At 32.4% G+C, this 281,271-nt stretch overlaps 39 protein-coding genes, 2 non-coding genes and 1 pseudogene across 57 annotated transcripts in view; 19 read left to right on the top strand and 23 right to left on the bottom strand.

The window, feature by feature from the left end:
- Window positions 1-950: 950 nt before the first annotated feature.
- LOC105770835 (palmitoyl-monogalactosyldiacylglycerol delta-7 desaturase, chloroplastic) lies at window positions 951-3,245 on the bottom strand. Its single transcript, XM_012592189.2, has 5 exons — window positions 2,577-3,245; window positions 2,358-2,498; window positions 2,111-2,251; window positions 1,499-1,605; window positions 951-1,393 (listed from the first exon to the last, which is right to left on the bottom strand). The coding sequence occupies exons 1-5, from the start codon at window positions 3,147-3,149 to the stop codon at window positions 1,195-1,197; spliced, it is 1,161 nt and encodes a 386-aa protein (XP_012447643.1). The 5' UTR covers window positions 3,150-3,245; the 3' UTR covers window positions 951-1,194.
- Window positions 3,246-3,729: 484 nt separating this feature from the next.
- LOC105765980 (phosphatidylcholine:diacylglycerol cholinephosphotransferase 1) lies at window positions 3,730-5,338 on the bottom strand. Its single transcript, XM_012585271.2, has 3 exons — window positions 4,663-5,338; window positions 4,358-4,495; window positions 3,730-4,174 (listed from the first exon to the last, which is right to left on the bottom strand). The coding sequence occupies exons 1-3, from the start codon at window positions 5,083-5,085 to the stop codon at window positions 3,860-3,862; spliced, it is 876 nt and encodes a 291-aa protein (XP_012440725.1). The 5' UTR covers window positions 5,086-5,338; the 3' UTR covers window positions 3,730-3,859.
- A 532-nt stretch (window positions 5,339-5,870) lies between these two features.
- Window positions 5,871-7,336, bottom strand: LOC105771138 (SNF1-related protein kinase regulatory subunit gamma-like PV42a). Its single transcript, XM_012592542.2, has 3 exons — window positions 6,862-7,336; window positions 6,407-6,758; window positions 5,871-6,325 (listed from the first exon to the last, which is right to left on the bottom strand). The coding sequence occupies exons 1-3, from the start codon at window positions 7,299-7,301 to the stop codon at window positions 6,002-6,004; spliced, it is 1,116 nt and encodes a 371-aa protein (XP_012447996.1). The 5' UTR covers window positions 7,302-7,336; the 3' UTR covers window positions 5,871-6,001.
- Window positions 7,337-9,080: 1,744 nt separating this feature from the next.
- On the top strand, window positions 9,081-11,143 carry LOC105767847 (uncharacterized). Of its 2 annotated transcripts, none has more exons than XM_012587421.2 (4): window positions 9,081-9,619; window positions 9,749-10,304; window positions 10,566-10,657; window positions 10,744-11,143. In XM_012587421.2, exons 1-4 carry the CDS (start codon window positions 9,126-9,128, stop codon window positions 10,886-10,888), a joined length of 1,287 nt encoding a protein of 428 aa, XP_012442875.1. In that variant the 5' UTR covers window positions 9,081-9,125; the 3' UTR covers window positions 10,889-11,143. The 2 variants fall into 2 exon arrangements, with proteins under 2 accessions (XP_012442875.1, XP_012442874.1); XM_012587420.2 differs by having other exon boundaries at window positions 9,728-10,304.
- Window positions 11,144-11,389: 246 nt separating this feature from the next.
- LOC105767848 (transcription factor IIIA) lies at window positions 11,390-14,585 on the bottom strand. 3 transcript variants are annotated; one of them, XM_012587422.2, is made up of 7 exons: window positions 14,417-14,585; window positions 13,717-13,908; window positions 13,468-13,593; window positions 12,493-12,781; window positions 12,134-12,369; window positions 11,827-11,970; window positions 11,390-11,713 (listed from the first exon to the last, which is right to left on the bottom strand). In XM_012587422.2, the coding sequence occupies exons 2-7, from the start codon at window positions 13,900-13,902 to the stop codon at window positions 11,558-11,560; spliced, it is 1,137 nt and encodes a 378-aa protein (XP_012442876.1). In that variant the 5' UTR covers window positions 13,903-13,908; window positions 14,417-14,585; the 3' UTR covers window positions 11,390-11,557. The 3 variants fall into 3 exon arrangements, with proteins under 3 accessions (XP_012442876.1, XP_012442877.1, XP_012442878.1); XM_012587423.2 differs by having other exon boundaries at window positions 13,717-13,888; window positions 14,417-14,583; XM_012587424.2 differs by lacking the exon at window positions 14,417-14,585 and adding an exon at window positions 12,871-13,051 and having other exon boundaries at window positions 13,717-13,739.
- A 271-nt stretch (window positions 14,586-14,856) lies between these two features.
- Window positions 14,857-16,399, top strand: LOC105767846 (protein TOO MANY MOUTHS). Its single transcript, XM_012587419.2, has one exon. It carries the CDS (start codon window positions 14,907-14,909, stop codon window positions 16,374-16,376), a length of 1,470 nt encoding a protein of 489 aa, XP_012442873.1. The 5' UTR covers window positions 14,857-14,906; the 3' UTR covers window positions 16,377-16,399.
- Window positions 16,400-17,934: 1,535 nt separating this feature from the next.
- Window positions 17,935-21,426, top strand: LOC105767850 (PTI1-like tyrosine-protein kinase At3g15890). 2 transcript variants are annotated; one of them, XM_012587425.2, is made up of 5 exons: window positions 17,935-18,084; window positions 18,334-18,452; window positions 18,897-19,044; window positions 20,165-20,427; window positions 20,516-21,426. In XM_012587425.2, exons 2-5 carry the CDS (start codon window positions 18,409-18,411, stop codon window positions 21,129-21,131), a joined length of 1,071 nt encoding a protein of 356 aa, XP_012442879.1. In that variant the 5' UTR covers window positions 17,935-18,084; window positions 18,334-18,408; the 3' UTR covers window positions 21,132-21,426. The 2 variants fall into 2 exon arrangements, with proteins under 2 accessions (XP_012442879.1, XP_052486300.1); XM_052630340.1 differs by lacking the exon at window positions 17,935-18,084 and having other exon boundaries at window positions 18,091-18,452.
- A 244-nt stretch (window positions 21,427-21,670) lies between these two features.
- LOC105767845 (pre-mRNA-processing-splicing factor 8A) lies at window positions 21,671-32,719 on the bottom strand. The gene is made up of 23 exons (XM_012587418.2): window positions 32,269-32,719; window positions 31,466-31,682; window positions 30,958-31,348; window positions 29,254-30,531; window positions 29,071-29,156; window positions 28,498-28,995; window positions 28,099-28,403; window positions 27,563-28,017; window positions 27,351-27,477; window positions 26,609-26,850; window positions 26,378-26,501; window positions 26,100-26,289; window positions 25,906-26,013; window positions 25,450-25,703; window positions 24,710-25,326; window positions 24,506-24,612; window positions 24,105-24,359; window positions 23,547-24,020; window positions 23,289-23,450; window positions 22,969-23,166; window positions 22,613-22,891; window positions 22,245-22,487; window positions 21,671-22,121 (listed from the first exon to the last, which is right to left on the bottom strand). Exons 1-23 carry the CDS (start codon window positions 32,529-32,531, stop codon window positions 21,930-21,932), a joined length of 7,065 nt encoding a protein of 2,354 aa, XP_012442872.1. The 5' UTR covers window positions 32,532-32,719; the 3' UTR covers window positions 21,671-21,929.
- Window positions 32,720-45,003: 12,284 nt separating this feature from the next.
- LOC105771249 (uncharacterized) lies at window positions 45,004-47,195 on the top strand. The gene is made up of 5 exons (XM_012592664.2): window positions 45,004-45,408; window positions 45,837-45,936; window positions 46,031-46,130; window positions 46,528-46,607; window positions 46,756-47,195. The coding sequence occupies exons 1-5, from the start codon at window positions 45,183-45,185 to the stop codon at window positions 46,988-46,990; spliced, it is 741 nt and encodes a 246-aa protein (XP_012448118.1). The 5' UTR covers window positions 45,004-45,182; the 3' UTR covers window positions 46,991-47,195.
- A 1,712-nt stretch (window positions 47,196-48,907) lies between these two features.
- On the top strand, window positions 48,908-51,750 carry LOC105767544 (uncharacterized). The gene is made up of 5 exons (XM_052631646.1): window positions 48,908-48,936; window positions 49,403-49,545; window positions 49,949-50,026; window positions 50,120-50,696; window positions 50,872-51,750. Exons 1-5 carry the CDS (start codon window positions 48,908-48,910, stop codon window positions 51,659-51,661), a joined length of 1,617 nt encoding a protein of 538 aa, XP_052487606.1. The 3' UTR covers window positions 51,662-51,750.
- A 9,563-nt stretch (window positions 51,751-61,313) lies between these two features.
- On the top strand, window positions 61,314-64,716 carry LOC105770344 (adenine phosphoribosyltransferase 5). Of its 3 annotated transcripts, XM_052630341.1 has the most exons (8): window positions 61,337-61,435; window positions 61,526-61,609; window positions 61,741-61,851; window positions 62,560-62,652; window positions 63,321-63,470; window positions 63,552-63,610; window positions 63,738-63,816; window positions 64,427-64,716. In XM_052630341.1, the coding sequence occupies exons 3-8, from the start codon at window positions 61,746-61,748 to the stop codon at window positions 64,513-64,515; spliced, it is 576 nt and encodes a 191-aa protein (XP_052486301.1). In that variant the 5' UTR covers window positions 61,337-61,435; window positions 61,526-61,609; window positions 61,741-61,745; the 3' UTR covers window positions 64,516-64,716. The 3 variants fall into 3 exon arrangements, with proteins under 3 accessions (XP_052486302.1, XP_012446962.1, XP_052486301.1); XM_012591508.2 differs by having other exon boundaries at window positions 61,320-61,609; XM_052630342.1 differs by lacking the exons at window positions 63,321-63,470; window positions 63,552-63,610; window positions 63,738-63,816 and having other exon boundaries at window positions 61,314-61,609.
- A 1,980-nt stretch (window positions 64,717-66,696) lies between these two features.
- Window positions 66,697-70,040, bottom strand: LOC105778348 (protein LAZ1 homolog 1-like). 3 transcript variants are annotated; one of them, XM_052630344.1, is made up of 6 exons: window positions 69,800-70,040; window positions 69,462-69,606; window positions 69,112-69,296; window positions 68,968-69,019; window positions 67,902-67,972; window positions 66,697-67,361 (listed from the first exon to the last, which is right to left on the bottom strand). In XM_052630344.1, exons 3-6 carry the CDS (start codon window positions 69,268-69,270, stop codon window positions 67,167-67,169), a joined length of 477 nt encoding a protein of 158 aa, XP_052486304.1. In that variant the 5' UTR covers window positions 69,271-69,296; window positions 69,462-69,606; window positions 69,800-70,040; the 3' UTR covers window positions 66,697-67,166. The 3 variants fall into 3 exon arrangements, 2 of the variants coding, with proteins under 2 accessions (XP_052486304.1, XP_052486305.1); XM_052630345.1 differs by having other exon boundaries at window positions 69,462-69,594; XR_008195793.1 differs by lacking the exon at window positions 68,968-69,019 and having other exon boundaries at window positions 69,800-70,022.
- Window positions 70,041-72,414: 2,374 nt separating this feature from the next.
- LOC105768019 (pentatricopeptide repeat-containing protein At3g29230) lies at window positions 72,415-75,092 on the top strand. The gene has a single exon (XM_012587708.2). It carries the CDS (start codon window positions 72,797-72,799, stop codon window positions 74,597-74,599), a length of 1,803 nt encoding a protein of 600 aa, XP_012443162.1. The 5' UTR covers window positions 72,415-72,796; the 3' UTR covers window positions 74,600-75,092.
- Window positions 75,093-75,427: 335 nt separating this feature from the next.
- LOC128041358 (signal recognition particle 54 kDa protein 3-like) lies at window positions 75,428-76,937 on the top strand (annotated as a pseudogene).
- Window positions 76,938-77,147: 210 nt separating this feature from the next.
- Window positions 77,148-77,218, top strand: TRNAG-GCC (transfer RNA glycine (anticodon GCC)). The gene has a single exon. It is a non-coding gene; the product is annotated as a tRNA-Gly (tRNA).
- A 7-nt stretch (window positions 77,219-77,225) lies between these two features.
- Window positions 77,226-77,312, top strand: LOC128041501 (small nucleolar RNA snoR114). Its single transcript, XR_008196520.1, has one exon. It is a non-coding gene; the product is annotated as a small nucleolar RNA snoR114 (small nucleolar RNA).
- Window positions 77,313-77,430: 118 nt separating this feature from the next.
- Window positions 77,431-80,408, bottom strand: LOC105768018 (protein FAR1-RELATED SEQUENCE 6). Of its 2 annotated transcripts, none has more exons than XM_012587703.2 (2): window positions 80,266-80,408; window positions 77,431-79,551 (listed from the first exon to the last, which is right to left on the bottom strand). In XM_012587703.2, exons 1-2 carry the CDS (start codon window positions 80,266-80,268, stop codon window positions 77,542-77,544), a joined length of 2,013 nt encoding a protein of 670 aa, XP_012443157.1. In that variant the 5' UTR covers window positions 80,269-80,408; the 3' UTR covers window positions 77,431-77,541. The 2 variants fall into 2 exon arrangements, with proteins under 2 accessions (XP_012443157.1, XP_052486299.1); XM_052630339.1 differs by lacking the exon at window positions 80,266-80,408 and adding an exon at window positions 79,893-80,137.
- Window positions 80,409-86,874: 6,466 nt separating this feature from the next.
- On the top strand, window positions 86,875-92,561 carry LOC105768017 (pyrophosphate-energized vacuolar membrane proton pump). The gene is made up of 8 exons (XM_012587702.2): window positions 86,875-87,198; window positions 88,887-89,461; window positions 89,587-89,966; window positions 90,345-90,431; window positions 90,518-90,848; window positions 91,228-91,638; window positions 91,892-91,951; window positions 92,077-92,561. The coding sequence occupies exons 1-8, from the start codon at window positions 86,949-86,951 to the stop codon at window positions 92,281-92,283; spliced, it is 2,301 nt and encodes a 766-aa protein (XP_012443156.1). The 5' UTR covers window positions 86,875-86,948; the 3' UTR covers window positions 92,284-92,561.
- A 2,347-nt stretch (window positions 92,562-94,908) lies between these two features.
- On the top strand, window positions 94,909-96,024 carry LOC105766784 (arogenate dehydrogenase 2, chloroplastic). Its single transcript, XM_012586354.2, has one exon. It carries the CDS (start codon window positions 94,909-94,911, stop codon window positions 96,022-96,024), a length of 1,116 nt encoding a protein of 371 aa, XP_012441808.2.
- Window positions 96,025-98,211: 2,187 nt separating this feature from the next.
- LOC105768850 (uncharacterized) lies at window positions 98,212-99,644 on the top strand. Its single transcript, XM_012589070.2, has 3 exons — window positions 98,212-98,536; window positions 98,670-99,238; window positions 99,376-99,644. Exons 1-3 carry the CDS (start codon window positions 98,503-98,505, stop codon window positions 99,496-99,498), a joined length of 726 nt encoding a protein of 241 aa, XP_012444524.1. The 5' UTR covers window positions 98,212-98,502; the 3' UTR covers window positions 99,499-99,644.
- A 146-nt stretch (window positions 99,645-99,790) lies between these two features.
- Window positions 99,791-102,806, bottom strand: LOC105768849 (DEAD-box ATP-dependent RNA helicase 35). Of its 2 annotated transcripts, none has more exons than XM_012589069.2 (3): window positions 102,614-102,806; window positions 101,524-102,466; window positions 99,791-100,916 (listed from the first exon to the last, which is right to left on the bottom strand). In XM_012589069.2, exons 2-3 carry the CDS (start codon window positions 102,420-102,422, stop codon window positions 100,052-100,054), a joined length of 1,764 nt encoding a protein of 587 aa, XP_012444523.1. In that variant the 5' UTR covers window positions 102,423-102,466; window positions 102,614-102,806; the 3' UTR covers window positions 99,791-100,051. The 2 variants fall into 2 exon arrangements, with proteins under 2 accessions (XP_012444523.1, XP_012444522.1); XM_012589068.2 differs by having other exon boundaries at window positions 101,524-102,433.
- Window positions 102,807-104,412: 1,606 nt separating this feature from the next.
- Window positions 104,413-112,477, bottom strand: LOC105769519 (protein TOPLESS). Its single transcript, XM_012590205.2, has 27 exons — window positions 112,310-112,477; window positions 111,831-111,973; window positions 111,499-111,678; window positions 111,270-111,383; window positions 111,033-111,191; window positions 110,631-110,808; window positions 110,422-110,545; window positions 110,174-110,283; window positions 109,880-110,045; window positions 109,648-109,757; window positions 109,502-109,571; window positions 109,319-109,392; window positions 109,127-109,222; window positions 108,949-109,044; window positions 108,706-108,833; window positions 108,352-108,586; window positions 108,113-108,271; window positions 107,916-108,014; window positions 107,591-107,737; window positions 107,051-107,161; window positions 106,778-106,957; window positions 106,506-106,634; window positions 106,325-106,420; window positions 105,990-106,178; window positions 105,744-105,910; window positions 105,068-105,342; window positions 104,413-104,631 (listed from the first exon to the last, which is right to left on the bottom strand). The coding sequence occupies exons 2-26, from the start codon at window positions 111,908-111,910 to the stop codon at window positions 105,132-105,134; spliced, it is 3,408 nt and encodes a 1,135-aa protein (XP_012445659.1). The 5' UTR covers window positions 111,911-111,973; window positions 112,310-112,477; the 3' UTR covers window positions 104,413-104,631; window positions 105,068-105,131.
- Window positions 112,478-136,802: 24,325 nt separating this feature from the next.
- On the top strand, window positions 136,803-137,763 carry LOC105767564 (uncharacterized). Its single transcript, XM_012587132.2, has one exon. It carries the CDS (start codon window positions 136,877-136,879, stop codon window positions 137,417-137,419), a length of 543 nt encoding a protein of 180 aa, XP_012442586.1. The 5' UTR covers window positions 136,803-136,876; the 3' UTR covers window positions 137,420-137,763.
- A 1,419-nt stretch (window positions 137,764-139,182) lies between these two features.
- LOC105768689 (mediator of RNA polymerase II transcription subunit 15a) lies at window positions 139,183-150,782 on the bottom strand. Its single transcript, XM_012588776.2, has 12 exons — window positions 150,599-150,782; window positions 149,456-149,574; window positions 148,635-148,746; window positions 148,257-148,359; window positions 146,562-147,893; window positions 144,553-144,623; window positions 143,956-144,030; window positions 142,340-143,692; window positions 141,850-142,194; window positions 140,138-140,338; window positions 139,960-140,048; window positions 139,183-139,815 (listed from the first exon to the last, which is right to left on the bottom strand). The coding sequence occupies exons 2-12, from the start codon at window positions 149,566-149,568 to the stop codon at window positions 139,608-139,610; spliced, it is 4,002 nt and encodes a 1,333-aa protein (XP_012444230.1). The 5' UTR covers window positions 149,569-149,574; window positions 150,599-150,782; the 3' UTR covers window positions 139,183-139,607.
- Window positions 150,783-154,877: 4,095 nt separating this feature from the next.
- Window positions 154,878-156,562, bottom strand: LOC105768691 (mediator of RNA polymerase II transcription subunit 15a). The gene is made up of 3 exons (XM_012588781.2): window positions 156,011-156,562; window positions 155,777-155,850; window positions 154,878-155,347 (listed from the first exon to the last, which is right to left on the bottom strand). The coding sequence occupies exons 1-3, from the start codon at window positions 156,021-156,023 to the stop codon at window positions 155,180-155,182; spliced, it is 255 nt and encodes an 84-aa protein (XP_012444235.2). The 5' UTR covers window positions 156,024-156,562; the 3' UTR covers window positions 154,878-155,179.
- A 1,196-nt stretch (window positions 156,563-157,758) lies between these two features.
- On the bottom strand, window positions 157,759-164,715 carry LOC105768690 (mediator of RNA polymerase II transcription subunit 15a). 2 transcript variants are annotated; one of them, XM_012588780.2, is made up of 11 exons: window positions 164,508-164,715; window positions 164,277-164,323; window positions 163,598-163,719; window positions 163,405-163,516; window positions 163,215-163,320; window positions 162,732-162,923; window positions 162,019-162,564; window positions 160,209-160,279; window positions 159,414-159,494; window positions 158,434-159,138; window positions 157,759-158,266 (listed from the first exon to the last, which is right to left on the bottom strand). In XM_012588780.2, exons 1-11 carry the CDS (start codon window positions 164,518-164,520, stop codon window positions 158,042-158,044), a joined length of 2,220 nt encoding a protein of 739 aa, XP_012444234.1. In that variant the 5' UTR covers window positions 164,521-164,715; the 3' UTR covers window positions 157,759-158,041. The 2 variants fall into 2 exon arrangements, with proteins under 2 accessions (XP_012444234.1, XP_012444232.1); XM_012588778.2 differs by having other exon boundaries at window positions 158,425-159,138; window positions 164,508-164,712.
- A 1,983-nt stretch (window positions 164,716-166,698) lies between these two features.
- On the bottom strand, window positions 166,699-167,487 carry LOC105771428 (uncharacterized). Its single transcript, XM_012592896.2, has one exon. It carries the CDS (start codon window positions 167,379-167,381, stop codon window positions 167,022-167,024), a length of 360 nt encoding a protein of 119 aa, XP_012448350.1. The 5' UTR covers window positions 167,382-167,487; the 3' UTR covers window positions 166,699-167,021.
- Window positions 167,488-170,521: 3,034 nt separating this feature from the next.
- Window positions 170,522-172,480, bottom strand: LOC105767770 (putative UPF0481 protein At3g02645). The gene has a single exon (XM_012587337.2). The coding sequence runs from the start codon at window positions 172,399-172,401 to the stop codon at window positions 170,722-170,724; it is 1,680 nt and encodes a 559-aa protein (XP_012442791.1). The 5' UTR covers window positions 172,402-172,480; the 3' UTR covers window positions 170,522-170,721.
- Window positions 172,481-178,289: 5,809 nt separating this feature from the next.
- LOC105767773 (BRAP2 RING ZnF UBP domain-containing protein 2) lies at window positions 178,290-182,776 on the top strand. 3 transcript variants are annotated; one of them, XM_012587339.2, is made up of 12 exons: window positions 178,290-178,575; window positions 178,755-178,870; window positions 179,069-179,177; window positions 179,298-179,421; window positions 180,143-180,240; window positions 180,394-180,500; window positions 180,578-180,821; window positions 180,913-180,966; window positions 181,051-181,194; window positions 181,306-181,370; window positions 182,080-182,134; window positions 182,339-182,776. In XM_012587339.2, the coding sequence occupies exons 1-12, from the start codon at window positions 178,474-178,476 to the stop codon at window positions 182,417-182,419; spliced, it is 1,299 nt and encodes a 432-aa protein (XP_012442793.1). In that variant the 5' UTR covers window positions 178,290-178,473; the 3' UTR covers window positions 182,420-182,776. The 3 variants fall into 3 exon arrangements, with proteins under 3 accessions (XP_012442793.1, XP_012442794.1, XP_052486252.1); XM_012587340.2 differs by having other exon boundaries at window positions 182,080-182,139; XM_052630292.1 differs by having other exon boundaries at window positions 178,291-178,575; window positions 178,645-178,870.
- A 5,173-nt stretch (window positions 182,777-187,949) lies between these two features.
- Window positions 187,950-189,147, top strand: LOC105767775 (ethylene-responsive transcription factor ERF084). The gene has a single exon (XM_012587344.2). It carries the CDS (start codon window positions 187,971-187,973, stop codon window positions 188,808-188,810), a length of 840 nt encoding a protein of 279 aa, XP_012442798.2. The 5' UTR covers window positions 187,950-187,970; the 3' UTR covers window positions 188,811-189,147.
- Window positions 189,148-190,183: 1,036 nt separating this feature from the next.
- On the bottom strand, window positions 190,184-192,243 carry LOC105767769 (uncharacterized). The gene has a single exon (XM_012587336.2). It carries the CDS (start codon window positions 192,111-192,113, stop codon window positions 190,395-190,397), a length of 1,719 nt encoding a protein of 572 aa, XP_012442790.1. The 5' UTR covers window positions 192,114-192,243; the 3' UTR covers window positions 190,184-190,394.
- Window positions 192,244-196,136: 3,893 nt separating this feature from the next.
- LOC128041015 (leucine-rich repeat extensin-like protein 3) lies at window positions 196,137-197,699 on the bottom strand. The gene has a single exon (XM_052630293.1). The coding sequence runs from the start codon at window positions 197,643-197,645 to the stop codon at window positions 196,386-196,388; it is 1,260 nt and encodes a 419-aa protein (XP_052486253.1). The 5' UTR covers window positions 197,646-197,699; the 3' UTR covers window positions 196,137-196,385.
- Window positions 197,700-199,681: 1,982 nt separating this feature from the next.
- On the bottom strand, window positions 199,682-200,866 carry LOC105766781 (leucine-rich repeat extensin-like protein 3). Its single transcript, XM_012586353.2, has one exon. It carries the CDS (start codon window positions 200,864-200,866, stop codon window positions 199,682-199,684), a length of 1,185 nt encoding a protein of 394 aa, XP_012441807.2.
- A 21,801-nt stretch (window positions 200,867-222,667) lies between these two features.
- LOC105767772 (probable receptor-like protein kinase At1g80640) lies at window positions 222,668-226,004 on the top strand. Of its 2 annotated transcripts, none has more exons than XM_052630291.1 (10): window positions 222,668-223,083; window positions 223,506-223,682; window positions 223,828-224,078; window positions 224,169-224,301; window positions 224,411-224,474; window positions 224,562-224,658; window positions 224,760-224,859; window positions 225,139-225,257; window positions 225,333-225,422; window positions 225,504-226,004. In XM_052630291.1, the coding sequence occupies exons 1-10, from the start codon at window positions 222,912-222,914 to the stop codon at window positions 225,627-225,629; spliced, it is 1,329 nt and encodes a 442-aa protein (XP_052486251.1). In that variant the 5' UTR covers window positions 222,668-222,911; the 3' UTR covers window positions 225,630-226,004. The 2 variants fall into 2 exon arrangements, with proteins under 2 accessions (XP_052486251.1, XP_012442792.1); XM_012587338.2 differs by having other exon boundaries at window positions 222,670-223,083; window positions 223,509-223,682.
- A 2,808-nt stretch (window positions 226,005-228,812) lies between these two features.
- On the bottom strand, window positions 228,813-233,663 carry LOC105767768 (ATPase 9, plasma membrane-type). Of its 2 annotated transcripts, XM_012587335.2 has the most exons (15): window positions 233,399-233,661; window positions 232,922-233,041; window positions 232,725-232,823; window positions 232,495-232,632; window positions 232,071-232,385; window positions 231,654-231,980; window positions 231,422-231,541; window positions 231,200-231,322; window positions 231,008-231,112; window positions 230,601-230,910; window positions 230,006-230,520; window positions 229,742-229,915; window positions 229,464-229,646; window positions 229,196-229,377; window positions 228,813-229,101 (listed from the first exon to the last, which is right to left on the bottom strand). In XM_012587335.2, exons 1-15 carry the CDS (start codon window positions 233,450-233,452, stop codon window positions 229,005-229,007), a joined length of 2,862 nt encoding a protein of 953 aa, XP_012442789.1. In that variant the 5' UTR covers window positions 233,453-233,661; the 3' UTR covers window positions 228,813-229,004. The 2 variants fall into 2 exon arrangements, with proteins under 2 accessions (XP_012442789.1, XP_052486250.1); XM_052630290.1 differs by having other exon boundaries at window positions 231,654-232,385; window positions 233,399-233,663.
- Window positions 233,664-241,614: 7,951 nt separating this feature from the next.
- Window positions 241,615-242,551, bottom strand: LOC105767780 (ethylene-responsive transcription factor ERF003). Its single transcript, XM_012587350.2, has 2 exons — window positions 242,363-242,551; window positions 241,615-242,266 (listed from the first exon to the last, which is right to left on the bottom strand). The coding sequence occupies exons 1-2, from the start codon at window positions 242,443-242,445 to the stop codon at window positions 241,807-241,809; spliced, it is 543 nt and encodes a 180-aa protein (XP_012442804.1). The 5' UTR covers window positions 242,446-242,551; the 3' UTR covers window positions 241,615-241,806.
- Window positions 242,552-244,195: 1,644 nt separating this feature from the next.
- Window positions 244,196-249,090, bottom strand: LOC105767774 (protein RAE1). Its single transcript, XM_012587342.2, has 12 exons — window positions 248,865-249,090; window positions 248,689-248,749; window positions 248,133-248,219; window positions 247,875-247,952; window positions 247,581-247,774; window positions 246,824-246,965; window positions 246,311-246,391; window positions 245,649-245,777; window positions 245,420-245,497; window positions 244,956-245,027; window positions 244,789-244,869; window positions 244,196-244,669 (listed from the first exon to the last, which is right to left on the bottom strand). The coding sequence occupies exons 2-12, from the start codon at window positions 248,740-248,742 to the stop codon at window positions 244,619-244,621; spliced, it is 1,047 nt and encodes a 348-aa protein (XP_012442796.1). The 5' UTR covers window positions 248,743-248,749; window positions 248,865-249,090; the 3' UTR covers window positions 244,196-244,618.
- A 1,327-nt stretch (window positions 249,091-250,417) lies between these two features.
- Window positions 250,418-257,053, top strand: LOC105767777 (uncharacterized). The gene is made up of 10 exons (XM_012587346.2): window positions 250,418-250,671; window positions 252,651-252,735; window positions 253,965-254,039; window positions 254,124-254,160; window positions 254,708-254,791; window positions 254,908-254,968; window positions 255,067-255,173; window positions 255,627-255,692; window positions 256,499-256,651; window positions 256,813-257,053. Exons 1-9 carry the CDS (start codon window positions 250,578-250,580, stop codon window positions 256,592-256,594), a joined length of 705 nt encoding a protein of 234 aa, XP_012442800.1. The 5' UTR covers window positions 250,418-250,577; the 3' UTR covers window positions 256,595-256,651; window positions 256,813-257,053.
- Window positions 257,054-259,527: 2,474 nt separating this feature from the next.
- Window positions 259,528-261,548, bottom strand: LOC105767778 (deSI-like protein At4g17486). Of its 2 annotated transcripts, none has more exons than XM_012587349.2 (3): window positions 261,281-261,548; window positions 260,714-261,041; window positions 259,528-260,216 (listed from the first exon to the last, which is right to left on the bottom strand). In XM_012587349.2, the coding sequence occupies exons 1-3, from the start codon at window positions 261,329-261,331 to the stop codon at window positions 259,972-259,974; spliced, it is 624 nt and encodes a 207-aa protein (XP_012442803.1). In that variant the 5' UTR covers window positions 261,332-261,548; the 3' UTR covers window positions 259,528-259,971. The 2 variants fall into 2 exon arrangements, with proteins under 2 accessions (XP_012442803.1, XP_012442802.1); XM_012587348.2 differs by having other exon boundaries at window positions 260,714-261,001; window positions 261,281-261,543.
- A 3,634-nt stretch (window positions 261,549-265,182) lies between these two features.
- On the top strand, window positions 265,183-266,891 carry LOC105771262 (uncharacterized protein At2g39795, mitochondrial). Its single transcript, XM_012592679.2, has 3 exons — window positions 265,183-265,463; window positions 265,790-266,112; window positions 266,364-266,891. Exons 1-3 carry the CDS (start codon window positions 265,257-265,259, stop codon window positions 266,524-266,526), a joined length of 693 nt encoding a protein of 230 aa, XP_012448133.1. The 5' UTR covers window positions 265,183-265,256; the 3' UTR covers window positions 266,527-266,891.
- A 2,314-nt stretch (window positions 266,892-269,205) lies between these two features.
- LOC105765939 (zinc finger protein 1) lies at window positions 269,206-270,340 on the bottom strand. The gene has a single exon (XM_012585220.2). The coding sequence runs from the start codon at window positions 270,139-270,141 to the stop codon at window positions 269,326-269,328; it is 816 nt and encodes a 271-aa protein (XP_012440674.1). The 5' UTR covers window positions 270,142-270,340; the 3' UTR covers window positions 269,206-269,325.
- A 10,656-nt stretch (window positions 270,341-280,996) lies between these two features.
- Window positions 280,997-281,271, bottom strand: part of LOC105770804 (aquaporin NIP6-1) — a 2,459-nt gene continuing 2,184 nt past the window's right edge. The window contains exon 5 of the mRNA XM_052630677.1: window positions 280,997-281,271. This exon is cut by the window's right edge and continues 143 nt beyond it. Coding sequence (XP_052486637.1) covers window positions 281,219-281,271 — 53 coding nt within the window. The 3' untranslated portion in view covers window positions 280,997-281,218.

Below are 281,271 nucleotides of genomic sequence, written 5' to 3'. Positions count from 1 at the left end.
CCTAAAGAATTACTACTTGTTCTTAAAATTGATACAATAGTAAATTTTTGTCTATATTAATTTCATTTAGATAGTTTGTTCATTCACAAAATAAAATAAAATAAAACCTTTCAAAAAAAAAATCGAATATTATATCCAATTAATAACACTTACCCCTTTGGAGTCTTTAGAGTTAAAATGGTCTTTCTCTTCACAATTGCTTTAATTCTTTTAGAGTAATTAAGGTTATTAGTCATTTTAATCTCTCTAATTTTCCAATTAATCTATCAATTTAAAAGTTGAATTATCTCTATAAAAAATTGAATTATTGGTATTTACCTTTTTTTTCATAATGCATTTTACTTTTTAGTATTAATTACTAAATTACATTTATTGAAACTTTTACCCTTATATTTTAATTGTGAGAGTTTTTTTTTTGTAATTTGCTTTTTATTTTCATAATACTTTTGAAAAGAATTTTACTTAAAACATGTTGGTAAATTGTATACTTAAATATTTCATTTCTTAATAAAATTAAAAATACTTTCAAAAAAGTATTAAATATTATTATCAAAAATTATTAAACATTATTTTGCGTTTAGTAAAATAAAAATTCTACCCATAAATCTAAATTCCTAAATTATAAAAAAACCATATAATTAAAAAGTTAAAATCTTAAAAATAAAAATAATAAAATTTGATATATTGAACATTTATTTTATAATTTTAATTATTAAATAAATAATACTGAAAAGACAAGTCATGCATAGCGAGGCTGTATTCCTAATATAATAAATATTCACAATTCATCCATACCTAATTTTAATGTTAAATTCAGATTAGTCTTTTGATTTTTAATCTCCTAATAATTTTAATATTTACGATCGCCTGGAATTAATTATGATAATTGCAGGCATAAAAACTTTATAATAATAAATAATAAATACTTATTAACAATGAAAAGAATCAAATTTATAAATTAACTATGGTTCAACCTTTATATTTATTGCAACAGGTCTCAACAAACACAGCGAAATGTTGCAGTTTCAAGCCTTAAGAACTTTGGGGGTAGGCTGTTGATAATGGAACTTGAATTCAGGTAAAGAGTGAAAAAATCTAGTTCACAGCTAAGGGTCATCATTGTTAAGCAAGCTCCTTTAAATGAAGGCCTGAGGCCCTGAAGATTAGAATAGAAGGGTTTCCAATAGAGACACCTCAGTTGTTGAAAGCCATCTTTTGCTTGTGAAGTTGAGAAGGTAGCTTAATCTCAGTTGCTACTCCAACAACTTGAAGAAACTTGATTACATACCATGTCAAATCCAGCTGCCACCACTCCAGACCATGTCGGGCTGAGTATTCAAATGCATGGTGATTATTGTGCCAACCTTCTCCGAATGCAAGCAATGCCACCCACCTGAAAGAAAACATTCTTTACCACTACCTTGATAAAAAGATATCAACAGACAAGAACCATATATATGTATAAATATATATGAGCGAGGGAAGTCAGTAAAAGTACCAATTGTTCTTGGACAGATCACCAGTATTCCATGCTTGCCTCCCCCACACATGGGAAGCTGAATTTACAAGCCAAGTGATGTGGTATACCCATATTGTCCTCACACCCTGCCAATTGTTTCATGTCAACGCATGCAGATGAGCTTATGTCTCTTCACTAATGCACGTTTCACATGTGGAAAATTAAATTTTATAGAAACTGCTCCAACCCAAATTTGTTTCATCTTCATTCTTACTAATCAAAATGTAACACAACAGGCATGACAACCTCAACCTCAACCTCAAGATTCTTACAGCGTTAGCCTTGTACTGTTCTTAAATGTACTCTTATTTATTCTTTTGTTATGTTTTGGTTAAACTGTCGAAACTTCATCAATATAAGCATGGCAGAGCTTAAAGAATCAAGTGGATAAGACTTTTCCAGCTTCTGATCCAGTCCACAAGCTAGAATTTAGCATGCTTTGCTTTCTCAACTTTCTGTCATTTTGGGCTATGTTCTGTTCACGTGAAAGTAGGTCCACTAGCTCTGTGGCAAGTGGAAGGCCCACTAATCAAACAAAATAGGCTAATCCTCAAAATATAGAATGATAGAGAAATTGAGGAACATGCTTACCATTCCCCAGACTAGGAATGGGAACCCACCAAGAGCATATAGCAAAGCTCCAAGTGCGATTGGATGAAGGATATAGGTACTTTGAAGGAACCTGTAGAAGGGTTGCTTCTCTAAATCCCCAACATTGGTTGAATCTCCACGCTGTAAATGTTCCATTGATACAAAACAATGAATATATATATATATATATATATATATATATATGAGACCTTACATGTTTGAGGAAGAGATAGAGAAATAGACGTACCTTTTCAATTACAGTGCTGGTATCGAAGAGCCAGTTCATGTGGCTAAACCAAAACCCTTCAATGGGGCTATGGGGGTCTCTCTCAGAATCACAAAATTGGTGGTGGTACCTGTGTGTGCTAACCCAATCAATTGGATTCCCCTGAAATCCCCAAACCAACAATCAAATGAGATTGCCATTCGCATGGAAGTATTTCTCAAGGAATTGAAAAGAACAGACCTGAAGTGCTTGTACTCCACAATAAGCAAACAAGTACTCCAGCCATTTCGGAAGCTTGAAGCTTCTATGAGAAAGATTTCTATGGAAAGACAATGTAATCCCCAGTCCAGATACCAAATAGAGTCCAGCAGCAAGCCAAAAAGCAGGCCAATTGAAGTAAAAAGGTGCGCAAAGGCTGAGTAAATGCATGGCCAAGACAATACCTGCAGAGGCTATATCCAAAGCGTTCCAATTTCCCCTCCAAAACACTTCCCTCCTCTTTTGCACCACCACATCAGAGAACAAAATTCTACCCTGGGTTTTCAAATCATGGTCTGGTTCTTTTGCTACAACTGACACCCTATTAGCCAAAGCCGACACTTCCCCATTGCTGTAACTCCTACGTAATTGAGTTACCAAACTTGAGCCCAAAGGACTCTGCTTTCTCTGTATTTGATTTAATTCCGAGTCTGGATGGCCAGAGTTTAGGACTTTGCAAGAGAAACGTCTAGTTTTGGCTGTTGGTGTTACTCTTTGAAGAAGTGAAAAAGGTAAGGAGTTGGGCTTTAACAATGCAGATATGATTAAAGCCATTATGGTGTCGACTCAATTAGTGGGTTCAAAAGAAAAACTGGGTTTTATAGAAGCCATGGTCGGTTTGTAGCTAAAGCCGAAATTTGAAGATTTTGGGGTTATTGTCAAATTATATAGTCTTTTAAAATGCGGGAAGAAATTGTGGATAATAGAAAAAGGAAGGTGGTATTTGTTGCTTGTTTAGATTAGAAGAGATGTGGTGAAACGACATCCATATACTTTTGTAGTCAGGTTTTGTTTGTTTTAGCCCTTTACTTGTTTTAACTAATCTAGTTGCCATGGTTTACATATTTTTGTAGGTCTCCTCTCTCTCCCTATCCAAGCAAAGTTATCCTCCTATCTTGCCAAGTTGAGTTCTTTGTCTAGCGAAGTTAAAAACAGCCGCAAAAGCGTGCGAGGAATGGCAACAACTTGGTCATTCTTTCCGTCTCAACTCGACCCTTTTCGGCCACACGGTCGGTGATAGGTACCACTCAAAATCCCATCGTTTTCGGACCCTTTAATAATTATGTTACCATACTCGAAATATCAAAATAGATATATGTTTGGTATTGGTATATTTAATTTTTGGAATTTTTAATTTGCGAGAGTTTTGTGTTTGCCATTTACCAATGCCAGATGATAATGTTTACAGTATGATAGAAAATATATACATATATGAAGCTTGCTGAGTAGCATCTAAATCCGGAAATCATTAAAAGAGTGAAGGGTTAACAAATCTCTTTCATGGAACGAGAGAAAGTGGACGTTTTCGTTGTCTTGCTTTGTTCATATTTACCAGCAAGAAAATCAAATAAAATTCCAGCACCAAGGCCAACAGCCAAATCAATAGTATAGTGACCCCTGGTAGCTAACAGCCTGAGTGATTGAAGCACATTGAGAATGTCAAATAACCAAGCCATTCCCCGTCTCTGCATTCGTCTCATGTCTAACGATGCAATCACTGCTCCGGCTACGTGCCCTGAGAAGAAAAGGAAAAACGACACATTCCCTACTGGAAAATCTACCCCAGACCCTAAAAATTCCTGCCATTCATCAGCCAATTTACAATCAAATTAATATCTATAAAATAAAGTCTCGATTTCATGTCTACACACACACACACACACAAAAAAAAAAAAAAGAAGATAAAAGACAGTGCTATCTTAGCCCAAAAAAAGATAAAACAAAAACTGGAAAAGGGAAAAACATAAAAATGGAGTATTAACCTGAGGTAATGGGAGCTGCGTTGAGCAACCAAGAATCCCACGACATGTAAACATGAACAAAGCAGAGATTGTAGCCCTTGGCCGACCCTCGATTACCCATGCCCATACTATATAAACTGTCTGCATCAGAACGAACACCTAAACACAACATAAATGGAACCAAAGTTGGAGTGGGTTCAAACCTTTTTTTTTTTTTTTTGGCTTAATATTGCAAACAAATTCAAAGTACATCAAGCGATTAAATTCAAGAAAAAGGGGAAAAAAGAAAAAGGATCTTTAAAGAAAAATTAAAAGCTTTAAACTACCGTATTAAGAGCTGCTAAAACCGTGTTAAGTAGCGGCCGCGAAGCCAACGCGCGATGGAAAGAGTGGGTGAGGAGGAACCCCCAGTCCAAGGGCGGCGAGGAATGAGGCACCATCCGGATCGTGTACTCCACGTACATGAAAAACGCCATCCCCACCGCGAAAACACAGGGTATCCGATGAGATCTCACCACGTTAACAACGTCATTGAGTGTCCACTTCATAAAAGAGGGTTTCCCAGAATGAACGCCGCCATTAAAAACGTGATAATCAGCAACATTGCCATGAACGCCTGTTTTCTTATTACCCATAACTTTAACGTTGTTGCTTTTGCAGTTACCCTTATCGGGAGGTCTATAAGGAGAGGTAAGAAGGGTCGTTGTGGCGATGGTACTGAAAACATTAGCGGAAGATACCCGTTTCATGGTTGTTAACAGTGCTAATAGAACGAAACATGAGAAGAAGATACTGCGGGATGGATATATATAAAAGGAAAGGGAAGAAAAAATACAACGGCAAAGTTTCCAAAGAAATGTAGGTGAGAGAATTATCCCAGAAAAGGGAGAAAACTTAGTTTTTTTAACGTTTTTGTTAAAATTTAGAAAAGTTTGATTTCATTGGTGATTTATCGTGGGTTTGATTTTTCCTCTGCTCAGTTTGTTTAAACGATTGTAATTTGGGATTTGGCCAAAAAACCTTTTATACGGATCTATCAAAACGCCAGCGCGATTGAAATGCTGGAACCCACCGAATCGCACCTGAAAACCCGAATTAAATATTGTTTTCTCTCGGAGTTAGTTTACTTACTTTTATTTAACCTCAGCCTTTCTTTTATAGGGAGAAAGAGACCATCTTTTGAACTAGGAGCAATTGCAAAGAGAATAATGGAATTGGGATTTATGTCTTTACATTTTTATTTGGGAATAATTCATTAAACAGAAAATCTGCCCTTTAGTTTATTTGGGTCGGAGTTTAAAATATAAATTTAAATATAATAATAGTAGTAGTAGGATTTGAGGCTAATGAGAGTTTATTCATGCGTCTAATTCCATTTATTATTATTAATTTGAATATGTTAAATTGAATTATTATTTTGAATAAACCGTAATTTAAGATTTAAAATATTATTTAATTGCTCAGTCAGATTAAAAAAAGTCTGAAAACACATGAATATTTTGGTGAGGTAAGTAAAATAATATACACGACAGGAAAAAGCTAACCAACAATAAAATTAGGTTTGTAGGAAGTTTTTATAATATACAGAAAGCACAGGCAGACAACAAAGATTCTAAGATCTTACGTCTCTCAACAAGACTAGGAAGATCACATGACGTCAATCTTTCACAACAACGAAACCCTGAGGGCTCCAACTATATCGGTGAGAGAAACAAGCCCCGCAAGTAATCCTTGTTCATCAACCACCCACACTCGGTGCACATGCTTCGATACGATCTTCTCAATTACTTCTGCGAGGGCCGCCTGCGGCTGGCAACTCACCATTTCCTTTGGCGCCGACACCCCCTCCTTGGATGCAAATAAAGGGCTCCTTGAGACTAGCTCGGTGAATTCCAGTGCCCTTAGAGGCAACCATGTCTGCAGTGCCGAAAGATGGCAACCCCTCAAATCTGTTGCTGAAAATGTTCCAATTGGCTTCCTTCCTTCGCCCTGGTATTAACACGAATTACGAAAATGGGATTGACCTAATCAAATGATTTAAATAAACTCCTTGAGAAGAGAGAGACTTACATCTACGAGCTGTCGGTGATCTTCTTCAAAATCATTAGAGGACTCAACTATAGGGACAGCATTGAGCAAAGCAGTCCTCAAGCATTTGATGGCATCTATCACTTTGGTACGATCGGTTATGGCGTAAACATTCTGGTTTAAGCAACCTATTTCCTTTATGCTGCTTGATAATATCTCCCCCAATTCAGAGGCATGGTCCTTGAGGAATTTCAGCAAGTCCATTTGTGTAAGCATCTTATAGCTGGATGCAGACTCCACAAGTTCAACTCCTTGAATGTTCTCCATTTGACTGTCCATTGGGACCAAGGCCCTGTGGATTCCCTTGCTAAACAATTCCATACAGTCCAAAATGCTGCACCAATCGGGTCAACAAACTACCATAAGTTCACTGGCCATGAAATGTATGGAAAAAGTATCCTCTATTAAGTTTCTTAAGTTATAAAAGAGATACGTACTTTGTGTTTGGGTTTAAAGTCCATAAGCTAAGTCCCTCAAAACTGCGCCCTATAATCGACGATACCGGCACCATCATCTTCTTCTCAAGATTAGCAACGTCCGTTGTCTGATCATTACTACCATCGTCATCAGCAATATATGCCACAATATCAAGCATGGTAACCATCCCTATGTAGTGCTTCCGCACAGCCCCCGTCTGTTTATCAGACTCCAAAATCATTGAGCCACCAGCCCCTATCCATTGCCCTGGAGGCGCAGCAACCGGTAGCGCCACCACCTTGTTGGCCACCAATGCGTTCATGGTGTCACCTAGCGTGGCCGTGTAAGGTACTTCCACTAGTCTCCCCTGGTCCACCAGCATATCTTTCACCGTCTTCTCCAGTAACCGCAGAGTAGTTTTAGCGGCAGTGGCTTCTTGCTCGTCCTTTCGTTGCTGCATTTTTTGGTTTGTACTTTGTATAACTGTTTTGCTAATTCCGATGCCTAAACTACGCCACTTATAATAGAAGGAAAGGTTATCCGTCCGAAGAAAATCATTTTACGCGATTATTCGTTGCAGCCATAATTACATACACGTGTCAAAGTTAGTTTTGCATGGCTAAAGCTTGAGAAGCCACGCGGGATGTGCTAGAAGAGGCAAAGGCCTTAAGTAACACGTGGCAAGCCCTTCAGATTATGTGGCCATTTGGCATTTCTTGGGTCCCAATTATTCACTTAGCAGAAGATGAGTGGCAGATGGGCTATTGATACACGTGGTGGAACCCAGGCCCAGTTTGAGAACGAGCCTACCTACCTAGCTTAGTTATTAATCCATCTTCCAGCAATGAAACAGATCAATTAAAAACCCAGAAATTATAGTTAATTGCTTTTGTTAAGATAATATTAGAGAGGCAAACTTCAAGTTCCGTGCTAATTAATGATTAATTCCCTCCTCCTGATTAAAGTATTGAAAGCAATATCAATACGTGTGTATCCTAAAAGCTGCCTGTAACCCAGTGCTCCTCCCCTAAAACAAAACTGGGGGTAATACACACTTCCATCTTTCAAGCTTTGCATAGATTGCCAGCAGACAACATTTATGATTGACCAAACTTCATCACCCCAGAATCAAAATACGAACAAATATATAATAAGTTTTCATTTAAAAAAAGTCAAAGCCAACTACTTTAATGCCATCACATGCTATACATACATGCAATTGTTGCGTTTGGAACCTGTTTGAGAATGTAATCTGAAGTTCCTAGATTCATGTTACTTTACTTTGTTGATATAATTTATTCATATGCTCTCTTGTTAGGTTAAATTTGATGTGACTTGTCATGAGATTTCTTAGGATTACTTGATGATGATAAGGATTTGGTTGAAACATGACTTTTATAAGCTCCTGTAAATATGTGATGGAACTTGAAATAGATGCAAGTGAAGAAAATATCTAAGCCTAACCCATTAGAGCACAATGTATGTAGCTGCTTAATAAATGACCATGGGCGGCAGCAAGTACATGTGTCCGGTCTTGTCTTTGTGAAACTGAACTCGGGTCAGTCCAAGAGGGCTTGGCACATGACCACTAGGAATATGCAACCAAGATACTTTTGAGTGATGACATTCTGACTGAGATGTTTCTTGTTGACTTTTTTCTCCCAACAAATTAATTAAGCTGAAGGGGTTAGAATAGTCGTTTAGCAATTCTATTATGATGTTTTAACCTATAAAGATTCAATTTTTAAAATTCCCAATTTTTTATACAATATCATAATACGATTCAATAAACTGGTATTTAATAAAAAATTTAATTATCTTTTATTTAAGTCAAGACTTAATTAAATGATAATTTTAAAGGTGAAAATAAATATATTTACTAGTTTAGTGATACTATTGTGATGAAAGATAAATTTTTTTTATAATTTTATACCAACAATAGTGAAAAACGCAAGTTTGATTGCAATGTCTTACGTTTTTTTTATTATAAAAAGGTGCTGATTTTTTAAAAAATTATAAAAATTTGTTGTTTTTCTCACTCTAATTTTTAAATAACTAAATAAAATATAAAATAGAAGGATGAACTGTTGTAAATGTTTTTTATTTGTTGAAAATTTCATATATAATTTATTAATTGCAAAAAATTATAATTTATTTAAGTGGAATATAAAAATACGACCATATATTTATACTATATATATATATATATATATATATTTCTTTTTAAGGGGTAGAAAAAATAGAAGCAAAGTAGTCCGTGAAAAGTCGAAATACAGAAAAAGAAATGGCGAAGGAGCAGGAGAATAATGGGAATGGCAGTAGCAGCTTGTTGGTAGAGTTGCCACTACGCGAAGCAGCGGAAGGATTCGAGCTAGAGAAGGCAATATGCAGCCATGGGTTATTCATGTTGGCCCCTAACCACTGGGATCCAATCTCCCGCTCCTTCTCTCGCCCTTTACGTCTCACTTCTCCTCCTCTTACAGTCACCGTCCGCATCTCTCAGCCGCCCACTTCTTCTTCTTCCACTCTCTACCTCCGCGTTTACGGTGCATCCTCCCTCTCTCCACCGCACCGCCACTCTCTTTTAAACCAGGTGTCTAGAATGCTGCGGTTGTCGGAGTCCGAGGAAAACAAGGTGAGAGAGTTTCGTAGCATTGTGGAAGCATTACATGGAGAAGAAGAAGCAACTGAGTATTTGAGGAGTTTCAGTGGGAGAGTCTTCAGATCCCCTACTCTATTTGAAGACATGGTCAAGTGCATTCTTCTCTGTAACTGCCAGTATGTATTTTCATATATTATCCTTTCATCATCATTGAATTTTTTGCACCGTCCTTAACCTATTTGATATAATGCCGCTATATACACCTGGGGCCAAATTTAAATAAGAGCACCCCCTACATTCTATAGGTTTTCAAGAACTTTGAGCATGGCTAAGGCACTTTGTGAGCTTCAGTTTGAAATTCAACACCAAATTTCTAGTTCAAAGGCTGCTGAAGATGATTTCATTCCTAAAACGCCCGCAGGGAAGGAGTCAAAGAGAAAGTTGAGGGTGTCTAAAGTTTCCATGCGTTTAGAAAGCAAATTCACAGAGTCCAAAGTAGATAATTCAGTGTCAGATCTTCAGCTTTCCCAAGAACCCCTTGACTTTGTAGGCATGGGAAGCTTCCCCAGTCCCGAAGAACTAGCAAACCTTGATGAAAGTTTTCTTGCAAAACGCTGCAATCTTGGCTACCGAGCAAGTCGAATATTGAAACTTGCGCAAGGGGTTGTCCAAGGCAATATTCAACTAACGCAACTGGAAGAAGATTGCAAGGAAACAAGCTTCTCCAGTTATGATAAGCTATCTCAGCGGCTGCGTCAAATTGATGGATTCGGTCCTTTCACATGTGCCAATGTGCTCATGTGTATGGGATTTTACCATGTGATTCCAGCTGATTCTGAAACTATCAGGCATTTAAAGCAGGTAAATCACCCATTCATTCCCCTAGCCAATGTACCTTGTTGAAGAATTTCTTTTTCAGCTTTCTATAGCGGTTTAATCTTATGTTACCTGAACTTCTTTTCTTTTAAAGTATCCATGTCCAAGAACCATATATAACATATGTTCGACTATGGGTACGAAAGCATGATCTTCCCAATAAGCAAAAACATATAAAATAAATTGAGTATACTCATATGAGACGCATTCATATTCGACACTGACCTAGAGTCCGAGCAAGTGCAGGTTCATTCAAAAAGTTGTACTGTACAGACTGTTGGAAGGGATGTTGAGCTTATCTATGCAAAATATGCACCATTTCAGTTCTTGGCGTATTGGTAAGTCATCTAACAACATCGCTCTGGCATACTTTTAGTAAATCTCTACTGATGTTTTATTTCCTCATTTGACAACATGGGATCAGGGCAGAGATGTGGCACTTTTATGGGCAAAGGTTTGGAAAATTAAGTGAACTGCCTGTCTCTGATTATAAACTTATGACTGCTAGCAATATGAAGAATAAGAAGATAGCAACTCGTAAAAGGAGTAAGACATCTGCCGAAGAGTAACCCTAACTCTGTTTTGTTAACGAAAATGATGGTAAATTATTTTAAGCTTGCTGCTCGAACTCACTGATTGAAGTGTATGATAATCATGCATAGACTTTCATGATTAATTTCACCCATGCCATTTTGGATTTTGGCATCCGACCTAACTGATGCCTTCTTGTACGAGTACCTTTTAAACGATTTGCTTTTAGACGCCAATCTCAGTCCTTTCGTTCACTATAATTTTAAATAGTAACATCAGTAACTATTGAATCAGTTACTCGTGTTGTGTTATTTCTTTTTATCATAGTTGTGTAAAGTGCTATATATTTACAGAATTTTTAAAAGCGTTCATTTTACAAAATAATAATAATGGCATTTGAGACCGATCACAGTAGGGGAAAAGGCTCTTTTGTGGGTGAAGATGACGTTTTACAATTAACTAAGCTTATTGTATTACAACTATTAATTTTATGGATGAAATAGCCACAAATGGCAACAATACATATATAACACACTATATTAATATACATCTGCCCATCAATTACTAACTTTAGTTTATTACAGAAGAAAAGAGAAGCAGAACCTATGATATTTTATGCTATAAATTATATTAACCTAAAAAATACAAGTTAGCTGAACTGTATTTACCCATTTAGTCTCAGTGTTGGGCCTGTTGGCCGTCATCTGTTAAGAGCAACCCTGAATAGGCCCTGGATCCATCATCGTATCCATTTGTGGTGGAGCAACTCTTTTTCGAATAAGCATTTCCACAGTGGGACATGTTCTTTTCCGCCCACCCCTTGGCCTTGACTGAAACTGCTCATCCGACTCTATGAAGTCGCCCTGAATAGGAAACAGTCGTTACAATCATTACTCTTTGTCTATCACGAAAAATACCTACGACGAAATAAACAAGCTCATAATAGCATTTAATCATTGACAACTAAATAACTTACTGGAACATAAACGTGGAGCGCTGATTTCTCATGGTTATCTCTGACATGCTTGTATGAAAATCTCATCCCACAACCAGAGAAGCTACATGCAAAAGGCTTGAGTTCTTCATGCACAGCCTTGACATGCTGACGCAGATTTGATTTCTGTAATAGAATATTTCAGTATTTTGGTGATAAAGGAAAAAAAAAAAGGTTCATAATCAGAAAAGAATTTCAGTATTCCACACTTCAGACCAAAACAACCACATTCAACTTCTTATGATTAACTGTAAATAAATTGCATATTTAAGGTTCACAAGTATCTTACAGTTGAAAATGTATGGAGACAACCCCCAAAATCACACTTAATTCTTTCTGATGCAACTCCTGATTCATGTGATCGAAGGTGCCGCTTGATGTTCTTCTTCAGCTGCTTTGCCCCACATATTTGACAATTAATATATTGGTGGCATGATTGCACATGAGCCTTAAGGCATTGCTCATTACTAAAATATTTCAAGCAACTTGGTTCAGAACAGAAGGCTTCAACTGAATCCAGCTTAACTGTAATAATTTTAACAGCACTCATTAGGCATGAAAACATCACCTCCCAATCAGCTTACTTCTCTTCGTCATCACCAAATCACATGCTTTAATTTTGAGAAATGAAGAAGGAAAGCAACTTACCATGAGAATCTTCATGCTTTCTCAGCTTTGATGAAAACTTGAACACTTTTCCACATCCTACTTCCTGGCAGATATATTGCTTCTGGCTTGCAGCATCAGTGGAAGATGAATCTTCATCATGAAATTCTTTCACGTGCCTTTTCATGTTGCCTTGAAACGCAAATTTGCTATTGCAGGTCTCAATTGGACAACTGAAAAGTTTTCCTTGGTGCTGAAGAAGGTGACGATTCAAATGGTCTTTTCTCCTATAGCTAGCATGACAATCATCAACTAAACAAACAAATGGCCTCTGAAAAAACAGAAAAATAAGTATTAGAACCTACTTGTATAAGTAGCAACCAAAATGAACCATACATGCATATGAACAACTCTTCAAACCTTCAAGTACCACACAGTGTGACCGAGGCTCACTTGATGAAGCTTCTCAGGAGGTCTCCCAACCTGATACTGATTCATTCAAGTCAAACAAGGCAGCCTCTCGCATTTTGGAGTTCTCTTTGTGGGATCCAATGCTTCACACTATAACATCCATTGGTATTTTCATAAAAAGAAACAATTCCTGCAAAAGTATTGATCCTTAATATACATGAACTTCTGAAGAAAAACAAACTAGCCATAAATCATAAGCCGTACTAAAGTACAAGACAAAACAATAGGTGTTATTAAGGGGAATGACAGATTGTCTGCAAGCGCAGCTTCCTTTGATTGTTGCCTTAGGGACTTCTTTTGGGTTATCTAAGATTTGCTTCATGAAAACTGAGATATATATATTTATCATAAACGCAATTAACAAAAACCAAAATCATGTTCTACACTATGGCTTTTGTCACCTATAACTGTTAAATATTCAAAAACTATTATATACATATAGATATATATAACTAAAAAGGGCAGAGAGGTTTGATAAATTAGCTTATTGAACATTATTAAAACCTTGAATGCAAAGGGAACTAAATACTTATAAAAGAAAGGTACCTCGAGAGAGTGGCTTTGCAAGTGTTGCTTCAAATGAGCAGGCTTCCTGAAAGTAGCACCACATTCTTGGCATTCATTTGACGTGGAAACTTCCTCTTCTTCCTTCCCTCCATTGTCTATTTTCTCCTGAACCAAACCCGAAGTTGAAAAGAATGTTTAGTATAAACCCGTTTAAAGAAAAGTAAGAAGAATCCATTGGCCTATGTCATTAGAAAAATTGAATAAACCATGCAGAATCAAAGCAGGTACCGGGTGGTGGGTGAGGATGTGGGTGGTGATGAGAGACTTCTTAGATCTGCAAATTCCACAATGATCACAGAAATAACGCCTTATGTCTTTGAAGATTGGTCCTGATACTCTTTCTCCTTTTTCTTCATCCATCTGATTACACTTATTTTTCTCGGAAGAAAGTGGGTTTTCACTGCAAGTGATCATTGAGAACTACAGAGGGATCAGCATGTAGACCTTTCAACGGACCTCAAATATAGACCAAAGCAAATTAGAGACACTTGGATGAAAGATAAGAAAACCTAGTGCTCTTGCTAGGTTTAGGGGCTTCCCAACCAAGCAAAGGATACCAAGCTCTAGGCTCAACTCCAAACTTTATGCTTGAAGAGCTTGAACTCAATCAAGTTTCATTTTCAGGCTGAGATTGACTCGAGAAAGATACCAAGGTACTTTAACTTGTTCAAGTAGACTTCTGATCAACTAAACAGCTAGTTCAATAATTAAAATTATATTCCAATTCAAAATAAATAAATAAATCCAATTGTTTTTAGCTCATACAACAACACGATCGAATGCGGGCCATGAGAATCTTCATCTAATTAAGTCCGTGATTCAAAATTCAGCAACATGTATAGGAATAAAATCACAGTAGCTTTTAACCTAATCCTACGGATGCATGATCATATAATTTTGCTGTAGAAATTCTGCAAATATTTGGTACCTTTAAGAATCCCAACCAAGTAATCCACAAGGCACCTCTTAAAGAGCTACAGCGGCGCAATTCTGAACTCAGATGTCGAAATCTAGGGCAATATCACTCCCCAGCCTTCAGAGTTGAGGTTGAGCTGCGCGTTCATGAGGGGGGCAAGTGGAAAATAAGTTGCAAAAGGGTTCGTTTCAAAGTTGAAACCCTAATTTAAGGCCCTACGCCGTCGTTTTAGTCTTAGTAATGGACCCCACATGACGTAACTTGATGTTCTCAATCTCGAATGGGAAGGACGAAATTCTCGTGAAAAACATTAATGCGCAAAAAAATAATAATAATACTACATGAAAATTTATTTCAACCCCTTCATTTCCCGTGAACGCATAATTAGCTTTCCTTCATTCAAGAACCCGACCCCTCTCATTTACTCCACTTGCTGCTTCCCCTTGATCCTTATATCAAATCAACTTTAACTCCACCATTTTTCACTCACTCTTTCCCAAAAATGGCTACATATTTCACTCTTTTCCTCGTCATCTTTTGTGCTTTTTTCCAACTCTCTAGGCCTTTTACAGTCATCATGTCGGATTCCGGCGTCCCCTCTACTCTCATCGACGGTCCTCAAACCGGGTTTTCGATTAACAAAAATGGGGCTCGGACCAACCCTCAAGAGCAAGATGCGGTTTACGATATAATGCGAGCCACGGGGAATGATTGGGCCACGGATATCCCCGACGTTTGCCGTGGGCGGTGGCACGGCATCGAGTGCATGCCGGACAAAGATAACGTTTACCACGTTGTTTCCTTGTCTTTTGGGGCATTGTCCGATGACACTGCTTTCCCTACTTGTGACCAGACAAAGTCTTATCTTTCAGAGTCCATTACCAAGCTTCCTCATCTTAGGACACTGTTTTTTTACCGTTGTTTCACTTGTAATCCTCAGCCAATCCCAAAGTTTTTGGGTCAATTGGGTTCCACGTTACAGACTTTGGTCCTTAGGGAAAATGGGCATATTGGTTCCATTCCTGCTGAACTGGGAAATCTTACTCGTTTACGGGTTCTTGATCTTCACAAGAACAACCTTAACGGTTCGGTCCCTGTTTCATTAGGCATGATCACTGGCCTAAGGTCGTTGGATTTGAGTGGGAACAAATTAAACGGTTCAATTCCTGCTTTTAGCTTCCCGGTTTTGAATGTTTTGGATATGAGCCAAAATCTTTTAATGGGTTCAATCCCATTTACCCTTGGGTCATGCCAGTCTTTAGTCAAAATCGATTTTAGTCATAATCGTTTGACCGGTTCCATACCCGATTCTTTTAGTGGGCTAAAAGAGCTCATCCTAATGGATTTGAGTTATAATCGCTTGTCCGGCCCATTTCCAACATCACTCAGTAGCTTAACTTCCCTACAAGCTTTGATCCTCAAAGGCAATCAAATGGGATCAACTGCCATTCCTAGTGATTGCTTTGATGGAATGAAGGATTTAATGATCCTAGTTTTATCGAACATGAACTTGCATGGACCGATCCCCGAGTCATTAGGCCGGTTGAACAGCCTTCGGGTGGCTTATCTTGACGGAAATCACTTCAATGGGTCAATTCCAAGCAACTTCAGGGACTTGAAGAATGTTAGTGAACTAAGGCTGAATGATAATCACTTAACCGGCCCGGTTCCATTTGGAAGAGAAATGGTGTGGAAGATGGGGCGCAAGCTTAGGCTTAACAACAATTCAGGACTATGTTTTAATGCAAATAACGGGTTTGAAGATGCCTTTGATAGGGGCATCGGTTTATGTGATGCACCTAAACCCGGTTCAGCAAGGACAGTGCAGCATTTGTCCAACAACACAAATGGGGATATGACAACAACAATAAATGTATCAGCTGGAGCAGTTCGTAAGACTTCAGTTTCTGTTAGGTTATCTCAGTTGGCATCACTATTTTTGTTCATTTTGCTGTCTTTACAAGGGAAATAAATAAAAAAAAGGCTTGTAAATTACAGTTTTGTGCATCTTAAATTCTTAATTTATCTCATAAATGAATCAATTGATGTTTGATTAAAGCATAAAACTACACCCCCCCCCCCCAACTCTCATATTTCAGAGCCTTTTTAACAAACCAAAGACAGGGCCTTTCATGGTCTGGATATCAAAATTTGCAACTCCTTAAACTTATTCTCCAACAACGTAGTCATAATGATAGAAGACATAAATCTCAACAACCATAAATAATTAGCACCAGATTGCCAAGATAAAAAGGTATTAAAAGTTTAATAGAATAAGAATCCATAAAGAAGTAGGTTCTGTGGGGGCACTCCAGCATCTCCAAGGCCATCCATTTGATTGTTGCATTCAAGTCCAGCAAGAATGAACTGCCACCTGTCATTATTTTGTATTATTCAAACTCTATTATGGCTTAAGGTAAAGCGTTAATTTCTTGTTAATTGCATCAGCTAACAAATTTAAGACACTTTTTGGCTTCAAAGCTGGCTGGACCAAATATTTTAATTTACGAGCAAAACTTAGGTATCATATAATATCAACATTTAATGATAATACCAGCGCACAATAAATACGTATCTAAAGTATGTTGTATGTATATGGATGGGGTAAAATTGATTTACTTAAATTTATTAAAATTATTAAATTTTAAGTTCAAACAATTAGTTTTTTTAATAATTTAAATTTACGTAATTAAATATTATTTAAAGAGGACACACCACCTTCACATCTCTCTATTTTATTTTCTAAAAACTTGACTTCAATCCTATCCGGAAATAAAAGGTTATTAATGTTGAAATGCAAGCTGATAACTTCATTGGTTTGCGTATTATCAATTGATTTATATCTCCACTGACAAAATTCAGCCTTTGTCTTGTAGAGCTGATAAAGCTATTTTAATTTCTTGTATCAATCATTGGTAGGCCTACCAACTAAAGCAGATTAGCCCGTAATTCAGGAGGAGTATATCTTTAGTTCAAACTCCAAAGCTTCACACCTATAAATAAACAAAAGTGTAGCTTCATATAATAAAATCAGTTGAGTTAAATCTCATACAGGCCAGCCTCATCTAAATGTGAATAATAAATAATATATTTAAAAGACTTTTATCTTCTGGTGTTCCACCAATAATCGTTTTTATTTTATGCATAGTGTTAATTTAGTATTACAACATTGGTATTTGCTTTTCCTTGGACCTCACAAACTTTATACCAATATCAGGTCAAATTTTGAAGCTTCGTTTAGCAGAAAAAGGCTTTAATAATATCAAATTTTGGTGCATCATCACGATGAATGAGTGCTTCTTCTATCCCATTAAATATAATTTATCATATTACCGTATTACTTTATTCAACTTCAATCCAATAATCTAAATGAAAATGAAAGCGGCCATTTTCGATAAAAAAAGAGACAGAGTGATATAGACTATAGAAGGAGGGAGGCAGAGGGGTCCATTCCATTGCATAAACTGTTTTTTGGGTTCATTTTTTGCATAAACTGTTAAAAGATTATGAAAAGAACTGTAAAAATGAAAAAAAAATTGTTTAATAAAATGGAACCATGGGTGGGGATCTGGACGTGGGTGCAATTTTTGAATTGAAAACAGCTAGATTCAATGAGAAAGCAGCCAAATCAGCAAGCAACCAATGGCATAAAGTAAACAAAAGAAAGAAAAAAAGAACAGGTAACTCCAGCAAACCTTGCCATATACTCTTCCTTTTCTCCATTTCTTCCCAAAAAATAGATACTAACAATTAAAGAAAAACCCAGAGAGAAAGTAAGTTTTTTTGGAACAATTTACTGCCCACTAGCGTTACCTTTGGCATCCCATATGAATCTGCTGCTTAGAAAAGGAAACTGAAGTTGAGCAATTAAAGTACAAAGTATAAATACAAATTTTATAATAAAAAAAAAAAGGTCTTTGAAACTGCAGGGAAGTGGTTTCCTTTGAGACAGAAGGCAAAAGAAAAAAAGGAAGACAGAGTGGGATTTTTAGTTTGGTTTTGAGATGGCGTTCTGCTCTATGATTTGTTGTGGGAAAGGCGTCGATCGGTAAGATTATAATTGTTAATACTGCTTTTCTTTGTTTTACAAAACTCCTTTTGGAAAGTTTTGCAGCGTTTTTTTTATTGAATTTTAGTTTTGATTTGAGGAATGGTAATGGTTTTATTTAGTTTTTGAAACTATCATCTGGGTGTTGATTAAATTTTATCTTTTTCATTTTTATCTACTATCATCTCAAGATTTGAACTTTGTTTCCTTCTGGAACCGTTGAAAAAGGAAATACTTAATCGAGCTTGATATAGCTAGTTGACTTTCATTTAAGCTTGAAATCTCGCACTCTGGAATCAAATTCACAAGGATATGCTGATTTCCGTCTTAGACGCAAAGGCTCTTTTGGCTGTCAAATTAAGTCTTCTTTTAATGCACTTAATTTAAGTTGTTTCGTGTTTTTGTGATTGGATTTTAATGTCTTAACATTGTATGATACAACAGGAAAGAGAAGGGAAAGCAGCAGCCGACATGGAGGATATTTTCATTGAAAGAATTACATTCAGCTACCAATAATTTTAATTATGACAACAAGCTTGGAGAAGGAGGATTTGGCAGTGTATATTGGGGTCAGCTATGGGATGGATCACAGGTATGAATCATTTTACTTTTTTTTTTTCCATTTTTTTTTTGTGGGGGGGCGCCCTTTTAACCAAGTGAAAATTGCTATTTTGTGGCGTCCTATGTTTCCCTAACTTCTAAGCTTTGAAAGATTTGTCGGTTAATACGTAGTTATATCCATCTGCGGCTCACTTTTCGCTTGTTTATCCATCAAAAACTTCGGTAATATTGAATGTTCTAGCATGCATCTTACTATAGTTTGAATCCAGTTTACTATTTGTGAAAATTGTTCTACTTTGCAAGCATATTCCTGGACTGGCTTCTGTTATTTTCATGGTTCATATCTATATGAATCTCATGTAACAAGGTAGAAAAGGTGCTACTCTGTTGAAGTAATGGTGCAGAAGTTTCTTATAATGGAATCAGTAGTAAGGGCAGAAGTGTTAAAACTTCCGACCTAAAACTGTTCAGCGATAGGTTAAAGGGTTAACATGATAAAGTCATAACAAATCCCAAATCAAAATGATGTGAATCAACATCGCTTGGCATTCACTCATAATAGGTGCAATGGAACAACTGAGAAAATTAACCGTATTAATAGATCATAAAGATTGGGAAACACATACCAGAACATGGGTATGATCCTCCAAGGACTCTTCAAATACATAGAATCCTGGGATAAAATTGAATATACCCTGTCCACATATACCAGTGTCCAAGCCTGACTAATATAGACTATAATGACTGTTTTAGGACCGGCTAGGATCGGACTTCATTAGATTCTTGTTCTTCTTCCTATGGAAAGTTGATAGCCAACTTTGATGTTGTACCATCTTTTCTCTGGACCCAGCTAGTACCGATTTCTCTAATTGCTAGGGAAGTTTTATGGCAAATAAAAATTGTAGTTTCATCAATTGTTGAAGGGTCACCATTAGTACTTACTGCGTAATTTTAGGACTTTGGTGATCTTCAAAATAGCACCTCTCGTTCTCTAAACAGCACATTAGTACCATCAATAGTTTCCATTTGGATAACACTTTTGGAATTCCATGATTATATCTGTTACAATCAAAATGAACCTTCTTGATGTTTTTCTATTGCTTTGTTTTTCTTTCAACCGTGTTCTTGTTTTGAAAGTTATAGACTTGCAGATCGCAGTTAAGAGGCTGAAGGTGTGGAGCAATAAAGCAGAAGTGCAGTTTTCGGTTGAGGTTGAGATATTGGCAAGAGTTAGACACAAGAATCTACTGAGTTTACGAGGATACTGTGCTGAAGGGCAAGAACGTCTGATTGTATACGACTACATGCCCAACCTAAGTTTGCTTTCACATCTTCACGGGCATCATTCATCAGAATGCCATCTTGATTGGAGTAGAAGGATGAATATCGCAATTGGCTCTGCTGAAGGAATTGCGTAAGTGTTGAACCCAATTTTCTTCTCTATTCTATAACTTTTTCTAACAAAAAATGCCAACCCCAACTCTTTCGCTTGATTCCTTCAGTTACCTTCACCACCATTCAACCCCACACATAATTCACAGAGACATCAAAGCTAGTAATGTGTTGCTAGATTCAGATTTCCAGCCTCAGGTTGCGGATTTTGGGTTTGCAAAATTTATCCCTGATGGTGCAACACATGTGACTACTCGAGTTAAGGGTACCCTTGGCTACCTTGCCCCTGAGTATGCTATGTTAGGAAAAGCTTCGGAGAGTTGTGATGTGTACAGTTTTGGCATTCTTCTGCTAGAGCTTGCCAGTGGCAAGAAACCCCTTGAGAAACTGAGTCCAACGGTGAAACGCCCGATTGCAGAATGGGCCCTCCCTGTAGCTTCTGAGGGGACGTTCAGTGAATTGGCGGATCCAAGGTTAAATGGGAAGTATGTGGAAGAAGAGCTGAAAAGGGTTGTCCTAGTCGCACTTGTATGTGCTGACGCTCAGCCCGAGAAAAGACCTACCATCCTTGAAGTTGTCAAGCTGCTCAAGGGAGAGTCCAAAGAGAAATTAAGTGAACTAGAAAATAGTGATCTGTTCAAGAACCCGCAGTCTGCTGTTTGTAATGATGAGATATTGGCTTCCGAGGAGAGCTCAGACACAATTAAGGAAGAGAAGGATTCCTAATCCGGTGAAGGAGACTGGGCACGGAAGTCCTTAAGCTGGCTGATGCCAAGGACGAATTTAAGTATTAGATGTCAAAATTTGTATAATTGATATACATATAGATATTATTGTTTTCTTTTGCTTACTTATCTTCTTCTCGTAAGAGGTGGCAGTGGTTACCGATGCCAGCAACACCACGTTGTAACATGGAACTATGTTTCAGGAGTGCTATGTTATATGTCTGGGGGTCAACGAAATGTTTCTTGAATTCTTTTTTACTTTAGACATTTGGTTTTATAGTGGGCGTTTTACATCATCTCTGGTTTCAGATATCTGGCACTATCTGCTGCTTGTGATATGAGACGTGAAAATCAATCTCAATGCCGACGGCAATGGCAATGCTTTTTTATATCCACCTCTGAAAGATGATTCCAAATGATCAAAGATGGGGGATTCAAACTTCAAAACTAACACCTTTGCAAAGCAAAAAGGCTAGAGTTAAATTGGACTGAAAACATGGTAACATTTAAATCTATACGTATCTCAATTGACGATTAATAAGTCAAAAATGCAAACTCTGAATCCCTTTCTTTATGAACACCAAAATAAGTAAAACACCAAAAGAATATTTGTTAGAGGGCAAAATCAGAAGGGTTTTGCTCGTATATTTACAACTCCCAGCATTGTTACAAATGGTATAAACAGTACATGCAACTATTCAAACAAAAAGGTCAGGCCTCTACTAATATTTCGGGCACAAAGTGTTAACAGGCGTAAGCTACAGAAACAACAACGAACAAGGTTGACATGAACCCAGACTTAGGTGAATGTATCCTCCCGATCTCCTTCTGCAGTCTCACCTTCCTCCAAGTTGCTGAACTCAAGGAAATGAGTCGGCCTGTGGTCCTCGTTGTAGTATTCTCTAGGTGTCCCTAGCTTCACCCCATATTTCATGCTAACTGTATGCTTCACTCCCATGAAATTGTAATTCCATGGACCATTGTCAGGAATCTATAAGTACAACACAAGTAAAGAGTCAGTCCCACAACACCCCATCCAATATTATATACATTTGATTGAAATATAATGGATAGGAAATTCAAAGAACACAAATCAATGAAAATATTCTCTTACCATATAAAACCCAAGGAACCTATCACTTAAGAGCATCTGCACCTTCTCGTAATGAGTTGGAAGGTAGCCATGAGGATTGCTTCCTGTATCTTTGTTTATCCGTCCCCACTCATATCCACTTGGTGTAAGCTTGTACGCTGTTAATGAGCAAGAACCAGGAGTGAAACTGCAAGTCAAGATAATGCACTTCTCTCCATCCCACTGTTTGTTGTTCTCCAAAATCCGAGCATGGGATGTGACATCCTGTGATCAGAAATGCATGATAATACGCAGCAATTAGTTTATAATATTAGATCAGTCATGGACAAAACTACAACATTGAAATATTCCACTAAAATTTTGCTTCAAGAAGCAAACTCTAAAAGTACCTGTGGTGATAATTGGGGAAGCTCATTTGGTTGTGTGTGCAACCATCCCAAAGGCTCCAGATCATTCAAGAAATCATGTTCAGGAAGAGCTGATGGAAGATGAACTTGCTGATGAGTACCCCACTGTGGTGGCATTGCAATACAGCGAATTTCCTTAACCTGAGGATTATCAGGAGGGCTTATTCCATACAAGTACCCAGCAATTTGAGTCCGCAAATCTGCTATGCAGATGAACTTCTTTAAAATGTTCTTTGGCATGATGTAAGTGTACCCCGTTTCCTGCATCATTGATTTTAATAAAGATCAGCATAAGCATCTAGATAAATGATTAGATCTCCAGTAAGTCAGTTATGTACCTTTATGTCTTCTGAGTTCACATATATATGATTGACACGGAGATAAAGATTAGTAGCTGATATTGCTCTAACACGCCAGTCAGTCTTGGACCCAAATGCTGCTTGCTCGTAAGGACTTGTGGTCGTGACAATGAGCTCATCACCATGCACATTTGTAGTCCTAGTTGTCACAGCTGTCAGCTGACTTGCTTCCTTAGCCTGAAAGTATAAGTTGATAAATTTAGATAAAATAGAAGTTCAGCAAACATAAAGCCAAGTTAAATTAGCAAGCAATCATAAATAAATAGTAATGAGGGGGAAAAAACCAGAAAGAGCTTAACCTGTTTCTCAATCTCTGCTATTTGTTGCCTCTGTTGAGAGGGTGGAGTAATCTCAGCTCCAAGAATAATGTCACGAATCTCGGACTGTGTTAGGGCTGATGTGTTCACATTGTTCTTTTTGGCATAGTCAGAGAGTATGAGATCTCTTAAAGCAACTTCAACCTGTGCCACGAAATTCAGCTTTAATGCACTTGCAAAGAAGGATGCATGCTTCTAAAACTAATTGGTGAATGCACTATGAGTAACAATAATGCCTACCTTCATCCACTGATCATCAGTTAGAGAAGGCCAGATATGATGTGGCTCAGTAACAATTGTCTTGTCAGGTTTCAGTAACATCTTAGCCTTCTCATTGTTCACATGAAGTGCACGAAGGATCAGAATAAGTCGGGAGAATGCAGTGTATGATGAGATACTCTTCAACCAGTCATCATAGATGTTAAACAAAACCATTTGTGGTTCTGTAGCCTTAAGAATCAGATCACCAAATTTTTCTATTTTCAAGCAAGCTTGGAATGGTAGTTGCAGCTCACTTCCCTTGATAACTATGTTAGGGAAATCCAGTAAGTGAACCTCCAAAGGATCAAGCATTCCCTTCCGAGTAACAATGATCTGCTTTGGTTGTTCTTCAACAGGCAGAGACCGCACAAGAGCAGCAACTTCTTCAGCAGTTTTCCACTTAGCAAGCTGACCAAGACGCTTTTGACCTGCCCACACGCTTGTGTGAATGACCTGCAAGAAGCGAAAGTGATCATGTTGAGATCTTCACAATAGACAAACTAGCTTAGAAAAGAAATGCTATATGAGGAAACAAACCTTTAGGAACAACTGTCCAGTCCTGGGATTAAATATGAAGATGGCACCATTAATGGGCTTTGTTGTGAGATTCCCTTCAAATGTCTTATGGATTGTCACACGATAAACATTGGTGTCGTCAACAAACCAGATAATCTGGTTGCTGAAGATCTCCCCATAATTTTGGGATGAAAGATATGGCTCAGTAGGCTCAGAAGAATACAACTGCAAACCTTTTCTTATCCGCTCCCTTAGGACATATAAAGCTGGATTTGACTGTATAAATAGACAGAAACAATTAGATCAACCCTTGATATCCATACATATATTATCATTTAAAAACAAACGTAGCTTCAAAAATCTGAATTATAGATTATTATATTTTCTGTCCACCGATGTTGTAAAACAGTAAACCATGTTACCTTCATGATCTTATTCATTGCCTGAGCAAGCAGTGGCTTTGATCCAGGGAACCAGTTACCGAACGCAGAATGCAAGTTGTAAGCCAGATCAAGTCCAATCATCACCCCTACATAAAGACAATAGATGATCAGATCTTTGACCAAAAGAAAACAAAGGGCATACAGGAGAGAAGGAAAAACAGGAACAAGTAGGTAAAATTTTACCAGTAGGAGATGGATAAATAGACATGTTGTCTGTTGTATAATCCATAAATTTGGCTCGAGTGTAACGCTCAATATCATGCGAATCATAATCTCCCCACCGAAGTTGTACATCTATCCAATATTTATTGCTTGCTTTTTGATCAAACATGTCCTTGGACTCAGCCACAAGACTAGGCTTCGACATAGGCCATCTATGAGCTGCAAAGAGAAGAATATCTGCGCAAGAGCTGTTCATCTTATAACTCTTCCTTGGATGAATTGTCTCCTTCTGAACAGTTTCAATTTCCAAAGCATCCAATTCCTGATCTAGCACTTGGCAAAGATCCATAACTACACTCTCATGAATTTTTTGCCACAAATGGGCACGGAAGATCTGAATCAAAGATATTTTCAAGGTTGGGATCTTCCCATGCATGAATATTCCAGTGAGATCTAGTTGCACTTGAAAACCCACGTAAACATTAGCCCGATTGATTGTAGGTGACCACCAGAGAGTAAATCTACGGTTAGGAATCTGGTTAAGACCAGATCTCTGAGCATTAGTAAGCTTCTTATACTTCATTGACTCCTCGAATCCAGAAGCCTTTTCCCAAAAAAGACCCTCCCAAGTAGGGAAGCTGTAATATAAGGAATAGAAGAACATAAAATAAGATATGACCATACAAATCATTAATAAGTATAGTAACTGGTCAATTTATCTATGAAATTTATAACTAAACTAAAACTAAGCAAGTACTTACTATGTTCCTTTAAACAAGGTATGCTCTAGAATTCCCTCAACACCTCCCAGAGCTTGGATGACATCAGTTCGATAGTTGTTCAAGTTCCACAATTTGCCATCATGCCTTTGGTGGGTCCACCAGAATGGATTCTGCTTCAGCACCTGGTACTGCTTGAAGTCGGTGCGTACTCGCCATCCTTTGTCATATGCTAATGTGTGCCTATCCTTCTGAAACAAAGTATTTATACGTGGTATTCCCCTATCCCATGAATCCTGTTAATAAATCAGGGACAATATCATCAGAACACAACTTTCATGTGACAGATAAATCATATAATGCAAAAAATGTACAGAATGCTAAATGGTTAGAATAACAATCATACGAAAAGATACAACGAGAGGAAACTGCCAAAGAGAAATGGAATTAGAAAACAACAATCGCAATCACTTGACAATAGAAAACAAGACAACTCACTTCCAAATCCTCAAGAGTTAGGCGCCTATTTTGTGCTTGAGCTTCCTGCCTCTTCAGAGCATACTCGGCCCAAACACGCTGTGAGTCTATGAACTCGCTCTCCCATGGCTGTTGAAGTCAGAAAATTATCAAACAATAAAGCAATATAGAAAGTAGAAACCGAAAAACATGTAAGAAAGTGCAATCGACTTTACCTGTATGTACCGGTAAAGATTAGGGATCAGCTGGTCCTCTTCATGGCTCATTCCACTCCTAAAGTGAGTCACACCAACATCAGTCTGTTGACTGTATCGAAGGTCACTCTGCGGAATCAATATGTGTCCCATTGATAACATGCCAAGTCCTCCAATTTCTTTAGGAGTGTAAAAAATGACAGGAGGGAACCTGAAAGCATGGTAGTGTTTTAATAACTTATTATGACAAAAAAGAAGAGAGGCATAAAGAATAGAGAGATCAGTTAGAAAAACCATACCGACTAGGCATTTTTGAATTCAATCCAATCTTGATACGTGTTTGAATTTTATTTTCACATTTAACAAGCAGATCTAGAAGCTCTTGTGTATGTACAGTTGCTTCACGGAAGTAAGTCATAAGACCTGATCAACAAAGAAAAAAAATTAAGAGGAAGAAGACCCAATAAGTTCAACAAAGCAAAAGATCAAACAAAATTCACAAGACCAATATAAAAGGCGATATGAAATACCTATTAAAGCAGTATTCCATTTATTGACTATCTTTGTAAATGTTGTTGACCCAGAAGACATGAGAATCTGCCTGACACGATTCTCAAAGACCTTCATGTGCTCATCATCAACCCGTAAGAAAGCAACTGCAGTTCGCTCTTTTGTTTGTTCATTCTGCAAATTCCAAACCCCATCTCTTGTATTGCTAAATGCTTCTTGGGTCATTCTTATTTTAGGAAGTATTCGAACTTCAAAACCACACCTAGACATCAGAGATAAAGATACTGCATCAGTCAAACAGTTTCCTCAAGTACATAGCAGGACAGAAACAATACCACTAACAAGGAAACCTTAAAACTATCAAAAAAAGTTCGTTGCACAAAGCTATTTTACCCATACAACAAAGTCACATGCAAACTCATAATGAAATTTAACAAAACACATTCTGCCACATAGGCAAGACACCAAGCACAGAGCATCACTTTATGTCAATGCACAAAACCAGTAAACCGATAGACTTATAACATCTAACATTATAGCTCCAGATAACCAATTCACATATCATGAATTCTTTGTAATGATAGTTTGACATGGCTGTCAAATTAATACATCTCTGAGGTAAAATAAAATGGAATTTTCAACATTTTCATTAGAAGAAACCAAGAGCAAAACCTTTGGTCAACCACTAAAAATAATTCAAGCACTAAATGCTGCATATATATAACAAAAACATTAAATAAAGAGGTAATATGAGACACATACATGCTAAAAAGCAGGTTGGGATTATCCTTGCTATAGACAGAAACAAAGCTGTTTTCCCATTCCAACGTTGTGATGCTTCTAGGTAGACGATTCTTCATGTCCCAGAAGACACTTCTCCCAAGATTAACTGCAAAGAAAGAAATAAAACTAGAGACTGAATCTCCAAAGCAGTTTCGTCCAAAAAAATTCAAATCATTTAAGATTCCACAAACCATCATGTTTCATAAGCCTCATTCTTGCATCTCTTGGCCAGCATTTCTTGTTGTTATATCCAACCATGTTTTCATTGTTTGGATCAGGATGCTCAGTAAGATAACGCTGGATTAGGTCTCGTGCCTCTTCATGTGTGAATCTGAATAATATGTGCACCCTATCAATATACCTAGAGTACAGACGAATTGGATGCCTGGTTTCAACTTTTGTGTCCCAGTATGTGATGAATTCATTTGGCATCTGGGGTGGACCAGCAATCTCACTAGCACGAGTCAATCCAAGAAGCAAGAGATCCAGAACAAGTCCATAATACTGGACAACAAAAGAAGCAAACTGAAGACCACGTATAAGACCATATGAATTCGTGTGACTCATATCTTTGTAAGACAACACCACATTGTTCTTTGCAGTTACATAATCTGCAATGTTGTGATCAAGAACCAAACGCAGAAGCCTGCAAAATATAAAGAAATATTATTTATAAATTCCAACAAGGCCAATGATGAGATGATCAAAATATTTACACTGAACCAACCTGTTTAACATAGTCAAATCAATTTTCTCAAAGAACTTCTCAAATTTTGTCTGAAGCATCACCACACACTGCCCCTCACTTGTGTCCCATATTCCTTGCAAATTGTTTATACCTTGACACCATTTGTAAACCAAAAGCGGGGGTGGCTCAGAATCTGCAGGCTTAATCCAATTAGGAAATAGGTGGCGCTTGTCTCCCTCATACCATAGGTATTGGTCAAGGTAAGCGTCAGTAATCTTCTCAAGGGGCTCAATTTCATACACTGGAATCAAATAGCTGTACAAATCCATGAACTCTATTCCAACCTGCAAAGAACAGACCACTTTTAAGTTCGAAACCATGTATAGAATACAAAGAAGTTCAAAAGCAAAATAAATTCATACTGGGCCACCAACTTACTTCTTTGAAGGCACGTTGGGTAAGGAGATGCCGCTTGATCCTTGATAAGGCCTCATGAGGATTATCATAAGCCTGTTCAATTAACCCCAGTTCTTCTCTTTGGAGTTGGTTTAACCTCACAGCTACACTGTAAGATTCCTTCAACCTTTCCAGTGCAAGGATGAGTAGCTTTGTATCATGCTTGTAAGACAAAGGGGGAAATGGAATGGGAGAAAATTTTCTTGATTCCAACCAATGCACAGTTGTGGTATAAATGGCAACGGCTTCTTCTGGAGTGACATATGGCCCATCTTTCAAATAATTGTGCTGTCGTTCCTGCTCAGCTTTTAGCCAGAGGCGTGTCAATCTGCCTAAGTTTTTCCTACAAACGGTTTTATCAACAGTTGCACCTCTTCTGATACGCTCACGATTGTAATGCGCAACATTTGTCCACCAGTCAGCTTTAGACTTGACATATCTGAGGATCATATTCTCAATGGGAACTGGCAAACCCGGAACCTAAAGAGTAAATCAGTATGACAACTAGCACAGGTGACAAAAATAGCAAGCAAGTCATTCAAAAAAAGGTTTTACCTTCCACGGAATGTTTGCCTTCCAACAGCGCCATGCCTCGCTGAGATGCTGCAATATTGTTCTAGCTTTATTTTGTTTAATTCCCTCTGCAATTTAATTATAAACATACTGTTAGAAGGAATTGCCAACAGGGAAAAAAAGGAAAATCGTGAAAGGTAACAACTAATGACAATTGATATTAACCTGGCATGGCATCAAGAACATCATGCATGACAGCAGCTCGAAGTTCCAGATCGAAGTGGCTCTCAACACGTTGCTTGGTAACAGTCTTAGCCACTCCCTTCGAATGTCGACCTTCAAATTGACGTGCAAGCAGATTTCCTAACCACCTTTCTAGAAGAGGCACAATGCCACGAAGGAAAAAGAGCCATACCCTCCACATTGGTGCCCAAAATCCACATCCAGGTCCTTTCCCCACTGGCCCAGTGTTGAAGCGATAATAAATTAAGTGTTTCAAGTCTTTGCACATCCTAATCTGTCTCATGAGCCGGTACTTGTAACGGTACATCCCAGTCAACTGACCAACATGGGAAAAAGTATACTGCAGACCATCTGCCAATTGGAAGGCATCAACATTTCCAAGTCGAAACTGAACATTGGCATCAACCACAAGCTTTGTTAAACGCAGAATCTCCCGACAAAGATGAAAAGCATTGCCAAATCGTGACTTCTTGCGCTCTTTTGTGGTGAGAGTCTTCACAGGTTTCAAGTTGAAGTTGTAATCCAGGTGAAGGTAGTTCAAATTTTTCCTATGTATCAAAAGGTTCAGCATGTTGTACCCTTGCTTGCAAACTTGTAGACCTGCTTCAACCCAATCAAGCTCTGTCGTTTGAAAGAACTTGGTAGCCTGGAGAGACCGAAACAAGTGCTTCTTCTTCTGAGCCTTTGGTGGTCTGTGATGCAGCTCATTCAGCACAAAGCATTTCAACAGTTTCTGATAGCTTACTCGCACTTTAACAGGATAAGATGGAGGACAGTGCTCCTTGTACCAGTCTGACACAAGTGGTATATCTTCAGCACGTCGCACCCGACCAGATCTCATATTAAAAGGGCGTGGAGCAAATAAAAGAGAAATCCCAGCAGCAGTAGTATCGGTGTAAAGCTGTGTGTCACTCAGCAAAGGTTCCACCCCTTCAGGCAAGACAAAATCATCTTCGTCCTCGTCATCATAAACTTTCTTTTCTCGTCGCTCCTTGTTTGTGGCAGTTATAGGGTGTATCAAAGGATCATAATAGAATGCCGGTAAATCAGGGTCTTCTGTTTTAATGTACATGACCATGGGAGTATGATACACACAAAGCTTTACTTTCCTGGGCCTATTGTTATAAAGATGAGGGAAAGCAATTCGATACTCTGTCCTAAGAGGTGACCGGATAATGAGTTTGTTTATGTCATTAAATTCATTCCAGTCCTCATCCCCTTTCTCCATATCACGGTATAATGGTTCAAACTTAGGACCACCTAAAAATATGCACAGCTAGATGAGAAAGCGTTCAAGCAGCATAAAGAAAAAATAGCAAAAGAAACCAACTCAACACCATAAACTTATCAAATCAAAGAAATCTGATTTCAGACCTACAACCAGGCATAACGGAAGCAATGGCATGCCATCATCACAACAAATTTCCATTCCAGTATTTTCCACCCATTTAAAAAACAAAGAAAAAAGAAGACTGAAATTAGAGATGTCAATACATATTATAGTACTAGTAAATGCAAGCAGGATACGAGTGAAAGGTTCTAGAAAACTACTTCAATCACTAAATTTATAATAACTGAATCACAATCAACTGTGTGTCTCCACACCCCAACAGCCAAACTTTGCAAATTTCAGATCATTCATGGACATAGGAAAAAGAAGTTTAGTATAGATGGCAGGAAACTTACCAGGTATGCACATGTTTAATGCTTTAGCTGTGAAGAATGACTCCATGTCAAACAAGTAGAAATAATTACGGTCAATCAAATCAGAAAGAAGTTGTCCAGCAAGCCGGTGCAAAGTGGCCATAATTGGAAGAGAAAGATGCCATTTCCTGTAACTCGGGCCATTGATAAGCTTTGTTTTTACAAGAGGCTTATGGTCATAAAACCAAGCGTATACAGCAGAATCTTCTTCTTCATCCAGCTCTAACTGAATCGGCTCTAGAGGATCAACATCTAACAGATTATCAGCATAGTCTAATGGAGGCTCCTCATCATCAAATGGTGGAAACCGCATTCTCTTGAAATGACGACGATCTCTTTTCTCCCTTCGCATCATGATCCACATTGAACCCCACTGTCGAAATAAAAGATAAGTCGATCAATAACAAGAACTACTTCCAGGAATAATTCAAATCAGATAGAACTTAATTTGGTGTTGAATTGTTGTAAGAGGAGAAGGTAATGAGCATACCTGTGCTAAATAGATTGGTTCAACAACCCATGGTATTTCATTCACAAACGTGATTGCTCCTGTAATATGGTACAAAACCTTCACATCTCGAACCTGTTCCCAAGGCATTGGCATATTCTCAAGGAGCTTGTAAACTGCATGAGGAATGAATTTAAGGGCTCCAAGATACACACGTTTATCATGGCGATATTTTTTTGAAGACATGTCCCCATGGTCTCTGTCAGAAATAAAACAAAACTAACCATGAATATCTTGCCAATGAAGTGTATACTATCAAAACATCGAACTACAAAGTAATCATAGAAAAGGACTCTATGTATTTTGGAAACGCAACCAAGAGTAGCATGCCTTCAACAAAGTTAAAAAAGAAATATGTAAATATGGTTAAAGGTCATACTAGTGAGGATAAAATTATTCAAAATCAAGAAAAAAAAATCCTAGATAAAATGTCTCTATATTTTGCAATTTATTTCCATGCAAATTTCTCTCGTACAAAAATTGCAAAAATAAAAGCCCTTAAGTGAATATTTCTAACTTAGAACATAAATACATAGATAATCCTACAGAATACTTTAAATATTAAAATATATAAGAAAAAATTTATCGATGAGAGAACTAATAACTAACTTTACAAGATCCCATGACCGACCTCTAACCAGTTTAGCAATTCTCGAAATCGGTAAGACCTAGTGTTAACAATCTTTAATACCTTAAAAAAACAATAATGATGAGGAAAATGAACAAAACATGATAGATCAAATCTCGCTAAACTATCTTTAAAACCATGTAACAATATATATTACCTGATAATCTTCCTGACGTGCTCAGGAGGCATATCCTCCTTCTGCGTCTCGACAAAACCAAATTTCCTCTTATCCCCATACCGTTTAGAGTTAAGTTGCATCCATTTCCGAGCCTTCTCCTCCAGCTTCGCCTCTGCTTCCTGCGGAGTCATATGCGGAGCTAGAACCGTGTACGAAGGCTGGGCAGCTGGAGGCGGTGGGATGGTGGATCCCCCGGTTCCCGGCGGCGCTATCTGAGCGTTGTTATTATTGTTGTTCCACATGACAACTTTGGCCGATAAATATATACTCTAACGACCCCAATGCAAGCTTGAAGGAAGAAACCGAAGAGGATTTCGAACTTCGTTCGATGAAAATGATTTTGAAATTAGGGTTTTGGAGGGCTGGCGTTTGGGTTTATCTTACTTTTTCTCCTCCCTCTGCGAAGAGAGTGAGATTTTTTGGAGCAAAAATGGAGGGATCGTTCGGCTTTTATAATTTTAGTGATAAAACAAGTGGCGGTGACAGTGAGGCACGTGATGGATTATGAGCCACTATGGCCCTCTATATGGGAAACCGACTAAAAACTTCGATGTGGGCCAATTAGGCTCTTCTTTTATTGGGCTAAAAGCCCTTCTCAAGGTAACATGATAGGTGACTTGTGCCTTTAAAAGGCCCGATCTCTTAAGTTTTTATAATTCAATTTAAATCTATAAATTGAAGTTTGAACTGATGTCACCTATAATCAAGTCTCAAATTTACTAAATACTTTTAATAAATTCATAAAAATGCTTGCTTGTAATGAGATTTGAAGTCTTAACGGAATACACTATAATATACATTTTCTTATTTTACCATTTCATCCAACATAATATTTAATTTTTATTCCAATATATTACAATTTTATTTTAACTCAGAACATGAAATTATGATAATTTAATTTAAATTTATTTATTTAATAAATCACACTATTTTATATTTATTAATAATTTTAAAATATATGAAGTATCTGAACTTGGTAATTTGTACTTACTTGGCACTTAAACTTTTTTATTCGATTTAATCGACACCTAAACTTAAAAACCGTAAGTCAATTTTATACATTTTATAAGTATCTGATTAACTCTATTAAATACTCTAACGTGGTACTGAGCACCAATAGTATGGTAACATTTGGCAACCTCATATTGACACATGATAAAATAATAAAAGTAAAATTTATTTAAAATTTATAAATGATAAAACTTTTTCTTTTTTGTTAAGTGAAACATAATAGTTAAAATATAAAATAATTTAATGATTATAATAATTCATTTAATAAATTTTATTTATATTGTTTAATTAAATTTGTTTAACCAAATATTTTAATAAAATTAAAATTCTCAATTATAAATGTGATAAATGTTTTAAATAATAAAAATATTTTAATGACAAATCATGCCATATCATATCATATATATATATATATATATATAATATAACAAGGTATGTACCTTATATTTGTGCCAAGTGGCACCCTCTCAATTTTCTACATTTAATTTCCTATTTTTAAAACATAAAACATATTTTTTCTAAAAATAATATAAATAAATTTTATTACAAAATAGTTTTAAAAACAAATTTTGGTGATTAATTTTAAAATTATTACCATTTTTAAATAATATTTATTACAAAATAGTCTTAAAATTTTGAATCTAATAAGTTATAACTCATTTATAAAATTTAAATTATTTATGCACACAGTAAATTTTAATATAAAAATATTTAAATTTTAAAAATATAAAATGTAAAAAACCATAAAAAATATTTACTACAATATTAAAATATAACTAAATTTATTAAATTTGTAAACAAATAGTTAAAAATATTATTACAAAATTTTAAAAATGAATAATATTTTTAACTTAAATATTTATGTCTCTTATTTCTTAACTTAAATATTTATTATTTATATTTTTTAAAATTTAGTTAGATATTTAATTAAATAAAATATAATTTAAATAATTTATTTTACCTATAAAATTATCTCCTTTACATTTTTTAGATAAAACTATTTTAACATTAATATATTTTATTTTTAATAATCACAAATATATTAAAATTATAATTTAAAATTTAAAGTATAATTGTCTTTAAATGTTAATCACCTATCACTTTTTTCCTTATAGCTTTCATTGAAAGAAAAATAAAAACTTGCTATAGGTTTTAAATAGGTTTTAAATGTTAAACCTAGAGGATTTAAGAATTAAAATAGAAAGCAGAGGTTATTGCTAGATTCGACAGATTTTCTTAATACAAGAGAGATAAATTATGATCATCATGCAAGTTTTGTTTGGACATAGACACTCTTTAAAGTCTTAGTAAATTATCGACAAATTATGGCAATGTTTATTGTGATTAGAATTAAAAATAATTTAAATTTTTAAGTATTAATATGAACAAGCATACATGGTTATTGTACAAAATTAAAAAGAATAAAAATATATATTCTACATTTTTCTTGTAACACCCTTAACCCATATCCATTGCCGGAATAGAGCTACGGAGCATTACTGGAGTTTACAGCTCAAATACAGTTAGCTCATATCATTTACTAATGATATCCGAAATCAAATATATTCAATCATGTTGTCCCTTAAATGGCCCTCGAGATGCAAAATATGCGTTAGAAACAAGTCAGGACTAAATCGGGAACTTAGAGAATTTTTCGCGAAATTTCAAAATTTTTTCTAGGTGCAGGGGACACACGCCCGTGTGGCCAGACCGTGTGGCTCACACGTCCAAGTGACACACCCGTGTCCCAGGTTGTGTCCAGTTAAAGGGGTATTGTGACTTGGTCACACGGCTGAGCCACACGCCCGTGTGCTAGGCCGTCTGAGCATATTGACTTGCATAATTAAGGTGTAGGGCTCACACGGCCAAGTCACACGCCCGTGTGATACACATGGCTGAGACACACACTCGTGTCTCTGTCCGTGTGAGCAATTCGAAGCATTTTGTTTCTCAATTTGTAAGATGTAAGGGACACACGAACAAATCACACGCCCGTGTGCATGGCTGTGTGTCACACACAACTGAGACACACGCCCGTGTCTCCACCCGTGTGGACGAAATTAAGCCATTTCCAATGCCACATTTCTCACCCAACTTGCCATCAACCTAACCAACCAATTTTGCACAATTACAAGTTACAATAAAACCTTCAATTCAAGCCAATTTCAAGCTCAATTCATGTCATAACATCCTATATTTCCAAGCATTCAATCTTACCTATTTGGCCATATAAACATAATAGTATTGTAACAGCCCGATTTTTAGTGATGTCGGAAACAGTGGTTCGAGACCACCAAATCCGGCAAATAAGCTCGTAAGTTTTTATTATTTAATATTTATGAGCCAAATTTGGTTTTTAAAAGATTTTTGAATTAGTAATTTGTATTATATAAGGCTTTATTACATCAAGTGATTTAGAAAATAGGTATTGAGATATCGGTCCTATAAACCGATCCATAAATATTTTTATAAATATTTATGGAGTGTCATTAAGGTAGTACTAAAGTTTTGTTAGAAAATTTTAACGTTTTGGTAGTTAATTAATTAAAAATGACTAAATTGAAAAAAAAATGTAAAACTTGCTAATTAAAGAAATAGTGATTAAATAGCCTAAATAGTGAATAAAGGAGGACTAAAAGGGCAATTGGACCCACATGGGATGGCTGAGGTGGCATAAGCATAGAAAAATCAAGAAATTTATGTGAAATAAGGTCAAAATTGAAAATTTTGCCAAATTTAAGTGAAATAAAAAGGAAATTGAAATTCTAAACATTTTCATCATCATTTTTTAGTTCTAAAACAACCATTGAAGAGGGTTTAAGCTGGTTTTTCAATATTTTCTTCATGTAAGTTTAATTCTTGCTCTTTCCTTGAAATTTTATGTTTTGGGACTTTTACAATTAGGTCCAACTAACCATTTCATTAGTTTTTGATTTTGTTGAAAGTCTTGGAAGATTCTGTTGATAAATTTATATGATTTTAGTTATTATATGATGAAATTGATATGTTGATGGATATTTAAAGGTATTTTATTAAAAGATTTTGGATGAAATCATGATTTAGGGATTAAATTGAAAAGTTGTTGAATTCATGGAAAAGTTTTGAAATTTCATGGGCTGATATTGATATATATAAAAATATCTAGGCTTGGGATAATGATTAAATTGCATGAATTTTATTTTCCGAGCCTAGGGATGGTATCATCATTAATTAAAAGTATAGGGGTAAAACGGTAATTTTGCCTAAGATGTGACTTGGATTGAATTGAATGTAACTTGTATTAAATTGATGTTAAATTTACTCGTATAGATCTGGATAGATCAAAAAACGGAGTTAGATCGTGGAAAAGAAAAAGTATCATATTAGTAATTTACAAGTCACGAACAATTGTCGAGTTAAGTTCGTGTAACTTAATTGTGTATATTTATATGCTTCTATTAAGTGTTGAATATGTAAATTGTGTAAATATCATATATGTGTATGTAATTGATCTTGTAACTGAAAAAACCCTAATAAATAAATATGTCTCATTTGGATAATGAGATTTGATGGATACAGGGTTTTGTTTCTCGAAATGGTAGTGTTCTTACATATGTTGCAGACGTACCGTAACTCGAAATAGCGTCCCGTTACAAGCCCTCTCAAGCTTCCCATTATAGTGTTCTTGCGAGCTTCCCGTTAAATGCTCTTCGAAGCATCCCGATCGGTTGTGACCGTACATATGTTGTGGGCACACCGCAGCTCTTATGAGCGTCTCGTTATATGGATCTTCATGAGCTTCCCGATTAAAGGCTCTTTGTAAGCTTTCCGGTAGTGCTCGCTTGAACTTCCCGTTATATGGCTATCCGGTGCTTCCTGTTAGTTGCTCTTCGGAACTACTCGTTAATTGCTCTTTGGAGCTACTTGTTATAGGCTCCGGATAAGCTTCCCGTTATATTGTCCGGATGAGCTTCCCGTTACAAGGCTCAATGAGCTTCCCGTTATAGTGCTTGAGAGAGAGCTTTCTGTTTAAGTGCTCATAAAAACACTCTCGGATGTGAATTGACAGATTTATAGTATTGTACGCTTCAGGTGTACTACCCAAGTATCCATCTAGATTTCAAATGATTCAACGGGTGAAATGCTGACATGAGAACATGTGAAATCAAAATGAAACTATTATTTGTATATCTATTAAATACTTGGAAACTCGATACCTGATGAGCTCATCCTTGTTTTTGTTATTCACATGAAATACATGATTAACATGTTTGTTGAGGTTATATGTGTTAGGCTAATTGTCAAATTGCTTTGGATGAATTATGCTTGTTTATTATATAAGTAAATGAATGGTAAGTTAATTTCCCGTTATACGAACTTACTAAGCATTAAGTGCTTACTCTGTCTTATTTCCTCTGTTTTATAGTACTCGGAGGCTCGTAAAGTTTGGAAGTTGGTCGGAGCTACATCACACTATCCCCTGGACTTTTCGGTATATATATAAATAGTAAACTAATTTTGGTAATAATGACATGTATAGGTTAAATGTTACCATTGATAGCAATTTAATGTTGGTTGAAATTAGCCATTGGAATGGCTATTAAATGATATGTTTTGATATGCAAATAGTCTTAATATGCTTGATGAGTATGTTTAAAGGGTTGGATGAGGAAAAACATATAAATATATTGGATATTAGTCTATGATAGTGTATTTGGTACAACATGTTTATAAGTACCAGGCTATCTTGGTAAGTTGGACATTTGATCATAGGTATTAATATGTCATGCATAAGACTTGAATTTGGCTAGGTTTAAATGTCTTGAATTGGCTCTTAAATGTGTTTAAATGTTTATATAGGTGGAAGGTGAAATTGGGTGAAGAATAAGGCTTGGAAATGACATTATTTTGTCCACACGGACAGAGACACGGGCGTGTGTCTCAGCCATGCCTAGCACATGGGCGTGCATTCTGGTTGTGTGTCCCCTGCATCTTAAAATTTTAAAACAAAATGCTCAAAATTGATTACACGGCTTGGCACACGGATGTGTGGCTTGGCCACGTGACCCCTGCATTTAAATGTATTGCAAGTTAGAGAGTTACACGGGATAAGGACACGGCCATGTGCCCTACTTCAAATACCACACGGCCTAGAACACGGGTGTGTCACTTGGCCGTGTGAGCCATACGGCCTGACCACGAGCGTGTGTCCCCTGCACCTTGAAAAATTTTGAAATTTTGCAAAAAATTCTTTGAGTTTCCGATTTAGTCCCGACTTGTTTCTAATGTATGTTTTGGGCCTCGAGGGCTCATATAAGAGATAATATGATAAATTTATGACTAATTTCTGCTATGAATGTGAAGTAATATGAAATATTTGAGTTTGGTCAGTAAACTCTGGTAATGCTTCTAAACCCTGTTTCGGCGACGAATACGGGTTAGGGGTGTTACAAGTATATTTTACCAATTGATGCAACCTTTAACATACTTATGCGACTTCCAGCATTCAACCATTTCAACACATGTATCAAGCATAATAAGGCCTTATATAATTACAACAAAATATGTCTAACACTAGTCATTCCAATGACTAGTTACAACCAAAACATTATCATGTCATCATTGGCTAAATAATCTATACATGTCATTATAATTCAATTTAGTTTTGTAATTGTACCAAAATCAGAAGAGGAAATAGTGTGATGATGCTCCGACGAACTTCCAACCTTTACGAGCTTCCGAGTACTATAAAACAAATGAAATAAACAAAGTAAGCATATAATGCTTAGTAAGTTCGTATAACTGGAAATTTAACTTACCATTCATTTTCATTAAAATAAACATATAAATGGCATTCAAACAATTTGGCTAAAAACCTAAAACACACAACTTCCTAATCATGTTAGTCAAGTAATTCACATAAATACCAAGAACATGAATGAGCTCATCGTATAATAATTGTCACATACATATGCTTTCCAATTCATATTTCCATATAACATGTACATTTCCATAACAAACCATTTCAAGTTCAGTTTGGCCTATGTTAGAACTTTGCCCGTTGAATTTATTTAAAATATCGATGGATACACATGTAGTACACTTGAAGTGTACAAAACTGTAATTTGTCAATTCATATTCGGGGGTACTCATTAGAGCACATAATCGGAAAGTATTCTCTCGAGCCACATAATAGGAAGCTTATGTGAGCTATGTAACAGGAAGCTTATTTGGGCTATAACAGGAAACTTGTAAGAGTTTAAAACAGAAAGCTCATGTGAGCTTAACAGGTAACTTCGAAGAGCTAATGTCAAGAAGCTCCGGATAGCCATATATCAGTATAACACCCCAAACCCGGTCTAAACGTTATGACCGAATCTGGCGATGTCACATTGTAACACCCCTTACCTGTATTCGACGTCGGAATAGGGTACGAGGCATTACTAGACGACATACATTTGCATACGTATTAAACCGAGTTACAAAATTTCATCCGAATTAAAACTTTCAAATTTTTAACATGCTTTTATAATTCTTTACAACATATCCTCGAAATATTATATTCATAACAAATAGGGCCTACGAGACCCGATATTTACTCATGTAATTCAAAGATTCATTTTCATTTCATTCAATTCACAATTTCTCATGTTCACAATTCAAATCAATTTCTCAATCCAATATATATATTTCAATCATCTAAGAATATAATTCAAGTTACACTAACTTACCAAGCTAAATTGCGAAATACCAAAATTTAGGGACATTTTGGTAATTTTCTATTTTCCTCAATTTCCACCCAATCTTGATATAAATTAATATTTCATTCAATTTATTAATTTAAATAATAAAACAATTCATTTCATGCAATTTGGTCACTTTTTGATATTTTTACAAAATTACCCTTAAAATTTTACTTTTATTCAATTTAGTCCCTGAACCTAAAACATGTAAATTAGCTATTTTAAAATAAAATTATATTAGATGAATATTCACATATATTTTCCTCCTCCTCCACTCCATTCCATTTCCTTGATATATACATAATACCACTATTAACTTGTTTACTCATAACAATTTGTTCACTTGAGTCATAGTCACTAAATTAATTATATCTTAAGCTACAGAACTCCGAATTGAGATTGGAAAATTTTATATAAAACTAGACTCACATATATTCTTACCATAAAATTTTCAGAATTTTTGGTTTAGCCAATAAGTACACTTTATTCTTTAAAGTTTCCCCTATTTCACTATTTGACAGTTCCGACCCCTCTTCACTAAAAATTAATTATCTCTTTGTACAGAATTTGGATGATGTTCCCGTTTGTTTATTTTGAAAATATACTCATTAAGGATTTTAAAATATAAATTATAACCCATAATTATTTTTTATAATTTTTAGTGATTTTTCCAATTCGGAATAGGGGAACCCAAATTCATTCTGACCTTGTCTCACAAATTTTATTATATCTCATGATTGACAATTCCATTACTTACATCGTTTCTTCTATGAGAAACTACACTAAATAATATTTATTTTCATATTTTATTCATACTCTAATTCTATTTCCACAATTTATGGTGATTTTTCAAGGTTAACCTCTGCTGCTTTGTCTAAAAGCTGTTTTAGTGCAAAATGTTGATTACTAGGTGTATAACTCCTTATTCCCTTTCTCTATAATATTTCCCATCACTTTCACTTATTTCTCTTCACTAATATATCAAGAACATAAGACCTTATATAAGAAAACTCTACTATAACATTATTTCCATACTTTTCAATAATATCAAACTTAAAAATATATTGAAATCTTGATGTTCTTACCTTGTGCTATTGATTTCAATCTTTAACTTGATTTTCTCTCTCCTCCAACTTCTATTTCTTGAATCTAACTTGATATTCTAGCTCCCCATTGTCTCCTTGTTATTCTTCTCTCTTGAAAGTTATGGAAATTCTTTTGATTTCTAGGTCAAAATGGTAAATTTTTGGTGGAAGGACCAAATTGTAAAGAAAGCAAAACTTTCTTTCTTCTCCTCCCTTCTCACGTTAGTTGCATGGAAATATGGTGGAATCGATGATTCTTCATCTTCCTTTTCTTATATATACTAAATAAAATACTAATAAAATAATAAAATATTATTTAAAAATAAAAATAAAATATTAATAAACTAATATTTAATTAATTAATTAATATAAAATATCTCCAACATCATCATTATCTTCTAGATTTATCTTTCTTCTAATTGACCATTTTTCCCTTTATAATATTTAAAATTCCATCATTGAGTCATCACATTTGGTAAAATTATGATTTAGTCCCTCAAAATTCTTCACCTTTTTAATTTGGTCCTAATTCATCCATTTTCCTTAGTTTCTAGATTATTCCACCCTTAAAATATTTACACATTGGTCCTTCAACTTTTTCATATTTACACTTTAACCCCTCAAATTTTGAGTATTTACTCTTGGGCAACAAAACTTTTCTCACTTTTGCGATTTAATCCTTTCTTGAATTAATATGTCATAATATAATTCCCAATGTTGCCATAACTCAAAATTTCCCTTTTTGTCACTTTATTTTCTTATTTTACTATCAAGGATACCTACTTTCTTACTGTAGTAATTTTCGGGGTATTATAATCAGGAAGTTCCAACGAGTCATATCGGGAAGCTCATGAAGAGCCATATATCGGGACGCTCATAAAGAGCTGCGGTATGTTCGCAATACATGCAGGATCAATACCGATCATATATCAATACACTCACAAAGAGCTGCGGTATGTCCGCAACATATGCAGGATCAATACCAATCGGGATGCTTGCAGTAACCATTTAACGGGAAGCTCGAGAGGGCTTATAACAGGAGGCTCCTTCGAGCTGTGGTGTGTCCGCAACATATGTAGGACCACAACCAATACGGGAAATCCTGTATCCATTAAATTTCATTATTCAAACGGGATTTAACATTTATCAAGCTTTGATGAAAATGTAGTAAATTTCATACATATAGCAATTACACAATTCATATGTACAACATTCAACTCAATCATATAAATATACACACAAATTGGTTACACGAACTTATCTCGTTATACGAAAATCTACTAATCTGACACTTTTTCTTTCTTCGATCTAACTCCTTATTTGATCTTTCCGGATCTACATAAATGAATTTAACATCAATTTAATAGATTTCATATTCAATTCAATCCAATTTACATCTTAGGCAAAAGTACCATTTTGCCCCCATACTTTTGATAAATTCCAATTTCGTCCCTAGAATCAGAAAATGAAATTCATACAATTTAATCCTTATTCCAAGCCCAACCGAATTTTTCATATAACATTTACAGCCCATGTATTTCACAAAATTCAACAATTTTCCATGAATTTTACATCTTTTTAATTTAGTCCCTAAATCACAATTTCATGAAAATTTCCTTTACAAAAGTTGTTTATCTATTAACAACCTTTCATTTTCTACCATGAATTTCAAAATTTCAGCATACTCATCCATGGAAAAAATTAATACTTTGATAACTTTACAAATTAATCCCCAAAATAGCTAAATTAGGTTATTACGATCTCGAAAATATAAAATTACTAAAAGCGAGACAATATTACTTAGCCAATTAAGCTTGCTTGAATTTCTTTCTCTTGGCTAGGGTTTCCATAGAAAATTTGGGGAAGATGATGATAAAATGATATTTTATTTTATTTTATTATTTATCATCCTATCATCTTTTCTTTTAAATTTCATCCTTTTCTTTATTTAATTTTCCATTGGTGACTAAGCATGCTTATCTACTAACTACATTTAATTGTCTAATGGCCATATAAGGACCTCAAGTTTTGAATTCCATAGCTATTTGATTCTTCTAGCTACTAGAATTCAACTTTTGCATTTCATGCAATTTGGTCCTTAATAACAATTTATCATGAAATTGGTAAAATTTTCTTAACGAAATTTTCTTACGTTATTCCTATCATAATGCAGACCATGCAATAATATTTAAATAATTTTTCTTTTTGACTCGAATTTGTGGTCCCGAAACCACTATTTCGATTTCACTGAAAATGGGCTGTTACATTTCTTTTTAATGAAGATAGCTGTATTAGCTGTGTATAATTGTGTTAAATACGGTAAAATTTATGTTTTTAATAGATTTTGAGATTGATTTTAATTTTTGAATTTATTTCGCAATTTTTATATAAAAATATATTTTAACTAATAAATAAAATTTGATTTTATTATAATTTATGCAAAATGAATTTTGTATTCTAATATGATTCATGGATTTTTTTATTGTAATTGTGATTTATTATATCGATTTCATGGATTTTATATTAACATTTATGCTAGTAATATATTTAGAATATTCAAATAATTTTATTCTAATTATAATTCATGGAATTTATATTAATATTTACAGGATTGAGTTTTAAATTTTTTAAAACATTTAGTATAAATAGGTTTCATAAATAAAATTTAATAGATTTCATAAACACATTTTCATCCATGTTTAATTTAGGAAATTGTATAATAATAATTTAAGACAATATTTTTATCAAATAAAATATTGAATTACAAAATATATAATAAATCATAAAATGATTTAAATTTATTTATAATATTAATCATAAAATAAATTTATGCAAATTTATAAAATAAATTTAATATATTTTAATTGATACATACAACCAAACTTATACATCATCATATAAGAAACTAGTTAAATAAAATAATAATATGAACAATAAAAGATACATTAATTGGTTCACATGTCACGAATGTTGCACGTGATTTTTCCTTTTATTTTCAAAATTTATTAAATAATGTGTTTTAGTAAAATTAAAATTCTCAATTATAATTGTGATCGATCTCTTAAATGATAAAAATATTTAAAATGAAAAATTCAGTAAAATGTAAATGTGATAAATCTTAAATGACAAATTCAATAAAATACAATATGAGCAATATAATCAAATAATTAATACCAAAATTGAGATGATAAAATATAAATATAGATAAAACTCACAAAATGATAAAACTTAAATATTAAAATCAAAATACGAAATATTTTATTTGGAGGAAATCAAATATTCACCTTTCCTCTATATTTTTATAGATGAATTTTGAACACTTTACACAGTTTTACATAGCATTTTACGTTTTTATGTTAGTATTTTCATCTATAAATAACCCAAAACTTTCAACATTTTAGAGGTTTTTTATTCAGAAAACACCTTGATAATAAAATGTTAAAACAAAACTCGATATCTATATGAGGGTTGAGGTTTAGAGTTAGGCTTGTAAATAGTCTTCTCCTGTAGTTAGAAATTTATACTAAATTTTGCACCTTAAAACATGAATTCTTGAAAATGATTTTGGAAGATAATTTAAAATAATAAAGCATTTAAAAAGGTTAAAATCTAAAACAAACGTTTTTTACTTGTTAAATCAATTTCAAAAATATATTATAAAAGTAGATCTTATTGTTTTATCCTACTCAAATTTTATTTTTCGGTACAATCAATAACCGAAGAGTAGGTGTATTGTACTTCAAACTCAAATTTGTTGAACACGCGCTCATCTTAGTTACAGTAAATATAGTGCAAACACTCGTAGAAACGCGAGTAAACGTCAGGCTCCCAACCAGAGAGTTGAGTGAAAATTCCAAATTTACAAATAAAACAAAATGAAAAACATCCCGTTTAACGGTCAATTCTCAAAAAACGAATTTGCAGCGAACCAAAAATATATATCAGAAACGAACTCTCCGCTTCTGCTTCCGCTTCTTTCTCACTTCTGCATCGCTCGTCGAGGTTCATATAAAAAGAAAATTAAGGAATAAAGAAGAGAAAATCCTAAGGGTAAAACTGGAGAGCTGGATTACGTATGGAAATCTATGAGGAGAATGCTCTCAGTACTCGTAGCTATAACTTACGGGTTTTGAATTTGCGGGAGAGGGGGAGTTCAGGTTCGCTCAAATTTAACAGAGTCAGAAGCGGTGGCGGCGACGACGAGGACGATGCTCTCGTTGAACGGCAGTTGTTGTATAGGAAGCTTCCTGATCAGCATCTTCTCAACCTCTCTGTTCTAAAGCTCGACGGTTCTCTTTTTGGTAAAACTCCACCGGTTCTCTCTTTTTGTGGTGCTTTTGCTTTTTGTTTTTATTAGCAATTATTATATTTTCTTAATTACTGAAACAAAAGTGAAAAGAAAAGTTGAGGTGAGATGAAAAGATATAATGAATCCCTGTTGTTGGTGAAATTTCTTTCTAGCCTTTTGCATCTTAAAACCGAAAGAAAATACAACTTTTCTCTATTTTTAAAGTAAAAAGGATTAATCAATCCTGTGATTTTGTTCTATAATCTCGTTGTAAAATAATATATACATTTTTTTTGGAGAATTGATTTACTGAATTTAAGTTTTAACGAACCAAAAGAATCACTAGATTAGGATTAGTTCAAGAAAAATAAAAAATATCTGAAATAGATAATTACAGTTCTTTTGTTTATTATTCTTGAAAGAGTTTTTTCGATTATGCAGATGTTAACATAGGAAGGAATGCTACAGTTGCAGAGCTGAAGGTAGCAATAGAGGAGCTTTTTACAGAAATGGCAGGGGAAACTCAAGGCTGTATTTCATGGTATTTACTTGTTTAAACTGGTTGATGGACTTTTACATTATAAGTGATTGCTATGCTTTTGATTTTATTTAATATAATTTTGGGATCAAACTAGGGCACATGTTTGGGGGCACTTTTGCTTGGCTTATGAAGGTCAGAAGCTGGTTAACAACAAGGCTTGCATTAAAAATTTTGGGATCAAAGATGGTGATCAGGTTTTGTTTTCCGTACTTGATAGTTTTTGTGAAACTTCTCAATTATATTATTTTACCATTATATTTTTATAAATTAATGTAAATTTTGAAAAAATATGCATGAATAATCTTCTAGATATGGGCATTTATCTTTCTCCTTTTTTTTTCTTTCGTTGCCATTTTATTTTCATGCATTAACATAAAAATTTTACTATTTTTTTTCTCTCTCTCTCTCTCTCTCGTTTTCTTTAAATTTCTTTTCCTTTCAAAATTCTTTTTCTTGTCTATAAGCCCTTACATTTTTTGTTCATTGAATTTGATTTTGACTTCATCAGACCATAATATGTAGTTTGTTTGTTTTCTTTCTTTCCCTCAATTTCTTTTTTACCACCTGATGTTGGTAATCTGGTGCAAACAGCTTGAATTTATCAAGCACATGTCGATGAACCAATCACCAATAAAAAGACGTGTAAAACACCACGGTGTTCCCTGCAAATGGTACGCAATCTAATGAACTTTTCTCTATCCTTTAATCCTCAATAGTAATGAGCAATGCAATTTATACTTTGGGTGACCCATGTTCATTTAATCAAACGTTTCATGGTGGTGCTTACTAACAAGTAAAAACCAATTGCTCTGCCTTTAGCTTTTCACCAAGATCGAGTCACGATCAAGAGAGACAAGAGAATCCTGTGAATCATCATAAAGAGGAGGATGAAGATCAAGATTATTACCACGATGAAGAGCATGCAATGTCCCTGCCGGAGTTCAAGTTTGCTCACTTCTTGAGACGTTGGCTCTCGCACACCAGATCGCAGAGTGCTTCTCGAAGGAGGTTGGAAGGCCGGAACCATTATTCGAGGTTTAATCTGCACCTTTGAGGAGCCTCTGATCATCCACCACTTGTAAAAACAAAAAGGCAAAGGCATTTGCACTGCATTGTGCCATTGGTCTGAAATATTGTTTGTTGACGTTCTATATCAGTGAACCCGGATTTTAGTGTAGAGTCAATTGCTCACTTACCAGGACTAGTTTAAATGCAATTGTTTACATACCATGATATGGGCAGCCAATTTCCGATGCTAATCTCTCGTGTGTGTGTGTGTGCTTTTTCATTGCTGGGCTCGCAGTTGAACTTGTTAGTCAAAATCATTAACATGGATCAATGATTAAGAACTCTCAAATAGATTTTACAATTAAAGAAGAAGAAGAAATGGGCAAGGTATGCTATATCTCAAGAGATTTCTGAGAATTCCTATAACGTGTAATGCATAAATTGTAAAGCTTGAAATGCAAAACTTGAAGTGAAGGAAGTTCAAGAGCCAACACCTTCTTACAATTAAGTGAAGGAAGCTCGTTAAGGTGGAGATTTTGAATCGTTAATATCAAAGTCGGAGTTTTACTAATTGGAATTGCGATACTTGAATATTCAATTTCTTCATTCTACAATGAAGTCAAATTATATATGTTTTTAAAATTTTTTTCTTTTGGCCAACACACATCTACTGATATTAAACAAGGAAAATAATTTGGTTATAAATTTTATATCTAGATTTTTAATTTGTATTAAAGATTAAATCCACTCTTCAAATTTTAGATAGGGTTTTTCTATATAATGTATAATTTTAATCTCTTTTAAATCTTTAAATTAAACAAAAATATACTTAATTTTTTGAATCTGGTCGTTAAAATAAATATTAAATCCGAAACTTAAAAAAGAACAAAGAACACGTAACCTAACATCTATATTATTAATAGAACATTTGATTGAGTTAGTGTCACCTTCAATCGGGTAACTAACTCGAATAGAAAGTTAAGAGAATATCATTCCATAATTAAAATAAGTCATATTATTTGACAGTATTTTAGTCTCTTCCTTAAAAACTAATAAAAATATGCATATAATTGAATTTGAACCTATATCAATTTCATTAGTAAAACCTTTAATTTACCAATAAACTAAAACTTTATTTTAATATGCTTATACATTTTAATTGTGTTATGCACATTTTATTACCTCCATTAATAATATATCTATACTATTAATAAAACTCCTAACGAGTCTATACTATTAATAAAACCTTTGACTAAATTAATGTCACCTCAACAAACTCACCAATTCGATTAGGAAGTTACGAGAATATCTTTTGTAATTAAAATATTACATCAAAGTTCTTTTAATCTTTTACTTAAAAACCAATAAAAATATATTCATATAGTGAAATTTAAATCCATGCCATTTGCATTAGTAAAATCTTTAATTTACCACTCAACTAAAGTTTTATTTTGATATATTATACATTTTAGTTTTAGTATGCACGCTTTATTACCTCCATCAGTCATGTATATATATATTAATAATGCATTTGATTGAGTTGGTGTCACAAATTAACACGACATTGACTCAAGATTGATGATAACACCATAATAAATAATTTAATATAATATTTTCATTTTAATAATATACACATTTCATATATTATTATTGAAATCATACGTTTCACTTTTACTAAAATTTCAAATGTTATTTCATATAAATATTCAGAAATTGCCTGATTTATATAACTATTTAAATAACATTAAGTTATTTTTTTAATTCTTTTTTTATATTTTACTAATCTACTAATAGTTAAATTGCTTGATTTCTCAGATTGGATGGATAAAGCCTACTTCTAGTCTTCCTTGGACCAAATATCTAACAACAAAACTGATAAAAAAAGTTTACTTCTTTTTCTTTCAAGGATTTTTCAGTTTTCGTTCGTTCACCATTGAAGAAACCGTAAAGAGAGAAGAAGGAAATGCAGGGAACAGTGTTTAAAGCTCTGCTGTAAGCTTCTTTTTACGTTTAACATTATTCTTCTTTGTCTCGTTTCTTTTAACTGTATATCCCATTAGCCCGTGCAAAGCTCGGGAGGTAATAAATCAACCAAGCACCTCTCTCAAGAAGTTGAAAAAGAACCCAAAAGTTTATTTTTCTGTTATTCACTTGGAAGGAAAATCAATATGAAAGAAATCTCTTGTTTTATTGTCAAAAAAAAGAGAAAAAAAGAAAAATGGAAATGAAATGAACCGTTGAATCTGTTTTATTAAATCCTTATGGTTTTAGTATATTATTTCTTGATTGAAATATGTTTGATGCATTGAACATGGGTTAATTAGTTTGGAAAAGAAGCAAAGTGTTAAATACAACTATTTTGGGTGGCGTCTACCAACATTTTCTCTTGTCATTTTAACATCCAAATTCAAGATATCCAAAAGGAAAGTTGGTTGTTGTTCTTTTCCTTTTTTCCCAGGAGATCCTGTGAAGAGAATGATGAGGAAGGGCAAAAGGAAATTGGAAAGAAACACAAGAAAAAAGAATCTGGAAGAGTGATTGATGAGATAATTGATAAATTCCATTGCATGAACATTGTCAAGCGTGAAGCAAATCAGAGAGGTAAATGAGGATGAAATTTCTCACTTTCTGTTTGTTTGTTTGTTCCTAAATCTTAAGAAAATATAACTTTTATGTCAAGTAACCAAGGGTTAGCTTAGTTCAATACCAAGTCCGTTCACCTCCATGGCCGGTAAGTCGCCTTGGTGGCTGCTTTCCAGTGCTAATCTCGAATGCACGTCCCTACGGGGTATGGCATATCTTATCTTGGCCTTTGGGGACTTAGCAACCTATCAGCCTCAGATTTCCTTGTACCATAAAGAAGGTTGTCCGTCTTGTAGAAAACCAGGATAGCTTATGTTGATATTATTTGTTAGACTCTGATTTCAATATACCATATTATTTCTGATGCGAAAGACCAAATTGTTGTTTTCATTGATGCATTCTTTATTTTGCAATTTGGTAGATTGTAGCAATGAGCAGCATGAACTCCTTACACCCCAGAAGAGAAGTAAAGCCAGGTTCAGAAATCATGACGTTCCAGGTTATCATTAGTAAGCTACAAAAGCTATAGCAAGTAAAATAGGCAACGTGCTTTACATGGAATGGGTTAGGGCAATGCATTTTAAAGCTTTTTGATACACTTGGTATGCAAAAGCTCTCAAAGTGAAATGGTTATTCCATGAAGGGCTCCACAGGGAAAAGCATGGTCTTTGGAGGCAAGAGCAGAAGAGCAGAGCAGCCAAGATAGAGAAACAGCTCAAAGCACGAAGGGAACTCGAGGCACTGATTGAGGAACAGTTGAACAGGTTCCATGCACATTACAACCAGGCTATGGTCCCAAGTCATCTGGAGGATGTGTCAAAGCTCCTTAGGCCGCAATGGGCGGCTCCACAAGAGTTGGCCTCACTTTTCTGGCTTGGTGACTGGAGACCTTCTGCTATTCTGGAACTCTTGCATGGCCTGGCTCCTTTGTCTTTCTTATCAGACTCGACTGCAAGTGCTATGCAGCCAGCCATATCTCAGTTTATCCACGAGATGCGCATCGAGGAGGCAGTAATTGATGAGGAAATGGCAGAGATTCAAGCTACCTGTGTTCTCTACCTTCCCTTTGCTCCAGTGAACAGCAGCAAATCAGGGGGTTCTGCCTCCCATGGTATTCAATCCGAGTTCCTGAAGATTGCTCGGGTCATCACCAAGGCTCAAAAGCTCAGGTTCATTCCTTCATACTTAATTACAAATATAAAAGATCTAACCTATCCACCACACCACATAAATTTTTTATTTTTATAGTTAAATATACCATTATAGAGAAATAACCACAAGGTTTTTTCATATAGTTTCAGAAATTATGTATAATTGACTGCTATTTGGAAACTTGTACAACAGGTTCAAGGCATTAGAGCTGGTGGTCAAGAAGCTATTGAACCAAACTGAAGCAGCAGAATTCCTGGTGGCCTTCTCAGGAATTCAAGATGCGATCCACCAGTTTGCTGAGGAAAAGAGGTTGCGGAAAGGACCGGTCACCGTGTCTGTTAAGTCTCATGATGTAACCGAGACATCAAAGCAGCCAAAGATCCACATAGATGACAGAATCAGTCATTTATTAAAGACTAGTGATAGCTCAGAATATGGCCAAGGAATTCAATATGCCCTCAGCGAGTTTGAAGAGCTGCAAGGGTTGCAAAAGGGGTCTGTTACTCAGTCTGCCAGGTTTCAAGATGTAGTTGAGACTTCAAATCAACCAAAGATCCCCTTAGAAGACAGAACCAGTTCATGGGACAATTTATCAAAGACTAGTGATAGTTTGGAACATGGCCAAGGAATTCAATATGCCCTCTGTGAGTTCGAAGAGCAGGAAGCGTTGCGAAAGGGGCCTGTTACTCAGTCTGTCAGGTCTCAGGATGTAGTTGAGACTTCAAATCAGCCAAAGATCCCCTTAGAAGACAGAATGGGTTTATGGGACAGTTTGTGCCATTTGTTAGAACAAGATAGCAGTGGAGAAAGAATTATAGATGATATCAACGAACCGGCTGGTCTGCCTATCGAGTCTTGGGATGTAGTTGAAACTTCAAAGCAGCCAATGATCCACTCAGAAGACAGGATCGGTTTGTGGGAGATGTTCAGCAAGATGGTAGGAGATATGAAAAGTGGCCAAGGAATTCCACGACAACTTTAATGCATGTAAAACTTTGGCTGAATAAGAAGTTGAATTTGTCCTCGGATTCAGGAATTAGTGATCAGACCATATAAAACTGTTTTTGTGTTTCCCACGCACTTGAAAAAAAATATTATATTAAAGCAAATATTCATTTTGCTTCAAGTATTTATGTCCAGCATGTATTCAGATTTGGTGTATACTTATGGTTCAAAATTCTTGAAAAAACTATAAAATTTAAATATGTTTATGTCAGAGTCGCACTTACATTCAACACATTGGAGTTGGAATTACATATTTCTTACCTGCGGAAAGTGTTGGGATGTATTGCTAACAAGTTTCAGAAAGGGTTTTAAGATTTTAAGCAATATATCTGAGATAAAACCAAGTTAGCAGTCTGTATTAATCCATCAGCATTGAAATTTTGAAGTAATTGAGGATATAACTAATGCTATCCTAATCAATCATCAATGAGGATGAAAAGAAAAAAAAAGTATGGAATGGTAAGGAATCAAATCAAACAAAGAAGCAGCCATGAAAGCAAGCCGACTTGAAAATGGAAATGAGAAAGTATCTGTAAAGTCAACGTGTTCCTTTATGAACCGTGTTAATAAGGTGATGTGAGAATCAGCAGTCAAGTAATGTAAGGTTAAATCATGGGCCAAACACATTGCATCCCTCAACTTTTGACATTTTTAAACATTGAAATCCCCCCCCCCCTTTATTTTTATCAATGTGAAACATCACAAATCAAAGATCTTGTTAACCAAAGGAGTCCCCAATCATAAAATCACAAAAAAGGTCCTAAAGAAAATCTTAAAGATACACCATGATTTCCATCCCTTTGCTTCTGGAAAACCATCTACATATATGAAAAATAGAAAGGTTTTTCTCTAAAGCAAACAAATCTTTTATTTCAACACTCTTTTAACATTTCAGGGACATAATCATAATGGACTAAAATCCACCAAGTCAAAAAGAAAATACTAATGTAATATGTATTTCTCTCCACGTTTCTATTTTTTCTTAAAATATTTACGTCCAACGTATATTTAAACAAACTGAAATATATATTAATATTAAATCAATAATAACTCGTTGAATATGAAATAACCAATTATTTAAGCAGGGAACATACAAAAGTGCTCTCCTCTTTAACAAGAGGCAATATAAACCACATGTTGATTTGTGGATATGAAGTTACTGAAAGTGGGATGTCGAACTAAATCATGCTCTACTCTGCCCATCTATTAACAGCCCCACCCACTCCATTACTTCTCTATTTTAAATCACTATATAAAACGTAAGATAATAAAAATTTATTAATATTCTTAGTACATTCATTTTAGCAAACAGAGCTGAGGCAAGACAAATTTTATTTGGTAAAATTTTAGAGCAAAAATGAAGCAGGAAAAGATAAACAAAACCACACTGATATATGCTCTTCTATTTCAACTTTAACACAAAAGAACAGAATCTATAACAACCAAACTAGAGAGATCCTCTCCCCTTTAAATATCAGATATGAATATATATACGTATAAGCATATTTACCTTTTTAAGAATTATTTTCGTATATTTAAAACATCATATTATATGCTTGTAGTTAAGTAATGCAAATTTTTTTGTTTTGTTTTGTAAAATGGTATGGCACCGTCCTCACCATTGTAAGTGGTTTGAATAAATGTACCAGCCGACCTGAACATCCCAATAATGGAATCGTTTGATAAAAAAGTATGAGAATCCAGGAACAGTTTTGGTTGATATTGCAACATGCAAGCAATATTGCATTGCATGTAATGTAAACAAGATCTACCCAGTGCTGTACTGCTTAGATTTGGTGTCGCTCTCCCCCATTTTGTCTTGTGAACACAATCTCCAATTGCAACTTTACTTATATTCAACAACATCAAATTTGCATGAGGATATCGTGAAAGACACTCTTAATTTTATCAACATTCTTAAAAGAATATCTGCCAAAAAAAAATTGTTTTTAAGGTTGAAAAACCAGGTATAAACTTTGAATTTTTTGACTGTCACTTAGGGTGATTGCATATATTATTTTAATTAAACTAAGGTTTAAAATATCAATTGAATCAAAATTAACTTCATGCTCTCTAGAACATTGAATTGAAATTAGTGGAGAAACAAAATGTCCTTCTTTTGAATACCATGACTTGACAATAATATTTATCTAGAAGAATACCATTTAACATTACATTTGCTGTGAAAATAGTTTTTTCCAACACCAACCTATTTATATATTTGTAAGACGGATTAATGAATCATATGGTGATCATTACATTCTTACCAACCGCATGCACCCCACAAAGTTCTCAACCAAAAAATATGAACAAAGTCTCTTCTATAAGTCTTTCGGACAAATTGATAAAAGCATCGACATTTCAACTAATACAACTCTTTTATTCTATCAATTTTTGGGGTTTTTTTTTTCTTTTAAAGGAACTTTGGGTAAACTACATTCATACTTTCTTTATATATATATATATATATATATATATATATATTTCACTTTAGTCTCAAACTTTTGAATAATTTTGTTAGAGTTCATAGCCTTTTGAAATAATTCTGTTTTGGCCCTTAATCGTTGTGTTGTAGGTTATGTGGAATATCATTTAGATGTATCTACATATATGACATGATGAAGTTTTTCAACTGTTAATGAAAAAATATATCAAAAATGAAATCACTTTAAAAGATTGAAAACTTCAAATGAAATAATTAAAATGTTAGAAACTAAAGTCATTAAATAAATCTAAATAAAACTCTTAAGTATAATAGAACTCTAATTAATCTAAGCAATAAGTAGTTTTAAACTAAAAATTTTGTTGACATAAAACTCTTAAATAATTTAAAATACTTAGTAGTTATAAAAATTGAAATAAAAAAATAATAATAGCTGATAAATACAATATTTGACTCATGTATAATAAAAATTAATCCTAAAACCCGAGCCCAATTTATTTAAACTCGAATTAAAAGCCCAAACTCAAAAACTAGTGATTCAAAGTGCGTTTCAAAACTAAGAGATAGATTTTCGAATACTATAAGACATCTTAATCCAGAAATGCCTGGATCCCATTCAAAAATTTGTCGCAAGTTGATTAATCTTTTCAGTTTGAAAATTGACAGCTTGGTTGGATTTACTTTAATACATTTCACACATTCTGTGCATATATTATTCCTCGTTTCCTCGAAAAGATTTATCCTCGTATATTGACTCTGATCTGACCTTGTTGTTGAGCCTTGAGGTAGTGTAAGTCCATTACATCTATGGACCTGAAATTAGGCCTTGAAACTCATATTAGAAGTAAAACCAAAATAAAAGAATAGAAATAATAGATTGAATCTAATACCGGATCTATTTTTCAACAAATAAAAGTAAATTAACCAATTTATTATAATTCTACGTAACAATGAATACAAAATAACAACTCGAGTCTTTTTATTTTTGTTCTTTTGAATAAAAGAATATTCGAATACTACTTACAAAATAAATGACAATACGAAGACTTGATAATATTAAATACATATAGTTTTTAGGTAGAAAATACATAGAATAAAATCATATAAAAATAATTCAAATGAAAATAAATACAATTTTATATAAATACAAAAACATGTCAACATTTATATAATATAATTCATCAATTTTCTTGAATAAAGGTATCTTTTATATCTATTTTATAGTCCATAGTTCTTTAGAATGAAGGTGCCTTTCATATTTATTTTATAGTTCATAGAGAATATTTTTTTGGGTTCATGGTTGCCCTTCTTAGGAATGTTGACTCCAAGGTTAAAACTTGAGTTTTTCATTAGAAATGTAATTTATTTTATCATTTGTACTCAGCATTTATTGGTATGATCAAAAATATTATTAACATTAAAAAGACTAAATTATGACATACTCACAGTATAGGAGAAAAAATATATGTAAAAAATTATAAAAATTGTATGAAAACTTATGACTTTTGTTGAAAATGTAAAAGTGAGATATTAAAAATTAGGATGACTTAGAATCAAATCCTATTTTATATATAATATATATTTCTAGATTTTACATAAATATAATAAATATAAAAAACTTAAATAATTTAATAAATAAGTGATATTAACTCGTTTAAACTTTTAAATTATAATATAAACAAGCAAATAAAAAAAATTAAGGGCGGAACCTTTTACTGTTCAAATTGCTCTCTTATCCTTTTTTTTTTTTTTATAACAATTGAAATTGTAGGCGTAAGATTAGAGTTATTAGATTCCATCCAATCATTGTTCCCCCCCTCCATAAAAAAAGCTCTTTTGAAAGATCAGATTAGATCTAAAAAGTAACCTCCTTTAGAAGATGGGTTGTTGGTTATATTTATTTACCTTTTCTGATTGAGGTACCCCAAATAAATGCCTCTTATTAATATAATTTTTCAATGGATTCATCAAAAAAATAATTTTAATTATTATTTCCTAAAATTATATTTAATTCACGCTCGCTCTGTGAACGAAAATAAATTATTATAAAAATTAATAAATGATGAAAAATAAGATATTTATAATAAAAATAAATAAGTGAAGAATATGTAATTTATTCCATCGTTTTGATTTTTTATTTTTTGATAAAACCTGGAGTAGAGAGATGTTAAGATGTTTAGAGGGGGGGAAGGGGGGGGGGGCTAGCGCACACCGAAAACCAAAATAAAATCAGATGACGTTGGTGATGATCATGGTTGACAGTACACACGCGTGCACATGAACAGTGCTCTTGTTAGTTTATGTGTCCCTCCCCATCTTCCCAATTATTCGGCTTTTTGAGATATCATGTCTTCCTCTTTGCTGAAAAAAAAAGTGCTGATATATAATATATAGTTTACCAATATAAAGATAGTATGTTAGTGCACAAGCTAAGGTGCATCATATTATATGAAAATTGATGTTGACATATTTCATGCCACGACTTTTAAGCCGACTATACTGCATATGGTGTAAGTGTGTTACTTGCTATGTGAAAAATGATCCCACTTAGATGATAAAGATTGTGATACTTGCTATGGCTTTCCATAGAAAGCTTAAGTGTGTGCACAATTTAGTTTATTTTAAGGATTTTTTATCTGCTTTATTTTATATTTTTAGTGATTACTTTTGTACTTTTTAGTAGTAAAGGGTTAATGTCTTTTTAGTTCATTAAGTGATACAATAGAGAAAGAGATGATTAGGTGAGAGAGGTTGTAACATCTATATTATTGTTTAAGTTTTTATTAAGTTGGTATTATCTATCAATCGGATTTCAATTCAGTTGAGAAAATTATAAAGATGCTCTTACGTAATTAAAATGAGTTATATTATCGAAATCTTGTCTTTTTATTTTAATAAAATCAACAAAAATACACATATAATGGAATTTGAACCCATGCCGATTAGAATAATAAAATCTTAAATTACTATTTAATCAAATTTTAATTTTAATATTTTTATCTTTTCTATTTTAATATGTACAATTTACTACCTTTATCATCGGTATATCTTAATAATGTTATTTATTATATGTTATTTTAAACACACATCTATGTTCTAAATATATGATATTCACACACACTTATGATAGAATTCCTAGTATACGTGAGGGTTGGACTTAAATTTTCTATTATAATTATATGAAATGATGCAATTTCTTGTTAGGCAAAACCCCATTTAAGTTAAGTTTGAATAACATTAATTACTTATTGTATTCATGTTTTTATTCTTTGTGTGTATTATTTATAAGTTCTCCACTTGTATCAATCCATATATCCACATCTTTTGGGGCATATTGCTATCAATGATTTTTTTCATAATGTAGTCGCAAAAACATGTCTAAACATTTAGAAATTAGAAAAAATTAATACAAAACACAAGCACAATGAATTAAAACTTCGAACAATTCAAATTAAAATCGACTCATCGAATTAAAGTTTACACATGATGGAATTAAAGATTTACACGTGATACTTATTCGTGATAGGACTCAAACTTAAGTACTTAAGCACATAAAACTTCAACTTTTACCAACATTACCAATACCTCATTTACTTATAATTTAAAATCATATTTAAATTTATCCATTTTATTATTTAAAAGCAATTTAGGCTATTACCAATGGAAATGAAAAGCCTTTTGATCGTTTATCCTTTACATGATATTATAGACTTATGAAAATATGTAAAATAAAACTTCATGGCTACCATTTTCTCATTCTATAGACTTTATATTAGAAAAACATTATTGAAAGATGAAATAATCAAATTTTGTAAAAGGAAAAATTGGATATCCTAACCCAAAAAATCATAATCAAGCATGCGATTGTGTTGATTTGTCATTGGAGAGATATTGAGAAAAATGAAAAAGAGTTGCATCAAAATATCTTTTAGACTAAATTATACTATTAGTCACTAAATTATGGATAAATTTTCATTTTGATCACTTAATTAAAAAAGTTATAATTTGATCATTAAATTATTTGAAAGTTTTCATTTAAGTCACTAAATTATTCGAAAATTTTTATTTAAATCACTGGGCTATTAAGTTTTTTTTTAAAAGTTTCGTCAGCAAGCTTCAAGCAACGATTTGACGATCGGTACGATGATCAGTATCCATTAATGAGTAGAAGAACATACCTTAGATCCAAGTCGATCTGACTATTAGTATTGAAGATAAAAAAAAAAGCTATTTGAATTTTAGTTCGCAAATTCGTGATGTCTAAAATTGTTTCATGAAAAAAAAATATAGAAAAGAATGAGAAAAAGAACTTTTCATTGGTGCAAGCAATGCGAACCGAAAAAGCCATATGGCATTTATTTTATCAGTTCAATGACTTAAACTAAAACTTTTAAATAATTTAGTGGCCAAATTGTAACTTTTTTTAGTTAAGTGACTAAAACGAAAACCTGCCCATTATTTAGTGACTAACGATGTAGTTTACCCTATTTTTCTTATAGTTAACTCTCTCTTCTTCTTTTTTTTTCAATTTGTGAAAGAAATAATGTGAAAACTATATATTTCAAAGTTGATTATTATTATTCATAAATGGCATATTCACGATACGAACTGAAAAAATTATAAAAAGTAATATAAAAATTAAATTAAACTTTAGTTGAAGTAATATTTTAAAACACTAAAAATTACGATGTCTTATATTCAAATATATTATATATTTTAAATTTTTATAATTTCACAATTAAATTAAAATTTAATTGAAGAATATGTGTAAATCGAGGAGCTAATTGTTTTAGAAATTTGTAAGAGAAGGCACAATAACATTAGATCATCTCACACCTAAGAGATAATATTAAACCTACTTCGACTTCAATTATTTACACATCTATAGATGTGAGAAAATCATTATAAAACATTAAAAATATAGAGAGAGACAGCATAAAACATTCAATAAAATAAAATTAATTAGATTAAATTATTATTTATAAGTCAAAAATTCTATTTGAAAAACTATACTTATAACAATTAAAAATTTTCCAATTGAGTTGAAACATAAATAAAATAACTTTCAATTAGATTTTTCTTAATATTTAACAATTTTCTCATCCACCCAAATTTCATAAATAAATTGATGATAAAAATTTTGTAAATCGAATTTGTTCAATAAAAAATCGATTAAATCAAATAACGATGATCCAACCAATATTATAAAATTAAGAAATAGTTGAACCAAAAAATCAATAAAACCAAATAAAAATTAATTAAAACCCATTTGTAATGAATTTAAACTAATTTAAATATTTAATAATATTATTATTTATAAAATGAATGATTATAAATTAATAATCGTTGTTACATCTAATTATTCTTGAACTATAGCTTTTAAAAATACGACTTATTATCAACTAATGAATAATATTTGTATTACTTTAGTCTTTATATGTACCGTTCGATTTTATTTTTTGTTCATTTATATGTGCCATTGAATTTAAGAGTAGTAGTTTTAGTGCATTTATTTATAATTAATGGAACCATGGTTTCAAAATATCAATTCAACGGTCGAATTGCCTTAATTGGATCTATACTGTTCAATTTAAAAGGGAACCAGTAATGAATAAATCTATAATGCCACGTCATTAAATTCAGATATTTATTGCGGGACCTCCTACAACAAAAAATATTTAAAATTTTAAGGTACTACTATATGCTGTGTTGTTCTCTTCGTCTTAAGTGTTAGATTGTTTTGTATCCGTATTTATTTATTGAAATATAATTTTTAGAATTGGATCTGTGATTAAACTGTTGATATAATTTATTTTAATTAGATCATCAATTTGTTTTAATTAAAGAAAATATTGAAAATTTAAAATTTTAATAATTTAGTTTAATCAATTTAATTGCTAGTTTAACGGTTTTATCACGATCCAACCGATTCGAATGATTTATAATTTAATCGGTTCAATTCTTTTGTCGGAGCAATATGCTAATTAATCTTATTCAGAGCAGTTTAATTTATTTGTAGTTTAATGCGGTTACATTTATTTCTATTCTAATAAATAACACTCTTTTACATAAATAAATAAATAAATTAAAGGGTAAACTCGAGTTTTTTGAATCGATTAAAATTGAAGTTTACAGATATAAACAAATAAAAATATTGCCAAAAATTCCAATACTTAATAATATTTCTATGCTTAATTTTATTATTTTAGTGGTAAATAACCGCAAGTGACATGTTGATTCCGAGTTTTATTATTTTAGTAAGTATTCTTTTTGCAATATATTGCTGAAAATTAAGAAAAGATATTAATTTAATTTGGATGATTAAAAATAAAAATATTGAATTAAGTCATTTGGGTTATAATATGAATTATTAAGATAGGATGAATTTAGTTACATTATTTGAAAAAGAAAAAAGATTAAAATCAGATTTTCATGATTAGACCAATCGACAATTGATGGAATGCTCGTCCTAGTTGTCATCATCATATGAGAAATTTGATTTTTTATTTTCTCTGATTGGACTAAAAACATGGTTGGTTGTCCTCATGAATTAACGAATATATGTAGCTTGGTTGGATTTTATTTCGCCTTTTTTAATAATTATTTTGCATTCCCGTTAATTTATCTAACCAGCCCTTTTACTCCACGCAATGTATTTGTTATGTATAGTCTAAATATATTTATTTTAATTTTACTCACCCATCTTATATAAAATTCAACACCTACTATTTTGCCTATGTACTGCGATAGAAAAAGATTTGATAATTTTAAATATAATATGAAAACATATAAAAAATATACGTAAACATGACAAAAAATAATATGAATATACAACACTAAAATAGAGAAATATAAAATTGTTTTATTTTAAAAATTCCATAAATAGTAACAGCAAATATCGTTAAGTCTAATATGAAGGGTTAAATGATCTCTTTATGATAATGAAGTTACCCAAACTCAAGTCCATCAAATTGAAGAGAAATCATATTGTTATTTTGCATCTTAAAAATGCTATTTTTTTAAATATTAAATGTAAAGCAACAAATATTTCACAATCAAACGGACTGGAAATATAACAAATTTGAGAGTGACAGCAGCACTACCCTCTAAAAAGAAAATGAAAAAAAAAAAAGTAAAATAAAATTGGAAAAAAGGAGGCTATAAATAATGAGCACTGAGCAGTTGGATCTTCTTCAGTGGTGCTTTTGCCAACAAAGATATACGCATTATTATTTACCCTTTTCTTTCTATTTTTCTCTTTTGCTTTCTTTTAAGTTTTAAGCCCAGCAGAAGTCAACAACAACACTGGTTTTTTTTTTTTTTTCTTTCTCAAAGTAATTAGCCCATTTAACACAGTAAAAGCAAGCTTTTATTACAGGAACAAAAACATGTTTGCAGGAGATCAGAATGGTTTACAAGGTGACCCAAGGTTGAAGGCCATTTCTGAAGCCATTAGAGTTGTGCCTCACTTCCCAAAACCAGGTTGTTGTTTTTTTCTCTTCCTCAGCTTTTTCAATCTTTTGTTTCTTTTAAGCAAAATTTTTGTAAAGCTGGTGCCTTTTTGGGGGTAGTAAAATGTTGCACTTTTTCTTGGTTATATATTTTATGTTCAGGAATTATGTTCCAAGACATAACAACACTGTTACTTGATCACAAGGCTTTCAAAGATACTGTCGACATCTTTGTTGATCGTTACAGAGATATGGGTATATCTGTTGTTGCTGGTATCCTCTCTCTCTCTCTCTCTCTGTTTGTTTTTAAATTTCCCTTCTCATGAGATCTATCAGTGATTTTGTGTCATGCATAATTTGTAGTAAGTAAAATTTCGAAACATTCTTACATTCCTATTAATTTTCTATAAATTAACTATTTTATTCCATATTTTAATTATTTTCTTAATTATGCAAACAGACTTTCTTTTTCTTTGTTTATATATAGTATAATTTTGAGTGCTTTTGTCCTCTCTCTTCATAGGGGTGGATTAATTGCAGAGAAAATTTTAAGTCAAGTTGGGTTCTTTTTATTCATTATTATCATGCAAAAGTTGAAATGCACTGCTAGTTTTGAATAGGTTATTATTATGACATTTTTTCCTTTACTTTTCCTATTTAATTTAATAGTATATATAAGTGGGTAGGGTTGATTTCCTTATCCTGAAATCTTATTGTTTTTATTTTCTTGGTTTATAATAATTATTTTTTATATTAGAATTGTGTGACTAATGTGGTTTCATCCAAATCCTATGACTGAGATTTGTGGATGCTTATGTCATGGTTGAATGTCAAATTGGTTTTAACACGTCTAACCCGATAATACTCAACTTTTTCTTTTTTCATCTAAAAATATATTATAAGATGTTGAGGTATATAAAGTATTGAAGGTAGTACTATGATTGCTTATAACTTTGTTCACATGGTGAATTGACTTTGTAGGTGTTGAAGCAAGAGGATTTATGTTTGGCCCCTCCATTGCACTGGCTATTGGTGCCAAGTTTGTTCCCTTACGTAAACCTAGAAAGTTGCCAGGTATAGGACTATTGCCCCGATGTACCGATGGTGCTTTATTTTTTATACTATCAGTAAATCAAATAATACATCATGTAAAATGAAGTTTATTTTTAAAAATTTTATAAGATATGTCATCAACACTTTCTATACACTGTTAATTCATTAAATATAAATCCTAATATATACACACTAGCAATGAATATGGTTTCTAGCTTTTCACTTTGATTGATTACTAGTTCTTTGGATTTTGACTTCAAATAGAAAAGCTTTGAATTTTGGATGAAATGAAGGAGAATTATGATATGCTTGTCCGGTAGAAAAGAGCGAATAGTTATGTTGATCCAATTTTTCAATTTTCTTGAAATAATTTTGTTTGATATTCGTGTTTGATGCATATTCGACACGTGTATGGGATGGAAAACATCTTGAGATTCTAAAATTACCAAAGAGAACTTTAAAACCTTGGGAAGGGGAAATGGGAAATGCTTAGTAAATTTGGTCTTAGGAACATACGTACTGCCTGCATAAATTTCCAAACTGCAACTCTTGTCTCTGGTCAATGGGTGCAATGGCACTATGTAACCATTTGATTAAAGAATGTCATCCCATATTGTCAGCCAAGCCATAGATAGTTAACCGAGTACATACCAATCAATTTAAGCTCTTCTAAAAGTATTTGACACTAGGAGAGGTGATCTCCGAATCATACGTACTTGAATACGGCAAGGATTGTCTAGAGATGCACGTCGGAGCTGTTCAACCCGGGGAACGTGCCTTAGTTATCGACGATTTGGTGGCTACAGGGGGTACCCTTTCTGCTGCAATACGCCTACTAGGTAATATCTGTAGTTCATCCCAACCATCTACTTGAAACTTCCATGGCTGAAATCTCTGCTTTCTGACTGATGTTTTACTAGAACGAGCCGGGGCTCATGTGGTTGAATGTGCATGCGTTGTTGGCCTGCGTGAGGTTAAGGTAATGTATATGATACCTGTCACATGTTGCCTGAACTCTTCATTCTTCCTAAACTACTCATATCCAGCACGTGTTCGATATACATTTTGATATGTTGGTTAAAACTTAGTATGTGTATGTTTTGCAGGGACAACATGGACTAAATGGAAAGCCATTGTATATACTTGTGGAGCCACGGCAGCAGATTAATTGTTCTGCACCTTCTGGTATCAAGTTAATTGTCACCTGCAATAAGTTCCACTAGTTTGAGTCCAACACGTATTAAAATTTAAAAAAAATTAAATATATTCGTATTCGAGACTCGGGTGCATAAACATTGTTTGAATGATTGATTCACAATCCCAATAATTGAGCTTTTATATATTAATGCTCTACTGTCTTTTCTACAAGAAATAATGCATTGTACAATCTCAAGATATTGCGGTCTCATCATGAAGTCAACTCCTAGCAAGCCCAAGCAACTTGACCATGCTTTTTTCTTCTTTTTTTCCTTTGTCTATGTCAAACACTCGTATGCTTATGGCTTTTTTTTAAGTACCATTCTGTTACACTTTGTTGGTTTTCTTTTCACTTAAAAAGACTTGATTCGTTTGTTAAAATGTCTCAACGAGATGTTTCTAGTTCGGGATGTAGAATGTTGCTCTTAACTTTTTTACTTCAATTTAAACTGTCTCATAATCGGATATCAGTATAATTTTATACTCGTATCCAACACTCAATTCATAACTGATCATATGTTGTGGTTTTAGAACGATGTACAGAGTGTGTCTCTCCCCAGCGAGAGCTCATCAATATATATATATTTTCGTTTTGCAGTTAATGGAGTTGAAACATGCAGACACGACGATCTGATTCTGGGAGCAAGCTTTGGTTCCCCACTCAATCCCACTTCAAAAAGTGATTAGTGTTTTTTTTTGGGGCGGGGTTAACCTTTGGTTGTAATTTGTAATCCTCTTTGCCGTGAAAGATGTTCATCTGTACTTCTTTTTGAGGATCTTTTACTTTTGCTTTTCATGTAAGTTTTTAATCCATCTATTTATATTTTTGTGGCATTTCAGTACCTGGTCCGTTGTTTACCCAATTTTATCATAAATATTTTCTATTAACGCTTTTGTGCTTCGTATTGTTTTTTTTTTCAATTATATAAATAGAAGGAAATTTTAAATTAGTAAATGTGTTGCATTAGTTCTCTTTAGACTACACTTTTTCGCATACTTTTACCATAATTTCTTTTCACTCTTAAATTAAAAAAAATGTGTATATGTGTATTCGAGTCCATGCCTTTCTAGTTTTTTAAATAATAACGGTGGAAATTAAATAATTTTAATTTTATAATATTAAAATTAAAGAGTTAAATAAAAGTTATAGTTTTCAAAGTAAACTCAAATGTTTTATATTTTAATAAAAGGAAAATTTGTAAATAGATTTAGGTGTAATATCTATCCAATAAAGTATACTAAAAAAATTAACAAATTTATTTTTAAAAATCAATTATACTTACAAAGCAATTAATAGTATCATTAAAATAAAATAAAAATGGCAGCATCTAGAGTTGGACGGAATTAAAATTGAGTATAGTTTTGATTATTTTAAAAACAAGTTTAAAGTAGATGAATTGATATTTAATTTCAAATTAAATCGAAATAAAATTATACTAAAATATAGTCGAGATTGCGCGGGGAAAATACCACCTCATCCCAACTCACTGCCTTCTCCGGTGGACACATTAATTATCAGCTAAACAATAGGCCGATTAATTATCAGCTCGCAAGACATGCTTATTAGAAATAATAAAATCTAAGTCTGAAAGAAAACGCTGAATATTAGCAAATCATATGATCAAAGTTATGAAGATACCCGATTACTTCCCTTCTATCACTCTTATTCAAAGCAATGCTCGAGAATATATTTTCCAAATACTTAGATTAGCTAAAACGTAAATTAGAAGCATTCTATTTTAAGGAAGTCCTTCAAATTCATTTTTCAAACAATACAATAACATTTTTCTGAAGTGCAAACCAGGAGAATCGATCACCATTGTTCAAAGTTTGGGTCTAAGAGGCTGACATCTCCAATGCGTGGATTCCCTCTCAAATAAGCCCGACAATTAATCAACCCATGGCACTCCCATAGTAAAAATGCCATAAACATCTTATACTCAAAACGCTTAATGGTGTAAAAAATATTCAAATTATAATATATTTAATAATAATTATGTTTAAATATGATTAAATTATTTATTATTGATATTAATAATCTTATTAAAATTTAAATAACAATAACAATAATAATTTACCAAAACAAATTTCTGCTAATTATTAAGAATTTTATTAAATTATATATTTTAATTATAATATATTTAATAATAATTATGTTTAAATATGATTAAAATATTTATTATTGATCTTATTAAAATTTAAATAACAATAACAATAATCATTTACTAAAACAAATTTATGCTAAGGGTATTCTAATCATTTTAGTTTTTTCCATTATGCTATTACACCTCTATTCCATTCAACCAAACACAAGATTACTATTACGCCTCTATTCCATTACATTCAACCAAACAGTTGATTTGCTATTACACCTCTAATCCAATACACCTCCAATCCAATACACCTCTAATCCAATACAGCGAACCAAACGCACCCTAAATATTCTTATATGAATTTTCTAAAATCATAATATATAATACTATAAAATATAATTTAACATAATTATTATTAAATATAATTTAATAAAAATATATAATTTAATAAAATTCTTAATATTAAATATTCTTATATGAATTTAATAAAATCATAATATATAATACTATATAATATAATTTAAAATAATTATTATTAAATATAATTTAATAAAATATATAATTTAATAAAATTCTTAATATTAAATATTCTTATATGAATTTAATAAAATCATAATATATAATACTATATAATATAGATTAATAATGTAGATACTTGCTAAGAAAACATGGATTAAACAAATGTCATGCATAGGCTTCTTCCAAAAAATTTTCTATGAACAATCATATAGGCATAAAGCAACCATGGTAAACTATGAAAAAAAAAAGATCTATATGTTATCAAGCAGCAAATCTGTGTTTGTAATTACTAATATGTATTCAAAATAATAATGTATTTTCCATTTGTCAAAATTTGTGGTAAAGATCTAAGTTCTGCTCTAACACCTCCACCTCCACCTCAAACTCAAATCTTTCTTCTTTTCCAACCCTCTAAACCCCACCCCACTATAAAGATTATTTCTGCAACGTAAAGAATCAAAGACAAATCAGTTTCCGATGTGAAGAAGAAACTGTAAACTTCAAGTTAGGTGAGAAATCCTTCTTAGCTCAGTATCAGCAAATTTTATGACATTCTGCCTTACCACAAGCCAATAGCCTTCCACCAGATGCCTCCTACTCCAAGCCAGATTATAATATTCACCACCGATATCAGGAAACCATATCCCCACCATTTTGCTAGTGGTACATAGCCCGCCCCATAGAATACAGGTGCGGATCCAATTCCATAATGAGTAATGCCTCCCATTAGGTTGGAGAGGAATGATAGAACAAGGGCTCCCTAATACGATGGAGTGCCCAAAGCAGTAGCCACAGACAAGAAGGCTGTAAACATGGCACCAATATGAGCAGCTCCACTGGCAAAGAAGTAATGCAGTAGAAATAGAGAAGAACCAGAATGCCAAATGACATTTGCCATGAAAGACCTAATCCACCTACGACCTGTAAAAATGAGCAGATCATTGACATGAAAGGCAATTCCAAACATCTGAATTTTTAATTTCCATCAGACCCGTGCTACAAGCTTCGTAAAAAAGGTTCCTAGTGTGATTGCCAAAGCAGAAGCATTGAATACAACAGTGTCAGAACAACTTAGCCTAAAAGAAAAGGAACATCCTAGGGCATTGTTTAATAAGACTCAAATGGACACGCCAAAGTAGTATGAAAATATTAATAGAACATGAAAACAGAACTAGAGAGAGCCAAATAATCATACTGACTAGATCTATATATTACAATGTAGAGCACAAGTATTTCAATAGTTTGCATTATTTAAGACAAGATATAAATAGGCAATGGTATTCTGGTTTTCCTTTCTATTTTCCTTTTGAGAAAACATGTGATTCCAACTATTTCCAGAAAAAGCAAAGCACCGCATGTAGATTATGGTGATGGCTCTTTGGTGATTCCATAAAAAGTTTTAGTAAAATTGGACATGGCAGATAGAAAATAAGACGAAAGTACAAGGAAAACAGGACAAACCTTAACAACGGTTTGACTAAACCATGAGATGAGACCATATTTGTTCAAATACCCAGCCATAGCGATGAGTTCTGCATGCATATTCAAGAGAAGTTGAATGAGTTAGTAGCTCATAAGAAATAAAAGTAGAGTCGCTCAAAAGAAATGTCTCATCCATACATAGAGCAAAAGAAAGGGAGGCAGAGAAAATAAGGCACTTCGCCATAGTTTTTAAGTTTAGAAATGTATTACAAATAAATGGAAACAAGCAAACATAAAATCAAATCTAGTCACTTAAATTACAATAAAACAGATGGGAATTATGAGTATAATCATATGACTAGATATTGCAAAATGACAAAAATAAAAGTATGGTACAATAAGCAAAAGTTGAAACCTAATTTTAAACATCAAATATTTTGTCTCATATCCAACACATTAGCACAACGGATTAACAAAAGGCATTAGCTTTCCATTTTGCACTATCACACATTTTCCATAGAGGGAAAAAGAATAGGGGAAATTTCAGAACTTGATTGTAACTAAAAAGCATTCCAACATTTGTTATCCCCGTTACATATGAAGAATATAGAACAAGTGCAAGTGACCATAAATAGCTATGCATTTCAATGCATTTCAATGCCCAATTAGATAACCAACAATAAAAAGCCCATGTTTGACTAAAATTGAGAACCACTGCCATATAAGGATATCTGCACAATCAAGAAACAAATTGCCAAGATAATGAGAAATTTCTTAAGAGGGGCCATTCAAATATTTCTGTTTCAGTAATGAATGTTCACCATTTTAAATGCAACAGTGGAATACTAGAATATTTTAAACACAAACTTGGGCTCACAAGTGAAACATCATAAGTTTAGGTTTTAGGTGGCTTGTTGCTTAGCAAGTGAAGCACCAAAAGAGGCATCAATGTGGATCACAATCTTTTAGAATTACTTTCTTCTAACCAGAAAAAAAAGGTCTTTCTACTGATAAATCACACAAAATCCTCAATATCACCAGCAACATTCTACATTAAGATCATCTTAACCACATTCCCAGTTGAATTCTCCTTCACAATACATACCAAAAGCTTCAAGAATTACTGCTAAAAGAGCAGCCAATATCTTGATTATCATCTGTTAAGGAAGCATACAAATCTATTAAAAAAGGAAACCAACAACAAAAAAAAATTAAGTATTTCATTTTCTTCAAGCTAAAGAGAACTTACATATTGAACAATGCTGAACTTGACAACTTGGTAAAACCATCGACCAAGTTTCCATGGTTTTAGGACATATTTCATAGGAAATGAGTGCTTAATAGTTCCTTTTTCACAACTGTGTCCCAATAGTGGAGTTTTAGAATTTGCACGTCCCAGTCTTCTCATGAAAGCAATTGTCCTCTCTTCCCCACCTTAAAGCAGAAATTGAAGGAAATATTCCAAAAAGAAAATAAATTTTCTCAACATCAGCCACAACTATAAACAATATTAACGCCGAAAAATGAAGAGCATTAGAAAATAAAAGGGAGAAGAACAACGCAAAATGAAAATAAACATAATTTAGGTTGAAGATTCACCTTCTCCCTCTGGTTGATCGAGAAGCACGATCCAGGAAAAAGGAAGAAACAACAAGAAATAAGAAACTCTTCCACCAGAATCCAAACCTCTCAAAATCCCAAACTCTCTGTTTCAATTTCTAAGAGAGAAAAACTACAAGAAATACTAAAATTAAAGCTACGTCAACAATGGAATCATAATATAGAAAATTAAATATCTGAATTAAGTAAAAAGAGAGAGAAAAATCTAAATGAGAGACAAATAAGGGGACAATGTTGAAGACAATGTTGAAAAATCTAAAGGAGAGAAAAATTAAAACAGAGAAAGCCGAAGACAATGTTGAAGCAAAGATTCATACCTGAAATCGGCCTCCGATGAAGACAATGTTGAGGATTTGTTATGGAAGCAGAAGAAATGAGGACAGAGCAATACCGATGGAAGAAGAAGCAGAAATCTATGAGGGCAAAAAAAGAAACGAAAATAAGAAATGGGTAAGGATTCTCAAATCGGTGCTGGAGGGGGGTATTAGCTATTACGGGACCGGGTGTATTAGGGAAGGAACAGATTTGGGACGTAATGGGAATACAACCAACCAAACAACAGATTAAGGGAGGATTAAGTGGGGCCCCAACCAAACATGGTGTTAATATTAAGTTTTTTTCTAATGATATGTGAAGTTTTTTTTTTTTGAAACAAAAGAGAATTCCTATGGTACATTCTTATACATGATCCATATTCTTAAGTAAAAGCCTTTGTGAATTACATTAATGATTATGCTTTTATTCATAATATACCTGGAAATATATTTAATATTAATTATTTCAAATTATATTTTATAGTATCATATATTATGATTTTAATAAATTCATATAAGAATATTGATTATTAAGAATTTTATTAAATTATATATTTTAATTATAATATATTTAATAATAATTATGTTTAAATATGATTAAATTATTTATTATTGATATTAATAATCTTATTAAAATTTAAATAACAATAACAATAATAATTTACCAAAACAAATTTCTGCTAATTATTAAGAATTTTATTAAATTATATATTTTAATTATAATATATTTAATAATAATTATGTTTAAATATGATTAAATTATTTATTATTGATATTAATAATCTTATTAAAATTTAAATAACAATAACAATAATAATTTACCAAAACAAATTTTTGCTAATTATTAAGAATTTTATTAAATTATATATTTTAATTAAAATATATTTAATAATAATTATGTTTAAATATGATTAAAATATTTATTATTGATCTTATTAAAATTTAAATAACAATAACAATAATCATTTACTAAAACAAATTTATGCTAAGGGTATTCTAGTCATTTTAGTTTTTTCCATTATGCTATTACACCTCTATTCCATTCAACCAAACACAAGATTACTATTACGCCTCTATTCCATTACATTCAACCAAACAGTTGATTTGCTATTACACCTCTAATCCAATACACCTCTAATCCAATACACCTCCAATTCAATACACCTCTAATCCAATTAAGCGAACCAAACGTACCCTTAATGTTTTTAAGTTAAAGCCACCACATGTCTCAACCATGGCGTGACATGTGGCACAAAATGATAAAAAAATAAAATTATAAAAGTTATTAAATTTTAATAAAAGAATATAAAAATATTAAAAATTATAAAAAATAGAAAATATATAGAAATGTAGAAAAAATTTATAAAATTTTATAAATTCGTAATAAAATTATAAAAATATAAAGAAATATAAAAATTATCGTATCAATGAAGTATTTTATAATTTTTTTATATTTTTATATTTTATCATTTTTCACCACATGTTACCTTGTTGCAACACGTTATGATTTTAACTGAAAAAATTTTAGGGTCGTTAACTTTAACGATCAACGGTTAAAGTAAATGGTTAAAAGTCCTTTTTGATGCATTTTATAATTTTTTATATGATTTTTATAAAATTTTACAATATTTTTTCAAAATTTAAATTTTTTTATTAAAATTTAATAAATTTTTTTTATATTTTTTGCCACATGTCATGCTGTGAGTGTGATATGTGTTGACTTTAATTGAAAAAAATTAGGGACAATTAACTTTAATGATCAACTGTTAAAGTTAACAGTTAAAGGGTCTTTTTGATACATTTTGACAATTGAGTGCAAAAAAAAAAGGGCTTAATTGCTTTTTTTGAAAAACTTTGAGGGCATTTTTAATGCATTTTAGAGTTCAAGTACTCAATTGAGTGCCAAAAAAAAAAAACCATGACTTAATTATTTTTTTGAAAAAGTTTGAAGGTATTTTTAATACATTTTGAAAGTTCAATTACGTGCAAAAAAAATAGATGCTTAATTATTATTATTTTTTTAAAAGTTTGAGGGTTTTTTAAACCCTTAAGCCTACTAAAAAATACCATATAATCAACCTGACAGTCGAGAAATTATTTTATAGACCATTTTCATCACATCATTCGTGATCCCGACCAATTAAAAGAAGACACATCATATTGAGTTTATAAGTTTAGTCCAAATGTACATATGATGTGAAAAAAATATTATTTACTATGTTTTAATTGAAGCGAGACCATGAATAATATGTAGAAAAAGGCCTATAAAATAATTTTTTCTAACAAAAATTGATTTTTATGCATTAAATTAAAAAGTAAACTAATATTTTTATTAAAATTTTTATTAATTTTATTGTTAAAAATTATTTTTGTAGATAAACATAAAATCCAGGAGACATATAAGTTGTAACTACCTGATTAATCTTTCAATCAAATCAATAAAATGTAATAATGCTACCTGTACTCCCACATTCACGTCCCCTATCCCAGAATTAAGGAATTCAAATTTTGCGGTACTCTCATTTTTTCTTTCGTTGAATTTGGCTATGAATAATTTCATTAGTGTCACCATCACTAAATGAGAGCCATTGATAATATGTGTTCGTCCTTGAAGATTTGACTCACACCACCCCGCAGTTCCATTATCCTCCCAAGCAGCCGCCGGCTCCCATGTTTCAATAATCGTAATAAAAGAATAATATAACAAAGAACATAACGGTCGCTATATAAGACGGAAAGAGATCCCACAAATGAGAAAACCCAAAGCTCAAAGGCAAATCCTTTGAAAAAGAATCCACAACCAAACAGTATAGTCACTTCCAAACCCAAAGTTTTCCCCCTAAATGAGAGAGAGAGGGGCTGTGCGGCAGTGTGCGGGAGTAGGAGATCGTTCTTGGAGGATATCCCGTCGATGCTATCGGCTTCTGTCTCCTAGAAGCTCCGGCATTGCTCGCCTTCATCTCCTTAGTCTGCTGAAATTAGCCACACCTTTCTTTCATAATGGCTAAAATTGCCCAAAAGCCTCCTCATTGGATTCTTGAAGAGACGTTTATTTCTCTCATACAATCATGTAAGACCTTAAAACATCTCCTCCAAATCCAAACGCAAATATTCACTCGTGGCTTTGACCAAAACCGTTATATTACTCCAAGATTTACGACGGCATGTGTCCAACTGAAGCAAATGGGCATTGCACAGAAATTGTTTGATAGAAATCCTGACCCAAACACAGCTCTATGGAATTCAATGATTAAAGGGTATGCAGAAAATGGGTTTTATAAGAAAGTTATACTCTCGTTTAGTCAAATGAAAAACATATCTTTTTCTGCACCCAATTGCTATACTTTTCCTATTGTTCTTAAATCCTGTTTGAAGTGTAATGCTTTAAGAGAAGGCGAGGAGGTGCACTGTGTTGTGATAAAGAGTGGTTTTAAAGGAAACCCTTTCGTGGAAACTTCGTTAATGGAGATGTATTCAGGTTGTAGACTGATAGGAGCAGCTTATAGAATATTTAATGAAATGGTTGACAGGAATATTGTTGCTTGGACTTCAATGATTAATGGGTTTATCTTTTGTCATGATTTAGTTAAGGCAAGGTGTCTTTTTGATTTGGCGCCTCAGCGTGATATTGTGTTGTGGAATACTATGGTTTCGGGTTATATTGGGGTGGGGGAAATGGTGGAAGCAAGGAAGCTTTTTGATCAGATGCCTAAAAAGGATGTAATGTCGTGGAATACAATTTTGCAGGGCTATGCAATTAATGGGGATGTTGAGGCTTGTGAGAGGTTGTTTGAAGAGATTCCTGAGAAGAATGCTTTCTCGTGGAATGGACTGATAGGAGGGTATGTAAGGAATGGGTTTTTCTTGGAGGTTTTGGATGCTTTCAAGATGATGCTAATAGATGGTAATGTTCTTCCTAATGATGTTACACTTGTAACTGTGTTAACTGCATGTGCTAGATTAGGAGCTTTGGATTTGGGTAAGTGGGTTCATGTTTATGCAGAGAACAATGGATATAAAGGAAATGTTTATGTTGGGAATGCGTTAATTGATTTGTATGCAAAATGTGGGATGATAAAGGATGCGGTTGATGTGTTCAAAAGCATGAGCAAGAAGGATTTGATAAGTTGGAACACAATAATTGGGGGCTTAGCAATGCATGGGCGTGGAGCTGATGCTTTAGATCTCTTTTGTCAAATGAAGAATAGTGGAATCATTCCAGATGGAATTACCTTCATAGGTGTTCTGTGTGCATGTACGCATATGGGTTTAGTTGAAGATGGCCTTTCATATTTCCAGTCTATGGTAGAGGATTACTCAATTGAACCTCAAATTGAGCAATATGGTTGTATGGTTGACCTTCTAGCCCGAGCTGGTCTTTTATTACAGGCTCTGGATTTTGTGAAGAAGATGCCTATGGAGGCTGATGCTGTTATTTGGGCTGCCTTACTTGGAGCATCTCGTGTTTACAGAAATGTTGAAGTTGCTGAATTAGCTCTTGAACAGCTTGATAAACTTGAGCCAAAAAATCCTGCTAATTTTGTCACACTTGCAAACATATATGGGGATCTTGGTAGGTGGAAAGACGTGGCAAGATTAAAAGTTGCAATGCGAGATACTGGTTATAAAAAAGTACCTGGATGTAGCTCAATTGAGGTTAATGACTGTGTAGTTGAGTTTTACTCCTTAGATGAGAGCCACCCTGAAACAAAGGAAATATATGGAGCCTTGAGGGGATTGACTAAACTATGTAGATCATGTGGATATATACCACATGTTCAAGAGTTTGGATATGGGGACTGAGGTGAAAAGAGATATTGCTGAATCTAGGAGATTCATGACATATTTCAACGGTCGAGTTATAATCCAATCGCTTTCAACCAATGTGTCTCAAGCGGTCTTTTTCAAAATTGATTGTTAAAAGATTCATTAGCATCTATATAAGAAGTTCTGGAATCTAGAATAAACTGGGTTCATGGAAAGGTTAATGCACTATGCCTGCAACTGTGTTGTCAGGGGTGCAACGCAGTCGTGGTGCTAGAATCCTTATATTGCCTCAGGCGCGAGTTACAGAAAAAGCACTAGCTTGAGTGAAGTAAACTGCAGTATAAAGCATAAGACATATATAAACTCCAAAGTGTGGTTTAGTTTATCTACAAAACATGCAATGTTTTTATTAGTCAATGTATGGTTCCTTATGGTCCATCTATATATATGTATAAAGCATAAGACATACACTAAGCTCTAAAGTGTGGTCTAATTTATCTACAAAACGTGCAATGTTTTTATTAGTCAATATGTACGGTTCCTTATGGTCCATCTATAATTGTATACTCAAATATTGAAAAGTAGAGAGCACTTCTTCAATCCAACATTCAATTCAGGCTCGTTCGTGATATGCAAATTAATATGAAGAAGTTCATCTATCTCAATGACCTAGCTGCCGGTCATAGCAAGCACAAAATCACCCAAGAGGTTGTTCGGCTTCAAATAGGAAATCATGCATTTTTGTGAGCCGTCATTTGGGCGTATTTCTTCTTTTCCTTGTGTATCCTTCTGACCACTGAATTGTGAGTTACAAGATGGTGATTGTTGGAAACTTCATCTTATTGCTTATCTTTCTGAATAGGCATGCGTGATTTGTCTGGATTCATGGACAAAATTCATGAAGTTGTTCCTATGGATCAACAGCCTGAGTTTCTCCATATGCTTTCAGAACAGAACTTTATCTTAAGGTTTATGTATGAGCAACTTTAGACCATACTAAAAATGGGTCGATTTGGGCAGGTTTCTTTGAATCTTTGTCGGTTTCTGCTGCATTTTCCTTCGAGTAAAGTTGAAGACTCTTGTTTTAATGGTTGTGCCTTGTACTGATTTTGCCATATTGCGTGCAACTTATGGCATGTTCATTTATTTGAAAGCTAATGATGTAATGTTCAATTTTGGTTGGTTTATACCCCCTTAGACTTTAGGAGAAACATTGATAAAAAAATATTATATTGTGCTAGCTATTATATTATATTGGCAAGTTTGATAACAGGCTTATTGCTCCATAGATGACATCTTAGTTTAAACTATAAATATTATTTGCAAGAGAAATAGAATTATCAGTACTTTGGTATTATGATAAGAAGCTTGTCTAATAATTGATGACTAAGCTTGGATGCAAGATCAGCACACATTGCTGCCTTGTATTTGATCAGGATGCACTTGTACATTCCAATAAGCTGAAGGTGACATGTCTCCCTCAAAAAATAGGTTTAAATTCTTTCTGCATTTACATTGACTTGCTTGGTCACTAGTTTTTTTTAAGTATATTTACATCAGGGCTCATAGTTTAAGGGTTTGGATGGTAATTTAATTTGGTTGCTTTTCGGCAGGTTTTCTCAATGCTTCCAGGATTTAGCGCTAGACTAATGCCAAAAGGTAATGAAGAAAGAAAGCCAGGTGAAGATCAAGCACTACATAACCATGATGGACTCGAAGACGAGTGAAGGCAATTACATTCCTGCTTTATTCAATTCTTGAGGAATGTTATTTTAAAAGGATCACTACTTTTTCCTATGGCTTTGACTGTTTAACATGCCGCAGAGTTGGATAGTTCAAATCCAAAGCTCATCAATGTGTCAAGGATGATGCAGATAGCATGGGGATGTGGTCGTATTCAAGAGGTAATGGAGATGGGAGTACAAGTGGCTAGCCAAGCTATGGAGCAAGATGAAGGGGCTTGAAATTCCTAAGGGGAAAATTGAGTTCCTTGTCGTGCAACAAGGATGCTCAGCACAGGAGCAAGGCCCTCCCTCCCAAGATCAGGGGAATGGGAGGCTTGCAGAACTTGATGAAGCAAATGGGTCCAGCCAAAGACATGATGGGGATGTTTGGAGGTGGGGACGAGTAATTTTACACTCAATCAGATAGCCTACTTATAAAATTCATTCGGCTGCCACGGCTGGACAACCTGGTGAAGACTGAAAGCGTGTGCAGGCTAATGCATTTTGGTTAACTTCCCCCCCCCCCCCCCTCTATTTTTGTATATATTTAGATAAATGAAATGGTGGATTCAAAACTAAAATGAGTTTTGAAGTGGGGAAAGCTAGGTCTATATCATGTACCCAAGTAATGAATTTGACTCGGTTGCAAAGATCCTGGGTAAATGTTAATATAATCAAACAATTTATTAGTGAAAAAACGAGATTAGCAGTGGAAAAAAACAATTTAAGTACTTTGTTTTGGTATGAGATTGGAAGTTCTATGGCCAAGACAAGTTAATCAAATGCTTAATTAAAAATTAAAAAAGCAGCGAATGAAAACTAAGAATAAATACATCTTAAATAGCCCAAATAACCAACAAGCACCAGTGGTCTAGTGGTAGAATAGTACCCTGCCACGGTACAGACCCGGGTTCGATTCCCGGCTGGTGCAGCCATAGAAGCTGTGATGACGGTTGCGCTAATCGGGATGGTAGGGTCTATCCCATCTGTCTGATTTTCCGACGAGACAAAGCGCTTCTGAGCTTCAATTTTCTGATTTTTATTGAACAACTCGATTGTTAGAACATTCAATCTCCTCCTAATTTTCCAATCCTTGGGGAGTATAAAAACTGGTGACAACTTACACTTATAAGAGCTCACATGTTAAATGAAAAGCTCATTTCACCATTAATTTTTTTAAAATAAAAAACAGGTGGCAATTACATGAAAGCACTCTAACACGCATCTTCTAAGATCTAGGGTCTCAAAAATATTTTATAAACGACCCTCCACAAGATTAAGCTTCCTCAATATCTGGTCTAATGCTTGAACTGTATCTTTGTAACGAACTTCCGATTTTCGGCCTTCCTCAACCACCTGCATAATGCATTTGTACAGATGATCATACCTATGAACTGGGTTATTAATATCAATACCACCATTGCTGTGATTCAGAACATAACTCCGCTTAATATCTTTTCTCCATCGTGATACAACGTACTGAGGCGGGATCTCCTCAATGCCATTTTGGTGAAGAACGCTAAGTGCATGCCGACACAAATATCCTTTGAAATTAAACAAACCGCAAACACAAAGCACCTCCATTTCGGTTGCGTTGTACAAAACCTCGAAATCCCTACACTCCCTTCTGTTTCCATCTACTTCGATTTGTTCCCTTACCATGTATGTAATTACTTCTCCCTCGCCATTTATTTGTCTCGTGCAAAAGCATGAGTACATTCCCTCCACCTCTCTTTCAAACTTCCTTAAGATATTGTTTGTGTACAGTTTTGCAAGCTGCAACTCGAAGTAACATCTTGATTGTAGCATAAAACCTGAATTTCTTGATTCCATATCTGCCAAAACTTCAAGCTGATGATTTGCCTGTAGAGCTTGATCATACTTGTCTAAAAATTCCTTCAAAGAAGTATGTTTATCGAGATAGCCATCGAAAAATGACTCCACAACCTCATTTGGCCGAGTTAGAAGCATTCCTGCAAGAAATATCTCCTTCAAATAAACGGGAACCCATTGTCTGCGATCTTCATATAACATTTGAAGCCAAACGTGATTCCTGAGTCTGTAATGGTGGATCATATCTTCCCAAGTCGCTTCGAACTCCTCAGGCCTTAGAGAGTAATAAACTGCATTATTTAATGCCATTCTAATTGATTCATATTCATACAGTCCACCAAGTTTCTCTGGAACCTTTTGCATTATACGTGGCAAACACAGACAATGAAAAGCCCTTGGAAAAACATCAGCGACAGCGGCTTGCAGGGTTCTGCATTGATCAGTGATGATGACCTGTGGAGGGCGCCCTAACATGCATGTAAGCCATGCCCTAAACAGCCATGTACATGCTTCGATAGTATCACCAGCAAGTAAACCACAACCCAACAACACAGATTGTCCGTGATGATTCACTCCAATAAATGAAACCAGTGGAACTTGATATTTGTCTGTTAAGCATATAGTGTCAACCGCAACTACATCACCAAAGTAACCATAAGCAACTCTTGACCTTGTATTGCTCCAGAATAAGTTCCTCAAACATCCTTTCTCGTTGAGATCCACCACATAAAAGAAATTTGGATCAATCAATTGCAAGTGGCTAAAATAATTATGAATAGCTTGTGCATCTCCATCTTTAAGCCTTAATTGACTGGTTTGGTTATGACTACTCCGGAATTCTCCACTACTGACTTCCACACTTCCATTTCCTTCAACATCAATAACCACTGTTCGAAAAAGTCTAACTTTTTGAACTTCTTCTGCGCTGTCCAAATGCAGTGCTCTTTTGGTTCCAATACCTAATTGCTTATGAGACTTGTAGAATTTTCCACTTACGGCGCTGATCAAATGGTTATGGTCAAGCTCAACTTCTATGATTCTCCACCGTTTGTTTTCCATCAACCTGAATTTTATCATCGCAGGGCATCCGGTTCTCGTTTCGGGTCTGGGCCGGTTTGCTTCACTCTTCTTCTTGAATCCTGCACTACTGCAGCTTAGTTTGCCTCTGTATCTTTCTTTGGTCTTCCGGTACCACGTATTGCTTACTCTAACACCAAATCCTTGTTCCTTGGCATAACAATTGTAAAAGTAATATACATCCTCGTATGAATCAAATTCCATTCCGACAACAGGAGGCAGCGGATTCTCTCCTTGAATTACACCACTTTGACTAATACATTTGGCCATTCCACAGTCTCCTTCAATCTCAAATTCATCAGCATCAGCATCATCATCAACAACCGGATCGGTATTAAGAGAAACTCCATCCATCTGTAACAAAAGTACATCAAATATCCACAAATCAATAAAATGATAAGCAACATGAAGCAAGCTAGATTCTAAATACAAACAGAATCATGGATACCAACTACCAAGACAAAATCGGGGTTCAGCTAGAGAGCAATGTATACAACATGAGGGGTATTCACCACATCAATTACATGAATTATGTATTACACCGTGCAGTGTTTCAACAGATAACAAAAGGACATTTCCATCATCAAACCCCCAAACAGCGGATTTGAACTCTTCTTTTTGCAAATCAACAAGGATCTTATTGAATAATCAGGGGTTCGTATATATTACTCAATAAAGAAGAAAAGAGTAATTACCTAGGCATAAAAACACGGAATAATGAGATTAAGCCCAGTAGCAATTTTTCCTTTTCTTTCAAATACTTCGCCATCTATTTTAACGATTACTTTATGCTTTTGAAATCCTCCATTAACAATGAAACTAAGAGATGCGATGTAAAGAGCAATAACTCAGTGTAGGTACCCTTTGCAAAGAGAAGTTCAAATTAATTAAAAAACAGGGTGATATTTAAACTTGAATTCTTAATTAAGATCAAAGCCAGAATAACCCAAAATTAGAGAGAAAGAAGTAAATGAGTTGATCTTATTCAAAGCATAGATGACAGTCTAGTTCAGCTCAAAAACCTTTAAAAAACTTAGAAAAATTCATAAAAAAAAAAGAGAGGATTACCATAAGAATTGATTCAAGAACTGATCTTTCAAAGTCTTGAGAACAGAGTGAAGAAAAATTAGTTCAACCCTTTTTCCTAACGAGATCAATGGAGAACATAAGGATTTTGTTTTTATGTCGATAAAGACTTCATTAGGTATAATTGCTTTTTCAAAGACCCTAATGCTTTATTAATTTTATAAGGGCCTGCCTTTATCGTTCTTCTTTCAGAGAGGTCCTTCAAATCTTTGGATATTTATGAAAAATGTTGGTAATTGATTAAAGTAGACAATTAGGTAGCATTTGGTACTTTCCCATGTTATGATTCTAATGGAATGTAATTCTTTGAAATGTGATTCACTTGAATGTGATTGTCAAGAAAATTATTTTGCAATGTTTAATATATATTGGAAGGTATTGAATAAAATCCTAAGTTCTAGGAAAGTAACTATATCATATCAAACGCTTTAGGATTGGGAGTGACGAATTTGAAGTATTTACTTCATCTGCTTAATTGTGTAATGGTTGAGTAAAAATACAAAATAATTATAAATAGTTTAATTTGCTTTGATATTTTATTTAGATTTATTTAAAAATCGAAGTATTTATTTAATTTGATGAGTTTGATTATAAATACAATCACTATATTCATATAATTACGATTAGAATCAAATTATTATGATACACAAATAAATTGAGAATCCTCACTTGCATTAATGAACATAATGAAACTTGAACTTAAACATTTAATATCTTAAGCCTTGGATCTCGGGGATCTGATAGAAGATATTGACAAGTTTTTACTTGGTGGGTTGCTTTTTTACTACAAACGTGACCAATTTGTGGCATCCACAGAGGTGTTTATTATTGATTTTGGGGAAAAGTGGTACCCCTTTCTATTCTAGTATGAGATGGATTTGGATAGGATTATTGACGAAGCTCTTTAAACTTTTAATAATCATTTATTGATTTTTTATCGTTCACAAAATAAATAGATTTTAAATTTCTCTATACTTCACATATTTTTGGATTTAAATTCATGATTTGTCGCATGATTTCTGAAATATGCGCAATTGGTGCTCGTAATTTTGTTGATTATGATGCGAAGTCAATTTCAAGTGGTGCTCGTAATTTTGTGTATGTCCGGGTTTGAGTAGACATTCGCGCTCCATTGAGGAGAAGGAAAAATATTGTGTTGTCTGCGGAAACCAGTCTATGCGCGATATCAATATAAGCAGTTTACTTTGTTCTGCTACATATGTGGTAGGCTCGACCATGGATGAAGTTTCTGTCCTAATCCAATCATCCTAGAGGAGGAGATGAAGATGGATAAATTTACTTTGAAATAGGAGTCTAGTATTTTATACAAATTTATTTTTTATTTGTGAATAAATAATTTAAGCCCATTTAGATGTTTATTTTATATGCTTACAAATTAAAATGTTTTTTCTTCCGGTGGTGGATAATGTTATTTGAATTAGATCAGATCGAGAGAATTTATTTAAAGAGGGATTTTTTATTAATTTTTAATCAGACTAATTGAATCGGTCAAATTGGTGAATCAATGACCTCACTGATTTGATCACCGATCCCATTTAAAAAACATCGGCAATGGACGATTATTTTTCTAAGACCAAGTTTGAGAAGTTTGTGCGGTTGGTAACTCTGGGCCATTTTCAGAGCTTTCCAATTGAAATGGGTGTGTTTAATGAATGACTGATTTTTAGATTGGAAATTAGCTCTCCTATATTTGCAGGCTACTCAGTATTGCATTGATGAGCACGCCACTTTTCTATTGGAATTGGTATGTACCGATATTGATTTATTTCAACTTATAATTATGAATTTATCGATTTTTCAAAATTAATATATGCATATTTTAATAATTTAAAATATTAAATGAATGATATTAAATACAAATTAAATATAAATATGTTTATTAATTATATAAAATACTAATCAATAAAATCCAAAATAAAAATCTATCAGCCAATAAATCCAAATTTAAGAAGAAGAAAAATATCATGTATTAAACAACAATATAATCCACAACATTTGCCCATTCAATATTAACATACATATCAAAGGTTGAAAGAGATGTTTAAAATTAAGCCAGAGGGTGAAATATTAAGGATTTAGGCATTCAAATTCTTTTCCTCTTGTGATACAAGAAGGTAAAAGGGTGAGTGAGTTTATTTTATTATATTTTAGTTTTATAGTTTGAATTTTAAAGTTTATCCAATTAAGTATAGGTTTTTTATTGGTTGAGCAAGTGTTAACATTTCAAATTTTCAAATAAAGCAAACTATAAAAATAATATCTTTTAATATTACATATTCCATCAAGTATGATCGAATTGATCGGTGCGAAATAAAATTTTTACCAATGCAAAAAATTCATTTGATATCTTATTTTAATATTAAAACAATATGACTAAAACAATCAAAATCGGTGCGGAATTGATCACCGTAAATAAAATGTCTTTTGATTTAGGACTGTACAATCTTGTTGAGTATTTGTTATTGAATCGAATTTCTTTCATTTGTTGCCATATATTTCCATAAACACCACATCAAATCCACTTTTTTTCTCCTAATAAGTTGGTTTCAAACCTCTTTAAATATTAACGTATTAGTATATGTTTATAGAGTTTGTGTTGTATTAATAACTCAAATGTCTTGATTTGAGAATAAAAAATAGTAAATTTTGAGAATCAAAATAATTACAATAAAATTTGAGAGAAAATAAATATTAGAATGGATAAAAATAAACATTGGGAATAAAAAAAATAAAGTGAAAAAATCAAAACTATCCAAATAGGTAATAAAATTTTATGTAATTAGTGAAAAAAATTATAAAGTTAAAACATATATTTAAAATAATACATTTTAATATAGAGATGCTGAGATTTTCATTATTTTCAAGACTATTTAAAAAAATACTTTTTAAGTATATGTATTTTCTATTAATTTTATTTATATTTATGATATCTTAAAAATTCAATAATTATGGATGAGATAACTTTTATCGTATAAAAACATGTTATTGTTATTGTCAAAAATGTAAAACGGCCTTTTATAAGAATAAATGCTATATGATTAATCAATTCCACTTGTCGAAAATATTTACAGTTTATTACTCGAATAATAATTAGAAATACAAAAAAAAAAAAGAAAAATCATTAGTAATTTTTAATATAGCATGAAAAATATTAAAGGGTAATATAATGTAAAATGATTGATTAATCATCTCATCAATTTACATAAATCCCGTTCATTTACGAGGAAATAAATCAACCTGCCTATAAAAAGGTTTTAACCACCCAAGATAATGATAACTTAATTCTAACATGAGCAATAATAGAAATTAATCATTTGTACCTAATAATGCATGTTTTTTATTTTATGTCTAAAAAGTACAGGCTTTTGTATAAAATACAAGTTCTTTTTCAAAATCATATTTAAATAATTTAATAAAAATGTTTCTTCGTCACAATATTATAATATCAAATTAAAGTCAATTTAAGACCAGGGACGAAATTAGAAATTCTTTTAGGGATTGAAATTAAATTATATTTTTACGATAGAAAATATAATTTCACTATTTTAATACGATATCTTTATAATTTTAAAGGGTTAAATCAATTTTTTATATTCTAAGAGGCCAAAGTGTAATTTTACTTTTATTAAAAATTTTAAATTAACTATATGAAAATTTTTAATTTTAAGGAGCCAAGCTGTTAGCCCCTAATTTTCCCACTGTTTAAGATATTTTTAATATAAAATTTTAACTTTTATACAATTGTATTTATTGAAACTATAAATTAATATTACACAAAAAAGTTAAAGTTCACAATCCAAAATAACATTTATAAAATAATATATAAAATGTATTTAACCGAATTAAATATATAATAAAATTTTAAAGTACGTGATTGAATTAGCTGAATAATATATAAAAAATGGTATTTTAATTGTTGTTTTCCAACTTGACCCAATAAAGATAAAAATGACAGCTGCAACATTGGGTTGCGAGATGGATAGGATAGCGTTATGACAAGCAAGCACTGCATCGAGAGAAACAATATACCATATTTTACATCCGCACGGTTTTTGGTATTTGGCAAAGCCCTAGTCTTAAAAAGTTAAATCCTGCGGTCATGTATTCCTATTTGAAGATAAACCCTACTATACAAATCAATTTAGATGAATTAATGGGAATGCCAAATAATTATAAAAACGCGAAAATACAACCAAGCTACATTTGTTCATAATTCATGAGGGCAACCAACCATGTTTTTCGTCCTTTAAAAAGAAACAAACAAATATGTCAGTAAGTATTATATTAAAGTCTTTTTTTTTTGTATATTAAATGTGTCCACTGTATTTCCAAATAATAAAAAGGATATTTATTCTTTATTAAAATAAAATGAAAGAAACAAGAAATATTATTATCCGATAGCGATGGCTTGCACGCCATCCAACTCGCGTTCCCCTCTGCAGCCGTTCCATTCCAATTAAAGGGAAAAAAAAGAAGAGAAAAGCCAAGCCATTTTGCTGAGTTGTTGCTATGCATCCAATCTACAACCCCCACCACTTCAGTGAAATGGTAACCAATAAAATAACCATAAACCTGGATAAAATGATACTGATTTTAAAAAATGCAATTAATTATTAAAAAAAGAGAGAAAATAATGTATTTTAGATGTAACAATGAATTGTTTTATAACTTGTAATTTAACTCTTTTTTTTCCATCAATGACGGAAAATGGGGATATAATTGCATAAAACTCACTTATTAAAGTTACACAAAATGAGACTGGAAACTCATACTTAATAATTAAGTACAGCGAGATTCGATCATGAATATTTAATAATTTATAATTTCGGAATTTTGAGGCCTTATTAGCATATTCATTGAGTTTTGAGACTAGATTTATTCGTTGGGAAGATTATATCGGATTAAATTTAAAAATTTTCGACACTCTTTTCAATTTATTTTAAGTTCAAATATTTTATATTTGAATAATTCAATTTAGATTATATTCGTTTTAATGAATAAATTTTAGAATAACAAATTTCTAAATAGTTGACAATTTGTTAAATTTTTTAGTGTTTGGATGCTTTTACATCAAATATTTTCATTGTTTAATAAAATTTTTGAGATTAATTTTGAAACTTGTTTTCCATAAAATAAACACAGTATACATTATATTTATTATAAAAGCGTTATAAAAACATATCCTTTCACAAAAAAGGTACTTATAATATTTTATATTTATTTAGCAATAACTAATATTGTTAATGATGTATTGATTTGTTGGGAAGATTGAAGCCTTACGACCAATGTGGTCTAGGTTTGAGTCTCATGTATACGAATGTTATGTGTGTGGTTCTCTTTCAAATTATTTTGGATTTAAATTCTATCACATGTCGACATCATCAAGATTTACTTGAATAATGGCACATGAAAATTGAGCTAAGTAGAATTTAAGTAAATACTTGTATTTATATTATAAAATATTTATGTTTATTATTAAAATATTAATATAAAATATTTTTCAAAAAATATTTAAAATTTAAATGATTAATATTAAAATGTATTATTAAAATAAAACTATAATATTAGATGGTTTTATTAAAATAATAAATTATATTAATTATAATGATAATTTATTATAAGAATTAAATATAAATGTGCATATTTAATAATATTTGAAGTCAATATTTCAGTATTTTCAAAATTTAAAATTAAAACTAAAATAATAAAATTGATTTATTCTAAGTTAATGTCCTTATAAAAATCAAGTTAGGAGCTTGCCAGTTTTAAAAAGGAAAAGTTAATTTTCCCAAAAAAAATAAAATTGTATTGCTTTCAATGGATCTTTTTATGAAACAAACGTAAAAATTGAAAAGAATATTGTTCGTAGAATAGTTCCCATGAGCAATTCTTCTAGTGGTGTCGTATTCTGCTACTTTTCATTAAAGCCAATGAAGCTTGAAGGAGTTATTGATACACAAAATGGTTACCACCATTTTAAACTGGAACGAATGGATAAGATTTTGAGTCACCTATGATTCCAAATAAACACACTGTTTCATTAATTTTATCTGGAGTTCGTCTCCGGGCTTTTCGACAACTTTGTAGCCTTCACCTAATATAGATCAATTAAAAATATTATTCACCATGAACAAATACACTCTCACATCACATCATCTCAATTTTGACTATTTAAATTCTCAAATGGAATAATTTTAAGTTTACCTCCTCCAGTTTGTTTCTTAAACCCAAATCTCTCAAATTATTTTGGAGAGTACTTATATTTATCTTATTTTATTTTTTACCTAACATCGAATATTTTATCCTAAAATAAATAAAATAAAGTTGATTCGGACAAGGATGCATCGAAAGTACGCGCTAAAGTGATTGATTCCTGATAGATCCGCCCCCAGACTCCCTATCATCCTCCCTCCATCATATTCAGTAAATCATCTGCTGATAAATATAATCAATTAATTTAGAGGTTAAAAACAAAATATCATAATAGACTCGTTTGCAGGGGATTCCTCTCTCGGAGTTAGCCAATATCCTATATTTTTCTCGTATAATTTTACCGGAACCCTATATAAAAGAGGCTCCACTCCATTTCTCTGTTTATCTCCCACTCTTATCTGTCTCAAGGCGGGAGGACTGTAGCGTTGTCAATGATGGGAGCGGTTTTGTTGTCGGAGTTTGCGACGGAAATCGTGGTGCCAGTGTGCGCCGTGATTGGAATTGCTTTCTCGTTGGTGCAGTGGCTGTTGGTGTCGCGCGTGAAGCTTAACCCGGAGCGGCATGCATCGGGGAATAGCAACAAGAACGGTTACAGTGATTACTTGATTGAGGAAGAGGAAGGACTTAATGACCCCAGCGTCGTCACCAAGTGCGCTGAAATTCAAAGCGCTATCTCCGAAGGTGAAATCTTTGGATTTTGATGTTAGATCTGGCCTTTTTTTTCTTATTTATTTTCGTAATATTATTTTTGAGTAATGATTTCATTTCGTGGACTTAAGTTGAGCCGCAAGAATTACCAGGTAACCTTGGTGTATTTAAAGTGGAAATGAAATTAGTAATCTTAACGCTCAACTTCATTGTTTCTGTTCAAAAATTTTAATCTGTAATTTGGTTAAAAATTATTTCACTATTGCAACCTTGCAAGGCGGCATTCGAAAGCGGTTTTGAACTTAAAAAAAAAGTTACCTTGTAAGTTCTCGTTTTTTTTTTAAATATTATTAAACTTATCTCTAATTAATCATCTCAGATTGTGAATTCTCTTTAATGATAGGGTTTATAACTATAAAATTTAGTTGAATAGTTCTTAACCAAAATTATGTTTTATAAAAAATCTCCCAATGTTACTTTGTACTTATTCATATTTTTCTAATCTGATCCTCAGATTAGATTTTGATTAGATTTAATTTGGTAAATTGGTATGGTGTCATAACTGGGACAGGCTCTATCTTTGTTGGTGTTATCATTATTAGTAGTCGTGATATATTGTCTTATCTAAAATAAATTATTTGGCTTTATTAATGCGCTCGGCACGTGTTCCCCACGTTGCTCATTTTCATATATGCACATATATCTTGAAACAATAATTGAGAATAAAATATCAGCATAGAATATTGATGGTTGTTTTATAGTTATGTAACTAAAAAGATAGTGATACTAATCTGATTAAGATTAAACTTTTTATTGGTTTGGGTTTTGTTTTATTTTTGGAAACTGTTGCCGTGTCTTATGAACGTATCATATGCATCTCTTATTTATTATCACTTTTGGGAAGGGTTAAATTTTGTTTGCGAAATAATTGTTTTCTGAATAGTTCGGGTTCAATGGTTCAATAATATAATAATAGAAACAAAAACTGTTATTATCTTATGTGTTCTGCCAGACCTAATATAAGCGTTCGTTTTTGTAGTTAGTAACCAAATATATAGTTATATTTTCATCCAATGGCTTGAAAATAATAAATGAAGTTTTAGTTTATTCCTCTAGTATTAATTTATTATTATAAATAGTATATGGCTCTCGCTAGCAAAAATAACAAATAGTTATGTTTTAATCGTATTAACAATAATAAAAAAATACTGTATTTTGTAATTAATATATGTAAAATAACAATAAAACTATATCATATTGTCTTGTCGAATTACATTAATATATTTCAAGATAATAATAACAAAAAATACCATATCTTAAAATTTGTCTCTATAATTTATTGAGTTAATCATAACCTATTTATTTATTTTTTGTTTTTTTAATAATCTTATCATAAGTTCTGATTATATATGCTCTTTTTGATACAATGCGTAGAATTAAGCATAGCTTTTTCCCAACTCATAAATAGGAGGATAATGTGCTTCAGCGCACTCAAACTCATGTCTTCCTGCATTGGCAACAATGTCCATGCCAATCGAGTTAAGATTCAATGGACAATTATAACCTGCCTATTAATTGAAGGGAAGAATGAAAATGTCATCTTGTCCTCTTTTCTTTTATATGTAATCAATAACACTTTAATTGATATCATGAACTATTGACAGTCCCTTGTTTGTGACTGATGATTATCTATATTAATCTATTGATGCATGGTGTAACAGGTGCAACATCCTTTCTTTTCACTGAATATCAGTATGTCGGCATCTTCATGGTTGCTTTTGCTATCTTGATATTCCTTTTCCTGGGTTCTGTTGAGGGCTTCAGCTCAAAGAGCCAGCCTTGCACCTATGATAAGGAGAAGACGTGCAAACCAGCTCTTGCCACTGCTATCTTCAGTACCATATCCTTCTTGCTTGGTGCTATCACCTCTGTTCTTTCTGGGTTCCTTGGGATGAAAATTGCTACATATGCCAATGCAAGAACAACCTTAGAAGCAAGAAAGGGTGTTGGAAAGGCTTTTATTGTTGCATTTAGATCTGGCGCGGTAATGGGTTTTCTCCTCGCTGCCAATGGCTTGTTGGTGCTTTTCGTTGCCATCAATCTATTCAAGCTGTACTACGGTGATGACTGGGAAGGCCTTTTTGAGGCTATTACTGGTTATGGTCTTGGGGGATCCTCTATGGCACTGTTTGGAAGAGTTGGTGGTGGTATCTATACAAAGGCTGCTGATGTCGGTGCTGATCTTGTAGGAAAGGTTGAAAGGAACATTCCAGAGGATGACCCAAGAAACCCAGCTGTAAGCCAAATTATTCTTGTGTGATATGGTTATTCCATCTTTATTATATGCTTGTCAACCTCTGTTTAGAGGCAATTAATTCGCTTCTAGAACCTTATATGATTTAAATTTGTTTTATAACTCAGGTCATTGCCGACAATGTTGGCGATAATGTTGGGGATATTGCTGGTATGGGTTCTGATCTATTTGGCTCATATGCTGAATCTTCCTGTGCTGCTCTTGTTGTTGCTTCTATATCCTCTTTTGGAATAAACCACGAGTTCACTGCCATGTTGTATCCTCTGCTCATTAGTTCTGTTGGTATTCTTGTCTGTTTGATCACAACCCTATTTGCTACGGATTTCTTCGAAATCAAGGCTGTCAAAGAAATTGAACCAGCTTTGAAGAAGCAGCTTATTATATCTACTGTTCTTATGACTGTGGGGATTGCAATTGTTACTTGGGTTGGTGTGCCATCGTCCTTCACCATTTACAATTTTGGGGATCAGAAAGTTGTTAAGAACTGGTAAGATTACATGATTGTTGCATAGTAAGCATGTTATAAAACAGTGGTTTCTGGATTTTCCACCTGGGTGCATGCTATAACTCAGTGATGCTCCTAATTTTGTGAGATTAGGAAAGGTTAGGACCTTTAACTCCTCAAAACTCTGATAGGTGAGTTACCACTTAGTTTATCCTGGTTTAATTAGTGTCTTAAGATCAACATATCTTGAGAAAATTGCCCCGATTTGTTGTGTTTTAGTAACATGAATATTACTATGAACTTCATAAAGACCTGAAGCAGGTGGCAAGAAGCATGTCTTGCCTAGTATCTTGTTTCACACTTGAGCTTTCCTTGCTCATGATACTTGCAACCACTAAAATGAAAATTTTTTATTTGCAGGCAACTATTTTTGTGCGTTGGTGTTGGTCTCTGGGCTGGACTTATTATTGGTTTTGTTACTGAGTACTACACCAGTAATGCTTACAGGTACTGGAAACAGTCTTTTGACTTATCATCTATTGCAATGTTGCTTCAGATTTTATATCCTGATCAATCATTTCCTGTGTTTCTAGTCCCGTGCAGGATGTTGCCGATTCCTGCAGGACAGGAGCAGCTACCAATGTTATATTTGGCCTTGCTTTAGGATACAAATCTGTGATCATCCCAATTTTTGCCATTGCGATCAGCATTTTTGTTAGTTTTAGCTTTGCTGCCATGTATGGGATTGCAGTTGCTGCCCTTGGAATGTTAAGCACCATTGCAACTGGGTTGGCCATTGATGCTTATGGTCCCATCAGTGACAATGCTGGAGGCATTGCTGAGATGGCTGGCATGAGCCATCACATTCGTGAGAGAACTGATGCACTAGATGCTGCTGGAAACACTACAGCTGCCATTGGAAAGGTGCGGTATTTAATTCTTTTCCTAGAGACCGTTGTTAGGATATTGTAGTTGCTTTAATCATGGTATAGCATAAATGATGCATGGGAAAGCTGTAACTCTGCTATTATTTTGTTTCTGCTTCCTGAAACATGTGTGAATTTGATCTCTTTATGAAACCCCCAAAATTGATTTGAGTCTTTGATTTCCATTCGGTAACCTATCTAAAACACTTTGAGCTACTGTCTATCATACTGCGCTGTGGTCGTTTATGTATGGCATTCTTATTTTCTGAGTTAATTATCTTTTTTACAATGCCAAAGTTCTCTTTAAACTTCTTTTCAGGCTGAAATTCCTAATTATTGATTGCATATGTGATATACAATTCTCTATATGTTTCCAGGGATTTGCCATTGGGTCAGCAGCATTGGTGTCATTGGCTCTATTTGGTGCCTTTGTGAGCCGTGCAGCTATCTCTACTGTTGATGTCTTGACCCCGAAGGTTTTCATTGGTTTAATAGTTGGTGCCATGCTTCCCTACTGGTTCTCTGCTATGACCATGAAAAGCGTGGGGAGTGCAGCTTTAAAGATGGTTGAGGAGGTTCGCAGGCAGTTCAACACCATCCCTGGTCTCATGGAGGGTCGTGCCAAGCCTGATTATGCTACCTGTGTCAAAATCTCAACTGATGCCTCTATCAAGGAGATGATTCCTCCTGGTGCCCTTGTTATGCTTACTCCCCTAATCGTTGGAACTTTCTTTGGTGTTGAGACTCTTGCCGGTGTCCTTGCTGGTGCCCTTGTTTCTGGTGTTCAGGTAAAGTTGGGAAACAAGATTAGTTTTTCTGACAACATTCAGTGTTTTTTTATTTTTGGTTTATTTGTGAACTATACTTATGCTAGCTGTAAGTGTTATGGGCCGCGGATGGTCTAGCCCCATGACATAAGCTAATCTGTATCTTTTTGCCCCAATTTAAACTACTCGTGAAAGCATGATGGAGTTTGTTTGGAAAAGTGGGTGAACTTAAAAAATGCATTGATTACTGTTACTTGGCTTTGTTCTTTGACAGATTGCAATATCTGCTTCCAACACTGGTGGTGCATGGGATAATGCCAAGAAGTACATTGAGGTAAATAGTTAATGAGAAAATTCAAGACGAATTTTTTTCTGACTTGTTTACTGGCTTATTTGTTATGCCACTTTCATCGTGCCCTCAGAATATCTTATGAGTGATCCTTATATTTTGATTGTTAGGCTGGTGCCTCAGAGCACGCGAGGACCCTGGGTCCAAAAGGATCGGATCCTCACAAGGCAGCTGTCATTGGTGACACGGTTGGTGATCCACTCAAGGATACCTCTGGCCCTTCACTCAACATCCTGATCAAGCTTATGGCAGTCGAGTCACTCGTATTTGCTCCCTTCTTTGCCACTCACGGTGGCTTGCTTTTCAAGATCTTTTAGAGGGGATGGGCGGAAGCAGCAGTAGGTAGGGTGACTTGTTAGTTACAGGCCCTATGTAAGAGTGTTGTTCCTGTTCACCCATTAAGTTTCTGTATCCGTCCAAACTCTCATAGTTAGCGAAGCTTAGCTTTAGTCATTGCTATTTTTGATAGGTTGATATCGATGATAACTGAGATATAGGTTAGGTCGATCACCGAAAACGATCATTGTTATCGTGGACGAGTCAAGGTGGGATATCTTACTTTTCCAGTTCTAGAACAGCTTGCTTAATTTTGAAATTTTGTACTCGCAAAAAATCTTTTCCAGCATTTAACCTTAATGATATTTTGATATTAAAAAAAAAAAACTTAAAATGGTATGTTGCAAGAATTATGTATCAAAATGGTACATTCAAATGGGTGAAAGGTGGTATGTACGCGGCACCACTTTGATTTTGACACAATTTTGTTAAAAAAAATTTACGGGTGTGTGGTGTCTATTTGATGGGTATTATTTGCCTAAAAAGAGCTATTAATGTATGTTTGTATTTATTTTATATTTTATTTATTAATAATTTATTTTAATGTTTATTGAAGTAAAAAGTCTATTTATGTTATGTGCAAATAATATTTTATTTTTATGTAATTTATTTGTTATGTTTGTTTTAGGTTGATTAGATTTATTTTTATGAAATTCATTTAACATGTTATTTTGATTATTTTAATATTTTTTTATTTTATGTAGATAAAATATGAGTATTGATATGGAATTTGAAATTTATGAGATAAATTAGGAATTAGTTTATATGTTCTAATTTTTAAGATTTTATAATTGAGAATAAGAGTTTATGTTTTTAAATTTTATTTTATGTTTTTATAAATATTAAAATAAATTTTCTTTTGAGGTTTTATACAAAAAAATATATTTTTGATAATAATTAAGTGGCATGTTATTATATATATATATATATTATATTTTAAACCAAAACATTTTACTTATTATCATTTTAAAATAATAATAATATTCATGTTTATTATGTATCGTTTGTGTTATGTTTTTGTTATATTTTTAATTGGCATGTTATTTTTATTATTTTAATATAAATTTTTGTTTTTATGTAGGTAAAAGATTAAACCATTGAGATGAAATTTGTGAATGGGACTATTGAGTTGGAGTATGAGTTGAAATTTATAAGATATATTTATTTTGTTAATGTAGTATAGCAAAAAATATGATGTGGATAAAACTGTTTGATTTTTTTTGTAATTAAAAGCAATATGTAAAATTTAGGTATTTTGATAAATATTTAAAATGAGCCGGATGGGAGAGTGTGGGGGGGGGGGAAATACTAGGTATGTCACCTATCAAATAGGCACCACTAATGCCACCTATCAAATAGGGGTCACTGGTGCCGCCTATCAGATAGGCATCATGTCCTTATACCTTTTTTTTTTAACGAGATTGTGTCTGAATCAAGTGGTGCACCTAGTAATTTAAAAATTATCACCCTCCACCCATTTGAATCAACATGCCATTTAGGTATTTTTTTTAATATTATTTGGGTAAAAAACCCTATTTTGATGAGTTCTCTTTTCTTCTTTTTCTTTTCTTTTTGATTTTTTTTATATTAAAATTTTTTTGACGAGTTCTTTCTTCACAAATATGTTAATAACAATTAATTAAATCATTTCATTCTAATATTTTTTATTTGTGCTTCAAATTATGATTTTAATAACAATAATTAAAATTTTATCTATTTAATATTTAAATTTCTTTGACTTCAAAAATATTTGCCAAAAAAATTGGTGAGAGCCTAAAAGAAACTGCAGGGTGTTTGGTTACCCTCCCCTCCATTAAGGTAACTGTTTACCTTACTATAGGGGAAAAAAAGTGAAACTATTAGCTTATTAGACGGGAAAAAAAGAGTAATTACATCATTTACAAATGCATTATACAAAGAATACAGTGAAATTTATATAAAAATTGTAAATGTACGTATTGCTTTTGTCTTATTCTTATCATTAAAACTTGGTGTACGTTATGCTCACCTTATCTTCTTCCTGTGTTATTGTAAATCGCAAGGTACGCGTAGCACAGTTAAGACTGCTTTCTTTGGATCATGTTTTATCATCAGCAAGAGGGAATTTTAAAATATAATGCTTTTTCGCTGAAATCTTTGTGGTGTTTGGACCAGTAATGGTGGAGCGGAGTGGAGTGGCGAATTAAATTATAAATTTTAGAGAAGTTAAAGTTATATATTTTTATTATTTAGTTTATGATTTCATTATTTTAAAAAAATTTAAATATATATTTTTTACTTTAAAATAAATTTATAATAATTTAATAATTTACAAAGGGTAAATTTATAATTGTCATTTTTGGGGGTTAGGCCTCCCTCCCCTTTACATTTGCCTTTGGTGATGTACAACTGTACAAGTGATCTTTGAACAAATGAAAAAAAAAAAAAACCAAAAAAATGTAAAAGTTTATTTTCTTACATTTTAAAAATTGATATTTTTGAATAATATAAAAATAAACATTTGCCGACGCTTGAGCCATTCTTTGAATTATTCTAATTATTATGGAATAAGAAAAGGAAATCTCATAATTCATTCAATTTTGAAACTGAAATTCCAGAATTCAACCATGTTGATTTTCTCTCCCACAACCATAAGATCTGTGAATCCCCAACCCCTCCCTTACCTCTCCTTTTCCCACTCCATTTCTCTCCCTCTCCCACTAACGTCTCTCCCCACTCCCTCCAAATCCCCCCATTTCCCTTCCTTCCATATCAACTGCATAGACGCAGCTCAACCATTCGACTACGAGTCCCATCTCAAAAACCGCTACATTCAATCAACTTCCCTCAAGATCGCCATTATCGGCTTCGGTAACTTCGGCCAATTCCTATCCAAAACTTTCCTCCGCCATCACACTCTCCTCGCCCACTCCAGAACTAACTACGCCGACCTCGCTAACCACCTCGGCGTTTCCTTCTACGCCGACCCACACGACCTTTTCGAGCAACACCCTGACGTCGTCCTTCTCTCTACTTCCATCCTTTCCACTGAAACTCTTCTTCAGAAACTGCCCTTTCAACGACTGCGTCGCAACACCCTTTTCGTCGACGTGCTTTCTGTTAAAGAGTTCCCCAGGAACCTTTTCTTGAAGTATTTACCCCCAGATTTCGATATCTTGTGTACCCATCCCATGTTTGGACCCGAAAGTGGCAAAACCTCGTGGGCGGGGCTTCCTTTTGTCTACGACAAAGTGAGGATCGGGGATGAGGAGAGTCGGATAAAGAGATGCGACAAGTTTTTGGATATTTTCGAGAAAGAAGGGTGTAGAATGGTGGAGATGAGTTGCATGGAGCATGATAAGTACGCGGCGGGGTCTCAGTTCGTGACCCATACCATGGGGAGAGTGCTGGAGAAGTTCGGGTTGGAGTCTTCGCCTATTAACACCAAAGGGTACGAGACATTGTTGAATTTGGTGGAGAATACTAAAGGGGATAGCTTTGATTTGTATTATGGGTTGTTTATGTATAACCAGAACGCTTTGGAGCAGTTGGAAAGGTTGGATATGGCATTCGAGTCGATTAAGAAGGACTTGTTTGGGAGGCTCCATCAGGTTTATAGGAAGCAATTGTTTGGGGATAATAATGGAGAGGTGGAGAAGAAGAGGAGTTTGGCTCAGCAGTTGCTTGGCAATGGAAGTTTAACCGAATCTCCATTGGATAATGTTAGACAAGATGGATCTTGAACAAGAAAAATGTGAAAACAACAAAAAAAAAAAACAGAGCTTCTCTGTCTCCCTATGGTATGAGAATTTATTGCTATTTTGTCAAGACGTTAGCTTTGTGGTCTTCTAGATAATTGTAAATGGAATTAGCTTAGTTATTGCTGCTTAAACCTGGTAAAATTCACTTGTTTAATGTTTTTCCAATCCATCCAAGTGAATGTTTCAGGATTTGGTAAGTTGCATTCGAGGTGGTTCTAATGAGATATGTGTTAGGTCTTTGTAGGACATTTGAGATTTTGTTGCCCAATTTATGGAAGTTGTGCTTCAAATCTTTGGGGGGTAAGATTGAACCTCCTTTGGACAATATAATGTAAGGCTAGATCATAAATAGACTTATTCTGTTTTCTATCCTATGAGAATTTATTATTTTTGCTAATTGTCAATACTGTAGCCTTTTTAATTGTAAATGACATTAACTAGTGTTGTTATTGAGATTTTTGTGGCCTGATAATGGAATTATTGGCTTGGAATGATAGGACAACATTAGTAGGGTAAGGGTTGCAATTGTTTATCATAGTTTTACTCAAATGAGTGTTGGATATGGGACAATATCAGTAAACGGTTGTGAATTGTTCATAACAGTTATGAACTTTTAGCCTGTATTTACCCTGACTTGGATGAGTCTTGGATGCAGATGTGTCCTACTCCTACATGAGCATGATCAATTTTAAAGGACTTTCATACAGGAAGATCATATTTTAATATGTATTATACAGTGTCCAATTGAAATACTTTATGAAAAATAAAGAGTCCGGGTATTATATTAGCTGCGCTGAAAATTTTCTATGATAGCCTATATTCACTTTCAATGACTTTGCCATGGATTTTGGAAACAAGCTCCTGTCAGTCTCTCCATTCCCATCTCAGAAGTTTAAGATTCTAAAATTTGCCTGAAACTTTGTGAGTTACTATGCCTTGAGAGTTATGAAGCGTGTATGTTGTTGATGCCAATGTCAAATCAGAAATGATACTTTAAATGAAGGGTATAAATCTAAAATGAGGGGGCAATCATGTTGTGTTCAGATAGTTGTGTAGCATATATGTTGTTTATCTTCAGAGGTAGGTTCATTAACCTTTTCGACTCCATTTCTGTACTTGTTCTCTTCAGTGGCAATTCGAAACACAGCTCACATTATGGTCTGGTGAAAAGATTCAATTAACACCAAATTTGAGCTCGGATAAACTCCACCTTTTTCAGTTTTTTCTTATCAAGAAAAGGAAAAAATAAAATACGGCCACATTGCAGCAGTGATATCTAGGTCCATTGGGTAGGCATTGTATGAGATATATGGGCTATGGGCTAGCCATGTACCCCAACATGGTACGGGCCATATAGCAGTGGATTAAGAAGTAATGGCTTTCTGATAAAAAGCAAATGCTGAACTCTACGGTTTAAGAAACATTTAGAAACCTGCATTAAGGTCTATTAATATGCTTGTTATAATGTTACTAAAGCTATCCTTAATGACTAGCTTGAAATCACTGTAGAAGAAGAGGGAATGTTTGTATGACCACCATAACTTTCGCACATATGTTAGGTTTCATTTGTTGCTTAGTCTGCTCAAATAAATCTTATTTGACGTCGAACTGTTGATTAGGCCAATAATTGGAAAAGGAGATGACTGCATAGCACAAAGCCTTTTTCCTTATGGATGTATGTATGTGTCGAAATAAAGCTAGTGTTTTCTGTAAAATGGTGCCATACATCCATCCGGGAATGTTTGAAGCTTCACAGAAACGTAATTTAGCTGTTGAAGGTTACTGAGGTTCCTTGCATTGCACTTGGTGCGACTATTTGAGTGATGGCATCTTTTTCTTGGACCATAAGGTGTAAACTGTATGATTAAACAGTATGCGAAGAAGATTTATGGTTTTAGCCTGAACTTCATGTGATAATTATCATAAAACCACAAGTTAGTTTGACCGACGATTCATATACCATCTCATCCTCGTATGTTTGAACGTATGGTTAGCAGTCGAAGTACTGAGGGGGAAGTGGGGGTAAATTTACCCATATATTTAAATTCCTTTCTCTCTTTAACAGATTTGAATATTGGAAACAAATTCAAATAGGAAGCATACAATAGACGAATCCATATATCATATGAATTAAGTGAATTCGGATGTAGATAGTTCCTCTTTAAATTTCCGACTAGAGAAGATCTTGTTAAGTGAAACGACTTTGGTCACCTATGGAATGGTTGCAAAGAGGGGCAAGTGTTTGAGAGAGTGACATTCTCCGTGAAAGTGCTTAGCAATTTCTCGATAACTTAACTCCCACTCTTTCTCAAAATTCAACAGCAAAACCATCAGTCTTTCATATGCAAACTTAAAAAGGAGTTTGTTTCAACTGCAGTTGCCACTCGCGCTGCTTTTCACTGCACTGTCCAAACTCTCTTAGAAGACAAGCAAACAAGGGGGATAACATTCTTTTAAAAAATGTTGTCCATGTCACTGGGTGTATCTTTCTCAGGTAAGCAAAGCAACCGTCATTCACTATAATTTCAACTACATTTTCAGTGATTCTTTGCATAAAACCGTCTATTGATGAAGTTTTTAATGTTTTCTTTTTTTAAAAACAACTAGCGTTTATGTTTGGCTTTCAGGATTGCTCCATTGTATCGCAGAGAGTGTTGATTTGGTCCTATCAGAACTGATAGACCAAAATTCCGTGAAACTTCTTCGAAAATTTCTACCTAGGAAGAAGATAGAACTTGCTTCACCTGAGATGGGATTAGATTCAGAGTTCAAGAATTTCAAGGCAGCATACAGTAGCAGTTGTAAGCATGCAACAAGCAGCTCAGCAGATTCTATAATGAAACAAGAACACTTGTTTCCCGATCTTCGGAATGAAGGGTCTTGGAGTTCAAAAGAGGAACTGAATCAATCTGGAGTTATAATAAGTCATCCAAGGAAAAGGGTATGCAGCAATTTTTGTAAAGGTAAGGCAGTTTTGCAGGCTAGTGAAGCTGAAGACCTAAACACGAGGTTGGAGATCCTTGAGGAAGAAAGTCAAATTATGAAGCAAGCACTCTTAGAGACAATGGCGGAAAGGAAAAAACTAGTTAATGAAATATACAAGTTATTAGAGACACGGCGGTACACCCTCCTACCTAAGGCTCAAGAAGATGGACACACATTCAGCTCTGGATCTTTGATCATCAAACCTTGGAAGGTATTCCAGTTTGAGCCTTGGTTTAATTTTTGCTTCTGCTATTTCTTACGTATTTTGGGACAAGAAGATAATTTTAAGGAGTAGAAATTCGTAGCAAGATAATTAACAGTGATGCTGATGAACATGGTGTTAAACAGGGACCGGGTCAAGGAACAGCCGAGAGCAGTCTGTTACATGCTCTATTGGAAAATCCACGTTCTGGAGATCCTAATGCCAATGCATTAGCAATACTTGGTCAGAGTTGCACATCCACACAATAAGACATAAAATTTCGGTGTAATTGAATAAGTTTATCAAGTATCATTTTAAAGGACTTTCCAAGTTTCAATGCTCAAGTAATTTACAATCTTGAGAAACCCTATGTCAAGAGTGACAATGAGTTGAATTTAAGATTTTTCCCGTCTCACCTTCTCTTTATCCCTTACACTACCGGCCAATGGAAATTATATCCTTTTTGCCTGACTACAGGCTTCATTTAAATTTCAATTCATAGATCACCATACGAGAACATAAAGATAATCCTTAAAAAATAAAAACAAACAGGAGGCGAAGTATCCCAAAACAAAAATCTCAATGATGAGATGTCCAAAATTTACTAAACAAACAAGAGGGCACATGATTCTATTCTCGCCAAACAAACAAGAAGGCACATGATTCTATTCTCGCCATAATTGAACGTAGATTAATTCACGTCAAAGAAAGAAACACAATTTGCATTAAGGCCCCACAACTCAAGATGCAAAGGGGCTTCACTCCTACATTCTTTATGTTTGATTTAAACCAAAACGAATTCAGAGCACTTACAAACATAAATCAAATTTCTCCTCTGTAACCACCAGACCCAAAATAATCCCTTCTGGAATTTGCAATAGCCATGCTTTTCTGATGCTCTAACTTGGGGCAATCTCGGATACGATGGCCCAATCCACCACAATAAGCACACCCCTTTACGCCACTTGCATTGGTGATTGCATCCACATCTTCCATTGGATCACTGAGCTCAGCTAAGACGGGCGGGATCCTCTGTTTTGCTTCTTGCAATAGGTGTTTCAAATCAAGCAGGGTTGTCTCACTTTGATTCTTGTTTATAAATGTGGTTGCAATTCCCGTTTTACCACATCTTCCTGTTCGTCCTATTCTGTGGACATAGTTTTCAATTTCTGCAGGCATATCATAATTGATCACGTGTTGAATATCAGGAAAATCCAAACCTTTAGAAGCAACATCAGTTGCAACTAACACATCCTTCTTGCCAGCTTTAAAGGATGAAATGGCGTGCTCTCTCTCTTCTTGGTCCTTCCCTCCATGAATTGCCACAGCTTCAACTCCTTTCAGCAGGAGATATTCATGGATATCATCCACGTCGGCCTTATTCTCACAAAATATTAAAACAGGTGGAGGAGTCTTTTGCAGGCATTCAAGGAGGTAGACTATCTTTGCTTCTTGCTTCACATACTCGACCTCCTGAATCACATCAAGATTTGCAGCTCCAGCTCTCCCAACATTAACAGTCACTGGCTTTACTAAAGCACTTCTGGCGAAGTTCTGAATTTTGGTAGGCATGGTAGCAGAGAACAAAAGGGTTTGCCTTTGAGCTTTAAAATGGTCAAACACTTCTCTAATGTCATCTTCAAAGCCTAAATCCACTAGTCTATCTGCTTCATCCAATGTCAAATACCTACAGAAGAGAAACAATTTGTTCGATTACCAATACCTATCTAAAAAGACTAAATGGAATACATAAATCTATGTTTTGGGGGTAAGAAAGCTTGCTATAACAGATCCAACACATTTGTTATCTTTGAAATCAAGTACAAGCATATAAAACCGATGCAGAAACACCTAAAATTACAAAATACCCGAATTACATAGAGAATTCTAAACAAAATCAACAACAATGAAGACAAACAAAAAAAGTCTTTTCCCAATAAATGCAACTTGAAGAAATTAACAATTAACCCAGACTAAATTGGATGTAAGAGATTTGACACCATCCAACATCATAGAAAAGAAATGAAAAAAAAAAGGGAAAGGAAACCAATGTAAAAAACGATACACATTTTCATCGGGAATAATTACACAGATAGCACTACAAATTGGCAAAAATACAGAGATATTTAAACAAGTGTGAACAAATTAATAGGCAAAACAAAGGTAGCTTGTTCCCAGCATGCGTCTGCGACATTTTAGCACCTAACTCCTAAGATCAGTCAATGCATACTAAATTGGCGATGGTGTACTAATTGAAGATGGTGTTACCAAAAGCGCTGGATTAAGTGTCATACCTGCAATTGTCTAAACTCATCTTCTTCTTGGCAAGCATATCCTTCAACCTCCCGGGAGTAGCAACAACAATGTGAACCCCTTTCTTCACAACATCCAACTGAGACCTCATATCTACACCACCAATACAAAGCAATGGCCTGAGTTCGGGATATCCATTCTCCCTCATAGGTATCAAAAATTGCTCCACCACTTCATATGTCTGCCTAGCAAGCTCCCTTGAAGGACAGACGATCAACCCAAAAGGGCCTTCTCCTGGAAGAATTGGCATCATCATCTCCTCCTGCAACGCAATCATAATCAACGGAAGCACAAATACAAGTGTTTTCCCTGACCCTGTAAAAGCAATCCCAATCATATCTCTCCCAGACAAGATAACAGGCAGACCTTGGACTTGAATTGGAGTCGGCTGCACAATTCCCTTTGCCTTTAATTTCTTCAATATTGGGTCTGGAAACTTCATATCTTTAAAATTCTTAATAGGAGGAGGAATTTCGTCCCCGTCAACGATAATATGCCATTGCTTTCGAATCAAATCCCTATCTTTTCGAGACATCCTTCGAATATGCAAAGGTGGTTTCCACCCAGTCAACAAGGGTTCCGTATAAGTAATCCCTTTTGCCAATTCCCGAACAGACATGAGGGTTTTCCTATCAGATAAATGTTCAATCATCTCTTTTTCTTGTTGTACAATTTGTTCCATTTGACTGATCTCGGGTTGATCCTTTTTAAGCTGAGTTGCTTTTATAAGTAAACTAGGTTTTACTTCGGCCACATTCGCTTTTTCAGTTTCATCTTCAAGCGCAGAAGCCTTGCCTTTTCTCTGTAGGATTTTTTGAGCTTCCATAGCGCGGCGTTTCGCTACCGGAATATACTCAACGTAATCATCATCTTCCTCCATTTTCTAATTTTCTGTATCGCCCAAAAAACCCCCTAAATTATAATCTAAAAATACGAAGGAAAAATCGTAAAAAAAATAATTGCCGAACAAATAACGCATAAAACCCTAAAATTCTCCGCGACTTGAATACAGAAGCTACGAAGAAGGGATGGAAGGAAGAAAGAAATCGAGATCAGAATTCCAATAATTACCTTGTTGGGTAAAGCAACGAGGCGGCGGCAGGCGGAGACGGTGCAGTGGCGGAAAGCGGTTGGGTGACGCCGTGTCCAATTGATTAAGAGAGAGAGAGAGAGAGATGAGATGAGTCGGGCAAGGTTGTAAGAAGGATCTAGGATTAGTCGAAGACCCAACTCCAAACTGTAGAGAGCGGTCCAATGGGCTCGCTGCTTTGAACAACTTGTCATTTGTCAATATCTACATCCTATATATATATTATATTCATTTCAGCTTTATATAAATAAATAATTTTTTAATACTTTTTCAAATAGAGTATTAAATTTTAGAATTGAAAATAATCCAAAATTAGTGCATATGATTTACGTATCATTATCATGTTGGTATTATATCTTATATTACAATCGTATTGAGTTTTTTTTAATTATATGTACTTTCTAATGAGAGATAGATAAGTTATTTTATATATAATAGTTTATATTATATAAACTTTAGCATATTCATAAGCATTAACTTGAGTTGAATAGAACTATAATTAAAACTTTTATCAAACACCTACTTGACACGAATTTAAATCGTGTTATCTCATCTTCTACCTCTAATCATAAGATTTGATTTTTCATGAACTCACTTTTTGCACGGCATACTGCCGAACAACAATGAGCATTAATTTGAGGGGATTTACTCATTATAGGTTGCTCCAACCGTAAATCTGGTTATATTTTCTTGGTAGCGAGTAATCTTTATGTTAGTTAATGCAACTCGTTCATTTTTTTTAATACAAAAGAGGTAATTAGGATACTGAAATTCCAATCCAAAGCATGTTACATATCATCGTCTTTTAAGGACAATCACACAAGTCAACTACCTTAATCTTCTTTTTGAGGGGCAGAATGTTACGCTCTGAATTTAGTAACTGCAGTTCCGAGTAGGGACTCTGAAAACATCATTGGTCAACGTCAGGTCAGCTGCATATTGGGACCATTTTCACTTTTTGAGGGGTTGGGTTAGGTCGATGGAAATTTTGGCGGGTTTACTTATGAAGAAATAGGGAGAGGGTAGGTATAGCATTGGAATGCCCTTCAAAGGGTATTATTCTAAGGTTCATTGCCAAAAACTCAAGTAGAGGCTACACTCACAAAAGCTTCCTAATCCCCATACTGTAAAAACTTGTTTAAATTCTCTTTTTTTTCTAAAAACAGGTATTTTGATAAATATGCTACTAAAGCAATATACACAATTTTCAATGATTACACATTCATGGAGCATAATAAAAATGGAATTAAAATCTATTTCTCCATATCAAGTTCAAGAAACTGCCTTCCAAAACCAACAGTTCAGACCTTTTGAAACAGCTTTGCATCATCAGCGTATACTATATATATAACCTATAGTATGATAGTTATCTCATACCCCATACTTTGCTCAGCCTCCACGTTCATTTCCATCTTCCTCGGATGTACCCATATAAACCCTAAACTACTTTATATTTCATCAAACTTTCTGATATTTTGGCTCCTAATGGTCCCCAAAATGTTATTAGATTCTAACTTCTACCATACTGCAAGTGAGTCTGAAACACTGCATGTTGAAAACAAACTAAATCTCCAACAACTAACTGGAGGAGAACATGGACCAGAGTTTAGATTAGTTAATTTATGCGGCCACCTATAAGAGGTGGCATCCAGCAAGTTTGGGGTTCGAATCCTAGCATTTGCAACCCTTTCCCCTATCCCCGGGGTGCAGTCTCCTTTGTACCACCAAAAGAAATTGAAGAAAGGACGAGACAGTGATTAGGTCAATCAGATAATCATGATGGCAACAAACAAAGAAAACTGGTTTCTAAAACATGTAAATTTGATACAAAAAGAACGTTGTGATGGGAAAGAAAAAAAGTACCCTTCAAATAAGGGATGAGAGAACACTTTAAAGCTATTAAATACTACTATGCAATTTACCTTAAGATTGTATCTAACAAATATGTTAAATCTACAACTTTGCATGTTGTACTCAGATCACAACTCTTGATGCCTACCTGCAAATTTAAAAGGAAAAAGAAAAGGGTAAATTAGAAGAAGCAGCAAGAAAGAAAATCGAAACTTATATCAAGTCCAAGAATACAGTAATGTTTTCTTGACAATAAAGCAGAGGAACTTATAGGAGGTGGTGGTTTTTCTATTTGCAATTCTGAACTTGATTGTTTGTCATAATGTAACCACAATACAAGTTCAACAGGATTTCTAACTGGCATTATCAGTCGGGCACTGCTGCCTTTTGGTTCAGAAACAGTCAAAACAAATGGGTTTATCCTGATGCTCTCTCTAACGAGCAACATGAAATGTTACAATGACTTGAATTCAGGCTCTAATTAAAAATTGGTGAATGAACCTGCATACTGGATCAACTAGTTCGGTACGTCTCTCCTTTTCATCAAGAATGTTCTTAACATATTAGACAGTGAGAAAGCATACCTAGATTAGGAATGGACATGCAAGCCAAGCATTTAAAAGAACTTGTGCTCTGTCAGCCATTTCATCATCGTTGTGCTTGTTCTGATCCTGGAGCTCCGACCGAAGGTGTTGCTGCCATATTGCTGGATGACCCGTTTTCAACTGGTGGAGGCACACCCCATTTGTTTTCAGATTCAAGGGGCTCAAAGACATGAACCCCACCATCTGAGAGTCCCAATGCAAATTCATTTGGCTCAGATGGATGTGCAGCAATTACAAGTGGATGAACATTGGAACTGCAACATGGAGGAAAACACTGTGTTTGAATAGGAATGTTTATCACATAAGGGGATATAGTGCTCATTATAAAATTAGATGAGCAGTAAAACTTTGATGCAAATAAAAGTTTCACATGAATTACACGGACTTGACTTCAGATTTTAGATTTATTGTACATGATACCAGAAAGTGGGAGAACAAAAGACATTAAGATAATATGGAGGAGATTGCAATTAGTAATGTATGCATGCTCCTCTAACAGTATAACGTTCATTTTTTTTGTAATTTAAAACTATAATGTGTAAATCCAGTGCATTAAAGTGTGCACGTCCTTGTCTATTGTACCCAAAATTTGTTCTTGAACAAAAGTATCCAAATGAAATCCAAAATACCTGAGTCAAGAAGATAATGAACATACCTGACACTAGCAGGAAGATAAGCAGAAGGATTTATACGGCAACGTAGTCTGAGGTTTGCAGCAGTAAAGACACAAACAGTTGCATCCAAAAAGCTGGAATACACCAGTTGGCTATCACATGAGAATGTCGCATGAGTAATTGGAGCAGAAGATTCGAGCGGAACCCACTAAATCAGAGAAAAACAGTATTAGAAGATCATGAGATAAAGTTATTTCACAATGGATCAAACAATCACAAAGAGATACCTGCTTCACACGTTCTAGCTTTGTTGTTTCATATATGGCAAGCTGAGTCTCATGTACAACAAGAAAATGCATCTGGTCCTGATGGAATTGTACACGTGTGTCTGACAGTGCCGTTGGTGTTCTCCCAGATGGAACCTGCAAGAATCTAGACCTCTGCTTTTCCCATCCATCAGTGTTCCATACACAAAGCTGGAGAGAGAATGGTAAAATGATCAATGAACCGAAAGCAAAATTTCCATTGATGATAATAACTTCAAGTTCTAAGAAGGTTTGATTAATTAGCTAAGCTATGTATTGGAGAAAGCAGGCGAGACTTTGTAATTCTTTTGGAATACCTGAGAATCTGCTCCTGATGAGACAAGCACACTCAGTACATGAGAGAAGGCAAGGCCAGTTATTCTTTTGGAGTGGCCTTTAAGCTTACTCTTCACCTAGATGATGCAAATGATAAATAAATAACCAATGATTCGTCTTGAAACAAGTTACATAAATTATTCTCCACAAGATGGATCATACCTCATCCACACGAACATTATATATCTGAATCGTTGAATCGTCCATGCCTATAGCAATAATATTGTTATCTTGAGGGTGGAATGCAAGAAAAGTCGCTGGTGGTGGTGGCGGCATGAAAGTCGCCATTGTCTGCAAGTGTCCATTAAAAACATCATATGCTTATTCAGATCATCAACAAATGGAGGATGACGGGGAAGGAGAGGAAGATTTATCTTGCTCCAATTCTAGATGGAGCAGGAAAAAGAAAAGGTATTCCAGCATTCATGGGTTACCTTGAATGTCATCATATTAAACAAGGAAATCTTTCCTCCAGATGCAGACATTACATAAGAATCATTCTTGGATAAAGCAAAACAGGGTACAGCCTCTTCAGGATTTGTATCAGCAACATCATTTGTCATAAGAATGCCACTTGATGGTTGCCACAACTGAGGTGGTACACTCGCAGTTGCCTAGAGAATGAAGCGACAAAATGCAATTACAGTACAAGTCACTTCAATGTATTCTTTAACTAATGAGTAGAAACCATTTCGATATCCATGTACCTTGCCATTTGAATTACGTTCACTTCGCTGCCACTTCCAGAGCAAGTGAATAGCATTTGATGCCAATGCCAAAATAGCATTACCTGAATTAGTGAAGATTAACCTTGATATCTGTTACCATCACAGAGAAAGCTGATAAGATAGGGCCCAAAGGAAGGAGATGAATCAAGATGGATTTCAGTTTCAGGTTATCTACTTTCTCTTTATTAAAGAGAATGGGGCCAAATCATATCCCAAAACAATATAAAAATTACAAGGTAATTCCACAAGTGTAATTTTGACAGGGATAAGTATAGAAAATATAAACTGGTGAACAACAGTATATAAGTTCCAAAGATGGTACATTTACCCACCAAATTGGCCAATGGAGACATGAAAGAGAAAGCAGATGTAGCAGAATCATGGAATACCACCAAATGGGCCAAAAAAAGTGAAAAATCAAAAGCATTATTACACAGGACAACAAATATGATCGAGTAGTCAGCCTACCAGCATGTTAGAAAATCAATGGAGCGCAAAGGTATTTGAAAATCTCTATACCTTGGTCACCCTCAAGTTTTCAGGAAGCCTCAAGGATCGACACTGAGATGGTTCACTGATTTCAGTTAGCTTCCAAATCTTTGATTTATCACTCGATTCTTCTGTTATTCTGGGTTTCACATCCCCCAAGCTCCTGGCATCCCCATTCTGAAAATACAACACATGAACTACAAAATTATTCATCCGAGCTTGACTACTCAAAGGAGAAACAATGATGACATAACAATAACACATATTGGTGTTGAACTACTGCTGATATAAAAATTTTGATGCTATTGATTAGGGAAAGAAATGGAAAAAAGAAAGAAAAATCTGTCCCACAGACCATTCCAGCAATAGCAACTACAGAGGCACTTCTGTCTGCAAGTCCAGCACTAGTAGCAACCGCTGCGGCAGCAGCAGCTGAGATTGGATTTATTGTAGGCTGAAAAAATCAACACGTTAAAGGAGAAGATTTATTTCACAAATGGACCCAGTATTGTTTTATTTCACTAATGAAAATCAACGAGGTAATGGTACTACCTTTGGGGCTTCCGATGTTCTTGAGGCATCATAAGAAAGATTCTCCAACGTGCGCAATAATCGCATACCATCTAAATTCGCCAAAATCTTAATCCCATTATCATTGGCGGAAACAGCCAAGAGAGAGCCATCCTTGTTAAAGCGAATGCGTGGACTTGCCTAGGATTTTGGAAAGATAAATATAAGCAGCCACAACCTTCAAGATGATATAAAACTTAACTGAACATAAATGAACTTACTGGAAGGCCTCCATCAGCATCAACACTTGTCAAGGGTTGAACATTGTCCATATCCCAGAATTTGATAGAGAAATCATCACCGGCAGCTAAATACCTATTCTTAGTGGTGTCAAATTGCACAACACCTAAAGAACGTTTGCGGAATCCTTGATAGGTCCTCTTCACGGCCCCTTCACTTTCATTCCATTCTACGATAAATGACTCCCCATCTTTACTGGTGCCACAGGAAAAAAGCCTACAAATCCAACCACCAAACCAAAAAGGTCAGTGAGAAAATGAAACAAAACCACCTTTATCCCGAATTATTGACAACTAGCAGAAGGTCAATATGAGTTATGGTGCAAGCAAACTAACCTTGTACCATCAGCACTGTAGGCCATGGTTGTGCACCAACGGCCAGGAGCTTCATAATCAACACGTGATCCCATATTATCATATAACCATGCTTTTATCTTTCCATCTATAGCTGTTGAAAAGATAAACTGAGGCAGAAGTCAAAAGGAGGCAACATCAGTAAGATGAATAGACATAGGCACATGCCCATAGTACAAGTACGAAGAGTGTAAGACAGCTAAAGCAAGAAAGCAATATCTTTACCTGAATGTTTTCTTTATAGTGAGGGCAGACAGAATAAACAGAAGCCTCATGACCTTCAAAGGTATATTGTTTTGTACCATTGGTAGCCTCCCACACCTAAAATTACAACATGAAATTAGCAAGGACAAGCAACTTGTCTCCAAGAAAGATAACTGACCACATAAAATGATAAACAAACCTTGATCGTCTTGTCATCACCGCAAGTTACTACACAAAGTTGCTTATTTGGATGAGAAAATGCAAGATCATTTACTCCACCAACATGAGCATCAATCTAGAATATAAAATTCAAATATCAATTTCAGTTTCACAATGGAAACTCAGCAAGAGAACTGAAAAAAGATCCAAGATAACAAGCTCAAATATATACCTCCAGATGCTGCCGAACCTCATCGCCACCATGATAAGAATATATTTGCACAATGTGCCTCGAGTAAGCAACTCCTGTTTTCCGAACAGGTATAACATAATCAATGATCCCACACTACTTATAAATACGCACATAGGTGCTTGCAGATTAAACATTGACTAATTGTAATGGATTCAATCTCACCAAATAAAGAACCATCAGGGCTCCAAATCACACGATTTACAGAGACAGCAGGATCTTTGACTAGAGCAGCCTAAATTCAAGTAAATAAATTGTACTTAGCATGTGCAATTAGCAAGTGCATTAAACAAACACTTTGAGGCACAAACCTGAAGAGGCATTGAACAAGCACTAAGATCCCAAACTTTAAAATTCTTCAAAACCAGCCGCTCCCGAGAGCCAATTTCCCACAATGCTATGTCTCCAACATTGGTACCAACTGGATCATAGCATGTAGAAAACTCAGAATTCCATTACCCAAGATAGAACCAGCAGCCAGCCAAAAACAGAAAGTGAAATGCAACTATAAAAAATTAAAGGCGGAAGTTTAGCAGAGCAGACCTAGAAGTAGAGTCTGTTGAACGGGATGGAAATCCATGCTCATAGGAGATGAACCCTGATTCAAAGTTCTTGCAACTGCCTTTGGCAGATCATCGGGTGCATTGAAAGTCTGACTGTGACCATGGCCAGGAAATGTTACAGGCAGCACATTGACAGGAAGATTTACCTGCAAAAAAGAAAGCAAAGATCGGTAAAATATTTTAGGCAAAAGGAAACACAACCATAACTATCAGACACCCGATCGAACAGCCAGACTACATATCATATAAATTAATTAAAGCAAAACTTGAATACCTCATCAGAAATCCCCATGGGCCTTGTCCTTTTGGAAACATGATCAGAGTCCCCAGATGGGTAGTCTACAGAAGGATTAGTTGGAGGAGTCCTAGGATGCTTCAATGCAGCTATAAGTCAACAATGAAACATAATTAAGGTTAAAAAAGGTCCTAGAAGAAGGAATGATCACAATATGATAGAAAGAAAGGGAGGAAGTGACAATAGAAGAATGACATTTGAAAGAACAAAGAGAAAGACATAACTACCTGGTATTGAGGCAGGACCAAGACCAATAGCTCCACCAGACACAGCTGGATGAGCTACAGTAGAAGGGTTTGACATCCAACCAGCAAGGGGTGCTGGAACTGGCGCTGGTGTAGGTTGAAAAGGCTGAAGATGTAAACTGAGTACTTTAAGAGGAGATTATCGACAATGAAAGAGATTTTTTACACTATCATCTAAAATGGATACCTACCCCATGAGCACCAAGGGGAGGAAAGCCCCCGGCCTTTGGTAACCCTCCAAGAAGAGGATTGTTAGCAGGTGATGGTGCTCGCGCACCATTTGGCTGTCCACAAGAGTGATCCACGAAGAGAGTTTTTATATCTGGATTCGGCCTTGGGTTTTTACAAAGTTGATGCTGCCAATTCAAGCTGTAATTGCACAACAAATCAGTTGTCCTATAAAGCCACAACTAGAATGACTTGAGCTTATTCAGAACATCAATGCCAGTGCAGCCAAGGCAATAAAAAACCAAACTTGAATGTCATGTAATATCCGTGAGTTCATTGCATAAATAAGTCAGCATTGAAAAATTACCAACCCCCAATCTCTTCAAAGCAGCTAACAGAACGATGATATAACTGAAGAAAATTACCTCTGATTAATGAGGGTGCGTAACCTTGAATTTCTAAGGTTTGGGAACTGTAATTTGTCACGGAATAAAGGATTTGCTTCAATAAGCTTCTTGAGTTCAACTAACATGATTGCTCTAGCAGACTTTGTATCTCCATATTTTGACAACTGTTCATTCTCCCTGTTATGAAAAAAATTAATTCCTCACCACATTCACCCGCATCAAGACTTGAACCATTTATACACAAAGGTAACATACCTGAAATTCTCCAACGTCAAAAGCTGAGTGATTTCCTTAAAAAGTTCCTCATTAAATGTGGCAAAAACTTTCAAATCCTTTACTAATATCTCCACGGCCTTGGACAGATCATGCCTAATTAATGTATAAACATTCCAATTGTCACTAAATTCTATCAAGGAAGTTTTTGGGTTGAAACATCACAAACTTAAGTGAAACAAATCAAAAATTGCAGCACATAAAAGCTTACTTATCCAATGCCTCGAGATACTTCTGCTTTCTTATCTCGAAAAAGATTTTCATGGAATATCGATTGTCGTCTACCTTGGTGAAACCAGACAAGTATTTCTCAACCTCATCCCAGTTTCCGTTATGTACCTCATCCTCAAAATACTTCATATTAAAGAAAAACCCAGATTCCTGTTCAAGCCTATAAAAAAAATCAAAATAATTTAACAAAACCATTAATAAGGTGAAATCATTACATTTTAAATTACCAGTTAACAAAAAAATACTGAATATCATGAATCCTTAAAAGTAATAAAACTAATAAGCTTTTTTTAACCAAAAAAAAAACCTTACCTGTGAACAGTCTCTTTAAACTTTTCCTCATCTAGAAACTGTAAGATCAAGAACACAAGCTCTCTACTGAGAGACGACATCGTGGCCGCCCTGTCTTAATTTCGCAAGGACGAGACTAAAATCACCAAATATAAAGTCTAGATCTGCAAAAGTATTTCCCCAAAAAAAAAAAAAGAGTCAGCTCAAACACCTTAAAAATCCTTTAAAATAAAAGATAAAAGAAAGCCCAAAGTTAATTTTACATGAAACTTAAACCATTTAACCTTCTTCAAACCCCTCTCTCCAAAAGAAAAAAACTCTAGGGATTTTTAGCATCAAAGAGACAAAAAGAAAAAGCAACTTTATACCATTTAGAAACCCGAGACGGAATTTTCCCAAAAAAACCAAAAAAGATATAAAGAAAACTGAAGGTTTTAAAGTAACAGATTCTATAAACATAAAAACAGGAACAAAAGTAAATAGATTTGTTAAAAACTTACCTTGTTCTTTGAATAGATCGGTTTTCAGACAAAAAATTAGAGATAAAAAAAAAAACCTTGCTCTCCCTGTGGTAAATAAAATGAACCTTCTTCTCTTAAACACAAAGCAAATATTGCCTCTTTCCCTCTAGAAAAAAAAATTGTATTCCCTTATAAATAATACCCAACCTAAAAGCTTTCAGAGATGGTGAATTATAAAGGAAGGAGGCGACAGGTTAAAGATGATGATATGCCGTTGTACTTATCATTGATAGCTTATGTTAAAATGGACAAGTTATTTTGATAAACTGATTGACTTATTAATACGTACAGTTAAAGAGTAGGCCCCACTTAGCCGGCTACACTTTGTCGAGTTTATCGGCGCGGAATTTCTAGCTGACAGCTATTCTGCTACAACAAATAATGAGATCTAGTAAGGTATGTTTCGGTTTTCTTTCTAAACCGTCGATTATAAGTTTTTAAAATGAATCGAACGGTCATAAATAGAGATTACTGTAATAGTGCGAAGTAGGGAAAAAAGAGCCAGGAAAGCGATATTTATATTTGCTATTCTCAGATCCCCCCAAAAGAAACGACAGGCTTTTTCTCGTAGCCAGGGGAATCCAGTAAGTTTAACCCTAGATATTGCTGAATATTACGGAACCTGCCATTTCGGGGGAATTTTTTGGGGGAAATAATACTGACTTGTAGAAATATAACGTGAAACTTGAAAACACTGCATTTTTTAATCATGAATTTATCGTGATATGTTGCTCCGAGAAGTCGCTTTTGGTTTTGAAAGCGAGCAATAATTAATTTTTTAGGGTCTTTCTGAAAACATTGTTTGTTTTAGGTTGGAGTCATAATCACAGCTTTGATTGTTTCTAACAAGGAAAGGAGAGAAGATATAAATAACATTAGTTTATGTAAAAAGAAAATGAACTATTCCACGAAATTTAAAAAAAACATCCAATCCAATGTATTCCCCTTTTTTTTATATTTTACTTCAATTTTCTAACAATACTTAGCTTAATTTTTTTAATGGATATCTTTAATAATTATTAAAATATATCAATATAATGAATATAATTCAATACGATTAATTTATTCCAAAAATTATAAGGTATATTACCATATTTATATAATCATTACAATTAATATATTTAACTAAATTGAACGTAGTTGGAGTGATTATTTATTTTGTAATTCCTGCTATCTCTTCCCTTTATTGTTTTTCTTCTCCCTATTTTGTTGGAGATTTCTCTAAAATTAGATTCATCCTCAGTTCAAACAGCAATTCAATTATATATCACCTCGTATTCTATATCTTATTACTTGTTTTAATCATTTTCTCCTTTTCAATTAAATTTTGGTTTAATGATAAATTCAACCATTAATATTTGTATGTTTTGTCAAAATGGCCTTATTTGAGCATTTTTGGCCTTCAACCTTTATTCTTTAATGATTTAATGAATAAATTTAAAGTTTTAATTTTCTTTTCTTTCAAGAGGTTTCAATCTTTCATAGGTTTGTTTATTGAGAAGTTTTTCTACTGAGTTAATTCTTTTAGATAATTATGTTTATTTTCTTTAAATTAAGAGTTCTTTTTAAATTTAATGTATTATTTATTTTATTATTCTCCACATGTAATTATCTTATTGGGTTATCTATGTAATAAATTATATCTCATTAAAAATATTCCATGTATGAAATTCTACGTCATCCCCGTTAACTTTTTTAACGATTTTTTCATTAAATCTGTTAGAAAAAGCATATTGAAAAAAAAGAACAAAGGTTGATGGCCGAAAAAGGCTCAAAAATACAAGTAGGACTATTTTGACAAAACATGCAGACATTAATGGTCAAATTTGTCATTAAACCTTAAAATTTTGTATGTATATATGTAATATAAATATTTATATATCAATATATATAACATTTATCTTTACCATGAATGATATTTATTTTTAAACGACACCCATAATTAGGGCTGAGCAATAAAAATTCATAAATTGAAAATTGACCTGAATTGAAGTGTTTGAACGGTTTATAGAATACAAGTTTAAAAATTGTGCTTACTCAAATCAAATCGAAATTTATTTTTATTTAATATAGAATTAATTTTATTTTATCATATAAAATAAAAATTTTATATTTAAGATAGTGAAAAATTTTAAAAATTTTTAAATTTTATATAACTTTTAAAATATTTATAAAAAGACTTTAAAATCTTATCAAATAATATTTAAAAGTTATATGAGGAAGTTAATTTTACCAAAATAAATTTTAAAATGTAAAACAAAAATTAATATAAAATGGATAATTAAAGTAAAGTAAAACAAATTATAATAGATGATTAAAAAATGTAAAAGGAAATCCGACGAACCAAATTTGATATTACTCTGTGCGTAAAAGTAGGCACCATTATTAAAAGTAATTCAGTAAAGCATAATACTTTTGGTTTGAATGCGTAAAAGTCATGTCAGAGTCTCCTACCAAAAATAAATAAATGAATGAATGAAAAAAAAGGCATGCATGAGTTGAAAAAGTCAAAGCTACTCAACTCAAGGAATATTAGGATTTCTCAATGTATTTTTACCTTAATAGCCTATGATAACGATTCCTTTGATTGCTAAACTCACCTAATATTTTACCAAAAAAGATGTCACCTAATACAATAAATTCCACGTATCCAAAGTCTACTCGTGTCAATTCAACTCTAATCTTTATTCACGTGATTATTATCAGATAATTGATAGTAAATTAAAATTTTAAAAAAATAATTATAAAAATTTGACACTTTTTAATATAGATTTTAAAACCGAATAATTATCACTAGCTTAAATGTCTCATTGTTTGTTTAATTTGGTAACCTTAATCTAAATTATGTCAAGTTTAGAATAAGTTTGCATCCGTCAAAATTAGTCTGATTTTCGATTAATTAAAGAATGTATAATATTAATAATTTTTTAAAAATCTGATTTATTAATTTTAAAAATAATAAATTTGAGTTTTGTGAATAGAATGTAATGGAATTTTAGGCAAGATTGTTGAAAGCCAAATTAACGACAAGGCTACACATGGTCAAGGATCGTGATTTTCCGCTTTTTCTCATGTTACTTTATCAATGGTCGTTGAAATCCGCATAAAATCAAATTATTGTTTTAATATTAACTAAAGGAATCTTCCTATCCACAACAATACATATAATAAAATTTATATTTCTTAATTTAATTTCATCACATTGCAAGAACATATATATTATATGTAAAAAAAATAATCATATGTTCACAGTCCAAATTAAATTCTCACCCTCCAGAGAAAGTCGAAATTGAATTCTATCTAGGGTTGTGTTATTCGCTTATTCTTAACTTCAATAAATCTAAAGATAAAGTCAAGTATTGTTTAATTAAATAATAATAATAGGTTAAAATATGTTCAAATCTCCTATTCTTTTGTATGTTAGAATAATTTTCTTTTACTTCCATTTTAAGGAATTCAGTCTTATTTTATTGAATTTAAAACTACAAATTCAGTTATAAATCTTATAAAAATTATTTAAATTTAATTTTATTATAACATTTTATTTTTATTAAATAGGTATTAAGTAAGTATTTTTAAAATGTTATATTATTGAATATTAATTAAATTCTATATATTATTAACCAAAATAATACCAATAATTATTATTATGATAGAAAATAGTCAATAAAAAGAAAGCCAGATAAATGAAAAATCTGGGAAAAGGTAAAGATTCTAATGCAGACGCGCCACGAAGGAGCATGAAGATCACTAGCCACTGATGCTTCATCGAGCTGATGTTGGTATTCGAGCAAGTGGGTTCCACTATTCATCAGTCAGGAGGGGACAGATCTAAACTGATGTGTACGACGCGACTGTCTCCCTCGTGTTTTGGACTTGGCCTCTCTGACTCAGCGCGTGCGATTTCACCCCTCTCGTTTTTATTATAACTTTTTTCACCCATCGGTTTTTTTATTTAATTATTTAAAATTAAATATAGTTTAATATGGGTTTTGTTAATTAGCGTAATAATAAATTTATCTCACTAAATGTTTTTATATTCTATAGTCTTCCATATTTACAAAATTTATCATTTTAATTCTAATTCTAAAAATAATAAAATATATTTAAAAACTCTTTTTACAATTTTATAGTTACTTTTTTAAAGTTTTATAATATATTTTTCTTTTTACAATTTATATTTACTTTTTATCATCGACCAAACATATAAAACCCAAAAATTAAAACTATTTTTCTATTCAATCTATTTTGATTTAGTTCCTTTTTTTATTGTTACATTGTTCATCTCAAATGCCTGATTAAAACTTAGAAAGAAGCTCAAATTTAACTATTTTAATTATAAAGCTGACAAAATGGTTGGGTTGACACTTGATGGCACAAGCTCTAACTCTTTGCTGCAAAGGTAGTGTTGGTTTCAAGTTCTATTGTTCTCGTGTCTTTATCATTTCTAGCTCTACATTGGCGAGAGATTGTAAAACAATACCATAACCTTTGATATTTTAAACTTTGGGCTCCTTTGGATGTCCATTTTCCTCTGGTGTGGTGCAATTGAGTGTTATTTCAATGTAATCATGCTGGTAGAAGCTGTTTGGATTGCACAGCATCAGTGCATTGAACGCTACAAAACACTAGTAGAAATGAAATTTTTCACTGATGAAAAAATTGACAGTGAGTTCAACGTAGGTATGCTTTTACCATTTTGTCTTTGTCATGTGCTTTCATGATAATAAATAATATTTTTAAGTGGATTTTTATAAAAAAATAATTATATAATTAATTAAAATATTTATAATAAAATATCAAAAGATACATTTTAATATTTTATTAAATGAATTTATAAATTCATATATTTTTAATAATTTCATAAAAGTAAATTAATTTTAAAAACTTCATTATATATCAATTTTAATCTGATGTCCTTAATAGTTATTTTTTATTCTCACCACACCGTTACAACTGCGTTTGAATCTAAACACACACTCTACCGTTGTTTCTAATCTCACTGCTACAGTAACTAATCTCACCGCCACCGCAGTTTTTAACTTCACCGGAGGTAAACACACCGCCCATTCAACCTAAGCCTTCATCAATTGAGTGAATGAAAGAATAAAGTGGAAGATATTGTTGAAAGTCACTTTTGGTACAAAACTTTTTGAAATGTTTTTCTATTTGTTTTTTTTTTAAATTTTGGTTATACCTCCACAATGAGTCTTTATACATGTTCATGCGATTCATTTTGTGACGAACCTACCACCTCTCACGATAAGTGAATTATTGAGCCAAATAAATCTATCGAGACTTGCACCGCAGTATAACAAAAAGCTTACTTAAGTTGACCTTCACTAAACATACATGGGATTCACGTGAGGAATCAAACTTATTGAATCATATCTTAGAATGTCACATCATCGTCACTTCAAGGGAACAAACTGAGCTTATTGACAATAATCCCTAAACATCTTGTCTTCAAATATAAAAACCCATGACAGTATCTCAAGGAGGTTAAGTCTCTTTCCATATCAAAAACTTATTTCCCTTAGACTATTTCACCATAAGATCGTCCTAACTTTTACTGACTTTTTGCCTTACTCAAGGATGAACCATCACGTCCTCCCATTGTTAATCTCACTAGTAAACAAAAGCTCATTTTTATTATGATTTTTATTTATTTCAACAAATTTTAAGATGTTTTAAATATTTTTAATTAGGACTAAATGATAAATCTTTTAAACATTAAGGGCTAAATTTGTTTATTTTAGATTTAAGATCAAATTGATAGTTTGTATAAATATTTGAGGCTAAATTTGTTATTAGACCAATAAAACAAAGCTTACGTTAGACTTCGTTAAACAACTAACGGAAGAGTGATTAAAATATTTAATTTTGAAAAGTTAAATAACTAAAACAAAAAATTTAATAGTTGAATGACTAAAATAGAACAAACTAAATAATTACGTGACTAATCTTATTCTTTGGCCAATTAAAATAATTATGAATGGTTATACATACAACTAATCATTTATGAAGCAGGGATTAAAAAATAACATGGATAAAAGAATTGTACAATACTCACACATAATTTCGTAACTTATTTTTTATATAATTCTTAATTCTAAATCTTTTACATTAACTCATATCTTTTAATTATTATTAAGTTTTAAAATTATTCTCATATTTATGAAAGTTAAGACTTTTATAATTATGTTTTGAACTAGAATGGCCGTTGATCTCACAACCTTAACTTATTTGTAAATAATAAATCATCTAGTGGTAGTGGAATGTCAACTCATAAGTGTCACGTCAATAAAACAGTTTTTATTTAAAATGTCTCTTTAAAATAAAGATAAAAGGAAAGGTTGAAAAGATCCTTTCACTTTTCGAACTGATAAGAATTTTGAGAGAAGAAAATCAATATGATTTTTTTAACAAGTGAGAGGAAAAAAAGAATAGAAGGCCATTTTGTCTTTTCTTTTTCTTTTTCGTTTGAAAATAAAAAGATTTGTCCTTAAAAAAGGAAAACAAAGATGATGTGAAACTTGTGTACATGACAAAATTGTGGCGTTTTATACGATATGTATTTGATGGAGCAGAAATAATTCAGGTACGTTTTTTGAAAAATTATACATATAAGTTTAAAGAAAGCTTATGTCATGAAATATATATATTTTTTGTACAAATATCAATTATTTGATAAATACTTTGGAAGTAACTACGGTTTTATTCGATAATTATGATTATTGAAAAGAATATTAATATTGCGGTAAAAGTTTGTGATTCATCATACCTAATTTCAAGTTGAAATCTTAAATACTTAATTATTAATATTTTAACGATATTATCATATTTTGTATTTTATTTATATAAATTATGTATGTTAAATTTGACATAAATTAAATTTTTTAATTATTTATTTTATATAAAATTTAATTGTTTAAATATTTTTTAGATCGATATAATAAAAATATCAAATCGATTTAATAAGAAATATTTTTATAATTAGCACAAACGATGAGAAATCACGAGGTACAATGAATTAACTATCCACTAGTTTTATTTAGTTTAGAGGAAACAAGGAACCGACAAACAATGGAAGGATTGTGACAGACGCAAGCTCCAATATTCCACATTCCTGAATATAATAAAACTAATTAATGAGCAATTATGTAAATTAATAATAATGAACAATAATTAGTTGTTGTTTTTTTGTTTGTAAATCAAGCACTAAAGATGTGCTCTTTTTAATTAATTAGACGTGGTTTCCACGCGCCACACTTGTCGTGATTATTTCTGTATACCCATTAATCCACCTTTGATATGCCGCTTCCTTGAATATTATTAATCAATTTATCCCGAAGGTTTGCTTCCAGTTCGGTCACCAGATCTCGAGAAAATTGAAGAAGCTCGTTTATCCAACCAAGATATCGTGATAGGATACGGAAGCTTAGTTAGTTCGTCCTTTTTCTCGTAGCATAAATTTGTCGGTTGTCTGTTTCTTTTTACTTTTGGTTTTAGTGGATGGACGGTATTATTGTTTTTCTATAGTACTAGATTGAGGAAAGATACAAGAATTTTATATAAATTAGTTATGATTCACGGTGTTACTAATATTTTATATGAAATTATAAATATACATGATAAACTCTTATTTTAAGTAATATTTATAAATTTGAAAATTCTAAATACTATAGAAAATAAGAATATGTTTAATAGATGCTAAAATCATTATGTTATAGGCATGGGAGTTTGAGTTTGAACCTAAGCAATTTTATTATCTTCTTGCAATTATCAAAAAAAGTTTAATAAATGTATTAAGTTGTAACATATGACATATATATGCAAATTTCAATATAATAATGTAAGAATATATAAAATTAAAATTAACACAAAAAATTTAATCATTACTATATACGATGAACATCCGATTTTAATTAAAAATTAAAATGATAGAGCAAACAACCTTACTCTAAATAATATGCACAGATATATATAACTAGATTGTCTTAAGCAAAATGGTTCCGTGACATTTTTAGAAATACAAAATAAATTTTAAAAATGAGTTAAGTAATGTTAATTTTCTAAAGAACAATAATTATTAATTAAGTAATAAAAGTAAATTGTTATGATATTTATTTTTATTAAATTGTTTATTTGACTTTATGATTAGTTTCGTTTATTGTTAATGGATAAAGTTGATATTAATTAAATTATGACTCGTGAGTAATATAAAAAAACTTTAAAAGATAATTAAAATTTTATATTAATAACAAAATTTCTAATTATATTAGAGTTATTAAAAATATAAACAAATAAAAAATTTAACAACAACAAATATTATTAAAAAAAACTGTTTGTCTTTCAATACTTCTATATAAAATATTTGAAAATTTGTAACCATTATATGTATAAAGAAAAAAAAGAAGAAGCTATTGATGCATGCGTGTGGGGTGCAGTTATGGTCCCATGGCAATGCTATGAGTTTCAACAAGACAGCTAAAGGTTCACCTACTTTTTGCCTTTTTGGAATATTTTCTTTGGAATCCAAAAACCATAATATAGGAATACAATCCTCTCTTTCTACATTTTTCTTCAATACAATACGTTCAGTTTTTTTTTTTATTTAACATTATAATATAGTTATAATATCTAATTTTATTATCATCGTTATTTTTACACTAATAGTAAATAAATGAATAGCTCACCCAAAAACACCTTAAACCATATTAAGAGTTGAGTTAAAATTATTCTCGGATATTTATGCTGTTGAAGTTATTTGACTACCAACAATCTCCAAAAAAAAAGAAAAAAAGAATCTCCTTTTCTTTTGCTAGAAATGTTTTGTAACGACACTTCTTGTTCATCAAGTAATATCTGTGTCATTCTCAAAAAATATCTCAAAAAATCTCACCTGTTAATATATATACTAACCATCAAGTCAAGAAACCCCCCTCACACCCTCAACTGGTGTTCTAAAAAATATAAAAATTACACAAATAATACATATGCCAATTTCTTGATGGAGTTGAGAAAAGAAAGTTATCATCAATAATTATGCCGCCTTATACAAACATTTAAACATTTGAGTGAGTATTTCTAACCACTTCAATAAAATCTAATTAAATAAACAATCTTCATTTTCAACATATTTCATCAATGAAAAGAAATTTGATGCTTTGGAGAAATTACATCTACTTGGTTTTCTTTACTCCTTTAAAACTTTTGAAAATAAAATCCAACCTTCTTTTCCCTTACATTTGAAACAAAGAAACAATGGAGGAAGGTCATCATTTAGGTCTAATAGAACAAAGAATATGAGTGGTGATCGGGTAATGTAGGACATTGATATGATTATATCACTTGAAAATAACATAAATAAATTAAAATACAAAATAACTACACACAATTTATTCGAGAGTATTTAATCTTTTACTTAAAAATCAATAAGAATATGCATATGGTGATATTTGAACCCACACAATTTACTTTTGTAAAATCTTTAATTGATCATTCAACTAAAGTTTTATTTTAATATTTTATATATTTAATTTTATTATGCACGCTTTATTTCCCCCTCGGTTGTATATATTGATAATATACTTCATTGATTTGGTGTCATAAGTTAAGTCGACACCGACTCAAGATTTATGACAACACCATGATAAAATAATTTAATGAATTTTTCATTTTAATAACATATATATTTCATATTGTTATTGTTAATTAATTAGTTTCAAATCATACAATTCATTATTTATTATTATATTATTTTTGAACAAATCTTTGTGTTTTAAATTTATAGTTTCCACACGCTTACACGTGTCATAAAATTTCTAGTAATATATTAATTTTTAACATTTATATAAATGTAATATATTTTAAATATTATCCGAATATGCAAATTATCAAAGGTAACATTATAGTTGAAAGTCAATGTGACAATAAAGAACTAGCAATTAATAGTTTTAAAACAAAAAGGTTGTTGACAATGCATTCACTAAATCCATATAAATCTATATTATTGTTTAAACTCTTGATCATAAATGTAGCACCCCCTAACCAAGTACTTAAATTTTTTTTCCAAAAACATCAAAAATTTTCAAAAGAATAGGGGATGCACGCCCATGTGGCCAGGCCATGTGGCTCACACGGTCAAGAGACACACCTATGTCTTAGGCCATGTCCAAAACTGGGTGCTCACTGACTTATGTCACACGGCCAAGTCACACGCCTGTGGGCTAGGCCGTGTGAGCATACTGACTTACAATATTAAGGTGTAAGGTTCATACGGCCAAGTCACACGCCTGTGTGCTAGGCCGTGTGCCACACACAGTTGAGACACACGTCCGTGTCTCTGCCCGTGTAAAAATACACGAGAATTCTGTTTTGAAATTTTTAAGTTGCATGGGACACACGGCCAAACCACATGCCCATGTGTTAGCCGTGTAGACTTAAAATGAACCTTCTTAGACATCAAGTTTACCAATTCACTGCAATCTTGAACACCAAGCAACTTTAAGATCATTTATTCAACCAATTCAAAATACGATCAAATACCTTCAAAACATGTCAAAATAATCAACCTAGATGTCTAACCAATGTACCCTCATATGTACCACAATTATATTATCAAAACATATTAATTTAAACATCATTCAAATCAAATTTGTAAAGATACCAAATTCATTCTAATTTGCCTATATCATATTCATTTATGCACTAATTTAAAACATGCCATATTATAGCCTTAATTAACATAACACATCTCATATGTGTATAACCAACTAATATTAACTTATAATCTTATTTACAATCAATCCACAAAATATTTAACATTTAGACGTCCTAGGTACATGCCGACACAAAAAGAGATATACATCACCACGTTTTAAGTTCGGGACCGTTGATGGATGCTGAGGTAATCAAACTTAAGTACCTAACCTACGCACGGAAAACAAAACCGTACGACTCAGTGGTATTTCTATAATCTAAATAATTTAAATGCAATATATTACAATATATACATTTAATCACACCATAACATTAATCATTCAATTAATCAATTTCATAAACACATCATTCATAACATATTCAATTCTCATATTTGCTATTCAAATAACTTTTCACAATATAATACACAATTCATGTGCCTCATTTTCATTTCACATTCAATGTTTTCCAATACCAATCATAGTATCATCTCATTTGATTACCCCTATTAACATGACCCGGACTCTGACGGATACACGGATCCAACCAAAACACACCAGTTTGGTACCTAGTACCTTATTGGATAATTTGAAGAAATAAATTGACACCCAGTGTCTCATCGGCTAAACCGAAGTAAATTGGCACCCAGTGCCTCATCGAATTAATCCGAAGTAGTGAATTAACACCCAGTGTCTCATCGACTCGAAGTCGAAGAAATCCCTAAACTCTTCCAATCCTATAGCATGCCATCTATATCCGACTTAGCCTGATACAGTTAATAGAGTTTAATTTCGCATTTCAGATATAATCAATATCCAATACCAATTTTTCATATAATCACAAAATTACGCATATAATCATTCCAATTCAAAAATAACCCATTCAATAATATATATATATATATATATATATATATCTACCAATTCAATTCATTCAATCAATTATCAAAATATCAATTACTTACGTCAACACTTAACATATACATTAAATAAAAATTACAACAATTAATAACCAGTTTCGGATTATAGAAATACAAATCAGAATTTTCGAGCTATTCCTCGTTGACTTTATCTTTTCCCTTATTAGTAGAGGTTTCTGCCACAACGTTAGCTACGGAATTAAAACAATTAAAATTCATTAATACAATACAATTCAATTTCACATTGAATATTTTCAATTTTTATTCAACATTTTCCTAAATTCCAATTTAGTCCCTAAACCGAGACTAACTTTATTTCTTCACAATTAATTCTATATTTTCATTCAATTTCCACTTTAAACTAGATTTAACTCTCTAATTTCACATAAATCCCTAAATTTTGAAATGTTCACAATTTAATCCGTAATACTCAAAATTTATAATTTATTCTACAATTCAATCCTATTTCATTTCTAACTTAAAATCTATCAATTTAATCCTAATACTCAAATTATTCAATATAGACAACATTTAAAAACTCAATAATTTCTAAAATTTTGACATAAGTTGGGTAGTATTTAATACCGAAATTCCAAAAACATAAAATTACAAGAAAAATGGACTAAATTAACTAACCAATTGAGCTTTGAACAATTGAAAACCCTAACTTGTCTTTCTCCTTATTTCTTTCTTTTTCCTTCTGTTTCGTTTTCTATTTCTATTTCTTTTATTTCTTTGTTTTATAATATAATATAGTATAATATATATACTTAAACATTAAGTTTTAATATTATATAATATCATAATATATATTTTACTTTAAATTTTATAATAATTCCATTTTATGCCGCCTCACCATTGGCATAATTTCTTCTTTAGTCCTTTTAATTTTTCTTTAATATATAATTCAACTTTCATCCTTTATACAATTTAGTCCTTATACCTAATTACTCTTAATTCATACAAATTCACCTAACCAAAACCTAATAAATCACACAACTAAATATTTACGAGTCTAATTTACGAAAACAAAATCTCGAAAATGCATTTTCTGACACCCGTGACTATAGAGTTGTTACAAAATAGGTATTACGAGTTAACCTGGGAATAATCGGTTAGAAAATTTATTAAAATGTATTTTATATTTTAAAAAGTTATCGATTAGAGAGTATTTTAGTCTTTATGTTTTAAAACAAATAATAAAAATATACATATGATGAGATTTGAATCCAATTAAAGTGTATTAGAAAAACCTTAAAGTTACTACACACCCAAAATTTTATTTTAATATTTTTACATATTTTAATTTTATTATGCACACCTTATTACCTCTATCAATTGTATATATTAGAAATATTATTAATTGAATTGGTGTCATAAGTTAACTCAACATCAACTCAAGATTGATGATAACACCATAATAAACAATTGTAATGCATTTAATATTCTTAATCTAATGTATTTACACGCTTAAATTTCGTTTACTCGCAATTTAATCTAATTTTAATGTCATACACATTGCATATGTAATTATTAATTAATTTCAAGCCATATGTTTTATTGTTTATTGTATGTTATTTTAAACACACTCATATGTTCTACATCGTAGTTTCCACACACATGTACGTGTGATAGAATTTCTAATAATGTTTCAATTGCTTGACTTATTCCAAAATACAATTCTAATTTTTTATTGTTTTTATTATTTTTTAAACATTTAAATATTTTTACTACTTTATTTTTTTACCTTGAAAGCCCGATTTTGAGTCTCACTATCTTCAGTTTTGATGTATTGGTCTCCCTTCACCGTATGCATCGACTTGTGTGAACTTTGTCAGGTTTCCTTTTGAATCGGTCTAGTTTTTGTTCGGTTCTTAATGTGTTGTGCATTGTATTAATTGATTCTAAATTATAGTTGGTCGAATATGAATTTGTATTTGTAATTGTATTGTCTTGTCTTATATTAGTGATTTTAAAAAAAAATAATTATGATTAAATTTAAATAAAAATAATGTTAAATTTAACTAAAATCGAATTAAGATATCAAATTGAAGGGGATAAGATCTCTGACATGAAGCCATGTTTGATTGGGAAATGGGTTTTGTCGTTATTTCTTATCCTCCTCTTAGATTAGTTGCGGAGACAAACATCAACATCATCGTTGAAATCCAAATCCAACGGCGACAAAACAATCTGTCGGTAGACCAACTATATTAATATTAATAATATATATGCTCCAATTTCTATTTCAGACAAAAACCACACACACGGTTTTGAATTCGACCCCCACTGTTGCTTTCAAATAGGCCCATCTCACTCAGCCACGCGTCGTTATTCTATAATTAAATACAAACGGTATAAAAAAAATAACATATACAAAAATTTATATAATATGATTTTTTTTAGACTTAATGATAAATTTGGCAATTTTGACAAAAACATATAAACGTTAGCAGCCTTAATTATATTATTGAACTTTTTTTTTGGCAATCAACCTTTGTTATTTTCTTCAATCCGTTTATTCTAACAAAATTAATGAAAAAATTCAATATTTCAATATTTATTTTCTTTCAAAAGGTTTCAATATTTCATATGTTTGTTTTTAAGAATTTTTCTATTGAATTAATTTTTTAGATAATTATATTTATTTTCTTTAAATTAAGAGTTATTTTTTAATTTAATATTTTTAATTTTCACATGTAATTATCTTATTGGGTAATCTAAGTAATAAATTATATCTCATTAAAATACTCCACATATGAAATTCCACATCATCCCCATTAACTTTTTAACCATATTTTCATTAAATCTATTAAAAAGCAGATTAAAAAAGAACAAATGTTGATGGCAAAAAGACTCAAGAATATAATTAGGGCAATTTTGACAAAACATACAAACGTTAGTGGACAAATTTATCATTAAATTTTTATAGTTAAAATTATATAAAATGAAATATTTTAAACATATTTATGATATTATAAAGCTATAAAAATTGTTAACAACTTCTTATCCGGTGACAATAGTAATATGTTGTTGAAATGAGAGTTTTGTTCGATTCCATGTAATTCCATTATCCTTCTTCAATTGTATAAAAAGAAAAATATTACGAAAATTGTAATTTGCTCTTTATGTGATAATTTGTTATAGTTTTCTCAAGTTTATTGTATTTTAGTGCATGATTGATTTACGTGTAGGTAGTATTTGGTGTTTTTTATATTGTGATTTTAATAGAATTTCATTATTTGGAATGTGATACTTAAAATGTGATTGCGGAAAATTTATTTTATAATATTTGGTATAGATATGAATATTAATGTATTTTTTAATGAAAAACATATTCATTAAAAATCGAAAATTCTGAAAAGACAAAACGAAGTGAAAACAAATAGGGCATAACTATACCCAAGCTGACAGGTTTAATTTTTATAATAAACTTTATTATTAACAAATATTTGAATTAAATATTTAATAAAAATTAATTGATATATTTTTAAAAATATTTATAATGCTAAATGAAAGGAAAATCATTTCAAATTTGTCTTACATATATTTTGTAAAAAAATAATGTACATGTAAAATCATGTATATATAAAACTTGATTTTGAATAAAATTAAAAATTACATATATAATATTTACGAAAATCCGTTAAAATAATACAAGAAATCAAGTAGGAGGACAAAGGAATACTGCAGTAACTTCTTCTTTCTTTTATGTTTAGAGTTAATTTTGTTGTAACATTTTTTTAACTTTCATACTTTTTACCATAAGAATCATATTGTCATATTCATGAAAAAGTAACTTCTAAGAAAGAGTTAGATTCCAAAAAAGAAAATAAATTTTCACATACCAAAGGTTAAAATTATTTTTCGATTAATTAAATTTTAAAAAGTGATTACTTTCCATCATATATCTCAATAACAGCTATAAGTATCCAATATCATTCTAACCAAACCCGTAAACCCCACTTTGTTGTATAAGTTGAGAGTTTGACATCTGGCATTAAACCAATAGGACATGTGTCTTAAATTATGCTAACAATTTATATCGCATAAAACTATGTTTAATTTTTTAAAATTCCTTAATATTAGACTCTTTTGAAAATCTGTATATGCATAAATTCCATAAATGATTATTTCAAGTTTCCATTAATCATTCCCTTACATTACCATTAATCTTGAGTTCATTATTGGAACATTCCAATTTATACGGGCTTAAAGAATAAAATAATTTAAATTTCCCAATTTTCAATTAAACTTTATATTTATGGCAATGCACATTAATCTTTTACACCAATTTTGAATGTAATTATTCTAAAAAAAATGGAAAAGGAAAAATCTGTATTGATTGTTGCATACTTGATAACTAGTTTAGATCTTAAGATAGAAAAACTTCAACCACTAATTTAAGGAAATGTTTTTAGTTTGAAGATAATATATCTATTGTTAAAAAATTTCTTCCACAGGTATGACATAATCTAGTATTAATAAAAACAATATTCTATATATATTTCATCGGTTAAAATATTATATTATTGACAAATATAATTATATTAAAAATATTAAATATTTGAATTGTTAAAATATTAATTATAAAAATATCTGAAAATTCAATACCAGTATAATCCTCTCCTTATATTAACATATTTTTATATTATAACTATATTTAAAATGTTATATGTTTATAATTGTGTATTTATATCCTAAAAACAATTTGTGTGTATTGTATAAAATAAAATTTACATTTATTCCTAAAAATATTTATATTATTTTTGCACATTGTACAATATATTAAAAATAATTAATTCTTGATCATATTTAATACTATTTTCCTTCACTCCTCCTCTCATTTCTTCTCTTCTTCTCTCCTAATTCTCATCTCTTCTTAAATCTCCTTCAAACAACCATTTTATTTTATTTTGTTTTCTTGTGATGTGAGTCATCACTATAAATCTTATTTGATTAAATAAATTTAAATACAACATGGAAATTAGGGGTAGTAACATAGGTTGATGTTATCAAATTTATTATTGTTTCACAATTGGCACGTTTTACTTCACTACTCATCTTGTTTTGTTATGAACTTTATCTACACTCTGGCGCACTTTATTTTAATTTAACTTTTATTAGTTATTTTTAATATTTTATTTTTTAAAAAGTCAAAAGAATATTTAAACATGAAAAATATGGATTTTTTTTATATTACATTATTATGATTTTAACTTTTAATACAGGTATAAAAATATATAAGGGCAAAATGATAACTTCATATAGTGGAGTAGGGTAGAGCGGGACAAACAATTATCATAACCACTTCATACTTATTATCCAAAAGAAAAAAAAATCCACCCTGCCCCATCTCATATCCACTTTTCAAGAGAAAAAAAATATTTTCAATTCGAAGTGGATAAGTCAGAAATCCATCAAGTCATTCGAGTTTTACCATCTCTAGTAAAAATAACAAAAACAACACAACATATTCATTAAACACAATTAATAGAAATATAGTGGAGTTTTTAAACATATTTTTAACTTTTATATGTACAATCCACTCGTAAATCTAAAAATTCCACTACTTACATATAATTTATTTAGTATGATATAATGAAGATTGGAAAAGTGGTGGAGGGATATGAAAAGATGATGATATATAGAATAAAGTAATGTGGGTGATTATGATTTAATGATGTGAAGAATCTTTAATTTCCTTTGTGTAAATGTTTTGTCCACTTTCTATCTATCTTATTGCTGCTACTATTTCATTTATAGGGAAAGCACACTGATGTTTAAAAAGAAATCCATTCAATTTTGGTTGGCTGGACTTCCATATATAATTTTTCTTTTTGCATTTTGGATTCAATCAAACATGCCTTTTTTTGCAAATGTAATGTATGAAATGGCGATAAGATGTACATAACTTGTGAAGTTTTCCTTTACCAACATCACTTTCCTTTATTTTTAATTTTTGCTAAATTTGATTCCGCGGTCCAAGCCTAAAATAGAAATTTCTCTATTTAGGTTTTTTAAATTAGTAAAATAAAACTACACGTTGACTCTCATTAAAAATGATATTTTTTAAATTCTTTCAAAATTATAAATATATAAAATTTTCAAATGATAATTTTACATTTTCACTATCTATCATAAAATTAAAATTTAATGCTAATATTCTTAAATAAATTTTCTATCTTCACCCTAATATGTTATTTAATCTATCGTCAAAATTTAAAGCTTGCTTACGTTCATTCATATAATTCTATAAGATTTAATAGATTCAGAGTATAAATTTTACGAGTACACGCATCAATCAAAGAAAGTAAGAAAGAGAAAACATAAATTGGATTTGATTAGAGTTTCTAGAAAAATATAAGGGGATTTTCTTAGTATTTGTGTTTTTAGGGGTTGCGCACTTGTCACAACGGTTTGAATAGAATGCCGACAAATCAATATTATTGTGGAACTTGTCCAGTGCCACACATTTAAGGATGTTGTTAACCTTGAGATATGAACAAGTTAAACGCATCGAAGTCATGAATTCCGTATTCTGTAAAATTTGAATATGTAAAGCATAAAGATCGCGTCGGTCCAATTAATAAAGACAACAACTTCACTGTTTAATTATGTTTTGATTTTTTTACTTATTTCAAAAATAAACTTTTAAATGCCATACGAAAAATTATTACCATGTTCATTAATAGGCAAAACATTTTATTAGTATATTAAAATAAACATTTTGTCCGCTGCTAATAAAAATATCTATAAGTTTAATAATAAAAATCTACAAATGTTATAAGGATATTACTAAGTGTTTTTCTTTTACTATTTTATTATATCTTAAAGTCACGTAATGTTATTTCATACTTGCTCGTGAAGACGAATTTTAACTGTACTAATGATAGAAGGAGGGATAAAGATTTTTTAATAATATAAGACATCACACATATAATAAAAATAATTACTTGATTTATTAAAATTAAGGTTAATATATAAAAGTTATAAATTGAGTTATGGTCTTTAAATTATACATTCGTAACTTTTATGATATTTCATTGTCATAAAATAGAAAGCTACCTTGTACGTGTTAATTTAGAAGATTAAAACTACAATGTTTGAATATTTCAATATATCAATGGATTTAAGTACACTTTCACATTTAGTTTTTGTTCTTAATGATTCGACATAACAAATATTGATTTATCATATTTTAATATCAAAATTTGTTTTACGGCTCTAACATTATCCCGATTTATTTTCTCTATGACTTGAAAATTAAAATTGTAAAATTGTACATTTAGATGTGGATTGCTTTTCCTCAATTAAATGCAAAATTTGAAAATTATTTGGTGACCAATTAGTTAACCTAAAATGAAAATTTTAAAATTTTAAAATAGTCATTGATCAAAAAGATAAAATTGAATAATCGAGAGATTATTTTGTAATTTTTATAATAGAGTGATAAAAATACAAATAATTGGTTGACGGTTAAATTAAAAAATTATAATTGGGTTACTGTTAATATAGTTTATCATAACCTTTTCTAGGTAAAAAGCTATTTATTTTAAAATTTTAATTTGTGAGTTGGTTAAGGCTGAAATCTTGGACTCATCTATAACAAAATGTTAATTTTGTAATACAACTATTTGACTGAAGTTAAGTATCATAAATGAAGCAATATTAGTTAAATTAAAATTATCGTAAATTAAGAAAACATATTTTTATCTAAAATTACAAATTACTCGTATTTCCACTAGAAAAAGGATTTATATTTTCAAAGTTTCTTTAAATCTCGAATTTGTTTAATTTTTCAGTTTTCGTATAAAACAAACATTTAATAAAATAAATTTAGGTTTATTTCAACTGGTTTACCTAATTATTTTAGATAGAAAATTGAAGCAGTTAGAAGTCAAATTTCAATGCTTACGCTTTTATAGTATTTTTATGATGTTGTAAAATTTAAATTAATTTAATATTTTTATCATATCCATCTAAACACTGTAATATTAATAGTTAAAATAATTTATTTTAAATTTAATATAACATGAACTATAATGGTTGAATTAATCATAAAAATTATAAAAATATTTAAAATCTGATGTAAATAAATATTTCTTTAAATTAAAATATGTTTATTGGTTTCATAGTATAGAAGATAACCAAATATAGCATTATTCTGAGCTCTAAAAAAGAAACACTTAAAAATGAAAATTTCATAGAAGATTCCAAAAACTTGTGTCCCCAAAACCACGAGAAATGGCATTAAATTGGCCAAGTACAATATTCTTTATAATAAAAAAAAAAGTTTAAGACGAGAAATTGCGTCGTAAATAAATCATTACCTAATTTATCGTTAACATATCTTGAGATTTAGACAGGTGCGTAGAATGCGCGAGATGGGGCCCCAAAATTTAAAAGTATGAACAGTTGAGAGACCGCTTAATTATATTTTATATTTATTTTTATGGTTGCTTGACTCGTTCCATGAAAATGAAATATTCAGTTTCAAATGTGAACATGTTTTAATTATTTTTATAAATGTGATATCTTATTTATTTTCCAATCTGTTTTCTTCTCATTTTATTTATTCACTTCTTTATTCTCTCACAACAGTAGTTTTACATTATAGAAATTAGATCTACCTTTAATCTATTTAAAATTTAATTTTAGTATAAAATTATTTTAAAATAATAGAATTAATTGTACTTCACATTCTTAAACTATTGATAATATTTTAGATTGGTCTCGAATTTTAAAACATTCTAATTGGATCCTTAAAATATTTATCGTATCAATCAAGTCTTGTTTTCAATTTAGTCATTAGCTTCGTGTTGAATATTCTATAAAAATAAAAATAAGTGAGAGAAAATGAGGAAATATTATTTTAAACCCTCCAATTTTTCTATCTCCATAGAAATATTCAATACCCATTCTTTAAAAAATATAGAAAAATTAAACATAATTATTGGTTCTCTATTTTTACCTCTTTTATTTCTTGACCTAGCTTTTTGTTATAGGAAAAGAGAAAATTCAGAATGTAATTTATTTTTATAATTTGTGTTTTGAAAAAATAATTTTAATGAATTAAAATTTTAGATTGAGTTTGAAAAAGAAAATTTTGTGGTAAAATTTATATTTTGGCTAAAAATGACATCGAGCCTATTTTACAAGCCTTTGTAATATCAATTTTCAATATTATTTGGGGCATGTAGCTTGACTTGAAGATATTATTAATTTAGTTTTTAGAAACATTGAGAAAGCATGTAATGATCTAACTTTCTTTTGTTTTGTTTTTAATTTTCTCTTGGATTCCATTGAATGATGATTTTTTTTATTTCCCATACATATTAGTTCTTCAACAAAAATATTTTCAAGATTTTATATTTCTAGAATTTTTATATAGAACTTTTTATTTTTAATAATTTTGAGTTTTTAAATTATTTTTATATAGAATAGGAGTAAATTTGATAGAATATAAAAAAAAATTTGAGGACTTAAATTATTATTATACCAACTAAAAAGTGTCATTTAATAGTTGGGTGATAAAAAAAAACAATTTCAAAAATTTTAGTGACTAAATTGTAATTTTTTTAGTTAAGTGATCAAAATGAAAATTTACCTCTAATTTAGTGATTAATGGTGTAGTTTACTCTTATTTTAAATAGTAGGGTTGTTGGCAGTATAAAGAAGAGGCGGCTCATGATAGGTAGCATGCTAGGCCAGGCCCATTGCTCTGCCTTTGAGATTAATACTATTAAGTTATGAGCTCTTATGAATGGGTTTCGGACATTTGAAATTTAAACATACTCGTATTATATATATATATATGACTCCGATATTAGTAGTTTAAATTGCTGCTTTTATATGGAATATTATTAAGTATTCTGAAAGTAAAAGTTTTATTAGTAATAATAACTTCCTTTTTATAACAACATTTCATTGTAAAATCCGTTGTTTATGTTTTATTTTATTGTTTATATATCAATAACAATCATTTAGTATATATAAAATAATAACAACTTATTATCTCAAAATTTAGTAAATTTAATTATATCAGTGAAATAAAAATAAATTTTAGCTAATATATCATTTCAATAAAATATAAAATATAAATAAAAATAAATTATACTACTACGAAACAAGCCTTAAGGCCTTACTTACATGACATATGTCCAATATCAAAATTTTTTTTACATGAGAAATTAATGGCTAAATTCAGTTTCTAATCCCTCTTTTATTGTTGAGATTATATATGAAAGGTTAAATATTAGCTTTAATTTTTATATTTCGATTAAATTTAAAATTTAATCTTTATATTTTATTTTTTGACTTAGTACCTCAATTTTTGTAATGTTTTTAGTTAGTCTAAATACTTTATTCTAATTAAAATGCTGATGTGAAATTTTAAAATTGTTGACACTAATAAAATTTTCTATTAAATTCAGGTTCATTACAATGTTGGATACCAAGTGAGTGTTTTTTTTGAATGCCACGCCAACCAATTTAATAGAAGAATTTTAACACTATTAATAAATGAACTTAAATTTTCATATTCGAAAAGTAGAGATTAAATTTCAAATAGTGTAACCTTTAAATTTTACTTTATAACTTAATAAGAATGTTGTTATATAGGTGTATAACTACCACATTTTATAGTAAAAAAGAGGTGGTCATAAAGAGGATTAATTGTAATTAAAATGATGATAAATAAATAAATAAATGAAATATTTGTGATGATTAATTCGCGTAAACTTTTAGCTTGCATGTATCTAATAATAATATAGTTTAAAATTTCAATTCGAAAATTGTAGTGTTGCTTTAAACCTTTATAAAATCTAAAATATTAATTAAAAATATCAAATGTCCTTTCATAAAATAAAGCGTAAAACTGATTTACCCTAACTTTATTCAAAGGTCTTTTAGAGCGATTATATTGCTTGCAACAACTATATCACTGTCATACCAAATATTATAGCTTGAATCGGAAAAAGTAAAGGTCCAAATATTATTTTTAACAATGATTTTATGTAACTAAATTTTATATTTTATTACATAAAATAAAATTTAACTTTCAATACAAAAACAAAGGCTTAAATATAAGAAAAGTGAAGAACTTTTGTTTTTTGGTTTTGAATATATTTCATAAATTTGTAAATTTGCTAAACACCATGATGTGTACTACTGACAAAATAATTCGACTTTGACGGGTTTCAATCCAATTTGATTTTGTTGGGGTTTGAAAATCAGGTTTTAAAATTTAAAGTAAATGGAGGTCAAATTCACTCCTCGACTTAAACTTGTACAATACTTTGTAATATTTTAATTATCTATTTTTTTTAAATTTTATATGATTTTATAACAAGTATTTTATTTAATATCGCAAATATAAAAACATTAAACATGTAATGTTTCAAGGCAGGATTGGGTCTGGTGATTTTTTTCGGAATTGGATTTGAGTGTTACAAAAAACTGCGTCGCTCATATTACTCTGATGCCATCCTTAATTATGGCTATCCAACTTTTTAGAATTGAGTAAGTTTAATTATTTGTTTTTAATTTGGTTTAATCCGTTTAAGCAACTTTGTAGAAAATTGCACCGTAAGTTCTAAGCTCACACCACAATTTTTAGCGTTTTTATGAAAAATGTGAGTATTGATATAAATTAAAAATTCTAATAAACTTGACAAAATTTTTTTGCAATTTTTCTCCACCTTTACATGATCCTCCACGAGGGCTCTTTTATTTGTTGGAGAAAAGAAATCATGGGATCAAGGGGAAAAATATCAATACTTTTAGTTCACATGGATATAGTATGAAACTAGGGGCTCCGTGAACCTCTTCATTCTTCATTTTCAAAAGTCTAATCAATAGGGGCATGTGAATATGTTCGACAATGTGCGCACAAAATGAAGCAATCAATCTTTTTTAATTACAAAGGGTTAAATTTAAGATTTAAAAATTATATTAAATAAATAATTGAGTTTTAATTCCACCCATAATAATTTGAAAATATAATCTTAAAGAGAATATATTTTTTTGAAAAATGCATAAAAAATAAAATAATTATATAATGCAGGTTTGAGCAGAAGATAAATAATGTAGAAATCATTGGATGAAGATATGCCTACTATGATGATAGCCTGGGTGTCCTAATTTATTTTACAAAGTTAGGATTCTCATCATAATGCCAGTAATTATGTTATTCACCATAATTTGGTAAAGTAGAAGGGTGTTTTTGGTAGCTTGCTCCAATGCAACGGTTGCAAGAGTCAAATCAGCACAACTGCAAAGGGTCTGGTTAACAAACTCCAACCTAAATCATTATTTCATCTAATCTTTTCTATTTTAAGATTTAATATTAAGAAGCAGTCAGATGTTTTAAATTATTATTTTAAAATAAGATAAATGACTGGTTTTTACATTTGCTTTTAAAATTTTAAAATTTTTTACTTCCACTATTAAGGGTCCGACTTTTTAAAATCTTTGAAATTTTATATTAGTTTTAATTTTAAAATTTTATTTTGACAAAATGAATTTTGTTTTATGACTTTTGAATATTGTTTGACAAACAACATTTCTATAAAATAGTAATTTTTCAAGTAAATAAAAATATCTAATAACTTTTATATGATAACTTTTGATTTTTAAATAGAAAATTTAAATTATTTTTATATCATAAGATATTAACATTAATTATAGATTAAATTTAAAAAAAGGATTTAATTGGATTTCAAATAACGATAATTTTTGGACTTGGATATATTTTCAATTTTATTTGCTCAGGCCTAATCATCATCATCATCATCATCATCATCATTATTTATATACACTCCTGTCTATGCAGTCGTCCACTAGATTTTATATGCCTTGAATCTGGACTCTGGAGGCACTGACATTGAGATATCTGAGTCGTATAGTGGTATTGGAAGGGCATGGACTGGTTTTCTTGGCTTTCAAAAACGGGCCTTGAGCCGTCCCTGGTTTACGAGTACGGCCTTTCATTTTCCCACAACGAGCTTGAAGAAGAAGACATAGTATACTTGGACCATGAGTTTCTCCAAAGCATGGGCATATCGATAGCTAAACACAGGCTGGAAATTCTCAAGCTTGCAGGGAAAACCAAAGGAAATCAGACGAGTGGTTGGAGACCAGTAGTGCGGAGGCTCATGTCGGCAATCAAGAGAACAAAAAGGAGCTTATCAAAGTACATGAGGGCAATGGTGGAGAGAGAAGCGTCGGCTCTTGTTGTTGTTAATCAAAGGAATAAATGGAAAGGTGGCGCAATGTGGAAGAGAAAGAAGAGGGTGGGGATGGGTGCAGAAGGGCGGCTGCTGCTCACCAATGGGACTCATCTTCCACCAATCACAACGGTGCTGAAGTACCAGAAGAAAGAGAAAAGGGAAAAGGGAAGTTGGTTAGATGGTGCTGAAGAGATGAAGTGGGATGCAATGTTCCAGGATTTGAAACCAACTTGATCAAATTACTTGGTTTATTCATCAATTACGATGACAAATATTAGTGGTAAATATGGTTGTTCCTTAATTTCATAAACACTGCTCATGATCCCATGTACGATGAGTTTTTTTAGTTTCGTTCCACCACTTTTTACGTTTTTTTCTTTTTCTTTTGCGTTTAGAACATAGGAGGATTGGCATTTTTAATATTTAGGCTTTGGCTGCACATCCAAAGGAGCCGAGCCTCTTTCAGTATAAAACTGTCTCCTCTGCCTTTTTATTTATTATTATAAATGTCTTAGAGGAAATGAAGAAAAAGAAGAGAGCAGGAAAGGCTATAAAAGAACCATTTTTCAGTTGTGCAATTGGGAATTTGCATTGCAAAGTAGAAAGCTGTGTATTATTATTATAAAATTAAAATGATTGTTTATGGGGTGAAAACTTAAAAAACTAATAACCCAATCTTGTACTAGAGTATATAAATCCGAGAAATCTACAAGGAAATGTGTTCCTTTCTTTTCCCATAAATTAGTGGGGAAACCATTAGAATGACTGTATAATCTAATGCATTACCGCGGACATCAAGAAAAATTCAATAGAACAATGACGACCAGGCTCATAGTGCATCAACGATGAATTTGGGTGAATTCTGATCTCCAAAACACTTTTCTACATTGCTAACGCACAAAACCAATCTCCAAATCACCCAACCTCATTTATATATTGACAAAAACAACCTTTTGAAATTACAACTACTCATACCACTATGATCAGAGAGAGTAAAACAACTTGCTCATCAGCAACTCACTCCAAAAACTGTGAATAAAAAAAAAAATTTCAAAGTTAAGGACATATTTTATTTGTTTTTTCTTCTTATCCTTTTAATTTGGCAATAAAATTATCGCCATTATTGTTTTACCTCACTGGATATGTACTATCCACTAAATTGTACCAAAAAGAAACTAATTTTATTATATAGTATAGAAATAATATAAATATTGATATACAAATTTATCAAAATTTGTATAATTTTAAATTATTTATATAGTTATAATTTTATAACCTCATTATTAATAAATGTTGAGTGCAGTGATAAGACAATTGTATTCTTAAAAAGAGTGTAGGTTTCAACCATGGAGACTATATTGTTAGGATGAACAATCCCAACCAAGAACATAAACGTAAAATAGACATAAAAAAATACTAAAATAAGATTAGGTTTAGTTCAGATTATTCAACTTTTCTTTTCCTTGATTTTTGAATTGTTATTGTTATGATAATTGAGTTAATTTTAACTCTCACTTCTTCCCTACAAAATTTAAACATTGAGACTTTATTTTGACAAAATTTTTGAATATTATTTGATAAAGTTTCAAAAAAATTATAAATATTTTAAAATAATAAAAAATATTTTTATAGCACATTTAAAAGATTTTCATTATTATAAATACAATAAATATAAAATTATAATTCGATTTAAGTACAAAACAAAAACCATCCAAGCACCCTAGTGTTAGCTCCCTTACAATGTCGAGGGTCAAGATACAATTGGCAAAAATTCATTTGCTTTGCTGTACCTTTTTCATCTGGCAATCAATTTAAAAATTTTCATGAAACATAAAAATAAATCTATGACTAAACTATCATTTTGAGAAGGATTTCAAGGCAATTATACTAAACATATTCTAAACTCACGAGATCATTTTTTTTTAAGAAAAAAAACAGAAAGGGCTATTTCCAGTACAATTTTAAAGTCCATTCATGCATTGACATCCTTCTGTATATTATGTATTATGTAAAGTCGCCAGTTACTTTATTAGCCAAAAAGTACAATAAATCACGTACTGATAAATAATCACAATTAGAGTTCCGCGTTTATGAAAACTTGCATGACAGTTCGTAGACAGAACTTACATAACAGTTATAGGAAAGCAGGGAAGCCATAATAGCTACTCCAATACGCATAAACACAATTCGTTGTGGTTTTAACAGTTGACCGTAATGTTGCCTAGTGACATAAGTCCATGAACCAACAGTGGGAGTTTTCTCGAGTTGACAAAAAACAACACCAGAGGCTGCTTCCTTGATTGTCAAGATTTGCATCCTAAAACTGCTTATTTGGTCCTCATGACAGCAGCTGTCGCAAATTCTTGTCCTCAATAATTGACACAACTCCAGTTTACAATTCTGATTGAGTCGGCAAAGATGGCTATGCAGCCATCGAGCAATTCTCCCAAGTCCCATATTTTGAGCTAAAGCTGCCCCCACCACTCTGTTGTGCATGCTCAGAAATAATGGCTCGGGCACAAACATCCCATGTCCTTGCTATCTCACCAAGTGACATAGGCTGTGAAAGGGTTCGCAATGATATACTAAACTTCGACTTTGCTTTTACTGAAAGGTCTTCGTACTCCTTGCTGTGAAACAGACATAAGTGACCAAAATTTTTTGTAAGGAACATAACCCCTTAGACAAATGCTAATAATTTACCAAAACAGAATACCAATCTACGAGGGAGAAGAGGAAGTGATGGATGGGATTCAAGTGCAATGTTTACTTACCTGACTTCAACTGGGAACTTGTCTAATAGGACGGGGGAACAATTTGGATAATTTGTGGGGACTAGCAGACGCAAGGGCTGAATTGGTGACTGCATAGTAACAAAGCATAGATCATTCAGAGAAATCATAATACTTTGAGTTAATACATCAGTTTCTTTCCATGATTTGAAAAACTTACCATCTGGGCTGACATGTACTGTGATTTCAAGTTTGAAGTAAGAGCCACAGCATTGAAGGAGCACTTGACAACGGTTCCTTCACCCCCTTCAGCAGCTGTTGCCACCGTACCTGGATCAACATCTTCATCACTGATATCAACAACTGTGTCTATAAGTTGTTGATTTATTTCCCTTATTTCTTCCAAAAGGGCATGATTAGCCTGCAATAGGTCCCATAAAATGTTATATATCTAATTACATAAAGCAAATTGCACATTTCTATCTTACGAAACACCAGACTATACATCAATTACTAAATGTGAAAACTAACATGCCAAGGTTCTATGTGGCAAAGTGACAGAACATCAGAAAGTAGAATGGCAGTCAGAGAAAAATATATTGCCTACACTCAGTGCACCACTGTACAATATAACTGCAGAAATTTTGTAGTCCTGATAGAAATCATAGCTTGATTCCCAATCATTGCAGATGTTATAAAAAGAAAGGTCAAACTGCACCCTAGAATTTAGCTGATAAGTTTCAAGGATTACAGATGAAAATGATAGAATCCATAACTAATATTTTCATTACAGGTTTAATAGACTGAACTCTGATGCTTCATCACTATGCTTGTTAATTCATGCTTATAAGGATTATATGCATTCTAAGAAAAGGAGCATGGTGTTAATGTAACAAAGTAATTACAACTACGAATCATGCCAAATAACGATCGTAGTTATTAATAGGTATATGTATGCAAACTCATTTGCAACCAACTTTTGTTAAAGCATTTATGATTAATAGGTACATCCTTTTCATAGTTCAGTGAACAATCTCCTCAAATTTCAACTATGTTCACCTTAAAGAAACTCATTCCTTGGGAACAGAATCAATGTTTTTTTCTGCTCAAGATTGGCGTCAACACTATTGATCAGTTCTCATGTACGAGTCAATGATGGTTTCCTCGAGATTTTCTTTCTCAAGGTTGGATATAGCTGTTTGTATCAAGTGAAATTTAGGATTGAAACATAGCAGGAAGACATTACAAAAACTGACCATGTAATGGAACACGTAATAGTCAACCAGCATGCAACTCAAAAGTTCTATAAGAGTTTCAGGAAACATGATATTCTCAAAATAATTGTGAACAGTGAAATGAGCCAATAAAGTAAAGAGATGATTGATCTGACACAAATACTTTGCGGAGAACTGCATGTCACCAACAATAGAGTTTAACAACCACTTTCATTTCAAATAGAGTGCTTGCTTTTTGACTGAACAAACGTTAACAACCTCGATTTTAAAGTTATTGAAATTAAATTTTCAAGATTTTTATCAAATTGATATTTAATAGATTCTAATTCTTTCAATAGTAGTTATCTCTCCCCTTCATCTGGAAGGAAGAGGAAATCGACCCCCAGCAATTGGTCATCATTCCTGGCCGGCTGGCCGAGGTCGAGTTCCTCCCTTATTGAGAATCTATATGGTTAGTAATGAAATGATAATAATGTTGAGAAAATATAGGCAACGAGTTACGTTCTAAAAAGACATTAGAACATAACTTTTGAAACATTCCAAAGTGAAAAGATGGATATTCAATACAGCATAGATGTAGAACATAGTAATTAAGTATCAGTGAGTGCTGGCAGAGGCTTCCCAAAAAGAAAATAAGCAGCAGACATATTCAAGAGCTGACATTTAAAAAAAATGTACCATGAGCAAAGCATAATACCTCAATTCTTGGCTTCTTGACAGTAGATGTTGCCGTTGACTCCAAGTCAGATGTCTCCGAACCGGTTAACTGTTTGAAACTATCATTTATGCTACCCACAGATGATACAACATTTAGGGGCATGGCACTAGTGTGGCGCCTCATTTTCTTTGTCCCGTTCATTCCATCTTGAGTGATGAAATTTCTTGCTTGTAGACGACACTTTGTCATAGCAACCAGATCCTCACCGACTGCAGCTCTAGACCCATTACCTGGCGCTGACCCAGCTATCCTGTCAGTCATGCTGACAACTGAGCCAATATCACTTACAGAAGCACACAATGCAGTAGGCGACATGGATTTCACCTGAAATTGTAGTGCATTAAAAATCAAATAAATGCAATCTCTCTTTAAAAGAAGAAAAGGGATGGGAACTTCCAAGCTTCGCCAAATAAGGGAAAAACACTAAGCACAAAAGAGAGGAATGAAGTGTCAACTGAGCTTTACTAACCGCCTTCATTAAACGTTCAAGAGGCTGCTCAGTAATGTTTGACTTGCTAGAAACAGTTGTCAAAACATTAGCATGAGTTCCATCAGTGAACTCTGCGAGCAGAGGTGAGGCTGATATCCCAGGAGTGCCAATTGCAAGTGATTGAGAACCTGCTTGAACACCAGTTCCTTGTTGGTGTCCAATATTTGCAGCATTTGAGAGAGAGGAAGTGCCTGGAGCAGGTTTTTCAGATTCCCCAGGCATAGGTGATGGAGCCAAGGGAGTTGAAGGTGAAGGAACAACAAAAGGTGAGTTTGCAGACTGCAAAGGGGTTCCAGTTTTTGAGATAGATGGTAGCAGACTCTGCTGATCAATCTGTGGGGAAGAATGCTGAGGCATCTGAGGAGATGCAGCTGGATGGAGTTGAGGTGAAGAAATAGGAAACTGAGCACCTGGTTTCAACTGTTGATGGGTATAAGTTTGACGCTGGCCAGCTGGGAGGTGCTGTTGGAAAACACCTGGCTTAACACTAATCCCCTGCTTCATATCATTTACATCATTCATCTGATGCAGCTGTGGCATCTGGTGTGCCTGCAATTGAGTGGGCAGCTGTTGCTTTGCTTGCTGCTGCTGCTGTTGCATTAGTTGATGCTTCTGCTGCATAATCTGATGCTGCATCTGCCGCTGTTGTTTGTACTTTTGTGACTGCAGAATTTGCTGTTCCTGCTGTTGTTTCATATGCTGGTGCTGAAGCATGTTGGAATTTGACTGGAGAGGATTCATATTTTGCTGCAGGACACTTAACCCACTTTGTGATGACAAACTATTAAGATTTGCCTGTTGGGAGGTACTCGCAGGATTCTGTTGCAAAGATCCTGGTGCAACCTGCTGCATTGAGCCTAGAGCATTACCTTGTCCTGGATCCAAATTTGAACCTGGTTGCAGCGAATTTAACATGGTCTGCTGTGCTGTTGAAACCCCAGGTAAAGAAGACAAGGTATTATGCTGCAAGCTTGTCATGTTGTTAGGCTGCATTGTTGGCATAGAACCTTGTAAATTTATTGACTGCAACTGAGGATTCATTTGATTATCATGAGATTGTGTTTGATTACTTTGAGGTTGAGGCTGCTGCATGGAATGCATATGAGGTGGAGGAAGCTGTCCTTGCTGCAGAGCTGAGACAGGCTTCCTTGGCCTATTGGTATTTATAAAGTTTAGTATCTGCTTCTCATACGAACTCAACTTGTCCTTGAAAGCCGGTACTATATTAGCTTTGGAAACTGTTAAGAAATGTAGAATACGCTCCAACATGGTCTTGAATATTTTCAACTTCTCAAGCTGCTCTGACTTTGGCTGCTGTGGAAAAGAATCATGCTGGAAAATAGAAGAATTGTTTTAACTGAAACAAGTAGAATAACAAACCACTATTACATCAGATAAGCATAAAGTGCAACCAGTAAACCGTGCCTAAAGGAAAGGGATTCAAATAGCAATTAAAAAGCGGTATGGGATCAAAAGCTTCCTGAAGTGTAATGAAGTCCTCCCCATATTCAATTTAGAGATACAGGGTGGCAGAGGTTCATGCAGATGGGTTCTATTACTCTTTGAAGGTGTATTATGAGAAAGGATAAACCTACCTGCAGCAACTTGGCAGAAATTTTCTGGTGCATCTCATTTAATTCAGAGAAGTATGTCTCTTTCATGGCCTTGATCTGCAACATTAAATCAGGAACAGGATGGTTAGCCAACAACTAAACCATTCAATTCATCTGGAATCATGGTTTATTAGAAAAGTAAAAAGATATTTCCATTTTCTGATAATTCGGTACTGATTTTAGTTAAACACAGAAGAAACAAAGGTATAACAAATGATGATTACTTTGAAATCAAGCATGCAAAATCTTTGTAGTAGTCCTTGGGCCTTAGGTTTCTTGCTAACAAATCTTAATGGATCTTTCAAATGAAACTAATAAGTATATATAAGCTTGATTTTCTTTCTTCTAAGAACATTCAAGTCCATATAACCAAACTAATAAGTCAATCAGAAAATATCTGAATTCCTTTTCCCAAATTACTTTTAAAGTTCTAATTCTTCCGTTTCATAGTTCCTGTAAAGAGACACATCACAACATAAAAAAATCACAACATACTCAGGGTTCAGGGGTTTTACCTTCTTAAACCAAGTTGTAAGCATAATTATTATCTATAGGAGAATGCGCCAAGATAGTTTTTACCTTTTGATAGACGTCTTCTTGCCAATCACCCCCATTAGAATGTCCTGTTTGAGCTGTGGAATCTAAAGATGCTAAAAGAAGATACAAAAAGAATAATGAAAATTTTTGGAGCAAGAAGAATTACAAATTCATAATTTAAATGGAAGAAAATTGGTTATACAAAAAAATACATGATTTTGTTGCATGTCTAAAAGAACATTGAAATAAATACCTTATGGAAGAGGGGTAAATTTGAGCAGAATATGACCAATTCTCAAAGAAAATTAAGGTGCGCATAGCATAGAAGGGGAGATGCAGGGATCATAATGCAGTCAATAATGAACTCTTAAATCATAAGATTCCATCAGACACACCACGGGTACAACAGAAAAGCATTTGAAGAAACCATTAAACATTTTGGACTTGAATATAAGAAAAGGTTTTATTGCTAGTTTCTGCAACTAACCATGCATATCCAAGTTCTTTAGGTTATGCATTAAAAAGCATGCTCCCTGCAATCCCATTCAAATGCCTTTTCCTTTTGGGATATTCCAAGATCTATGTCTACTCACTAAAGCAGCAATTCTGTAAAGTTTCCATTGTGATACATAAAAGATCAAGTCAGAGTTCAAACATCATTCTTAACTATCAAGGCTAGTCATAGATTTTCTCAAGTTTAAAGCTAACTATTTGCCACCTACATCTAAGTTCAGTTGGTATATGAATAAATGATTGGTAAGTTTAAGTGAAAAGGAAGACCTAAAATAAGTTAAAAATTTTCTGCTATTGACCTATTAAACCACTGAAAGCTAAATCTGGTAAGCTAATAAGGGTGAAACAGACTAAAGCATTAAAATGATTTGTGGAACAAATTAGACACAAGGGATGTACAGTTCAGATATAAAACTTAATTAAATCTACAGAAAAAATCTCATGTCTCAGCGGAAGCAGTGAAACTGAGCCAAGCCACCACTAAAAAAATCGAGTTTTGACACCCTTTAGACCATTTCATGCAGGAAAGAAATGCCTCGCTGTAAGCACTTGCTTATCTGGGCATTCTTTGTGCATCCTTCTCCAAACAAAACTCCTAACATTTGCAAGCATGTTTACCCTCTAGTTTGATGCAAAAACAGTAACAAGCCGATTTCAAGGACTGCAATCTCCTAATCATATATTTCATGTTGAGCTCCATGTTGGGAATATCTTGAAAGTTAGATTACTAGGAAGAAAAAAGATACAAACATTGGACAAAGGAATTGAGTGGAACCAACCTGACATAATCAAACTGCTAGAAATTTCAGACTATTCTAAATTTGAAATGAATTTGAAGGCATGGACATGTTTAGTTGAGCTCAATAACTCACTGCAAAATTTTCTCCTTTTTAAAATTAACCAGCAAAACATGACCACTTCTTTCCTTTAAACAGTAAACAGTTTAACTCTTTCCTGAAAAAAGTTCTATATTCAATAGGACAACTCATTGAATGAAGGAGAAAGAACTGTTTGTCAAAGTGAATAGATTAATCCAGTAGTTCCTTCATGGTTTAACAAAACCGTTGCACAATTACTGCAGCAAAGCATTAACGGTGACATGATAGCAAGGTCACAGCAGTTAAGACCTCACAATGATAAGGGCGACAACAATGTTTCTCATGGCATCAAAAGCCAGGCAGTGTCTATGATCAGCTAATGAATGCAAGGGTGCCGGTAATTTTCCAAGCATCTGTTTTCCGAGCTACAGATTAATTATCTAGGCACAATGTGCTTCTGATGTGATAGCAGAGCCAAGTTTAAGAAGATATTCTCTTAATATCCTCAAGTAGGAAAGGAAATTACTTTCTATAGTAGAAATGCAATGCAAAACAAAAGCATCAACTATGAAAATTGTGTAGTTGGTGTATAAGAGGAAAGAGAATTCAGGGCTATCTGAGGAAATATTTAGAGATCAGTTAAATAACACAATATCAGAAAGCAACAAAGAAATAAGGCAAAGAGCAACAGTATGTAACGGCAAAAATTCAAAAACATACTTGACGATGTCTCCGGAACAGCTCTCTGTGATTGATACAACTGCTTTTGCTGATCTATCAAATTTTGTGATTGAAGCAAGGAACTTGATGTTTGACCTGATGCTTGAAGTCTCTGCTGCATATTTTGTTGTACTTGATTGGGCTGCTGTTGCAAACCCAACTGTTGCTGCAACTGAGTAGGCTGTGATTGCATCTGAGACATCAGTTGCTGCTGCTGTTGTGGCTGCTGTGATGTCTGTCCTTGAGTTGGCAGTAAATTAGGTGCAGTCTGCTGCGTTTGTTGGAGTGCAACCTTGGGCTGGGATAGCATGTGTAAAGATTGTTGATTAGTTTGCATGCTTGAGTTACCCGACTGGGTTCCAACCAATTGCTGCTGCTGTTGCTGTAGTCCTGAAATATTACTCTGAGGACCCAACTGTTGCTGATGCATATTTGAAAGGTTGTTTTGTTGAGCCATTAACTGCTGCTGCTGCTGTTGTTGCTGCAGATTACTAGACTGGCCTAGCAGTCTCTGCTGCTGCATGTCTGCAATACTGTTTTGTTGTCCAATTAACTGATTCTGTGGTATATTTGCAGCATTTGCCTGCTGCCCCATCATGTGCTGCTGCTGCTGCTGCTGAGGCATCATTGACTGCTGTGTCATTGGTGTTTGTTGTTGATGAATACCAGCACTGGTGGTCTGTTGTGGCTGTTGCTGCTGTCTAAGAACTGACTGTTGATGCTGCTGAAGCATGGACTGTGTCGACTGTTGGAGAGAAGATTGCTGATTCTGTTGAAGACCAGGAAGAGTTGACTGCAAGGCTGATGGCTGCATAATGGATGATGTTTGCATACCAGATTGCTGGGAAGATTGCAACTGAGTAGGAGGTAATAGGTTTTGCTGCTGCTGTTGCTGCATGTGAGACTGCAGGAGTGAAGACTGAAGATTCCCCTGTTGAATCTTTTGCTTCATAAGTGTTTGTTGCAGCTGCTGATGATATAGCTGTTGCTGCTGCTGTTGAGGAACCACCTGCTGCCTTCCTTGCATTTGCCTCTGCTGATTAGCAAAAATATTGGAAGGCATTCCTTGCCCCATTGAGTTCTGCAAAATTCCAGACATGTTCTGGATGTTGGAATTCTGTCCAACAACATTAGATATAGGATTCTGAGATAGACCAGATACAGGAGGCATTCCAGATTGTAAACCAGCAGAACTCTGAACTCCAGCAGATGCCATGTTATTCGGAACACTCTGGGGTAACAGTTGTTGATGTGCTTGAGACTGATTACATTGTAATGGTATAGGAACTGATTGTCCTTGACTGTGAACTTGGTTCTGCATGCCCTGAGAACCTACCACCGATATTTTTGGTTCAAAAAGAGTAGGGGAAGAGCCAGAAGAAAAGAATTGAAGAGCATTTAAAACAAGATAACAGAAACCAAATTAATAATTAAAACATTCAAAAAGATAACTAGACCTAAAACAGGTGAGGGCACTTGAACAATACCCAACTAGTTTAAGTATTAATACGCTACCATTATGGGGACAAAAGGGGTACAAAAATAGAAAATGTTCACTAAAATACTAACTAGAGCAAATGTCGATACATGTTAAACATTAAACGACTCTGCATGTAGAAGAATAGAAAGGACATGCGAAGGGAAAGTACCCTACTACTATAGTACATCAAAGCAAATTCTCTTTCTTGCTGTTACCTGGATCAGGTGGTTTGCTGTTATTCCCAGTGTTGGGCATGGTATTCTGAGACTTGGTCTCCATTGTAAGCATCTTCAACGATATTCTTCTCAGATAATCAGTCTGAATATGGAAATCCATAGCGGTGTTAAACAAGTTTCTTTACTATTCTAATACAAGATTCTCAAATATTTAAATTAATCATGCTAGATATTGAGTAGCATTTAGCATCTTTAGTTTTTCCCTATTCTCTCTCTTTCCTTCCCAGATTTCTTCCATGCATATGAATAAGAAAAAACAGATAACACAAATACGAAGACACAATGCAAACACACCTAAATATTGGTAAAGAAAAATGCAGCCAAGCACATTATGGAATGCTAACATTCGATGATTACCTGACTGCTTGCAGCTGTAAAAATCTTTTCCTCGAACCTCACAGCAATTTTCCTAAGTTCACTTAAACCGTCTTGCCCAGAAAATGGAAGATGCCTCTTCAATGTATCCATTCTATGTGCACAAAACATTGTTTAAGTTATTGACAAAGAAATATGATATACGTAGGAATCTTCAATTGGTATATAATAAATGCTAAGAATGCGAGCTATCGGGGTCAACATAAGATTTTCCTCTTTAACTTGTTCAGGACATCCTTCATTTAATTCCAAAGCCGTAGCACTTGAACTTAACAAAACCTTTCCAATATAAACAAAGTAGTCATCATGGCCTTCATATACCAAATACATTCAAATAGACCACATACCATCATAATTACCATAGTTCAGAGAATGTTGTAGAAAGACAAGATCATTAGTGTACCTTATAGCAATAAGTTATTTAATAAGAGAAGCAACTTCATCACTGAGAACAGAAAAGAACCACCAAATCTTGCAAGGATAGAAAGATATAAAAGAAGAATGCATCTTTATTCAATCACATGGTTAATTAAATAATGATACCAAGTGTAGCAGATACAGTTGGACCTGGACGAAATAGCTTAGCTACATTAAGCTAAATTTACGTGGCTAACATAGTGTAACCCCAAACTATGGGTAAAGCAAGCTTTGATTCTGAAGCGTTACTAAACAAAACAGGTCCATTTTAATAAGAAATATGTTTTTATTGATGCTATTGTTTCTCACAGCATACAACAAGCCACAGGATTTCAGCAACTTAACAAGTATATTTAACGGAAAATTATACCATAAAATTGACTTACATCTTGTTGACAATTCTTTGTCGTGAGTCAGGCTGCAAAGTGGTTCTCCAATCACCACTGTCCATGCTGGGCTCTCCACTAGGAGGAGTAGGCCTCCAGTTATTCGTATCCATGAAATTCTGAAAAGAGCAAAAGAGAAAACAACAGTCACAAACATATCCAATCCGAATTTCCCTAGTCATAAATTGAAACTAGTCAATTTGAAATAAATTACTCCTCAAATATGAAAAACGTTTGGCAAAGTTCTTTTCAGTAATACTTCCCTCCCCATCCTAAGTTTCTACTACTGGTAAGAGCCTCGGGAAAACACAGACTTTGTTAAAATTTCTCCTTATTGCCCCCCATAGAAACCAAAAAGAATAAATCCATACATAAGAGCAGAATGTACTGTAATGTTGTAACTTGTAACACATGGGGGACAGTTTACATCATTTGCAGCAACATTTAAGTTCTAACAAAAAGACGGCAAGTTATTAGACACTCAGAGACACCCTAAGACCATGATTGAAGTTGAACATGATCTTTCCCGATGTAAACCAAAACTTTACAAACCGAACATCAATTTGGTTGATTAATACTAACACAAGGTGATCTTTTTAAGATTCCATTTTCTTTCTCCCTGTTTACCCCACTAGCCCAGCGCATATCACTGGCAAGCAATGCTTATATTCAAGTAATAGCTATTCAGTAAAGAATTAAATTGTTAGTTGGCTTCTGAGAATGCTACCTAGACTCACCGTTATAAAAAATTTGAGCCCTCTAACCAAAAAAAGCAACTGAAACTCTTGCAGCTATTTTTTTTTTAGACAATTTCCCGAAGAAAACAGCCCCTTTAAGTAGAATTTTAGCGTAAATTATTAATTACAAAAAAAAAAAGAAAAGAAAAAAAATGTATATATGTAAATAATTGCTTTGAGGCTTGCTTCCGTTATTGAGTATCCAAATATTCAATCAAGCTTTATACTTTTTTTTCACAGCAGAAACTATATATGTAAATACAATGTCACTGGTGATAAAATGATATTCAAAAATAAAATAAAATCTTTCATTCTTGAAAGTAAAGACCTAATCACAGGTAAATTTTTTGAGGATATTCAAGCAGCAAAACCCTAAAATCTATAACTTTTTTTTTGAAATTTTTACCTCGATAAGGAGGCCCTAATTAGAAACAGTGATCGGCTTCAAGAATTCCAGAAGAATGTATTTCCCAATTCCGAAACAGAGATGGGATTCGAGAATTCTTGAAGGATGTGTTTTGCAAATATGGAATTCCTTAAGGAAGTACGTTTTTTTTTTTGGATCGAAACTTGAGGAAGTATGTAAAGAAAGCAAAAGAAAAGGGAATATTAAAAGAGAGAGGACAGACCAAAGTTGATGAATTATCTTTTATATAAATACAACCGTCCCTTGTTTTAATTTTGTCTTATTATTACTGCATCGAAATCCAAATAATCAAGGGATATATTAGTTTTCTATCAATACTAATATGCATGGATATCAATTTATTTCAATATATCATTTAAAATTTTTATAACCTATAACAAAATTTGATATATGTATATATTCTTTTGTAAATATCAAATAATAAAATTAAACAAACCTTAAGTTTAAATACTCATTAATTATATCATTGAAATCAATTAATAGACACTCATATGTTCCGTATCAATTGAAATTTGCATTAGAATGAAACTTAATATTTGTTTTTCGATTTACTACTAGAACAAGTATTGGTAACAGTAGTTAGACACATTGCACTTCCAACAAAAACACAAGTTTACACATTAGTAATGACATTGTTAAAATGATTAAAACAAACCTCGAACAAAATATGAATTATAAAACGAATATATAAAAAAATAATATCGTATTAAAATTATTTCCACAACTATTCAAATTATTCCCTCATTTTATTAATTTTAAAATATTTTAATTTTAAATCATGAGAGTTAAGTGAGGTAGATATCTTCAAAAATCAAAAATAATAATTTTATCTTTAATTTTATTAAAACTATTCAAAATAAAATAAATAATATTATAGTAAAAAGACAAAATAAAAAATTTTCAAAATCAATATTTATTATTACCAAACAAAATAATTATATTTAATGTATACCAAATATATTTATAACATAAATTTAATGCTATTTTTTTAAATTATCAAACTTATCTTAAATTCATTTAACAAAATAAAATTTGGTTAATTATGACTTTTTCTTGCATTTGTTTCTATTGAGTAAAATTTGTTGTTAACCAAACTTTTGCAAACTACAATACTTAAAACAGATCGAACGGACCAATTATATAAGTCAGCCACGATAACCTAACCGAAGTTCTTCACTTCGATTCAGTCGCTTTTCTTGGTTCTGACTTCGTTTTCCGAAATATTTATTTTATATATTTATGGAGCCTTATCCTGTCCTGAATTCAAATTGGAACCTGGTTGCAGCGAATTTAACATGGTTTGCTGTTCTATTGAAAGCCCAGACAAAGAAGACAATGGACTTTGCAACGAGCTTGTCAGGTTGTTCGGCTGCATTGCTGGCATAGAACCTTGTAAGTTTATTGACCGGAACTGAGGGTTCATTTGATTATCACGAAACTGTGTTTGATTAATTTGAGGTCGAGGCTACTGCGAGAAATGCATACGAGGTGGAGGAAGTTGTCCTTGCTGCAAAGCTGAGACAGACTTGCTTAGCCTATTTGCATTTATAAATTTTCTTATCTGCTTCTCATGCGAACTCAACTTGGCCTTGTAAGCCGGTACTGTAGCAGCTTTGGAAATTGTTAAGAAAGATAGAATGCGCTCCAACATGGTCTTGAATATTTTCAACTTCTCAAGACGCGCTGACTTTGGCTGTTGTGGAAGAGAATCATGCTGGAAAATAGAACGCATAGAATTGTTTTAACTGATGCAAGTATAATAACAAACCACTATTACATCAGATAAGCATAAACTGCAACCAGTAAACAGTGCCTCAAGGAAATGTAACATCCACATTTAGGTATAGTGATGGATCGAGTCAAGAATTAGTATAAATTTTTTTGAAATATAATAAATAGGAATTTTGAGTATTAAATTAGGAAGTATATAGATCTAATAAAATATATAAAAAAATAAAAAGTGGTAATTAGCCAAAGTAGTAGAGGAAATTTTAAAATAGATACATTGATTTAGTTGACAGAATAAAGAAATTGTTGTGGCCAAAGTAGGAAAAATATTAAGTTAGGAGACATATAATAGTAGAGGAAATGAATGAAGGATTAAAATGAAATTTAACCAAAGTGTTGTATGAGTCATACTAGAAAATATGAAAGATGAGGAAGGACAAAGTGATAATTAGTCAAGTGGATATTTTTTTAGATGTAATGATGATGGGTAAAAGTAAAAAGATGGATGGCTTAAGGACTTAGTAGCAATTTGACCATTTTAATTAAAATTGTGAGATATTTTAGTGGAATGGTGTAGAAAAGTGGAGAAAAGAAACACTAACCGTCACTACGGCCAATTCTTCATTACTTAAAAAAAATACTTTTGATTTCAAAAGTATTTTTGAAAGAAAAGCGGTACAGAACAAATTACTTTTGGCTTAAATTTTTAGCTTTTCAAAGGTGCTTTTCAAAAGTATATTTGAAAAGAAAAGCTAAAAATTTTAGTTTTTCCTTCCTCAAAAGTACTTTTTGTGCTTAATTACTTTTCAACCCTCTAATAACATAATATTTTTTTTCTTGGTGCTTAATTACATATGTGTTAAAATCATTAATTAAAAATAAAAAAATATTTTTATTTTAAAATACTAATTAAAAATATTTAATGATTATATTTAAATATTTAAAATATACTTTATATATTCTAATTAAATTTTACAAATAATTAAAATTTATTACTTAAAAAATTTAAAATTTATATTTTATATATTAAAATATTAACAATAAGTTATAATAATTTTTTATATTCTTACTAAAATATAATAATATTAACTAATTTAAAATGATTTAAATGTATATTTGTTACTTGATAATAGCATGTCTAAAATAGACATTTTATTTCTCAAAAGCACTTTTTGACAGCAATGCTAAATACTCAAATTTTAAACTAAATTTTTTAAAAGCACTTTTCAAAAGTAATGAAGAACTGACCCTTTTAGCTTTTCCTTTTTAAAAGTGTTTTTAAAAAGCATTTCTGAAAAGATAAAAGTTTCAGCAAAAAACAGTTTGTTTAGCACAGTTTTTCTTCTAAAAGCGCTTTTGGAACCAGAAGTGTTTTTTTTTAAGCATTGCAGAACATGCCTTTAGTCATCTTCCCCCCATTTTCATCCAACTTTTCTTTTAATTCCCTACGTGTCCTACCATCATAGTTGAACCATCCAAGCTTCAAACTTTCATTTTTTTTTTGAAATTCCCCTAGTAAAAATCAAAGAGCTAAGGTAAGAAATGATAAAATTATCATACCATACATGTTTATTTTTATTAAATAGTATAGGAAAGTCACTTGATTGTTTTTTTTTAACATATAAATGTTATATGTTTTATATGAAATTGAAAAGAAAGAAAAGAAAGTAGGGGACCTAATTGAAGAAAAAGGGAAAGATAAGGCTAAGGAGTGAAGGAAGAAGAAAATACATCATCTCAACCTTTTGTTGTAAGTACTACTTATTTTTATTTAAATACTTATATTGTTGTATGGAATTACTTAGAATAAAAATGTAAAATATATATTTAAATTTGTAAATAGAAAATAAGAAGAAGATTAGATTATGAAATTTGTAAAGAAAAATATAGGTGGAGAATATGAAATGGTATATTGTTTGAACACTAAGTAATGATGTTGTGGTAAAAGTATATGTGTGAAAAAGGTGTGATATTTGTGATTTGTGAAATGGGGACTAAATTGTAGATGATGGAGAAATGAGAAATCTTTTTCGAAATATTTATGTAAATTATTTAAATATATGAAATTCAGCTTTAATGCCCAAGTGGACGGAATTTAGAACTACTAGGATATTAGTGGCATGCCATTAAGGGACCTTAGTGCGCTCTTCTATTATTAGTACATTAGTGCTCTCCGTTTAGCACATTCTTGTTCTTTGTATAGCACTTTAGTGCTCTCTGTTCAATAGTACATAATAATGCACCTCTGTATTTTTTTTCGTATATCTGGTGTGTTCTATAAAGTTTACTTTGGGCTAAAAATATGAGTTGTGAAGAAAAGTGAACCACCAATGTGTTAAGGTAAGTTTGATAACTTACAAAAAGGTAAGTTAAATTTTTATTAAAGTAAGGCATAGCTGAAGAAACTTATGTGTGTAAATATGTAATTATTGAATAAGTTTAAAATATTTTGTTATGATTCATTTACCTATTTATTTTTGTAGTGATTACTAAGCCTTCACCGGTTTAAGGCGTTTATTTTTAACACGAAGGTACAATTAGACTCGAAGAGGTAGAATCGGGTTGGAGATTTCTCATCTCATCACATCCTCAAGAGCTTTAAGAGTAGGTACCATAGTTTGAATTAAAACGACATATACATATGTAGACCAAATGTGTTTCCATGTGTTAGGGACTAAAATGTAAACTCTTGAAATTCTATCTATTTTAGGTTACTTGAAGTCGTACGATTGGACGGGGTATAGGAGTGTTACAGGAAAGGGATTCAAGTAGCAATTAAAAAGCGGTATGGGACTGAAAGCTTCCTGAAGTGTAGTGAAGTCCTCTCCATATTCAATTTAGAGATACAGGGAGGCATAGGTTCCTGCAGTTGGATTCGATTAGTCTTTGAAGGTTGATTATGTGAAAGGATAAACCTACCTCTACCTGCAGCAACTTGGCTGCAATTTTCTGGTGTATCTCATTTAATTCAGAGAAGTATGTCTCTTTCATGGCCTTGATCTGCAACATAAAATCGGGAACAGAATGGTTAGCTAACATCCTAACCACTCAATTCATCTAGAATCATGGTTTATTAGAAAAAAGTAAAAAGATTTTTCCATTTTCTGACAAGCTGGCACTGATTTTAGTTAATAACAGAAGAAATAACTGAAGGGCTTAAGTAAGCTTTATTTTCTTTCTTCTGAGAAAATTCAAGTTCATATTAACAAAATAATAAATCAATCAGAAGATGCCTGAAATTCCTTTCCAAATTGCCTTTTGAGTTCTAACTCTTCCGTTTTATAGTTCCTGTAAAGAGACGCATCTCAACATAAACAGATCATACCATAACCTAATATTCTCTCAGTACCCTATCCTACTCAAAATCATCTTAAACCAAGTTGTAAGCATAATATTATGAATAGGAGAACGTGTGAAGATAGTTTTTACCTTTTGGTAGACCTCTCCTTGCCAATCACCCCCATTTTCATGTCCTGTTCGAGCTGTGGAATCTGTAGAAGATACTAAAAGAACATAACATAAACAATGCACACATAAGAAAAATGAAACTTTCTGGAGCAAGAAGAACAAGGAAAACATAATTTAGATGAATGAAAACCGTTTATGCACAAAGATACATCACTATGTTGCAGGTCTAAAAGAACATCGAAATAAATAACTTACGGAAGAGGAGCATCTTTGAGCAGAGCCAAGTTGAAGAAGAGATTCTCGTAATCTCCTCAAGTTGGAAAGAAAATTACTTCCTATAGTAGAAATGAAACGCAAAGCAACAACATGGACTAAAAGAAAACTGTATACGGGGAAAAAGAATTCACGGCACTAATTAAAATAACACAGTATGAGAAAACAACGAAGAAACAAATCAAAGAGCAGCAAAGATTCAAAAACTTACTTGATGATGTCTCTTGCTGTTCTTGATGATGGTGGGCTGCAACTGAGTAAGCTCTGATTCATTCTGAGACATGGGCTGCTGCTGCTGCTGGGATGAGTTGGCAATAAATCAAAGTGCAGTCTGCTGCGTTTGTTGGAGAGCAACCTATAAAATAAAGATAATGAAAATTTTACCTAAACTCGAAAACAAGATGGGCTTGGAGAATCCTATCTGTTAGGCTGAAAAGAAAACGGAAGATTAAAAGAGAAGAGAAGTAGAGAAGCTATTAATGGGAAGTTATGTTATATCTGAAATCTGATTCAACCCTTCTTAGATAAGCTTAAAAACTGATACGGGCCAAAATATGGTGGTAAAATTTACGGATAAAAGAAACAAAGAAGAAAGCGAAGAAATTGGTTCTTTTTGCTCAATGAAAGGTAATAAAAAGGTTCAAGAACATGAGAAGACAAAGGGAAACAATTAAGAACATGTAACAGTATTTCTTTCCTTTTTGTATTGTTATTGATCAATTTACGTGATTGCTTGATATTATTTAAGAAAATATGGTCAAATTCTGCTATTAGACCTTATACTTTGTGTAAGTTGTGGATTTAGTACCTGTACTTTGATTTGATCATCTTCAGTCCCTATACTTTTAGAATTTAAAATTTTGTTCTAACCAAATGATAATATTAATCTGTTATTTTAAAATTTGATGTGTCAAACATATTATCACTTGTATAATTCTATATTTGTTTTTTCACATATTAGTCACAAAAATCGTGTCTTAACGACCTTCATTTGCATTAAGACTAAAATGTTGAAATTCAAAAATATAACCATTAACAATGATCCAATTGGTGAACATAGACTAAATCTATAACTGTACACATATTAATATAGGACTAATAACATAATTTAATCAAACAAATTTAATTGTTATTATTGGGTCGAAATTAAAAATTCAAAATTCAAAAATACAAGGACTCAAATTGATCAAATTAAAGTAGAAGTACTAAATTCACAATTCACACAAAGTATTAGGACCCCACCTGAGAAAATACCAGTCATTGTTGGGGTCAATGGATAATACTTCGAAAACTTCTTAATGACAAATAAGAATCTATATTAATTCAAGACTTTGAAGAGTAATAGGTTAAAGAACAAGGTAATAAGTAGCTAAGAAACAACTTATCACTTAATGTAGAACACACCAAAACATATTTTATAACTTAACTATAATACTTAAATTTACGACACTCGATTTTTAGTTTAACAAATAGCATATAAATTCAATTATGAAAAATATTTAAATTATTATATTAAAACTAAATAAAATACTAGAATGGATAATATTTAATAAATATTAAATTGCATTTTATATTTATATTGAAATACACTTTTATTATAATTTATAATTTAAACTATCCAAATTTATAGATAAAAATCTTATTATTTAATACTAGATTATGCTTATAATTACACTTACAATTTGAATTATTAAAATTTATTAAAAAAGCAATATATTCGCAGGAAAACATTGACAAACACAAATATTTTAGATATTCGAATGATGGTTTGGTCATAGTACGCAAATATATATAATTTCTCAAGCTAGAATAAGAAGATAAATTATCAGGACATCTAATGGATTACAAGGGAACAAGTTCCCTGGCTATTATTATTATTATTATTATTATTATTATAAAGAGAGAAACCAATGGTAATAAAAAGATCTTTCATCCTTTACCCAGACATAAACTTAAAACAAAATTTAGGGGGGTGGGGTATAGAACTGAACCGGTCCTGCATATTCTAGTGCTTTAATATTGGTGGTTGAGGTTGAAAATGAAAAAAATGAGGAGAGCTAATATAACTAATGCACTCAAATAACATCTCATTTTCTCAGCTCCACTCATTCCAGTTTGGGCAAAGAAATTTCTTGCATGCAGTCCTTGCTTTCTCATGGCGGCCAAATCCTCGCCGACTGAAGTGACTGCCTCATCAACCATGGTCACCACAGTTGCACTCAGTGATTTGGGTTTTGCCTGAACCATACAAAATAGTAATCAGCAACTGAGGGTTAATATGAACATCAGAAAGGAAAATAGATGATAAATTTCAAGGTGATTTCCCCCATTTCCTCATGAACAAAACTATCAAACCCAATCAAGAAAAAAGGAAAAAAAGCATGTGAATTACTAACCATGTTCACCTTGAGATCATGTGGCTGTTCTGCGATGTCCGGCTTGCCAAAATCAGTTGTCAAAGCATTACCACTAGTATCATTAACTTCTTTAAACCCTGGAAGTAAAGGTGGTATTGACATAATTGGCGGCACACCAATCCCAGCAGTGTCGGGGGCGTGGTATTCAGAACTTGCTTGCTCATAACCTGGAAGTTGGTTACTAGGGAGATTTTCTTGAAGAACTCCAGAATCAATATCTATTTGATGTAAATGTGATAATTCATTTGTTTTAATCTTTGCAGGTGACTGCAGCTCATCAACCCGGTGCATACCTCGCTGTTGCAGCATTTGAAGAAGCTGCAGCTGCTGTAGCCTCGGCATTTGCTTCTTCAATTGCGGCATCTGAGCTGGTCTCATCATTGACGGAAACAGAGGGTTCATTTGATTATCGTGAGATTGTGTTTGATTACTTTCAGGTTGAGGCTGCTGCATGGAATGCATATGAGTTGGAAGAAGCTGTCCTTGCTGCAAAGCTGAGACAAGCTTCCTTGGCCTATTGGCAATTATAAATTTTCCTATCTGGTCCTCATACGAACTCAACTTGTCCTTGAAAGCCGGTACTATAGCAGCTCTGGAAATTGTTAAGAAAGATAGAATGCGCTCCAACATGGTCTTGAATAGTTTCATCTTCTCAAGCCGCGCTGACTTTGTCTGCTGTGGAAGAGAATCATGCTGGAAAATAGAATGCATAGAATTGTTTTTAACTGATGCAAGTAGAATAACAAACCACTATCACATCAGATAAGCATAAAGTGCAACCAGTAAACAGTGTGCCTAAAGGAAAGGGATTCAAGTAGCGCAATTAAAAAGCGGTATGGGATCGAAAGCTTCCTGATGTGTGGTGAAGTCCTCTCTGTATTCAAGTTAGAGATACAGGGAGGCAGAGGTTCATGCAGATGGGTTCGATTACTCTTTGAAGGTTTGATTATGTGAAAGGATAAACCTACCTCTACCTGCAGCAACGTGGCAGAGATTTTCTCGTGCATCATATTTAATTCAGGGAAGTATGTCTCTTTCATGGCCTTGATCTGCAACATTAAATCAGGAACAGGATGGTTAGCCGACAACTAAACCACCCAATTCAGCTAGAATTATGGTTTATTAGAAAAGTACAAAGATTTTTCAATTTTCTGATAAGCCGGTACTGATTTTAGTTAAATACAGAAGAAACATATCAATAAATGATGATTACTTTTAAATCAAGCATGCGAGACTTTTGTAGTAGTCCTTGGGCCTTAGGTTTCTTGCAAACACATCTTAATGGATCTTTCAAATGAAACCAAAAAGTTTATAAGCTTTATTTCTTTCTTCTAAGAACATTTTGTTATTATTATATACAGTTTCTATGTCTGAATATGTGTTTATGGAATTTATTAATTTTTTATTTATGAAATCTATATATACCAAATGTTTTATTTTAAAAAAGATTTTTTTTAAATTTTAGAAACTCAAATCCTATAAATAGTTTTATTATGTTTCTTGCAAACACGTCTTAATGGATCTTTCAAATGAAACCAAAAAGTTTATAAGCTTTATTTCTTTCTTCTAAGAACATTCAAGTACTTATAACCAAACTAACAAGTCAATCAGAAAATATCTGAATTTCTTTCTAATTCTTCCGTTTCATAGTTCCCGTAAAGAGACACATCACAACATCCTCAGGGTTCAGGGGTTTTACCTTCTTAAACCAAGTTGTAAGCATAATTATTACCTGTAGGAGGATGGGCCAAGATAGTTTTTACCTTTTGATAGACCTCTTCTTGCCAATCACCCCCATTAGAATGTCCTGTTTGAGCTGTGGAATCTAAAGATACTAAAAGAAGATACATAAAGAATAATGAAAATTTTTGGAGCAAGAAGAATTACAAAATCATAATTTAAATGGAAGAAAATTGGTTATACAAAAAAATACATGATTTTGTTGCATGTCTAAAAGAACATTGAAATAAATACCTTATGGAAGAGGGGTAAATTTGAGCAGAATATGACCAATTCTCAAAGAAAATTAAGGTGCACATAGCATAGAAGGGGGGACGCAGGGATCATAATGCAGTCAATAAAGAATTCTTAAGTCATAAGATTCCATCAGACACACTACGGGTACAACAGAAAAGCATTTGAAGAAACCATTAAACATTTTGGACTTGAATATATGAGAAGGTTTTATTGCTAGTTTTTGCAACTAACCATGCATATCCAAGTTTTTTAGGTTATGCATTAAAAAGCATGCTCCCTGCAATCCCATTCAAATGCCTTTTCCTTTTGGGATATTCCAAGATCTATGTCTACTCCACTAAAGCAGAAATTCTGTAAAGTTTCCATTGTGATACACAAAAGATCAAGTCAGAGTTCAAACATCATTCTTAACTATCAAGGCTAGTTTAAAGCTAACTATTTGCCACCTACATCTAAGTTCAGTTGGAATATGAATAAATGATTGGTAAGTTTAAGTGAGAAGGAAGACCTAAAATAAGTTAAATATTTTCTGCTATTGACCTATTAAACCACTGAAAGCTAAATCTGGTAAGCTAATAAGGGTGAATCAGACTAAGCATTAAAATGATTTGTGGAACAAATTAGCCACAAGGGATGTACAGTTCAGATATAAAACTTAATTAAATCTGCAGCACAAATCTCATGTCTCAGCGGAAGCAGTGAAACTGAGCCAAGACACCACTAAAACAATCGAGTTTTGACACCCTTTAGACCATTTCATGCAGGAAAGAACTGCCTCGCTGTAATCACTTGCTTATCTGGACATTCTTTGTGCATCCTTCTCCAAACAAAACTCCTAACATTTGCAAGCATGTTTACCCTCTAGTTTGATGCAAAACCAGTAACAAGCCGATTTCAAGGCCTGCAATCTCCTAATCATATATTTCATGTTGAGCTCCATGTTGGGAATATCCTGAAAGTTAGATTACTAGGAAGAAAACAGATACAAACGTTGGAAAAAGGAATTGAGTGGAACCAACCTGACATAATCAAACAAACTGCTAGAAATTTCAGACTATTCTAAATTTGAAATGAATTTGAAGGCATGGACATGTTTAGTTGAGCTCAATAACTCCCTGCAAAATTTTCTCCTTTTTAAAATTAACCAGCAAAACATGACCACTTCTTTCCTTTACACGGTAAACAGTTTTAACTCTTTCCTGAAAAAAGTTCTATATTCAATAGGACAACTCAATGAATGAAGGAGAAAGAACTGTTTGTCAAAGTGAATAGATTAATCCAGTAGTTCCTTCATGGTTTAACAAAACCGTTGCACAATTACTGCAGCAAAGCATTAACGGTGACATGATAGCAAGGTCACAGCAGTTAAGACCTCACAATGATAAGGGCGACAACAATGTTTCAGGAAAATTGTGTAGTTGATGCAAAACAAAAGCATCAACTATGAAAATTGTGTAGTTGGTGTATAAGAGGAAAGAGAATTCAGGGCTATCTGAGGAAATATTTAGAGATCAGTTAAATAACACAATATCAGAAAGCAACAAAGAAATAAGGCAAAGAGCAACAGTATGTAACTGCAAAAATTCAAAAACATACTTGATGATGTCTCCGGAACAGCTCTCTGTGATTGATACAACTGCTGTTGCTGATCTATCAAATTTTGTGATTGAAGCAAGGAACTTGATGTTTGACCTGATGCTTGAAGTCTCTGCTGCATATTTTGTTGTACTTGATTGGGATGCTGTTGCAAACCCAACTGTTGCCGCAACTGAGTAGGCTGTGATTGCATCTGAGACATCAGTTGCTGCTGCTGTTGTGGCTGCTGGGATGTCTGTCCTTGAGTTGGCAGTAAATTAGGTGCAGTCTGCTGCGTTTGTTGGAGTGCAACCTTGGGCTGGGATAGCATGTGTAAAGATTGTTGATTAGTTTGCATGCTTGAGTTACCCGACTGGGTTCCAACCAATTGCTGCTGCTGTTGCTGTAGTCCTGAAATATTACTCTGAGGACCCAACTGTTGCTGATGCATATTTGAAAGGTTGTTTTGTTGAGCCATTAACTGCTGCTGCTGCTGCTGTTGTTGCTGATGCATATTTGAATGGTTGTTTTGTTGAGCCATTGTCAGGTCTGCACAATCCACAGATGCTACAAGAAATTGTATAAATGTTAGAAAAAAAATATTATCTTCTTTGGACCCCTATCTATGATGTCGTAAAACTGCAGGACAGATGATTTAGAAAGACTTAAAAATAAGGAAACATCCTAATATGGGGCTGAAAAATATTATAATCTAAAAAAACCAAAACACATACTTGACCGTATCGTAGGCGTTTGTTCAGAGATATACAGCGCTGGTAAAGGAGGCCACTGTTTTGGGAAGATAACGTCAGGTCCATCTTTCCCTGGAAGGTCATATATGTTGACTTTGCCCTTCAGATCATTTGGAATGTTCTGGTGTGATAGCCCTTCACCGTGAACTTGTTCTGACTGCATGCTCTGGGAACCTACCCAATACAAGAAGCGGAAGATACACAAATATCAAACATGTAAAAGACATAAAAGGACCACAAATTCATTTGGAACACCACAGACATGCAGGGGAACTGCACATTCATGGAAGGAAAAAGTGTGTAGCAGTTCCCATTTTGTCGCCATTACAACACATATTGCCACCAAAATAAATGATGTACCAGTGTTATAATACTACTAACACTACTGTCATTGAAGTAGAACAACAAATTGAATATAAGATCAATACTTAACTAGTGCGAGATAACATCACTGATCTCGGATACCTGGATTATGAAGATTATTGCTACATTGGCCAGAATTCTGTACAATGTTCTGAGATTGGGTCTCCTTTTGAAGCAACTTCAGAGATATTCTCCTTACATAATCGAACTGAAATTAGAGATCAATAAATTAATTGTTCATAGTTAAACATATATATATGATTATAAATCATGGATATGCGGATCAATCTACCTGGTTACTTGCTGCATTGTAAGTTTTTTCTTCAAATGCTTCAACAGTTTTTCTGAGTTCATTTAATTTGTCTTCCCCAGAAGATCGAAGGTGCCTCTTCAGCGTATCGAACCTAAAACAATCATGCAAAGGCTAAAATTAAATGCACATGTTCAGATTTTGAACATAAACAAGACCAAAATTCTTGCATTACATCTTGTTCACAATAATTCTTTCTCGTAAATCACTCCGTAATTGGGTTCTCCAATCTCCTCTCCCCATTGCAGGCTTCTCACTTGCAGATGTAGGCTTCAAGTTGTTGCCATTCATTAATGTCTAACAAAAAAAAAAAGGCAAGACAAAAAATAAAAAAATAACGAACCACGAATGCATTTCCAAATCAGGTTACATTAAACTTGTTTTATTTATTTATTACAATATCATGGGTGTAGAAGAGGGATGACGAACTTATATTTCCTAAATGCAAACTTTAAGCTTTAAATAGGTATTGTATATGCCTTTTAATCTCTCCTCAACTCTCAAATAGAAAGATAATGCATTTTAACACATTCAAACACACGACTTTTTACACTGACAAGAACACCGTTAAGACTCAATCAACTATTTATTCATATTTAATTAATAACCAATTTATCAAGGTACATGATTTTGACTACCTCGTTACTAATAAAATGTGGTGGTAAAACTAACCAATAACTCAACCTTTAACTATTTTGAAAAAAAAAAAACCATTACATATGTATTATATAATACATGAAATTATATTATTAAGTTTAATGATTAATCGTATATAAAACTATGAAAACATACCACTTTAATCAATCATGAAATGAAATATGAGAAAAATGCGTAGAAAATAGTGGTAAAATGACCTCTTGATCATGATCTGTAGTCTCTCGACAAGTCTCTTTTTCACAATCTGTAAGAAATTAAAGAGAAGGCAAAATTATATATATATATATAAATACAAACTGTTTGGAGAAATGTTAAAAGAGTAATTAAAATATTAAAATTATTGTTTAGAGAAATCAAAATGTATAAGGAAGGGGGTAATTAGTTAAAACAATAAAAAATAAAAGCAAGTTAATATTAAGAAGACGTACCTCTATAATCCATGAGCAGAAACTAAAAAGCTGTTTGGATGGATTTGCTGAGTTGATCAAACTCCAAACAAAAGAGAGAAACGATGTATCTAGTTTGGTGCAAGAAATGCGTGTTGATCACTTGATGTCAGTATTTATAGAGGAAATTGGAAAAAAAAAGGGGGGAGATTTGAGAGTGTTTTAGTTGTTTATGGTTTCCATCAAGTTTGTTGATGGAATAAATCTATATAATGGGAAACATAAATAAAGATGATATCGACTTGGGAGTTTTCTGTTGGGATACGTACTTTAAATTAGGGATTTATAATGGTTTTATAGATTCAGATAATATTTAATACAGATATTTAGCAAATTCCAGGGTTAACAGATTATCGTATTTCAATCTTATAGCAATCTTGATTTAATATGATAATAATATACTTATATGAATTCAAATTCCTAAGTTGAAAGATGTGGGTGAATAACATTAGGATAAAACATCAAATAACTCCTGAAATATTTTATTGCTGCCCAAGCAGCCGATATCTGACGTTTGAATGCTTGTTTTGTCAGGATTTTGTTCCTATAGAATTTAGATTCTCACACCCAATTATCTGGACTAATAATGTCTGCAAAAATGACAACATTCTTTAAACAATACATTCAATTTAAATAGATACGAAGATGTACATTATTTGACCTCTAAACAATTTCAGCCATTTTCTAGATGTATCCTTGTAAATGCAAATAATTCATAATTTAAATCATTTTAAAATGATTTCTTTGCTATATTTTAATAAAAAATTTGTTATTTCAACCGAAATACAATGAGCAAAAGGGTTATCCATTTAATCTTATTTAATTAAGGAATAATGATCTATTTGGTCTTTTAATTTTATAAAATTTCATTAATTTTTCATTTTTAGTCTTTAAATTTACTCTCTTTTTTGTTAAATCACCCTAAAAATAGATGAATGCATATATGTGAATTGTATGTGGATGACACGTTAGCATTTATTTAATTTTAAAATTTTAAAATTTCAAAAATTATTTTTAAAATTAAAATCATTAAAATTATTAAAACTATAAAAATTATATGTTTTTAAAATTTTAAAAAATTAGTTAAATATTAACATATCATTCACATCAATAAAGTTAACAAACCTTAACTTTTTTTATTTATTTTAAGGTGATTTAAAAAATAAATTTAAAAACTAAAAACAAATAATTAAATAAAAATTAGTAACATTGAATTGCCAAAAAAGTTATTATAGATTTAATTAATGATTTCTAAATACACCAATAATTGGGTAAAATAGTCGCTTTCTTAAATTCTTGGAAAAGGTCGATCGTGGTCCCTCTATATAGTAATCCTCAATGGATAAGGATTGAGGACATTTTATTATTATATTTTAAAGTGTTAAAAGATATTTTAGATTAGGTTAAAATGTACCACAAGTATATGTAATTTTCAAAATTAAGAATTTGGTCTCTTTACTTTTATTTTATTAAATTTGATCTTTTATTTTTAGATTTTAAAATTCAAGTCCAAATGTTAATACTGTTATTATTTTGTTAAATTTAAATTAATTTCAAAACTATTATTTAATTACATAGCTACCAAATGAGTATTTTTTAATTTCAAAAATACCACAACAATAAATTTAACAAAAAATTAACCGTGTTAATGGTTGGATTAATGATGTTAACAGTTAAACTTAAATTTTGACATTTAAAAATAGAGGATTAAATTTAATGAAATAAAAGTACAAGAACTAAATTTTTAATTTTCAAAAAGTAGAGAGACTTAGATGAAAATATATATCGTTAACATTGGTGCAATTAATAATGATGTAGGAGGCCGGCATTGATTAGGTTTGATCCCCGCCTATTTTAAATATGATTATTTCACTCATCCAGGTATCCCCTATAACTTTCGTTTTCTTAATCAAAGGTTGAACAAGAATGCCTTGTTTATTGTTTATGGTGTAGTTAACAACTAATTAACATAATTTTATCAAACATGATTAAAGGCCTCTATTTTCGAATATATGAATGAAAATTTGGCAATTAGATTCACATGCCTCCTGTTCAGTGGGCTGACACAGCATGCAATCATGATCCACTTATATGTTCTCTTTTTGCCTGATTTTGTATTGTTTGAGTTGCATCAAATATATTTTATTTTTCATTTTTTAAAATTTTGACAATGTTATATTTAAATAAACAGATCATATTTATTTGTTTCAGATTCATGTTTAATTTGTATACTACATTCCATGTATATCTTATAATCTACCTTAAACATAACAAGAGACATAAATTCAGGGGGAAAAAAGCCAGAAACATATATTTTTTAATATATAATATCCGAAAGTAAGCAAAAAAAAAAAAAAACAAACAAACAATTACAGAAAGAAAATAAATCCGAAATTCACCGCTCCCCTGAATAATCCCCGTCGGTTTAAAAGTTTGAACGTCTCTTATATACAGAAAGAACTCAAAATTCTGAATTGAAGAAGACCTAAAAGATGATCAAGAAACCGTCACTCCATTAGCAGAGGTGTTGAGTGAACTAAACCTTGAAGGTTTGGGGTGGAAATTGCGCCTCCTTTGAAGATCGATGTGGGTGGAAGAAGGTCTAATGATCTGCATCAGAAAGGCTTTGATCAAGCTTGATTTCGACGATGACGATGATACGTTAGACATCATCAACATCATCGCCGCCTTCGACTGACGCTCCCTCTGTCTATTAACATGGGGCGTCGCCGCCGATTTGCTTGAAACTCTATCCGAATTCCTATGGAGGCTGCACCTGAAAGACCCAGGGTGATTGGTCGGAGAGCAAAGGCAGACCCGAGTTGAAGAATGCGACGACGAGCTCTTGCTTGCCATTGCAATCGATCCGTTTCTATTTCTTGAACGAACTTCTGTGGTCTTACGCTAAAAGAAATATTTAAGCTTGGCTTTCAAGTTTCAAGAAGCTGTGTGAGGGGGTTTCTTTAACCTATTGACGATGTTGATTTACCAAGTAGACCTTTGTATTTGTCTAACATTATGATATGATAAGATGGTGTTTTGGTCATTACGTGTGTGAATTGGTTAATGTCGATGTTAATTAATTTATGTAGTAAATTGAAGTTCGATTCTGGTCATCTTTAGCCATTTGATAACGAGTGCGGAGTAGTGTAGTGTAGTGTAGTGTAGTAAATTACTAATTGCTTAGCTTCCAAGTCAGAGCCAAAGCCGAAAAGCCATGGTGACTATTGAATAATATGGGGGCGTAGCTGAAGGGGCCGGGGGCTTGGCCCAAAATTTCAAACTCTTTAGCATCTATCAATAAAAAAGGGAATATTTCTATGTTTGGCCCCTCCAAAGTTTATGCTCTTTGGCACCTTTTAGCATGCCTAATATAAAAAAAAAAAGTAAATATATTTTTCACTTTTCACTTATTAATTTAATTTATTTTTCACATATCACTTATTAATGTAAATTTTTTTTACGTCTATCTGTTGTATACATAAAAAATTATATTTATTGAACATAAAATTAGTTAAATCAGTAATTTTTTTTATTGCTGACCTAAAAAAGTATTTTTTTATTAAAAATATTCTCATATTAATATTTATATATTTTATTATAATAAATGTATTATTATAAAAAAATAATTTGAATTGGACCAAATTAATTCAATTTTCTGAAACGAATAAGCCCATCATATGCTTGTCTGGCCCATTAGGGTGGGAAAGTCGAGGGAAATTACAAATTTGTGCTGTCATATCATATGAGATTTTTCTTTAGATGTTTTTGTTCTTTTGGAGAGCTTAAGACAATAGAGGAATTTGTGTTGCAAAATGTTGTGTATTGTTTTGATATAAGATTATAATTTAGTAATATCACTATTTTTCTAATATCAATAATTTCAAGTATATTTTATAATTTATACTTTATGTTGATTATATATATAACATATGAGATAAAACCCTAAAATCTTACAAATAGCAAATGTGGGAAGCCAAAACTTGGAGCAGAAGAAAATAGAGTACCCTAAATAATAAAAAGAGATACAAGAATGTCAAATGAAGAAGAAAAATAAATAGTGTGCTTGGTTGGTTGTAATAGCCAACTAGATCATGCGTGATTCGGTCGTTTCCCTTGATGGAATTTGGTATTCAATGGAATTACTATTCAGGATTTATTCAACGTTTTCTATTCTGAGCTCTCCTTCGGAATGGCTCATTTGATGCTCTAAAGAATAGACAAAAGTTTTATAAATACCCTTCAAGATTTCATCCTTTCCAAATCAAATTTCAACAATATTCATTACTACCAAAACCCATACCAGAAGAGAGAGAGAGAGAAATCGTGGATAGTTTTTTATAAATTTATGATATTCTGGTGGTTTTTAAGAAATAAACAAATGAAAAAAGAGAGAGAGAGAAAGAGGAGGAACACTTGGGTGAAATTTTGGGATGTAGGTTAGTGACATGGTGGAGGAAGGAGAAGGCCACGGCGACTGTTGCTAAAATCTGAAAACTTCATTCCACAATCTGCAAATGACGGTTACAAACTTGGGAAGATGGAGCTTTCTCTAATGCATGATCTCTTTTTGGGTTGAGGAAATAACCAGCCATCTCCTTAGATGTATCAAATCTGACCAAACACTTTAATTTGTGTGAAGATTTTTTTTTTCTGTTCGATTTTGCGTGGAAAAGTAATTATAATAAATATGTTATTATGTAAAATATACGGTATATGTTTGCTTTTTTTTTTTTTAATTGAACGAAGGTTTTATTATATTATTTTAATATGAAACATTTTATAAATTTTAATATATATTTTTAAATAACGTTTTATAGTTATTAAATAATTTTTAATATTTTATAATAAATCTATTATTAAATTATTTTTTATAATTAGAATATTATTTTATAATAAAAGAGTCAAACTTATATATATATTTTATCTATCCTTACACATTCCTTTTAACACATTCAATCAACTAAATAATGTACTATTTTATTTCTCATTTATTACATTTCATTCAATTATATTATGTAATAATTCATGTTCGAGTTTTATGACTACCTCTTCTAAAAAGAAATAAAAATTTCCTCCGAAACTTTTATATAAATATACTCATAAACATCAATTATATACAGCAATAATACTGTAAATACAGTTCATCAAGATTATAATACAAGTTGAGTAGTGGTTTTCAAGTCTCATAGTCGATTTGGGTCGTAATGTTGTTGAACAGAAAATAGCTAGAGAATGGAAATTACTATTTCATTTCTTTATCTTTACCAGAGATGTTAGACACATACAACCAAAACAAATTAAAGCCTTAAGTTATTAAGGAGACTGAATACTGATTCACACAATGATTTGGGTATAATTTCTTTTTTGGGGGGAGGATTTTGACTCAATTTGACTTGTATTATTATTTAATTTAATTTAATTCAATATACTAATACATTTTTTAATATTTATAGATATTAAATTGAAAGACAGATGTTTTGAGTCAAAATACTGATCTGGAACTATACAAACAACAGATATTTTGGGCTTCCAAACCTAATTCGGCCGAAAATAAAAAAGATTTATACATATATATAAAGGTAGTGTTTGAGCATCAATTGATGATATATGTTTCATATAGCACTTTGTTAGATACGTCTTATCCTCAAATAATTAGGTTTCCCACTTTGGGTCTCTCTCATGCTTACGAGAACTTTAATTTAATCTTTGACATAAAGCATATTAATTAGAAGATTAGGCTTTTGGTTTTGGACCTCCGCACTTTTCATAGCAGAATTAGTACCTTGTTTGCTTTTAAGCGCCATAGCTGGAGAACAGTCATTGGATAATTTTATTTAGAAGCAGCCGAGGATTAATGAAGAAGCCAACAAACATTGTCATCATTACAAATTTAGTATGTTTTATACCTTGGAATGAAAGACAAAGGAAATTAAAAGCACACAAAACCATACTTTTTATATTTAACCTACTTTTTAACACTATACATCGGAATCTGCAGTAAAAATAAATAAATAAACAAATCATCAGTAAATTTCAAAAGTTCAACCCACATCTTTTAAGGAAAAATTATACCCTATCAATCTGACTAAATCTTGGGTTCATGATTAACACATATTCAATAATCACACACAAATTAACCAAAATGAAGAGAGAAAGAGCGTTAATGTTTACCGATGGGGATGGAAATTACTGATCAGTCATTGGCATCGGCGGCATCGATACGGAAAACCCGACTGCAACTATAGACCGAGCAAAAAGCTTGCAGTGTCATCAACAACAATAGCAAAATTGCAGCCAAGAACGTAAGGATCTGCCAAGAACCAAACACATAAGATTTCATCATGTTTTTAGCTTTGATGTTCCATCGTCCATTGTGATACTTGTTGACCTCTTCGATCGTCTTATCGAGAAAAGGAACTTTGGTCAACCTGATTGACTTGCTCATCCCATTCCAAACATCTGCAGCTTCTTCATCGCTCTTCAAGTGATTCAAGATGATCCCTTTCTCCCTCAGCAGCTTCACGTCGTCTCCCGTGTCGATGATCCCATTCATCATCTCGGTGTAACGCGTGAAAACCAGTGGCCCCGATGCATTCGATGCTTCGTATGCTACTAAGTTCCTCAATATCACCTCGGTGTTGACATCTAAGCTGATGGTGGGGAGGTATAAAGTGAAAGTCTTGGGATCAAACGTAATGGATGAGATGTTGCCTGTTGTGGGCAAAAAACGAACCCCAGAATCTGAAAGCTCAGAAACTGAAGGAATCGTAATCTCTTCCACTAATGGTGGCTTGTCAGCACTCGATTCTTCATCTGATTTGGCGCCTTCACTATCTCCTCCATTGAAGAAAAGTTCCATAGGCTGTTTCAAGATTGAAAACCCTGGAAGTTTACTGAGGACCGTCCAAGGCAACTTGAATATGAGTTTGATTGGCTTTGAAGATAAAATCTTCTTGATGAGACTTATTGGACCCTTGTTTAGGTTTGATAACAGGTTCCATATCGCGCATAGGACTTTCTGAACGTAACCAGGGTCCTGATCCTGGGATGATTCTCGTTTGCCTTTGTTGGTCTCATTTGGATCTTCAAGCTCGGATATCTCGGACGTCGTTCGAATTTGGATTTTAGGCACGATCCTATCATACAAACAATCTAGCAAGTGAGATGCTTCGGAAAGATGGATCTTGGGCAATACCTTCATCATCTTGAAGGGGGAGAGCTCCTTGCATAGTCCAGTTATCATCGACAGCAATAGATCATCAGCTTGTTCAAGCGATGCGGATTGAACTTCCAGTATCTTTCTCAACACAAATAGAGGAATCTGATTCTCAAGCATCATTATATCTCTAAGGATCGCGTTATGGGCAGATTTCCGACCTGCATAATCAACCAAATGCGACATCCTTGAAGAAACCCTGGTAAGCGACTTACCTTCTTTCATGGCATAGATTTGAAGGAACTCGAGCAAGAAGGAAGCGTCAATGGCCACCATCCATCCCAGAGTTTCATTGTTGAAGTCTAGTAACTTATGGTAGCATGCTCGGATCTTGGGCGCTAGCCTCTTGAGTTGCTCAACAAGATCATCAAACTGGAGATTGTTGTGGAGTAGGATATTTTTCTGGGTTCTTTTAGCAGCATCGATCTTATATCTCTCCATCTCGTACAGCTCAGGACGCCAGTAGTGGTAAGGACCAATGGCGACCAACTGTGGGGTGTATGAATCCGGATCACTCGAGAAAAGGGTTTTGGGGACATTGAAAATGCTGACGGGGATTTCATGGTCATCTTCAAGCTCTGCCTCCAGTGTTCGACGGATTTTAATCACCCATCGATTCTCATCAAAGCTTGGAATAATAGTGGAGCTTGCAGCCATAGTGTTTATAATTAGGTGTAAGCTTTTTTCTTTTTTCTTTTGGTACAATGGAAGTAAGGGGGTTGAGTGATAGACTTAAAGAGAATGTCCCTTTAATTTATAACAAGGAAAATGGTGCAAATTTATAAACATCCTTATCAATATCATTAGGTCTGGCACCAACTTTGGCTTCAGCTTTAGCTTCGTTTATGTTTCTTTATTATTATTATAATTTTTTTGGTATGAATTAAGAAAATGAAAAATGCTTTCCTCATGTTCTAATATACGTGGTACTTTGTTCTCCAATACCATTCATTTGCGTATGCCTACGTCTTGATAGCAAATGATGTGCATCTCAATTGTCAAAAAATACTAAAAGAATAAATAAATCACCTCTAAATTCCGAAACTTTCCAATTAACTCATTTCGTCAGTCACTTCCTTAACTGTTCTATTACATGTTACACATGTCTCCTGAAATGTTATGTAATTTTATTATTTTTATTGCATAGTTTTAATTTTCTTTTATTTGTTCATAAATAAATATAAAATAGATAATCTTTTAATTTTAACAATTAACAATAAATATATATAAATATGTTCTTGATTAAGTACCGCAAATAAAATAAAATTTTATATTTCATAAATAGTTTATTTTGTCTAAAACTTGATAATAAAAGAAAATAACATAATTTTAAAATGTGTTGGAGAAGTAATCCGGACGAATATTGTTATTATGTACATTTGCACAAAGTGAATAGACATTGAGATTCAAATGTAAGCTAAACTTAAATCCGAATTTGATAAAACTGATGCTTGGACACCTTTGTCAAGTAACTAAAACGGAATGTCTAAGAAAATAAAAAAGTAAAGAGAATCATTTTTTATTTGTTTATTTATATATATTATTTAATTTGAAGGTTCTTCTTTAAGGTTGTTCTCAGTACTGATCAAAGGAAATACATGCTGAAACCAACAAGTTGCCTTCTTGATTTCAACTTCCTAACTACAACTATTTATGTATCTTATAAACAAATGATTAACTTATGAAAATTCAAAAGTAACTATCAAATTAAAATAATTTGCTTATAAATAGATAATTAGACTCGTCTATATTCAGATGGAATTTTGAACATATTTCTAGAGAAGAAAACTTAGAAGTTGACTTCATCACCAAAATGACGTTTGCAGAAATTTTATTGGATATTATTAGATAATTATATTTAATCTATCTGGTTTTTATCAAAAAAAAGTAACTATCAAATTCAAATGCGTGTATTTATTTTATTAAAGAAGGAAACAAGAAATTTAAATGTACCTAGTTTAAGTCTGCTTTCATGGGTTAAACGTGCCTACTTTGCTTGTCTTTACTTTCTAACTTAAGCACACATTCTTTGAGTGAAACACTAAAGAATTATTAATTATTTATGTAATATATAAAATGAAATTGAAATATTTAGAATAAAAATAGAAAATGTACAGTACTGAAAATAACTGGAACTATTTTTGGAAAAATGAAAACAAGAGAAATAAATATAAATAATGGATATTATATAGTTTTATTTCTCTAACAAAAATAGTAATATAATCTTATATTAGAGTTATGTTGCTCTTAATTTTTCAATGAAAGTAAATGAAGTCCAAGAAGATTGGAGGGAAAACGAGTAACGATGGGTTTGGTCTTTGGTGCGTGTAAACGTATGTGAAAATTGAAAGGTAATATTAGAGTTATGTTGCTCTTAATTTTTCAATGAAAGTAAATGAAGTCCAAGAAGATTGGAGGGAAAACGAGTAACGATGGGTTTGGTCTTTGGTGCGTGTAAACGTATGTGAAAATTGAAAGGTAAGTATTGTCTGCTGCTGGTTTGGAGTTTACCTTTCAAAAAATAGGAGGGGCAGGTAGACTACAGTCAGCCACGCGTCTTACATGGAATTGAATTTAGGATTTACAAACTTCATGAACCACCTTTTTCACATGTGCATTCTATTGCTGCCTGGGAACCACTGCTTTAGGATAGGGCTTTCCAGTTTGGACCCTCAAACAGTAATTTACACATTAAGTGAAGCATCTAGATTTTGATTAATATAATACAGTGTAAAGTAAAAATAGGCATCAATCAATATATATTACGGCAGCTCTACGGAATTGAATTCCTAATCTCTTATTTGTTTAACGCTTTGCAAGGGGTGTGGCATCTCTTGAGGGTTTCAAAGCTTACGTGATTTCACGTAAGAAAAGAATATTATATATATATATATATTTATAACAAAAATTAAGTACAATCTTTTAACCAGGATTTAATTCTATAAAGTAAATTTTATTATCAGCCGTTTATTTTTTTAGAGATAACCTATAATGAAAAAGACAATCACTAATACTCATTATAAATCCCTTATGTATCAATTTTGTCTACAAGTGAAAACTGAAAAAGTTAAAGAATCTATATTAAAAATATTGGAATATATAAAACCGATTTAAATTATAAACATTTTTTTTGGGTTAAATAACAATAAGAGGGCCACGCCCTAATTATAATAAAACCATAAAACCAGGCTGTTAGGATCCCGACCTATCTTGATGAAGAAACTGAGCAACACTAAAATACTAAAAAAACACTTGGAAACGAATAATCATCAAGGAAGGATTGTATTAAGGCAGGATTTTGGAGAGCAATGATGGTTAAAGAAGCCTTGGAACTTATATGGAAGATTTTCGTGCTTCTGTTAGAAATTGGTTGGTGATCAGCAACTTTAGATTTTCTTTCTGATATTGATCAACTTTAGAAATTGTATGCAATGTGTTTATGTTGGAGGCGTGTTGCCAAGGGGAGATTGTTTTATGCAGATACCGATGAGATTAGGGTTTGAGTGCAGCTATTCTAGTCTCTAGATAGGGTGCTGTGGGTCCAAGGCTTAGACCTTTTTGGTTTGGTGCCTTGTCTTGTATTTGCAAGTAACGTTTTTGAGCTTTGTACTCTTTATTAATAAAAAAATTATTTGCCAAGAAAGAAATAGTTATTTTATTAATAACACTCAAATAATTTGAAATTTATACATGAGATGATTTTTCCTACACTTTGATTTGCTAAATGTTTAATTAATGTATTAACACATGATGAAAAAGAGTAATTGAATTTGAAATTAGATAATTACCTATTAAAAATATGACAGGATTAAATTGCAATATATTTTTCTGTATTCAAAATACAGAAGTATTTAGAAATACATTTCTCGTGTTTACACGGTTGTACAATCGCTTGAAAAGTATACCTCCAAAGTATTTCAGGGATGGTTCTTTGCCCGGAGATGTTTTCAAACGTTTATTAAAATTATTATTTTGGCTATACGGATTATTTCAAACTTAAAAGAAGGATTATTAATTCGAAATAGGTTTTATAATTTATATGGATATAAAGATATATAACTATCCATAAATATTATATATTTATGGAATTTGTTTCATTCAGGAGGAGCATGTCTAGACAGATGACCCATATTAGATATATTGTTTCATTCAATTCGAAAAAAAATGAATTTCCAGTTAAATCGAATCAAATTATTCAAGTAAACTCAAAATAAGTAATTCAAGTTTTGAGTTTGAATATATTTGAATTTTACCATTCGAATAACAAATCATTTAGTTCCTATTAATTTTGAAAATGAGCAAATTAGTCTCTCCCAACGAAATTTACAAAAATTCAAAATATTTATAAAATTTTAAATAATATATAAAGAAAATAAAGATTTCTAAAATTTTCTAAAATAATAATTTTGGGACCTAAATAAGTTAATTAATGATTCAAGTTTGTTTTGAAAAATTTTCCAAATATATATGGTTTCAAATTTATGTGCTATAACATGAAATTAGTATCTTGTAACAATAATTTTATTTGACAAGTTTAATTTTTGATTTAATTCAAACAATTTTACTCGATTCGATTCGCTTGAATTTTATTTTATTTGACTTGATTTGAAAAATTTAAATTGAATAATTAGAATGATAAAATAAGATTCGTCAACTCAATTAACTCAAAAAATTTTCACTCAATTCAATCAAACACGAATCCCATAGTTAACATGCGAGAAATGTGACTAAAGTAAGCAACTACAACCGTAAAATGAAGAATAATAATTAAAAAGTAGTTAGGGGACAGTAATTCACTCATATTAAGCCATGTACGAGTGAATCTTATCAAGTAAATAAAAATAATAATACCTTCGATGCCTTTGACTTGACGTAAAGAAAATGCTAACAATCACCTTTTTTTCCAAATATGCGCGTGGTCAATATATTATTTTAATCCATTATTTTTCACATGTGAATTAGATTAGTGTAGGTTCCTTGAATCTTTTCAGTTTTTTGGAAGTTCTTTCTCATTCTTTATTCTTACGCGAGAGATAAAGACATTAGAGAGTAAACTAAAATTTCATCACCCAAAAAACTTAACTACCAGACTTCCTTTTTGGGCATGGGATGTTTCACTTTCTTCATGCAAATTACTGTTCTGTGTTGTTTAAAGTTCTTAGCCAACACTGCATGTATACAGTAAAACAAATAACAGAGACTACGTGACCAATAATTGATCGAAAGAAGTGGTCTTAAATTTCATTTGCAAACATTTAGATTGAGTTTAGATCTAAACATAATCATGGTTAGTTACCCAAATTATTTTAAAACCCCAAAGTTGGCATACGTTAAAGCTCCATTTATGTAAAATATTTCAAGTGTACTAGAGTTCGGCCTTGAAACTTGTCTTTCGAGATATCCAATTAAGGACTCTCCTTAAAAAAAGGAGAGAGAAAATAGCGGGCTTTTTCTTTTACTTTCCTTTTTTTTCTCCTTCTTTCTGTGTGTTTGTGGACCGTGCTGGGCTGGTTGCGGCCCAAGTTTAATTTGTTTCTTTATTTACTTGTATACATATACATATTACGATTTAAAAATATTTTATTTATTTATGATTTATCTAAATTTAATGGGATGCCAAATTCAATCTTAAAATTCTAAATATACATATAAAAAAATACTATTATAATGGAATACTTTTAGATTGAATAAAGTAATACGTAGAAATTATATATTTTAATTATTATATGATTGTATTAAAAGTAATCTAATCGTATTTGCAATTTTTTACTGTTATGTTTCATCTTAAATAAATATGAACTAAATTTATTAATATAAAATAACAGTAATTATTATATATGATATAAATAATTTGAATTGCATTCTTTTTAAATATATTTTTTATTATTGGTGTGTTATAGTTCATTTATTTAGACTTTAGCCCTATATTAAATTATACTTAATATCTTAAATAGATTATCATTTTATATAGAGTTATGTGAATTAAAACTAAGATTTACTGTCATAATAAGTTTATTAATAATGCATTTTCATTAAGTAGTATTTAGAGAAACTACGGAAAAAATAGCTTTTAATATTACTTGATAGGTTATATTTACGATATTATAAATGAAAAAAAGGCTTTAACGATAAAATCTATATATAAAATTAATTATAAATGAAAAAAGGCTTTAACGATAAAATCTATATATAAAATTATCTTGCTTTTTTTTAATGATTGCCAGCAACATTAATAAAAAAAAGTTATACGAGTTATGAATTCGGCCAAAAGTTTGAAACAAAAAAATACATGATTAAATATCTCAAAATTAGAAATAAATATTGAGTTGAAAAGAGCACACGAATTTCCGATAGGTTTGAACATCTCATTTTTCTATTGTTGGTATGAGTAATTAATTTTTTGAATTAAATCTTAATGGGGATTAAACCCCGACCTTATGGTTAATTAGTACTGCTTAAACGAAACTTATAATTGGCGGCTGTTCTGACGTGGCATTCTCTGATTGGATACTTTAACACGCCGCGCGATGTCCCTCGCACAGAACTGAAACCCATTCTCTCTCTGTTTCGGTATGAACTCACAAATTTCATTCGACTTCCATTAATCTCTTTTTAAACCCCTAAAGTTAAAGAAATAAATTTATCTCATCAAGCTTAAGAACGTTGACTAGCGACGAGAAGTTCCGGCAGTCAGAGACGGCTATCTCCGGCGATCTAACATCTCCAAACATGAATACGGAGGCCATCCCTTTCTCTTCTGGAAACCCTAGAATCGAAGAGACGCGTGGAGTTATGCATCTCTTCTCCAATGACACCGTATCCGCCCTTCCCGTAAGCTCTTCCGTTAAATTTTTATTTCATTTTTTGATAAATCTCAGTCATTCTTTTTGTTGCGTGCAGAAGGATCTTCCGGCTTTCATTTTCATTTTGCTGAAATTTCAACTAATTTAGGAGAGTTTGATGGAGTTACTGTTAATTCTGCAATTTGATATGATTTTATATGTTTATAGGTTGAAAGGAAACCTCTTGCATGTGTTCTAGGGGTGCCGAACCACATGACATACGCTGATTTCTGTCAGTTTTGTGCTTCATTTATCCATCACATATCGGAGATGAGAATTGTCAGGTAAAAAATGGTTTGACATATTTCAAAATTATATCATCCATTCTGAAATCGATAGTCAATGATTTACTATAATGTTTGTAGTTGGCATAATATGCATTAATATGCCTTTGTTTAGACAATGCTTTTACAATGAGAGTTGATCTTGCTCATTGACTGAGATTTTGAGTTTTTACTGCTGCCTTTGATGGTGATGATTAGGAATGATGGAATGGAGGATCGTTATAGTGTTTTGATAAGATTTGATAGTCAAGACTCCACAGATAAATTTTATCAACATTTTAACAACAGACAATTTAATTCACTTGAGGTAGGGCTTCTTTTTCTTGTTGGGAAAGTATAGGGTTAATTAAATTATCTATGCTTATTATGATGTCATTATTTATTGTTTTTTTAAGTGAGTTATTTTACTAATTTTGGGTTTATTTAGGAAGAACTTTGCCGTGTGCTTTTTACACTGGATGTGCAGTTCACAGGCTACACCGGTTCTCTTGACCATGTACAGTCTCCCCCAGCAAGTTCGACTGAGCAGCCTTCGTGTCCAGTTTGTCTAGGTACCTACATCAACTTTGATTTTAAAGTTATATTCCTTTTTCTCTATATGGTACCCTTTTTCGTTACTTCTTAATCGCGAAGTTTCTGTAGATTAGACCAATATCATCAAATTTTTTGGAAAGAAGAAAAAGAAATTGTTGAGAAGAATTGTGACTTTAACTGCTGGTTTTGTACATCCATTTTAAGGACTTTTCGATTTAAAGCAGCCAAGCCCTAGCCACAGGTGGACTAAAATAATAAGGAAAATTATGTAGTTCTCTTTCTGGCCTGTTTAATGGTCAACTGTATCCACTATGCAAAGTAAAATTGTTAAGATTCAAGTGGCATTGGTTAGACCTGAATTTTCTGCTGGATTGGCGGTAAGGAGATAAAGTATTGGTCCTCTAGTTGAGTCATTCCAGATCAAACCAAAGTTGCTGATTCTGAATTTGTACTGATGTGCTAACCAGATCAAACCATTACACAATATCCTTCTGTTCTGCATCTTTCTAACAGGCTGCACCCCATATGCCACAAAATACCCTCAATGATTTTCTCCTTGGTGCTCTGTTTTCTTCTTCCATTAACTGCCTATTTGTTTCCTTTCTTTCTTGCATACTTCCTTAAGGCAGTTCTATGTCTCTAATCATCATATTTAGTTTTCACTAGCTTAGTGCATATTCTTAGGACAGGAAATTGTAGATGGCATCATATTCGTCTTTTTTTTGCCTTCTGTTACAGAGAGATTAGACCAGGATGCTAGTGGGATCCTCACGACCATCTGTAATCATTCTTTCCATTGCTCCTGCATTTCAAAATGGACTGATTCTTCTTGTCCAGTAAGTGAATATGATTGTTCTTTCTACTATTTAATCTTTTTCGGTCATTTGCGACCATACTGCTGTTGTATCTTATGAAAGTCATTTCATACACCTGCTCTTAATGTGGAGAAAACAATTGAAGTATATTGAATGTCAAATACTTTGTTGCAGGTATGCCGATATTGCCAGCAGCAGCCTGAAAAGTCAAAATGTTTCATCTGTCAGACTTCAGAGAACCTTTGGATTTGTGTCATCTGTGGTTTTGTTGGCTGTGGGAGGTAAAATTTTTCTTTTCTCTCATCAACGTTTTCTTATATTTGTTGCGCTGTTTCTTAGAAGCAAAATATTAATGTAGGTATAAAGGGGGGCATGCTATAATACATTGGAAAGAAACACAACACTGCTATTCTCTTGAACTGGAAACACAGCGTGTCTGGGATTATGCTGGTGATAATTATGTTCATCGACTAATTCAATCCAAAACTGATGGCAAGCTAGTTGAATTGAATTCACACTGTCTGCATGCTAGTGATGGCTGCGGGAGCTGTCACTGTATAGATTCTGGAGTTAATGAGGCTATGTTGACCTGCGAAACTGAGGTTGGATATATATATATATATATATATATATTTATTTATTTCACCTTTTGTTTTTGGTGCTTTTGTGTAATATTCTGGTCTTCTTTTACAGATTGTTAATGAATACAATGAACTACTTCGCACCCAGCTTGAGAACCAAAAAGTGGTAAGCTTTTGCTTCCCTTGTTTAGTAACATTGAAAGAGTTACTCTTTAAGCTTACAGTTAACGCGAGCTTGATTTAATTATAGTATTTTGAGACTTTGCTTCAACAAGAAAATGAAGAAACTGAGAGGGCAATTGCTGATGCTTTTAACAAGACTGTTATGCAAAAGCGGCAGAAAATGCAGGCCAAGCTGGAAAGATGTGTGAAGGAAAAGAAATTTCTCGAGGATGTGAGTAATAAGCTCTTGACCTTAAGATTATCCACAAATTTTTGGCTGGTTTCAAAAGCTATTTTCTTTAACACATTAATTAAGTACGAAATTTGCTGTTTCTGTCTGCAGCTCAACGAGAATCTTTTGAAAAACCAGGAGATATGGAAAGCAAAGCTGTTGGAAGTTGAAAAGAGGTATGGTTAGAGTCTAGCACTTTTTGTAGGTTACAGCAACAACTTTTTGCATGCTGTTGTCTTTGACATGTTTTGATGTTATTAAACTGGAAGGGACCTTTGTAACTTTTCAATGAACTTTTGAAAAGTTATATCAGACATTTATTTCTGCTTATGTTAACACTTCAGATTTTTGCCATCAATTTGTCATTTACTGTATTTTTGGGTTGGATGTCTGTCCCTTCACAATTCATAATCACATAAATTGCAATGAGAATGTTGGAGATGGATGCTGTTCATCATTAGATGTTAATTTGGCTGGCTGGACTCTTTTGTCATTTTACATTTTCTTGGTAAGCAAAGCATGTATTTGGGCAAATTCTCCTGTCAACATCAATGAGAAAAGGGAAAGGTTTCAATTCACCATGTATGATGGTGATGAAATCAGTTAAAATACACTTTAGGTTTCTAATAACATGTTATGGTCCTAGAGGTATTGCTGGTACACAGTCCTGGTGTTAGAAAATCTTTTCATATGGATCTACAGAGGGAAACCTTGTGTTATGTGGTTTTGATAACTGTGGATGCTTACAATTGTAACTTTTAACTACATGAAAACCGATTCTATGTGGAAATTGTAATTCGATCTTCAACTCAAATGCATAATGAACTAGTACGGGTGAATGTGACTTTTTCTGTTTGATGTAACGTTGAGGTTAAACTTTGTCAGGGAAAAGAAGGTTTTGAGGATGAAGGGTGATAAAATTCAGGCCTTGGAGGATCAGGTAAGGTATTATTTGGATATTCAAACGGAGTTAGTGCACTGTTGTTAATTGTTATAGTCAAGTTTGCTTGTTTATTTAGAATTTGGCAATTTGTCTGTTGCAGTTGCTTTTCTTTTCTGTATCTGTGTTATGAGCATTGCCAGGTCTACTTAATTTACTTATTTATCAATATTCTGCGGGCTATTTTTTCCACTGACTTTGCAGCTTAGAGAGTTGATGGCACAGCTTGAAGCAGCCGGGAAGGCAGTAGAGCAATCGTCAGTTTCTAATGAAAATGAACGATAACAGTGAACAAGCAGCAAGGATGGGTGAGCAACGAAAAAAGCTCCTTCCAGAAAAATAGTGCTTCTTGAAATTGGTTAAATCATGGGTTCCCCTTTTTTTGTTCCTTGGAGAAAAAAAATCACTAATGATTAAAGGAAAAAGAGAAAGTAATTAAAAGAATATATGTTAAATAACATCTATAGGATGCAAATTGATTGTAAAAAATCGAATATCTGAATTTTTTAATAGTTTAGATTACTTTGGGATTAGGATATTAAATATATCATGGGTTATGATAAATTTTTTTTGGATATCTGATATTCAAGTCCCTTGTAATTTTGATCCGCATGGTATAACATGTATTAGTATTGGTAAACATATGTTTTGCAGTGCCCGTAGCTTCTCCAAATTGGATCAACGTTTAGATTCGCTTATTCTCTGGTTTGCTTGCCAAATCTTTAAATTAATGTTACTCAGTGGAGAAATATAAAAAAACAAGGATGTCGTGCGCTATAATGTACATGATATATTTGTGTTGGATCACATTAGGTGGCATTCAGTGGTGGATCTTTGTCGTTTGATTTTTGGGGCCGTGAAGAAGATTAAACAATTAGGGTAGCTCATGGATCCAGTCATCAACAGCTTAAACATGTGAATATAAAGATGAAACAGAAGAATACCAGTTACAAATCAAGAGATAAATAACAAATGTAATTCTAATCTTGTCAAAAATAAATTAAAAACAAGAATATAAATATAAAAGATACAAGATTAATTTGAGGCTATTAATTTAATTTCATTTAGCATATAAACACACATAAATATGTATGCTCTATATGTTTTCAAAATTTTTGGAAGGCCTCGGCTCCCATTGCTTCCCGACAAGAATAAATAAACGACCTCAAAGACTTTCTTGACAACAATGAATAGTGACTCGTTGCATAAAGAATATTTATCAAATATTACATTTTAGTCTGCTGGCAAGTGAGTGTGGCACTAATTAATTTTATTGTTTTCGTAAGTATTCATAAAATATAGTTTTTTTACATGGAGGGGGGGGGGATAATTTACACATATAGAGGTGTCCATCGGCATTGCCAGTTTATGGTGGGGGTTTGTGTCAAGCCTAATTACAATTGTACAGTTCCAGAGTTAGTGTTTGAATATCAAAGATTCAAGGTAAAAAAGTACCAGTGGAAGGGGGGTTCCAAGAACTGGGCGTGGTCCTGAAACTCGAGCTTGCTCTTAGTTGACATAGGCAAAGCCCAGCATTCAGTTTTAAGGCACAAAACAGTACTGACAAGACCCGTCGTGGTCCGGGGGAGGTAAACCAAATCCACCTTTTTGGTTGACCACGTTTCATATTTACCGTCAAAAAATAAAAAAGACAGAAACATACCGTTCTAGTGCAAAGGAAACATGGGTATATTCAGAAGTGGCTCATCAATGGTCCCAAACCAGGAAATTACAAAAGTTTGTAGCATCTCACATGATCTCACCACAAAAGTCAAGCCAAACCAACAGCGACTTTAATTTTACTTTACACTAAAATACACGGTTTCGATGTAAAAGAATCATAAAGATATCATAATAACATACTTTCTTTGTCTTCTTTCTTCTGGGGATTTTCTCACACACTTTCACTTCCTCTCTCTCTTAATTTCTTTCCCCAAAACCCCAAAGCTTTTTAAACATTAAAACTCCGTGGCAAGTGAAGAACGCTTAGTCCAATGAATATGATATTAGTGTTAAAATCATCGTAAACTAATTATAAAAAGCCAGTCAGCCCCCATGGGCGTGCAGTGGCAGTGCTTCATTATCAGAAACCCAGTTTCTCTTGGGAACAACATTCATCCCAAATCCTATCTTCATAGATATAGAGTTCAAGACCGACATTCCTTTTTTAATTTTTTTCGGTAGTAGCGAATGTTTCTTCAAATATCAAAGTGAGGGTATCCCAGTGGCCAACAACCCTAATCTCACCTTCTCCTATTCTCTTGCTTGTGTTTAGTGTTTCCAGAGATTCTTGCATGGATTATTTCCCAAACTAATACTGCAAAAACCATGCTAAATGCATTACAGTTTCTTTATTTGTCTTGATTAAGGTCATGTATAGATTTTTTACATGAAGATGAGTGACAAATCTTGGAGTATAAACTCCTTTTAAGATTTTTTAAAGAAACAATTACTTCCATTTTTTACATTTACCAAAGAAGTATTTCGCAAATATAAAATCCAAATTCCAACGTATTAAAGCTTGACTAGGAAGAAAAGTAGCAAGCACTGATCCACTATTCCATGATTATGCTTCAAATTGGAATAATAAAATAAGTTAATAACACACATGCACACAGAACAAAATTGTTTTATTATTAGTTTAATTATGCATGTTAATGTCTGATTTCAACATAGTTTGTGATCTTGTATCTTCGGATTTGGATTTTAAAAATGTATGTTTTTCTCGAAACAACATAGCTGCTTCGATTTGCTTCTGTCCTTTTGCTGTCAAAGTATTTGATAATTGATATCGAGATTTTTTTTTCCTTTTGGTCAATGAGGAATATCGAGATGCATTTTGGGACTTGGAACATGCAAACCGATTTTTTTTTCCAAAGGAAAAATTATGTCATTTATGGTTTGCGAAAATTCTCATTTTTATAAATGAAGTTAATATGGTAACACATATCTGTATATACATTTGGCTTGCGGTTTATCCGTCATGAGGAAATTAATTATTATTATGGACGATGGGTATTTTAATTTTGAAAAAGAAAACTAATTTTAGTATTAATATAATAAAAAATCCAAAACTCCATATATTATTAAAAAATTTAAAATTACACATAGATTAAATTATAAAGTTTATTGTGTACTGTCATTAATATTTTTTTTGACATTGATTTTTTAACGTAATATTAATACAAATATTCATCGTATTTTTCTAAACAATTATTTAATTAACTATATGTTTATAATAAAACCATAAATAAATATAATTATTTTAAAATAGTACAATTAAATAAAAATTAAAAATTTATGAATATAATTAAATTAAAATTAAATATAAAATTAAAATTTTAACATTTAAACTAAACAAAATTGAAGAATGTGAATCGGACAAGATGCAGAAAACTTTTGATATAATATTTTATTGGTCAATTTCAATAGATTTTGGCCCAAGTAAAACCCAAAAGGAAGGGAAAAAGATTAGAACTTTAGAAGTAAAGGTGTGATTGACATGAACCATATGATGTGGACCTTTCGTGTGTCCATAATAAGATACGCCATTTTGACTCGAACCGAATAATCATCATCTCTTGATCAAAATCGTGCCCTTCTCCCACTTACACATCGGTTCTTCAACAGTCTCCACACGGCTACTCCGCTGCACCTTACCTACTCCCAATTCTTTCCCTGTAATAACCATGCATCCACTTTATTATTTTAGCCAACATGGCACGGCAACCCAAACATAACTCTTTCTATATAATATTGATTATTATATTTATGTAATTGAGTATATCAAAATTTTAATTATTCATTTAATATAGAGATTTTTCAGTTGTTAGTCAGCAAGTTCCATCATTTTATTTAAAAAAAAAAAGAAGTTGGATCATTAGATTTAAAATTTTAAATAATTCATTTATTCATTGAAATTATTAAATCAAATAAAAATGATTTTTAATAGTTGAATTTTTAAGTAGATTGATAATTTATAAAAAATAATAACATTTTTATAAAAATATGGAAAATGATAAATATATGAGAGTTGTTTATAGCTTAATGTTGATTTTTTAATTTCTTTTGTTTTGTTTTATTGTATTTATTTTAACGCTATTCACTTTTAATTTTTTTAAACTACATTTATCAAACTATTTAATTATATTCCATACTTATTTTTTAAAAATAATATTTACTTTTCAAAATATTATTAAATTTTAATTTATCAAATTACACTTAAATAATAAAATCTATCTACATAAATTTTGACCTGTTGGTTAAGTTCATCCATGGATTTTTGTATATGGATGTAATGGATTGAGTTATATATTTATTTATATTATAAATACATGAAAAGTAAATAAAATATGATACATATAAAATTCAATTGAAAATTTTATTAAGTAAACACCAACCGGTTTAATCTATTTTAATCGACCATATAATTACTAATAGATTTAATTCAAACGGACAAAATTAAAAATGATGATCAAGGTTTTGCTCGGTAGAGTAAAAAAATTGTAAGGATAAAATTGAAAGATTGGAAAATTAGAGAAGCGAAAAATGAATATACTTGGTAGGAGAGATAAAAGAAACAGAAATAACAAATATCTTTCTTTCCATTCATTATTTTAGAGAAGCGAAAATGAAATGAAAGAAAATAAAATATTTAAAAATGTATAAAGATGAAAAAAATGTCACTTTCTATTTTCTTTCTTCTCATTTTCTTTTCTCTACTAAACATACTAAAATTTTACTTATTGCTCCACTTTTTACTTAACTAAACACATCCTAAATAATAATGTTACAAAGGTGATATTCACAGCTTAATTCTCTGCTACTTGCTTTTTAGATTTAAGGAGTAAGAAATATTTAGAATTTTCGCTCATTTAAATATTGAATTGCATATACAAAATTAGATTAGAACTTGTTTTGGGTTATAAGATTCCACCAAACACCATCAACAAAATCGACTCAAAATTATAAATCTATAATAACTGCATTTATATTACTACATCATTGTCATGTTCACTCTCTATGAAAAAAATATAAATTTAACTCGTAATTCTTTTTAATTTCAATCAAGAATGTACAGTAAAACAAATAAAATTTACAGCAGTATGATGAAAAGCATCATCGACACATATCTCGAGTCAGAGCGTCAAACAATCTAATCTTTTGATGCCAAGCTGACGCCAAGCAATCCAACGCCTATTAACCCATCAAGTACCCTAGGGATTACACACATTAAATACCCTATTACACTCCATAGTTTCTCCCCAAATTCTGGATTGCCCATCATCTTTACTTCATTCACAATCATGACCCTCGTCTATTTACTCCCCGACCAGAAACTAGAGATTCAATTAGGGCTTAGGGTTATTTTTGACCTTTTAAACCTCTTAATTTCCACTCCATCAAATCAACTTTAGTCACACTTCTAGTTTGTTTTTTGTTTTATATGTAATGATATCCTTAAATAAGCTTACTTTAATTTTCATGATTGTCGTGTTACGTTTTTGTCCTCTACGAAAAAAGGTGTTCAAGCATACATTTGTTGTAAATTACAACGAAATAGAAGAACAAAATAGGTAATCAAGCAAGAGATATGGCAACGTAAATATTACGGATTACGGTCTCATCGACAATGACATTGACAGCAATATCTCCAAACCCAAAATCAAATCTTATTAAACCCTTAATTAAAATAATTTTAATTTACGTAATGGGTTAGATAATTTCTTTTAATTTAATTAAATAATAATTTGTTTCTCCTCTATAAATGTACTTAATGTTACGCACACCTATCGAACTCTACATATCTGTCTGCTCATTTACTCCACCTCTTCCAATGCAAAGCCCCGCGATGGTAGATTTCCGTTCTTTGCAAGCCGTTCCGTTCTTCGATACGCCACAGACGTCTGAAGCGTCTTGGCCATGCGATCGCCCCGCGGGTTCCTCACAATTCCCTTCTTGTTCCTCAATGATAGCCCCGACCTATTTTTACAAGCGAAACTATCCACCCGTTTGCACTGAATTCGCTGGTGTTTTGTCACTTGATGGCTTTGATAAGAATCGTGAAAATGCAGTTGAAACCACGATCGAATCCGGTCCAGAAATGCCGCCAGTTCTCGATGGGATAGCCGTGGTGGTTGGCCAGCACGTTCTCTTCGGTAACAAGGCCAACCCCACTACATCCAACCGTAGCAGCGATGGCGATAGGCCAGGTTTCATTTCGGTGTCGCAACGTTTCGGGGCGAACAAGAGAGACCTCGGTAGTAGTGTTTCAGTGCAGAAAAGCTACAGGGGTGTGAGGAAGAGGCCGTGGGGAAGATGGTCGGCGGAGATACGCGATCGTGTTGGACGGTGCAGGCACTGGCTAGGCACGTTCGACACGGCAGAGGAGGCTGCACGTGCGTATGATGCGGCGGCGAGGCGGCTGAGGGGGTCGAAAGCCAAGACCAACTTCGAAATTCCATCGGTTTTGCCAGCTCTGGCATCACCCTCCACCTCGTCTTCATCTTCAGAGGCAAAGAAGGTTAAAGGTAAAGCTAAAACAGTGAGGAAATGCGCAGTGGTGACCTCCGTGGATCAGCTCTTCAGTTCTGATAGTAGTTTTGGTGGCAATGAAGGGAAAGGGAAGTCGGGCTTGGTACTTACTACTAGCAAGGCTACTACGTCAAATAAGTAAAGAATGCTGGTTTAATATGACGGCCAATGCCAGTTCCTCCCTATTAGCAGTTTCTAAAAATTTACTTTAATCCTTTGTTTCTTTCTAGAGACTTGTAACCGAAACTAATGATGGTGCGTGCCAAGATGCTTTTTTATGTTTTCCTTTTGCATGGTGCATTGAAGCAAAGTACCTATCTGGGCTTTTTCAGGGTTGTAAGTTGAAATCTAGGAAGATATATATATATATATATATATATGAAGATATAGAAAGAATCTGACAATATAGTCGTAATCTGTTCTGCTATGAAAGCTTCATCTTAATGGTTTTTTGGTGCTCGGGGTGGGTTTCTCTTGTGTTGAACTGGAAGTGAAAGTGATGGTGACGGTACGCTGGAAGCAAAACCAGTGGAATGTCCTCGAAACGAAGATGAGTGGTAATGGTTTATTATTGCATGATGACATGAATCTTCTACTAGGAGTTCTGGTTGTGTATGTTTAAACTCCCAAGAATAATTCTCTGTTGTTGGCGTAGTAGTAGTACCTTTTTAAAGCAAATTCGATGTTACAGTGTTTTAGTGAACAATACACATTTTAAGCGAATCATCTGCCGCTCTCTAAACCTTCGACCAGGAAACTCTATTAATCTCGTCTTCATGTCTTTGCCTTGTAATGATCTGTGTGCAATTATTACAAAAAGAAAATAACACTTCTACTAGCTAATTCACGTGTTCATTTAATTGATAATAACTCGTATGAGGTTTCTAAAAAATGATAACTGGACATAAAGAATATAATAACAATTAAAATGTAATTTTGACTTACCTGTGTAAATAATTTATAATTTCTGAAATATCATACATTAAAATAAATAGTTAGTTTTGCTTAATTGAAATAAATATATATAATGAAAAGTATAAAAATCAAATTCAATTGTAAGAGGGTTAATTCAGATTCACTAAACCTATTAGCCAGACTATAAACCTAGTTTAGACTGAAAGAATGAAAAGATGGGTATCATCATTGTTAATTAGCAGTAGCTTACATAAGCATACGGGAAAAAACTCAAAAAGGGCTAATTTCCTTTCAAATCGACCTGGAAAGCCGTGGGTGAAACTCGAGAGAGAGATTTTCAGGATATTATATGTATCTTTGCTTTCACAGCTGGTTTCATCCATCTATAGCCAGCTCAATTTCCATGAGTTAATGAGAGATTCAGCTATTGTATCACTAGGACCGAGTGTTAATAATGGTTAAATTACAATCAGTAAAAAAATATTTTTGGATGTAAGGATAGTTGTGGGGAGTGGAAAGTGTTGGCAATCAGATGAGGTGGAGAATTTGGAGTATATTATATACAAACTAACAATCAAACAAATAAAATGAAACAGAGTCTTAAACGAAATGAATATATTATAACATACGTATCATAGCAACATATTTTATATGCAAAGTATCAAACAATTAGGTTGAGTTGCAACGCAGTAGAAAGTACACGGAAATAGAAAATGACTAGTTCATATGAGATGCAATTCTAGTCATCACATTGTTTCGTCATGTTAACTGTGCACAAATCTGAACTTAAATGGAGTGTGTCGAAAAGCTGCTAGCCTTGACAAACTAAACATCCATGGCGCAGGAAAAAATTCCTCTGGTTTGCAGTAGGAACAGAACCACATGGCAGGGTAATCTTCCTCAAAGATGGCCTTGAAAGCACCATCCAAGCTACAATGTCTACACTCACATTGTTACACCATCTCAAGTTCATCTCTTTCAATGCTTTGCAGTTCACAATCACGCCTTCAACTCCTCTGGCAGTCACATTCAAGCAACCTTCCAGATTCAGACGGGATAGGCGCCCACATCGCTTCCCGATTGAAGCCAATGCCTCATCGTTAATTGCCAACCCCTCTGCCAGCAAAACCTCTAGTTTAGGAAGTTCAAAGTCCAATTCAAGATTATTAACGCCCTGGCATCTACTGATCTCTAAACACCTAATCTGCACACAACTCTTCAAAACTTCCAAGATGCCCTCTTCCGTAATACCCGAGCAGTAGGTAACGTCGAGTACTTCTAGATTGGGGCAAACATAGGAAGCCATTTTCATGCATTCATCATTCAAATTGTTATTCCAACCCAAATGTAACGACTTGACTCGAGGATTCACCACGATTTCAGCTGGAAATGCTTCCACCCCTAGGTTTGTTCTCTCCATATTGATAATTGTTAGCAATGGACAGTTTCCCGTAAGATTGAACAAGGTTGAATTGGTAAGCTTAGAGCATAAACTAAGGTTTATAAAGGTTAAATTACCAAAAAACTTGGCTAATTCTATTATGGACTCGTCATTGAGAAAATTTGCTCCTTCAAGATCCAAGTATGCAAGGAACTGGTACTTGGACAAGAGAAAATAAATCCCATCAAATGTGAAGCAAAAGCAACGAGAGAGAACAAGCTTGTTTAACGGAAGGTTTGCCTCAGCTACTAAACACAACAATTCATCGGATATAAACGAATTGGAGAGATCAAGCTCGCATAAGCTTCTGGCATAGGAAAAGGAATCCAGAAAACATACATCTATAGAAGGAATTCCAATTCCGTTCATGAAAATCGACTTCAAATTACCAGTTTTACGAATAGCCAAAGCAATCCCGTTCTGGGTAATGAAATCGCAATCACGAATCCCAATTTCAGTCAAAAACATACAATTGGAGGATAAACTAACAAGAGCTTGATCGGTTATAAAGGTATTACCGGAAAGATCAATCTTGCGCAGTCTCGTGAGCGACGAGGCCAAACCGAGGATCCCATAATCTGTAACCAAACCCGAAAAGCTCTTGGAATCCAATGACCCATTAGGGGAAAACCCACATCCATGGTCAGGGTAGCTAATGTCAACCACTTCAAGAGAAGGGAAACAATTCCCGATCTCAATCAAATCAGAGTCTTTCAAAGACCCAATGTTGGAGCAATTCAATTCCGTCAAAATCCTAATTTTGGAAGCCAAGCATTTCAAACCCAGTAAAGGGAAACACTTGTGGCAGGAGACGTCGAGGGAGGTCAAGGGCAACCCAGACTGAGAAATGAGGGAAAGAACGGAATCGAGATTGCCGTGAAAATCACGAAAAGCGATGGTGGTGAGATTGGGGAAGCGGAGGAGGAGATGAGGGAGGGATTCAAGGGTAGGGTCGGTGATGGTGAGACTGCGGCGGAGATGATTGGTGATGGAAAGAAATCTTTTGCAGACTAAAGAAAGAGGCTCGAAGTAGCGATGGTGTTCTAAGAAACTGAATATTGATTCCCAACATTCTTCTGGTAATTCCATTCTCGATTTAGTGGGGAAGAAACTGAATGCGAGGCCAGCCACAGGAAATTAAAAATTGATCTCAAATTCTACATTTAATTATAAAAAATATGGATACAGTAGTTTTACTATACATAAATCACAAATCCATAAATAAATCACTTTGAATTTTAACCTTATTGCCCATTCACCATAACCGTCCATTACTTTATACCCACTTAAATTTAAACAAAATGAGATCCAAACCATTTCTTCTTCTTTTTCTTTCTTTTTAAATTTGCAAGGCTCCATTCACCCATCTTCTTCTCCCTAATGCAGAGTTATTAAATCAACAATTTTTTTAACAAATAATAATTCTTTTTGAATTCGTTTAATAAAAAAATGAATGTCTCTTCAATGGTAGGAGCCAAAGGAAACAGTGATTAAACTTTTGTTAATACTTCAAAACCTACAACTCAATTCCTTCTCATTTGAATTGTTTTTTGAACTAATGGTTACCATGGCTCCATTTAGGCCGAAACACGAACAAGTGGGATAGGAATAGTGGCGTGGCCCTAAAAATATTTTTATAATTTATCCTGCTTTTTGGATAGGAAGATACATGCGAACCACCTCATTTTACACTCACAACAATATAAACATCAATTTAACTAATATTCAGTCCACAACACGAAATCTTTTTTATTTTATTGCTACATGTTATTTTTGTTAAAAAATTATCATAGATAAGTTTTGAATTTGGTTAATGTAATATTTGTAATATTAATTTTATTTTTTTTATTGATGTATTGAGTTGAATTATTGTGTTTTATAATTTTAAAATATACAATATATCTATCTAATATATAAGATGTCATAAAAAGAAGTGATAAATTTGATAAAAGAAAATGTAAAAATGTTTACAAAATAAAGATCGATAATTAAAGAAACGCTTACTAGCCAAATGTTATGTCAAAATGTAAGATGACTTTTTTTTATATAATGTCTAAAATTATTTATAATCCCTATCTAATATTTAAATAGGAGGAAAACACGTTTGAACACGCTCAAACCCGCATCCTCCTGCATTGTCAATGTAAAATCCCAGATCTAACCTGATTGTAGGACCCAAATACATGATGTTAAATTATGTTACCGAAGCACCTCAAGCTATCTCATTTATATAATCACAAAATTTAAATCATAATTATCATTCAAACCAATTTAAATCATCAATCATACCCACACACATATGCATTCATAGTCTTTAGGATTTAAATTATCATCATTCATAGATTTAAGACTCAAATCCAAACTTGACTATCAAATTTCAATATTTTGTCTCTAGAAAAAGGCCTTATCTTATTTTAGGTACTTTTGCTTTGATGTCAACATGTCTCAAGACACTAGAGGTGGTGTCTCGAGGTTAGGTCTTGAGACTAGTCTCCCCTATTTTCTTAATTTAGCTTTAATGTTTGAATGTCTCGAGACAAAAGGTTCTTATCTCAAGACTTGGGATCAAGGCAAAACTAATTTAGCTTCAAAGTTTACTTGTCTCGAGACGAATACCGCTTATCTCGAGACTTAAATAGAATTTTCTAGTCTCGAGACACTGAGCATGAATGTCAAAATATAAAGTAAATTTTGTTCCTATGGTTACGAGACACAATGATAAAATTTGTCCTAAATGCACATTTCAAGGGTCCAAACTAAACCAAATGGCACCTTAAGTGTACCTAATCTTCAAATCAAAGTAACACCATCAATCTAACATATATAAACATAATCAAACATCATCAAATCATAATCACCACTGCACCAACATTTAACCATCTATTTCTCATAATCAAACTTATATAAACTAGTATAGTTATCTAATAATTAAAGATTAAAATTCAACTTATAAAACTTCATAGACCAAATATCAATATACCAAAATGGCAATTTAAACAACATGACTAAAACAACCTAGGTACATGTCATTCCAACTTAAACACGTATATACATACAAAAGAGGTAGCAAAATTATTCTTGAGATGAGTTGTTGAGAATGAATGCTTTGAAATTTCAACTTACAGAAAACCTCGTCCAAGACCTGCACACATAAATAAACAAAATTGTACGTTGAGTATTGAATACTTAGTGCTACTAATATAATTCAAATATATTTTATTAAGAATAAACTAAAGTAATTATATATAACAAGTATCAATTACATTAATATTTACTACTTTAACTCAACATATCATTTTTCCAACTTTCTTATTAAATTCACATTTCATTATCAATTCTCGTGATTATTCGTTTTGGCCCCTATTATTCGACGATTGACAATAGAATGAATACTTGGATCTATATATATCGAATAAGTCCACGTCCCTTTAAAATTAGGACTATTTTATTCTGTCATCCCTGGTTGCCCATCAATGATGAGTTTTAATATGTGATTATTCTACCATCTCGGGTTGCCTAGCGACGATGGTTAGCAAATCACTATAATGGTGACCCTATGGCATGCCAACTATACTAGAAGTACGTCTAACATCATTTAATGGGACATTAACATCATAATCTTCATTGTAATATATATCATTATAATATCAATGTTCAAATATTCATAATCACATCCAAAACAATTCATTATTTATTTCAAATATCACCAATCGTATCTATTATTCAAAAATATTCATAAGAGAAATATACAATTACCTTGATGCATAGTCATATTGATTATAATGACTAATTAATTTACAAAAGTAAATTGAAATTGAATTATAGAAGCACACATCACAAAAGCTATACAACATTCATCTTTTCCTTTCCCTTCGCCTTTGATGTTCCGACATCATCTTTGGCTACATTTGATAATACAATTACGGGCACATCGTTAATCTCGTAATTCAACATAGTTCAATGAAATCAAACATGAATGCATTTAATTCAATTTAGTCCTTTACTCCTCTAAGACTCGAAACGTTTATATCACACAATCTATCCAATTGAATTTAGATTTGACTCAATAAATAAAATACAAGGACCTCAAGCTTTCAATTCATAACATAATCTTTTTAACAGTTTGATCCCTATTATTAATTTTAACTAAATTTCTAGCTAAGTTCAACATTTTTATTATTTAACTTACCAAATCTTAATCTAACCCACATAATTCTCTATAATCCATGATATTCAACTTCTATTTCACCTTAGTTTCAACAATGATATCTTAAACTAAATTACATAATAGTAAAAATGAATTAATGAGTCGGCTAGAGTAGGATTCGCACGTGCAAAATCTACAAAAGTTTGAAAGGAAAAACTCACCTAGATTGTTAATTTTGTATCGGCAAAAGCATGAAGAACCAAAATCCTTTTCTCCTTTGCTAATAAAACATTGGTTAAATTGTTTTTATCACCATGTTTTATTTGTCACATTAATCCTCCATTATTCTTTTATTCAATTTTTATTCATTTTTGTCAGTTTGCAATTTAATCCCGATACTATAATTATCAATCAACTCATTCTAATTTTACTAAATAATTTAATCTATCACTATTGTAACGACACATGAATTTTCACTTTCAAACTTAACCATCTCATTTAGCAATTCAGCTCCAAAAATGAGCTTTTTCGACACCACTAAAAATTAAGTTGGTACAAGTAACAATTTCGATGTCAAATGAGCTAAGACTCAATGAGATCAAATCAATTTAATTAATTGATACTATTTTTAAGTACTTAACTAAATTAATGACATAAGCTTAGTTGGTAAATAGTTAAAATTTTTAATTTTATAGAAAGTTCATGATTTTTAAACCTAGAATAAATGCTCATAAAACTTAGAACTTAAGACATTATCTCCCACCTTGACTAAAACCTAATTTATTTTCATCAATTTTCTATAAATAATCAAGTCAATTTTTCTAAAAATAATCTAGTAAGGATGGATGATTTATCAATTAAAAATCAGATCAAACCATTCAACTGAACTTTTCAATGAAATAATCAATCTGAATATATAAATTAAATTTAATGTTGAATTATAAAATATACAACTAGCTAGTTCAACAAAATTAGACCAATTTATTAGGTCTTGGACTTGATTTCATGTTCTTCCTTCTTTAAATCAAACTTTCCGTGCATTGCTATATCCATTGAACGTAAACAAAATATTATACATGAAACAGGAAAAACTATGCATAAAGCAAACCTAATAAAAACAAGTCAAACTTTTCAACAAGGGAAAAGCATCCATCAACTACCTTCTCCTTATTCTAAAAACATATATTTAATGCCGTGTAATATAAGACGGAAGTTTAATTTTTAAAAGGTGGCGAATCAAACGATGAGGGAAGCTGGAACGGTGGCAAGAAAGATTGTGGAGGCGACAACATTGGCTGCACTGGATCAACGAAACCCGTATCTGGTGCTGCTGGAGTCGATGAAAATGGAAGCGGCTGCTGAGGAATCTCAGGGATTGTGGGAACCACCTGTGGTGGCAGAAAGACATTTGGTGGACCAGTTGAATCAATGGGTGGTGCATCTGTAAAGGGCTGTTCTGGTGGTAACAATGGAAGTCGTGGAGGGTCAGGTGGTGAAGAAAATATGGGGACTAGAGGTGCCGGGATAGTCACATCAGGCGGCAGATCTTGTGCTGGCGGTGGAAAAACTATAGGCATAAATGGCGGTGCTGGTTGAAACTCATCTGTTGGTGGAGCGAATATGGGCAGAAATGGCGTTGTTGGTGTAAATTCATCGCCTGGTGGTAAGTTCGGGTTGGTTGGAGGAGCAAATATGGGCTGAACTGGTGTAAATTCATCAGCCGGTGGAGAAAATGCAGGGATTAGAGGTGGTGCTGGTGTCAACTCAGGTTGTGGGGGTGTAATTTCCTCTGGCGGTGGAAGGAAAACGTTTGGTGGTGGTGAGAGATCTGGAAGGGATGGGGTGTCTGGAGGACTTAGCCATGGGAATACTGGCGAGGGAATAACATCAGGCGGAGGAGGTGAAAAAACTAGCGGTGGTGGTGGGATTAGCGATGGTGGTGGGATTGATGGTGGTGGTGGTGAAGGCACTAATGGTGGAGGTGGTGGTGGTGGGGATTGAGGTGGAGGGGAGGGGGGTGGTGATGAAGGTGGTGGAGCAGAGACAACAGGTGGTGGGGATGGGAGTAATGGGGGAGGGGATGGTTGAACAATTGGTTGAGCAGGAGGTGGTAAAGGCGGAGGCAACGGTGGAGATATTAAAGGAGGGGGAGGCCTTCTAGGAAGAAAAGGATTGTCGGGAGAGGGAGATGTTGAGAAAGGCCATTGACCGCAGGTTCCAAACAGGAACTGAAACAATGGGTCACAGTTTGAAGATGTTCTTCCACCGCCGCCGCTTCTTCTTCTTCTGAGTTGTTGTTGTTGTCCTCTATGGTGGGAATGTGACCTGGCCTCTGTTGCAATTTGGGTGAACAAAAGCAAAGCTAACACTACCAAAACCACTAAGCTGCTTGCTTTCATTTCTGCTTCCTGTTTCCCGTCTCCTCGCTTATTATTTCTCTCTATATATAAGAATGCATGAAAGTGAGGTGTCATTTTACACTAGTGTTGATTACAAGTATGGTTTACTTGACTTTTCTTTCGCGTGCAATAAAAGAAACCGCCTTGAACTTCACAACATTATGGTCTGTTTTGGAATTTGGAAATCAAGATTTTAATACGGGTGTGTTTCAAATACAGGCATGCATGCATGCCTACGCTGCACCACTAATAAATTTGCCATCCTTAGATTCGCTTTCAGTGCTTCTCTAATCACTATAATGGTGACCCTATGGCATGCCAACTATACTAGAAGTACGTCTAACATCATTTAATGGGACATTAACATCATAATCTTCATTGTAATATATATCATTATAATATCAATGTTCAAATATTCATAATCACATCCAAAACAATTCATTATTTATTTCAAATATCACCAATCGTATCTATTATTCAAAAATATTCATAAGAGAAATATACAATTACCTTGATGCATAGTCATATTGATTATAATGACTAATTAATTTACAAAAGTAAATTGAAATTGAATTATAGAAGCACACATCACAAAAGCTATACAACATTCATCTTTTCCTTTCCCTTCGCCTTTGATGTTCCGACATCATCTTTGGCTACATTTGATAATACAATTACGGGCACATCGTTAATCTCGTAATTCAACATAGTTCAATGAAATCAAACATGAATGCATTTAATTCAATTTAGTCCTTTACTCCTCTAAGACTCAAACGCTTATATCACACAATCTATCCAATTGAATTTAGATTTGACTCAATAAATAAAATACAAGGACCTCAAGCTTTCAATTCATAACATAATCTTTTTAACAGTTTGATCCTATTATTAATTTTAACTAAATTTCTAGCTAAGTTCAACATTTTATTATTTAACTTACCAAATCTTAATCTAACCCACATAATTCTCTATAATCCATGATATTCAACTTCTATTTCACCTTAGTTTCAACAATGATATCTTAAACTAAATTACATAATAGTAAAAATGAATTAATGAGTCGGCTAGAGTAGGATTCGCACGTGCAAAATCTACAAAAGTTTGAAAGGAAAACTCACCTAGATTGTTAATTTTGTATCGGCAAAAGCATGAAGAACCAAAATCCTTTTCTCCTTTGCTAATAAAACATTGGTTAAATTGTTTTATCACCATGTTTTATTTGTCACATTAATCCTCCATTATTCTTTTATTCAATTTTATTCATTTTTGTCAGTTTGCAATTTAATCCCGATACTATAATTATCAATCAACTCATTCTAATTTTACTAAATAATTTAATCTATCACTATTGTAACGACACATGAATTTTCACTTTCAAACTTAACCATCTCATTTAGCAATTCAGCTCCAAAAATGAGCTTTTTCGACACCACTAAAAATTAAGTTGGTACAAGTAACAATTTCGATGTCAAATGAGCTAAGACTCAGTCGGCAGATCAAATCAATTTAATTAATTGATACTATTTTTAAGTACTTAACTAAATTAATGACATAAGCTTAGTTGGTAAATAGTTAAAATTTTTAATTTTATAGAAAGTTCATGATTTTTAAACCTAGAATAAATGCTCATAAAACTTAGAACTTAAGACATTATCTCCCACCTTGACTAAAACCTAATTTATTTTCATCAATTTTCTATAAATAATCAAGTCAATTTTTCTAAAATAATCTAGTAAGGATGGATGATTTATCAATTAAAAATCAGATCAAACCATTCAACTGAACTTTTCAATGAAATAATCAATCTGAATATATAAATTAAATTTAATGTTGAATTATAAAATATACAACTAGCTAGTTCAACAAAATTAGACCAATTTATTAGGTCTTGGACTTGATTTCATGTTCTTCCTTCTTTAAATCAAACTTTCCGTGCATTGCTATATCCATTGAACGTAAACAAAATATTATACATGAAACAGGAAAAACTATGCATAAAGCAAACCTAATAAAAACAAGTCAAACTTTTCAACAAGGGAAAAGCATCCATCAACTACCTTCTCCTTATTCTAAAAACATATATTTAATGCCGTGTAATATAAGACGGAAGTTTAATTTTTAAAAGGTGGCGAATCAAACGATGAGGGAAGCTGGAACGGTGGCAAGAAAGATTGTGGAGGCGACAACATTGGCTGCACTGGATCAACGAAACCCGTATCTGGTGCTGCTGGAGTCGATGAAAATGGAAGCGGCTGCTGAGGAATCTCAGGGATTGTGGGAACCACCTGTGGTGGCAGAAAGACATTTGGTGGACCAGTTGAATCAATGGGTGGTGCATCTGTAAAGGGCTGTTCTGGTGGTAACAATGGAAGTCGTGGAGGGTCAGGTGGTGAAGAAAATATGGGGACTAGAGGTGCCGGGATAGTCACATCAGGCGGCAGATCTTGTGCTGGCGGTGGAAAAACTATAGGCATAAATGGCGGTGCTGGTTGAAACTCATCTGTTGGTGGAGCGAATATGGGCAGAAATGGCGTTGTTGGTGTAAATTCATCGCCTGGTGGTAAGTTCGGGTTGGTTGGAGGAGCAAATATGGGCTGAACTGGTGTAAATTCATCAGCCGGTGGAGAAAATGCAGGGATTAGAGGTGGTGCTGGTGTCAACTCAGGTTGTGGGGGTGTAATTTCCTCTGGCGGTGGAAGGAAAACGTTTGGTGGTGGTGAGAGATCTGGAAGGGATGGGGTGTCTGGAGGACTTAGCCATGGGAATACTGGCGAGGGAATAACATCAGGCGGAGGAGGTGAAAAAACTAGCGGTGGTGGTGGGATTAGCGATGGTGGTGGGATTGATGGTGGTGGTGGTGAAGGCACTAATGGTGGAGGTGGTGGTGGTGGGGATTGAGGTGGAGGGGAGGGGGGTGGTGATGAAGGTGGTGGAGCAGAGACAACAGGTGGTGGGGATGGGAGTAATGGGGGAGGGGATGGTTGAACAATTGGTTGAGCAGGAGGTGGTAAAGGCGGAGGCAACGGTGGAGATATTAAAGGAGGGGGAGGCCTTCTAGGAAGAAAAGGATTGTCGGGAGAGGGAGATGTTGAGAAAGGCCATTGACCGCAGGTTCCAAACAGGAACTGAAACAATGGGTCACAGTTTGAAGATGTTCTTCCACCGCCGCCGCTTCTTCTTCTTCTGAGTTGTTGTTGTTGTCCTCTATGGTGGGAATGTGACCTGGCCTCTGTTGCAATTTGGGTGAACAAAAGCAAAGCTAACACTACCAAAACCACTAAGCTGCTTGCTTTCATTTCTGCTTCCTGTTTCCGTCTCCTCGCTTATTATTTCTCTCTATATATAAGAATGCATGAAAGTGAGGTGTCATTTTACACTAGTGTTGATTACAAGTATGGTTTACTTGACTTTTCTTTCGCGTGCAATAAAAGAAACCGCCTTGAACTTCACAACATTATGGTCTGTTTTGGAATTTGGAAATCAAGATTTTAATACGGGTGTGTTTCAAATACAGGCATGCATGCATGCCTACGCTGCACCACTAATAAATTTGCCATCCTTAGATTCGCTTTCAGTGCTTCTCTCAATTGACAATTGGTGCTTACTTTTCAGTCTGCTTATTTTCACAATTTAATGAATTACTTCAAGGTGGCAAAGTCTTGGAAGGAACCTGCATTGCATACTGCATTTAATTTGTAGTGAATTAAGAGAGTGGATAAGATCATAAGATCATAAGAAGGGCAGGGCAGGGCAGGCCAGCTAAGTAGAGTTAGGGCTTTCAATAGATATACCATCACTACATGTGCAAACTGATATGAATATCACATGGTGAGACAAAAAATAATGATTCTCTTTTAAATGCAAAACGAATAGATACTATAAAATCCCCCTGCTTTACTGCCACTATTTTAGTTGACACAAAATGATTCTCCCTTTGGAACTTCAGTTTACGTATCACTTATTTATCTTCCTCCACAATTTCATGCCTTTTTCAGAATTTGGTTTAATCTATGGATTAAAACGCTTTGATGGACGAAGAACTTAAATGAGTAACCTTTTCTAATGGAGGGTTAAAAAGGCTAATGTAATTGTTCAGAATATGAAGATGTCAGAGGGGAGCCATTGGACCTTAAATGCAGTGGACGAAACTTTATTAAAAGTATATTATATAAAAATCAATAAAAATTTAGAATATTTTAGATTTTGGATGGGGATAAAGCTTTATTTTTGTTAACACAAACTATTGAATTTCTGTGAAAAATATAACGTCGATAATGATAATATATCGCAAAGAAAATAGAAAGAAAAAAAATTAAGAACACACAGTTCCGGAAAAAATAACGGGTAAAGAAGAAGATAATTCACTAAGTCGAATTCGAATGATTACAAGAGGAGTAGAGTATGTCTATTTATAGGCTTGTAAAATCATATTCTAATAGGAGGAGTGTAGTAAGATTGAAACACCTTATTCGATTGAGTTTAATAAGATTTAAAAAATCTTATTCTAAAATAAAATAAAAGAATTGTAGTTCTATATATATTTTACTTTTATTTTACTTACCGCTATATTCTATTTAAATAAGGATTCGGTCACTCAATTCTAACAATTTCTTTTTATCGTGTATTTAATATTTTGGGTTTCAAAATTCATTCATTTACGTATCAAAAACCCAGAGTCCATCTAAACTTTGTTTAGTTTAACATAGTTTTGTTCATAAAAACTAATTAAACAACTCAATTAATTCAATTAGACATCCTATTTTAAATTAGTTATTAAATTTTAAAAATTTTCTAAATTAAAAATATATAAATTGTGAAAATGAAAGCAATAAAAATCTTGGTTTAAATTGGCTTTCTTATGAACCCAATTTGAAGAACACTACTAAATTGGAAGGAATTTGGTCCTAAAAGTTTACTAATTCCTCTTGACGGCCCAAGTAGCCATTTAAAGCTCATTAGGATTCCTATCGCCCACAGCGTAGGAAACAGTGACTAGGCGAAGACGCCCCACGCCCTGTGCATCCTCACGAATAATTTGTTCAGCACCTTCCAGAGGATTTAATTTAAAATGATTATATTTTAAATAAATGATAATTTTTAATTTATTGTTATGGATAAAGTTTCCTATATATATTAAATATTTGATTGTTTCGTATAACAAGTCATTTGAGTTTGAAAAATATTAAAAAAATATATTTTTAGTAATTAAGTTATATTGTTATAATTGTGTTTTTAATATTTTTATAGTCAATAAAAATTCACACATAATAATCAAAATAATTCAGTATTTAATCTAAGTCACGTATCTATAATATTTAATTTTCTAAATTTTATCATTTCAACCAAAGTCAAGTATTTATGTAAACTTTTAATATTTTTTTACTCGGATATTTTATATTATATTAATTTTTATATAGGCCTACAAAATATAGAAAATTAGTTATTGAGCCTACTCGATAAATACATTGAGAAATAAAATTAGTAGATAATTTTTTTTTAAATAGCATACTTCATCTTTACTTCGTAAATAGATTATAATAAAATTTTAATTATTTAACAATTTTACTACTGAATTAATTTACACCAAATTCATTCCCAATGTATAGATTATCACAAACCCTAAAGAGAGAAGGTAAAAATCTGGAACAAATTTGGATCATATAGATGAGAAGTGAGAAGAAAAGCAAAGAAAGCTAATTAATAAATGATACCCCGCACATTTAGTTAAGTCTGCCACATGTTGCAATGTACTTTACTAATCTAGAAGTCGAAGCAGACCCCTTCATCCTTGGAATTTGGAAAAACAAATAATTTTATTTTAAGTGGAGTTGATATTAAAATTATGTTAAAATTTAATTTTGTAATAATACAATGTTTTATTTTTCATATAAAATTTATAAAAAATATTTATACTCAAAATAAAACATATATAATAGACATAGACTCTAAACTTAAATCTTAAAATTTTAAAATTCAATTTCATTGTAATTAAAGTTTTATTATCGTTTTATATAATTTTGTACTCATATTATAAATCTTGAGTAATAAACTGCAAAAGATTAAGAATGATGGCAAAAGTACAATGAAGGCCTTTATATTAAAAGTTAGATTACATTTTATTTTTACTTAAAAAAGAGTAAATTGATCATTGTAGTTAGATTGAAGAGTAAATTGATCTTATTAAAATTTCATTTATTTTTATTGTTAAAAATTGGCGTGGTTGACAAAATTATCAAACAATAGTACGTGGGTGCCACATATATCTCATTATTTATAGGAACCAATTTTTAATAGTAAAATGAATGAAATTTTAATGAATCAATTTACTTTTTAATCTAAAATACAAGAATTAATTTTTCTATTTTTAATAGAAATGATAATACACAATTCAATTTTTATTATACTTTTACCCAAGAAGGAGACACCATCTCATAATTTGTCCCCACTTCCATATAAAACGAAAAACCCTTTGAAGATGTTCTCATCTAGTGATTGGTTTTGATAGTTAAATCCTTTAATTGTTCCATAATTCCCTGTTTTAGTAGTTAAACCCTTTTTACTAATTGTTCATGTTTCAATCATTAAGATGTTTTCAACTAGTGATTTATTTTAATTAATTTGTGTTAAATTATAATCCTTTGAGACAGTTTTTTAATTACTATTTTATGTTAAAAGTCTTGAAAGTATTTTAGTAGATTTTTCTGATGTACCTATCCGGTGGTTTCGAACTGGATCCTTTACTTCTACCAATAATAATAATAATAAACTACTGTAAATTAAACCACACCAATTTAATTAAAAAATTGGAACATAAAAATATTAATTAACAATTTTAAGTTAAAATATTTGAATCATTTACTTCCTGTTTTTTTCTTATTTATGTACTGATCTTAAAAAAGCCGATTATATTATATATAATTCTCTTTAATTTATTTTTAAATATATTTAAATTCTTAATTGAGTTAGTTTCATAAGTTAATTGGGTATCAATTTAGTTGGAGAAATGACAAAAATCAATGTATGTAGACTATTAATTGAATTGATGTTACAAGTTAATCGATGAATGACATAAAAAAATTAAGTTAAAGAATGAGATTGAGAGGTAATTTAATAAAATTTAACTATTTTCTAACAAAACAAATTTCACATAAAGTTATAAAACTGCCAACTACTCAACTCTTAAACAAAATTAAAGAAAAAAAAAAACCCTGGCTTTCCCAAATTCAACGACTCAACAATATTTTTCAATACTTGTCTCTCATTTCATTCAACGAAATTGTAATTTTTGATAAGTGTAGAAATATTATTTTGTATATGATGTTATTTTATTACAAGGCTAGTTGTGTTTTATAGGTGTCCCAAAATTTAGTTTTAATTATGAAAAAAATTCAATGTGAACAAGTCTAGAGCTGCAATTCTGTGGCCAATGTTTTGGCAGCATTAATTTAGTTGGCGAAACATAAAATCCCAGTAGAGGAGCATCCATCAATTGAATACGAATTATTAAATAAAATCGATGCAGTCCAAAAATTCATATTGAACTAGAAGCAAAACTTTTTATGTAAGAAATTATTTTCTTTTAATGAGAGGTATATGAATAGTTAAGTAGTTAAATTCAATAATGTAATATTCTTAATATTATCATTCATCGTTAAATTGTTTACTACTTACATTTAGGAGTAAAATTTAGCGAGACTTTGCTTTATAGTCTTATCTCATCACGTCACGTAAAGTGAACTAATTCATTTCTTTAAAGATAGAAAAGAGATTTTAACAATGCATGTCAAGATATTATTTCTCCAAAGTCGACGTCGCTTTATTTAACTGCTTCACATCGACTAGTATACTTCTAGTTGATAGTCTACCCACACTACCCTTGCACTTGTAGAGTAGAGTGTTTGATGACCACAATCCATGTCCAATTTACCTTCCTCTTTAAAAATCTCCTCCCCACACTAATGTAAGGAGAGAGGATTATCGCATTTTTTTACTAAAATAATATTTAAAAAAATCAAAATGGCATCTTTCAAAAATTATGTACCAAAATAGTACATTTCAAGTGGTGGAGGGTGCTGCATAGGCGACACCACCCTAGTTCTGACAAAAAAAAAACTATTTAAAAAAAATAAAACTATTAAAATAAACTAATGGGACAGCACATGTAACAGCCCGATTTTGGGTCTAGTCGGAACAGTGGTTTCGGGACCACAAATCCGACAAGGAAAAAAAAATGTAATAGCCTGAATTTTCAAAGGTGTCGAAATGGTGATTCGAAATCACTAAATTCGACAAATGAGTAGAAAATATTATTAATTTAGTGAGTATAAGTTAAATGTGAAGTTAGGAAAAATTTTGAAATAGTGAATAGTGCAGTAGAAATAAATATTAAAATAATTAGAATCGAAAATGAGGTATTGAGACCTCAGAGATTTTAAACCGAGCCATAAATATTTATAAAAATATTTATGGAGTGTTAAAAAGTTAGTATTAAAGTTTCGTCAAGAAATTTTAAAGTTCCGATAATTAATTGAACAAAATGGACTAAATTGTAACAAATGCAAAATTATAGGAAATGATTAAATAGCTTAAATGATAAAAGGAAGAGGGCTTAAAAGGAAAATAGACCCAAGGTCTATTTGGGCTGGACGGCAAAGGCAGAAAATCAGGAGAATTAAGGGCAAAATTGGAATATTGCAAAATTTACTTAATAAAGTTAGGACCAAAGTGGAATTATCTAGATTTCTCTTCATTTTTCTGCATTCTCATAAGCTAAAACACCATGGAAGGGTTTCTTCAAGCTGGTTCTTCATATTTTTACTGCAAGTAAGTTCAATTCTTGATCATTTCTTGAAATTTTTGTATTTTTATGACTTTTACAACTAGGCCCACTTGTTGAATTCATTAGTTTTTGATTTTATGAAAGAAGTTGAAAGTTGATATGAATATGTGCTGGAAGTATATGATGATTTAGCATGAAATTAGAGCTTTAAATTGTTCATATGCTGATTTTATTGAAAGAATTGAATAGAAAGTGAATGTTTGGGACCTAATAGTAAAAGAGTTTGAAGTTAGAGCTATATGTGGAAATTATGAATTTCAATAGTTGTGAAATAACTTATAATGTCTAGGTAAATTATTAATTGAGAGAATTAGATCAATTGAGGGGTTAATTGAGAAAGGACTGAATTGTATAAACTGTGAAATTTGGGGCAAAAATGGAAATCAACATTTTGCACTAAAACAGTTTTGGACAGCAGCAGTAGTCTAACTTTGAAAAATCACCAAAAATTGTAGAGATTGAATTAGAGAATTAATAAAATATGAAATTAAAGCTTATTGAGTCTAGTTTCTTATAAAAGAAACAGTGTAAGCAATGAAATAGTAAATCATGAGATATAATGGATTTTGTGAGACAAGGTCAGAATAAATTCGGGTTCCCCTGTTCTGACTTTGGAAAATCATTAAAAATTGTACAAAAACTATTATGAGTTATAATTTATATGGTTAGAATCCTTAATGAGTCTATTTTCAGAAGAAATAAACGGAAACATCATCTGAATTCTGTACAGTGAGATAATTAATTTTTAGTGAAGAGTGGTCGGAACTGTCAGACAGCGAAACAGGGGAAACTTTAAAGAATAAACTGTACTATTTTGCTAAAGCAAAAATTCTAAAAATTTTATGGTAAGAATATATGTGAATCTAGTTCCGGGGAAAATTTACGGATCTTAATTTGGAGCTCTGTAGCTCCGGATAAAAATAATTTAGTGACTCTAACTCGGATAAACAGTTTTGAATATACATGTGAGTGAATAGTGAAATTATAGTTAATGTTGTTTAAGTGTATTATACACATTAAGGATGTGGAATGGAGAGGAGGAGGAGGAAAATTGGGAAATGTATGAATGATTTGTGTATAATTGGTCATATGCTTGATTATAATTGATAAACGATAAAATAGAAATGATGCTTATATTTGTGCATTATTGGACATGGTTTAAGCTCATGTGTGAAAATAAAGTTTCATAGTATGTGTGAATAATATAATTGGTATATGATTGGGCATGAAGTAATGTCATGAATGGTTTATGAATTAACATCTGTTGGTAAATGTGGCACATTAATAAATGTTGTGCTCATCCATGCTTATAATGCTTATGTTATATGTGTATTTGGCTAACATATTTGGTATACATGCTTAGGCTTTGGCCAAGTAGTGGCTGAATTATGTCACGTTAAATTTATAAGTTATGCATTGAAATGTGATTATTGAATAGAAATTGAAATGGTTTGAATTGAATTATTGAATTAAATTGGAGTATTGAAATTGGTGATTGATATGGATTTTATTGGAATTGAGGCGAGAAAGTGGAAATTGATATGTATCTTGCATTGAACGTGAAAATCTGAAATAATGAATTCTTGCAATCTTGTGAAACCGATTGAAATAAGAAATTATAATTGATCTTGAACTAAGATGGAAATTTATCTTGGAAAGTGAATTAAATACCCTATTAACTAGTCGGGCTAGTCGGATATAGTTGGCATGCCATAGGATATGGAAGAGTACGGGTATTTGCCTTATCGATTAGGCACTTATGTGCCGACTCATCGTTATCTTATTCGTTATCGATTCGGCACTTTGTGTGTCGAATCTTTATCTTATTCTTATCGACTCGGCACTTTGTGTGTCGAATCATCATTCGCTATTCTTCGATTCATCGTATCTTGGTGTGTTTGGTTGGAATCCTGTATCCGTCGAGTCCGAGTCAAGTTAATAGGGCAAATGAAATAAAGTTCTTGATAAAACTAAATCGAATGATAAGACATATGTGAAAAGTGAAATTTGAAATAAAGAAATAAGAATGATTGTTATATATAATTAGTTGATAATATTAAAAGATTGAATTGCTTATTAGTAGTGATAATTGTAATGAAAAGTATGTGTGTGATTTAATGTCGATAATGATAAATTTTATGAAATAGATTTTGATAATATAAAATGATGTAAAATGAGAAGTGAAAATGAAATAATTTGAAATAGTGAAATAATACTTGAATTTAATTGAATACAAGGTATCGAAAAATATATTTATGGATTTAATGTATGAAGTGAGTATTTAAAGACTCTAACGTAAATTGATTATAAATAAATAAATAAATAAAACGAATTGACAATGGAAATTGATGATGGATAAATTATTAAAATGGAATGGGAAATTGAAATGAATGGTATAGTCAATAAACATTGAATTAAATGGTAATTACGTATTAGTGTTAAACTTAGTGGCATTGAATTGTACGTGAATTAAATTGGAAAATTGCTAGTGATATGATTCAAATTGTAAGCATGAGAAATTGCAAATTGAGTGAAATGGAAATGAAATATTGACTTGCATGAGTATGTATCGGGTCTCATAGGCCATATTTATTAAGATTATAATATTTTGAGGATATATTGTGAAAAGTTATAAAAGCATATTAATAATTTTGAAAGTTTTAATTTAGATGAAATTTTATAACTCGATTAAATACGTTTACAAGTGTATGTGTTCTGGTAATGCCTCGTACCCTATTCCGGTGTTGGATATGGGTAAGGGGTGTTACAGCACACATTGGGCACGCCTATGGAAGAGGCGGCACCAGTCAAGCCTCTCCCATAGGCGACACCGATCACGCCTTCCCCATAGGTGGCACCCACTCTCCTGCCCCCAACCCCATCCGGCTCTATTTAAGGCATCAGTAAAAAAATAGCAGAAGAAGAGATAGAGAAGAAAAGAGAAAGAAAGAAAAGATATTATTGTTTTTTTGTTATTTTCAAATAGAATAGATGATGATAAGAAAAAATTATTTTCTTAGTATTCTATAGTTTGTTTAGTGTTATTTTTATGTTTTGTTTTAAAGTTATTTTGTTTATTGTGTTTTGTTAGTAAGTTTTGTGTTTAGATTAATTATGTGTTTATTGTGAATGTTATGTTTTAAATTTTTTAATATATTTGAAAGTTTTTATATTAGTAATTAACTATTATAAATTAATTGTTAGTCGATGATAACAACAACAACAAAAAAAAAGATAAATCTTGAAAATATTTACATTATAGATATTGTTAGAAATGACAATAAATTTGATATGATGATGAGAGAATTGCAAGACTACGAATAAAACTAGAAGAAGACATTGTTCAACACCTTATTACCGTAAATCAAAAGATGCAAGAAGTGTTATGGAAGGGTCATGAATTGATTAGAAAGAATAAAGTGCAATACTTAACCCTTAGAGGGACATTAATAGAACGGAAGCATCAAATCATTTTAGACCAACTTTAGAAGACATTGGTACCACGAACCTATTGGAATCTAGTTATATACTTCATGAAGTTTATAATCTCTTATGAAGCAAGGAAAATAACGAGACAAAGTGTAGGTTCATGAAAGTTGACTGGAAAGCAAAATGTGTTTGACATACCACGGATGGATAAATTAGTTGTTAGGAAATTACCAAGAAAATTTCTAAATTCAATACCCATTATAAAGATTGAAGAGGAAGAAGATCATGAGGAATTTCCAAATTGGATTATAGAAGATGAATTTGAAGAGAATTCAGAATTTAATATAGAGAATTTCCCATAGGAGAATTCAAAAATATGTAAAAAAAAGGCTGCGAAGCTTACTTTCAATATGTGCTTGTTAATAAAGTAACCGAAAGAAAGGTTGAATCAGTACCTGTTGTGAGCGAGTATCCAGATGTGTTTTTTGAAGAATTGTCGGGTTTGCCGCCAATACGAGAGGTAGAGTTTGGGATTCAATTAGTGCCGGGGACGACTTCGATATCGATAGCTCCGTATAGAATGGCACCTGCGGAATTAAAAGAATTGAAAGCTCAGTTGCAGGAGTTGACATATAGAGGTTTTGTACGACCGAGTTTTTCTCCCTGGGGCGCACCAGTTCTGTTTGTGAAAAAGAAAGATGGGACTATGAAAATGTGTATTGATTATCGACAACTCAATAAGGTGACCATAAAGAATAAATATCTGTTACCACGGATTGATAACCTGTTTGATCAGTTGAAAGGGGCTTCAGTATTCTCGAAGATAGATTTGAGATCAGGCTACTACCAGTTACAAGTTAAAGACTCTGATGTGCCAAAGATTGCTTTCCGAACGAGGTACGAACATTATGAGCTTTTGGTTATGCCTTTCAGACTTACTAATGTACCTATTGTTTTCATGGATTTGATGAATCAAATCTTCAGACAGTATCTAGATCGATTTGTGGTAGTATTCATAAATGATATTCTGATCTACTCCCGTGATGAAACCGAGCATGTGAGCATCTGAGTCTGGTGTTACAGACTTTGCGAGATAAACAGTTGTATGCTAAGTTCGGTAAATGTGAATTTTGGTTACGTGAAGTCAACTTTCTGGGCCACGTTGTATCAGCATCAGGTAATCGGGTTGATCCGAGCAAAATTTCAGCTATATTTGATAGGAAACCTCCGAGGAATGTCTCTGAAGTTTGAAGCTTTCTGGGGCTTGCTGGTTACTACATACGGTTTGTGAAAGGATTCTCTATGATTGCAACCCCGATGACGAAGCTATTGCAGAAAAATGTTAAGTTTGAGTGGTCAGAAAAGTGCCAGAAAAGTTTCGACCAGTTGAAAGCCTTGTTGACCGAAGCTTCAGTATTAGTTTAGCCAGAATCGGGTAAAGAATTTGTCATTTATAGTGATACATCTTTGAGTGGTTTGGGCTGTGTTTTGATGCAGGAAGGCAAAGTCATAGCTTATGCCTCAAGACAGTTAAAGTTGCACGAAAAAAAACTATCCGACACACGATCTGGAATTGGCAGCTTTTACTTTTGCATTGAAGATATAGTGCCACTATCTGTTCGGTGAGAGATGTCATGTTTATTCTGATCACAAAAGCCAGAAATATTTGATGACTCAGAAAGATCTGAATTTGAGACAACGTTGATGGTTAGAGATCTTAAAAGACTACAAGCTTGTAATTGACTATCATCCGGGAAAGGCTAATGTTGTTGTTGATGCTCTAAGTCGAAAATTATTGTTTGCTTTGCGTGCAATGAACGTGCATATAGCTATGTCTGATGATGGTGTGATAATAGCTGAGTTAAAAGCAAAATCGTTATTTGTTCAACAGATTTGTGAAGCTCAGAAAGCCGAAGATGATTTAATTACAAAACGGGCTCATTGTGACTTGAATGTTGATTTAGAGTTTCTAGTTGATGCTGATGATTGTTTGAGATTCAGAAACCGATTATGTGTTCCAAAAAATTCAGAGTTAATTCAGATGATATTGAATGAAGCTCATAATAGTCGATTATTTATTCATTCGGGTGGCACGAAAATGTATAACGATATGAAACAACACTATTGGTGGCACAGTATGAAACGAGCCATTTCTGACTTTGTTTCGAAATGTTTAATATGCCAGCAATTAAAAGCCGAGCATCAAGTACCTTCTAGATTGCTTCAGCCGATTATGATACTTGAATGGAAATGGGTGATTGCGGGGGTCAACGTTCATGTTGTGGGTGATCGCGACGATGAACATCCTTTTCAGCCGCAGGTGGGGGTGTGTGAAACATGGAAGAAAGATCATATGCTCTGAATGCCATCGATGAGCTAGAGCTGGGAGGAGTGCTGTACTGCGGTGGATATGACCCACGAGGAGTGGAGTAATGTTGTGGATACAGGTCGGGAGGAGTATTGTACTATAGTTGTACTGGACTAAAGATATTAAACCCGTAATGATATCCGTGTCCTGACGAGCCCGAGAAATAGTCATTGACCCGTAACTTCGGGAGATAAGAACTATCAGCGGAATGTGTATACGACTACTCGGGCTCGAGCTTTGATTGATGTTCTGGCTCGGCCTCTATATCGGGCACTGGCTCGTATGCCAAAAGTCGATGCATGTGCGGGGGGACTACAGTCGACTGCCTACCAAGTAAATATGGTTTTCCATTACTAGAGTACCGTTGTACGTACTCTAACGACGGTTGCAAATCAAAAGAAATATCTATCTGAGGTCTCCGTGCCATCCGATTATCCCACACTACAATATATTTCTAGTGCACAACCCCCAATTATTTCCTTGTTTTCCTCTCTTATTAATCTCGTGAATCTTCCCCAACTGCATTGGGGAATCCGGGATATACTGGATGCAACCAAACTGCTGGAGCACTCGATCCTCGTAGTACTAATTGACCGTCTAGAAATTGATAATTGGTGCGTTAATGCACCACATGTGAGAATGAATGTGGGCAGACGATGGTATAATAGCCGTAATTTTCGGTCTTCGATACGACATCCAGATAAAATGCACGATTAATAAAATGGTTAAAATTTAATACGACTCGAGTAAGATATACAAAGTAATTACATGTCATGAATATTGGTGTAACACCCCTTACCCGTATTCAACACCGAAATAGGGTACGAGGCATTACCAGAACACATACACTTGTAAATGTATTTAACCGAGTTATAAAATTTCATCTAAATTAAAAACTTCAAAATTATTAACATGCTTTTATAACTTTTCACAATATATCCTCAAAATATTATAATCTTAATAAATATAGCCTATGAGACCCAATACATACTCATGCAAATCAATGTTTCATTACCATTTCATTCAATTTGCAATTTCTCATGCTCACAATTTAAATCATATCACTAGCAAATTTCCATTTAATTTACGTACAATTCAATGCCACTAAGTTTAACACTAATATGTAATTACCATTTAATTCAATGTTTATTAACTATACCATTCATTAACACGTTTATGAAATTCTCAATTCAATAACTTATTCTATTTCATATCTAAACCTTACAACATTAGTTTTTAGTAATTATTTCACATTCATTTCAATTTCCCATTCCATTTTAATAATTTATCCATCATCAATTTCCATTGTCAATTTGTTTTTTTTATAATCAATTTACGTTATAGTCTTTAAATACTCACTTCATACACTAAATCCATAAATATTTTTCAATAACTTGTATTCAATTAAATTCAAATATTATTTCACTATTTCAAATTATTTCATTTTTACTTCGATTTTTACATCATTTTATATTATCAAAATCTATTTCATAAAATTTATCATTATCGACATTAAATCACACACATACTTTTCATTACAATTATTACTACTAATAAACAATTCAATCTTTTAATATTATCAACTAATTATATATAACTATCATTCTTATTTCTTTATTTCAAATTTCACTTTTCACATATGCTTTATCATTCGATTTAGTTTTATCAAGAACTTTATTTCATTTGCCCTATTAACTTGACTCGGACTCGACGGATACATGATTCCAACCAAACACACCAAGATACGAAGAATTAGTAACAGTAGCGAGAATGATATTCAACACACAAAGTCTGAATCAGAATGTGATATGATAACGATTCGACACACAAAGTGCCGAATCGATCGATAAGATAACGATTCGACACACAAAGTGCCGAGTCGGATATGATAAAGATAATGAGATTCAACACACAAAGTGCCGAGTCGATAATGATACTTGATATGATTCGACACACAAAGTGCCGAATCGAATGATAACGATGAGTCGGCACATAAGTGCCTAATCGATGGCAAACAAATACCCGTACTCTGCCATAACCTATGGCATGCCAACTATATCCGACTAGCCCGACTAGTTAATAGGGTATTCAATTCACTTTCCAGTATAAATTTCCATATTAGTTCGGTATCAATTATAATTTCTTATTTCAATCAGTTTCACAGTATTGCAGTAATTCATTATTTCAGTATTTTCACAGTTCAATGCAGCATACATAACAATATTCAAGATTCGTAATTGATTCGATGTCGATCTCACATATCAATTTCCACTTTCTCAGTTTCAATTCCAATAAAATCCATATCAATCACCAATTTCAATATTCCAGTTTAATTCAATAATTCAATTCAAACCATTTCAATTTCTATTCAATAATCACATTTCAATGCATAACTTATAAATTTAACGTGACATAATTCAGTCATTACTTGGCCAAAGCCTAAGCATGTATACCAAATATGTTAGCCAAATACACATATAACATAAGCATTATAAGCATGGATGAGCACAACATTTACTAATGTGCCACATTTACCAACAGATGTTAATTCATAAACCATTCATGACATTACTTCATGCCCAATCATATATCAAATATACTATTCACACGTACTATGAAACTTTATTTGCACACATGAGCTTAAACCATATCCAATAATGCACAAATATAAGCATCATTTCTATTTTATCGTTTATCAATTATAATCAAGCATATGACCAATTATACACAAATCATTTATACATTTCCCAATTTTCCTCCTCCTCCTCTCCATTCCACATCCTTAATATGTATAATACACTTAAACAACATTAACTATAATTTCACTATTCACTCACATGTATATTCAAAACTGTTTATCCGAGTCAGAGTCACTAAATTATTTTTATCCAGAGCTAAAGAGCTCCAAATTAAGATCCGTAAATTTTCCCCAAAACTAGATTCACATATATTCTTACCATAAAATTTTCAGAATTTTTGGTTTAGCAAAATAGTACAGTTTATTCTTTAAAGTTTCCCCTGTTTTGCTGTCTAATAGTTCCGACCACTCTTCACTAAAAATTAATTGTCTCACTGTACAGAATTCAAATAATGTTTCCATTTATTTCTTCTGAAAATAGACTCATTAAGGATTCTAACCATATAAATTATAACTCATAATCATTTTTGTACAATTTTTAATGATTTTCCAAAGTCAGAACAGGGGAACCCAAATTCATTCTGACATTGTCTCACAAAATCCATTATATCTCATGATTTACAATTCCATTGCTTACACCGTTTCTTTTATAAGAAACTAAACTCAATAAGGTTTAATTTCGTATTTTATTCATCCTCTAATTCAATCTCTAAAGTTTTTGGTGATTTTTCAAAGTTAGACTACTGCTGCTGTCCAAAACTGTTTTAGTGCAAAATGTTGATTTCCATTTTGCCCCAAATTTCACAGTTTATACAATTCAGTCCTTTCTCAATTAACCCCTCAATTGATCTAATTCTCTCAGTTAATACTTTAGCTAGACATTATAAGTTATTTCACAACTATTGAAATTCAGAATTTCCACATATAGCTCTAACTTCAAACTCTTTTACTATTAGGTCCCAAACATTCACTTTCTATTCAATTTTTTCAATAAAATCAGCATATGAACAATTTAAAGCTCTAATTTCATGCTAAATCATCATATACTTCCAGCACATATTCATATCAACTTTCAACTTCTTTCATAAAATAAAAAACTAATGAATTCAACAAGTGGGCCTAGTTGTAAAAGTCGTAAAAATACAAAAATTTCAAGAAATGATCAAGAATTGAACTTACTTGCAGTAAAAATATGAAGAACCAGCTTGAAGAAACCTTTCCATGGTGTTTTAGCTGATGAGAATGCAGAAAAAATGAAGAGAAATCTAGATAATTCCACTTTGGTCCTAACTTTATTAAGTAAATTTTGCAATATTCTAATTTTGCCCTTAATTCTCCTGATTTCTGCCTTTGCCGTCCAGCCCAAATAGACCTTGGGTCTATTTTCCTTTTAACTCTCTTCCTTTTATCATTTAAGCTATTTAATCATTTACTATAATTTTGCATTTGTTACAATTTAGTCTTTTTTGTTCAATTAATTATCGGAACTTTAAAATTTCTTGACGAAACTTTAATACTAACTTTTTAACACTCCATAAATATTTATAAAAATATTTATGGCTCGGTTTAAAATCTCTGAGGTCTTAATACCTCGTTTTCGATTCTAATTATTTTAATATTTATTTCTAGTGCACTATTCACTATTTCAAAATTTTTCCTAACTTCACATTTAACTTATACTCACTAAATTAATAATATTTTCTAATCATTTGTCGAATTTAGTGATCTCGAATCACCATTCCGACACCTTTGAAAATTCAGGCCATTACATTTTTTTTTCTCGTCGGATTTGTGGTCCCAAAACCACTGTTCCGACTAGACCCAAAATCGGGCTGTTACAATTGGAATAGCTTACCCCTTCCCTGGCATGTTATTCAATCATCAAACGATTTATCAGAATAGTGTACGACCTCTCGATTCCCGGATAAAAACTCCATCTACGAAAACAAATTACACGTTAGATTGTTAGAATAGTATCATTAGAAAAAAAAAAGTCAATTAATTGCTATAACAAGTTAAATTTTATCACCTGTTCACTAGTGGAAGTACGTATGCTTAGTGCCTAACCGATGCTAAGAATGACATCCGAAAAAAAGCCCATGACTGCAGCAATATAAGGCATCCGCCTATGTCTACGGCATCAGGCTTTGTCGTCTGAAAAAGCTCATGATACAATATAGCCAGAACTGCGGAACCCCAACTATACGAGCGAACATTCTGCAAATCAGCTAATAGTGGTAAATACATCAAATGAACCCTGTTGTTCCCATCCGGCATCCGTACACCCCTTATAATATGCATAATGTACGCTCCAGCTGTGCACATCACCTCATGCTCAGTGACATTAATTGATAAATGTTCAAAATTTATTTTCAGCCATGAAAATTTCAAACTCATAAAATTGGACTCGACATCGTTAGGCGAGACTCCTAGTAGGCCATAACAAAGGGTAGTCAGCTCAGCTATCGTACTTACGCCCTTTACGGCAGTCCCGTCGATTGGGAGCCCAAGTTGCAATGCAACATCCTCCAAAGTGACAGTGCACTTCCCACACGGTAAATGAAAAGTGTGGGTCTTCGGGCGCCAACGCTCGACCAATGCAGATATTGAATCGTACTGCATATCAAACGTCCGGATCAATACTGCTGACCCGAACCCAGCTAAATCCAAGTATGGCATCAGTCATTCATCCTGAGAATATCCTATACCATTCACCCGACCCCTTAATGCGCGGTACAGGCCCTGACAGAATTAAATTATAGAAAATAGTTATAATAACATAATTTATTTCTATAAATGACATAGAACTTTTTTTAAGGAAACCTGTGATTAACAAATGACAATATATTACCATATTATTAACTATGTTTGATATGTGACCGTCATTCTTAATCAATGAACCCATTGCGATACCTGCAATTTTAAAACAAAATTTGGTTATTAATTTCAAAGTTTGATGCATTTTAAATATTTATCAAAATACCTAAATTTTATATATTATTTTAATTACAAAAAATACCAGCATAATAAAATGATAATAAGTATCTCAACATAATAAATATGAATATCTTTATTATTACTTTAAAATGATAATAAATAAAATGTATTGGTTTAAAATATAATATATATAATAACATGTCAACTTAATTATTGTAAAAAAATTAATTTTTTGCATACAAGGAAGGATTCAAAAGAAATTTCAATTATAATATTTATAGAAAACATAAAATAATATTTAAAATATAAACTCTTATTCTCAATTATAAAATTTTAAAAAATTAGAACATATAAGCTAATGGTCCCTAATTTATCTCGTAAATTCCAACTCAATGGTCTCATTCACAAATTTCATATCAATGGTCTCATCTTTTACCTACATAAAAATAAAAATAATAATATTAAAATAATCAAAATAACATGCCAAATAAATCACATAAAAATATATCTAATTAATTTAAAACACACATAACAAATAAATTACATAAAAATAATAAATAAAAATCTTTTCCAACTTTAGTTTAATCTATTTAAAATTTAAAACTCTTAATTTAATAAATAATGGTTTCAAGATATTGTTTCCCAACTTTTTCTTTTTGAAAGCTTGTCAAGGGATCTAATGAATAATTTTTGGGAATTACTACCAACTAAAAAGATTAAAAATATTTTAATTTTGAGAAGCAAAATAATTAACAGAACAATAACAAATTTATTTATAACAAGATTCAAACCAATAATATTACCTTCAAAGTATAATTTGATATTTATATATAAATTTTTAAAATATTATTATCTTATATTTTATTTATATCATGAGTGTAATCATAATATATAATATATAATATGCTTGACATGCCAACCTTAAGGTAAGTGGATCCCATTATTGATTATGTTATTATCATGAGTTTTGTAAAGGACTGATGTTTAGGTCATTTTAAAAAAATTTCTATTATCAATTAATATATTAAAAAGATTGTTCTCTATTTATATTTGGGAAGCAAGTTATTTGATATAAAATAATTTATGAAGGAATGAAAATATAAAATAAATACAAACATACCTTAATAGCTTTTTTAACCAAATAATACCTTATAAAAATAAAATTAAAAATTAAATCCGAATTAAATCAACAATAATAACAAAAAAATTAAATTCACATTAATTTATAACAAAAAGATTACCTTTTCTTAAACACCTAATCTTCCCTAAACAACAAACCATCATTTCCTTTTTTTATTTATTTTTTTTCCTTCTCTTTCTCTTTCCCTCTCTCTATTCCGCTTCTCTTTTTTTCTTTCTTTCTTTTTCCCTTCCCTTCCCTTCCCGCCCTCTCCTTCTCCATTTTTTTCTTCTCTTATTTTCTTCTTCTTTCTCTCTTTCGGCTGGCCAAAAATGGGGTTTTTTTTACGAAAATAATATAAAATTAAAAAAAATATCAAAATGACATGTTACAAAAATTATGTACCAAAATGGTACATTTCAAGTGGTGGAGGGTGGTGCATAGGCGGCACCACCCTATTTCTGACGCCTCTGACACTAAAACAAAAACAAAGCTGATGAAAAAAAAATAAAACTAATGAAAAACAGGTGATGGGATAGCACGACACCAGTCACGCCTAGGGAAGAGGCGACACCGGTCACGCCTAGGGAAGGGGCTGCACCGGTCACGCCTAGGAAAGAGGCAGCACCAATCACGCCTTCCCCATAGGCGGCACCGGTACTGTAGCAGCGATGGGACATTTCATGCCCGTGACTTGTTTGGGGACCATATAATGGTACCCAATTGCCATTTTTGGCCAGCCGGAAGAGAGAAAGAATTGAAGAAAAGAAGAGAATAAGAAAAATGAGAATGAGAGGGCAGGAAGGGAAGGGAAAAAGAAATATAGAAAAAAAAAGAGAAGGCAGATGTGGGGGGGAGTGGGTGCCGCCTATGGGGAAGGCGTGACTGGTGCCGCCTTTTCCCTAGGCGTAACCGGTGTGTGCTATCCCATCATTTTTTTTTTGTTTTTTCATCAGTTTATTTTTTTTAACAAATTTATTTTTTTAGTGTAAATCATGTCAGAACTAGGGTGGTGTTGCTTATGCACCACCCTCCACCATACTAAATGTACCAAAATGGTACATAATTTTATAAACATACCAAATAAGTATTTTTTTAATTTTATATTATTTTAGAAAAAAACCCCCAAAAATGGCCATTGGGGACCTTATAATGGTCCCCAAACAAGTCACGGGCCTTCTAACCCATCTGCAGCAACCGGTGCCGCCTCTGGGGAAGGCGTGACCGGTGCTATCCCGTCCCATCACCTTTTTCTTTTTGTCAGTTATTTTTTTTAAACAATTTTGTCAATTTTTTTTAAAACAGTTTTGTTTTTCTTTTGTTAGAACTAGGGTGGTGCCGCCTATGCACCACCCTCCACCATCCTAAATGTACCACTTTAGTACATAATTTTTGAAAGATACCATGTTAATATTTTTTTAAATATTATTTTAATAAAAACTCGAAGATAATCTATTAAAAAAAGAGAGAGGATAAAAACATCATTTCAGTTGTAACACACTTAACAAACCACTATTAAGTAATTTCCCAAAAGAAAAAAAGGATTCACAAAAAAATTTGAAGAATAATTATTTTATATAAAAATAAATAAATTTGTTTCCACACATTAAAACCCAAAAATACTTATCCCTTTTAGAAGATTGTCCACAATCTAAATTTACTGACTTTGTCCCCTGTGCACTCCAAAATCTTGAGCCAATGAATGATTCAAGGGTTTTTATTTTTTGTTTAGGAGCAATTCGTATGTTCTTTTTTAGACTTTTCAATTTTAAATTGGGGCTACATAAATGTTTCGAATATTATCAATAATATTTTATTTATATTCAGACCGGTCCAAGAGACAAGCAAAAACCTTTACCCATTTTGGTTTATATGCTAAAATTATATTATAATCTCGTGAATTAATAATTCAATTTAAATTCTTTTAATATAAAATTTTAGCCTGAATTTTCAAAAAATTATAATTTTATCATACCCTATTAACACAAATTTTCTTTGCTTTGCCTTTATATATATTCTCAATTACCACTCTTCACGATCTTAAAAATGAAAAAAAATGTAAGCAATTTTTTTAATTTTAAATTTATGACATGTATCTAAATACACATATTTTTACTGTTTTTAATTATATATATTAATGATTAAATTTTAATTTTAGTTCTTATATTTGAATTAGATTTGAAATTTAATATCTATACATTAATTATTAATATAATTTGGTATCTCAACTTTATAATATTATTAGTTAGTTTAAATATTTTATTCGATTAAAAGGTTTAATAATTTTAAGAGTTGATAACATCATTAATCTTTTTTTTGTTATATTTAAGCTTATTGGTATGTAATTTTTATGTGGCTATCAAGTAAGTTTTTATTTTATTTTAAATTTCAATGTTTTACACTGGCAAATTGAACAAAATAAGTTTAATGGGGTTAACAATTAAACTTGAATTTTAAATTTGAAAGTGAAAAGTTAAATTCCTAAAATTAAAAGTATGAGGATTAAATTCAAAATATATGAAGAGTGTGAGGACTTTGTATATATCATGAGGTTCAAACACGATCTTTAGCTTTAATTTTACAACATTTCCACAATAGTACAATTATTCATATGAAAATCAATGCTTAACCCTAGGATAAATTAAATCAAGAAATCCCATTACAAAAAGCTTTTTAATATTTAGCATTGTTTTATAAAATCCTCTAAGCGGAAATAAAGAATAAAAGAAGATAAGAAGAAATAATTAATTCAGCTGTTAGGGTTAGCTGACCACCATCGCCACATGTGACCTATATAAATAACATACATCACTTCTCTCATGTGAATGTGAAGAGCTTTCCACCAAATTATGAGGAAATAATATTATTATATATATCGCAGATTAAGTTGCATACTTGTATTAGGATAGGCTTAAAACTAGAGATTAAAAATTTGGTAGCATAAATAGATTTTTGCTTCTTTAACTTTGATTGGGAATGGAAGAAAGGAGTCTCCTACTTAACCCGACACTAAATGAAATTAATATGAATTCAATTTAGTGTTTAATATATATATATATAAAAGAAACTCTGATTGGGACGTTGGGTTTTAAGGGTTGGGTAGGTGTCCCTTTGCGACGGCCACTTGAAGTTTGCTGCCCCATCTCATAATGTCTCATCCTTTATTTATTTATTTATTTGAGGATTTAAATTTAATTTGACGAGTTTAGGAAATTGAGATTGGTAAGTAACATAAATATTTATATTTGAAAATAAGGTTTGGGAAGACATAAAAGTTGGAAGTTAGTAATAATCGAATCCGAGCTTTGTTGGTTTAGGCGGGTTCATGCCTGCATCTCAAATGAATTGGATCCACGGGGCCCACTATAACTATGCAAAGTAACATTTCTCGATTCTGCTATCTACTTTGTTAAAGTTGCTACCAACATACATACAAATTTTCTCCATCCAAAACAAAAACAACCTTCAAAAGTTTAAACGCGCCAAACTACTTAAGGATTTAATTATCTGAATTAATCCATGTTTACAACTGAGGAATGCATGAAAGGTTTAAACAGGATTTAGGGTCCTCTGGAAAAGAAAAATTAATTTGTCAAATTAATTATATCGCTATCCATAAAAGATCTTAAATTCAGCAGTTAAGTAATAACTGTATTCTGAGACTAATCAACTTTGTATATCTACATCCCAACTGTCTAAACCCTAAACTCATAAAACTTATATCGAACTCTCTCCTTTATTAACTGTCACACATGATGCCCTATGTCCATCAACTCCCCCACACATAATTTAACTGATTAAATTTAAGATTAAAAGACAAGGGTTCTTTTTCTTTTTCTTAGTTTCCTGCAATTTTTCCCCCTCAAAAGAAGAGTTAACCATAGATAGATTCAAAAGTGAAACAGCAAGATCTTTGAACAGGAAAAGAAGTTTCATTCATTAGTTCCTACATTTTGATTTTTTTTTTTTTAAATTCTCTCTATCGTCCCTTCTGTCGTAGCCGAGACACGATGAATCTTCTGCGTCTATTATTTCCCATGTGGGCATGTTCCTTCTCTTTGTTTTCACTCTTAATTCATGCCCGACCACAGTCAACTGTTCCCTTCACATCCGCTTCTGTTCTTCCTTCTGAACAAGAGCCCATTTCTCAGTTTTCTTCACAGATGGAAGCTGTTTCTCCAGGTTTTTCAACTCTACGTTTTTTTTTTTTTGGTTTTGAGTTTGCAATCTGTTCTTCATTTCTCCTAAATGGGGTTGTTTCGTTTGCTTGCTTCAGATGGTCTAGATTTCTGCATTACTCTACTGTTATTATTACGTTTTTCTCATATTTCCCAGGATTCAACACATATTGTGCACTGTACCTATAGGCTTATGATTTTTCAGTAGTTTGGCTGTTAGGAACAATTGCTAATTCCATTGAAGTGGCCAAAGTTAACTTGTTTGGAATAGTAACCAACAATTTGTTTGAGTTGTGTCCATTTAAGTGCCCCATTTCTTTTATTTAATTTTGAAAGTACAGTTCTTTATGCAAACAAGAATGAAGGATCTTTTCCTTCTGTTTACCTAAAGATGTGCTAATTTAAATAACTATGTTCATGGTAAAGCAGGGGTGGCTGTTGTTCGAGTAGTGCACCACCAGGATCTAAACAAGAGAATTCTTATAGCTCTAATTGTTGCCTCCACTCTCCTTGCCGGAATATTGCTCTTTTTGTCATGTTTCTGGATATGTAGACAGAAAATCTTGAACAACTCCAATGGGAAAAGCAAACAAAAAAACTTAGGTATCATTTTTTTGTCTCACTTAATCACCTTATGTTTTTGGCTTCCAAGTTTTCACCTTGAGATTAAGATTATGCCTTGCTTGGGATTCTTGTCTTCCAATTTCAACTCTGTTTTTTGTTTTGGTTTTCACTACGCAATCTGCAGAACCTACAAAAGCAATTTCATTGAGTCCAATTGTGGATCGTTTTAATTCCTTATGGATGGCTGGGAAAAAGGGATCAGTAGCTGTCATCGAGTATCGGTTATTGGAAGCTGCAACAAACGGTTTCGGAGAAAGTAATGTTCTAGGTGAGGGCGGTCGGGGACGTGTCTATAAAGCTCGCTTCGATGACAAATTTCTTGCTGCTGTGAAAAAATTAGATAATGGAGGAGTGGATGCTGAAAGGGAATTCGAGGTAACATTTTGTGCCCGACTGAAATAGATTTTTGATATCTAGTTTGTGTGCATTTGATACATCCTTCCTGGGGTTTATTGCAATGTGCAGAATGAGGTGGACTGGCTGGTCAAAATCCGGCATCAGAATATTGTATCACTCTTAGGTTACTGTATCCATGATGAAACAAAGTTACTTGTATATGAAATGATGCAAAATGGTTCTTTGGAGAGTCAGTTACACGGTATATGAACTCCTTTTCTTGATCCCAAAGTCACAAAGAATAGTGAAAGTTAGTTGAAGATGGCTAAAGTTTATCTTTTAATATAATTTTATTGGTTTGGACATTATAGGACCTTCTCAAGGATCAGCTTTAACCTGGCATTTACGAATGAAAATTGCAATTGATGTTGCTAGGTGAATTCTCCATATCCAATTCTGTTCTAATCTCTTACTCTGATTCATTGCTTATCTGTTGTTAATTTGGTTCGTAATGTCTGATAGAGCGTTAGAGTATCTTCACGAGAACTGCAATCCACCAGTCGTCCATAGAGATATAAAATCGTCTAATATCCTTCTCGATTCCAACTTCAATGCTAAGGTAACATTATGCATGACAGACATGAAAGCTCGTGTCTTTACGGATCTTTCTTGAAATGTCAACTTTGAATGGTTCCCTTAACTATCTTTTCATTGATTCAGCTATCGGACTTTGGCCTTGCTGTGACTACTGGATCTCAGAACAAAAACGTTAAGTTGTCCGGAACATTGGGCTATGTAGCTCCGGAGTACCTCTTAGAGGGTAAGCCAAAGCTCTTTATGCTTCGATACGTAAGAAATTACGAATGAGATCCGATGCATTTTCTAGTGTAATACGTCTTTTTGCAAACACAACATACAGAAATGGGGATGTTAGTGACATTGAATGTGATTCATGAAATTCTTGAGCAATTACAAATCTACGGAAAGATGAAGGAGACATAGTTGTTCTTCCTTCCTAAATGGCTCCATAAAAGAGAGATTTTAGTACCAGATGTAATCTCACTCTTTGATAGAGTAAAAACCTTATTGTGTTTCTCAGGTAAATTGACCGATAAAAGTGATGTATATGCTTTCGGAGTTGTACTTCTGGAGCTGCTAATCGGAAAGAAACCGCTAGAGAAAATGTCCCCAACTCAGCACCAATCTCTTGTTACATGGGTAATTTCTTTGGACCATACATTTTGATATCTTTCAGCCATGGCTTAATACTTCATTTATATACTATTTTTATAGGTCATGCCTCAGCTTACCGACAGATTGAAACTTCCGAAGTTAGTTGATCCAGTAATAAAAGATACAATGGATTTAAAGCACTTATATCAGGTACATGGAAAATTATTTTGTTCGCATCGTCATATGCCCATGTTCTCTTTATAAACATCAAATCATGTCATCTGTGAACAGGTCGCTGCTGTTGCGGTGCTGTGCATACAGCCCGAACCAAGTTATAGGCCACTCATAACTGATGTCCTGCATTCTATCATCCCTCTTGTACCGATAGAACTCGGAGGTTCATTAAGACTTACATAGCCTGTCGGTGCCTCCTCTCTTCCACCTCTTTCGTGCCGATTATACAAATTCTGAACTTGTGACCATGATGTCTTGAATTTTGATTTTGCATCTACCCTTCTTTGCTACAACACTGCATTTGGTAGACTAGTTTTCCCTCATTCTTTTCCAAATGAACCTTTTCTTCGAGGATCTGATGCAATTTCATCATGCCATGGACGTGTCTTTTTGGTGATTTTCTGATGTTGCAACGTAGAATTTATATTCCAAATACAGATATTTAACATCATCTGTGTATTACTCTGATCCTTGTACTAAAAAAAAACAGGGAATAGAAAATGAAATTCTCGATTAAGGATGGCACTTAATCGTTAAAACATTATTCAATTTGATCAATTTTGTGGATTAGGATATTTAACGAATGTTTTTTGAAGAATTATTTAATCTTTGATATTCAAATCTACTTTGATTTCTATTCATATATTGTCAAATATTTAAGTCCATTTTATTTAAACAAACAACTTAAGACGACTTAAAATGATAAAAAGGACATTCTGTTTTGGGTAGTGTAACAGAATAATTAGAATTATGATATGATAATCTTACTTAAATCTGTTCTAATTTGGTATTTTTGCAAAGTCTTGTATATAAACAAAATATTTTTTTTTGTATTTTCCAATAATGTGGTTTATAAAATTAGTTAGCAATTAGAATTAGATTCACTTGAAAAAGGGGCATTGCCTAAGCCTAAGCCGAAGCATTGAATTTTGTCTACTTCCCCTATGTGGAATATTTCCAAACAAGAATGGAATGATAAAGCTTTGCAGGCAATGCCAATGTATCTTGAAGTATTCGACGGTCGATGTTGACCTTATGAAATGGTTTCAGGCTTTGCTAATAACACCCCCACACAAAACCAACATTAATTTCGACTATATTTAAGAATTTACATAAAAATTTATTTTAGTTTTTTGTTTAATTTTTTTTCTCTCTTTTACCCTTTTAACTTAAATTTTTAAAATGATTCTAAAATGGATAAAAGTTAACTTTTGTTATCTTTGTTGATGTGGCATACACATGAATTGCTATCTGAATGATATGTTAGTATTTAATTAATTTTTAAAATTTAGAAAATATAAAAATATTTGTTTATAATTTTGTACATTTTAATAATTTTAAAATTAATATTTATATTAATTGAATTTTAAAATCTTAAAAATTAATTAAACAACGATGTGTCATCTACGTGTATGCCACATCAATAAAGCTAAAAGATATTAATTTTTTCATTAATTTCTAAGGTGATTTGATAAAACTATAAATTTAAGAATTAAAAAAGATAAAAAGTTAAAATAATTTTTTTATAAAATTGGAGTGGAAAAATAATAATACCTTTTAAGAATTTAAAGTAAATTGCATGCAAATGAAATGAAATGTTATGTGAAAAAAAGAAAGGAATATGCCACGTGATGAGCCATAAAATAAGTATAGTTCCACGTAGGAATAAAAATGTAATGATATCCAATTAAGAAGTGCTGATTAATATTAGACTCCGATGACATGACATGTTTGTCCTCGTTACTGATGACAAAATTTTGAGTAATGCGTGTGCTTGAATTTTAACATCATTGCCACGATATTATCAATGAATCAAACCAAAACAAGAAGCAAACTAATGAAAGAAATTTTCATAGCTGTTTAAATTGAAAGGATATTCTCGACCGTCTCTAGGAAACGGCAATGCCTTGAAATACTTCCCCGATTATAATCATAATCATTCTCATCCCCCCCCGCCAAAAAAAAAAAAGAATATGTTTTCAAGCTGGATTTGCAGTAAAAACACCAAGAACCTCTTTGTGAAGATTGTTCATCCAGGAGGTCACGTGGAGCTCCATGACCGGCCTATCCTTGCGGCGGAGATAATCTACCGGAACCCAAGATGTGTGGTGGCTTACCCACATGTTTTCCAGCAACCATGCGCCATTGTTGCACCTGAGACTGAGCTAATGCTGGGTCAAAAGTTCTATGTGGTGCCTATAAGCACTATCCGAAAGCTTCAACGACTCTCCAACAAGTATTCGCCTAGTCCTACACCAACAAGAAGCAAATACCAGCAAAGCGAGGAATCACAGGATCCTGTCAACGATGATTCCAGTACTAGGTGTTGGTTCTTTACGAACAAGAATAATAAAATTCCATATTCCAGCCTGAGCCATAGTTTTGAGGATGAAGATTCGAGTGCAGATTCTAGTGCAGAAAAAGGTGTTCCCAAAGGTATGGAGAAGGAGGATGGGTCATGTTTCGATGACAAAAGTTGCTTCGCTTGCTTGATGACAGGTGCTAAGAGCAGTCACGATCATCATAAAGCCTGTGATGGTGATGATTCTGCTGAGAAAACCAGATCGCCTGGAAACGTGGTATCAGCTGATCATGATGATCAGACAAGGCTGCATACGAGGAAGAGAGCCAGAGGCCATGCAAAAGGGTCACCCAAGAGACGCACATCATTTGACCAATGGCAACCAAGTCTAGCAAGCATTACTGAAACTGAAGAATAGGGAAATCTCACACGCATACATATATGTTCTTACCTTTTGAAAGAAGAATATATGTATATATTCTTGTTGAAGATTCCCTCTATATCTGCTTGATAAACATAAAACGCTCAAATTGCTTTATAATTTTTCTAAGTGTATTGTAATTTCTATAGTTTTCCATTGTACATATTTTTTCTCCTTTTCTATTATATAAATTATACTTTTTCTAGAATATTATTGAATTTTTTCTAGAATATTATTGAATTTTGAGGAACTTGATAGAAGTCTAATATTCAAAATTTCAAAAAAAATAAAAAATAAAATATATATATATATATATATATATATCAATTTGTTTTTTTATTACACCGATAACAAATTTAATAATATACGATTCAATTCACAAGTCTTAACTTAATTTTTTAATTCATGAATTTATATCATGAGTCTATATATGACCGTGAATATTTTTTTCTGTCATATCAAGCAGCAAAACATATTGGTCAAATGGCTTTGCTTGTTCATATGAACTCGTTTCGATTATTCATTAGTTAATGGTGTTAGGGTTCCATTAAAGTTTTGTTTCTTCAGGCCGAAAAGAAGAGATATACGAACTTGAAAAGTGCTTATATGACAACCAAAAAGCTAGAAAAGAAACAAGGAAATCTATACGGAATTAATGAAAGATTCCTTCAATCATTAAATGGAAGAAAAAATTTTCTTTATTACATTGATACGGACAACAAGAACCAGCTAAATGAAGCCTGTGTTTTATATTGCCACTCTGTTATTACAGAAACAACTAATAAAGAAAAAAAAATTGGATATCGCTAATTTGCAATGTTCAGCCCTGCATTTCTCATACAGTGTAGTTTTGGTTGATGGTCTCAATGTCAAGTCCTTTGAGTTTCACAACTGAGTCAACATGCCCTTTCAGGGTATGAAGCTCCCTCAACCTGGTAAACCATACATAACATGTTCATCTCATGAAATAAAACAAGTGAAACAACGAACATATTCACAATCACCAGTGATCATATCATATTATACCTTGCAACTTCAGCACGCTTCTTGGCTTGTTCGGCGATCTCCGATAACTCTCGGTAGCTGCTCTTCTCATTCAAGATTTCTTCAGCTCCGGGAGCCTGCAATCCATGAAGGGTTCGTTGCGCCGTGGCCCATTGTGCCTCCCTCTCTTCCCTTCCATAATCCTTCTTTGTTGTGAAAGCAGTCTGTGTGCAATATGTAAGTGTGAATATCAAGAAGTGAGAAACAGAGCATTGTTTCAGTTGTCATTCAAGGATAATGATTTGCATACCTTATTCTGAAGGAGATTATCCCAGGCCTTTCCACTTAAGGCATACCGGATTAAGAACTTGAGAACATCAAGTGGGATGTAGAAAACTATACTGTAGAGCCAAATAACACCAGCCCAAGGCCACCCGATGCCTTTAATTCTAGCGAATCCCCAGTTTGCATAAACGGCAAGGACAGTAGCCACCTTACAAAGTTGAACAACACACCAAAAAATGAAATATAAGTTGTTCTTTTGTATATCAAATTCTGCAATTGATGTGAAATTTTACACCAACTCACCAGTTGTGCTAGAATGAAGGCAACCACTAGAAGGAGACCGGGACGTTCGATAAAAGACCAGCTCCGAGAACGAGTCACAAAGATGAGTGCCTGACTCACAATACTCACTTGGAGATACACAGCGGCTGTAAGCTCATCTTGACTGTACCGGATGGATTTTACCCCAAACTTATCCTGCAATTATGGATCAACATGCTTTGTGGTTCATGCTTCATAAGTATGGTTCTTAAGGAGAATGTAAAGAGTGTTTCCTTTTTATTTTACCGAAAAGAAGTCGGAATCGTTAGCAGCCCAGAAGAAAACAACAGTCATGCAAGCAAGGTAGGTTCCGAGAACAATGCCGGTGGCAAAGATCTCCTTGAGCTTCCATGAGTCAGGCATAGGAGATGGCTTAACCCTGTCCTTGGAGATGGTCATAATAGTTCCGTCATTGAGTATAGCAATGATCAAAACCATGAAGGGGGAGAAATCGAACTTCCAAATAAGAGCAAGGAGCATGAAACCCAGCACGATACGGATAGTGATGGAAACGGCATAGATGGTATAGTTTTTCATTCTCTGAAAAATGGCTCTGCTTGTTAGAACAGCACTAACAATCACACTTAGTCCAGGCTCTGTTAATACTATATCCGATGCACTTCGAGCTGCATCGGTTGCGTCATCCACAGCAATTCCAATGTCTGCCTTCTTAAGGGCTGGTGCATCATTCACTCCATCTCCAGTCATGCCACAAATGTGGTTCCTTTCTTGTAGCCTCTTCACAATCTCATATTTGTGCTCTGAATGGTAGTTCATTAGTTAGGAGTTAGGACAACATGATAGCTACAACACTAGCTACCAAATATATCAACTCGGTTACCTGGGAAAACTCCTGCAAAGCCATCAGCCTTTTCAATAAGCTCATCCACATCGATTGTGTCAACTTTTTCATCTTTATTGTGGCCCAGGAGAGCAGATGATGGATACATGTTGGTTCCCATGCCCAGCCTCCTACCGGTTTCCTTACCAATGGCCAACTGATCACCGGTAATCATCTTGACATTCACACCAAGATGGAGTGCGCGACGAATCGTCTCCGCGCTGTCGTGTCTAGGAGGATCAAAAAGAGGTAAAAGGCCCACAAATTCCCATGGACTCCCCGGGCTGTCCTTGGTTTTCTCAGGAACAGTCTAAAAATACAATTAAGTTTATTCCACAATAAGCTTTTCTTCCATTTGCTTCTTAAAAGAAAGCATAGCTATCAAGAAAAATGGGTTGCAAACTCACTTGTCTAGCCACACCAAGAGAACGAAGTCCACGATCAGCAAATTTATCAATAATATCATGAGCCTTCTTCTTCACATCATCTCGAAGGTCGCAGAGAGAAATGATCTGATAGAGATTTCAGGTAAAAATAAGAAGCAAAAAACACTGCCAGGAAAAGAAAAATGTGGTATAAAGCTCCTGCTGATATTTTACCTGCTCTGGTGCACCTTTGCTGACTCGATGCCAACTGCCATCGGACTCGATGTATGTCATGGCTGTACGCTTGTCAACTGGGTTAAAAGGGAAGAAATGGACCTCTGTGATACCCTCTCTTGCCTGTAAACCAAATATTAAATGTAAGATTTATTTGCATAAGATGAAGTGGATGAGAAAATAATGGAAATGGATTGAGAAGCACAAGCAAGAAGAGTTCACCTCCTTGGGGTCACCTAGCATTCCAACAATGCAGGCATCAATAGCATCTTGATTTTCAACCCTTGAGGCCCTTGCCGCGAGTAACAGAAGCATTTCCTTGTCAACATCCTTTGTGAATACCTGAAATTTCAGTTGCATGATCAATGAGTTATGGTTTCTACAATACACGATTTGACTCTCATAGTTGAAGGTATGTTAACGGCTGCCTGTTGAACCCAATTCATGGACCAACCTCAACCATGCTCTTGTCTACAGTAAGCTTGTTTAGAGTAAGTGTCCCAGTCTTGTCACTGCAGAGTACATCCATTCCTGCCATTTCCTCGATGGCTGTCATTCTCTTTGTAATAGCTCCTTGTTGAGAAAGCCGGTGAGACCCGATAGCCATTGTCACCGACAAAACTGTTGGCATGGCGATAGGAATCCCTCCGATGAGAAGCACCAAGAGATTATCAATTCCATCTCTATACTTTCGACGCTGGATCGGATACATCACCACAATCTCAACTAGCATGCCTACTGCAATTGAGCATATGCAGAAGTTCCCAATTGCGGTCAGCACCTGATCAATCAGTTCCCATCCCAGTGCACACATCAGATACAAGTTAAGAATATACCACAAATGATGCTTGTCATAAGCTTGTGAGATTACCTTCTGGAAGTGGCCTACGTTGTTGGTGCTATCGACCAGGTGAGCTGCTTTACCAAAGAAGGTGTGAACACCAGTAGCGATAACAACGGCCTCGAGCTCACCTTGCTTGACGGTAGAACCCGAGTAAACCCCATCACCGGGGTTCTTGTTTACCGGCAAAGACTCACCAGTTAAGGCAGATTGATCAACCTTGAGCGCATCGCCCTCTAGGAGACGTGCATCTGCTGGGATGATATCTCCCAACTTGATGCTGATGATATCTCCTGGTACCAAAATCGCAGCTTCTTGCTCGCACCATTTTCCATCTCTTAGGACCTATTAATTAATCAATTATTCAAACATGCAAAGGAAACATCAGTTTTCTACTATCACGTATGCATGTATTGTTTCTGTTGGCCAATTATTGATGTCTCATATAAAGCACCTTGGTTTTGGGAGCAAGACCGGCCATAAGTGCCGCTGCTGCATTGCCTGCATTGTTTTCTTCAATGAAACTGATAGTGGAGTTGATAATAAGCAAAACCGTGATACCAACGAAATCTTGCCAATCTGGGGGCTTGCCCTGCATTTTGGTTTATCCAGTTAAAAAAAATGGTTTACCTAATTGCGATGCAAGTATAGCAAGAAAGCGTGATGAAAGAGAAGGATTAATACTCCTCCATTGGCCAAAGCAATGGCCATAATTGCTGCAATCTCCATCACCCATGATAAAGGATTCCACATAAATCCCAAGAACTTCAAAACCTTGCTTTCCTGTTTAAAATTCGTTCAACCCTAATCAGCTTCTCTCCTCGTTATATATAATAACAGAAAATGAGGAAACAGTGGGAGTGAGATTAGCAAATATTTACACTCTTCTCTTCGAGTTTGTTTGGGCCAAAGATTTGCAGTCTCTTCAGCCCCTCCTCGGTTGTCAACCCTTCCTTGGTGCATTTCAACTGCAGAAATACTTCTTCAACGGGTATACGCTCCTACAACCCCCCCCCCACACACACACACCAAAATTATCAATTCTATCATCAAACAATCAAACAATCTTTAAATTTTATTTTTTTTAAAATGCTTCATTCAAACTGGCAAAGGGAGCCATCGTCAGCTTGGGAAACGATTCATATAATAAGTATCAGCTATCAAACAAATTCAGTAGGTGGCCAAGCAACATAAAAGTAAAATTGAATCTGGTGTTTGCATTGCAATGACTGCTAACATAACAATCGTGTCATCTCAATATGTACCCTAAAAACCTAAGACATAAAAAAACACAAACTAACCATCAAACAAAAAGTGAAAAAAACAAAGATAAAATCATGTGTTTTTTTTTTCCTTACAAGATCGACGTTCTCGTTCTTGATCTCCTGCAAGGTGTCGTCTATGTCCACCATCTTTTCTCTTTTCTTTTCCTCCTCGAAGAAAAAAAAACCCAACACAGTTATATTAGCCTTTGTATCCTCTTGTATTCTTCTTAATCTCCAGTGGCTCTTCTTTGTTCACAGTAAATCCCCGTAGGGTTGTTTACATCAAAAGGATGCTACACTTTTGACGTCTTATTTATAACAATTACGACTCTTTTTCTTTCTGTTTCCCAAAAGAATAATTGGGGTTAAGTATTGTATTGTATTTTATTTTGTTTGGTTATTTAGTAAAATAGTAGAACACAGTATATGAAAAACTCAAGTGAGAGTATGAGTAAATATATACAATCCGATGTTTCCAAAAATAACCGAAGCTTTGATTTCGAGGGCTTTATTCATTCAAAGGACCAAAACGAACGATGGAGCGCGACTCCCTTTGTTTGTGGAACCATAACGCAAAAGGGGATGTTTCATACGGTGAGTGCATTATTGTAGGTTTCAAACACACACATCAAAGTGCTACAACCAGGATGTGGGTCATAAACTATAGGAGAATTTTTTGGAGGCTATTTGAATTTGTATTTATCAACCTTAATAAAACTACAATTAACTTTACAGCTATTTCTTTATTTTCTTTATTTTCCATTTTTACGTTTGAAATAATTTTTTAAACTAAATATTTAAATATATGCATTTGAATTGAATTTTTATTTATCTTATCACTTGAGCTAAACCCAAGGGATATTTTAAGATAGTTTAAATATTTCATATTAGATTAATTTGGATTATTATTTAAAGGGTAAGCTATAAGAATAATATTCATCTATATACTTGATTATGTTTTTTCACCTAATTATTAATTTTTATTAAAAAATTAATTTTTGAAATTAAATATTATAGTCACTTCTCTTATACTTGTCCTTTAACTTAGCAACAAAACTCTAATATGAGTTTTTATTGACCTAATAATAAATTTAGTCCTTCAATATTTATATTCTATCAATTAATTCTAAAATTAAAAATTCAATAAATTTAACATTAATATTTACACACTCTTTATCGATAAACTCAAAAAATAAATCTTCTAACCATAATAGTCATAGATACTTGTATGAATTTAAGAATGATCAAACTTTAATTAAAGTGAATTTGATAAAATAGATAAATGTATAGAAACGATTTAGATAGGATAAAGGAGTTAAAAATTTTTATTGTCAATGTATCAAAATTAACTCATAATTATATATGAAGAAAATATTTTGTAAATTGTAAGTGGACAAATAAAGATAGGGATTAACAAATGTTCTATAAGGATATAAGAAAATATTTTAAGAAAAGAAACACATGGCAATTTTTTAAGGCTACTTGTGAAATAAAAATATACATGGTAAGTGTAGCAAATACTAACCCTTAGATGCTAATTGGGAAAATGTTATTGTTGAAACTGACTATACTATAGCTATTGAAGGTATCCATGGTGGCATCAGAGGGCATTCAAATAGAGATTTGGTGTTACAAATTCAAAAGTTGTGTAGACGTGAATAGAGAGTAGATATCAAGCAGATACCAAGGGAGGCGAATTGTGCTTGTCATATCTTGGTTGGATTGATGAAAGGTATGCATTTTGGTACCCGAGTCTTTCATGAAGCTCCTTCAATGGTTGTTGATCGGATACGGTTAGATACACATTTTCTGTTGTCACCCAGTTGTTGCTATTGTTATTTCGTAATTGATAATTCTTTTTAGTTTATTGAAAAAAAAAGTAATCATTTGATTATATATATATATAGAAAAGAGTTTATTAATCAAAGGGTAAACTAAGGAGCAAGTACATATTCCTCTCCTTTATCTAAAGCATCATGCGCCAAAATACTCCAAATGCCCCATGGAGGACCCAAAAGAATCTGCAAATCATAGGACATGAGGAGATTGGATTTGCCAAGAAATCTGCAGCCATAGTTGCTGATCTGTAAACGTGAGATAACTGCATTTCCCATTGCCGGCCTACAAGCTCCTTAATGTCCCGAAGCAAAGCAATGGGGCTTTGCAAACCTTCCTCCCCATTTAACAATCAAATGGCTTCAACACTATCACTTTGGACGACTATCTTTTTAAAGCCCCATTTTCACGCCACATCAATAAAAACTTGTCCAGTATTTTTTATGCGTCAATCCGAGGTTCATGACTATCCCTCTTAATAATGTCGTCTTCAATGTTTAAACTATATTTTTTCTTTGAGAGTACAATGTGTTTTACTATTACACTCAACACTTATTGATAGTTTTTATATGAAACTTTAATAAGTATATTCATTGTATATTTGTATATCCATATTTACTATTATTTATGTGTCTAAGTTGGTGTTACGAGTCAACTATCAGCACAATTAAGGAAATTATAAAATGATATTCCGTAATTGAAATAAACCATATTATTTGAGAGTATTTTAATCGTTTAATTTAAAAAATAAAAATTACATATGGTTGGATTTGAATCAATGCTATTGACATTAATAAAATTGTAACTTTACTATTGAGCCAAAACTTCATTTTAACATAATATTTATATTTTAATTATATTATGCATACTTTATTACCACTATATCTCTATTCTAGATATATGGTTTTCACATACATATCGTGTGATAAATATAGTAGTAATATATAAAATTTGTTGAAACCATTGAAATTATATTATGTAACATAGAAATATTGCATTTAAAAATAACATAAAATAATAGAAAATAATAGAAAAATTAATAATAATTAATAAAAACAAAGTATATTAAAAATATGGCTCACATATTTAACATTAATATTTTGATGTTGTGTCATATAAAAGCAGGGCAAAGTCGAAACTTTTTCTTTGGGGGTCAAGATTGAGTTATATATTTTATGAGAATTAAAATATAATTTCACCATTGTATTTGTATATATTTTTAAATTTTTAAAAGGAACAAATCAAAATTTTATTATTTTGAAAGAACAAACTATAATTTTATCATTTATTTATTTAAAATTTTATAAAATTTTAAAGATTAAAAGCACCATTTTTAGGGGAACCAATTAGTAGTGAGTATTTGATCGAGTCGAGTCGAATCGAGTAAAAAAATAGAGTTAGTTGAGTTGACGAATCCTATTTTAGCAACCGAACTCAATTTAAATTTTTTTTCAAATTGAATCAAATTGAGTCAAAAAAATTTTGAGTCAAGTCAAGTCGAGTTAATGAACCCTATTATTTATACTCAATGTTGCGTTTACATGGACCAATTATTTAACTAGTAGACAAAGTAGAAGATAATTTAACTTAATGGGTAAACATTTATCAAAACGACGTGGTTTTGCCTTTTAACTTAATGGGTAAATATTTATCAAAACGACGTGGTTTTGCTATTTCTTATTTGGATTTTCAAAATTTAATTTTTTTATCGAATTTTTTAAATCGAATCGGATTTTACTCTCCTCTAAAATTAGACACTTGCTTGCCCCTCCCTTCAGCCCTGCATAATAAGGGTTGCTACTGGCCAACACATAGGATTATTTTCTTAATTACTTTTGTACCTTGTAATATATATTATTAGATTAATATCAAAAGCATAAAAAAGAAAAAAGCAAAGAGAGATTCATTATTTCCACATTTCCGTATACAAAATCCACCTCTTGGTAGTTTAAAATTTGAGAAGTTAAGCAGATTGAGTCTTAATTCGATTAATGTGAGCATTGTTGTCAATATAAGAGAACATGTGTTTGAGTGTGTTAAAATGCATTATCTTCCTGTTTATGAGTTGGGGAGGAATTATGAGTAATTGTAGACATAATATCAAAAAAAGAATTTGAGAAGTTAAATTTTATCAAAATCAATTTAGATAAATTCTATCACAACACAAAAAAATTAAACTCGTGGATACAAACTCTTTGTAAGGAAGTTTGGTTTCATTTTTAAAATTATTTTGTACACAATCATAAAGTTTTACAAATATAAAAAATATAGAAAAATAGAAGAAAATTGGATTGAATCTTAACTTGAAATATTTTAAATAAATTTTAAGACGTTATTTTCTTTTTTTCTTAATTAGTAAAACTTATAAAATGACGAAATCAGTGACTAAACAAGGCAGAAAAATAGGGGAAAAGTCTACATCCAAGCTGATACACGTACCAAATACACCTAATCATAATTCTTTTCATTTTCATCAAAAAAAAATCCAAAGTAAAAGAAAGATATTGTAAACTTTCAGAGTAATTTACTTAAGATAAAATCGTTTTCGTCAATAAATGAAATATATTATTAACGAATCCAAAGTATAGATAATAATAAATAAAAACAATGTTTTAGCAATATTCCGAAATCTCGGATTAAAGAGAGAGGGAGCGAGAGTAATATTGGCCCTTCATCATACATGATGCGGCTAAAACCATGTGGAAGCTAACATGCATGAAAATGGGGCACACTATTTGGTAACATGCTTGTGCACGTGGAGGGATGAGGATCAGCGAAAACAAGTATTCATGGATAGATTTTTGGTTCTATTCTTGTCCCTACATTTTATACAATTGAATTTAATCCATATCATATATCAAATTGTAATGGTAATATTAGAAATTATAGGGAAAAATAGATAAATTACAATATTTACTCATTCTATTATTATTATATCCTCTCGTCTCAGGACATATGGCAACACAATAAGTCAGTGGCTAGAAGACCAATTACCCGAAAGACTGATTTTTGCTAACCTTTTGTCTTTCTGGGAGGATTTTGGTTAGCCATCCCTGTGATATAGCCACTTGTTTTGCCTACTGAAGGTTTTCACTATGCACCCGCTTTTTTTTTTTTAAATGTGACTCTTTAGGCCACCAAACTATATGTGAGCTTAATCATTTTGCACCATAGTTCAGAATGAATAACGAATGTGTCCCATCACAGACATCCAATCATGTGTCTTGCAATGATGGCATGATAGTAAGTTCACCATGTCAACGCCATCAAACATAGGACCTCCCCTATAAATACTTTCGACGCAATAAAGAAGGGATAGACCCTCAAGTATTCAAGCCTCTTTACTGCCTTTACTCATTTTCCTCTTTTGGCTCTCCACCTAAATTGGGTGAATTGGCCTCCACCAGCACCACCAGATCCTCCTCCATACCTCCTCCCTTACTGATTCCTAACCTCAGCAATCACATTTTATTTTAAAATTAATATTTTCAATATGTTTTAAAAATAAAAAACTATTCTACCCACCTTATTTATAAAATTTAAAATCAATCAAATCCAATGATAAAGGATATAAATATGATTAAAGGATATTCATGCTGAGTGGCTCATAATGATCTCCTTTCATGTGCTATGATCGAGTCTTTTGACTAACTAATGGATTTGTAACGATAAAGACAAGCTGCCTCACATTCTATTCGTCTTACATGAGTTTGTCATTTTTAAGATCATTAATAAATTCAACCTCCACTATTCCATATTTAATCTTCAATCTCATCTGCTTAATTATATTTAAAATATTTGTATTAGGAATGACCAGATGCGATGAAACCATTTTCTTTTTCTCGCCTCAAATTTGTACCTCTCCTCTTGGTTTTATTTCCAAATTTTTGTACCTCACCTCAAATTAATTAAAAATAAAAAGTAAATATTTTTTCCAAATATTTAAACCAAATTCGGATTTCTCCAACTCCAACAAAATTAATTCTAAACATAAAAAAGATAAAAACACTATACCAAATAAATAAATAAATAAGTTTTAGCTCTGCAATCCCAAAGTTTAAAAGTTTAAAGCAGTGTGAAGCTAGCAAATCCCGGTGATGAAATTTTGACAATGAAAAGGGCCTCCAACATTGTGACAGTGAGACATGTGGGTCCAAATTTTGTTGGGAAACTCTTCGTCCTTTCCCATGCACACAAACACTTCCAAAAAGTGGCCCCATTAAGATAAACATGAAAATATCTTTTATTTCCATGTTGTAATATATATTAGAAATAAATTTCATCCTTTAAAAAAATAAATAAATTTCATACATGAATATTTTTTTAGAAAAATCCAAATATATTAAAAAAATAAATAAGTTTTATACCAAATATATTTTTTAGCAAGTCCATTCATTTTGGCCACCATAGTTAAAAACTGTGAAGGAAAGTTGACCTGAAATATTTAAAATTACACATAATATTTTTATTGTTTCATTTTCTCTGCTGCTGGGTAAAAAAATTTGATTCGATACATAGAGAGTTTCAAGTTGCGAACCGATAATCAAACAAACGGTCGAAAAGAGGGGAATCTTCTTCTATTAAAAAGTACTTCAATTTTTTGTAAGTCAAATATTAACATGTAATCGTTATGGGTTTTTTAATTTGTTTCATCAAAACATTGTTAATTTTAACATATGTTACAAGTGTTTTTAATTTCATCGTTATGGGTTTTGTTGGTTCATCAAAAATTCTCAGGGTTCTTGCGATTTCATATTAATAATGTTCGTTTTTAAGAGCTGTGTGGTTATTAAGGGGTTTAGGGCTATTGTGAGTTTGGGTTTTCCTGCAAACAGACCATGTACATGTTTTTATTATCATTTCTTGTTTGTCTTCACTGCTACGTTAGAAAGGAAGTAAGGACAGAGGCTAAAACATTGCATTTTTTTAGGGTTACCTCATTTAATTTAAAGGGTGATTAAAATGATAATATTTTTTAAAGAATCAAAATGACATGGGAAAACGATAATCAGGTGGAAAATCAAATTAAAACAAAACTTCCGGGCCAGCTTTCCCTTACAGTTTTTAACTTGGTGGCCAAAATGAATCAACTCACTAATGTGAGTGTTTAAATTGTAAAAAAAAAAAAAAACTAAAATGAGAATTTTTAATAGTTAAATGACTCTTTTTGAAATTTACCTTTTTCTAAATATGGTGGCGGCTGCCTAGGCTTAGGGCTAGACTCTAGACAAAATTTAATTCTTCTTGGGAAAATAGTTTTTTAAAGTATATTTCCAAAAATGTTTTAAAAATACCTAAAATCTAGTTATCTTTCCTTAGAAAAAGATCTGGTAATTTCTTTTTTAGAAAAAGGACGAGAGTGTTGACATTTTTGTTAAAGTTAGATATGGTAGGAATGGGAATATGGAATCAATAAGTAAATCAGCAGCACAAGGAAGGAAGAATTAAAATTAAGGAAGTTTAAAAGGGGTTGCTTTTACAGAAATCAAAGGATTGGATGCATCATTCATCCTCGTCTCCAAGAAACCCAAACCTCTTTCACATCAACAACTAACATGAATGTAGAACATCTTGCATCTATCTGAATTTCTCTCCCTCCTGCCCTTTTCTTTTCTCTAACCTTATTACATATGTATTTTTTATTATCTGATTTTTTCTTTTTCATTTTATAGATTTTAAAATTTTAACTTTGACTAAAAATAGCAATTAAATTTTCAAATAAAATTTTGTTATCAGATAGACTAAATCTTAAGTTTTTTTATTATAATTTTAAAAGATTAAATCAAAATTTTATAAATTTTAATGGGCCAAAATGAATTTTTTCTTTTAGAGGTCCGGACCCTTGATCCTTATTCTCCAATTTGATCATTTTAGTACTTAATTAAATTATGAACTAAATTAAAATCGCTATTTTGTAAATTGCATGATAGTGCAGCATAAAATTTTGAAAATAGAATAATTTAACTTAATTCAATTAATTGTTACTATTTGGGTCAGAAATAAAAATTCTAAAATTCAGAAAATACAGAGTTAGAAATACCAAAATTAAAACTAAATCTACAACTTACATATAATATAATATAAGGAGTAATAGTAAGATTTTACCTATTTCTTATAAATAAAGGAAAATGTTAAATCTTGTACCCAGTTAAATTATTTCACATAAACTTTATTCACACCCTCGGTTCCTCTTCACACTTGCACTCTCTAAAAATTCCTAAATCAAACTTATCACCAAAATAATCTTAAAAACACTTATAAACCACCTAAATTGATCATATTTGCAAAATTGAAGATGAATATAAATTAGACCCAAACTTGGGATACCAATTCTTAATATTTATTTGGGTAAGAAAGCTTTGCTATTGGGTCAGGTGTTCACATGAAAGCTCATATTTATAAAAGTGGGAGAAAGAAAGATGGAAGAAGAAGCGGCTTCGTGCCTTAATATGTTCTATGTAGTTCAGATGATATGTTAAATACTTTATTCCATTAATGTATTCACACTACTTTATGCAAATCAACCTTTGCATAATGTAGCATATCTGATCTTATGAACTAAACAAATTACCGATAACTAGAAAAACTAAACCATTGAAAAAGAAGAAGAAGCAAGTTCCATTAACACATGGAAAATGCTTACAGTTTAGCCCTTTAACGTTGAACTAATTAGAAGAGAGTTCAATAGATCCATAATCAAGCAATTCCTCTATCATCTGCTCTATATGATCATCTTCTAATGGGACGAACTGTTGTTCACCCCCAACTTGACTTTCCTCATATCCATCCCATTTCTTCCCCGGAATATGCTGCCGGCAATCCATTTCCCCGATATTGCTTCCGGTGACGGTGTAGCTTGGAGCAGCCAAAGGGTGACCACATTGTGTTGCAGAAGGGTCTTTTGCTGCATTTTTTTTAGCCAGTTGCAGTGCTGCCATGTGACATTTATGTAACTTAGCTGCCAAAGTAGCCGAGAGAAGCTTTGATGAAGCAGATTGGGAGTCATTGGGATTGTATGGGAAATTGGTTCGTGTTTTTGCCCCACACATAAGCCTTGCCGCCTCGTCATATGCTCTTGCTGCATCTTCCGCCGTTTCAAATGTGCCTAGCCATATTCTAGTCTTCCTGAAAAACACAACAAACGTTTTCCTCATCAATAAATAAATAAAAACAATCAACTATTATAAAAGGGGAAAGAAAAGATGGTTTCAAGGAAATTACAAGATGGGGTGTCGAATTTCAGAGACCCAAGAACCCCAATGTCTTTGACGGACGCCACGGTATCGCTGCTGTGGTCTACCCATGGTGGTTTTTTAAGAGAAAACGTAAGTGTTTGTGATATGTCTGAGAGAGAAGAAAAGCAAAACAAAATGAGCAGAGAAAGGAAGGGGAGAAAGGGGAGTGTGGAAGCTTAAAAGAGGGGCTTATATACAAGCTTCTATCGCCGTATTCTGAACCTGTGTGATTGCTTATCAATGACCAATTTACGAATAATAGGACCCACAATGGGTAGTTTCTTTTTTCGTTTTCCTCCCCCCTTTACTTTTTACACGAGGAACAAAATATTTTCTTTGTTCCACTTTTTCGTTGGTCGATTTTTTTTAACTCCCTTTATTATATATTAGTTATAATACACTCATGTCAATAAAAAAGTTCTTTAAAAAATTTATGTAAAGAATTGTACAAATTGATTTTTAGAATATTCATTTCTTAGGTTTGAAGTAGGTTAATTTTGGGTTTAACTTATTTTTTATTAAATTTCATATAAAAGTAAAAAAATACAAATATTTTATAATAATATTCCTTTCTTTTAAAATAAAAAAGGCTTTTCAGCTCTTATCTTAACCAGTAGTTGAGGGTTCGATCCTCGCCCGAGTATGGAGCAGTTTTAAAATTCGTAGCCAGTATCTATTCCCTTAATGAGCTTACAGAGTGCGGATGATTAGTTACTGGACTCACTCTAATAAATACCTTGAAAAAGAAAAAACTTTTAAGTTGTTTTTCTATTAAATTGTTGTCTAGATAACTTGTAACATCATTTCAGTTAAATGTTTTACCTTAATAAAATACATTTGATAATTTTTATAATATATAAAAGGGCATAGATGTGATTTCAAACGTTTAATGCTGTTAGAGATTTTTTTTCTTTTGTTTTGTTCTGAAAGTTGCTAGAAATTTGGATTAGGAACTTAGACGTAATTTTATAGTAGATGTTTTCTTTCTATAAAGAAATAATAATCACCCTGTATTTAATGAATTGATTATCTAAAGGTTGAGTGGAATTCTGGTTATAGACTTCATTCGGGAGACAGTTATCATATTGTAGGTCAGTTCCTACAATCATTAGTTATGAAAAGACATCCAATGTGCAAGAATGTTTTTATCCTGGTATTTTCTAATTTATATTAAAATTTACGTTACAAGTGACATAATTTATGATGTAGGTCATAAATTTTAAAATAATACACATGTGATGCTTCACTGAATCAAATTATGTTATCTAATTTTTTCTTTAAAAACGAAGTCCATTTCGAGAAAAAAGAAACATCGTCTAACCAATGCCAAATCTTTTGGTTTTAAAAAAAATGAGAGGGTAGGGTGGTTGTGTTTGGTCGTAGTAGTCAGTAGACAAAGGTAACATGGCTCACATCATGTTCACAAATACATAGGAAACCTACCCATATGCAATAGAACAAGGTAAGGACAGAAACCACGTTTCATGTGATTTTCAAGCCCCATCCTTTCATAATATAAAGATATTATTACATTTGTCCATTATATAGCCATGGAACGAGTATGAGCTGCAATAATTGACCCATATATTCCTTTGTTGTGGGATGAGGCAATCCATGTCCCAAAAGATTTGCAGGTCGACTTCAATGCCCACCTTTTTGTCCCTTTTTGAAGGGGGAGGGGCTTATTAGCTCATCAGCAAAGAATTCGTAGCAAATCCCGAGACCAAATGTTCTCAGGTTCTGACCCGAGGTTATTGTACCTTAATTCTTACAGCTTAAAAATACCAAAAAATAAAATAAAAGATACTACCATGGATGATTATGTTCAATTTAAAAAAAAACTTATTTGGAAAATAACAAGACGATGAAGCTACAAGTAAACCATTGCATAAACCACTCTCTAGACTCTAAATCCAAAATAACCAACAAATCGCATAATGTGACAAGTTTCCTAATTAGATTTTACACAGATAATGCATTTCTCAGTAGCAGAAATGGGCGAAAAGAATGATCGGATTAACGTTTGTAACTTCGCAACAACTCTAGATTCTAAACTAAAACGCTGAACATAAAAGTAGGGATAAAATGATTCAAAGGGAAAAAATTTCCTGATGTACACATCACATTCCTACCCTAGTGACTCAACTTGAACCAACGGCCCATCGAGAAACCAAACCAGACAAAATGTGGCAAATCCTTTTTCTTCTAGGGTTCAGCCATTCTCTAATCCAAACTAACCTTCTCACTTTCTACCACTTGTTCCAACTCTTGGCTTGCCTTTAACTTCAGATTCCTGTATTCCACGACACACATTCATTAGTAAAAATTTCTTATTAAAAATGGCATTTTTGAATAAAAGTTAAGTGAATAAAATAAATGATCAAGTGTGTGAGATAATTCATTTTAATGTACCTGTGGCAAGTGCAGGAAAATGTAGGATTTTGCTGTTGATGGGTTGTGATTTTCAGCACCCTTACTCCAGTCATAACAAACCTATTATAGCAAATTCAATGTAAAAATCACCTTACGAATGATTTTTCAATTCAAATAGAAAATAAGCATTCTTGCAAAGTAGTTACCGAATATGCGAATATTGATCCATCATTGTTGAAAGTACTGCATGGTATAGGTTGACTGCACCTTGACATTGCCTGCATATCAGCAAAAGACAGCATTTATTACCAACCAGAATACAGCACAGATGATCTTGCTGCCATAGTTAGAATTGCCAAGTTCAGACCACCATCAATTTAATTTAAAAAAGGACAAACAATTTAATGGTGATTCTCTTTTCATTTGGCAAAATTGATCTCTGTAAAGATAGAAAGCATTTAAGGGTTTCTACTTTCTAATAAACACCAATCAGACTGTATAGGAACTCGGGTTCACTGTTATCTATGATATTGGTATTTGAAAGACAGCAATTTAACTAATTATAAACCATATTGTACAAGTAGTAGAGAAGGCTAATTGCCAAAGAAAAAAAAAAAAAAACACAACAGTTTATCTCATAAATTAAATGGACAAAGGATTCTAAGAATACCTTTAGTCTTTGTTTGCTATCCTTGTCCCAGAAATTGAAAGCACCATCAGACCCCGCAGTGGCAAAAGTGTGATGTATCTGAAAGAGGAACAAACATCGACATCCGATCACAAGCCAAAGAAGATTTACATCCCTAAAATGGTTAAAAATAATATCTACCTAGCATAGATAATATGAACAAGCAAGGAAGAAAACAACATGAAGATGTACAAGGCAAAAAAAAACTTACAGGATGGAAGTTTAATGAGTTGACAGAATATATCTCACTGCCATCCCTGTGGCATTTGAAAGTAAAGTTTTTACCCTGTTGTCCATCATCAAGGTGGTGTACACCAACCCTTCCCTCAATTGAACCAACCTGCAAAGAAAAATGATAAAAGTTTATACTAGCAATGAAACTCTTCCATTATTAGTTACAACCAAAAAATGGAAAAAGAATTATATGCAGAAATATAGAAAAGCAGGCAGTTGTCTCAGGCTGTTTCAGAATTAAAGTTGGTAACAACACTTGGGTATCAACCAACACGAAAGGTATAAAAACAGATATAGTTATATGTATATAACTCAAATGCCAAGTGATGACTTGAAAAAAAAAGAAAGAAGAACGGCAAAAGGAAAAAGGAACCACGATTACAGAACGAAACATTAGAATCTAAAAGATGATGCAGAGATAGGGGGAAACAACTCAGATTGAAGTAGAATGCACAAACTAAACCACTATGAAAACTGACTTCTATAAATCGCTCAAACTAGTACATTGAACTGAAAAAATTAAAAAAAAAAAATGATGTCCTCCAAAGATGTTTCTCCATATAGACAAAATGATGGGCCAAATGACTACAAGTATCACATTTTTGGAAGTCCAAAGATGAAAGGAAGGAATATGCATACCAAAAAACCTTGCTGGTCAGGGAAGGCAGCAACACATCTTGTCTGATACTTGAGGGGTGAGGTGACTCTCTTGTATTCATTCTGTTAGCATTTTAGCAATGTTATTTAACATGATGATGCAAGAGAAAAGCAAACAAATAACATGAATAATTTCTCAATTCATTAGCCGACAATTCTATTAACATCTGTCCAACCAGTCACATAGTAGGAAAAACATTAGCATAGTCCACTTACACTAGGCTATTACAGATAGAAAGAAAAAAGTAGGCATGAGTGCTATTATTCGTAACTCCTAGAATACTTCCACCAGTTTATAAATAATAAACTTCCATACAACCAAATGCAATACTAGTTATGCATAACATCAAAACTACAATGAGACAAACAAGATAAAGTCAATCACAGTGGCAAAGCTTTTGGGGAAGGGGGGGGGGTTGGAGGAGCATTAGTTACAAGAGATTTGAAAATAGTGAAGAACCTTAATCTATAACTTGATTTATAAGAAAACACTACCTGAGGATTCTGCAAGTTAAAAACTATCAGATTCCTATCTGCAGTACCAACAACCATCAATGGATATTTCACTGTGAGTGCATAGCAGCGATCAGGAAGTTGTTGAGTATGCACTGGGTTTGACTGCCTTGTATCCCAATATCTGAAGGTAAAGGTAAAAAACCACTAGTTGGTTAAAAGCCACAGTAACATAAAAGAATCAAATTGCTGACATTGATAGATGAAGAAAAAGCAATATGGAAAAACTCATTAGTTAATGACCAATAACACAAAAAACATGTAAAAGTAATGTAAATAATAGACCAAAAATTAATGTTGCCCGTAAATATTCAGCTTTAACATTAAAACTGATGCTTCAGAATGTACAACTTTGAATGTGGAGAGATCCCTTCCTAAAATTAAATATTATTTCCACAGTCCCAAAAACCTCCTACATGTGGCCCTAAAATCCAAGCTAAATATATATTTTTATCACCTCATAATTATACACATGTCTAAAACACAAGCAATAACACCTCCTACATGACTACACCATGTGAACAATTATTGGACAAGCACCTTGTGACTACCACATAATCATACCTCCTACGAATTGAGCATGAAACTTACAAATAAGCAGGCACTACTTAGCAAGGCAAGAGTGCCCTCACATGAAATGCATTACTTGACATGATGTTAATCACTAGGATGCAATACCAGAAAACAAGACTTCATATTTTCCCAATGGTACAAAAATGAGGAAAGGTGAGAGTATTACTTTAATGTCTTGTCCCAGCTTCCTGTAGCTAACAGGTTCATTTCTGGGATCCAAGCAACTTCTTTAATAGGGGCATCATGCATGGCAACTGTCATTGGTTGACCACCAGATAATAAAGGCCACATTTTGACCTGCTTGTCACAGCCTCCAGAAAAGACTGTCATCCCATCATCCTTCCAGGTTGAGCACAAAACCTTTCAAAAGAGCAAGGAGAAAACAGCATTAGTTTATTACAACTACAATTTGAAGAATAGAATAATACGTCTCTAAATACAATACACTCTGACTCATTACCGGCTGATCATGAGTAATTGATGCCTTTGGCGTACTAGCAACAGCTGTACCATTCCGGGAAATTTCCCAACATCTCACCTGCATAATCATTCAAAAGGGGAAAAGGGGATCAAACTTCAGCTAACCTTAACAAAATAAAGGGGAGACAACAAGGAAAGAAGTTTCATTTCTTAAATTTCAATAATTCATCATCTTACTAAAAGAACAAAATTGAGACATGGCATAATCAATAACAGAAACAAAGAAAAGTGAGTAGACCTGATTATCCCATGAAGTAGCAATCAAGAAATTGGCCTTGGGACTGAAGCTAAGGCTTGAAACAGAATCACTGGGTGGTTGAGCAACCTACAATAAAAAACTGCATGTAAGAACCCCTTGTTGTACCAAAAGTTCAACCAAGCTCGAATTACTTTTATTCTTTTCAACAAGAGTATCATTCTTTGAATCACTAACATTGATATTTGCCTATATTCATCTCAAAAAAACTCGGGAAAAAAAAAGGAGCAAAGCATCAGCCTAACGCAGTATCTCTAGTCAACTATTATTTAACTAAAGCAAAGAATAAAATTTATGCTTTTTTTCTTTCTTTCCTCTGTAACATCAAAAAAAAAACCAAATCACAAAAAATACAGTAAGAAAAAACTTATTTCTTTACTTACAAGCTTATAGACAAAAAAAGAAAGGAAATGATAAAGCTCAATAGTAAAAGCATCGACGGTAAAATTATGCTAAAAAAATCGTAATCAACAAATTAAAATTAAAATGAACAATGTGAATCATATGAAGTATTTAATACGAATTAAAAAATGTGTACCTCAAACGATTTATTAGGGTTATGATTGGCAGCGGCGGCACCAAAAGTAGACATTACGAAACTGCAGAAATAATCAAAGAGAAACCAAAAAAGAAATGCGATTGTGATAAACTTCGAATCTTTGCATTGCAAAATAAAACAGAGAAGATATGACGGGGGAGAAAAAGAAAATTTACCTTGTACAAAAAGAAACTTAGATTTTGGTTTTGAAAGGAGAGGGAAAACTGGATAAAGTAAGTAGAAAGAGTAGATGGAATATATATATATATATATGCGTGTGTATAAATATCTATATATCTGTGAGAAAGACTCGAGAGTCGCTGGTTGGGGTGCGAGGCGGTGTAGGTTAACGGAGAGGCCGCGTTGCGTTCGATGGACGCCACACCAGATGACCGTGTCTGTAACCCTTTCATCTTGCAATATTTTATGGATATCGGGCCTGGCCTGAGTTAGACCACATCTTTGATAGCACTTTTTAAAGCCCAAACTCATGTTTCTCCCGGAAGATTAATATTTTATTTATTTTACATCATAATTTATTGTTATTTTCTTGGGTGTATTTTTATCTTTAATTAATTAAAAATTTATAATCTATACTATATATGACACTTATCGGAAAAATATGGTTCATTGAGTTGGCTTATACTTACCGTATATAATGTAACTGCCACAAATAAAATTTAACATTAATTTCTATTGAAATTTTATTTAAAATCTATTTTAATAATTTAATTATTATTAATATGATGATATTTTAACTTTTATACTGCTTAAATACAAACTTGCCACGTATGGTGTTGTAGTGAAGAATAAATATTGAGGGTTTGGATAAAAGATTAAAGACCCTATATATCAGTTTCATTAAATTAAAAAATACATATAGGTACGTAAGTTAATATTAGTATAACAGAAACTTTAAAGTTTTATTTTCAGTTTTCAACTTAAAATCAAATCTCTAAAATTAGAATCTAATCGATGTTATAAAATTAATGATAACTCCAAACAATATCGACGCAAGACCAGAATTATAAAGCAAGAAAAAGAAACAAGCTAACGTATAATAAAGGGTAAAATAACACCCAAAACTCTCTTTATTTATATCAGTTGTAAAATTGTAACATGTGGTTTGCAAAATAAAATAATTAAAATTAAGTCAAACTTTAGTGATATTTAAAACTCATCTGAATGTAAGCGAGAGCCACCCTAAGACTATCGAATTATTTTAAATATACCACAAGCTTTTTAATCTTTTAATTTTTTATTTTTCTTCATCTACTTTTAATTTTTATGAATTTAGTCTATTTATTATTTAGATTTTAAATTTTAGGTTTAATTATTAACATTGTTAAATTTGTTAATATGATATTTTGAATTTAAAATAATTCACTTATTAATCATATAATTAAAAATAATATTATAATAAACATGAATATAACAAAATAATTTTAATGATATTAATAATTGAGGTTAAATTTTAAAATTTAATAATAATTAAATTTAAATTTGGAAAAATAAAAAGAAATTCTTAAAAATAATATTAAAATTTTAAAATTAGGAAGGATGTAGAGACTTAGGACGGATTTCAAGCATTACTAAACTACTACCGACATATTAAAAATATAGCGGCCAGGCAAAGGTAACAAGCGAATGACAACTTATTTTAATCGAAAAAAAGGGGTCAAAAGTAATCTCCTTTGGAAAAAGAAAATGACTAAATTACATTTCAGTCGACAGAGGACCTTCGAAACCTTAAAAATAATAAATAAAGAAAGAAAGAAAAAGAAAATCTACCAATCAAAACAACCAACAAACTAGTGAAGGCAAAGCTTCGCTTGTTTAGTTATAATTTTGTTGAGCGACGAAGCTTAGATAATCTTTGGTTTGTGCTTATGATGCGTCGCTCTGCTTATGCATCCAAAAAAACGGGTCAACCCAATTCAACCAACCCGATTTCCTGTTCTCCCTCCGATATCTTTCGCACCGGTACTTCCCTCTTTCTCTTCTTTCTTTAATTCTAAATTTTGTTGGACATTCAGCTTTTGATTTCTTTTTTCCTTTGTCTTTTTTTTTGTTTGTTTCAAACATTTTTCACTGTTTGTTAGATTGTTAAATTTTATTTTTTCTTTTATTTCTCTGGTTGATTTCTGTAAAGCGATTCAATTTTGCATAAGCTAAGATCGTGTTTGTAGAAGAAAGAAAGTTAACTTGTTAAATAGAAAAGAGAGAGAGAGAGAGAAAGTAGTTCTAGTGGATTTTGTGGATAATGATGAGCTATCAGGAAAAAAGTTAACCGAGTAAAGAGATTGAGGTCTGATTTTGAAATTAGTTCTCCTAAGACATGATTCTAAAGAGTACGAAATTGGGAAATTAAAAGAATAAATCTTTAGATACGATAGGTGAAAACAAACGCCTTAGAACCTTAAAGAGAATACATGTCAATCTTAAGGGTAGATTATAGCTTGAATGCAGTCTTCTTAAGGTAGTTAATAAAACCGAGTTTGAAAATTAGGTTTAGCTAGAGACGCTGAAAAATGAAGCAAAATCCTTAAGGATAGATTTTGCGTGAATGCAGTCTTCTTAAGGTAGTTAAATCTTAAAACCCTGTTCAAAATCAGGTCCAGTATGAGAAGTTAAAATTTTTATTTTTGCAAAATCACTGGCCGTAATTGAGAAAGAATTCTGTCTTGTTATCAGTATGTGCTGCATCTATGGTATATCTACTATCTGTTGGCAAGGTGGGCGCCCCAGCAAAGGTTCAAGCAATTTAAAGTTTGAGTTGAAAAGATGCTGATAGATTATGTTGTGATATATGAAAACGAAAACCCAGGAAAGTGATAATAGTGATAAATATACTAGGAGGGAAAGATGAGCAATAAGGATTTGATGAGAAGTGATCAAAATTAGTTTCAAAGATGATTCTATCAAGCTTTGATTTATGTCTTGCAGATTTTCTGATTAAGGAGCTGGAGATAGGATTAGCAGTTCTTCGTAGGAGTATGAGACAACACGTTAGTAATTTTTTTTTCAATTGAAGTTAGAAATAGAGACTGATATGAAACCTGAACTGTTAAAAAATGAAAAAGCTTACTCATTTAGTTGAATGCTTAATTAACTGTTAAAAAAATCATGCGGTAAAGAATTGTCAAAGAACAAAAAAAGATAGAAAACTGTCATAAATAAGGGTTCGTTTTAAAACTATACAAAATTTTGAGTTCAGAAACCTAATCTGCTATGCCATGCATGCATTCCAGTCCAGATGCCGATGATGATAATCCTAATGCTTAGTCCTCAAGATACTCCTAACTGTGGTTCTAACTTGGTGATACAAGTTTAATTAGGAATCTAGAGGTTTATCTTAGTTTAGGGTTTCTATTATTTAAAGGAGTTTTATATTTAATTATTAGAAATATATTGTAAATAAAACTACTTAATTATTATTTATTGGGATAGTTTAATTAGAAATTTATCTTAATTAGAAGTTCATTTAGGAGATTAAATATTTATTTATTTAGAGATTTGGTTAGATAAAACATGTAGAACCGAATTTTTAATTAGTTTTTAGAAGTTTATATTTCTTTTAAACTTTAGCAACCATCATAGTTGATGCTAGTCACAAGTTGATTAGAGGTAGTAGGATAAATTATTTTACTGTATTTACATCAGTAACATGTTCTCTTGTGGACTTGCTCAACTTAGAGATTTAGGAGATTAAATATTTATTTATTTAGAGATTTTGGGGTTTTCACATATCTTGGTTTCAGTGTCACTTGGTCTCCCTTTAACATATTTACTGAAGCTTACCCTGAAAGATTAGGTAAACCCCCTAATCTTTCATCAAACTAGACACTATGGTAGACTATGTAATTTGAATGTTTTAAAGTTATTTATTTTTCAAATGTATTGGCAAAGCTGTTCTAAGGTTTTCTAACTAATGACTTGAAACTGTGTTTCATATTTCTCAGCTTCAAGTAAGGCATCTTCAAAAGAGATGGAGCGGATTGACAACCTATTTTATTCTTTTGCCAATAGGTCTTCTGGTATGATTGAGTAAGTGCTCAGTGGAATATCCAATTTAATAAGTGAATTTGCAATTTGGATATTAACAATGAGTAAGGGGAAATGGGTTTAATTTTGGAGAATTTCGTAGTTATATGGATTTTTCATAAATAAATATGTTAGATCCAACCATATTTTTCAAATATAATTTTTCATTTTAAAATTTTGTAATTTTGAGGAAACGTCATCCAACCTGCATAATTATCTCATCTTGTTATTTATGTGTAGTAGTGATCAATCCATGTGAGACTTTGCACGCTTATCTTTCATATAGTTGTTCACAATCCTAGTCACAGTCTGATATGTGAGCTTGTGATGACTGAAAGTGTCAATGTGCTGTGAAGTTTAAATCTTTTAGATCAGATAACTGATATGCTGATTGAGTTTATCCCTTCTTGTTCCAAAATTACTGCTTGAATGGACTTTATGTGCATATAAGCAATAGCTTATATGTTTGATAAATTTCCATTTAGATTTTCAATTTATATGGTATTAAGTTCCAATTTCAAAATTATTTGTCAGAAGGTTTAAGTTCTTAAATTTTCAATATTGACGAAAGGTAATCTAAAAATAAACAAGTAAGCTTTGGAGCATGACAAATATTCTTTCTTTTAGTCATGACTATGGGATTTATTTTCTCTACAGGAAGTTGTAATGTAGGGTATATTTTTCTGTGGTACACACTACCGGTTTTCTGATTAGAGAATTTAAAGGGTAATTTTCTTGTATCAGTTTATAGAAAGATTGGATGATTGATCAACCCCAATAGCTAACAAGTAACAAGTTTGGCTAACTAGTTTTTCTCACTAGCCAAATGCTCATGTTGCTTGGACTCAGTAGTCAGTGCCAGATATAGGTATTTTCCCAACAAGGATTGGGATCATCTTTTCTATGTTTTCCCCTAGAAGGTTGGAATTCCATACTTATGTATATTACATGTGTTGAATGTGGGTACTCTAGGAATTGAAAAGTTAGAGCACCATAGAATATAAGTACCCAGATAATAATGGAATTAGTTCTGAGGTCATTCACAAAAATATCGTTATCTTTATTCTACAAATTTTTAATACCGTGGAAAGATTTTCAAAGCAAAGCTAAAATAAGAATGCTGATAGCTGCATGTTGAATTACTGCTTTTACTAGTATCGCCATTATGAAACTGAAGTGCTTCTTGACTATTTTGACATGCATTCTAATGTTATGATGCACTATTTGAACAGCCCAGAAGGGATTGAGACTCTATGTTCAGACATGGAAGTTGATCACACAGATGTTAGGATCTTGATGCTTGCTTGGTAACTGTTATATAAACTCGTCCAGTGACTCATTTGTAACTTTTATTCTAAGCTTTTTTGTTGAAACTAGTGTGTATGTGTCAGGAAAATGAAAGCCGAAAAACAAGGATACTTTACCCTGGTAAATTTTTTTGTTTATCTTCTCCATTTACTTTTATAATTTAACTGTTTAACATAAAATTTCTATCAGCTCCTGTGCCCTCTTTTTATTTTTCTTCTTTACCATGGTGTGGTCATATTAATAGCTATAAGTTTCCAGTCTCCCATTTTAGGTTGACGTTGGCATGTAGGCTGTATGGCGATGCCTGGATTTCTGTTTTCATCTATTGTTTTGTTAATTGTCATTTTGGATCTTTATTGTATTCATTTTGATCATGTTCTAGTACCTGTAATTTGATCATGATATCCAAGACTTGTGAAAATACTTCAGTTTTTACTAAATAATATATAAGTTGAGTTGAGTTGAGTTTCTTCTTCTCAATACAGTTATGATCCTCATTAAGAGTATCATGATAGCCTGGATTTAGGTTGGCTGGTTCATTGTACTGTGTAACCAGCAACATACTTGTTCCTTAGATCCCAATCTTTCTCTATGTATTTTTATGTTATTGTACATTTTTGTAGTTAAATTATCTGTTGAAAATGACATTTGAATTTTATCTTTATAGGAGGAATGGCGAAGAGGATTAAAAGCACTGAGGGTTGATACTGTAAGTAAATTAAGGAAGGCCCTCCCTGAGCTAGAAAAAGAGGTAGAAATTTCTGAACTGCTTGCTACCTGAGGTCAATTGACTTGTTACATATGTATGATTATTATGGTGGAAAATTCTGCAAAAGTGGTGATGCTCTCTTTTCATATTATAAATAGGTCAGGAGACCATCAAACTTTGTGGATTTCTATTCCTATTCATTCTGCTATTGCCTGACAGGTATTATAGTAATAATGTGGCATGTTGCTTAGATGTTTACACTTTGTCCCTTTTTCCTGGTTGAGCCCCTACTTACTTTCTCAAATTTACTGCTGCAGAGGAGAAACAAAAGAGTATAGATATAGAAAGCATATGTCAATTGTTGGATCTTGTTTTAGGATCCCAATTCCGTGCACAGGTTGACTATTTTATTGAGTATTTGAAGGTGAGTTGTGACAATTATTGCATTTGACCTCTGGGATTGCATCTGTTTATACTTTATTTTCTTCATTTCCTTTATGATGCTGTTTATACAGGCACAACTTTATCTGTTATTTTGGGGGATGAGTTCATTTCAGTTTTAGCTTCTAGGATTGTATAAATGTATATGAATATGTTAGAAAGTCTTTTAAGTCTGTTATCAGATTGGGGAACATTGTTATACAGATGGACTCTTTAAAAGTTTCTTCAGAAAATAGGATTAATCCTCTAATTTAAATGTTTAATCTTTTAGATCAAAAGGTGTAGAAATGAATCTAAAAACTCTATAAACTAGATTACGGAGTAAGTTGCCTGTTGTTATTGTGATGCTATAATTCTGAACTTACCCTTCTATCCTAACCTCAAAAAAAGAGGAAGAGAAAATATGCCTCATATCATGCTTGTTTTCTTAATGTAGATTCAGAGCGATTATAAGGTCATAAACTTGGATCAATGGATGGGCTTTTTTCGATTCTGCAATGAGGTACGTCACAGTTTATCCTTGTTATGGAACTTTTTATTGTGCTCCCCATGTTTAGATGCTCTACCATAAAAAATAGGGTCAGCAAATAATTCTTTAAATGTCATGTCAGGCTCAGACAGATATCACTTTAATTAAAAAAATAAGAATTTTTCCTGGAATAAACTTGTTGAATTATACTAAAATCTTTTAGATAACGTTCTTAGTTATATGAAGACATAATGTCAATTGGTAGTGTGTGGCAGAATCTCCTTGGCATACTTATAGACTAATATAAGAGAGAAGACCAAAGAGGGTTCCCTCTCATCCTGCAGGTTGTGGCTAAAATTAAATCCTTTCTCATGAGAGTTTTATTTATCACTTTTTCGTTCTTTTCATTTTCTTTCATCCATTTTTTGTAATTATTCTTCATTTATTGATAAAAGTACATATATTTTGGGCTGGAACTGATTTCTAAATTGCTTGGTTTACTTTTTCTTGCAAACATGGAAATCAATACAGAGAATAACTCTCTTTGGCATAAAAATTGAGACAAAATAAATGGTAGGAAACTGTTGATCTTTGCAGTTAAATGTTATAAATGACGGGTTGTTGCAAATTGCAGTTCAATCATAAATGTATGTAATAGTGTTACTATTTTTCTATTGTTTATCATCAGATAGGTAGGGAACTAGAAATGCATGGGGATATAATCTTATAGTTCCAACGAAAACTGAGTTGCCACTTGCATCCTTGCACCATTATTTGTTGGGGATCCTCATGTCAATAATTGTGCAAGTGCTCTTACATTTTCCATTTTATGTTAGCAGATAAGTTTCCCAGACCTTAGTAATTATGATCCAGACCTTGCTTGGCCATTGGTCCTGGACAATTTTGTAGAATGGATGCAGGCGAAACAGAGCTAATGTCTTATTAGCTTTGGTCAACTTGATTCTCAGCTGTAAACTCCAGTATTAAAGCAGGTTTTTTTTTTTTTTTTAAAGTTTAAACCTCCTCCTTTTCTTTGGTCCCTTTCTCTAGAGCCTTATATGATTTTCTTCGTTTTTGGAGGCATAATAAAGTTGACTTGAATTTAAGCTTACCATTATTTAATCAAAAAATATTCTGCATGATCTGTTGTCAGGAATGTCCGAATTGCAGAACCATGCTATCCAGCTGATCTTTTATATCTTTTTACATCAAAACATGAAGGTCTTCTCCAAAACTTACCTTCCAAAATTACTTTCTTTGTGTTACAAATATGCAGGAGACAATCTTAATATGTTGAATCGTATTTCTGTCTTCATATTCAAAACTGTTGGATTATGATGTTTTATTATGAACAAAATTATTTATGTGATTAAAGAGATGTTAGGTTTGTCTGATTTTTTATTTATTTATTTATCCCATTTATATAAATTCAGCTACGTTTCCCAAGAAGGTAATTTTATTCTTGCATAGAATATCTTGGTGGAACTAGCAACAAGCTATTACATGACAAAATCTCCCTGCAATTGGTTCCCCTGTCTCCTCAGTCTGTTGTGACAGGTATTGGCTTCATTGTAGGCGTGCAAGCTAATGATGCTAAACACCTGCAGCCGTTGAGGTTTGAGGATGATCCTTAAAGAATGGATTGTAGCAACATTTTTCTGATTATCACATCATCCACTCAAAAAGTCTATTGAAATTGGTCATATTTCTTTCATACAGCACTGTCAAGATCATCCTCATTGTCTAAGGTATATATATGTATATATCATAAATCACTACTATTTATGTGCCTATATTGGACAACCATCAGCAACCAGCATTATGAGTTAGAAAACTTCCTTAGGGCACTTCCGAACAAGCTTTTGGGCATCGTGTTTGGTAAGTGTAGTGTGTACATGAAGTGTACCTTTCCTAGTGTTTGCATGTATAGAAACAGCTCTGCCTGCCTCGCATGCTCATGCCTTGATAAGATTTATGCTTGATGGCAACATATCATGCTTATGAAAAGGACCTCAAATTTGTCATGGGTAATCAAACTTGAGGTAACCCTTTTTGGAGCATATGATTTGGATTTTAACCAAATGCAAAAATAATGCATAAATTGGATGGTTTTCCTTGTGCCCATATGTCTGCTTGTATCCATTTATTTAAAGACAAGTGTGGTCATCTCAATAGGAGTAAACTTTGATGGTGTCCTTGTGCTGTAAAGTTTTGCCATTTGCTTCAGATAACTGCTTGGTGCTCAATTGAAAAGAAAGAGGACATTTATTTTTGGAGGATTTGGGTGGTTGGAATTTTGTATCTAACACAGCTAACAAAACAAATCAATCACAAACTTATCTGTGACAAAAGTAAGGTAATAATAACCCATGATTTAGTCCTGTTGGTTCTTTTAGTTTCTCTTAAGAGGTGGGCATTCAAAATATCGATATCGAGATTGTAATAATTTTTCCTACTCTCAGACAACTGAAAAAAATTCACTAAATCCTTAGCTACTTGGGATCAATTTGTGTTCTTGAAGTTTATTTAAGCCTAAATTTTATCTAAACGTATATATATGGCTTTTTTCTTGGTCGAGTATCTATAATTATCTCTCTCTATATATATATATATGGAGAGAGAGAGATGTATGCTTTAAGTTATAGCATCAACAAGGTGGAAGGTTTTGATGTCGGCTTTCATGAAGGGTAGTGCAGAAGTAAAAGAGTTGCTATAATGATAATGTTATTAATCAGCTAACTAAAAGTATAACATCCATCAATTATTGGAGTCTGTACAAGTAAAAGCATAATGTAGAAAAATGTTTGTCTGAGGTGGTTATTATTATTATTATTATTATTATTACATACATTTTTTTTTGAGGAAATTACATACAAAAGAAGTTAAAGTACAAGAATAACGAAAGACTTATAAATCTTGAGATTTAAGTTGTCAATAACTCTATGAATTAATAAAATTTATATTTTTGTTATCTTACTTTAAAAGCCAAATGATAATAAGGTTAGTTTTAGCAATAAATTGCAATCGACTTTTTTATTAATGTATGAAGGTCTCAAAGACAATATAATTAAATGTGATATTCACACGATCAGAGGGTTAATGTCAGTACTTTAGGACAACAAAATGAGATGTGGGACTAAAGTCGTTATTTGGTGTGCTTCCATGGTCTTTCCTTTCTTCGGAATTTTGTAATAGAATTACATCGATAAAAAATCACTTCCAAGGGAAAACAGAAGTGACCTTAGTAAATAAAGAAATGAGTGAATAGTGTGTCGACTTCATGATTGGCAAGCAAAGAATCTTCAAATCATTTTCCAGTTCCCATTTTTTTTTCTAAAGAAAAACAGTGTTTGGTGACAAAATTTGACTGGTGTGGCCAAGCACCCACCCAAGGCAATTAAAATCACTGCATTCTTGTTATAGAACATGTGTCGTGGGACTCAATTTTGGTAAAGATGGCCCTTGCTTTGGATTTGGGGTCAAAAGGAAAAGAAAAAGTGAAAAAAGTGACAGCAACAGATTGAAAAAAAAAAGAGAGATTAGATGCTCCCCTGTTTTAGGGTATTTAAGCATGAACAGTGCAGCTAATAATTGAACAAATGGTCAATCAAAATAAAATACCCAATCATATTTCTTAAGTGGTACCACAAGAGTTGAAATGCAAGTATTTGAAAAAAATTGCAATCCGAAATTTTTTTTAAAAAAAGAAGGATTATATATGTTAAAACCCAATCTAAAAGTTTATTTTGGATGTATCTTAAACCAAAATAAGTATATGATGTAATTAGATTATGGTCCAAATGTAATGTATGCAGTGAGGCACTGTTTAGGTAGTCTGCTTTTGCTCGCAAACCTTGAACTTGACGTATAATGAAAATTAGATGGACTTTATTATCATTACACTTTAGTGGTTTTTTTATACATATGAAAAAGTTTCAAGAAAAGAAGTCGAATCTCGAATCTTATCTCTCTTTTTCTGAAATATGTCAAATGGGAAACTTCTGGCTTCAGTCCTTAGATCGACTTACTATACGTATATTGTTATAACTCTAAATAAATCAAATAACAATGAGGTGGATGATTGATGAATTTTCAAATACCAAAACAAGCATGCACAATCCAAATCATAGCCCCAAAAATTTAATTGATAACTTACAAATGTACAGATTTCATGCCTGCAAAATTTCCCAAGACAATGTTAGAATCATAAATGCACCAAGAATTTTAAATGAAAAAAAAAAAAAACTCAATGATTTGCTTTGCTTTGCTTTTCTTGTTTTGAGCATTTGGTTCAAATAATGAGGATGATGAATCAAGATGACGGAGGAGCAATAACTAATGGTGAAGAAGGGGGAAGTGAGCGTCTGCTTCGGCTTCTACCCCTGCTTTGAGTGATGGATGGCGATGAATTCGATGAAGAATTTGAAGATGATGTGAATCTGTTGGATTCGTTCGTCAATTTCTTCTTTTCTCCTTCACTGGATTTGTCTTCAATTCTGTGATGCCTCACTTTGGTTGCATTTAAAGTCACCGGAAGAACACAGTTGCAGAAGAACCCTACAATCACCAGTACATGTCATTCTTTATACACCCCATTATCCTCTAAAATCAAATTCAGAAAACAGAAATTATTGGGGGAATCTTATAAAAACCAGAAACTTAATTATTTCTGTTGTTACATTCAAAAGTTTCCAAGTTACCAAGTAGCAGTTTTTTTTATCATTTTATCAAACCCAAAGAATGTTATTTAGATTTAATTTTTCCTTGAAGTACTCATATCTAAGCATATATTCATAGGATATGGAATAGGATGCTCTGTTTCAAAAATATATATCTATATTTGTCACTTAATATGAATCTGGACAACGTAAAACTGACTAAAGCATTGACTCTGGTTCTTGCTTTCTTGACACTTTCAACCATTATATTCCGTAAAAGAAGAAAAAGAAGAATTCAGAAGGGCAATTGATTTATCGGTTTCTTTGGCGACTTATAACAGCAAAATTGAATGAAAAAAGAACCCATTTTATCATTAATTGAAAAAGCAGAGTTACCGATTCTAGCAAGGCGATTAACCCAGCTTGGGATAGGATTCCCAGTCAACCTGATGCAAGCATCATTGCAGAAATGGTTGCAATTTTTGGTGATCAAATTGTACGCATTTCCTTTGTATTCCTCAGCTAAATCCTCCATCACTCCCCTCACATCTGCAGGCCCCAACTCTGTTTTCCCAATCAAAATCGACTTCCTAAAAGTGAACCCATCGCATTGCTTTGGTTCTGCCTCAAAGATCCCTGTTGTTGGATATTCGTGAGCTCCAAACGCATATTCAACCCCATGAACTGCCACCCAAATAACCCAACAATCAGCTCCTTCATAAAACTATCAATAAAACAAATACCAGAAAAATAAGAAACCAATTTTCTTCAACCTCACTTCACTTCAGCTAAGGTTTTTCAACTTTTTATTTTCTTGGATCTAAAAATGGAAAACAGCATCTAACAGAACACCCAGTTTCAAAGATTTAAAACCCGAACCATAGATCTGCCATCCAAAACTAGAAGCAGAAAGGCATATATAAAGAAGGAGAGTTGACAATAGTAAGTAATAAGAAAACAAACCTTGAACACCAGAATGATAAACCCCAAGTCCAAACCAATAAGCATACCCATTAATTGGTGTTAGATCATACACATTGAGATACACTGGTACAGATCCTGTTTCCTCGCAGCTTGAATTTTTACGACACAACATTTTTTTGTTCTCAGAAAAAAAAAAAATTTAATCCAAGTACTGAGTCTGAGACTTTTTTCTTTTTTTTTCCCTAATGAAAATGATAGTCGTTAGTTTAACGAAGAAGAATGGTAACATATTATAAAAAGAGCAAATTGGGTTTTTTTTTTTTAATTTTTAAAAAATTTTGAAATGTGGTAAAGTAGAGAATAAGAATCTTCTAATTATGGGCAGCATCGGCGGCAGATAGTGCCGCCCTTTTCTTTTTCTTCTTCTTCCTTTGTTAAATATTTTTCAATGTATTTTAAACTTTAATAACACAATTTATTTCATATAACTTAAAAACCATTTGAAACAATAACATTTAAGTTTTGAATTTCAAACTCATTTTATATAATATTTTTAAAATACAAGCATCCCATTTTTCTTAATTTTTAAATCCATTTTACGAAAAAAATCCAAACTTTGTTTAAAAATGGAGAAAGTAACGGTAATCATTATGATGCAATGGTTACAATAAATTTTATTTATCAAGTAAATAAAATGATTTGATGATCTTCATTTTAGGTACAGGTATGGAAGATGAGATGATATTAATTAAATGTTAATTAATAAATGAGCTCCAAAATACCCTTTGCTTATTTTTTTTAGTTTTATTAAAATTATTTTTTACAACAAACACTCCGCCTTTAATTCTTGTTCAATCAATTTGTTTTTTAAAGTCGATAATTTTCGATATAAATTTTGTTATTGATTATTTATGTTAAGCTATTTTATCTATTTATAGTGTTGTTATATGTAGTTTTAAAGTCAATCTTATTACGTACAATTATTATGGATGAATTTTGTCTAGTTATATTACGATTCTTTATTTATTTGTGTTTTGTATTAGTTTGATTTTATTTTTAATTAATATGTATTAAAATTTCACAAACGAATTTAGAGCATAACCTTTTATAAAGTGCAGTGAAAAATTAAATATATAAATAAATGTGACGTTTATTATACCTTTAACTCTCATGTGATGTCTTATGGTTATAGATTGTAACCAAAAATAAATGAGATGTGATGCTTGTATTTTGGGGTGTGGAGAGAGAAAAGAAATAGGAAGGATAAGGAAAAAAAAAATAAAACCTTTGATTATTATGGTGAATTATTTGTGTTTCTAAAGTCAAATGTGGAGGACCCCAAAGATTTTGATTTTTGCGCCCTCACTTGGGGTATTAATACATAAATGTATTAAAATTTACATAACACAATTTATTAGATTTTATATAAGTAGTTAATGCCTAAAATACGTGTGTAATACATTAAAATATACAATCAAATGAATTAAGAATACTTAAGAGAATCATATACGCATTAAGAATTAAGAGGTAAACCTTGAATGATGGTGATTTGGTTGCATCATTATGACATGTGCAACCAAATAATTTTCAAGCTAAATTATATAAATCCTCACTACTCAACTTTAAAAAAATTTAAATTTGAATTAATTATTTTTGTTATTCGTCTTTTTTAAATTAGTATAATAACATATTTAGTCCTCAACACTTACATATTCTATCAACTTGATCCTAATTCTAAATAATTCGATAAATTTATCCTCAAACTTTAAATCAATGTTTTCAATTTTAAAACAGAGACATTCCACATTTTATTAATTGTTTTATTTATGGTTGAAATTATTCAATTCAGTGCATAACCCTTTTGTTTATATTTTTAAGAAGTTGGTGTTAGAAATTAACTAAACACCATTATCAATAATAGAAAATAAAAATTTAAATATATAATATATAAAAGAAATTATGTAAATAATTTAATAGTTGTAATAAATAAAATTTAAACACATTCATTAAAAATAAACACAATTATTTATTATTTCCTTCGAAAATCTGGTTTTGTGGAAATAATTCTAAATTGAAAAATAAAGAGTATTATAATTATTTTTAACTTCATCAAAAAAAAAATCTATTTAATATATATCAGGTCAATCTTGATTTCTCCAAATGGTGGAGTAAACCAGTGACCCACAGCTCCAGGGAAGCTGAAGAAAACATCCGATGAGGAATGTCAGATTTGGATTGGGTTTCATTGTTTAGTTTTAAAGGGTAAGTGGGTTTGAGCTTTGGGTTTAATGTTTTGTTTATTTATTTTTATGAATTTATAAATACATAAGAAAAAAAATATCCATAGCCAAAGAAATTATTGTTCGAGACTGTCTGAAATTTCAATTTTGAAGTCTTGTATGTTTTTTCAAGTCGGATTCATACTTGTTTCGAGATTCAACAAATAACTTCATCATCCAGCAAGTCTACCAACAATTATATACTACAACAAACTCGAAATTAATATCTTATCATATTCTTTACTTTGAATTTAATTTTGTACTTTTATTTTAAAAACTTAATCATTTTATTTTTCAGATTAAAAATTAAAGTTCAGTTGTTAATACAGTTAAATTTATTTGTATGGCATTTTGAAATAAGAAATAAACATTTAGTTGTATGGAAGTCAAATATTATAATGAATCTGAATTTTAAAAATGATTTTAAATTATCAACCACTAAACTTCAATTTTAGAATTTGAAAAATAAAAGAAGAACATTTCTAAATATATATATACACACTAATATTTAAATTTACAAACAATATTAATGAAAATAGAAATATATGATAACCCAATATAAACTGCGAACATTACAGAAGCTGTTTTTTAGTGATTTTAAGACATTTCCAATTGAAAATGTTGGATGATGTGCATTTTATGTGGGAAGAAAGAAAAAGAGTAAAAGAAGGTCATTGGGATGGATGTTGTTGGGAACTGCATATTTATTTTGTCGTCCGATTGACATGCAAGTTTCTTAAATTTCTTACCATTGAAATATTCTATATGAAAAATCATTATAGCTATTTATGTGATGTTCATTTCCACAGGCTGGTAGATTCTTGAGTATTTGGATGGATAAAGTTGAGGAATGTAGTTTTCTTCTCAGGAGAAGCTCCAAATCCACTTGTGAAAAATAAAGAGAAGAAAATAAGAAGAAGGTAGGACCCGACAAATTGGTGAAAATTGAAACAAGTTCTTGTTTATGGCGCAGAGAAAGGTTTAGGAGGGAAAAAGAGGTTCTAAAATCTAATTATGGGTTGGTAGCCCAAGTTAGAGCAAAGTAATGAAGGGTCCCTCTAATGGGTCCATAAAGCTTCTTCCTCTTTTCCCTTTGGGTGTGGAATATGATGACTGCTTTTATTCATATTGCAGTGAATAATTTTATGCCGAGATTCTTAAAGTTTCAGCTATCAAACCACAACATTACATGATGACAACAACTTTCCCCACACATCCTAATTCAACATCTTCATTGCTGGATTCGAGATTAGAGATTCATATAGAGTCTGATATCTAAATTTTGTGTATGTATTTCCTTTTACCTTTTTTAATATTCTAATATTATTATTTGTATCCAAATCCAATTAAATAATATAATTCTTAGGAGATTTCATATTCAAATTTAGCAAATCAAAATTTCATAAAATAATGTATTTGATTTTTGAAATTTGAATCCATTATCTATAAAATTAAAGGAACTTCCTTCAATTATAAAAATAAAATAAAATTTAAAATTTTCATTGAGAAAAAATAATTTATTTATTTCAAAATAACTAATATAATAAAACGAATAACTACTGGATTGGACCAAAAGAATAAAGCCCGTCTTCAAGAGCTCCCGAATCGGGCCTGGATAAATATACTTTTTTTAAAAAAAAACCCAAATGCTTAAACCTCAGAGTGGCATCTTAAACTTAAACCCTAACGAAAATCCATCGCCAAAGAAGCAGCAGCGCTCCAGGCAGGCAGCATCAATGGCGTGGCTAATCCGACCCTTAAGAAGAACCCTTTTTTCTCCTTCCCTTAGAACCGCACTCCTTCGTCAACACCCAAACTCCACCTCCTTTTCCAACTCCAGAGACTACATCTCCGATATGCGTAAGTCTGCTTTTCAAGACAACATTTTGAGGCTCCTTCGCAAAGAAATCCAATACGAGCACGATCACTGCCCTCCAAAACAAGTATTTTATTTGGCTTTTTTTTTTGTTTCTTTATTAATTGCTTCGTTTTGGTATTGTTCCTTGTTAGAAATTGCACATCGAAATTTGATGCTGAAAATGGGTTTGATTTGATATTCAAAGAACAATGCTTGTAAAATATGGTCACTTTTAATTACCTTTCTTTTATTGTGTAATTCGAGGAATATAATCGAGCAGGCTCTTAATATGATTTCGTTCTGCGTAAAATAATTAAAAATAAAAGCAATACATTTCAAGTTTCAAAGTGTTATATTGGGAAAATTGAACCAAGTAACTCCTCATTCTGAATTCTCACCTTTTAATTGCAGCCCACGACCAGATTCAATTCTTTTACCGTTGATGACCGATCAGGAGAGCAATGGATTAGATTGAAAAGAAAATTCAGAGAAAAGGAAGATATTACAATTGATGTAACCATGTTTGACGGGTCTGTTCCTGTCCCTGATTCTGGTCAAGTACAGTCTGATGAGCAGCTTCATATAACATTTATTGTCAACATCTCTAAGGGGGATGATAGTGATGTCTTGGAGATTGTCTGCTCAGCTTGGCCAAATACCATAGATATCCAAAAATTTTATGTTCGCGGGTGTAATAGGACAGCGAATCATCCTTACACTGGTCCAGAGTTCAAGTATGTTTTTTTATTTGTTTGCTTTAAAACTGTTACAGCTGCAATACACCTTGCACAATCCTAATATGAAACAATTATTTGCTTCATATAGTTAGTTTAGGTCCCCTGCCTCCGTTACCTTTTTTTTCTTTTTTATATTTCGAGTTAAACCAGCTTTCCTTTTGCATTCTTCCTCAACATCTAGTGGAATGGTGGTTATTGGCTTTGTTTCTGACTTTATTTGGTTTATGTCTTCATTGTGGTCATTACAGGGAATTGGATGAACAACTGCAGGACTCACTCTATGAGTTCTTGGAGGAAAGGAGTATAAATGATGGACTTGCAATATTCTTGCATGAATACATGAAAAACAAAGACAAAACTGAGTTCATTAGATGGTTGCAAACTGTCAAATCTCACATTGAGAAGAAATAGAGCAGTTTTTTTTTGACTTGTTGCTGTTTTAGTTAACAAAATCATGACTTGCTATACCAATTCTATCTGTGCCTCCATTACAAGAAATTGTGTTTGTGTAAAGCTTGATGAATCTATTACTTGCCAAATATGAACCCACCCATTGAAAAGCAATGGAAACTTGGTGACCAACTGACCACTAGTTGCTACCCCTTTCAAGTTGGATGAAACTACAGATATAAGTTATGATGTTGCGAACATCATATATATTATATACACACTAAGTGTTAAGAAATTGATTTAGGGTTTATTGTTATTTTATATGAACTCCTTGTGGATAAATTTTGTCACCTACGTTGATCGAAATTGTTAAATCATTTGGCTTAGATTCGGTGTTTGATTATTTTATTATTATGGAAAGAATAGTAGTGCATGATTTTGAGTAGGTATCGACTTTCGTCCATGTTTAATGGTTTTTTTAATCAACCAATACTTAAAACGTTTATGTAATTAGATAATATATATCCAACACACTTAGGATGATAACCTTTGAAAGGATTTGAGGCATTAGATCAAATATTTGTTAACATGATAAGGTTTGTTCAGTTATAGTTCATATAAATATTTGTGAGGTAATGTTTAGTATTAATGCTAATACTATCATGGCACCTTAGTAAAGTAGTGATTTTATTTATTTATTATCTTATAACTTGGGATTTAAAATTACCATATTTGGTGAATAATAATTGATTGCTGAAAAATTAAAGATTACAATGTCTTTTAACTTTAAAAAGTAAAGTCGATTGATTCTTAGTTCGATTGGCAATATAGGAGGATGGGGGTTTGAATGCATTAAAATATTTATAGGTTAGGGAGGGGATATGGATAGTTTTGGGTATTGTGTTAAAAAGAAATAAATCTATTAATATTGTAAACAAAATTAATTTAATCTGAAAATATATTATACTATAAAATAAATATAATGTTGATAGTAAGTAAAGATTTAATGCACATATCAATTTTCTTACACCATAATTATCGCCGCGTAACATCGTTTAACGCTTAGCAAAGATGAGAAGTAAGATGATATTGGAGTGATCACATCACACCGTATAAAACATTATCTAACAAGAATCCAGCATTTATAATCATTGTTTATCATCCAAATTACAACCCCATTTGCATAAAAATAATAATAATAACGAAAGACATAATTACATGCTCCCATTCCAAAAATTCTAAGCTACTAGGTAAAGGACAAAACTCAAAATATCACATGCACGTATAATTAATCAAAATGAGGAAAACAAAAATGGATTTGTCTTTAATTATTGGCATATCTTTTTCTTGAATATTTTCACCTAATCTCAAGCTAAAATGATAGCTTCATGTTTTTCATACATCGCTTTCAAACAAAAGAAATCTGAAAGTGTTTCTTAATTGAGAGGCAAAATTCAAAGGTGGGCAGTTAATTATGTGAGTAGGATAAAGGCAATCCAACACCAGGATTTGACAGTCCATCCGATTTCCACCACGTGGCTCCGGAAATAGGGGCTTTCCCTTTCTCAATACTTATAATTAATTAGGGATTAAACTGCTTGTCAATTTATGAAATCCCGTCTTAATGCGACTTCGAGGTTTTCCCATCACAATTAACAGTGAGGTCTTCTAGTTAGTTTACAACAAGATTCTAGGAAAATCATGTTTTGTAGAATAAATCATTGATTACCCATCAATATCAAATTTGATATGATGATATGGTCACTTAGGTAAATAAGATTTTACCCATCATTTAATGTTGGAAACATGATGTGATTGGATTTGCATAACTGTATTTAGATCCAAACAGTTTACTACTACTACATTTTTTTTGGGTATAAATACACATCTTTTTAATGATTATAATAACAACGTTTAATTGACTTGTATCTTATAATCTTAGCTAAACCTGATAGCGCCATCTTACATTTTTCACCCCAATAATCCCTCCAACGGAGATGGTCTATTATTTCAACTGCAAGTGGGTCAAAAATATTGTCATTTGAGACAATTACAACCGCCCGTAATAAATATAATATTAAAAATGACAACCTAAAAGTAATCCTACACATAGTTTTTACAATCAATGTTTTGGACCATTATGTTTCCCAAAGCATCAATGACTTGATGATAGATTATGCAATCCTAATTATGGATTTTTAAACCCTCTGTTTTCTTTCCCCCTTAATTGCATTGTTCATCAAATTTGAACTCCGAATTAGTATGAAAGAAGGAACATTAAAAGGATTGCTACTATAAATTATATTAACCCTAATTGACAACAAAATAAAATTTTGGATCATTTTCATGGAGTAGGGAAACACGAGAATCTAGTTCAAATGCACAGCGTGTAAAAGCAATACTCGCCTGACATAATAAAGCACTAGCTTGACTCGGTTATTTTATGTACATGTTTGCAGCAATGATAGATTCCAATTCTATCATTTGCATTCCTTTTCTTTAAAATTAAGATGTCTTGGAGTTATATGTATATATATGTAAACTCGTTTACTTGTTAACTAAGAATCACCTTTATATTAAAATGGTTTTGCTAGCACATTATAGCGCTTAAGGCAACATCGAAGTTCATTTCAAGCCTTAAATTAAGTTGTATAATTGGGAAAGCTTTTTTTCTCTTTTTCCAACTTTTAGATTTGGAAATGGTATAATCTCATCAAGCCTTCTATATCCAAAATGCATTTACAAAAAATCCAGCTAAAAATCAAAGAAAAAATAATCTAGGAAGAAGAAGAAGAAGAAGAATGAAAGTAGAGTAGCTACTTAGAGCTTCAAAGACAAGTCAAGCTTCAACTCATCTTTTTTATTGTTGAAATGGTTAACTGTATCCCACCAATGTCCATTCATTCCCTCCGTGGCTGGACCAAACTTCCCTACACTACCTTGGAATTTAGCAGTACCATTTATCCCCTGCAGATTGGAAACATGCCCGACTGCCCTTGTTTGATCAACAGCTCGTCTAGACCATCCATTGTGCCCATAAACATGCGCCGATGGAACTAAAGATGGCTTGTGGATCATGGAGTGCTCGCGAATTCCAAGTGCCTTATTGAAAGAGCCATACAAAGGAAGTGAAGCCAAGCTAGAATATCGACTAGGGTGTGTATTAGGGTAACCGAAGGCTGAAAGAGAGGCCGCTGCTGCCCCACCGCCAAGCCGCTGCCCTCGTTTGGCTAGTGTTCTTTCACGTTTATGTGCATTTTGGTGGCCTCCCAGAGCCTGTGAACTATAAAATTTTCTTTGGCAATAGTTACATGAAAATACTCTAGGCTCAGTTTCATTACCTTGAGGAGGCAGTTCCGAAGAATCTTGATCACCCGACAAGTCCGCCTTGAAACAGTCGATGAAATTGAGCTCTGGGTTGGATTGATCTCGATTGGAGAGGCGCAGATCCAACACGAGATCATCATCAACACCTTGGTGGTGGGTTGCTTCTTCTTTTGCTTCTGCTGCCGGTTGTTTATCTTGTTTGAGGGTCGTATTATCATGTGCTGAGGTTGTGAGGGTGGCAGCAGGTGAGACGGAGATGATGGTGGAAGTTTCAGAGAGAGATGGCTCTGATGGTTTTGGAGGCTTCATTGCAGAATTAAGTTGGTCGTGGGGTTGAGGGAAGGAAAGGGTTTAATTAATAGAAATTAGAGAGGTTAACTGTTGATGTTTTTTTCCTTATTAGTAATAATATAATGCTACCCAGCAATCAAAACCTCTGCAATATATTTAAGGTTTTTTTCCTAAAGTGGCATCATACATTTTACAGTTGCAAGGTCTTAATACTCTAACACTATTGAGAGAGAGAGAGAGAGAGACAGAGGAAAAAAAAAAAAGTAAGGAAAAGGGAAAAGAGGAGAGAGGTTAATTAACATGATGTGTGTTTTATCCTACATTTAAAACTCATCACCTTATAATGTACGGGATGAGATTATACCATTTGAATTTGTATCAAATGAATGTTTAATAAAAATTCTAATAATTACTTAATATAAGTGAAGACAGCTTGTTATTATTATTATTAAACTCGAACTTTATATAATGTTAGATCACTATTTTTGATACTAAATTTTGATTTAATATATTGAAATTAATATGATAATTTTGTTATATTATTTTATGTGAACTGCATTTTAAGTATGCATAAGTTTAATGTATTCTTAAATTCATAAGATATATTAAATTATAGATTGATTTTTTTTATACATAAAGAAGGTGGGTGAAGGCGGAGCAAACTAAACCTGCTTCTGACCCGCACCAACAATTTTTAATATGAAAACTCAATTTGCCTTTAAAAAAGGAAATCGACCCTTCGAATTCGGGCCAATAAACCAGTTGACAGATGCTGTATGACCAATATTGAGGAAACAAACAAGTGCAGATCAGCTGTAATATATGCTGATTGAACATTGGACATATATATATATATATATTATATTATATTATATTGCAAAATGGGACGGTTTATAAGCTTGTTTAATATCTTAAAGGTAAACAATTACGATTGCTTAATGGTGTTACATCTAATGTGCCAAAAATATACAATTTATTTTTTAAATTAATTCTACTAGAAGAAATTTAATTTTAAATTGTTACAGCAATATATAATTAAAGCGATATGATGAAATTGTTTTCATGTCTTATTCATATTACTCTAATGATATATGGAGATTACTCATTTTACGTTTCGTGGTTGTCCCTCTCAATAATGTCAAGTTTCAAACATAACTTTTTTCTTTGGAGTACAATATAACATATCACTACACGCAACATTTATTATATGAGGTTTAACTGCATATATTAATATCTTATTGATACATATATTTGGAAGATAACATGCTGATAATTTATATAAAATATATATGAATATTCTTTGATGGTTTACAAACAAACAAAGGAACCTAAAGCCAAATAGTTGACAGTAAACTGAAACCACATTGGTTCTTTAGAGGAAGCAAAATTGTTATTTAAGTTGAATTCCAATGGTGAAGCAAAGTTGGTATCCTCCTTTTTTGGGTGATGCTGACTCCATATTTAGTACACTACCACTTTCTATGTAAATTGTTGTACTGCCAATAATTCCATTACACTCCAACTTTGGTTCATACAATACTGTAATGGTTGATAACTACCCAGCAGTTGGAATAATTACATGTGTCAGATTTTAAGTATGAGTCGGTAAGGATTGAACCCAGTGTAGGAGTGAAAAAGACTACGTATGAATCGAGTGTGTGGATGATAATAGTTGAATGTTTTTTTTAGAAAAAAAGAAAGTGTTAGGTAAGGTTGCAACGTTTGAAAAGATGGAAAAGAAGGCAATCACATCAATTCTATTTATACAAATAAACCCCAAACAAATCTGTTTTATTCTATTCCAATACCACCCCATGAAATGATTGTTTTGCTATTAGCAAATAGCAAACTATATATCCTCCACTTCTCGCCAAGTAATTATCCTGTAATCACAAAAAAGGGTTAAAATACAAATGAGTTGAGTTTAATCCAAAATTTCTCTCATTCGCTCACATCTCCCAATTTCCTTAGAGCATAATCATTTGACTAATGATAGACAAGTAAGAACTAAAATTTCATTTTATTTGTCCCTATTGCTTTTATTATTTTCCTCTTTTTTCATGAAAAAGGAAAGTGAGAATAAAAGATTAACTAGTGTCGGCATCACCAAAATTATTTATTTCCCAAACAAAATATTTAAATCAAAACAAAGTTTGAATTAAGAACACGACCAAAATTACTTTATTTAGTTTCTACACTCGAAACAATCATCAAATTTTCATTTTTAAATTTACCTCAACTATCCAAATCAACCCCAAAACTTTTTACAATAAGGCTCTCTATTCGTTGCTTTCAATAATTTAAAGAGTAAAGAGAGAGCACACCTTTTTTTTTTTCTCTAGGGCTCATCTGCCTACGCACAAACCCTAACTAGCTTGGGTGAATGCTTACCGGAAAAACAACCAAAGTAATAAAACTTGCAATAGAAGAAACAAATTAACAACAATAACATTATTATATATAAGGCAAACTATTCGGTAGGTTACTCAATAGCTAAGTTTTTAACGGCGATTCACTGTACATATCACATCATGTTTTCATTTTCATTTTTGCCACTAATTTTTCTTTAAGCTTTGAGTGAGGTACAAAACATTAAGAATTAATCTAAAAAATTGATAGAAACTAAAATAGTGTATTTCAAAATTTTCGGTTTGTACTTATTTATCTCATTGCCAAAATTTAAAAGAAAAATCAATATTGAAATTTTAAATTCCAAAACATCAAAATCAATTATATAAATGATTGAAATCTTTTGCATCCCTTTATAATTTCAATCGATTCGTTACTATAATATTAAAATTAATTTAACCAGCTCCTCTAAATTTTAAAATTTTATTTTATGTTTCCAATTTATCCTTAACGAAATCAACTATGTTAACTTATATTTAATAATTGCATGCGATAATCAAATTTCTTTTGACTATATAATCTTGAATTTTCAATTCGAGCTAAAAGAAAAGAAAAGAAAATCATTACAATTAATTAAATTAATTGCTTGTTCTTTGTTTGGGTAAAGCGGTAAAATTAATTAATTAAATTAATTAAATGATTTTTCTTTAATTTTAGCTTAGCATGAAAGATTCAATTATATAACCAAAAGAATTTGAGCTTTGTAAAAAATATTAGAAATGAGTTTTTTGAGTTTATTTTAATTTGGAAACACAAAATAAAATTTTAAATTTTATAAGGAGATTATATTAATTAATTTCAATATTATAGTAACAACTCGTCTGACACAATCAAGGGATAAAAATATTTCAATAATTTATTTAATTGATTTGGATGTTTTGAAGTTTAAAATTTCAACGTTGAAAAAAAAATTTAGAACTTTCGGCAGTTTGTCAAAATTTTTAATGCATTATTTTAGTTTCTATGTTTTTTCACTTTAATCTTTAATCTTTTTACCTCGATTAATACTTAAAAAAGATAAATTTTGGGTGACCAAAATGAAAGTATAAACATGACGTGGCATATACAGTCAATCGCCGTTAGAAATTTAACACTTAAGTGGCTAAATATTGTAAAGAAACAAATAACAATACAATAATATAAATTTTTAAAATGTATATAATGTGTTAAATTTAACATATAAGCTCTGATTTTGTTTCTCTATATATTTGACCCATAATTAAATCATTATTTTTAAAAGTTTCACCATTATAAATATAGAACATTTACAAGAACAATAAATGTATAAATATATGTCCAATCTATTATAATATAGAATCAAATCATTACTAAATATAAAGGATGAAGAACCAATAAAATCTAGACAAAATCTACATATGATATATGCATATGATGAAATCAAGACCCACACATCATAACTAGATACGATGAAATTTGAATTTTGATACTTAATGACGTAACACATTTGGATTAGTTAACAAACTAATGTTTCGTTGACTAAAGCATTTCTAATCAAGAATTATGTTATTTATAAAAAATCATGACTTCAGTAACATATGCAAGTAATCATTTTAAGTTTCGACCCATGTTTTATTTCTCTATAGTACATAGTATAAAAAGGGAAAACCGAAATTTTTTATTTAATTAAATAGATTTATGTACCATCTTATCATTAAATTATTAATAACTCAATGTTTGGGTTAATGAATTTCAAAAATGTAACACCCCTAACTCGTATCCGTCGTCAAAATAGGGTTACAGAATATTACCAGGGTTTACGGATCAAACAGACAGAAATTTCAAACGTCTCATAACATATCAATATTCATAATAAACCAATCAAAATCATTAATATTGTCCCTTGTACGAGCCCTCAAGGCCCTAAATACACATTAGAAACAAGTCGGGACTAAATCAGAAACTCAAATTTTTTTTTTAAAAAAGTAGAACAAATTTAAAGCTGCAGGGGTCACATGGCCGTGTGGCCAGGTCAGAGAGTTACACGGGCATGGACACTGGTTGGGACACGATGCTTAAGTAATAAATATACCTAAATTGATATAGTGAGGTAGCATAATAAGGGAAAATAATAAAATAAAATGATAGAATGGCAAAATGGTAATTTTAATGAAATTAAAACAAACAAATAGAAAATTCTAAAAGTTTCTATGCAATTCATCTTCAATTTCAGCCCCATAGGAGAGAGAGCTCAAGCTGGTTTTTCATATTTTTCTTCATGTGAGTTCAATTCTTACCCGTTTCTTGTAATTTTTATGTTTTTGAAATTGTTGCAATTAGGTCCAACTAAACTGTACCTTTATTTTTTATTTTATTAAAAATTTTGGAAGTTGTCATTGATAATATTAGATGTTTTTGATGAATAACATGGATTTAGAGCTTTGATTATGTTGTATAATGATTTTATAAAGTGATTTTGTTAAATATTGATTTTAGATTTAAATTATGAAAATGTTAAAATATTAGGGTTTGATAGTGAATTTGAGTTTATTAGAAGTTGTATGAAGACCTAGAATATTTAAATAGATTATTGATTGAATTATAAGAAACATGTAAGAATTGAACTCACATAAAACAAAAATATAAAAAACCAGCTCTCCCTCCCATGGCTGTTTAGGCCGAAATTGAAGATGAATTGCATAGAAACTTTTAGAATTCTCTATTTGTTTGTTTTAATTTCATTAAAATTACTATTTTACCATTGCGTCATTTTATTTTATTATTTTCCTTATTATGCCGCCTCACTATATCAATTTAGGTATATTTGTTACTTAAGTCCTTCATTATTTACTAATCAAGTCATTTAATTACTTAATTATTATAATTAGTAAGTTTTGCATTTTTTTAATTTAGTTCTTTTAATTAATTAACTATTGAAACGTTAAATTTTTTTAACGAAACTTTAATACCACCTTCATGATACTCTGTAAATATTTATAAAAATATTTACGGCTCGATTTATAGAAACGAGGTCCCGATACCCCACTTTCTAAAACCACTTGACCTAATAAATCATTATAAAACATAAATTTCCAAATCAAAAGCCCTTTTTAAAACCATATTTGACTCGTAAATATTAATTAATAATATTTACGAACTTACTCACCGAATTTGGTGGCCTGAACCACTGTTTCATACACCATTGGAAAATCAGGCTATTACAAAAAAGTTATAAAATGGTAACTAAATTATTCAAAAAAAATTATTTAATTCACTGGTTATTAAGTTTTTTTTTAAAGTCCAACTAGCGACTCCAAGCGACGGTTCGGCAATCAGCATGGTGGATTAGTACCCATCGATGAGTAGAAGAACATACCTTAGATCCAAGTCAATCCGACGCTCAATTTCAGGGATCAAAAAGAAAGTTATTTGGATTGTGGTTAGAAGATTTATAACGTTGAAAGTTGTTTCATTAATAAATAAATAAATTGCATGAGAGATGGGGAAAGAGAGCTTTCGATGGGTGTAGGTAGTGTAATACCCCGAAAATTACTACAGTAAGAAAGTAAGATAGTATCACTGATATAGTAAAACAATGAAATAAAGTGACAAAAAGAGAAATTTTGAGTTATGAAAACATTGGGAAGCATATTATGACATATTAATGCAAAAAAGGACTAATTCGCAAAAGTGAGAAAAGTTTTGTTGCCTAGGAGTAAATACTTAAAATTTGAGGGGTTAAAGTGTAAACATGAAAAAGTTGAAGGATCAATAATGCAAATATTTTAAGGGTGGAATGATCTAGAAACTAAGAAAAATGGATGGATTAGGAACAAATTGAATAGATGAAGAATTATGAGGGACTAAATCATAATTTTATCAAATTAAGTGATGACTCAAGGATAGAATTTTAAAAGATCTAAATGGCAAAATGGTCAATTAGAAGAAAGAGAAATCTAGAAAATAATGATATGTTGGAGATATTTTAGATTAAATAAATAAATATTAGTTTATTAATATTTTAATTTGATTTTTTTAATGATATTTTATTATTTTATTATTTTATTTAGTATATATATATGTGGAAAGAAAGATCAAAAGCCACCATTCCACCATTCCACCATTTTTCCCATGCATTAACGTGAGAAGAAGAGAGAAAGAAAGAAAGAAAATTTTGCTTTCTTTACAATTTGGTCCTTCCACCAAAAAATTTACCATTTTTACCTAGAAATTAAAAGAATTTCCATAGCCATCAAGAGAGAAAGATAACAAGAAGACTATGGGGAGCTAGAATATCAAGTTAGGTTCAAGTAATAGAAGTTGGAGGAGAGAGAAAATCAAGTTAAAGGTTGAAACCAATAGGACAAGGTAAGAATATCAAGATTTCAATATATTTTTAAGTTTGTTATTATTGAAAAAGCATGGAAATGATGTTATAGTAGAGTTTTATTAAATAAAGTATTATGTTCTTGATATTAGTGAAGGAAATAAGAGAAAGTGATGGAAAATATCATAGAGAAAATGAATAAGGAAGTTATAAACTTAGAAATCAATATATTGCATTAAAACAGTTTTAAACAAAGAACAGTAGTCTAAATTTTAAAATCACCAAAAATTGTGGGAATCGAATTAGATTATAAATAAAAATGAAATTAAATCTTATTGAGTCTAGTTTCTCTTAGAAGAAACGGTGTAAGTAATGGAATTTTAAATCATGAGATATAATAAATTTTGTGAGACAATGTCGAGAATGAATTCGGGTTTCCTGTTCGAATTGGAAAAATCATTAAAATTGTTCAAAAATAATTATGGGTTATAATTTATATTTTAAAATCCTTAATGAGTCTTTTTCAAGAGAAATAAATGGGACATCATCCAAATTCTGTACAAAGAGATAATTAATTTTAGTGAAGAGGGGTGAACTGTCAAATAGTAAAATAGGGAAACTTTAAAGAATAAAATGTACTTATTGTTTAAACCAAAATTCTAAAAATTTTATAGTAAGAAGGTATGCGAGTCTAGTTTTAGATAAAATTAACGGATCTCAATTCGGAGTTATGTAGCTCAAGATATAAATAATTTTGTGACTATGACTCAAGTGGATAACTTTGAATGAACAAATAAATAAATAGTAAAATTATAGATAATGTTACATATAAGCATGTTATATACATTAAGGATGTGGAATGGAGAGGAGGAGGAGGAAAATATATGATTATTCAAATAGCATGAGTTTTCATTAAAATGGCTAATTTGCATGTTTTAGGTTCAATGACTAAATTGAGTAAAAGTAATATTTTAAGGGTAAATTTGTAAAAATATCAAAAAGTGACCAAATTGCATGAAATTAATTGTTTTATTATTTAAATTAATAAATTGAATGAAATATTAATTTATATCAAGATTGGGTGGAAATTGAGGAAAATAAAAATTACCAAAATGTCCCTGAATTTTGGTATTTCTGCAATTTAGCCTTGTAAGTTTGTGTAACTTGAATTATATTCTTAAATGCTTGAAATATATTTTTATTGATGTGAATATGATTTGGATGTTTATTGTATGATAATTGATGAAGTATTGATATTCTTGATAAAAAGGGAAAATAAATCTCGATTGAATGAAAGGAAAATTCGATGGATCTCTAAAAAGGAATTGACGGTAAAAAAAGGATTTAGCCTGGACGGGTGATCCTATCCTGATATAGCCCTCCCGAAGAATATGTGGAAAATGGATTTAGCCCGGATGGGTAATCCAAATTAGGGTCTGAATTTAGCCTGGACTGGTAATTCAGATCTGAGCTCATTAGAGTAATTGTCATTGCAGGGGATTTAGCCTGGACTGGTAATCCTGACAATACTCTACGAGTTTATATTACAGGGGATTTAGCCTGGACTGGTAATCCCGCTGAAAGGATGAGGTTCGCGAGAGTGTGTTATCTGAAATGGAAATGTGCGCACATGAATATGAATTGACGGACCCGAATTTGTACACTTAGGTGTACCCTTGAAAATTCATCGAATTTTCGAGAAATTCAACGGGATAAATATGGGAAAATAATAAGGGTAATAGAAAACATGGAATTGAATTATTATTGGAAATATAATATCGAATTTAATACTCAATTTGGATTGAACGCGGGATTGAGTACAATCGTTCTGTGGCAAAGGATGAATTGACGGATAAGACCATAACTGGGTTATTGCACTATGAATGTAAGACCATGGTCGGACCATGGCAGTGTTTATATGTGCAAGACCATAGTTGGACTATGGCACCAAAGAACGATGTACTCATATCCGTAAGTCGTTCTTCGATTCAGAAAGAAATGGTAAAAGACTTATGTGATTGAATTAAAAGATTTATAGAATATTATTGGTATTGGTCTGAAATAAATGTAACCATTGATATTTAAATGATATAACAGGTAAAGTTTTGAAGTGAGATAACATGAGTTTGAAATGAACTATTATTGGTATGTACGTTAAATTCATGAAAATGATGGTATAGGAAATATCAAAATAATGAAATGAATGATATATGCCCATGAAGAAACGACAAGGGAATGATATGTTTATGACTTGTGTGTCACGCATATGGAATAAGCGTGGAAAGTAAAGAAATTCAAATGAAAATAAATAAATTATGAAGAGTTAAAGTTATATAAAATCCTACTAAGCTTGAGATAATATATAAGTGATCTTGTGAATTTATTCACCTTGTGAGTTATTGAATATAGTTGCATGAATATTGTGGTATTAATAGTGATTATTCTTGATATGTATAGATTTCATATTTGAAATGAACTAATATGGTTAAAGTCTATACGAGCTTACTAAACATTCATTTCTCATGTATTTGCTTTCTTCTACTTTTTAGATTATCAGAAGTTCAATTAGGTTGGAAGCTTGTCAAAGATATATCACATTATCCATTGGTTCTATCGGTAATTTTGGATGATTTGATTCTGGTTATAATGCCATGTATAAGTTAATTTGGCCAACGTTGGCTCATTAATATTTTGATTTTGGTTGGTTTCAAATATGAATGCTAGATGAAATGAAATGGATGAAAATTAATCTGAGAATTTCGGCAATGTTTCGTAACCCTATTTCGGCAATGGATTCAGGTTAGGGGCATTACTGGTGGTGTGAACAAAGAAGGCCATGCAACAATGATTTTAATAACCGAGTGACTTAAATGAAAACTTTTGATTAATTTAGTGATCAATTTATAACTTTTTGAAGTTAAGTGATCAAAACATACACTTACTAATAGTTTAGTGACATTAAATGTAATTTACCCTTAATCTTTTATATAAAAATGTTATTTAATGTTTTATAAATTATTATATCATGAATAGAATTTTGAAAAGAAAAGAAAAACTTAGAAAATATATATGAAAATACCAATACCTGATTGATTAGGTTTTTAAAGTTAGTTTACAAGAGTGAATAATTTTTATAAAAATATAACTGTCCCATATATTATTAAATTTATAAAATAACTTTTTTTGTTAATTCACTATACATCAAATTAATTAACATTTGTATATTTATGTTCATATTGTATGACTTTTATGTTAGGCATGGTATTGTGAAGTTTAGGTTAGTTTATGTAAATGTTTTGAAAACTTTACAAAATATTTGGGTTAATATGTTGATAGTATGTTAGACGATCAAAACTAAATTTTGATAATTTTGTGTATAAAATAAATTATGAACTACTCTATTTCTTGCAAGATTCAGATTAATTGAATTGATAGATATAATTACTTTATTAATTATAAAAAAGAACATAGAAGAATAGAAGGCATTAGCATCATTGTTGTTTTGGACAAAAGATAATGAAAGAGAGAGATGATTGGCTATGAGTGTAATTTGAGGTAAGAACCTAAGATATTATTACTTGTTTGTTTGGGTTTAAGGTTTTGGTTCGTGTATTGGATCCGCTAACCTCTTTTGTTTTGTTTCGCTATGATTAGTGTTTGAAGGCTTTTTCATCCCCCTCGGTTAAAAATTAGAAGCAAGCATATAATAGTCAAAAATAGGTAATAAACCTTATAATAAGTATATTAAGAAGACCTGGAAATCACCCAACCATTTTGCTCAACCAAGGATGATAGTAATATCTCATCAGGAAGGATCTCTTCATCCAATGACTATTAACGAATGTGGTAAGATTCACCATCCTATTGAATCAATGTTCAATCATATAATCTTCAGACAGTAGAGTTTTGCAATCTCTTTTAACCTCCCGGCTTTATTATTTCAATCTGTTTCCTCTTTATTGAGCTAATTTTTAATGAGATGTGATCCATAATCTTAGTTTCAAGACTGTCCACTTGGCCATGCTCACCCTTATAACGTGGATGAAATAACCCGTCTCTTCAATATTATATCTGCAAACTGAAACGGGTTTCCTTGTAATAGCTTCAAGATGAACAACTTGTTAGTTGTTGGATATAAGTTGTGTCTCCTACATATATGTATCAAGCTAACAAACAATATACATATGGAGAGGTGCGATTTCTCATCTTAATTTCAATTGTTTCCCCCAATATACACTTGACTATTCTGTAACGTGATTGATACATACATAGAGTTACACTTATTTATATCCAGAAGCCAATGTGTTGTTACACAAATTAAGAGTGGATTCCCCTGGTCATCTGCAACTGCAATGTCTCCTCAAGAAGTTGTGATAATAGAGGTCGTGAATGGATGCTAATTTACCTCCTGAAGCTCCTCACAGTCGATGGCTTTTCACCATCTTCCTCAGGCA

The sequence above is a fragment of the Gossypium raimondii genome, chromosome 5 (assembly GCF_025698545.1).
Source record: "Gossypium raimondii isolate GPD5lz chromosome 5, ASM2569854v1, whole genome shotgun sequence".
In the NCBI taxonomy this organism is placed as follows: Eukaryota; Viridiplantae; Streptophyta; class Magnoliopsida; order Malvales; family Malvaceae; genus Gossypium; species Gossypium raimondii.
This window is presented reverse-complemented; position numbering and strand designations above follow the sequence as displayed.

Bases quoted from the DNA above. Each gene is read 5' to 3' on its own strand.
- LOC105770835 (XM_012592189.2), bottom strand. From the start codon at position 3,149: ATGGCTTTAATCATATCTGCATTGTTAAAGCCCAACTCCTTACCTTTT. The intron at 1,606-2,110 runs GTAAGCATGTTC...AACAATTGGCAG, and splicing joins CATTCCTAGTCTGGGGAATG to GGTGTGAGGACAATATGGGT. The intron at 1,394-1,498 runs GTACTTTTACTG...GTTTTCTTTCAG, and splicing joins GATCTGTCCAAGAACAATTG to GTGGGTGGCATTGCTTGCAT.
- LOC105765980 (XM_012585271.2), bottom strand. From the start codon at position 5,085: ATGAAACGGGTATCTTCCGCTAATGTTTTCAGTACCATCGCCACAACG. The intron at 4,496-4,662 runs GTAGTTTAAAGC...TGTTGTGTTTAG, and splicing joins TTTTAGCAGCTCTTAATACG to GTGTTCGTTCTGATGCAGAC. The intron at 4,175-4,357 runs GTTAATACTCCA...GATGAATGGCAG, and splicing joins CGCAGCTCCCATTACCTCAG to GAATTTTTAGGGTCTGGGGT.
- LOC105771138 (XM_012592542.2), bottom strand. From the start codon at position 7,301: ATGCAGCAACGAAAGGACGAGCAAGAAGCCACTGCCGCTAAAACTACT. The intron at 6,759-6,861 runs GTACGTATCTCT...CGATTGGTGCAG, and splicing joins ACTTTAAACCCAAACACAAA to CATTTTGGACTGTATGGAAT. The intron at 6,326-6,406 runs GTAAGTCTCTCT...TGTTAATACCAG, and splicing joins ATCACCGACAGCTCGTAGAT to GGCGAAGGAAGGAAGCCAAT.
- LOC105767847 (XM_012587420.2), top strand. From the start codon at position 9,126: ATGGCGAAGGAGCAGGAGAATAATGGGAATGGCAGTAGCAGCTTGTTG. The intron at 9,620-9,727 runs GTATGTATTTTC...AATTTAAATAAG, and splicing joins ATTCTTCTCTGTAACTGCCA to AGCACCCCCTACATTCTATA. The intron at 10,305-10,565 runs GTAAATCACCCA...GAGCAAGTGCAG, and splicing joins CTATCAGGCATTTAAAGCAG to GTTCATTCAAAAAGTTGTAC.
- LOC105767848 (XM_012587422.2), bottom strand. From the start codon at position 13,902: ATGATCACTTGCAGTGAAAACCCACTTTCTTCCGAGAAAAATAAGTGT. The intron at 11,971-12,133 runs GTAAGATACTTG...ATTCTATTACAG, and splicing joins GTCTCCATACATTTTCAACT to AAATCAAATCTGCGTCAGCA. The intron at 11,714-11,826 runs GTAAGTTATTTA...TTTCCTATTCAG, and splicing joins CGCTCCACGTTTATGTTCCA to GGCGACTTCATAGAGTCGGA.
- LOC105767846 (XM_012587419.2), top strand. From the start codon at position 14,907: ATGGCTACATATTTCACTCTTTTCCTCGTCATCTTTTGTGCTTTTTTC.
- LOC105767850 (XM_012587425.2), top strand. From the start codon at position 18,409: ATGGCGTTCTGCTCTATGATTTGTTGTGGGAAAGGCGTCGATCG. The intron at 18,453-18,896 runs GTAAGATTATAA...ATGATACAACAG, and splicing joins TGTGGGAAAGGCGTCGATCG to GAAAGAGAAGGGAAAGCAGC. The intron at 20,428-20,515 runs GTAAGTGTTGAA...TGATTCCTTCAG, and splicing joins GGCTCTGCTGAAGGAATTGC to TTACCTTCACCACCATTCAA.
- LOC105767845 (XM_012587418.2), bottom strand. From the start codon at position 32,531: ATGTGGAACAACAATAATAACAACGCTCAGATAGCGCCGCCGGGAACC. The intron at 31,349-31,465 runs GTATGCTCATTA...TTATTTCGACAG, and splicing joins AACCAATCTATTTAGCACAG to TGGGGTTCAATGTGGATCAT. The intron at 23,451-23,546 runs GTAGGCATTATT...TTCGTGGCACAG, and splicing joins CTGATGATCAGTGGATGAAG to GTTGAAGTTGCTTTAAGAGA.
- LOC105771249 (XM_012592664.2), top strand. From the start codon at position 45,183: ATGGAAATCTATGAGGAGAATGCTCTCAGTACTCGTAGCTATAACTTA. The intron at 45,409-45,836 runs GTAAAACTCCAC...TCGATTATGCAG, and splicing joins GCTCGACGGTTCTCTTTTTG to ATGTTAACATAGGAAGGAAT. The intron at 46,131-46,527 runs GTTTTGTTTTCC...TGGTGCAAACAG, and splicing joins GGATCAAAGATGGTGATCAG to CTTGAATTTATCAAGCACAT.
- LOC105767544 (XM_052631646.1), top strand. From the start codon at position 48,908: ATGCAGGGAACAGTGTTTAAAGCTCTGCT. The intron at 49,546-49,948 runs GTAAATGAGGAT...GCAATTTGGTAG, and splicing joins GCGTGAAGCAAATCAGAGAG to ATTGTAGCAATGAGCAGCAT. The intron at 50,027-50,119 runs GTTATCATTAGT...TTAAAGCTTTTT, and splicing joins CAGAAATCATGACGTTCCAG to GATACACTTGGTATGCAAAA.
- LOC105770344 (XM_012591508.2), top strand. From the start codon at position 61,516: ATGTTTGCAGGAGATCAGAATGGTTTACAAGGTGACCCAAGGTTGAAG. The intron at 62,653-63,320 runs GTATAGGACTAT...ATTTGACACTAG, and splicing joins TAAACCTAGAAAGTTGCCAG to GAGAGGTGATCTCCGAATCA. The intron at 63,817-64,426 runs GTATCAAGTTAA...TTCGTTTTGCAG, and splicing joins TAATTGTTCTGCACCTTCTG to TTAATGGAGTTGAAACATGC.
- LOC105778348 (XM_052630344.1), bottom strand. From the start codon at position 69,270: ATGAGAAGACTGGGACGTGCAAATTCTAAAACTCCACTATTGGGACAC. The intron at 69,020-69,111 runs GTAAGTTCTCTT...CTTCCTTAACAG, and splicing joins AGTTCAGCATTGTTCAATAT to ATGATAATCAAGATATTGGC. The intron at 67,973-68,967 runs GTATGTATTGTG...ATATGCATGCAG, and splicing joins AGTAATTCTTGAAGCTTTTG to AACTCATCGCTATGGCTGGG.
- LOC105768019 (XM_012587708.2), top strand. From the start codon at position 72,797: ATGGCTAAAATTGCCCAAAAGCCTCCTCATTGGATTCTTGAAGAGACG.
- LOC105768017 (XM_012587702.2), top strand. From the start codon at position 86,949: ATGATGGGAGCGGTTTTGTTGTCGGAGTTTGCGACGGAAATCGTGGTG. The intron at 90,849-91,227 runs GTGCGGTATTTA...ATATGTTTCCAG, and splicing joins CTACAGCTGCCATTGGAAAG to GGATTTGCCATTGGGTCAGC. The intron at 91,639-91,891 runs GTAAAGTTGGGA...GTTCTTTGACAG, and splicing joins CCCTTGTTTCTGGTGTTCAG to ATTGCAATATCTGCTTCCAA.
- LOC105766784 (XM_012586354.2), top strand. From the start codon at position 94,909: ATGTTGATTTTCTCTCCCACAACCATAAGATCTGTGAATCCCCAACCC.
- LOC105768850 (XM_012589070.2), top strand. From the start codon at position 98,503: ATGTTGTCCATGTCACTGGGTGTATCTTTCTCAG. The intron at 98,537-98,669 runs GTAAGCAAAGCA...TTTGGCTTTCAG, and splicing joins ACTGGGTGTATCTTTCTCAG to GATTGCTCCATTGTATCGCA. The intron at 99,239-99,375 runs GTATTCCAGTTT...GGTGTTAAACAG, and splicing joins TGATCATCAAACCTTGGAAG to GGACCGGGTCAAGGAACAGC.
- LOC105768849 (XM_012589069.2), bottom strand. From the start codon at position 102,422: ATGGAGGAAGATGATGATTACGTTGAGTATATTCCGGTAGCGAAACGC. The intron at 100,917-101,523 runs GTATGACACTTA...TCTCTTCTGTAG, and splicing joins ATGAGTTTAGACAATTGCAG to GTATTTGACATTGGATGAAG.
- LOC105769519 (XM_012590205.2), bottom strand. From the start codon at position 111,910: ATGTCGTCTCTCAGTAGAGAGCTTGTGTTCTTGATCTTACAGTTTCTA. The intron at 108,587-108,705 runs GTTAGTTTGCTT...TTGGATTTGTAG, and splicing joins TACAGTGCTGATGGTACAAG to GCTTTTTTCCTGTGGCACCA. The intron at 106,179-106,324 runs GTATTCCAAAAG...TTCTCTCTCCAG, and splicing joins CATCAGGAGCAGATTCTCAG to CTTTGTGTATGGAACACTGA.
- LOC105767564 (XM_012587132.2), top strand. From the start codon at position 136,877: ATGGACTGGTTTTCTTGGCTTTCAAAAACGGGCCTTGAGCCGTCCCTG.
- LOC105768689 (XM_012588776.2), bottom strand. From the start codon at position 149,568: ATGGATACGAATAACTGGAGGCCTACTCCTCCTAGTGGAGAGCCCAGC. The intron at 148,747-149,455 runs GTAAGTCAATTT...TTGTGCACATAG, and splicing joins CAAAGAATTGTCAACAAGAT to AATGGATACATTGAAGAGGC. The intron at 148,360-148,634 runs GTAATCATCGAA...TTCCATATTCAG, and splicing joins TTACAGCTGCAAGCAGTCAG to ACTGATTATCTGAGAAGAAT.
- LOC105768691 (XM_012588781.2), bottom strand. The intron at 155,348-155,776 runs GTAAAAACTATC...TTTATGTTGCAG, and splicing joins AAGGAGAGGTCTACCAAAAG to ATCAAGGCCATGAAAGAGAC.
- LOC105768690 (XM_012588778.2), bottom strand. The intron at 163,517-163,597 runs GTAATGCAAGAA...TGATTGTTTTAG, and splicing joins AGAATTATTGTGAACAAGAT to GTTCGATACGCTGAAGAGGC. The intron at 158,267-158,424 runs GTTAGTAATTCA...TGTATGGTTCAG, and splicing joins ATGATCTCAAGGTGAACATG to GCAAAACCCAAATCACTGAG.
- LOC105771428 (XM_012592896.2), bottom strand. From the start codon at position 167,381: ATGGCAAGCAAGAGCTCGTCGTCGCATTCTTCAACTCGGGTCTGCCTT.
- LOC105767770 (XM_012587337.2), bottom strand. From the start codon at position 172,401: ATGGCTGCAAGCTCCACTATTATTCCAAGCTTTGATGAGAATCGATGG.
- LOC105767773 (XM_012587339.2), top strand. From the start codon at position 178,474: ATGAATACGGAGGCCATCCCTTTCTCTTCTGGAAACCCTAGAATCGAA. The intron at 180,241-180,393 runs GTAAGTGAATAT...ACTTTGTTGCAG, and splicing joins GGACTGATTCTTCTTGTCCA to GTATGCCGATATTGCCAGCA. The intron at 180,501-180,577 runs GTAAAATTTTTC...ATATTAATGTAG, and splicing joins GGTTTTGTTGGCTGTGGGAG to GTATAAAGGGGGGCATGCTA.
- LOC105767775 (XM_012587344.2), top strand. From the start codon at position 187,971: ATGCAAAGCCCCGCGATGGTAGATTTCCGTTCTTTGCAAGCCGTTCCG.
- LOC105767769 (XM_012587336.2), bottom strand. From the start codon at position 192,113: ATGGAATTACCAGAAGAATGTTGGGAATCAATATTCAGTTTCTTAGAA.
- LOC128041015 (XM_052630293.1), bottom strand. From the start codon at position 197,645: ATGACACCTCACTTTCATGCATTCTTATATATAGAGAGAAATAATAAG.
- LOC105766781 (XM_012586353.2), bottom strand. From the start codon at position 200,866: ATGAAAGCAAGCAGCTTAGTGGTTTTGGTAGTGTTAGCTTTGCTTTTG.
- LOC105767772 (XM_052630291.1), top strand. From the start codon at position 222,912: ATGAATCTTCTGCGTCTATTATTTCCCATGTGGGCATGTTCCTTCTCT. The intron at 224,475-224,561 runs GTGAATTCTCCA...AATGTCTGATAG, and splicing joins ATTGCAATTGATGTTGCTAG to AGCGTTAGAGTATCTTCACG. The intron at 225,258-225,332 runs GTAATTTCTTTG...CTATTTTTATAG, and splicing joins ACCAATCTCTTGTTACATGG to GTCATGCCTCAGCTTACCGA.
- LOC105767768 (XM_052630290.1), bottom strand. From the start codon at position 233,452: ATGGTGGACATAGACGACACCTTGCAGGAGATCAAGAACGAGAACGTC. The intron at 231,113-231,199 runs GTAAAATATCAG...AATCTCTATCAG, and splicing joins GCAAAGGTGCACCAGAGCAG to ATCATTTCTCTCTGCGACCT. The intron at 229,647-229,741 runs GTGAGTTGGTGT...CAACTTTGTAAG, and splicing joins CCTTCATTCTAGCACAACTG to GTGGCTACTGTCCTTGCCGT.
- LOC105767780 (XM_012587350.2), bottom strand. From the start codon at position 242,445: ATGGGTAGACCACAGCAGCGATACCGTGGCGTCCGTCAAAGACATTGG. The intron at 242,267-242,362 runs GTAATTTCCTTG...TGTGTTTTTCAG, and splicing joins GAAATTCGACACCCCATCTT to GAAGACTAGAATATGGCTAG.
- LOC105767774 (XM_012587342.2), bottom strand. From the start codon at position 248,742: ATGTCTACTTTTGGTGCCGCCGCTGCCAATCATAACCCTAATAAATCG. The intron at 248,220-248,688 runs GTACACATTTTT...TTTTTATTGTAG, and splicing joins ACCCTAATAAATCGTTTGAG to GTTGCTCAACCACCCAGTGA. The intron at 247,953-248,132 runs GTCTACTCACTT...ATGATTATGCAG, and splicing joins CTACTTCATGGGATAATCAG to GTGAGATGTTGGGAAATTTC.
- LOC105767777 (XM_012587346.2), top strand. From the start codon at position 250,578: ATGATGCGTCGCTCTGCTTATGCATCCAAAAAAACGGGTCAACCCAAT. The intron at 250,672-252,650 runs GTACTTCCCTCT...CATATTTCTCAG, and splicing joins CTCCGATATCTTTCGCACCG to CTTCAAGTAAGGCATCTTCA. The intron at 254,969-255,066 runs GTATTATAGTAA...TTACTGCTGCAG, and splicing joins ATTCTGCTATTGCCTGACAG to AGGAGAAACAAAAGAGTATA.
- LOC105767778 (XM_012587348.2), bottom strand. From the start codon at position 261,413: ATGTTGTGTCGTAAAAATTCAAGCTGCGAGGAAACAGGATCTGTACCA. The intron at 261,002-261,280 runs GTTTGTTTTCTT...TTTGGGTGGCAG, and splicing joins TTATCATTCTGGTGTTCAAG to TTCATGGGGTTGAATATGCG. The intron at 260,217-260,713 runs GTAACTCTGCTT...TGGTGATTGTAG, and splicing joins TAATCGCCTTGCTAGAATCG to GGTTCTTCTGCAACTGTGTT.
- LOC105771262 (XM_012592679.2), top strand. From the start codon at position 265,257: ATGGCGTGGCTAATCCGACCCTTAAGAAGAACCCTTTTTTCTCCTTCC. The intron at 265,464-265,789 runs GTATTTTATTTG...TTTTAATTGCAG, and splicing joins ATCACTGCCCTCCAAAACAA to CCCACGACCAGATTCAATTC. The intron at 266,113-266,363 runs GTATGTTTTTTT...TGGTCATTACAG, and splicing joins TACACTGGTCCAGAGTTCAA to GGAATTGGATGAACAACTGC.
- LOC105765939 (XM_012585220.2), bottom strand. From the start codon at position 270,141: ATGAAGCCTCCAAAACCATCAGAGCCATCTCTCTCTGAAACTTCCACC.